This window comes from Oncorhynchus gorbuscha, linkage group LG01, assembly GCF_021184085.1.
Source record: "Oncorhynchus gorbuscha isolate QuinsamMale2020 ecotype Even-year linkage group LG01, OgorEven_v1.0, whole genome shotgun sequence".
In the NCBI taxonomy this organism is placed as follows: Eukaryota; Metazoa; Chordata; class Actinopteri; order Salmoniformes; family Salmonidae; genus Oncorhynchus; species Oncorhynchus gorbuscha.
Genome location: NC_060173.1, coordinates 77,327,792 through 77,561,514, shown reverse-complemented (window position 1 = coordinate 77,561,514; position 233,723 = coordinate 77,327,792). Strand labels below are relative to the sequence as shown.

The 233,723-nt window shown below is 42.0% G+C and overlaps 2 protein-coding genes, 1 long non-coding RNA gene and 1 pseudogene across 7 annotated transcripts; all 4 read left to right on the top strand.

The window, feature by feature from the left end:
* The first annotated feature begins 3,424 nt into the window (after nt 1-3,424).
* Nucleotides 3,425-4,792, top strand: LOC124017662. The gene is made up of 3 exons (XR_006835523.1): nt 3,425-3,624; nt 3,770-4,030; nt 4,211-4,792. It is a non-coding gene; the product is annotated as an uncharacterized LOC124017662 (long non-coding RNA).
* An 8,556-nt stretch (nt 4,793-13,348) lies between these two features.
* On the top strand, nt 13,349-21,090 carry LOC124047046 (annotated as a pseudogene).
* Nucleotides 21,091-25,473: 4,383 nt separating this feature from the next.
* LOC124042698 (cordon-bleu protein-like 1) lies at nt 25,474-60,916 on the top strand. The gene is given in 15 exon segments (XM_046360789.1): nt 25,474-25,997; nt 26,213-26,296; nt 48,148-48,345; nt 50,475-50,682; nt 50,835-51,060; nt 51,292-51,351; nt 51,543-51,637; nt 51,835-52,077; nt 52,275-52,392; nt 57,073-57,334; nt 57,432-57,517; nt 57,657-58,396; nt 58,398-58,708; nt 58,710-59,016; nt 60,382-60,916. Coding segments are annotated over 15 exon segments (3,036 nt in total). The 5' UTR covers nt 25,474-25,956; the 3' UTR covers nt 60,439-60,916.
* Nucleotides 60,917-61,170: 254 nt separating this feature from the next.
* Nucleotides 61,171-123,925, top strand: LOC124042667 (growth factor receptor-bound protein 14-like). 5 transcript variants are annotated; one of them, XM_046360752.1, is made up of 15 exons: nt 61,171-61,309; nt 73,052-73,266; nt 74,784-74,916; nt 105,749-105,905; nt 117,755-117,876; nt 118,032-118,106; nt 118,345-118,482; nt 119,968-120,078; nt 120,249-120,344; nt 120,450-120,509; nt 121,601-121,717; nt 121,850-121,919; nt 122,510-122,597; nt 122,785-122,878; nt 122,959-123,925. In XM_046360752.1, exons 2-15 carry the CDS (start codon nt 73,088-73,090, stop codon nt 123,103-123,105), a joined length of 1,587 nt encoding a protein of 528 aa, XP_046216708.1. In that variant the 5' UTR covers nt 61,171-61,309; nt 73,052-73,087; the 3' UTR covers nt 123,106-123,925. The 5 variants fall into 5 exon arrangements, with proteins under 5 accessions (XP_046216708.1, XP_046216714.1, XP_046216727.1 ...); XM_046360758.1 differs by lacking the exon at nt 73,052-73,266 and having other exon boundaries at nt 61,218-61,309; XM_046360771.1 differs by lacking the exons at nt 61,171-61,309; nt 73,052-73,266; nt 74,784-74,916 and adding exons at nt 99,675-99,825; nt 99,922-100,008.
* Nucleotides 123,926-233,723: the final 109,798 nt, after the last annotated feature.

Sequence of the window (233,723 nt, the reverse complement as noted above, 5' to 3'; positions counted from 1 at the left end):
GGTGAAGTATGGGGGTAGTTTCTGATACACACAGTGCGTGACTGTGGTAATACGATGTCAGAGTGTGTTTTTCTCATTATGAAAATGCTGAAGGCTTCACAACACATACACATTGTCACTACAATGTGTGCATCAATTTAAAAAACACATTGTGGCACTAGACAGTTTCATATATTCGTATAAAATACCAGCTTTCTGTGTGATTTCTTAGTATTTTAAAACATTTTTATTAGAGGAAATCTGTGACAAATAAGAAGGCAGAGAAATGCACTTATTAACAAGTGTGAATATTGCCCTCTGTCGTTCTAGCCCCAAAATACCCCCAGACTATATGCTTTCAAGTGTTCTGATGGCACCTGGTGGCTGCAGGCAGCATTGTTCAGGGATCTACTCCACTGCACTGCTCTTTGTACATATCATTCATGTGCTGAATTACAGCAACCATCAATTCTGTGTTTCCAGAAAAACATCTTTGTAGTTTTCCATTCAACATGAGAGGATCTCTTTAGTCTGATCCTGACTAGAGGTGTATGAGTGAAGGGTGTACATATAGATTGGTGTTACAATGGGGGAAAATGGGTCAATTGGTCAATTCCAATGAGACTCATTTTGAATGAACTTCATTTAGATGAATCTCTACAGGTTTTGTTTTCTGGGTAAATTCATTGTGTTGCCAAATGGGCCCACGGTGATGTATGACTAACAAACCGCTGTGGGACATTTACACACTTCCCTGTTAAATGTTTTTCCCTGGAGCCTTTTTTTCATTTCGGCACATTGCTGGGTTCATGTTGCTATAGCACGGTTGGCCAGTGTGTGAGTTTCCACCCTAACCCACTTCTCTGAATCATCATTAACTACACTGACGGGTTCAGTAATTTCTAGAACATCAGTGCTCAAAGACAGGGATCCTAATGGATGGGGCCCTAGTGAGCCAGCGTTTGTCGGAGTGCCAGATAGCCAGACAATGGGTGCGTTCCCCTGCGTAGACATTGCTGACGAATACCCAGATTTTACAATGCCTGGACAAGTATTTTACTTATCAGCTAACCGCATCATATGTTACAGCAATCTGTCAGTTGGTGACACAGTCGATGATGTGGCACACAATCATTGGTTGATGCATGCAACATCTGAGCAGGGGGACGTGACCAATGTGGCCCAGACTGAGCTAATACAACCCTGGGCAGCACAGTATGCATCATGGGAAAGCAAGTGTGTGCTGGGACACTTTGAAACATGCAGTGAGGTGTGTTTTAACTGCTTTAAATGTTCCAAATCAGTTAACTGATTCACACTCTTAAAAATTAAGGCGCAAGTTGGAACCAAAAAGGGTTCTTGAGAGCGATGCAATAGGGAACCATTTTTGGGTCGCAAAATAACCATGAATGGGATGTTCCTTTAAAGAACCCTACCAACATAAAAATATATATATGAATATCAAGAGCTCCAAATAACCATTATTGGTTACACAAGGATCCAGCATAAAAAGTTATAGAAATATCCATTATTGGTTCTACAAAGAACCCTAGCCCTAATCCATCCGTTTGTAGCAAAGCATTGATGGTTCTTTGTGGATCTCTAAAAGTTTCTGTATAGAACCTAAATCAAATGTTTCTTTAAGATATGGTGATTCTTCAGCAATTTTGTTAAAATACATTGATCCTTTCAAATGTGTTGAAATAATAATCAATAATGACTAAACAAATGTCAAATGTACCAATAGTTTATTATGCAACCAAGAAGTACAAAACAAAGTCGAATCTACAATTTCAAACAAAGTACCATTTCCATTCATTTCAAAGTACAATTTAAAACAATGTAATTGTTCAATGATAGAGGTACAGTATAATCTAAGAACATGAGCCCATCCAGTATGTGACAGGACATGGTAGTAAATCGGAAAGGGCCATCACTTGAACATCGTTAAACCTTTGTAATTTAAGAACATGATCTTCCAATCCATTATCGTTACATTTCTCTCGTCAGACATTCTGTTGATTTATTGTTCCTAACAGATTAGGATAAATCATTGGAGTCTACAATCATTTGACAGCAGACCACACACAGACACAATACAGAGAAAAACAAGTGAGCGAGTAAAGAGTGAGTGAACCATGAGAATAAATGTCCCAAGGGACTGTACAGACATGTGTCCTTTTGAATACACCCATATAGGCTTATCGAGGTGCCTTTGCTGGGTGTGCAGAACGCAAAGTGAATTGAACCTTTTTCAATTAGAGAACCTAAGTGTAGAGCCCTGCACTAATGGGATATATTATTATATATTATAATGGCTCAAAAAAAGTAATGAGCGTTGTCATGACGACAAAATGCCATGACGACAATTCTTACTTCACTTACCTCATCGACCACAAACAACTGTGCTGGATCGTCTTTGAGGAGAAATGGCAGCAGGAAAATGGTTCCGCTGACCGTCTGGCCTGAAAAACAGAATTAAACATCTTAATTCATCGCATCTCCGATATTATTATTGAACATTGTTTTAATTCTCTGCTCAAGCTTGAATGAGCATCCCCTTTTGCGCCACCTAGGTTGGCCACCACCAAACTACTGTATCATAGACAAATCAGTGGACCCCTAGCAGCTGCCCACTTCAGGCTGAACTTCAAGAGTAATACTGTCATGAATCCTGCCGAAGGTGGTTCCTCTTCCTGTCCAGGCGGCGGTCGTCGTCGCCGGCCTACTAGCTGCCACCGATCCCCTTTTCTGTTTCAGTTTGTTTTGTCTGAGTAGTCTCACCTGTTTCTTGTTTGGGTTTTGATTTGGGCTATTTAAACCAGGTATGTCCGCCTGCTTTTGTGCGGGCTTGTTGTTCTGTTCGTGTGGATTCTCGTGGACTCTTTGGTCCTGCTTTTGGGATGGTTTAAGTGATGCGCCTTAGTGTTTGATGTTACCGTTACTTGTTGTTCTGGAATAAATGACCACGATTGAACTACCTCTGCGCTCTGCTCCTGACTCCTCCACCCACTACTCCTAGAAGCCGTGACAAATACAGTTTCTCAATTGCTAAAACACTAAAATCCATTGGCTGAACAAAGTTCTCAGTTGCCTGGACTCATTTAGCTAATTGTGCAGTCTGTTGTCAGTACCTTAACATTTCACATGGTAAACACAATTTGCAGATCTCACTTAGAATTTTCAGCAAAACTCTAAACACATTCTCATTCTCAAAACACATTCTGCACTCTAATGCACATGTCATCCATACTGGTAAACACAGGTGGAAACAATAAAATACAAATAGAGAAGACATGTCATTGATTGAACACAACCACTCAAAATGGATTTAACCTGTTTCAAATGATGTGACACAACCAATATAAGCCAGTTCGGAGAGGTTGTTGAAGGTGGGTAGGAGAAAGTCTGAGAATGGATAGAAGAAACAATGTGAGAGGACGAGTGCGTATGTGAAGTGGGTGACGAGGAGGGCAAGAAAGAGGAAGAGGACAAAGAGTGGAAATATCTGATGAAATTCGAGCAAGTTATAGACCATGTTCTTATCCATGGACTGACAATGAGGGAAGCAGGACTTCGAGTGCAACCCAATTTGAGACGATTTTCTGTGTCCACCATAGTAAGGACATTCAGAGAAGAGAACAGGTACAGTATACTACTGTATTTTTGTAATTGCAAATTTAGTGTACTACACTATATGCAGCTGTTTCAATAGACATTTGTAAAGTCAATCACTGTATGTATTGTACTGCATGAATATGTTTTGTAACTGCACAACTACTTTTTGTAGAATTGCAAGGCTGCCACATGCAGGTGGAAGGACAGCTATATTCACTCGGGAGCAAGAGGCAGTTATAGTTGGCATGGTCCTTAAAGATAATGTAATATGACTCTGAGAAATCCAGGAACGAGTGATACAAGACACACACTTCCATGGAATCAACAGTGTGAGCATTTCCATCGTAACAGGATGCAAACAAAACAAGTATACAGAGTACCTCTTGAGCGCAACTCACCAAGGGTTAAAGAACTGCGAGCTCAGTATGTGCAAGTAAGTGTACATTCAGAAACATTTACTGTAATTCAGATTCTCTACAGTACTATGTGAATGACATTACTCATCAGTACATACAATGTATGAGAATCAGAAGCCTAATTGTACTCTACAGTATAGCACTGTCTCTGTACGACTTACAAAATCCTACATACAGTATATTGTATTTCTACACAGACAATATTTGACTTGGAATCCTTGGACAGACCCTATGAGTTCATCTTTGTCGATGAAGCAGGCTTCAATCTAACAAAGAGGAGAAGGAGAAGCCGAAACATGATTGGACAGCGGGCCATTGTTGAAGTCCCTGGTCAACAAGGTGGCAATGTCACAGTCTGTGCTGCTATCAGCAACCATGGTGTTCTACATCACCATGTTATACTCGGGCCATATAACACCCAGCACCTTCTAAGAGATATTTTATTTGAGCAGCAGGTTCAAGAGCAGCAGGGTCAAGAGCTAAATGAGAATCCCATTCCCACCTATGTGATAGTGTGGGACAATGTCAGTTTCCACCGAGCTGCTCAGGTAAGGGAATGGTTTAACATCAATGGGCAGTTTATGAACTTGTACCTCCCTCCATACTCGCCTTTCCTGAATCCGATTGGAAGAGTTTTTCTGCTCTTGGAGATGGAAACTGTATGATAGACAACCCTACACCAGAGTAAATCTGCTGCAAGCCATGGATTTAGCCTGTGGTGATATAGGTGAGGAATCATGTCAGGGCTGGATACGGCACACAAGAGGCTTCTTCCCCCGTTGCCTCAAGAGGGACAATATTGCTTGTGATGTCGACAAAGTGCTCTGGCCTGACCCAGCCCAAAGACAAGAAGAAGCACATTGATCACATGTTTACTCCCTTGATTTTTGTCCCTTTTAGTATTGTATACTGTAGTACCGTGCATTGTAGGCTGCATACTGTACAATGGACAAATTGTATGGCCCTGAACATTGTGCTTTCCATTTATTAACAGTACTGACTGCTCAATAGATTGACTGGTTGCAGGTTCATATCAACAAAGAACAATAATTACAGTATCACATTGACAAAGGACAAGTTTGTGAGATGCAGGGTACAGTACTGTAAAAATAGGGGTACAAGGAGGAGAAAAACAAAAAACAAAATTGCAAAGAGCAAAGAGCAAAGCAGAGTAGTAATTTCTGATCAATTGAGCTACTATGATAGAACATCTTTTCGTTCATCAAAAGACAATGACGAAAAAATATGAATGTTTTTTTTAGATTAAAAATGTACTTCTCCCTGAGAATTGTATGTTTTCTATTTTTCAGTGTATTGTTTACTGACTGCTTGAGAGTGTATATCATTTTGATCTCTTTGTTTATGATTTGAGAGTAGTGTTTAATTTTGAACACAGGTAAAACTGTTTTGAGGCGAATGTTTCATTTTGCGAGAGGAGTCAGAGGTTATGTAAATAGTGCTTGAAGATGAGGTTTTGATGAGGATGGGGAAATGGAGCAAGGTTTCAGAAATTGTATTTTAGCAATTGAGAAAAACGAATATAAAACCACTTACCCACCTCTTATCAGGCAGCCATCTAGCAACTGGGCACATGACGTCTTCAGGGGACTCTTTGAGGCCTTCTCAACTATATTGACTGCCATTTTATGCAGATTGGTTATCAATAGCTTGCCCACATGCTTGTGCATGAGTGCTATCATCGCCGAGAGAGAGAGAGAGAGAGAGAGAGAGTGAATAAACCATGTAAATTCATGCTGTATATTTATTCTGTAAATTAATGAATCTACTGTATTTTATTCAGGATTTTATTCAGTTACAGCCTTATTCTAAAATGGAATACATGTCCCCCCCCCTCAATCTACACACAATACCCCATAATGACAAAGCAAACAGGTTTTTATACATATTTGCAAATGCATACAAAAATATTCTGAAATATCACATTTATATAAGTATTCAGAACCTTTACTTAGTACTTTGTTTAATAATTTTAAGCACCTTTGGTAGAGATTACAGCCTCAAGTCTTCTTGGGTATGACACCCCAAGAGTGGCAAACCTGTATTTGGGGAATTTCTCCAATTCTTCTCTGAAGATCCTCACAAGCTCTGTTAGGTTGGAAGGGGCGCATCGCTGCAAAGCTATTTTCAGGTCTCTCCAAAGATGTTAGATCGGCTTCAAGTCGATCTGGCTGGGTCACTCAAGGACATTCAGAGATTTGTCTCAAAGCCACACCTGCGTTGTCTTGGCTGTGTGTTTAGGGTCGTTGTCGTTGGCCTGTTGGAAGGTGAACCTTTGCCCCATTCTAAGATCATAAGCACTCTGGAGCAGGTTTTCATCAAGGATCTCTCTGTACTGTGCTCCATTGATCTTTCCCTCAATTCTGACTAGTCTCCCAGTTCCTGCTGCTGAAAAATATCCCCACCGAATTATTCGGCCACCACTGTGCTTGACCGTAGGAATGGAGCCAGGTTTCCTCCAGACGTGACTCTTGTCATTCAGGCTAAAGACTTCAATATTGTTTTTAACAGAACAGAAACTCGTGTCTCATGGTCTGAGTCTTTAGGTGCCTTTTGGAAAACACCAAGCGGGCTGTCATGTGCCTTTTACTGAGGAGTGGCTTCCGTCTGGCCTCTCTACCATAAAGGCCTGATGGGTGGAGTGCTACAGAGGTGGTTGTCCTTCTGGAAGGTTCTCCCATCTCCACAGAATAACTCTGAATCTCTGTCAGAGTGACCATCGGGTTCTTGGTCATCTCCCTGACCAAGGCTCTTCTCCCCAAGATTGAGTCTTGGCATTCCAAACTTCTTCCATTTAAGAATGATGGAGGCCACTGTGTTCTTGGGGATCTTCAATGCTGCAGAAATGTTTTGGTATCCTTCCACAGATCTGTGCCTTGACACAATTCTGTCTCAGGACAATTCCTTCAACCTCATGGCTTGGTTTTTTCCCTGAAATGCACTGTCAAATGTGGGACCTTATATAGACAGGTGTGTGCCTTTCCAAATCATGTCCTAATCAATTGCATTTATCACAGGTTGGATTCCAATCAAGTTGTAGAAAGATCTCAAGGATGATCAATGGAAACAGGATGCACCTGAGCTCAATTTCAAGTCTGAAAAAAGGGTCTGAATACTTATGTAAATAAGTTGTTATATATAGTTATGGCACCATTTTTAAAAAACGGTTTTCGCTTTGTCATTATGGGGTACTGTGTGTCGATTGATGAGGGAATTCTTCCCCCCACCCATTGTAGAATAAGGCTGTAACATAACAAAATGTGGAAAAAGTCAAGGGTTCTGAACTGCAAAGGGTCTGAATACTTATGTAAATAAGTTGTTATATATATTTATGGCACCATTTAAAAAAAATGGTTTTCGCTTTGTCATTATGGGGTACTGTGTGTCGATTAATGAGGGAATTTCCCCCCCCACCCATTGTAGAATAAGGCTGTAACATAACAAAATGTGAAAAAAGTCAAGGGTTCTGAACATTTTCAGAATGCACGTTATCTAAGTTCCCTATCTACCATGCTAGACTGCTAACTTACACCAGGTGTGAGAGTTTGCTCTACACCACAGTAGCAATATTGGCTAGCTAGTAGACAGCTAACAATAGTATGTTGATATAACCAAAGACACTTGTAACTAGCTAGCTAATTTGGGGACTAGCATAATATAGATTTAACTTGTCCAAACGGACAAGTAAACAAAACACACAAAAATCATCACTATATCAAACAATTACTCCAATCAGAATTAGATCAGAGAGGCCAACATTGGAATAATATTCAAATCTATTTTTAATATAATAAATAAAAATGCCTACATGTCAAAGTGTAGGTGATATGAATATTGGTTACAACCTCAAGTCCAAACCGATGCTGACATGAGGGATGCGCCAGAGAAATGAATCCAAACTTTAATGAGACTTTTAAATACATCAATATGCACTAAATGCCAGTCATTTTTGACAATTATAATGAAGGAAATGTACACTAGAGGCCCAGTTCATTCAGATCAAATGGTCAGGAGACCAGAGAGTGGAGGACCGTGCCTGTTGCGCACCGAACATCACCTTCCTTGAATCTGAGTGGAGGGGGTCAGCATTTTGAAACTATAGAGAACAAAAAGATAAATGCAACATGTAGAGTGTTGGTCCCATGTTTCATGAGCTGAAACAAAAAACACCAGAAATGATTCAGGCACACATAAAGTACAGTCACCCAGACAGCTGATGAAACTGTGGGTTTGCACAATCAACATCCTGATTAACTCTATGCGAAGGTGTCACGCCCTGACCATAGTTTGCTTTGTATGTTTCTATGTTTTGTTTGGTCAGGGTGTGATCTGAGTGGGCATTCTATGTTGGATGTCTAGTTTGTCTGTTTCTGTGTTTGGCCTGATATGGTTCTCAATCAGAGGCAGGTGTTAGTCGTTGTCTCTGATTGGGAACCATATTTAGGTAGCCTGTTTTGTCATTGTGGGTTTTGGATGATTGTCTATGTTAGTTGCTTGTGTCAGCACAGTTCTTATATAGCGTCACGGTCGTTTATTTTTTGTATTTATTTTTTTGTTCAGTGTTCATTAAATTCACGATGAACACATACCATGCTGCATTTTGGTCCTCCGATCCTTCCAACTACTCCTCCTCAGACGAGGAGGACGACGATTGTGACAGAAGGAGATTACTTGGTTTTGAGCCCTGGAGGGAATTATTTCATGAAGACATATTTGGTTGCAAATGTAATGTTGCAATATTTTATAAGCTACCAGATCAGATGAGAGCTGGACATAAACCATAAATACAGTTTTTAGTCATGCCTTCTAAAAAAAAAAAGCAGGACATGTTTTGGATAACTTGCTACGTTGACCGACCACTAAGACTTGGAATAGCATTATGAATGTATAGGCAGATGAAATTAGTAAGTTAGAGAATTTGGCTGGGCATTCAACATCCAATAGGATGTCTCAAGGGGAAATCATAACTTTACATGCATCTACAGTGCCTTCAGAAAGTATTCACACTTCTTGATTTTGTCCACATTTTGTCGTGTTACAGCAATTACTACCTCATCTCTGTACCCCACACATACAATTATCTGTAAGGTCCCTCAGTCGAGCAGTGAATTTCCAACACTGATTCATCCCCAAAGGCCAGGGAGGTTTTCCCAATGCCTCACAAAGAAGGGGACCTATTGGTTGATGGGTAAAAAAAAAGAAGCAGACATTGAATATCCCTTTGAGTATGGTGCAGTTATTCATTTACACTTCTGTTGGTGTGTCAATACACCCAGTCACTACAAAGATACAGGCACCCTTCCTAATTCAGTTGCCAGAGAGGATGGAAACTGCTGAGGGATTTCACCATCAGGCCAATGGTGATTTTAAAACAGTTAAAGAGTTCAAACAGTTACAGAGTTTACTGGCTGTGATAAGAGAAAACTGAGGATGGATCAACAACATTGTAGTTACTCCACAATACTAACCTAATTGACAGTGGGGGAAAAAGGGAAGCATGTACAGAATACAAATATTCTAAAACATGCATCATGTTGGCAATAAGGCACTAAAGTAAAACTGCAAAACAAAGAAATGAACTGTATGTCCTCAATACAAAGCGTTATGTTTGTGGCAAATCCGACACAACACAGTTTTTTTTTAGGGTGAAAATAAACAGAATGGAGCTAAGCACAGGCTAAATCCTAGAGGAAAACTGGTTCAGTCTGCTTTCCACCAGACACTGGGAGACAAATTCACCTTTCAGCAGGACAATAACCTAAAACACAAGGCCAAATACACTGGAGTCGCTAACCAAATCAAATCAACAGGCGTAGACCTTACAGTGAAATGCTTACTTAAAAGCCGTTAACCAACAATTCAGTTTTAAGAAAAATAAATGTTAAGTAAAAAACAGATAAGTAAAAAATGATAATATAAATAACAAATCATTAAAGAGCAATATAGTAAAATAACAGTAGTGAGGCTATATACATAGGGTACCGGTACAGAGTCAATGTGCAGGGAGCACAGGCTACTCAAAGTAATTGAGGTAATATGTACATGTAGGTAGAGTTAAAGTGACAATGCATAGATAATAAACAGAGTAGCAGCAGTGTAAAAAGGGGCTAGGGACAACGCAAATAGTCTAGGTAGCCATTTGATTAGCTGTTCAGGAGTCTTATGGCTTGGGGGTAGAAGCTGTTAAGAAGCCGTTTGGACCTAGACTTGGCACTCCGGTACCACTGGCCGTGCGGTAGCAGAGAGAACAATCTATGACTAGGGTGGCTGAAGTCTTTGACAATTTTTAGGGCCTTCCTCTGACAGTGCCTGGTATAGACGCCCTGGATGGCAGGAAGCTTGGTCCCAGTGAAGTACTGGACCGTACGTAACACCGTCTGTAGTGCCTTGCGGTTGGAGGCCTAGCAGTTGCCATACCAGGCAGTGATGCAACCCATCAAGATGCTCTCGATGCTGCAACTGTAGTACTTTTTGAGGATCTGAGGACCCATGTCAAATCTTTTCAGTCTTCTGAGGGGGAATAGGCTTTGTCCTGCCCTCTTCATGACTGTCTTGGTGTGTTTGGACCATGATAGTTTGTTGGTGATGTGGGTGTAATGGATGTGAAACACTAGCTTAGTTAACGTGCACGCTAAATAGTGTTTCAATCGGTGACGTCACTTGCTCTGAGACCTTGAAGTAGTAGTTCCCCTTGCTCTGCAAGGGCCACGGCTTTTGTGGAGCGATGCGTAACGATGCTTCGTGGGTGACTGTTGTTGATGTGTGCAGAGGTTGATGTGTCCTTGGTTCGCGCCCGGGTATGGGCGAGGGGACGGTCTAAAGTTATACTGTTACATGGGCACCAAGGTACTTGAAGCTCTCAACCTGCTCCATTACAGCCCCGTCGATGAGAATGGGGGCGTGCTCGGTCCTCCTTTTCCTGTAGTCCACAATCATCCCATTTGTCTTGATCACGTTGAGGGAGAGGTTGTTATCCTGGCACCACATGGCCAGGACTCCTCCTTGAAGGCTGTTTTATCGTTGTTGGTGATCAGGCCTACCCCCGTTGTGTTGTCGGCAAACTTAATGATGGTGTTGGAGTTGTGCCTGGCCATGCAGTCATGAGTGAACATGGAATGCAGGAGGGGACTGAGCAAGATTACTTTTCATGTTCCTGAGTGGCCTAGTTACAGTCTTGACTTAAATTGGCTTGGATTTTTTTTGCAAATGGCTGTCTAGCAATGATCAACAACTAACTTTACAGAGCTTGTAGAATAAAAAATAAAATGTGCAAAACTCTTAGAGACTCACAATTGTAATTGCTGCCAGAGGTGATTCTAACATGTATTGACCCAGGGGGTTGAATATTTAATCAATATATATTAGTGTTTTTTTATTATTATCTTTTTTTTTTTTTACAAATGTTATATTTTTTTATTTTACATTGACAGAGCATTTTGTGTAGATTGTTGATTAAAAAAATGACACACTTTTAATCCCACTTTGTAACACAACAAAATGGGGGAAATGTAAAGGTTGTGAATTTAGAATTCTGAAGAACAGTAAATGCCACCTTAAGAACCCCACACTTAACTCAAATGTTCTTTATTGGTCAAGAGTTCTAAAAGGAACCTTAAGAGCTGATGTAGAACCATTTAACCTCTATGGGATGGGAGTCCCTAAACCGGGACGGTTGTTGCTAACGTGTGCTAATGTGACTAGAATGACGTTGTATACAACAGCCAACTTTCAGGGACATGGACATTCCTTATATGGGCAGAAAGCTTAAATTCTTGATGTGTGAAAGTTAGTGTATAAGCTAATGACCCATCATGTATGACATTCCCGGGAGTGTTCTCTATAGTTATGTATTTTAAAATGTATCAATTGCACATTTGGGCAAACTCATGGCAGACTTGATACAAAATATTGTGCAGTAATATAATTCTTCACTGGATCAGTCTGAAACTTTGCACACACACTGCTGCCATCTGGTGGCCAAAATCTAAATTACACCTAGACTCCTATCTGAAAGTTTGGCTTTTCTCTTGCATCTCAAAGATGATGAAAATAACATGTTTATTTGTTTGTTTTAACTTTTACTAGATCTAATCTGATATATTCTCCTACATTAATTTCACATTTCCACAAACTTCAACGTGTTTCCTTTCAAATGGTATCAAGAATATGCATATCATTGCTTCAGGTCCTGAGCTACAAGCAGTTACATTTGGGTATGTTATTTTTGGTGAAAATGGGGAAAAAAATGATATGATATTCTAGACTGAAGAACCTTTTTTCTTCAGTGCACCATAAAGCAGGCTTTAATGTTTTCCTGTGCCAACATTGGATGGTGGTGTCATATTAAACGCTATCATAAACTTCAAACCAAATTTGTGTTGGTGATAACACAGACAGAACAGCTTTAATTTCAGAAGTCAAACAGTTTTTCTTGCAGTTAATTTTGTGTTTCTGCTTTGTTTCTCTACCACATTTGATTTTCTTTCTGAGTAAAAAGCAAAACAAGTCTGACCTACATTTCCTCACCTGACTTGATCACACAGTGGAGGATGTATAGTATACATTTCTTTCATAATGTAACAATTGATACCAGCACATGACCAAACCTCTAAAGCTGCCCAAAAGACTTAGCCTATAAATTTGAATACTAATGTTTAAAAGTCAATTTCACTCAACTGGTTATTGGTGTCGAGTCCATTTTATAGTTTGGATTCATTCCAGTTACACAATTCTGTACAGGCCTGTGGTTACATTTCTGTAATTTAGCAGACGCTCTTACCCAGAGCGACATACATGAGTGCATACATTTTCATACTGGTCCTCCGTGGGAGTTGAACCCACAACTCTGACAACTCTCACGTTGCAAGCCACAACTCTGACAACTCTCACGTTGCGAGCCACAACTCTGGCCAGACACACAGGACCAAGTAAGTTCACGTCTCAAGAACGACGTCAGTAGTAGCCTATACTGATGTTGTACTTTACACAAGCCTGTCCAGAAATGGTCTAGGCCTATCTGGAACACACCCATCGCTGCCACCGTTTTTCATGGGCGGACTTCACCGACTCAGATCAGCAAATTTTTGCACACTCTGCCAAGCAAATAGATTTCATGGCAGAGATGCGGACAGCAAATTTATAAATTGATGGAAACACTTGTATTAAAATGAATTCATCGATACAGGAAAGTGGAGACCAGAATGCTCAACAGGTAGACTGCTCACTTGCTACGATACTAATAGCCTAACCTTTATTGATTCTCACAATTACCCCCATTCCACCAAAACACTTTGTTATTTTACCACTCCAGATTGAGAATGCGTTGGGAAAATGTTACTTTGCTTGCTTGTTTGTTGGATATGTAAATAACAAAATCGCAAGATTTGTCATGACCTCATTTTATTTCAGGTTTGCCATGCTCCTTGAACCAGGAAGGACTTCCCTTTGACACTTTGCTCCTGGTTTTGGCAACATTTATTACAGGTACTATAGGTTCTGTATGGTGACGATTGCGATGAACTACTTTGATGATACACGGGATGTATGTCAACAGCTAACATTGAGGTGTTCTCTATATTCCCCGCAGACTACTTTATCATCTTGTTGATAAAAGGAGGGAATCTTTCGGAGACAAAAAGCTACCAGTCACTTGTGCGTAGAACTTTTGGTTTCACCAGATTTTTGCATCTGTCTTTATTGCAGTTCATATTGGTAAGTCTTGATTGGAGATTACATTTTAAAATAAATCAGAAATACTTATAATCGAGGTTTTAAGAGATTGAGCAGTCTTAAATCTCAGGTACAGAATGGTTGGACAGGTACAGTATGGGAGGACTTGGATTGTAACATAACTACAGTTGAAGTCGGAAGTTTACATACACCTTAGCCAACTACATTTAAACTCAGTTTTTCACTATTCCTGACATTTAATCGTAGTAAAAATCCCCTGTCTTAGGTCAGTTAGGATCACCACTTTATTTTAAGAATGTGAAATGTCAGAATAATAGTAGAGAGAATGATTTAGATCAGCTTTTATTTCTTTCATCACATTCCCAGTGGGTCAGAGGTTTACATACACTCAATTAGTATTTAGTAGCATTGCCTATAAATTGTTTAAATTGGGTCAAATGTTTTGGGTAGCCTTCCACAAGCTTCCCACAATAAATTGGGTGAATCTTGGCCCATTCCTCCTGACAGAGCTGGTGTAACTGAATGAGGTTTGTAGGCTTCCTTGCTCACACACACTTTTTCAGTTCTGCCCACAAATTTCTATAGGATTGAAGTCAGGGCTTTGTGATGGTCACTCCAATACCTTAACTTTGTTGTCCTTAAGCCATTTTGCCACAACTTTGGAAGTATGTTTGGGGTCATTGTCCATTTGGAAGAATCATTTGCAACCAAGCTTTAACTTCCTGACCTATGTAATTAATCTTCTCCTTTCCCCCTTCTGATGACCAAATCAAATCAAATCAAATTTATTTATATAGCCCTTCATACATCAGCTGATATCTCAAAGTGCTGTACAGAAACCCAGCCTAAAACCCCAAACAGCAAACAATGCAGGTGTAAAAGCACGGTGGCTAGGAAAAACTCCCTAGAAAGGCCAAAACCTAGGAAGAAACCTAGAGAGGAACCGGGCTTGTGGGGTGGCCAGTCCTCTTCTGGCTGTGCCGGGTAGAGATTATAACAGAAAATTTGACCAAGATGTTCAAATGTTCATAAATGAAGCATGGTTTGCAACCAGAACAGTTTAACTTCCTGTGCCGGGTGGAGATTATAACAGAACGTGGCCAAGATGTTCAAATGTTCATAAATGACCAGCATGGTTGAATAATAGTAAGGCAGAACAGTTGAAACTGGAGCAGACAGGTAGTCCTGGGACATGGTCTATGTCTTGAAAACAAACTGACCCTAGCCCCGACACATAAACTACTGCAGCATAAATACTGGAGGCTGAGACAGGAGGGGTCAGGAGACACTGTGGCCCCATCCGAGGACACCCCCGGACAGTTGCTTCAAGACGGAGCTATATCCCTGGACATAATGTTCCTCATCAAGGCATGATGGCATGCTCTATTTTGTGAAGTGCACCAGTCCCTCCTGCAGCAAAGCACCCCCACAACATGATGCTGCCACCCCTGTGCTTCACGTTTGGGATGGTGTTCTTCGGCTTGCAAGCCTCCCCCTTTTTCATCCCAACATAACGATGTCCATTATGTCCATTATGGCCAAACAGTTCTCACTGCCCGCTGTTGGCTGGGCTCCTGCTTCCCAGCTCCACTGGCTTCCAGTTGAAGCTCTCCGCATCATTTTTGTTTCATCAGACCAGAGGACATTTCACCAAAAAGTACAATCTTCATCCCCATGTGCAGTTGCAAACCGTAGTCTGTCTTTTTTATGGAAGTTTTGGAGCAGTGGCTTCTTCCTTGCTGAGCGGCCATTCAGGTTATGTCGATATTGGAATCGTTTTACTATGGATGTAGATCATTTTGTACCTGTTTCCTCCAGCATCTTCACAAGGTCTTTTGCTGTTGTTCTGGGTTTGATTTGCACTTTCACACCAAAGTACGTTCATCTCTAGGAGACAGAACGCGTCTCCTTCCTGAGCGGTATGATGGCTGCATGGCCCCATGGTGTTTATATTTGCATACTATTGTTTGTACAGATGAACGTGGTACCTTCAGGTGTTTGGAAATTGCTCCCAAGAATTAACCAGACTTGTGGAGGTCTACAAATCTTTTCTTAGGACTTCTAGGCTGATTTCTTTTGATTTTCCCATGATGTCAGGAAAAGAGGCACTGAGTCTGAAGGTAGGCCTTGAAATACATCCACAGGTACACCTCCAATTGACTCAAATTATGTCAATTAGCCTATCAGAGGATTCTAAAGCCATGACATAATTTTATGGAATTTTCCAAGCTGTTTATAGGCACAGTCAACTTAGTGTATGTAAACTTCTGACCACTGAAATTGTGATACAGTGCATTTTAAGTGAAGTAATCTGTATGTAAACAATTGTTGGAAAAATTACTTGTGTCATGCACAAAGTAGATGTCCTACCCAACTTGCCAAAACTATAGTTAGTTAACAAGAAATTTGTGGAGTGGTTGAAAAACGAGTTTTAATAACTCCAACCTAAATGTATGTACTTTTCTGACTTCAACTTTATGTTTCTTCCCCAGCTATGATCAGCTACAACATCATAGCTGGTGACACATTGACCAAAGTATTTCACAGACTACCTGGAGGTATAATATGGCATATTTTACTTTAATGTAATATATCTGAACAATATCAAGCCACAACTTAGCGATGTGCATTGATATGCTAATGGAGTGACAGTCAAAAAATAGGTCAAAGTTTTGCTAAATTACGCACAAAACACAAAGACCACATTTGTTATTGTATGTTGCTTATTCTTATTTTTCATAAATGCTATTTGCAGTTGGGCCGGGCCACGCACTTGCAGTGAGACATTTTGTCATCTCAGTATCCACCATTCTGTTCACGCTTCCTCTGTCTCTTCTCCTGAATACATCGAAGCTGGGAAATGTAAGACTTAATCACATATTGTTACATTGATTTAAGGAGTCAATGACTCATTCTTCCATTTCCGAGCTAAAGCACCTGTCTATGTGATTCCTGGTGTCCTTACTGTCCATGGTGTTGACTGTTTTGATCCTTATCACTGTTATCATCAGAACAGCTACCCTAGGACCATAGATTTATATAATAACACTGTCAAAAAAATATATAATAACACACCAGTGGAGGCTCCTCAAAGGAGGAAGGGGAGGGCCATCCTCAGTGAATTTCATAAAAATGTAAATAGTGAAACATTTAAAAAGTTATCCTTTTTAGATGAAACCATACTAAATATATCGACTTTAACCAAAAATGTGATTAAAACACACTGTTTTGCAATGAAGGTCGACAGTAACGTCAGCAGCACTCTGTAAGGTAGCACCATGGTGTAGCCAGAGGACAGCTAGCTTCTGTCCTTCTCTGGATACATTGACTTCAATACAAAACCCAGGAGGCTCATGGTTCTCACCCCCTTCCATAGACTTACACAGTAATAATGACAACTTCCGGAGGATGTCTTCCAACCTATCAGAACTCTTGCAGCATGAACTGACATGTTGTCCACCCAGTCAAAGGATCAGTGAATGAATCTAGTACTGAAAGCATAAGCTACAAATAGCTAGAACTGCAGAGCGTAAAAATGTTGAATAGCTGACTCAAAGTGAGAGAAAGACAGTAGTTGAACAATTTTAAACAAATTAATTTGTTCAAAAATGAAGGAGATGTGAGAGAGAGAGAGAGAGATTTGTGACCTGTTGCCACGAGAAAAGGGCAACCAGTGAAGAACAAACACCATTGTAAATACAACCCATATTTATGCTTATTCATTTTATCTTGTGTCATTTAACTATTTGTACATTGTATATATATATATATATATAATATGACATTTGTAATGTCTTTACTGTTTTTAAACTTCTGTATGTGTAATGTTTACTGTTAATTTTTGTTGTTTTTCACTTTATATATTCACTTTGTATGTTGTCTACCTCACTTGCTTTGGCAATGTTAACACATGTTTCCCATGCCAATAAAGCCCTTGAATTGAAATTGAATTGAATTGAGAGAGATAGTGAGAGAGTGAGAGAGAGAGAGAGAGAGAGAGAGAGAGAGAGAGAGAGAGAGAGAGAGAGAGAGAAAGAGAGAGAGAGAGAGAGAGAGAGAGAGAGAGAGAGAGAGAGAGAGAGATATATTTGGTTGTATTTTATTTTTACTTTCACTTTTACTTAGCTAGCTAGTTTAGACTACTCAAACACCCTGCTCAAACAACGAGGGATGCCATATTAGCTAGCTGTCTATGACGATCCAACACTGTAAGTCCTCCATGTCAAGGTAAGCTTTTGGTTTTATAAATGTATTGCCGCCGGGGGCCGCCGGTGTAACTGCTAAACTGCTAAACTGCTTTCTGACTGTACACTGTACTGCATGATTGTAGCGGGTTTACTAATGCGTTAGTTCTAGTAGCTATGTTGACTATGACGTGGCAATGATGTAGGCTGTGTGTAGCGGTTAGCGGTCATGATATGGAGGTTTGGCTTGGAAAGGTTTTTTCACCTGGCCACAGACAGCTGATGTGTTGTGCATTGAAGTCCACAAGTGAAGGGAAAAGGGGAGAGGAGGAGAGCACGTAGCCATAGATAGCTGCGAGAAGGAATTATATACTGTATACAACGAGCAAAGTGAGCATGCTGCTTTTATGTGGCTGTAATGAAAGTGAACTGTGTTCGCGTGTGATCAGGTGTGTAATAATTCTGCTGATTTCGTTGAAAAATGTTTCTTCAACGGAAGCAAACGGAACAAAATGGGGAAAAACATACCTGAATTTGCCCAATAGAAGCTCTCATTTGCAGCTGTTAGACTAATGATTACACCCTAGACCAGCTAGATGCAGGCAAGAGTATGCAAGGCGATATTAAATGTGTCACTGTTTTTATTTATTTATTTTATTTCATATTTATTTAACCAGGTAGGCAAGTTGAGAACAAGTTCTCATTTACAATTGCGACCTGGCCAAGATAAAGCAAAGCAGTTCGACACATACAACAAACATAGTTATTAATACAGTAGAAAAATAAGTCTATATACAATGCGAGCAAATGAGGTGAGATAAGGGAGGTAAAGGCAAAAAAAGGCCATGGTGGCGAAGTAAATACAATATAGCAAGTAAAACACTGGAATGGTAGATTTGCAGTGGAAGAATGTGCGAAGTAGAAATAGAAATAATGTGGTGCAAAATAATTAAATAAATAAATACACTAGGGGAAGAGGTAGTTGTTTGGGCTAAATTATAGATGGGCTATGTACAGGTGCAGTAACCTGTGAGCTGCTCTGACAGTTGGTGCTTAAAGCTTGTGAGGGAGACAAGTGTTTCCAGTTTCAGAGATTTTTGTAGTTCGTTCCAGTCATTGGCAGCAGAGAACTGGAAGGAGAGGCGGCCAAAGTAAGAATTGGTTTTGGGGGTGACCAGAGAGATATACCTGCTGGAGCTCGTGCTACAGGTGGGTGCTGCTATGGTGACCAGCGAGCTGAGATAAGGGGGGACTTTACCTAGCAGGGTCTTGTAGATGACCTGGAGCCAGTGGGTTTGGCGACGAGTATGAAGCGAGGACCAGCCAACGAGAGCGTACAGGTCGCTGTGATGGGTAGTATATGGGGCTTTGGTGACAAAACGAATGGCACTGTGATAGACTGCATCCAATTGATTGAGTAGGGTATTAGAGGCTATTTTGTAAATGACATAGCAGAAGTCGAGGATCGGTAGGATGGTCAGTTTTACAAGGGTATGTTTGGCGGCATGAGTGAAGTCTGTCTTTCTGTCACCTTGATTACTCAAATTCCTCGCGACCTGTGCAGCTACGTTGAAACGTTCATTCATAGGCTAGGTGGTAGTAACCTCATGATGGGTACAGGGAAAATTGGAGTATCATGTAGTAGCCTAAATGTATCGATATTACATTGGGTTGGGTGAATGGAATAGGAATTACAGTCACCCAAGATTTAATAGAAATAAGGCCAAAATGTTAATCCAATTACTCTGTGTCCATAGTCCCCCGACACTGAATGCATGAGAATTTACACGATGGAATGCAATTTAGGCTGTTGGTGTTCTTTTGAGTTCAATTCTAATATAGCCTATGAGTGTACAGCTTCATATTGTATGATAATGCCAATCAAGTTTCAAAATAGCAGAAATCCACACAAAACAACGACACAAAAATGTAGCTTTGGACTATTGGTAGATTGTAATACTTTGCTATATACTTTTGTCTTGCATCCTATATCAGCCATCACAACAGCTTTATGATCTATGGCTCTCTGGAAGAACCAAGTCTTGGTCTCGTGTCACTCACGTCTGTTGGTTCTTCTCTGATTGTCAGTGCTCTGTTTGCTGCGACTGGCTATGCTACCTTCACTGGGTACACGCAAGGTAAAACACTCTCATGGTATGTCTCTAATCACTCTCCACTAAGTGTTCTTTTTCTAACCTCTTATCTCTTTTTTCTTTGAAAACTACTGCAGGAACGATGACCTGGCTATGTTTGTTTACTTCTGTCTTGGCATCAGTATAATAACAACTTGTCCTCTGGAGTGTTTTGTGACTCGAGCGGTATGGTGCATTCTGAAAGTATTCATACCCCCTCATCAATCTACACACAATAACCCATAATGAAAAAGCGAAGACAGGTTTTTAGAAATTGAGCAAAAAAATTATAATACAAAAAAATACATATTTACATAAATATTCAGGCCCTTTGCTATGAGACTTGAAATTGAGCTCAGGTGCATCGTTTCCAATGATCATCCATGAGATGTTATTGTAACTTGAGTCCCCTGTGGTAAATTCATTTGATTGGACATGATTTGGAAAGGCACAGACCAGTCAATATAAGATCCCACAGTTGACAGTGCATGTCAGAGCAAAAACCAATCCGTGAGGTCAAAGGAATTGCCCGTAAAGCTCCAAGACAGGATTGTGTCGAGGTACAGATCTGCAGCAATGAAGGTCTCCAAGAACACTGTGGCCACCATCATTCTTAAATGGAAGAAGTTTGGAACCACCAAGACTCTTCCTAGAGCTGGCCGCCTGTCCATACTGAGCAATTGGGGGAAAAGGGCCCTGGTTAGGGAGGTGCCCAAGTACCCAATGGTCACTCTGACAGAGCTCCAAAGTTCATCTGTGGAGATGGGATAACCTTCCAGAAGGACAACCATCTCTGTAGCACTCCACCAATCAGGCCTTTATTGTAGAGATGCAAGACACAAAAAATATTGCAACATTACATTTGCAACCAAATATGTCTTCATGAAATAATTCCCTCCAGGGCTCAAAACCAAGTCATCTCCTTCGCATAGAGTTAATCAAGCTGTTGATTGTGCAAACCCACAGTTTCATCAGCTGTCTGGGTGGCTTACTCAAACGATCCCGAAGGAGAAAAAGCTGGATGTCGAGGTTCACAGCTGGCAACAGCTCTAGTGGACATTCCTGCAGTCAGCATACCAATTGAACTTTCCCTCAAAACCTGAGAGATCTGTGGCATTGTGTTGTGTGACAAAAGTGCACATTTTAGAATGGCCTTTAATTGTCCCCAGCACAAGGTGCATCTGTGTAATGATCATGCTTTTTAATCAGCTTCTTGATATGCCACACCTGTCAGGTGGATGGATTATCTAGGCAAAGGAGAAATGCTCACTAACAGGGTTGTAAATGTATTTGTGCACAGAATTTGAGAGAAATCAGCTTTATGTGTGCATGGACAATTTCTGGTGTTTTTTGTTTCAGCTCATGAAACATGGGACCAAGACTATACATGTTGCATTTATCTTTTTGTTCTCTATAGTTTCAAAATGCTGACCCCCTCCACTCAGATTCAAGGTAGCTGATGTGCGGTTCGCAACAAGCATGGTCCTCCACTCTCTGGTCTTGTGACCATTTGATCTGAATGAACTGTGCCTCGAGCAGGCTATGTCGACAGAATCAAGCCTATAGACATTAATGTACATTTCCTTCATTATAATTGTCAAAAATGATTGGCATTTAGTACATATTGATGTAATTAAAAGTCTCATTAAAGTTTGGCTACATTTTCTGGCGCATCCCTCATGTCAGCATCGGTTTGGACTTGAGGTTGTAACCAATATGCATATCACCTACACTTTGACATGTAGGCATTTCTATTTATTATTTTAAAAATAGATTTGAATATTTTTCCAATGTTGGCCTCTCTGATCTAATTCTGATTGGAGTAATTGTTTGATATAGTGATGATTATTATTTTTATTTTTTACTTGTCCGTTTGGACAAGTTAAATCTATATTATGCTAGTCCCCAAATTAGCTAGCTAGTTACAAGTGTCTTTGGTTATATCAACATAGTAATGTTAGCTGTCTACTAGCTAGTCAATATTGCTACTGTGGTGTACAGCAAACTCTCACACCTGGTGTAGCTAGCAGTCTAGCATGGTAGATAGGGAACTTAGATACAGAGCATTCTGAAAATGTTTAGAACCCTTTACTTTTTCCACATTTTGTTATGTTACAGCCTTATTCTAAAATGGGTGGGGGGAAAATTCCCTCATCAATCGACACACAGTACCCCATAATGACAAAGCAAAACCGTTAAAAAAAAATGGTGCCATAAATATATATAACAAAAAATATATCTTATTTGCATAAGTATTCAGACCCTTTGCAATGTGACTCGAAATTGAGCTCAGGTGCATCCTGTTTCCATTGATCATCCTTGAGATGTTTCTACAACTTGATTGGAGTCCAACCTGTGATAAATGCAATTGACAATTACCTTTGACTCCTTCCACATTTTGTTACTTTACAAAAAATGGGTGAAATATTTTTTCCCCCTCATCAATCATTTGCAAAGTGAAAACCGGTTTTTAAAATTTGTGCAAATTTTTTATATATATATATATATATATATATATATATATATATATATATATATATATATATATATATAAAAAAAAATACCTTATTTACATAAGTATTCAGACCCATAAGTTTTCAGACCCTTTGCAATGAGCCTTGAAACTGAGCTCAGGTGCATCCTGTTTCCATTGATCATCTTTGAGATGTTTCTACAGCTTGATTGGACTCCAACCAAGCTGTAGAAACATCTCAAAGATGTGATAAATTCAATTGATTGGACATGATTTGGAAAGGCACACACCTGTCTATATAAGGTCCCACAGTTGACAGTGCATGTCAGAACAAAAACCAAGCCATGAGGTTGAAGGAATTGTCCGTAGAGCTCTGAGACAGGATTGTGTTGATGCATAGATCTGGGGAAGTTACCAAAACATTTTTGCAGCATTGAAGGTCCACAAGAACACAGTGTTCTCCATCATTCTTAAATGAAAGAAGTTTGGAACCACCAAGACTCTTCTTAGAGCTGGCCACCCGCCCAAACTGAGCAATCGGGGGAGAAGAGCCTTGGTCAGGGAGGTGACCAAGAACCCGAAGGTCACTTTGACAGAGCTTCAGAGTTCCTCTAAGGAGATGGGAGAACCTCCCAGAAGGACAACCATCTCTGCAGAACTCCACCAATCAGACCTTTATGGTAGAGAGGCCAGACAGAAGCCACTCCTCAGTAAAAGGCACAAGACAGCCTGCTTGGAGTTTGCCAAAAGGCTCCTAAAGACCTCTCAGACCATGAGAACCAAGATTGAACTATTTGGCCTGAATGCCAGGGAACCTGGCACCATCGCTTCGTTGAAGCATGGTGGTGGCACCATCATGCCGTGGGGATGTTTTTCAGCGGCAGGGACTGGGAGACTAGTTAGGATCGAGGGAAAGATGAACGGAGCAAAGTTATCCTTGATGAAAACCTGTTCAAGAGCGCTCAGGAGCTCAGACTGGGGCGAAGGTTCACCTTCCAACAGGACAACGACCCTAAGCACACAGCCAAGACAACACGGGAATGGCTTGAGGCCCAGCCAGAGCCCGGATTTGAACCCAATCTAACATCCCTGGAGAGACCTAAAAAATAGCTGTGCAGGGATGCTCCACATCCAACCTGACAGAGCTTGAGAGGATCTGCAGAGAAGAATGGAAGAAAGTCCACAAATATAGGTCTGCCAGGCTTGTAGCGTCATACCCAAGAACACTCAAGGCTGTAATCGCTGCCAAAGGTTCTTCAACAAAGTACTGAGTAAATGGTCTGAATACTTATGTAAATGTTATATTTCAATATAATTTCTTTCATATACATTTACACAAAAAAACAACCGTGTTTGCTTTGTCACTATGGGGTTATGTGTGTAAATTGATGAGAAAATCAATTTTAGAATAAGGCTGTAACGTAACAAAATGTTGAAAATGTCAACGGGTCTGAATACTTTGCGAATGCACTGTATGATTTTACTGATAATATGGCACTTCATAACTTCAGGCTCAGTGTTCATTCGTTTGAATGCAAATCACCTACGAACAACAGTTCCTTATTCTCTCTTATGTCTGTCGGTAATATCCAATGTTTTTTTTAATGGGTCTCTCAACAACCGTGCCCATGTGGCTGTCGCCTTGCTTATAGTTGCAGTGTTTACATTGCTATCCTTGGCCTACGACTGTCTGGGTATTGTTCTGGTGTTAAATGTAAGTCAGATGTCCTTTGAATTGTTGTGACTTATTTCCCTACTCTGGTACAACATGTAAGACTGCAGAAAAATGTATTATGAACTCTGCAATGAATGTGTGTGTCACAATTTACTATTTGACTATGATGTTTGTGTGATAATGTGCCAATTCGCAATGCATGTATCAATTTGTATATCAAATTGTGAAACAGTGAAGTTCCACCTTGAATTGTGCATGTATTTACCTACCACATGATGTCGCTATAACATGAATAAAACGATCATAAAAAGGCTCCATTTGAAAACTAGGCTACCTACAGTATTGTCCTCTTGCCTTAATGTCATTATTCACCCATCAATGATTAATATAGATCCAGAGCTGTAGGTGTTTGTCCATTAGTAGTGTCCCCCTAAGAACAATGTCCAATTTCTGACACAATAAAGCTAAGTTTGGTAAAAAATGTGGTATATGGATGATGGTCATGCTTAGGCAAGAACTATAAATGGAAATAAGTAGCTACAGTTTACATTTTTTTGTTTGTTATTTCACGAAATGTGTTTTTTAGAAAAGGGGTGTTTTTCCCAAGTACTGGGGTAACATGAGAAAAAAAATGTATCTAAAAAATAACTCAATGAAGTTACTTGTAGATGGTTTGGGCATGATTTGAAATATGGTAATTTAGGTACCACTGACTTGCATTGGATCACCTTAAATGTTACTGCTTTATTAAAAACGGATTACAATGTGTATCTCTAAACAAGTGGTTATTTATCTTTAGGCTCTCCTAATGGTATATATACCTTTTTCTAAATGACAAAATATTAGATCAACTTAACTCAGGATTGTTTTGTTAGAGTGACAATTTTTTTGTTTGTTGATGAGACAGATACCATTTTTAGTTGAGCAAGAGCATTGGCAGACAGAGAAAGTGTTGGAAAAAAACGCGAATAGTTCACTTCAGATGTTGAAAATACCAATGAAAGTCATACGAATTGGCTCCTTCAATCAAGTTTCACATAGATTTAGTGAACAAAATATTGATGCACTTAAATATTTTGTCTTTCCCGTTCACCCTCTGAGTAGCACACATACACACTCGTTACCAATACTTAAACGTCCTTCTTTAACCTGTCCCCTCCACTTTATCTACACTGATTGAAGTGACATCAGTAAGTATCATAGCTTTTACATGGTCAGTCTTCCTTGGAAAGAGCAGATTATCCGCTGTTCTTAATGTTTTTTTAGCACTCAGTGTACACATTTCCAATGCTGCTTTAAATGAATAAAAAAGCGAAACGTTTGTAGCCTATTCCTTCTGGGATGGAGAGATGAAATCAATCACCGCTGGGAGGAAAACTAGGGCAGTAAGGTATTCGACGCCCCATGAAAGGCTATTTGCACGCTGAGTCGTCGTCGTGCAAAGCATCTACAGTACCCATAGGCCTACGTTTGGACGCCGATTTATTTGTATTTTTTAGTTGTTGTGCATTCGACAGAGAACTTGGCATCCGTAGCATTGTGTCACAACTTTGATATGTTGACTGCTGGCTAAACTGGAAAGACTGGGTTGTGCTGGCGGCGTATTGGAACAGAGCAGTGACTGTTGTTTTGATCCAAGAGTTGGAGGTAAAAGTGGGAGTTCCAGAATTCACAAGAACGCAGAGTAGCCTAATGGATCACTGAACGAATGAAAAGTCTACGGTATATTTTGTACGGTATAAGTAATTTTTTGAATCCCTAATAAAGACTGATGAAAGTTGACAGCTGCTCGGAGGGGCAGGGCCATTCATGGTAAGAGAACGATCTTAATGAAATTGTACTTTAATGTCTGTAACACTTTGTAAGTCTGGCAAAAGTTATCCGGCGAAACTATGACTTCATTGTTAATAGGGGCTCGCCCATCCGCAGCAGGCATTCGGTCGTTTGGGACAGCTCTAGATGTAAATCTGTGCATTTTTTTTGTTATGAAATATGAATAATTGTGTGTTTTTCTTGCCTTTCATTAGTCCGAGGGATTTAGTTAAACCTATGCCGCTAGACATGGAAGAAAATGGGTCCCAAGGAACTCGACGACGACTCTCTGGCTCTAGGTACAGTATGTGGATGCATTATGGGTGCTAGGTCAGAGGGTTCCTGTGTGAGAACTGTCAGCTGTCAGTTTTTCTTAGCTGTAGTCTACTACATTATTGTTCACTTCTTCAGGATAGAATTGTAACCATTACTTGGAGGTGTTATAAAATGCTTAGATTGATTATGACACTTACAAAACGTGTATATTAGATCATTTATGGTGGAATTCTTGAGATGACATCAGTTGGAAAATATGGGACTTTTGTAGCCCATGGTGTCTTATGTCATTCCAAACCCCTATTCAGTTCAAACCTTTTACAAAGCTTCACTGGGATTCCATCTCTTCAATGCCATTATCTACCCCCCCCCCCCCCCCACGCACACAAAGACAATGTTGCAATACATTTTCTAGATACATGTTGCAAGCAAATTGCAATTGAATGACATAATTGCATGTCTAAGACAAAGGGTTTGACTCATTTAATAGTCCACAACCAGAGGGGATATATCGGCTAGATTGAGTAAATGTAGTCAGTAACTGAAGTAACAGTTGTTGCAGACATTTCAGTAACCTTTGAACTCCACTCATTTCCTGCCTTCTGAGTTGTTCTGAGAAATTGCCTTGACCACATGTTGGGGTCATGGGAAGCATTTTGGAGGAAAAACCAGTGTGCATCTCATGTGCATTATAATCAACATCTGGTCATTTATTTATATTCTGAAGTCTTTTGGTCAATAATTGTATGGATGGGATGATCTCATAGATATATCCTTATATTTCAGTCTCAATATGGAAAACTCCACATCTGTGGAGAAATGGAAACTTCACATGGATTTCTATTAAACCATTAAATTATGCATCTCATTCCTAATTAAAATCACAATAAATCTGCAGGCCTGCGTTGAATGCCAAGGGAGTGAGCAGTGACTTTCTAAAAAAAAAAAAACTTGCAAAGAACTTTGGAAAACTCACTCCCAAGTTTTTTTTAAGAGCAAACGCCTCCGGCCAACTGGAATACGGTCAGCTGACATCACCTTCAAGCAACCGGTCTTGAACCAAATAAATGGGAAATTCCACACGGTCGCAGTCATAACACTTTTAAAGAGCTCCTCGTTGACTCTTGTTTATTTGATATTCAATATTAGGCAAAATACACGTTTAGACCTCTCCTCATGGATCATTTTTGTTTTACCACCAGTGGTATTTTTTGGGATAGGTGCTTATCACGAACTCCACATAACTACAGAGTAATCTATTGGATCAAGTGCTGTAGTTTCAGCATGACCCTTTTGATATGTCATTGTAGAATTGTGTAATTTGGTAGCAGAGCCCATCTCTGGCTTTCTAGAGTAGCAGACTACCCAATTCAGTCTGTGGTTTGTCTGTTATTTGGAAATGAAAGCCACTCTCCATGAGCTGTTGTGCTGGGGGGGGGGGGGGGGGTGGATACATGTGTGCCGGTTTTATTTGTGGCTTCTCATACTTTGAGCCACAACTGCTTCTGAAAATTCACCCCGCTTTTCAATTGCAATGACTTGTGGAGACATTATGTGGCCCTTCATGCCATGCTACATTTGTTATCCTGCTACAGACCCTTCCAAAACACAGGCCCTTGTCCAAGGGTGGCAGTTTGTAGTGCACACAAACATGCATAGCTCTATGAACAGTGATATTCACTTGAGGATTTTCCAAATTAGACTCAACTAAATAATTGTATGTCTAGTTCTGCTTTGGCCGTTGGAAAAGTGACTTAATGTCTGCTAAAAGACAGCATCATTTTGCCACCGCAGCATCTGTTTGCAATGACATCTGGTCTCTCATTTTGAAATCCTTCGCTTGGCAACCTTGCATTTCTGAGTAGAGCGGCACATGCAGTGCCTTCAGGAAGTAGTCAGACCCCTTTTTCCACGTGGTGTTGTGTTACAGCCCGAATTCAATTCAATTAATTGATTCATTTGAGATATTGCGTCACCGATAACCCAAAATGTCAGCGGAATTAGGTTTTTAGAAATGTTTACAAATGGATTCAAAGTGAAAAGCTAAAATGTCTCGAGTCGATAAGTATTCAACTCTTTTGTTATGACCAGCCTAAATGTGTTCAGGAGTAAAAATGTGCTTAGCAAATCACGTAGGTTTCATGGACTCACTCTTATTTGCAATAATAGTGTTTATTGCACATAGAGTGGGGTACAGAGATGATTACTCCATCTCTGTACCCCACACATACAATTATCTGTAAGGTCCCTCAGTCGAGCAGAGATTCAACCACAAAGACCACTGAGGTTTTCCTATGGTTTGTTATGAAGGGCACTTATTGGCAGATGGGTAAAAGAAAGCAGACACTTAATATCCCCTTTGAGCATGATGCGGTTATTATTTTTACACTTTGGATGGTGTATCAATACATCTAGTCACTACGAAGATACAGGCACCCTTCCTAAATCAGTTGCCGTAGCGGAAGGAAAATGCTCAGGGATTTCACAATGAGGCCAATGTTGATTTTAAAACAGAGTTGAGTGGTTGTGATAGGAGAGAACTGAGGATGGATCAACAACATTGTAGTTACTCCACAATACTAACCTAAATGACAGAGCGAAAATAATTAAGGCTGTACAAAAAAACAAATATTCCAGAATATGCATCCTGTTGGCAATAAGGCACCAAGTGAATACTTCAAAAAATGTGGCAAAGAAGTTGAACTTTTTGTCCTGAATACAAAGCATTATGTTTGGGGCAAATCCAACACAACACCTCACTGAGTACCACTTCATATTTTCAAGAACAGTGTTGGCTGCATAATGTTATATGTATGCCTGTCATCAACAAGGACTGGGGAGTTTTTTTTTTTAGGATAAAAATAAATGGGATAGGGCTAAGCACAGGCAAAACCTGAGAGGAAAACCTGGTTCAGTCTGCTTTCCACCAGACACTGCAAGACAAATTCACCTTTCAGCAGGACAATAACCTAAAACACAAGGCCAAATATGCATTAGAGTATGCACAAAATTGAAGGTTCCTGAGGAGCAGAGTTACAGTTTTGACTTAAATCTGTATAAACATTTATGGCAACACTTAATGACTGTCAAGCAATGATCAACAACCAATGTGACAGAGCATGACAATAAAAAAATATATATATATATATTGTATTGTACAAATACTGTACAATCCAGGTGTGCAAAGCTCTTAGACTTACCCAGAAAGACACAGCTGTAATCGCTGCCAAAGGTGATCCTAACATGTATTGAACCAGGGGGTTGAATACTTATCTAATCAAGATATATTAGTGTTTTATTTTTATCCATTAATTACAATAATAAATCAAACATTTCTTCCACTTTGACATGAAATAGTATTTTGACAAAAAAAAAGTGACAAATCCATTTTAATCCCACTTTGTAACACATCAAAATGTGGAGAAAGTCTAGGGGTTTGAATACTCTCTGAAGGCTGTACAGGCCTATCCAAATGTAGGATCTTGATTTGTATCACCCTGTTGCAGGAGAACTTTCCTGAAATGCAGGAAATGTCAAACTTGTAGTATAAAAAGGCTTCTGACATTTTAATTTCCATTCAGACATTTCAAAAGTTGAGTTTTCCTTTTCAAAAAATGTATCTGCCCCTACAAAAATGTCCATTAGTTATAATGCACATAGTAATTCACACTTCCTGTTGCTGCAGAATTGTTTTCCGGTTGTAGCAAACTGCTGTAGCAAAGATCCTACATCTGTACAGGAAAGGAGTGCAGAAGGAGGATGGATGGTTTATAGATTTTCCTCCATGACAGCTGAGTGTTTTTCTTGGTGACATTCCTCTCCCTATCCTCCCAGCTATGTGAAGCCCGTGCTGATAATGAGAGACACCTTTTTTTTAATGATCTCAAATTGCAGGCTTCCCTCGGAGTGGAGCCGAGCGTGGAATTGGTATAGGTATTGTGAATCCCCGCAGCTGTTTCCAGACAACTTTAGCAGTCCAAGGGCACAGCTGCATTTGAATTCAGTTATTCCCATTTTAACTGCATCCACTGAAGATATCGTAAGTCTCAACCCTGGCAAATGAGAACACTGTCGCACATTGTAGAGGCTCAACTATTTGGACGTTTCTATTTTAGGTCTTCTGTTCTGAGTTGAAACTTTGCAGGAGTATAAATGGATTGGGTCTCTGCAAATATTTTGGACAATTAATTAAGCTCACAGTAGCACTAATCAAAGTGGTTGAAAGCTATGGCGAGAGGAATGGGCTGAATTCTACAACAGATCAATATTAGGAAAATATAGCTGCAAGCTGAAATCATTGGGGTCAAAGTTACTGCCCTATAACCATATTTTGTGTTATACCGCCAGAATGTAGCATACTGACAGCAGTACACCCTTATAACGAGCTACTGCACACCCATGTTTTCCATGGTAGAAGTTATAGGTCTTCGAGGCTAACGTGTTCGCTGTGAGGAGAGGAACTTGTGTAACTAGTACTGCAATTTCAAATCGAAATTTGCCATTTCAAACCACTTTGATTAGTGCTATTGTGAGCTTAATTAATTGTCCAAATATTTGCAGAGCCCCAATCCTTTTATACTCCTGCAAAGTTTCAACTCCGAACAGAAGAAGACCTAAAACAGAAACATCCAAATAGTTGAGCCTCTACAAACAGAAGTGTTATAAGTCTAGACCTTGGCAAATGAGATCTTCACTGGATGCGTTAAAGGGTAATATAGCTATTAATGTAAGGTTATGATAGCATAGACAAAAACCCTCAGAGTTCTAGCATTTGCAACATTTTCCCCTTGAAACTTTCCTGAGGGGTAAAAGCCTCTGTTCAGCCAGGAAAAGAGTTTCCAATTGGGCCAGGAACTATTGTAGGTTACAAATTAAACACAAAACACGGTCACAAAACTCTGAAAGCCAATAGAGGACAGCAGGTGTCATTCCCTCACTAAATGCGATGAACTTACATGAAAATGAACACATTTCGAAATACATTTTCAATACAGAATAGTATATACTGCGTTTGATACAGCATTTGTGCGATTATTATTATTATTATTAGGCCTATACATTTGTACAATGTTGTTCATCACATTTACAATACTGTTTGACAGATTCAATAGAGTAGATACAGATATCACACAGGCCTTGTTGTTTGTAGTTTCAGTGAAGAGGTCAGTGGCATTCCAGAGGCCACCCACACCACTCATAGCAACAGCATTAAATGTAAAGGAGAGGCAAAATCACTGAATTTGGCCAGTGGGAAAATGAAAACTTCTTCTAACAAAAAAATGTAATTGAGACCTTAAGACAAGCTTGTGTTTGCTAAGCCCGTCAGGTCTTGGGAATACAGAGGCTTTTATGTCTTGTGGATGGGATGCTTTATGCCTCAGAGAGCTAAAACAGACAGTGGCCATCATCCAGAGAACAGGGAATAATGGGTTGTCTTTGTTGTGCAGTTGAAGCCAAAGCACTGACCGTAAATACCAATGAGCGCTTATTCCTGGAGTTGTACTGAGTTAGTATACAAAATCAGTCAACTATATGTTAAAATTTCGCCAAATGAATTGGTAGGCTTGGCTATTGCAGGAATTTATGTGCTCGGTTTTATTACCAGAGAGAGCACATATTCGACACAGATTCCACGCAATAGCTCTGTGCAAATGGCGTCATAGTGCCTGGACAATACCAATGGTCAATAGTGTGTATGAAGTCTTGGCCTGTGCTTTGTCTCTGTTGTGTACTCTTCCACCTACCATCCACCTTCATAACAGAGCCTTTTGTGTGAAAAAGGTCAGAGAAAAATAGATAGAAGGACAGGGTTGAATAAAAGTATGTGAAGCAAATCTCTAGATGGCGCTATTCTCGCGCACATTATAATTTACCAGTTGTTCAGTCGGTATATTGAATATGTCACAGAAGCAGACATTTCACAGCCGTTAACCTGATGGTTACAAATGTGAGAAATATGTATCTTTCATAACGAATGCTAGTTTATGGCACTGTGGCCCATGTGTCATTTTATTTTTGGATTTCCTCTTGTGTCTTTTACATGGAAAACTGTAATCACAAAGCAAGATCGTAGTTAACGTTCCCTCTTGGGCCTTTGACATTTTGTAAAGCTCCAGTGCATGTGATGAGCATCAGGGGAGACCGCAGAGCAACAGGCTAATGCTTCTTTGATAAACACTCCTGTATAGACAATGCAGCATTGTCTCATAAAAGAATGAATGCAGTCTGATTATATATATTATAATTATGACTCGAAGGGGAAAAGCGCTCTCTTCTCCTGCATTTTTATGTAAATGTTGACCTCACAGAAAGGACAAACTTGTTCCTCTTTTTCAGTAGCGTACATGTTTTATATACACTCTTAGAAAAAAGGGTTCCAAAAAGGGTTCCAAAAGAGTTCTTCGACTATCCCCATAGGAGCCCCCTTTTTGGGACCAGATAAAACCGTGTTTGGTTCCAGGAAGAACTCTTGGGTCCCATGTAGAACCCTTATTGAAAATGGTCCTAAATGGAACCCCAAAAGGTTATGCCATGAACCAAAAAGGGTTCTCCTATGGGGACAGGTGAAAAAAAACCTTTTTAGGTTCTAGATGGCACTTTTTTTTCTAGGAGTTTAGACAGCTGAAGCGTTACGTGTATTTGATGGGTTTACAGTGCATTCAGAAATTATTCAGACCCCTTTACTTTTTCCACATTGTTACATTACAGCCTTATTCTAAAATTGATTTTAAATTGTGTTTTCCCCCTTATCAATCTACGCACAATACCCCATCATGAAAAAACAAAAAAAGGTTTCAAGATTGTTTTGCAAGTGTATAATTTTTTTTTTTTAAACATCACATAATATAATTAGAATATAATCATAATTATTCAGAACCTTTACTCAGTACTTTGTTGAAGCACCTTTCGAGTCTTCTTGGATATGACCCTAAAAGCTTGGCACACCTGTATTTGGGCAGTTTCTCTCAAGCTCTGTCAGGTTGGATGGCGAGTGTTGCTGCACAGCTATTTTCAGTTCCACCACAGGTGGACTCCAATTAAGTTGTAGAAACATCTAAGGGATGATCAATGGAAACAGGATGCACCTGAGCTCAATTTTGAGTTTCATAGCAAATCAAATCAAAGTTTATTTGTCACGTGCGACGAATACAACAGAATAGTTACAGTGAAATGCTTACTTACAGACTCTAGCCAATAGTGCAAAAAAGGTGTTAGGTGAACAATAGGTAAGTAAGTAAATAAATAAAACAGTAAAAAGACAGGCTATATACAGTAGTGAAGCTATAAAAGTAGCAAGGCTACATACAGACACCGGTTAGTCAAGCTATTTGAGGTAGTATGTACATGTAGATATGGTATGATGAACAGAGAGTAGCAGTAGCGTAAAGGAGGGGGTGGTAGGTGGCGGGACACAATGCAGATAGCCCGGTTAGCCAATGTGCGGGAGCACTGGTTGGTCGGCCCAATTGAGGTAGTATGTACATGAATGTATAGTTAAAGTGACTATGCATATATGATAAACAGAGAGTAGCAGCAGTGTAAAAAGAGGGGTGGGGGGGGGTCACACAATACAAATAGTCCAGGTAGCCATTTGCTTCGCTGTTCAGGAGTCTTATTTCTTGGGGGTAAAAACTGTTGAGAAGCCTTTTTGTCCTAGACTTCCACGCCGGTACCACTTGCCATGCGGTAGTAGAGAGAACAGTCTGTGGCTGGGTCTTTGACAATTTTTAGGGCCTTCCTCTGACACCGCCTAGTGTAGAGGTCCTGGATGGCAGGCAGCTTAGCCCTAGGGATGTACTGGGCCATACGCACTACCCTCTGTAGTGCCTTGCGGTCAGAGGCCGAGCAATTGCCGTACCAGGCAGTGATGCAACCAGTCAGGATGCTCTCGACGTTGCAGGCGTAGAACATTTTGAGGTTCTCAGGACCCATGCCAAATCTTTTTAGTTTCCTTAGGGGGAATAGGCTTTGTTGTGCACTCTTCACGACTGTCTTGGTGTGTTTGGACCATTCTAGTTTGTTGTTGATATGGACATCGAGGAACTTGAAGCTCTCAACCTGCTCCACTACAGCCCCGTTGATGAGAATGGGGGCGTGCTCAGTGCTCCTTTTCCTGTAGTCCACAATCATCTCCTTAGTCTTGGTTACGTTGAGGGATAGGTTGTTATTCTGGCACCACCCGGCCAGGTCTCTGGCCTCCTCCCTATAGGCTGTCTCGTCGTTGTCGGTGATCAGGCCTACCACTGTTGTGTCATCTGCAAACTTAATGATGGTGTTGGAGTTGTGCCTGGCCATGCAGTCGTGGGTGAACAGGGAGTACAGGAGGGGACTAAGCACGCACCCCTGGGGAGCTCCAGTGTTGCGAATCAGCGTGGCAGATGTGTTGCTACCTACCCCCACCACCTGGGGGCGGCCCATCAGGAAGTGCAGGATCTAGTTGCAGAGGGAGGTGTTTAGTCCCAGGTTCCTTAGCTTAGTGATGAGCATTGAGGGTTCTATGGTGTTGAATGCTGAGCTGTAATCAATTAATAGTATTCTCACATAAGTGTACATTTTGTCCAGGTGGGAAAGGGCAGTGTGAAGTGCAAAAGAGATTGCATCATCTGTGAATCTGTTTGGGCGGTATGCAAATTGGAGTGGGTCTAGGGTTTCTGGGATAATAGTGTTGATGTGAGCCATTACCAACCTTTCAAAGCATGGCTACGGATGTGAGTGCTACGGGTCGGAGCCCTGCCACATAAGACGAGTGTCGGAGCTGGTGTAATATGACTCAATCTTAGCCCTGTATTGGCGCTTTGCCTGTTTGATGGTTCAACGGAGGGCATAGCAGGATTTCTTGTAAGCTTCCGGGTTAAAGTCACATACCTTGAAAGCGGCAACTCTACCCTTTAGCTCAGTGCGAATGTTGCCTGTAACCCATGGCTTCTGGTTGGGGTATGTACGTATAGTCACTGTAGGGCGGGGGGGGGGGGGGGGCGCGTCCTCGATGCACTTATTGATATAGCCAGTGACTGATGTAATGTACTCCTCAATGCCATCGTAAGAATCCCGGAACATGTTCCAGTCTGTGATAGCATCTGCTTCATCTGACCACTTTTTTTTTATAGACCGAGTTACTGGTGTTTCCTGCTTTTTAATTTTTGCTTGTAATGAGGAATCAGGAGTATAGAGTTGTGGTCAGATTTACCAAATGGTTGGCAAGGGAGAGCTTTGTACGCATCTCTGTGTGTGGAGTACAGGTGATCTAGAATTGTTTTCACTCTGGTTGCACATTTAACACGTTGATAGAAATTTGGTAGAACTGATTTAAGTTTCCCTGCATTAAAGTCTCTGGCCACTAGGAGCACTGCCTCTGGGTGAGTGGTTTCCTCTTTGCTTATTTCCTTATACAGCTGACTGAGTGCGGTCTTAGTGCCAACATCTGTCTGTGGTGGTAAATAAACAGCCACAAAAGTATAGCTGAAAACTCTCTAGACAAGTAGTGTGGCCTGCAATTCATCACAATATAATCTACTTCAGGCGAGCAAAATCTAGGATATAACATAGGATATAACGTTTTTGATGTCCCGTTGGTAGGATATTCGTGATCGTACCTCGTCTAATTTATTGTCCAGTGATTGCACGTTGGCGAGTAGTATTGACGTTTACGGCAGCTTTCCCAGTCGCCTTCTCTGGGTCCTGATCAGGCATCTTTGTCCTCTGTACCTGCGTCGCTTCCTCTTGCAAATAACGGGGATGTCGGCCCTGTGGGGTGTTTGGAGAATGTCTTGTGTGTCGTCCTTGTTACAGAAAAAATCTCGAATCCGAGGTGAGTGATCTGTGTCCTGATATCCAGAAGGTATTTTTTGCCGTAAGATACAGTAGCAGAAACATTATGTACAAAATAAATGACAAATAACGCAAAAACCCCCACATAATAGCACAATTGGTTGGGCGCCCATAAAACCGCTTTCATTTCTTCCTGCGCCGTTTTACAGGGCCTGAATACTTATGTAAATAAGGTATTTCATTTATTTTATTTTTTTGAACTTGCAAAGATTTCCAAACTTGTTTTCTGTAGATGGATGAGGATTATATATTTTTTAATCAATTGTAGAATAAGGCTGTAACGTAACAAAATGTGGAAAAAGGGAAGGGAAGGGAAGGGGTCTGAAATACTGAAATACCTCAAGCTGAACTTCGGCAAGACGGAGCTGCTCTTCCTCCCGGGGAAGGACTGCCCGTTCCATGATCTCGCCATCACGGTTGACAACTCCATTGTGTCCTCCTCCCAGAGCGCTAAGAACCTTGGCGTGATCCTGGACAACAAACTGTCGTTCTCAACTAACATCAAGGCGGTGGCCCGTTCCTGTAGGTTCATGCTCTACAACATCCGCAGAGTACGACCCTGCCTCACACAGGAAGCGGCGCAGGTCCTAATCCAGGCACTTGTCATCTCCCGTCTGGATTACTGCAACTCGCTGTTGGCTGGGCTCCCTGCCTGTGCCATTAAACCCCTACAACTCATCCAGAACGCCGCAGCCCGTCTAGTGTTCAACCTTCCCAAGTTCTCTCACGTCACCCCGCTCCTCCGCTCTCTCCACTGGCTTCCAGTTGAAGCTCGCATCCGCTACAAGACCATGGTGCTTGCCTACGGAGCTGTGAGGGGAACGGCACCTCAGTACCTCCAGGCTCTGATCAGGCCCTACACCCAAATAAGGGCACTGCGTTCATCCACCTCTGGCCTGCTCGCCTCCCTACCACTGAGGAAGTACAGTTCCCGCTCAGCTCAGTCAAAACTGTTCGCTGCTCTGGCTCCCCAATGGTGGAACAAACTCCCTCACGACGCCAGGACAGCGGAGTCAATCACCACCTTCCGGAGACACCTGAAACCCCACCTCTTTAAGGAATACCTAGGATAGGATAAAGTAATCCTTCTCACCCCCTCCCCCCTTAAAATATTTAGATGCACTATTGTAAAGTGGTTGTTCCACTGGATGTCATAAGGTGAATGCACCAATTTGTAAGTCGCTCTGGATAAGAGCGTCTGCTAAATGACTTAAATGTAAATGTAAATGTAAATACTTTCTGAATGCACTGTAAACTGCTCCTAATTTCAGCTCTTATCACTCCAAAAGCAATGGATTTAAACATACACATGGACAGGAACATATTACTTGTCGTTTTCTTATCTTAATGCTTGGCAGATGTTCACCCTGTCTTTACTGGGCCAAGTTACTTGCCTAAACTGAGAAAGTTCTGGTAGAAGCATATTTGACCTTTGAAATAAGGTGTGGGGAGAGAACAGGTCAGACAAGGTTGATCTCTTCTGTAACGTTATGTAGTGTCATGGACATGGAATTCAAGGATCACCCAGAATGATTTGGAATCTCTTTGATTGACAGACTGCCTGACTAACTTACTACCAGCTGGAGTCCCAGTGGTATTAAGAAGGATATAATGTACTATAGTCTCATAAGGAACGGCTGGGTGCCGTTTATAGTACACTACTTTTTGACCAGTAGTGCACTATATAGGGAAATATGGTGCCATTTGGGATGTGCCCAATGTTACTGAAGTGAAATAAGGCGATTCATAACAGAAGGTTATAACATACTGTATATTAATGCTAAGCCACTCTGGAGTTAATATTGCCCCCTGGATACAGTTGTCTAAATAAGGGTGTGAAAAGCCTGCATACGGACATGTTATGGGAACATTTTTTTGTTTTGCCTAAAATAATAAGGTATACACATAGGAAGTGGGGAGTTCTCATAGTTTCTTTTTTTTCCTTATATATTTTTTTTAATCTCCTGCCATCCGTCCCACACAGCTCCTGGAGTAATGGCCTTTCCAGACCTTCTCTAAACAGCTTGTGTTTACTGTGAGCAACCTCTCACCAAATTACCAGCTGTGTCCCTGGTCCTGTGTTTTGTCTTTCCACAGGGATTTCCCTTCTCTGCAACCCAACCCCCAATCCCTGTCGCTCCGATTCCCACCCACTAATGCCTCCAACCACAAGTCGTCCCTTATCGTCTGATAGGGCTTTTCTGTTGAATGAAGGACAAACTCCAAAGGCAAAAGAGTATGTACAGAGGAAGTATACTAAGATCGTGTGTTTCAGTAGAGATTCCTCTGTTTGTTACACTTGGAGCATGAACTGACACTTGATCATTGGACTGTAACAAGCACCTAGTTCTCTTTATTTTAAGTGAAAGAACCAGGGAAGGGGACATCTATAGTACATAGTAGGGCAGAGGGTGCAGGAGAAGACTTTGACGTAGTTGAACCTATGTTGATCTGGCACTCTCATTGTAAGATGTAGGACATTTAGTTGAGTCCATTGTACGCTGACTACCCAAGGTCAAACTGTAGCTTCCTGCTTTTTTTTGTTGCATATTCAATGGGCAGACGGTGACCTCTTGCGTAGATTGTTCCATTTACAACCACTATGATTTAGCAAACAAAATACAACACAGGACTGTTCAAACTACTTTAAGTACTGTGTAATAGACGGTAAAAGGCAGCATCTCTGAGCCCTGAGTTTCAGGTCATGTTTCAACCTGCATGTCATTCCTGACATTATCAAGTAGTATGGAACTGAAAAATGTTGATATAGATAATGTTCCTCTGTAAAAAAAAAGAAAAGAAAAAAAAGAGAGAATCTAACACCAACCTGCATATTGGTGCTGTAAATCCTGATATATTCTTCTGAGTTTAGCTTGACTTTCTTCATATACCTGTTGAATAGTCCAACATCTATTATGTGCTGAGTAGCTGTGCGAATAAAGCATTGGAAAGCAGGAGGCTATTAAATCGGGCCTTGGTAAGCTGCTGGGGTTAGTAATACGTAGGGTGAGAGTGGGTGAAAACACGCTTTGTTGATGATGTTTCACTTACGTTATGAAATACACTTTTCCAAGACAATTTTGATTATTTATGTTCTAAATCGGTCGGTGGGGGTCTGTCTCGCATGTCATTAACAGTAGGTCCAAAAAGTTGCAATTTGTAACCTAATACATCCGACAATAAGCACCTAGCTATGTTGACAAAGCCGTGCAGGTTTCTCATAACTTTTGAGGATTTTACATTTTGTGGTCGCCGTCTTCAAAGTTGTTTCCTCGGGTTGCAAAATTAACAACACGAGCTGAATGAAATGTAAAAAGGCTTTGAAAATAAAGGGCTTGGTATACGCTCAGTGATCTGTTAACATTTCACAGAGACGCTCGTTTTTTAACAGATTATGGTAGAGACATGAGGTTTAGACCATTTGTTTTCTTAGAGGATTATCTACACAATTGAACATTTTTACCCGTTGGTAAAAAGATGCGGTTTAGATTGGACACCCTATAATAAGTTCTGACAGACTCCATTAGTTAACACTCACTATTTCATCACCGGCCTGTACAGTAGACCTAATCAGGCAGAATGCTCAGCTACATACAGATGTCAGATCTTAATTTGATCACTGTTTTGTCGCTGAAAAGTTCAGCATCAGGAAATTCAAATGAGCCTGAAAACCCAGAGTTCTTTTTTTCTTTCCATGCGGGGCAGTTGAGTCATTCGGACCAGTGCAAGCTCTCGCTCTCTCAAATGTTAAAAGCACTAGACAGAATATCAATAAATAACCCACTGCTAACTGTAGGCCTATAGGTCCAATTACTGCAACGTTTAAATACATTTAAAAAAATAAAAAATCTGAGATGCATCAATACACATCAACAATCGTTGTTTTATATAGCTTAACACAAGATGGATATTGGTCTCCATGATGACATACAACACGTGTCAAGTGTATCCGAAATGCAGCCATACAGTAAGCTAAACCTTAGGCTACAGTAGGCTATAAAAACTAATTGCACACAGGCCTATAATATCACAAAGACCAGATGAAATTGAGAATAGTGAGGCAGCCTACGGAATGGAGCGTAATGTCGCATAAAAGAGCAACTGATTTTTAAAGCCAAAAAACGCAGCCCGTGATTTTTACAGTGTGTGTGTGTGTATATAGTGAATACAGAAAGTATTCAGACCCCTTGACTTTTTCCACATTTTGTTATGGTACAGCCTTCTTCTAAAATGGATGACTTTTTTTCTCCATTAATCTACACACAATATCCCATAATAACAAAGCAAAAACTTATTTTTAATACATTTGCAAAAAAATCTAAAAATAAGTTTAAGTATTCAGACCCTTTTCTCAGTACTTTGTTGAAGCACCTTTGACAGCGATTACAGCCTCGAGTCTTGGGTATGACGCTACAAGCTTGGAACATCTGTATTTGGAGTTTCTCCCATTCTTCTCTGCAGATCCTCTCAAGCTCTGTCAGGTTGGGTGGGGAGCGTCGCTGCACAGCTGTTGTCAGGTGTCTCCAGAGATGTTTGATCGGGTTCATGTCCAGGCCACTCAAGGACATTCAGAGACTTGTCCCGAAGCCACTCCTGCTTTGTCTTGGCTGTGTGCTTAGGGTCGTTGTCCTGTTGGTAGGTGAACCTTCGCCCCAGTATGAGGTCGTGAGTGCTCTGGAGCAGGTTTTTATCAAGGATCTCTCTGTACATTGCGCCGTTCATCTTTCCCTCGATCCTGACTATTCTCCCAGTTCCTGGCGCTGAAAAACATCCCCACAACATTATGCTGCCACGACCATGCTTCACTGTAGGGATGGTGCCAAGTTTCCTCCAGACATGACGCTTCGCATTCAGGCCAAAGAGTTCAATCTTGGTTTCATAAGACCAGATAATCTTGTTTCTCATGATCTGAGAGTCCTTTAGGTGCCTTTTGGCAAACTCCAAATGGGCTGTCATGTGGTTTCCGTCTGTCCACTTTACAATAAAGCCCTGATTGGTGGAGTGCTGCAGAGATCTTTGTCCTTCTGGAAGGTTCCTCCATCTCCACATAGAGTGACCATCAGGTTCTTGGTCACCTCCCTGAACAAGGCTCTTCTCCCCCGATTGCTCAGTTTGGCCGGGCGGCCAGCTCTAGGAAGAGTCTTGGTGGTTCCAAACTTCTTCCATTTAAGAATGATGGAGGCCACTGTGTCCTTGGGGACCTTCAATGCAGCAGAAATGTTTTTGTACTCTCCCAGATTTGTGCATTGACACAATCCTGTCCCGGAGCTCTCTGTCAAAGCTCATGGCTTGGTTTTTGCTCTGACATGCACGGTCAACTATAGGATCATTTTATATTGACAGGTTTGTGCCTTTCCAAATCATGTCAATTAAATTGACCACTGTTGGACTCCAATCATGTTGTGGAAACATCTCAAGGATGATCAATGCAAACGGGATGTACCTGAGCTCAATTTCGAGTCTCATAGCAAACAGTCTGAATGGTTATGTATTTTCATACATTTACAAAAATATGGCTGTTTCATAAAGTGGAAAAAGGGAAGGGGTCTGAATATTTTCCGAATGCATTATTGTTATGGTCTTGGGAGTGGATGGCCCTTACATAGGTGAGATTTCCATTGCTTAGCTGGTATGCACTGACTACAGTAGCGTAGGCATACTGTACTTTTCAGTTTTATGCCAGCATTTGAAGTCATCCTGTATTGTGTCGCTTTAATATTTAATTTCATAAAGCTATCAAGATGTTTTATGCATTTAAGCTGATTAAAAGATGATTTAATTGAGCTTGAGATTGGAACCCATGCCGACTCTGGAATATTTGTGAGGACACATCATTTATTCAGTCTATTTCTTGCCTTGAACACAAAAATTATTGATAAAAAAATAAAAAGATTTTCTCTCAACCCCCTACAAATATGTACAATTATTATAATCCACATAAGAATACAGCGCTTCTCTTGTGAAGCCTGCATGTAGACTACATACAGTAGGTTACTTGAACTGGCGCCCTAGTGGACCTGCAGTCTAAGATACAATGTATGTAGCTACAGTACTGCATTGTATACAAACACCGCTTCGAGGTGCCCCCTGACTGGGATTTCTAAATATTTCTTTAGATATTCAAATCCTCCTGCTGTAGGATTATTTTCCTACTGCGGGAAATGGGTCAAATTAAGATCCGACATCTGTAGTAACCACTACTGTAATGAACAACGTCACTTAGATCACATCATTTGACCTAGCTTCCCAGGCACCCTGCAACAACCTCTTTTCTGTTTTAAGATTGACTTCTCTAATGCTATTTTACTATTTCCGATTTAAACCAAAACCAGACATGCTGGATTCATTTAAAGAAATGTTGATCAGACGTTGTAAACAATAAAGTGTATTCCGAATGGAGACTTGTGGATTCATCAGATGTATAATACTAAGGTAATGCCGCTACTGTAGGTACGTTATCTTAGATAAGGCTGATTTAATCATGTCAATCTCAACAGCCCTATGCAAATCAATACAAATCAGAGGCTTGAGGCAAAGTCTGTTGTCGTCTATAAGGATATGTTTATCAGAAGTCATCAGAAAGCAATCATCCAGAAGTGATTTATAAGATTAGCTTACAGGGAATCTGTTCCAAACCCTCGTCTCAGCAACTAGAGCACCCTAGAAACATCTGAGCAGGCATGTAATCTCATTCGTTGGCAGGCTTGTTCATGGGAGTAAGATACACACACAGAGCTGCTGATGTGATTTCAGAGTGAATCACCTCGAAGAAGCAGGGTGTGGTGGTGGGCTGTGTTTGGGATAATGAATGGCAAACACATACAAAGTAACACCTGATTGAATGAAGTGTTGGAAAAGTGTCCCAGGCATGCTATTGTAGCCAGGCTCAAGGAGGCGGACAGATAGCTAGCGGACACAGTGTGGTTTGGACTGGAGGATATGAGAGGAAGTTGATAAACTCGCTGTGAATGTGATGGATGGCAGGGCTGTGTTGTTTCACCGCCCTGCCCACAGGTTCACGGCTCTAGCGCAGTGTGCAGGGAGGTAAAGTAAAGCTGATTTAGCCCTTTGCTTATTACTGAAGGTGGGGGAGTTCACTCACTCACTCACTGAACTGAAGCTCTACCGATACACCGGGCTTAAGAGATTTCTGCAACCGACTGACTGAGGGGGCCCACTGTGTGAAGGGATTTGAAGTACAGGAGACTACAGATTTTCTGATGTCACCACCTGGGCGGGGCATTAAGGTAGGCCCGGTCTCCTCTGCTCCAACAGTCCTAGCATAGCGGAGTCTGTCTTTGAACGCAGTGGAGATGGCAGGTCTTTAAGAGGGGAGAATTCAACACGGAGGCCAAGAGGTAAGAAGGCGTTACAGGTTAATGATTGGAGGACAGGATCTGTTTTAGGACGAATGTGTAGCCAGCATTTGAAAATAAAGTACAGGTGGACTTGAAGCACTCTAGTTTTGCTCTACTTCCTAGAGCACCCTGTCTAACTTTTGTTGCGTTGTTTCTTCCCTAAGACCGCGTTGAAGGGGAACATGGTGGGTGTACATGCCTTCAGTTTTAGGATTATCTACACTTGTGTATTACTGCTATGATTCTTGAAAGTACATGCCTGGGTAAGAACTTCAGACAAGACAATGTGGGCCATGTTGCTTGCACTGTCTTACAAGAATGTTGTAAGACCCGTTGGTTTGAGTAGCTAGTTTACTGGTTGTAGTTTGCTTGGATTCAATGGTTTTGTGGGAGTGTACAGTAGAGTTTCTGTTAACCCTGTATGTGTGAGGGCCGGTTCAGTAGATTACACAGGCAAGGCAATAAAAATAAAAAGTGGTTTGGACGTTGGTGGTGGTATGCATTGTTGCACTCTCGCTTCTTAAAATACACAGGGTGTTGTCCAGAGGAGAGCAGGAAGGCTTGTTTGCATAGCCACTTTGTTTGTCGCTTTGTTCATGAACCTACCTTTCCCCAAGGGACCTTTTTTTTTGGCTACACAGCCGGTAAGAGATTTCAACAGCGGGAAGGCTTCCTAATCTTTATGCATCAACTCTCAGTAAAATAATTCCATGTATTCACTGAACATAACTTCAGCTTGGCAACTCCAAGAACACTCTTGTCAGTCAGAAGCATGAACAATCTGTTTTCCCCCCATCAAATATTTACTTTTCCCCTCAGGGTTTCCCATTGATTATGAAAGAATTTCATGGAAGAGGCTGAAACTGTCTTTCACGGGAACATGCCTATGATCCAGCTGCAAACATGTCCATTGGAATGTAAGGAATTTAGACAGTCCTTGTGGTGATGTTATTTGTGCCTTCCTTATTGGTTCAAAACAAATATAAGAATGGCATGTCAGGATATTACTGGTTTAAAAATGGTAACAATCAAAACCGAATGTATTTAATACAGGCCAGCGAGTAGGCTTGAGCAGGTTGCCTGCTTCCCAGCCCCTTCGGCTTATTCATTCAGAGGAGCGAGTAGCAGCCTCCCTGATGCCAGCGATTTGATATTGCAATACTTGTTTTATAGGTTGGTTAATTATGTTTGCCCTAACAAAGACCCGGAAGTAGCCATCAAAGGTACGACACTATAACAAAGTCTGTGGATTGATTTGGAGACACCATAGTCATTACTGTTGAACTTCTATGGACTGTTGTTTCGCTCTCACTCACTCACTCACTCACTCACTCACTCACTCACTCACTCACTCACTCACTCACTCACTCACTCACTCACTCACTCACTCACACACATGAAGGCATCTCAGGTATATGAAAGTCTGTAGCAGTATCTGGATATTATGCCTTTGAGCTATAGTCCTATTTGTGCATCATCAGACTATAATGGAAGGAACAGGCCACATGCCTTTGATGCTAATCTAACTGTAGGATTATGAAAATGCAATATGGCTTCTTGTGTGCCGTCTGGATGTATTTAGTTATTGTCTTCTTTAGGTAGACTGAATGCGGACCTTCCTGCAGCTGCGTTGCACATTTGTGCAGTACCAGGTGTGAGCAAAAACATCAGAGGCTGATTTCACTCTACATCTGTTTTCATATTTCACACTACTGTAGTTATTCATCAATTGTTGGTACCAGACTAACAGTAACTGATGGCTGGCAATGGTACCCCAGAGTTCACACAACTATTGTGTGTGTTCTGATACAGTCTGGCAACTGGCAAGTCCATAAGTATAGTAGGCCTAGTTCGACTTGTCTACCAAGGTTACACTCTTAGAAAAGAAAGTTGCTATCTAGAACCTAAAAGGGTTTGACGGATGTCACCCTCTGAAGAACCCTTTTTGGTTCCAGGTAGAACTCTTTCCACAGAGGGTTCTGCCTGGAACCAAAAATGGTTCTCCTATGGGGACAGCCAAAGAACCCTTTTGTGTACTTAGTGGTAATGAATCAATCTATAGGCTGTATCTTACACTCTATGCATCAGTAGAGGCTGGTGGGAGGAGATATAGAAGGACAGGCTCATTGTAATGGCTGGAATAAAATAATGGAACAGTATCAAACAAATGGAAACCACGTTTGCCTCCGTTCAATATATTCCGTTCCAGCCATTACAATGAGCCTGTCCTCCTATAGTTCCTCCCACCAGCCGCCACTGGTATACATACACAGGATACACTCTGGTACACAGGATCAGCTGTATCAAGCTTGTGATCAATAAAAGACACAGAAAACAAAGGCACCAGACTAGTCATTTCCTCCTGTCTATTGACCAATCAGCATGTTCCCTGGTTGTGAATGGGTTTGTTTATGCACACCAGACCTCCTATATGCAGGGAAACACTTAGGGGTAAATGTAGGCTTAGACGGGTCAAGCTGCAACATGTCTCCGTCTATCATCATTCACCAGTCACCTCACTGTCTGGCAGAGGCTGCTGCTGCAGAAACGTGGGCTTGGATGAGGAAAACAGTTCTTTTTGTCTCTGCCTCCTCTGGATACGGCTCCTGAGAAAAGCTAGGCTGTTTTATAAACCCAACAATATTCTGTTTTGTCTTTTGAGGACTTTTTGACTAGTATTTGTATTATTCTATTGGTTATATTGGCACCTGCTTTTTTGTTTCCAGAGTCTATTAAAAGTGTCATTGTTGTAATTTGTAGACATGCCACTTTAAATGTTGTTTCCTCTCTGTGGAAAGTAAGTAAATCTTGGCATAATTTCGACGAATGGTATAACATTTACATAGGGAGAGTGTAGCTCATTCCCATAATCGCATTGCCAAACAAACTTTTAGAGCCATGAAATCTGGACTTTGTACCCTAGCCTGGTGTGGACCACAGTAGTCTGTCTGTTTTAGCCGGGGGCGTCTGTTGACATATTTAGTCACAAGGCTATTCATGGACATTTCTGGTGGTTCTAGACTAGTTTTGTCTGTGTGTTGAATATAACTGTAATTTAACACTTTGTCTTCCCTGCCTAATGCTTCTGGACGCATAAGTCCCACTCTTTGTTAAAATCTAAAGCAGTTAAATGACTTTTAATTGCATCATTGTGCAACTATTGTGAATGAAGGTGGGGGCTTACTGGTGTGATTTACATGATTAGAACCATGGAATATTTGAGAACGGAACCCCCTTGAAGGAACAAATATTAATTTCAAGTCGGGGCTTAGTGGGCCTGGGCCCATCAAGTTAAGACATTGCAAAAATGTCTCTTTTTTTTCAGAGTAAGCGGTGACCTCTGAAGAAATCACATACACTACAGGTCACGCAGCTTAGTCAACTGTGTTACTCCCCACTGAAAAACACCTTGAATAATTAATGACAACTTTAATTTATAGATTGTTTTAGTGACGCATCATGTATACTGCATTTCACTGCCAGTTTCTCATACTGTAATGTGCAGTATCCCTCTGAAGGACAAAGTGTCTGACATCTTATCAGGAGATTTGTCTGTTTTAAAACGCGTGCATGTTTGCTTTGGCTGATGGGTTAGCTGTCGCAGTCAGGTTAGAGCTGATCTGTCTGTACATTTTCAATCCGACCTAAAGAAAAAGAAAAATCGGCCATATTTTATTTTACCTAACTAGGCAAGTCAGTTAAGAACAAATTCTTATTTTCAATGACTGCCTAGGAACAGTGGATTAACTGCCTGTTCAGGGGCAGAACGACAACGCTGTAACTTGTCAGCTCGGGGGTTTGAACTTGCAACCTTCCGGTTACTAGTCCAACTCTCTAACCACTAGGCTACCCTGCTGCCCCATGATTCCGCTCTCCCCAGTTAGGCCCAGTCAGTTATAATGATGATGGTGTAATTAGTATAAAAGTAAGGATTGGCCACACACGTCTTCTGACAGACGGTCTGACTTTTTTCTATCCAGTTGTACACACCACACAGCAGATGCCACTTTTACTCTGTATCGTTTGGAAAAAGGCTAGTCAGTAATACCTGTTGTATTCGGCGCATGTGACGAATACAATTTGATTTGATGGAAATATTGCTGATTCGGTGATTTTAAAGGGGAGACTGATGGGTTTTAAAAGACACCTGTAGAGAGAGACATTTTAGAGAACAGTTCAGAGGAACAGAAACTTTGATCACTGTGCTCCACCTTTTTTTTTTTCTGTTTCACATGGGTTAACCTTTCACCTCACCGTCCTCAGGCCCAATGGACAAATCACTGCACTTGTGTCTTGTGACTTGTTTGCAAATGGAGCCCCAAACGCTTTCATCTAATAGCTGCTTACTTTAAGTTGGGAAGAAAGGATTCCTTTCATGCTATATAATGCAGTGTTATGTGTAACCAGATTTGTTTTATGCAATAACAGAATCATGTCTCATGAAATGTAGTTTTTAGATCTATTGTGAACAGTTAGGATTATTTTCGTGACAAAAATTAAAAATTACCCATAGTCCTTCTCTTTTTCTACCTGTTCAATGCTTCTTATTTCTATGGATACCATCAGGGAAAGATGTGTATTCATACCAGTGAAATACTACCATATTGTTTTTAGACTGTAACAGGCTGATAATATTGTGTTTTAATATTATCGTGTGAGGCTCATCTTGTCCCTTTTCCTACTGACAGAGTGTCAACCAAAAGCAAGGCACCCTCTCCCCCAGTATCAGTGAAGGGCCTGGAAGGTGCAGGCCTCTCCCAGAGACACTCTGTATCAGGATATCCTCTGATGACCATGGACCAGAAGGAGAACCTACTTGAACGGGACCTGACTCTGGTTGTGGTTCTACCAGGTGGAGTGGAGAAGACGGCCACTGTCCATGGCAGGTGAGACTTGGGCTTAAGTCCCACATGGCACCTATTTAGTGCCTATAGACCCTGGTCAAAAGTAGTGCACTAAAGAAATAAAGGAAGTGTCCCACTGTGACTAAACACCAACCAAGTGCTCCCAACTTTCCCTCCTTGAAAATGACCTCCAAGACATCCCCATGATTCCAAGATGAAGCGTGATCTAAATGTATTTTGAGCGTCAGAACAAAAATATAAACACACGGCAACCATGTTTCATGTGCTGATATAAAAAATCCCAGAGATGTTCTATATGTACAGAAAGCTTATTTCTCTCAAGTTTTGTGAACAAATTTGTTTACAACCCTGTTAGTGACCATTTCTCCTTTGCTAAGATATTCCATCCACCTGACAGGTGTATCAAGAACAGCATGATCATTACACAGGTGTGCCTTGTGCTGGGGAGAATAAAAGGCCACTCTAAAATGTGCAGTTTTGTCAACACAATGCCACAGATGTCTCAAGTTGAGAGGGAGCATGCAATTGGCATGCTGACTGCAGGAATGTCCAACAGAGCAGTTGCCAAAGAGTTGCATGTTCCTGTCTCTACCATAAGCCACCTCCCAATGTTGTTTTAGAGAATTTAGCAATGCATCCAACCGGCCTCTCAACTGCAGGCCACGTGTTACCATGCCAGGACCACCCATGGCTCTGCCCCTTCCCAGTCATGGATTAGGGCCTAATGATTTCATTTAAATTGACTGGTTTCCTTCTATGAACTGTGACTCAGTAAAATCTTTGAAATTGTCGCATGTTACGTTAATTTTTTTATTCAGTATAAAATGGTATATGAGTACTGCACATCCTACCATTACATCATCTTTCCAAGGCTCTAATGTAATGTCCTATCTCTCTGAGTCAGATATTGTAGGTGGTGCTGTAAAAGCTGTGGTTTTTGCACCATTAATTGCAAAAAAAAGTTTTATGATGTGGCTGATTCCTTTCCACTTGCTAAGGTTTAATAATGTTATTTACGTTTTTGGCCCAGTAATCACATTTTATGGTTTAAATAAGTGTAAAAAAATATATATATATATATATTTCCTGAACTTATATCTCCTATATATAGGACACACTTAAACCGTAGTTAAATAATAAATAATAAGGAATGTCTCTTTTGCCATTTATGAATGTGTAGTTCAATGTGTTTCTATGGGATTTGGTTCTATTGGTGAAATTGTATATATGCAAAATTCAAAATATATTTTCATTGATACCTAAAGGGTTCCTAAAATGTAAATATCAAATAGCTAAATGATCCATGGTATGACTGTCTTAAAACAAATTCATGTCAGTTTCTAAAAGCCCCCCCCCCCCCCCCCCCCCCCATCTTAGACTTTAGAGAATTAGCTAAGATTAAAACATGTAGACTGTGTAATTTTCTACAGGCCCCCTGCACACACATTTCATGAAAGTTAGTCTTATGAAGTCTGGACGATGAAACTCTCATCCACACCAATTCAGCTGAGACCAAAACTAATCAGACAAACATGAGATTAATATCTCACAGTCAAAGGGCTTTGTTGTTTTTCAGAACAAGGACTTTGTGTCCTAGTATGAAACTACAGGCCCACACTCTTCACTCGCCATCACCGAAGTTTACTCAAGATATCATTCTTCTATTTTTGCAAGACTCAAATACTCCATTGGTATATTGTGCCCCTTGCCCTCTCTAGCTTTAATCAAGACCAACTTTTTAATATAAATGGATTAAGCATCAAATTCTTCACCCTCTCTTTTATTTTACAGAGCACAGTGAACTCATTATGATAAGGATTAAACTTTTTGGTATTATATTTCCAGAGACTGGAATTTGGAAACTGTTGCATAGCTTTGTGTAGATGCTGTTGCTAAATGGTTTTCCACATCACCAACAGTTGTGTGTGAAGCACAAACTGACAGCTCCTTGTGCAAAGCTTTATCATAATAAATGCATTATTATTACGTAGAGTGTAGAAGTCTTCTGTGATTAGCATCTACTTTCGTGAGAGTAGTTTCTCCTTGGCATTTGCAATTCCCACACAAAAGTTCAGTGTTTTCTCGATACACACAGCCTTTGATCCTTAGCTTGGGCGATTATTACTACTAACCTTTTTTGTGTTTTTCAGCAAGCCTATGATGGATTTGTTAGTCATGCTTTGTGCCAAGTACCACCTGAACCCATCAGGCCACACTATAGAGCTCGTCACCACCAACAGAAACCACATCAAGTTCAAACCCAACGCTTTGATCGGGGCCCTAGAGGCAGAGAAGGTTTTGCTCAAGCCCAAAGGAATGGAGGAAAAGAGTAAGAAGCCTGGCCCTCATTTGCCTGAGGTACAGTTGAGACATCTGTGGTAGAAATGCCCTAGTTAAAATAATTGCTTTATCTCGTAATGTCTATAGGAAATGATAGATCTATGTTTTTCTGGCAATTTTTAATGAGGATAGTCATGAGGTCTGATAATCTAATTGCTTTGACTCTTCAGGCAACTGTCCGTCTGGTAATAAACTATAAAAAGACCCAGAAGACTATACTAAGAGTCAGCCCTCGAGTCCCCCTTGAAGACCTCTTACCATCTATTTGTGAGAAATGTGAATTTGACCGACGGAGCACACTTTTATTGAGAGATGCCCAATCTGAGGATCCTTTGGATTTGACCTGTTCTCTCAATGATTTTGCAATAAGGGAGGTTTATGCAAGGGACACAAAAGGTAAGGGCTTCTCTTTAAAACCGTCAGCCTTCGAAACATTCATCCATCTGAATAATTGCCATACATTCTGAACTAATCTCGGCACTCAGAGCCAAATCTTGTGTGTTAAGTCTGTCAACAAGAGACTTATTCTGAATAAACACTATTCACCATTCATTCATTCATTCATTCATTTTACAATTACACAGGTGCATTTACTACCGCATATCATTTCCACCTTCTCTTCCATAGCTATGTACTCAACAGATATACCTGCCTCACCTACTACACCAACTCGCCAAGGTCATCTAGGTAATGTAACATGATTTTACATGGGTTTTAGTTTTGCGATTTCTATTTACCAGTGACATTATGCATTTGAAGTTCATCAATAATTCTGACAGAGATTTAAGAAACGTTGTTAGTATGATCAAATCAAAGTGTATTTGTCACGTGCGCCGACTACAACAGTGAAATGGCCGGGATCTGTATATTCCTAACAGATACCATTCCACCCAGCAAAGATAAAATCCAGAAGGAGAAAGAAAACAAGGGATTGTTCAGTCTATTCAGGAGAAGTAAGAAGAAACCTGAGCAGGTGTGTACCATGTTCATTTACAGGTCAGTTTTGGCTGATTTATGAGTTAAATGCGTGTGTGTGGGTGTGTGTGGGTGTGTGTGGATGGGGCATGGGGATATTGTCACAGCCATGTGATTGGATAGTTTTCTCTTTGCTTACTGCAGAAAACAGGCCTTTGATCAGGATCTGATTGGATGTTTGTTTGCTCTTTGAAGGGAATTACTGCCAGTGCCCCGGCGTCCCCAGTCTTCCCTAGCAGGCCTCGACCTCTCAGCATGAGCTCACTCAGTGCCCACTCCTCCACATTCAACTGCAGCACCATGCCTTCTGACATGTCAAAGAAGAGACGGGCCCCTCTGCCACCAATGCTGGTGTCCCAGAGCCCCCCCTCTAACCTCAGCCATCGCCAGAGGTCCATCTCCGCCTCGGAGCCCGAAACCCAAACGGATGGTGACCAGGTGAGTGGGACTCAACCCAACTGGACCTGTGTTCTGGCTTTACCAGGTCTATTTGTAAAGGTAGTTATTAGTATGTCCAGAGAAATGGCTCATGATGCATTTTTAAAATTGAAATCCTAGACAAGCAAATCAATCATTTCAGGTAGGTTACTTCTTTGCATACTTCAACTAACTCGTTTTCCTCTTCTGTTGTGGAGATGACGACTGGTCTGAGTCGCAGAACAGAGTCTTCACTGAAGAGGACAAAGCGCAAGGCTCCTCCACCCCCCGCATCTCCTGGAGTGGTTGTCCAAGATGAAACTTTGCTAGATAGAGGTAAGAGTGGTTTCACTGAATTCATATGAACTGTATTGAATCGGCTTGTGCTCAAGCCCCTGTCTAGATACTGTATTTCAGGTGTAGTTTCTTACATTGGGGAGTTACCTGAAAGGTTTTTTGGGATGTTGGTGATTTAGTTTCTCTTTCTTCTGGTTTGAGACCTTGAGTACATATATTGTACTTTGGTCTCTAAAGTCAACAACTGAGAATAGTAAATAAGACCAATGATTGATCAGTGGGAGTTGCAGTCATTGTATTTGACTCCGATGCCTCCTAGTGGTCAATATGAAACAGTTACAGAATGAAATGGCTACACTTGTGAAGCCTTCAGTACTCGAGAGTTTGAATACAATTCAGAAAAGAAAAAAATGTTGTGATCTCATGGGAGATGTATATATTATTATGTTCCTCCATAAGGGTAAACACCACGTTCTATCAGTACTTCCTCCCTCCTAAACTTGCAGCCTGCGCGTCACCAGACTTTAGTGCCCGAGGGAGATTCTGCGCTGGCGCAAGCTTCCTGTTGTCTCTCCTACCCACTCTGCTCTGCTGCCTCTTTCACCTCCTCCTCAAGCATCTCCTCTTCCTGCGCTGGCCTGCTGCTTCTCCTTCCCACACGTTCCGTCAATCAGATGAACGTGTCCTGTTGATTTTCTTGCTGAGTGTTTCCACCTCAATATGATGAAATTGGCCAAACAAAATACTCTTGAACACAACAATACAGACGTAAATACATGCATTACTTAGTTGCGATACATTGAACGACCGTTTCCAGACTTTTGATCCAATGCATGGATTTCTATGGGTTTATGATTATAAAGTGATGGAAATCAGACACACTGTTATTCAAGGGAAACAGGTCAGAAAGTACTATCCGGAAATCCACTACCTGCTATTGATTGAATACCGGCTTTTGGTTATACCTGTTACTGACTAGCTTAGATTGGGTTGCATGCTTTCTGTGAGAGAGGAATGATCTTTAGTGATCTTTTTAAAGGTTAAATATACATGAAGTACGTTCTAATCACTCCCAGCCGTTCAGCAATACAGACGGCCCCGGGAGACTTTGCGTTGGATCTAGCCATCATCCTCTTGTTTATTCTGAATTGTGTTTTTGCATTTTCAAATGGCTCTTTTGATACTTGTTTCCGCTCTGTTCCAGTCTTTTGTAACAAGCCTCCAGTTACGCTTTCCACACGTCAACTCCTTGAGTTGTCAGACCTGCGTGTATTTCATAGAAATGTAATTTGTACGTTCAGTATTTGAATACTACACTAGCCAATTATCCCAGATCGTATGAATAAAAGATGTGACTGCTCTCTGCTTGTATTGCTACATCTTCCATCTGCCCTCCCTCCCCCGCTGGCTTCACATCATCGACTTCGCAGAGAAAGATCAAGCCCCGATTCTGGATGTCTCTCCCTGACGTCCCACGGCTGTTCATTTCAGTTCGACATCAGACTGCACAGTGAGGAGTCTCAGCTTTTGTATAACCAGCCTGCTGAATGTTCCTTCTGCTCTCTGTTTCCCTGTGATGGCCTTGAAGTGCCGAGGGAAGAACTAGAGTGGAATATGAGATGCTAGATGTCTTCATTAAGCCCAATTCACTTGTCTGAAGTATCCCGAACACAATAATATTATGTTCGCTGTTGTGTGATTGTGAAAGTGACACTAGTAATTAGTGACATTTTTAGTAATTAGTGACATTTTTAGCCAATACCAATATTTTCCTTGACAAAAAAACGATTTAACCAATATTTAACATTTTAGCGGCCTTTTATGCATTCTAGTACATTTTAAATAGTCTACACACACACATGGACGCAGCGGTCTAAGGCACTGCATCTCAGTGCATGAGGTGTCACTACAGTCCCTGGTTCGAATTCAGACTGTATCACATCCAGCTGTGTTTGGGAGTCCCATAGGGCGGTGCACAATTGGTCCAGCGTCGTCCGGGTTTGACCGGGGTAGGCCTTCATTGTAATTAAGATTTTGTTCTTAACTGACTTGCCTAGTTAAATAAAGGTTACACACACCACACTGTCCAAAAATATATTTTGGGGGGAATTTACTTATGTCCGCATTACCAGTAAAACATAATCAAAACCTATTTCCTTCACTTACTTGCTGTGCTGTTTCCTTGTTTATTTGTTCAATCGTTTCATTCTCAACCAGGATTTCATCAAACATGCCAAGCAGTGAAGTTTCAGCTCTGTCTGTCCGCAGCCTCTCTTCCTCTGTGCGCACTGTCACTGTGCCCATTTCCATCTTCTCCAACTGTGTATGTAACATTACACGTAAACCCTGTTTCTTGTCTGCATCGAAGTAGCGGTCTTGGTACATAGCATCGAGCATGGTGGTGACACAATAAAGAGAGAATGCCACTGAATTGTTCACAGCCTGTGTCGGCAGTTTTGTTGAGCAGGCGTTTCAATGCCATGACAGAGGGTATCACGTCTGCTGCAAGCGCAGTTGCTGAGATTCTTTCTCAAATCAGTTGTTCGAATGGAGCACACTGGTGTGTTCATGTTTCAAACATGTCCACAAATGCTATTGAAATGTCAGCAGAGGTATGACAACCAGCACATTCATGAGCATGCAATATGACCTTCCTCAGTACGAACTCCTCAACGACCCACTGTGCTGTCAGACTCCGCATGCTCATGGGGCTGATATTGCTGGTCCAAATGTCAGTCGTGAAGCTAATGGCAGTGACGCCACTACTGTGTAACTCCGGTAGGGCAACATCTGAAAAATAGCGCACTTTATTGTGTGTACCGGTGCTCGACTAGTCGGCGAAAGCAAACATCACCCACGACACGACAGTTGATTGTCAAGTGCAATGAATTTCATTATCTTGACGTTTTGGTTGTCTTGCTGAAATGTTCTTACTCTTTCAAATGACTGCTCGACTTGTTGACTGCTCGATCCACACGGCAGACATTGTGGGCTAGGTTAGGAATGCTGTGTTGTGCAAAATTTTACATGGCGTCATTACGTCATGTGCATACCTAATATAACGTAGGTACGTCAGCTTTGACATCGGTTTTGCACATCTGCGTTACACTAGACATCGGGCCGATGTCTATATTTGCCTGACATGAGACCCATCTTGTCCAAAAAGTTGACTCAAGTTTGTTAAAAATCACCTGGAGGCACCACCTGGATGATCATCAAGACTCTTGGAAGAATGTTCTATGGACAGATGAGTCCAAAGTTAAAACCTTTTGAACGACATGGGTCCCATTATGCTTGGTGAAAACCAAACACTGCATTCTACAGTAAGAACCTCATACCAACGGTCAAGCATGGTAGTGGTAGTGTGATGGTTTGGTGATGCTTTGCTGTCTCAGGACCTGGATGACTTGCCTTAATAGAAGGAACCATGCATTCTGCTCTGTATCAGAGAATCCTACAGGAGAATGTCAGGCCATCCGTCTGTGAGCTGAAGCTGAAACGCAGCTGGGTCATGCAGCAAGACAATGATCCAAAACACACAAGTCTACACGAAAATGGCTAAAAAGCAAAAACAAAAATAGTTTTGGAATGGCCTAGTTAAAGTCCAGCCCTAATCCCAATTGAGATGTTGTGGCAGGACTTGAAACGAGCAGCTCGTGCTTGAAAACCCACAAATGTTGCCGAGTTAAAGCAGTTCTGCATGGAAGAGTAGGCTGAAATTCTTCCACAGTGACATGAGACTGATCTACAACTACAGGAAGCGTTTGGTTGGAGTCATTGCAGCTAAAGGTGGCACAACCTGTTATTGAGTGGAAGGGGTAATTACTTTTTCAGACCGGGGCATTGGGTGTTGCATAACTTTGTTTATGAAATAATAAACAAAATGAGTATGTACTGTAATTGTAGCGTTATTTGTTCACTCAGGTTCCCTTTGTCTAATATTATATATTTTGGTGAAGATCTGACAACATTCAGTATCAAACATTTGCAAAGGTAGAGCATTTTAAATGGGGCAAATACCTTTTCACGGTACTGTAAGTATTCACACACCTGAGTCAATACTTTATAGAAGCAGCTTTGGCAGCAATTACAGCTCTGAGTCTTTCTGGGTAAGTCTCTAAGAGCTTCCCACACCTGGATTGTGCAACATTTGCCCATTTATGCTTTTCAAAATTCTTCAATCTCTGTCAAATTGGTTGTTGATCATTTCGAGGCAACAATTTGCAGGTCTTGCCACAAGAGTATTATGTAGATTTAAGTCAAAACTGTGTCTCAGCCACTCAGGAACATTCACTGTCTTCTTGGTAAGCATCTCCAGTGTAGATTTGGCCTTGTTTTTCATTATTGTCCTGTTGAAAGGGAAATTCATCTCCCAGTGTCTGGTGGAAAGCAGACTAACAGGTTTTTTATCTAAGATTTTGCCTGTGCTTAGCTCCATTCTGTTTCTTTTTAATCCTGAAACTCCCCAGTCCTTAACGATTACAAGCATACCCATAACCACTAAGCTTGAAAATATGGAGAGTAGTAATGTGTTATATTGGATTTGCCCCAAACATAACTTTGCGTTCAGGACAAAGTTAATTGCTTTGCCATGTTTTTTTTTCAGTATTACTTTAGTTCCTTGTTGCAAACTGGATGCATGTTTTGGTATATTTTTTTATTCTGTACAGGCTTCCTTTTCACTCTGTCCTTTGTCATCTCCATCCTGTTGTGCCGCAGGTGGCCAACCTACTACACTGGAAGAGATCGTGGAGCAGGAGGAGACCACTGCCTCTGTGATCCTAGACTCTATGAGTGATGTCCAGGAGGACGACAGCAGCCTTAACCTGTCAACAGCAGACATCTCCGTGGACTCTGAGAGAACCGAGGGTCTCTCTCCATCCCCGGACGCCCCACATGCTGAGATGGAGACCTCCCCACTGTCTGAGAGCGAGTGCCCAGCGGGGGAAGATCAGTCTTGTGATCTGTCCTCAGATGGCAAGTACGAACTCTAGCAGTTAGTCCTACATTATGAATGAAGTAGTGCATCTTTGACTTCGGTTTTTTGCATTGCTTTTCTTAACTCCTGTTTTTGACAGACTAGTCCACAGCATGGTGAACAACGCTGAGTGCACGGTTCCCATGCTGAGTGTGGGGATGGACGCATCTGAAACAGAAGGTGCTGGTAGGTTTACAAGTAGTGATGAATTCAAATACATCAAGTTCCTAATGCGTTAACTATGGATGTAATGCTATAGCTTTAGAAGCAATGTGGCAAAATCCATGTCTACTTTGTACTAAATCATGTTTTTTATGTTCTCCAGAAAGCCCTCCATGCCAAGCAGAGGAAATAAGTGACCAGACAGGTTTGCCATGTGAAGATTCCACAACACAAGATAGGGCCAAAGGTGAATGTAGTACTGAGAGCTCTCCTACTATCAGCCCACCAGCAGCCCAGCCAGTGACACAGAGCACAGGAACACAGGCCTCCGATCAACTGGACACTGACCCCTCCTGTGATGAACCACCAGCGGCCACCAGCACCCCCTGTCTCCCTGCCAAAGCCTCTACCTCTGGAGCGGTGGTCCAGAAGAGGGACATGTCCACATCCACAGAGAAGCTGCTGACCACTGAACCCATCACACCTGCCTTATCTCCTTCCTCAGCAGCCCGTCAGGACCAAACATCCACTCAAAGTGCCCCGGCACCACCGAAGCCATCCAATGAGCTGACCAGGGACTACATCCCCAAGGTGGGGATGACTACGTACACTATCGTGCCTCAGAAGACTCTGGAGAAACTGAGATACTTTGAGGTAGAGCTAACGTTGGAGTCCCCTTATGTGGCTCTAGAGAAGGAAGTAGATATTGGTTCACTTGAACTCAAAGAGGCTGAGCAGCTACAGGTCAGAACACAACAGACAGAGCTGCCGTCTACTGTACCTCGGGAAGACTATCAGTCTCAGCAAGTCCACAGCACTACTACTAGTGTGAGCACTGTAAATGGCAACCTGATCGAGTCTATTCACTCCCCCCTCAACACCGACGACAATAATTATTGCAAGAGATGACAAGATTCCATCCCCTGCTAGTGGTGGAGACCAAGCAGGCTCCATAGCAGAGGTCAAGGAGATGAGAATTCCACCCGCAACTAAACCCAAGCCTGGCTCTTTCCGCTTGCCACAGCACAAAAGAACACCTGGGTTTTACGTTACCTCGGCTGCAGTGAAACGTTTGAGTGCCAGTCCTGACGCTGGCCAGAGGGAGGCTCCAGGCAGTGTAGTGGCAGCAGCAGGGCAGGCCCTGCAGCCAGTAGGGGGCAGCTTCCCCCCCTCCTCCTCCTCCGGTGCAGTGGGACGAGGAGACATCAGAGGGCGCTGAGATCGTTGAGGTGGAGCTGAGTCCAAAGGAGGAAGAGAGCAGAAGTGTGCCCCCTCCACGGCCCAGTCCCGTCAGGGCGCCCCCATCCCCAGGACTGAGCCTGGAGAAATTGAGGAGTTTTACTGCTCCCAAACCCTACTCTCCTACTACCCCATCCCGCTTTGCCCAAGCTGTATCTTCGGCAGTCAAAAGGTCCCAGTCCTTATCCACTGGGTCCACCTCACCATCTCCTTGCTCGCCACCATTCTACCCAATCACAAGCAGCTTTTTTGTTAAAGATCCTAAAGGAACAGATGGGGATAAGGTGAGTAGTTGCAGATGTTTTGTGTCATGTTCTTTCAATTAGAAGCCATCCAATGAGCTGACCAGGGACTATTATATTCTCTATATCAGAACATACAGTGGGAATCTGTATATTTATCAATTCAATTAATTTCTAAACCAGGATAGTGTATCTTCGCAACTCAATGAAAGTTGCTTTTCCCTTAAAATTCAGAGGCTCAAATGTTGATTGCTTTGATACTTGTATTGAAGTTCAAAGCATAGGACTACCTTTAAAAATACTTTGCAGGAGAATTGAATCTCTCTTCACAAGATGAATTAAAAGTGATCCATGTTTCACTGTCTGTGCTATCTTTAAACATTTGACTACCCTCAGATGAACTCTTCAGTCTGCTGTTTTCCCATGTCCTCTAGGGTCAGCTTTGAGACTTTTGAATAACACAGGAAAGGGGAGGTGTACTCCTCTGAGAATGTATATACAATTTTCTCTCAATGGAATTAGCACACTACAATGAGCTTTTGTTTCTAGGTTGGGTGTGTGTTCTCTTATCCCACCTCTTAGACACCTTGACCTATGACACGTCCCCTCCATCAGAGACTGGGCCGGTGTGCCTGCGTGTCAATGATGTGCCCGTCCTTGGGGAGCCACACTTTGTATCTCCTTGTGAATAGCCTGAGCGCATTTCTTTTACCATAGTTATTCCTGAAGGACTCTCTGTACCAGGCCTATACCGTGGTGTACTGGTGGTTGATGTATCTAAAGCAGGTACAGCAGTGTCTTCTTTCGAGTTTCTCTGTATTGACTGGCACACTCAGTTCTGAGTCATGATTGATTGTGTACATTGTGTCTTCTCCGCTGAGCACAGGGCAGTGACAATAGCGATTGGGTGAAGGACAAAGGCTTGGAGCTCCAGGGAGTGGGGGACCCGTGCAGTGTCCCAGCCAATGACATAACTGTTCAGATGGCAGGCCAGAAAGACCCTGGGCGGCGCCTCAGTACGTGTGGAGAGGAGCTGAGAAGCAAAGGGTCAGAGGCATCTACAGTAAGGACTAGACTGTCACATAATATGTGACAGTGGGGAGGGACTGCGACAGTGTCATAGACTGCTTACTGTAATATGACACTCCCTCACCACTTAACACCATGTTATGTGACAGTCTAGTGCTTACTGTAGATGTCTCTAATGATCCTTTGCTTCTCAGCTCCTTTCCACACGTACTGAGGCGTTGCTCAGCGTCACTCTGGCCTGCCATCTGAACAGCCATGTCACTGGCTGTCCCCTTCCCTGAAGCTCCAAACCTTTGTCCTTCTCAGACTACATTAATGTAGTATGTATAATTGCATTAAGTTTCAAGTTCCCTCTTCTTATTTTTGTTGTATTTTCAGGAGCCTGATGTCCTGCCCTCGAGTCTGTCAGTGCCTGAGCCCAGGAAAGAGGAATAAAACTGTTTGATAGTTTTAAGACCTTGGTTGCTAGTCTTAACAACAACCTACACACTGTAGAAGACTACTTTTTCTGTTTTGTTATGAGATACAGTAATTTATGTCCTCCACATATAATTTTGATGTTATGAAATAATTGTATGTATTATTCCCAATTGTGTTTGAAATTTGATTCATATTGGACTTTTCAGCTGTCTTATTTTGCCAACAAATATGTATATTATTAGTTTTAATATTGAGTTGTAATTTTCATTGAGAAAATACAGTAGCCTATTTAGTACTGTCTACCATTTTGAAGAGGTCAATAATTGGACTGACCTGAAAGTGGTACTTATAAATTCTTCAGTCCATTTATTTTATTTTATGTTACTCATTTGGTTTTGATAAAGCTGTGCCCGGACATACACTGGTATGTAAAGTATTTCTCTGTTATGAATTAAAGTTACATTCACAGCATATTAAACTATTGACAATCAAAGAGTGTATCTCACTGACTATTATCTGAATGACTTAAACACTAATTGCAACAAAATCATATACACTAGACAATTCATGTTATTAAAAGTACAAAAGGTCCCGTAACTGAAACGAAGCATGCTTCTACAACTACAATTAAACGGTACAAAACAACATCCCATAAAAAGTAAGCTGATTCTTCTCTCTACAAGATTGAACCATTTTTCAGTCCGGATCTCAGCGCCAGACCCCTCTCAGGTAAAACGTGAGGGCTGTGCATGACGTAACGCATACGTAAATATAAACACCTGTCTAGGGAGAACGCGTGGACGAGATGAGCAAACACCTCAAAGACAGGGATGAAGACGAGAGAGGAAGCGATATGCAGTAACAGTGCTATTTCAGCGAGCCGCAGGTATTATGTTGCAATAAACCATGTTCTAGGGAGCTCTGGCATAGGCTAATTGTTTGAGTTATACCGATAAAGAGTATAGCTAGCCTACTGTGTAATTATGTTAATGTCGATGGTTACATGGTGTCCTCGACCTATCCATTGTGTTTTTAGATGTCCTTCGAATATGTTGACTCGTAATCTTATTTTCTGACAGACGATGTGTGTCATGCATGTTATTGTGACCGTAAGGCTAAAACACGTGCAGCCTACCTGTCTTGTCTATGTCATAAGAGGCTGAAGTGAAATAATGTAGCCTTTTAAAAGCTACAATGTCACTTTTTTGGCAACCGGACCAAATGAACATAGAAATTGAGTTATAGATCTATCATTTTAATTGATAACAAGTCTAAGAATCTACAGTGTGCAACTGCAGCCCACAATTCGGACGTTCCTGCATGTGGGCATTCCTGCAGCCCTTCCACCGCCCAGTATACTATTGTTTCCTTCATGACCCCCCCCTTTAATGTTTTTAGTTTTTGCGTCATTTACTTTCGGTTTTGTAAACCAGCATCAAACAGCTGAAAATACATTTTACATAACCCAAAATATTGTATATCACAGCGGTTTAGACGGTACAAGCATTCTCTACACAATGACTACTTGTTTTGGCACATAAACTGAATTTAGGCGGACAAATCGAATTTTCGCAACCAGTAAATGGCGGAGCGATTTCTGCATATTGCATCTTAAATGGAAATTGAAAGGTTATGGGAAAATACAACTAAAGCCTGTAACCCTTCATTATACATTCACAATTCAAAACCTAATTTCAACAATTTTCAGCAAAAACAAACCGATAAACTACAACTTTGTCATGATGAATATTACAAATAGACTATTATAGCGCTTTATTTCACACAGACTACCGTAATATGTCACTTCAATACCATACTACTGCCATCTGGCTGTTTGTATGAACCTACCGAGTCATGGCTCAACATTGAAATCCATATGGCCTAGCCTACTTGTCATTATTAGAGCACAAGGCCATATAGGGTGCAGTCACCTAACCGTCACTAAAGTAAAAACAATAGTATCCTATTATAGCACTTAACTGACCATGACTAAATGTGTAAAATATTTATGTACAAATGTTAAATTATTTATAATGTATGACTTAAATGTCAAGCTGTTATTGGTCAAATATAATTATTAAATTGTAGCACCATGTCTTTGCTTTTGGTCTTGAAGGTAGTAAGTTTTAAAGAGGCATGATCACGTTGGTGCATAGCTGTTAGGAATTAAATAATGATATTTTTTAATTATTTTTTAACCATTTTGCTTCCTAACCCTGACTAGGTTTGAAATTCATTGCAGGTTATTGCCTCATATAAAATTCTTCAAGAATGGGTGTGTATTTTTAGTAGTTTGATAAGGAGACCTCTAAAATATCCACTTAGGGCCTATCTCCTGCAAAACACTCAGAGGCTAAAAGCTCTTCAGCCTAGAGCTTTTGTACACTCAGGGAACAGGCTATGCTGTAACAGATTTAGCAAATGTTATCTACACGTTTTCAAGTATTTTCTCCTAGAGTTGCAAAGAGTGTGTGCTCGACAGATGCATGTTAATCTTTCATTATAATGAGCAGCGATATCTCTGAATATACAGTATTGAGAGTAGTTGAGGACACCAGGCAGTCTGAGTGTACTATTGTAGGCTGAAAATTACAGCCTGTAATTTATTATGCTCTTGGGTATTTTGCCTGTCTTTTTGAATGCCTGAGTTCATGCAGTGGAATAAGAGGGCATGATGTGATAGTCCCCTGAAGTGGATCCAGCTGAACATTTTTATTTACTGAGAAAGTTTTATTTTTATTTTTTACAGATGCCAGTTTGCTCAACTGATGGATTTAGCTAATTAAAATAATAATAATTTAAGACTGTATCGCTAAATATTTGGCTTGGACCGGATACCGGGGTATTTTGAAATACTGACTATGATTTTTCTATAGTGTCGTTTTATTTGTATTTTTTATTCACAATAAGTCAATTGAGCTAGTCACATGGTATGCTCGTTTACAAAGAGCGCATGGAGCAAAATTATGTTTCGAGTTGAGCAGCACAAGAGAGGTGATCAAGTTACACTTGAAGTTCACTACTAATGTTTGCCAGATAAATGTCTTATAACTACAAGTTTACTATCTAAGTGCCAAATAGATTTCCTCCAGCTCAGGGCTCCAGTTATGCATTTGTTTTGCTAACTTGCTAGCAATAGGTGGCTAGCTTTCAAGAGGAAGTTTCTTGGTTACAGCAGAGACCATCAATCCCCTCCAGGATTAAGTGTGGGTGGCCTTCTGAGATAGTTGTATAACTTTATGTGCTGGGTTATCTGTCCTTGCATTTAGTTTGTTTGCTTGCGTCTGTTAGCATTTACCTAGCGTCTGCTATGGGAAATAGCAAGTACTTGATAGCATAAAAAAAAGAACTCTTGTGTGCGCTGCCGGTAATACCGTATACCCTGGTATGGTACAGGAACAGTATGAAGGCATGTAAATCTGGATACCGTCCAACCCTACTAAATATGCGGTTCTGTTTACATTGATGTGCATACCAGTCAAGCTTGTATTGTATAGTTACAGTATCACACCTGTAACAGACAGAATGTGTACTTTTTGAAAACACCATTGAAATACTATTCAAATCTTTCCACATGGATTATCCTTTTAAGAGTAGGATTACAGTTTTAAAGAACTGCCTACATTGGTAAAAAAAATAATGTTTTGCCTCTTTTGGCAAATCTGTTATCCATGCATGTCAGTAAATCCGGGATCAGTGAATTTAGCTGTCTTTTCCCTGTTTTCAGAAGGGATTTGTAAAGCAATTTAAGTTGCTTTTATACATTATTAGGTGCTATACTTAAAAATGTATTATATCAGTTATTATTGAGTGTTCTTCACTTTTAAGTGTCACTCTTTTATTGTACTAATCTACTGAGAAAATACTTTCAGGCCAAAGTCTTATCTACTAATTTGGGAGTATTTTCAGAACTTTGTGTAAAACTATATCTGGAAAAAAGACCGTACCGAGTTATTCAATAGTAACGGTCAACGTTGGCAAATCACAGGTGTGGAGTGGTCCTGTTATTTAGATTATATCCAAGAAGCATGACAATATTCATGACATCATTGGTACTGGATGTGTTGTGCCAGATTTCTTTCTGTAGTTCTTCATCTGCCCCGACTCGGGATAGAATTCACCAGAGATGGACAAAAAGAAGCGGACAATCCCTCAAAAATCTTGGTGGTATTTGATATGTCAATTGCAGACAGTAATGTGTAGAGAATCTGACTCTCTCTCTCTTTCCTGCTCTCTCTTCCTCTCTCTCTTTGTGTCCCCTCCCAGTAGTTACATTACTTTACAGTAGTAATTTCAGTGTTGCCTACATACTGTAGACATGACAAATTTGGAAGTCGGTAACATTAGAGTATATCACATAATATTATATTTCACATTAAATTACTGTAATCTGCCTGTTGGATCGAGAATAGTATTCTTCTGCTTTTAGCTTTGGCACTTCTTGAGTTGGAGCAAAACAGCCAAGTTTCCTAAATCTTTTTTTTTTGTCACAGGGTTTTGTCTATTGCTAGCAGCTAACAGCATGAGGTGTTTTGGCTACTCAGTCATACACATAATGGCTCATACAACATTTCTCTCTAATCATCAAACCGGGACTCCAAGAAATGATAGATTGGGGTATTATAGCTTTCCCCTTTTCTGCGTCAACAGAGGATGAAGCATTAGAAAGGTATTTGAATTCTACGAGGTCCTCCGTTAGAGCAGCTGATGTAGTGTAGCCAGCTGGAACTGGGGAGCATGTGGGGTCAGACTGCTTAGTAAGTTGTGCTGTAAAAGTCAAATTGGGGTGAGAGTCTGTGTGTTACGTGCTGTTTTTCTAATGCGTAATTATGTTTCTACGTAACAGTCTAAGAATAGCTGTTTCTGCACTTTCCATAAGCACAGTACCACTTGCATGTGCAGAGTATGCTGCTCCAGAGACTAATAATTAATGATGATTATGAGGATAATGTTTGCTTATTTACTTCATATCCTAACGAGAACATAGTCGAGGGGCTAGATCATATGTTGACGTCAGTCACACTATGAGTCCAGACCCGTTCCTGTTTCTTCAGCTACAACGTAAACTACACCACCTTGATGAAAGACACCTAGGCTTTGTTTGTCTTTGCAAGCTTATATTTTCCCTACGAAATTATCTGTGATTTCCAACCTACTGTAGCACGAATTGCAGCTCACCTGCGCTCCCCATGTAACTCATGAATATTAGGTGAGGAGGGTGGGACTAGGATACTCAGTAAGAACAATCGACTAGGAAACGAGCAGCACTACTCGTATAATGACAGTACATAACAGTGTTGATCTAGCAATGCTAAGCTCTATCCTTAGCTCCAAATAGAAACCATTGAGAAGTCACTGTTTTTCCCAACCTGGGGTGTAGGCTAGACAGGGCAGACTGTTCTAACAAGGCCAGGCTAATGCTGTGGACAGTCTTCGTGTTGGATCGAGTCCTGAGAGGGGATCACTTTGTGGGGCTGCTGAATGTATGAGAATGCAATATGACCTCTGGGAGACAGCACTAATATGGCTTTGTTTCCGTGCATGTACTGTGTGTGCAATGACGACAACAATTTAGATCCTAGGTTAAGGGACAAAACGGGTGCCACTGCTACTCTATGATTGGCCTGTGATCTTTCCGTTAATTTACAAGTGCTCAACATCTTACTCAACCATTACTCCTCATACATAATCCACGCAGGCTAGAATGTACTTAGGATTTCACCAGCTATTGTTGTCCCCCACAATGAAATTGGAGAAGGGACTGTGAATCTGTCTCCGTCCGTACATTTGTTCGTACGTTCGTTAGTCACTCGTGATATCTGACAGCACTGTCCCGATTTTGACAACTTGGGTCAATGATGCTCCTTGCCATAAAGATTTGGCTTTTACAAAATTACAATGATTGGTCAGATGGTGGCGCTATAAATACAAACTTTGAAATGTCCCGCCCCTCACCTCGTTTGACTTAGTCATGAAATTCTGGACAAGGAACACATTTGCCTCAGGGACTGATGAGGTCTGCCATTTAGAATTTTGTGAAAAATACTTAAAATGCTACTCTTCTGGGACCGATCTGCACAAAACTTGATATGTGGCATCTATGGAAAAAAGTCTCTCAATACAAAATTTCCCAGACTAGTACCTAAAACAACATGGCTGCTTTTGACCAATAAACACCTGGGCGTGGTCTGGCACATAAATGCATATAAACCAAGGATCCCGAGTAGCGCAGCAGTCTTAAGGCACTGCATCTCAGTGCTAGATCACAGCTGGCCGTGATCGGGAGTCCCATAGGGCGGTGCACAATTGGCCCAACGATGTCTGGGTTAGGGGAGGCCGGGGTAGGCCTTCATTGTAAATAAGAATTTGTTCATAACTGACTTGCCTAGTTAAGTAAAATGATATTTGTATTGTAACACAATTTGGTACACGTTGCAAGTACTATCAAGACTCGACATATGTAAGAACATTTAATATCGACCACACGGTGGCGCAATAATGGGCACATTTATATCTATTGATCTGTTTGACTCTGAGTGGTGACATTTGGTACACATGCTCAGGGATATGAGTCTAGCGAACCCATGCGATATCTTTGAAACCACTGGCCCGATTTTGACCAAATTTGGGTGAATGATGCGTCTTGCCATAGAGATCCGTCATTTACAAAATGCCACTGGGGGACAATTGGAAAGCATTTGCATTGACTGATAGCCGAAGAATATGTTTCAGGCCAGGGTTATTTTTGGACAGCTCATTCTGCTCTGCCCTGTCCTTGTCACAGACTTTGCTTTTGTAGGACCCCAGTTGGATTGTTTGACTAGTCTGTCTCTTACTGTCTTTTTGACTTACTTTTCTGACTGTCTGCGCTCTCTCTGATGCGCACACACACACACACACACTACTGCGCTAATTCACTATTGTGCCACTAATGCAATAGACTTGCGTCCTGTCCAGGGGGTATACTTGTACATCAAGCTGCTACACACTACAGAAACGGGAGGCTCCTACCCTATGAGCCATTCCGGCTCGCACAAGGCTTTTGCAAGGCTACTTACGTACTGCTTATGCATTGGATGAATAAGCATGGGACTGTTTACATTCACCTTTACAGAGACTTCAGCATGTCATTTATTTTATTGTTTCCTGTTGTTTGTGTGTGTGTCGTGCTTTGTCAGTGGTGCTCTCCAAAGAGGGGGCCTTTCTTATGATGGTGTGTCTAAAGTGAAAAGGTAACCTAAGCCAGGTGGAGCTGTGTTATTGTGACAGTGCTGTTAGCTCGGGCTCCTTTACACTGGGAGTGCATTACTGGAGGCACACAGCTCCCTTTCATACAGATCTGGCTGAATTGCTAGGGGGCTGCTAAAACAACTGAGGACCCTGAGGGCTGTGGTCAAAAGTAGCGCACTATGGGGACTAGGTTTCCATTTGGGAAGCACACTGAGACACAGGAGCCTCTTCAGGGTGAGACATGTTCTGGGAAAAGATGCTCAGTGTCCTTCTCAAGAAAAGCCTTTAGTGCTTGTTTTGTTATCTGTGAAAAGACACTGATGGGCCATTTGAATCCTAGAATCGAGTGATAAGAAAAAGCAGAACATGACTTATATTTAATCAAAACAAGTGATATTCAGGTAGTGGGACATGTAACCAAATTCCCCTTGGAATTTACCGAATACATGGGGGGGGGTGTAATCTGTTACTTTATCAGCAAAAATATTGTAATACTTCTAGGATTACTTTTAAATTCATAATGTATGTTTGCAATAAATATTTGACTCCTGTTTTTTCGAATCAACATTGAAAAAAGGCACAAATGTAAGTTTGTTCCGCCTGAGCGAATCTGACCACAAGTCAGAGACCACTGTGATGACACACCGAATGCCTTTTGAAGGATTGCGTGAAAAGAGTAGGCTTTTGTAGGCTACAGTTCAAGCTATTATCTTCCAATGGCCCTGACTGCATCCAATGATTATCCAACTTGAATAAACTCTTGGAGGTAAGGACAACAGCAGTGGTGTAGCCTACGTGCGCTACGGATAACACTTATTATTGAAATCTACAAACAGTAGCGCAGTGATGTGAATCACAGTGCTGCTCTCTCATTTAGCCATTTGCACCTTAGATTGTGGTTGTTGTGGATGGCTGTTCACAAATGTACACTGAGTTTACAAAACATTAAGAACACTTTAATATTGTGTTGGCTGGATGTCCTTTGGGTGGTGGACCATTCTTCATACACACGGGAAACTGTTGAGCTTGAAAACCCCAGCAGCGTTGCAGTTCTTGACACAAACTGGTGCACCTGGCACCTATTACCATACCCCATTCAAAGGCACATAAATCTTTTATCTTGCCCATTCATCCTCTGAATGGCACACATATACAATCCATGTCTCAATGCTTAAAAATCCTTCTTTTAACCGGTCTCCTCCCCTTCATCTACACTGATTTGAAGTGGATTTAACAGGTTACCTCAATAATAGATCATAGCTTTCACCTGGTCAATTTGTCATAGGAAGAGCAGGTGTCCTCAATATTTTGTACACTCAGTTTATATGTGTATTTTAACCCAAATGTTTTTCGACCAGCGGACAGCCAGTTAGAATTGTGCTCTTGCAACCACCGCATAGTGTGGATAAAAGTTTGAGGGATTTCCTCCCTTCCTCTGTGGCATTGTGCTTCCACATACTGTCAAAAACAAGTTTTAATTTATGAAGGCCACAAGTAGGGCTTTTATTGCTCAATCTAGTTCGTGCTGATAAAAAAATATATATAAAAAACAGGCCTAACAGACACATGCTTAAACAGACTTAACATAGACTTAAACATCTGCAAATTGTTGAGATATCAAGGTGACACCAACAAAAAAAGTTAATAGTCCTATAGAAAATGCAGCATACGGCATTCATCTTTCACATGCAAATAGCACTTATCGGTAGTGCTCAAAGCATGCGATTCCATGAGAGCAGCATTTATTTTTCAACACGACGCAATGACACCAATCAGTCCTCCATGACAACAAAATCATTAACAGAGTAGGCTAATGAGCTTTTAGTTTGAGTTATGCTCAGGTAATTTTGGGCTAAGCTATATTTCACAATCCTTTTCCTGAAAATCAAGGGGTATTAAATCAACTGGAATGACTGGAGATTTGACCGACTTTGGTGAAGATATAGTCTAATTGTATTAGTATCTGTAGTAGAAAAGAGTGGGATATAAGAAGCCTACATAACCAACCCATAAAGTAAAATGCAACATACATTCATGGCCAGCTATGTAAACTCTAACATTGCTTTATCCTGCAATAGATGTTGTTCAATATACATTTTGTCTCCTCAAGGGGAAAGTAATAAAATAAAAGTAATCCAATTACGTTACTGAGCTTGGGTAATCCAAAAGTTATGTTACTGATTACAATTTTGGACATGTAACGGCAAGTAGCCTAGTGGTTAGATCGTTGGGCCAGTAACCGAAAGGTTGCTGGATCGAATCCCCGTGCTGACGAAGTAAAAATCTGTCCTTCTGCCCCAGTGGGTTACACTGTTCCTAGGTCGTCATTGAAAATATTAATTTGTTCTTAACTGACTTGCATAGTTAAATAAAACATGAGTTACTGTAACGGATTACATTTAGAAAGTAACCTACCCTAGCCATTAGTAATCCTAACATGTAATCCATAGATTTGTATTTTCACAAAATATTGAAAAGCATGTTAAAAAGAGAAAAAAAAGTTATATTTTCGGCCACAATTGTGATGTGCTTATAATACAATGAACATACATTGACCCCAATTCCTCAGCCCCAATATCTATATACCACAGCCCACTTACCCACACACCTAAACCCAATTAGCCACACACCCCATGCCCTGACCCTAACCCCCACATGCCAATTCCCTAATATTGATACAATCAAGTACCGATATACCCATATCATAGCCCTAAATGCCCTATATGGTACTCATAGACTCCAGTTCCTTTTCCAATACTCCTCGGGCCACTTTCCTTAGGCCTCTATTCCCCAAGTCACCAACAGTAACATATGGAACTAATTGCTGCACACCCAAACCCTGTTATTTGCATATCTTAGTCCTGTAATCTCTGACCTGTATACGCTAGTCATTTCATTGATAAACTCATAGTAGTGTTATAACACGTGCCCCATTTTAAACCATTTTTTTCCTACCACAAACTTGTTGCCAGAGGATTTGAATTTTCGATAGCCGTCCGTCCAGACCCAGCCATATGAGCCTTGTGTATTTCTACACTCCATTACTCGTAAAGCAGGTACATCCATGGGCATGCTCATATATAAAACAGTTGTGCCCAAGCCTCAACATCCCTACAAACAAGGTCTACAGTTGTACTTTAGCCCCAATATTCTTACAGACCAGGTGTACACCTGCACGTGTAACCTCCATTTTATTTAATGTTTTAACAGGTCTACTGCTACATGTCAGGCCCAATTGTAAAAAAATAGGTGTACTTCTCCAATTCAGACCCAATATTTATACACACAAGGGTACACCTGTAATTCAGCTCCAATTTACATACCTACAAAGTCTGCACCTGTGCTTGAACCCCAATAGTCAACTAAGCCAGGTCTAAATATGTGCCAAAGCCTGGATACTCATAAACTGTAAACCAGGTATACCCCTGCACCTAAGCTCCAGTACTCCCGCAAACCAGGTCTACACCTTTGACTGAGTCCCAATATTAATATAAACCAGACACCTTATTTCTACACCTTTATATCTCAGCCCAAATACCCATACAAACCAGGTTTACACCTGTGGCTATGTCCCAATGCTCTGATAGCCAGGTCTTCCCTTGTGCAAGAGATGCCAAACAAACCTTACTGACATTCAATATTTGTTACATTATTACACTAATTCAGTTTATGGGTCTATACATGGCCAATCCCCCCCCCCCCCCCCTGAAATGACAAAATATGACTTTCTACAGTCAATCATTGATTTAAACATACAGCATGTAGAGGCTAATGGATTAACGTCTGTAAGATCATCTTGATGAAGTATATCCACAACCCAAATCGACTTCAATCTACTGAAAAAAATAAAGACTCTGCTATGATGAATGAGTTAGAGCCTCTGAATTGGTCACACCATTGGTCACACCATTGGTCACACTGCTAAGATATGTTCATTTACCTCCAGTGCCATTGATTCAATGGATTGAAAATGGAAGGCACATTTGTAAACTAGACCCTTTTTTAAAACATATTTACATAGAAAATATTTTTAAATGCCAACAATGTATTTGTTTTTTAAAGCTGTTGAATACAGACTTCTGGTGCCAATATGTCTGTAAAAGTACACCTTGGACATTTATGCTTGTGGTCTTGAGACCATTAGAGAAATCATATTAAACTTCTCTGCCTAGTGGTTAGAGCGTTGGACTAGTAACCGAAAAGTTGCAAATCTGTCGTTCTGCCCCTGAACAGGCAGTTAACCCACTGTTCCTAGGCCGTCATTGAAAATAAGAATTTGTTCTTAACTGACTTGCCTAGTAAAATAAAGGTTAAAAAAATAAATACTAGACACCTTTTTACTCATGCATAATTTGACTCATTTGTTGATCTTCTCTAGAGCCTGTAAAGTACAAACATTTCTTTCCACTATTGTGACCGATGGGATTAAATGGGTTAATAGCATTTTCCATCATTTTGTTATTGCAATTTTAAGTAGCTTTTTGGAATGTTGCTCCTATACAGATAATGGCCACTTTTCAGTTTTGAAGCACATAACATTATCACCCTCAGCAGCCAACAACAAGCCTACTTACTAATAAAGTAGAAATTGGAGTTAGAAACATTTTGCAATGGTTTGTATAGAATGAAGTTCTGCCGTCTAGATTTCAGCAAGCTAAGCAAACTGGTACTGCGACCGGATGTTACCATGATGACTGCCTGCATGTAATTATCTACAGTAGCCTCTCAGCCTCAGCCCAATCTCTGTTACACGTTACCTTTCAGATAGATGTTATCACGTCAACTATCACCCCCCCCCCACATAATGCTTGGCTGGCTGACACAGAATGACATAACCTACACAGCCCACTACATCATGGCTGGGATACTCTCTGCTTCCACATTCATCCAGTCCAGCACAGGGCTCAGTTTGAAAGTGAAGTCTGTGACAGAAGAAGCAGTTGATATTACAGTCTGGTAGCCATCCAGGACTCACGGCTTCTCTAAGTTACAGACTTACAACCCTTTGCGCAGGTGTGTTTACTGTGCTAGTCTGCTTTCCAGGGAGTGGGAGAGGGGGGAAAAAACAAAGAAATAGAGGGAAGAATTAACAACTACAACCAAACCAGGGGGAGAAAACAAATCCCAGAGTTGGTGCATGCATTTTAATACGCCACTGTGTCAAAGCCAGGGCTCATTTGCGAGTCATTGAGTTAAAAATAACTTTATTGTGGTGGATCATGTTTTGCCCCACTGGGCCAGTCGCACGGGCAGCAGATGAGCCTTGCGAAGGGGCTTGTTTGTGTGCTGTGAGCAGACAGAGGATCCCTTCCAGCTCTTGCTCCCTCTCACTGTGCTCTACTCTGCTACTTCCCCGTACACTCCATTCCAACAGCTCGTCTCTTTTTCTCTGCTCCAGATGATGCCTTGGATATAGCCGGCCCCCACGAGTGATATGAATAACACACTGGAAGACGTACACACCTCTGGCAGCCTCGGAGAGAAAGCAGGGGTTTCTGGGAAAGGGAAGGGTAATGTGAGTTGCTTTTCCAACCCATCCCTCATCCCTTTCCATGGTCCTTTACAACCACCAAATGCCCAGCTCTCCAGGAATGCTGTCTGCCAGGGGAATAGGTATTATTAATTTCTCCTTTGGAATGGCTGGTGTGTGAATGAATGTGATTTAGTGTCACATTTTTTTCTTTTTAGTCATAGTTATGTTTTCAATGAACAGTCTAAAACACACGCCTTGTGTTGGTAAGGTATATCTCCAGATTTCCTCAAAGTCTCAGTGTATCTATCTTACTTTATACTGTAACTCGCGACTTGAAGTTAATATTTAACATATGTGATTAGTGCGCTCGTACAATGTGCTGTCCTACAGAGGAATAGTACACCCTTTGTATTCGGCAACAGCAGGGCACAGAGGTCCCAGTTGAACAATTGCCGTAGACTTTGTACCGGTAAATGCACGACTGTCGGCGAGAGAATAGTTTTACCCAATTTTGAGAGTACGCTGAAAGAACTGGACTCAACTCAAACACCTGTTACTTTGATGCTTGTAATTAGTAACTTAGTAACCGCTGTGTGTTTATATAGCAGTAAGGAAATGTCAATGTGAGCTACTTTTTACCATTCAAGGCCCTCAAATGTATTTGTCAAATGTGCTGAATTTCAACAGGTGTAGACTTCACCGTGAAATGCCTTCACATATATAAACCATGTTAAATCTCAATTTCATATCTTCTCATGATACTAATGGCAAATGTGGTGATGCTTTTGTCAGGCCGGTCTTTCCCACACGGACAGGGTTGCTTTTTCTGCTCGTTTTTGTATGTGCTGATTAAACGGACACGCTGGCTGAGTTTTTGTGAAGTCAACAGCGTAGCGGCCATCGTGGCCTCTCCCTCATACAGACACAATCAGAAATCCATGTCAGATTATCATAAGGATCGTAGTATTTCCGTTGTGGATTCACTATGTGTGAACGGGGGTGACCCGGCTCTACAGTGTGTAGCCTATAACGTATAGAGGGTAGCCAAACTCTGTCTTGAATGATGTCAAGTTCGAATGTTCTTTATGCAGACTTGGAGCGAGCTAGGCTCCAAGTGCTCTTTCTAAGCGGCGCACTGCTGCGGTGGAGGGTGCATTGTAATCTATCGTCTAGTCAAAATTCAGTTTGTCCCTCTGCTTGGTGTGTCTTCTGACTGGCGGGGACACACACACACATACACACAGTCACAGTCTCACTGTCGGTCAGCCGTGTCTGTGTCTGTCTGGGAGTATCAACTGTTCAGTCCTACTTATCCCCTCGAATGTACAGAAGAGACATTATTCACACCAAAGGCACTAACAATAGCTAGGAGGTATACAGTAGATTCTGGCAATACACATGCTTCAGTTTGGGTATTGACAGTGATATATGATGTCTCAGGTAGAGGCTAAGGAGATCCCATGACTCGCAGTAGGCTCCTAAAGCTCCAGGCATCTAACATCTGATATATCATTGCAATGACATTACCATGAATGCCTATCTCTCCTCATTCCAGATGGAAAGACTGACCGACAGACGGCATATTGTTTGTGTTAAGAGTCAAGCTCAGCGGTTGTCAGTATAATGTTTTATATACTTATTCTTTGTCTCTCTCCAGGAAAATTGAAGAGGGAGAGGAGTCTCTGCTGGCTGCTCCTGTTCCAAGCCTTTTCCCAGAACTCGTTCCCTCAACCGTCTCATCCCTTGTCTCCGATTGTTTATTACCCTCGACCAAAAGTGGCGCAACTCAGGTGAGCAGATATTTTATTTTACACAGACAAATAGAAAATACAATGTCCCCCTGTAATGATTTCCAGTGGAAGACCTCCGGCATTACATGTGATCCTAGAAGGGACGACACTCTGCCAGATTTTAAAAAACCAAGCCGCAAGACACGTGTACGTTCAAATTCTCGCATGACTCGCTCATACTTGGCATGAGCTAAAAGTCTAGAACTGCAGGGCGTGAGGACGCAGAACCAGTTGTGTGAGTATGCAAAGCACACACGCTGCAGAGAAATCCCAAAGAACATGTGACTGTGAGATCCTGACTTTGTACCTAGATTCTGCATCAGCAATAGCGGTTACAATGAACAGCGCACTTGTTCTAATGGCACAACATGTACAACCAAAGAGCTCAAACGAGGGTCGGTGACCCAGTATTTATGTAGGCCTATGTGGTGGTGTTGTATCGGCACGCATGCTGTCCTTCACCCTGCCATGCGCTGCATCCCAAATGGCATCCTATTCCCTATATAGTGCACTACTTTTGACCAGTTCTGTTAAAAAGAAAAAAAAAAGAAGGTGAATGAGGGGGGGGAGATGAAAGCTGGCACTGGATCAGCGTTCACTCCTCACTGGACCCTGGTTCTGTTCTGCTTGATCTCATCATATGGCGTTCCTGTGCCTAAGTGAAAAACTTTCAGTGCATGCTTGGGTAACACTTAAATGTAAAGTGAAAATGTAGATTTTCTCCTTAAATAGACATACCCAAAAGTAATTATTTATCACGAGAGGGCTAACAATCATCAAACTAAAAGCTAGACATTCAGGGAGAATAGAAAAATGAATTTAGCAGTTTTTGATTTTGTTGTTGTGTTTGAGTAAAATAACAGCGTTTGTCATGGCAAAATGCATAGAACTGCAGAAACATTACTTTAAAACGGCGAAATGTTCTCTCAGCTCCATGGAGAAATGTGGAATTGCAGGAAATTGGCACACTTGGGCAATCAGAGAAGGGGAAATTATTGTTGCCCTGGTGGCACAAAATAATCTCAAGGTCTGATGCTTTGGAAAAGTGTGTGTGTGTGTGTGTGTGTGTGTGTGTGTGTGTGTGTGTGTGTGTGTGTGTGTGTGTGTGTGTGTGTGTGTGTGTGTGTGTGTGTGTGTGTGTGTGTGTGTGTGTGTGTGTGTGTGTGAAGTAAGGGGGTGTATCTGACCGCCATCAGCTAGGACTTGACATTTGGTTAATCAAATCTCCCCACTCTTGCTCCATTTGACATGCCTTCTCAAACAGCTACAACTGTATATGCATTAGCACATCAAGTCTTCTCTTGAGTTGGTCTCGGGGATGGAACATCTGATCTTGTGGTGTGTATTGTATCCCACATCTGTTGCTATGGGGTAATGATGTTGGGGAAAATACAGGATTAATCACAATAATTGCTTGCCAAAATTTTATTTTTGTAATGCCAATCCTGGTTATAGGTAACATTCCTTCATATGAACTGCTGACATTATTGAGCATCTTATTAGTTCATTGTGGAAATAATGTAAGATATGCAATATAAAAAAATATATATAATAATAATATATGCCATTTAGCAGACGCTTTTATCCAAAGCGACTTACAGTCATGTGTGCATACATTCTACGTATGGGTGGTCCCGGGGATCGAACCCACTACCCTGGCATTACAAGTGCCATGCTCTACCAACTGAGCTACAGAAGGACCACACTGTGTGTGTGTGTGTGTGTGTGTGTGTGTGTGTGTGTGTGTGTGTGTGTGTGTGTGTGTGTGTGTGTGTGTGTGTGTGTGTGTGTGTGTGTGTGTGTGTGTGTGTGTGTGTGTGTGTGTGTGTGTGTGTGTGTGTGTGTGTGTGTGTGTGTGTGTGTGTGTGTGTGTGTGTGTGTGTGTGTGTGTGTGTGTGTGTGTGTGTGTGTGCAATCGAGGTGAGCGCATTGGAAATGCTTTTGTCAGTTAATCTGCTTCTGTTCTGTGGGTGGCACTGTGTGCTCTTTTTTTTAAATGATTGGTCCCAGTCTCTCAAAGGCCCTAGGATACATGTGGACAGGGGTGATCTGACAGTTACTGGGACGACAGTCCCAACTTGGGATGGGGGGAGGTTTCAGCAGGTGGAATAGTGGAGAACAATTGGAGGTTTACTTAGTAGCAGTGAGAATTCCATGGTATAGCTATATGGACACAATCATTATGGTGCTTTTTAATGGTAAGTTTACAAACATATATATTTTGATAAATAGAATTTAAACTTGTATTTCATTATGGTGATATAAGTATAGTCAATTATAATTGTAATGACTCAGCAGATAATGAGAACTGACGATCAGTATTTACCTGGCTAAAAGGAATATACAGTGCCTTTGGAAGGTATTCAGAACCCTTGACTTTTTCCACATTTTGTTAGGTTACAGCCTTATTCTAAAATGGATGAAATAGTTTCCCCCCTCAATCTACAAACAATACACCATAATGAAGAAGCAAAAAGTGTATAACTAGTTTGCTAGTTTATAAAAATATATATAAGACCCTTTACTCAGTACTTAGTTGAAGCACCTTTGGCAGCGATTCCAGCCCCGAGTCTTCTTGTGTATGACCCTACAAGCTTGGCAAACCTGTATTTGGGGAGTTTGTCCCATTCTTCTCTGCAGATCCTCTCAAGCTCTGCCAGGTTTAATGGGGAGCATTGCAGCACAAGTATTTTCAGGTCTCTCCAGAGATGTTCAATTTGGTTTCAAGTCTGGGCTCTGGCTGGGCCACTCAAGGACATTCCGAGACTTGTCCTTCGCCCCAGTCTGAGGTCCCGAGAGCTCTGGAACAGGTTTTCATCAAGGATCTCTCTGTACTTTGCTCCGTTCAGCGTTCCCTCAATCATGACTAGTCTCCCAGTCCCTGCTGTTGAAAAAAACCTCCCCACAGTATGATGCTGCCCCCACCATGCTTCACTTTAGGGATGGTGTCAGGTTTCCTCCAGACGTGACGCTTGGCATTCAGACAAAAGAGTTCAATTATGTTTTCATTAGACCAGAGAATCTTGTTTCTCATGGTCTGAGAGTCCTTTAGGTGCCTTTTGTCAAACTCCAATAAGGCTGTCATATGCCTTTTACTGAGGAGTGGTTTCTGTCTGGTTGGTGGAGTGCTGCAGAGATGTATGTCCTTCTGGAAGGTTCTCCCATCTCCACAGATGAACTCTGGACCCATCGGGTTCTTGGTCACCTCCCTGACCAAGGCCCTTCTCCCCCGATTGCTCAGTTTGGCTGGGTGGCCAGTTCTAGGAAGAGTCTTGGTGGTTCCAAACTTCTTCCATTTAAGAAAGATGGCGGCCACTGTGTTCTTAGGGACCTTCAATGCTGCAGAAATGTTTTGGTACCCTTCCCCAGGTATGTGCCTTGACACTGTCTCAGAGCTCTACGGACAATTCCTTCGACCTCATGGTTTGGCGAGGACATGTACTGTCAACTGTGGGAACTTAAAATGACCTCTGTGTGCCTTTCCAAATCATGTCCAATCAATTGAATTTAACACAGGTGGGCTCCAATCAAGTTGTAGAAACATCTCAAGGATGATCAATGGAAACAGAATGCACTTGAGCTCAATTTTGAGTCTCATAGCAAAGGGTCTGAATACTTATGTAAATAAGATTTTTGTTTATTTGTAATACATTTTGCTAACATTTCTAAAAAACTGTTTTACCATTATGGGGCACTGTGAGTAGATTGAGGAATGTTTTATTTACTCAATTTTATTTCACAAGGCTGTAACATAACAAAGTGGAATGTCAAGGGGTCTGAATACTTTACGAATGGACTTTATAATCATTTATCAAGCCTACAAGCAATACAAGACCCTATTATTATACTGGGAGATTATAATATGGTTTTAAATACCTCAATGGACCGTGAAGGAAGTCTCACTGCAAACGATCACCTTTATGCACTTAAGGAAATCACAAATATCATGGATATAATGGAACGAGTGGATATATGGAGGCTTAAATATCCTGACCTAGTGAAATATACAGTTGAAGTCGGAAGTTTACATATACCTTAGCCAAATACTTTTAAACATTTCAAGTTTTCCAACATTCCTGACGTTTTAATTCCAGTAAGAATTCCCTGACTTAGGTCAGTTAGGATCACAGCTTTATTTTAAGAATGTGAAATGTCAGAATAATAGGAGAGAGATGATTTATTTCAGCTTTTATTTCTTTCATCACATTCCCAGTGGGTCAGAAGTTTACATACACTCAATTAGTATTTGGTAGCATTGCCTTAAATTGTTTAACTTGGGTCAAAAGTTTCGGGAAGCCTTCTACAAGCTTCCCACAATAAGTTGGGTGAATTTTGGCCCATTCCTCCTGACAGAGCTGGTGTAACTGAATGAGGTTTGTAGGCTTCCTTGCTCACACACACTTTTTCAGTTCTGCCCACAAGTTTTCTATGGGATTGAGGTCAGAGCTTTGTGATGGCCACTCCAATACCTTGACTTTGTTGTCCTTAAGCCATTTTCCACAACTTTGGAAGTATGCTTGGGGTCATTGTCCATTTGGGAGACCCATTTGCAACCAAGCTTTTACTTGAGATGTTGCTTCAATACATCCACATAATTTTCCTGCCTCATGACGCCATCTGTTTTGTGAAGTGCACCAGTTCCTCCTGCAGAAATTCACCCCCACAACATGATGCTGCCACCCCCTTGCTTCACGGTTGTGATGGAGTTCTTCAGCTTGCAAGCCTGCCCCTTTTTCCTCCAAACATAACGATGGGCATTCTGGCCAAACAATTGTATTTTTGTTTCGTCATACCAGAGAACATTTCTCCAAAAAGTACGATCTTTGTCCCCATGTGCATTTGCAAACCGTAGTCTGGCTTTTTTATGGCGAATTTGGAGCAGTGGCTTCTTCCTTGCTGAGCAGCCATTCAGGTTATGTCGATGTAGGACTCATTTTACTGTGGATATAGATATTTTTGTGCCTGTTTCCTCCAGCATCTTCACAAGGTCCTTTGCTGTTGTTCTGAGATTGATTTGCACTTTTTGCAATAATATATAATAATATATGCCATTTAGCAGACGCTTTTATCCAAAGCGACTTACAGTCATGTGTGCATACATTCTACGTATGGGTGGTCCCGGGGATCGAACCCACTACCCTGGCGTTACAAGCACCATGCTCTACCAACTGAGCTACAGCAACAAAGTACGTTCATCTCTAGGAGACAGAACTCATCTCCTTCCTGAGCGGTATGACAGCTGAGAGGTCCCATGGTGTTTATAGTTGCATACTATTGTTTGTACAGATGAACATGGTACCTTCAGGCATTTGGAAATTGCTCCCAAGGATGAACCAGACTTGTGGAGGTCTACAATTTTTTTTCTGAGGTCTTGGCTGATTTCTTTTGATTTTCCCATGATGTCAAGCAAAGAGGCCCTGAGTTTGAAGGTAGGCCTTGAAATACATCCACAGGTACACCTCCAATTGACTCAAATGATGTCACTTAGCCTATCAGAAGCTTCTAAAGCCATGACATAATTTTCTGGAATTTTTAAAGTGGTTTCAAAGCACAGTCAACTTTGTATTTTTAACGTCTGAACCACTGGAATTGTCCTAACCAACTTGTCAAAACTATAGTTTGTTAACAAGAAATTTGTGGAGTGGTTGAAAAACGTGTTTTAATGACTCCAACCTAAGTGTATGTAAACTTCCGACTTCAACTGTACATGGCGGAGATTCAAACCAAGCTAGTTTGTCTTGACTAGTTATGTCATTCTCACTGGCACTAAAAGTAAAATAAATTGTTGATGGGAACAGAATGCGGTCGGACCATCAACTAATTGGCATATACTCTTATATAATTTCCTTGTGGGCTAGGATATTGGAAATGTAATCAAAGCCTATTGGATGACAACTTGTTTTAACCAGAACAGCAGAATTTATAACTGACAGCAGATCCCCTTATTTTATGGGACACTTTTAGATGAGCATTGAACTGCATGGCCTCTAAAGGCACATCTTTAAAACAAAAGTCAAAAAAATTCATATTAAGAAAGGAAATATTGGCGCAGAATCCGTTAGAGGAAAAACAAAAAGACATGGAGAAACCTTTTCAAGAAATATCAAGTTTAATGGATTATAAAAAATAAAGTGAAATGGATAGAATATGGGGGAAAAATGCACTTTCTTTTAAATGTTATCTTCAACATAGACATTCTACCAAAAATAATTTACTGAAACTAGTTACAAATGACGGCGTCACCCATGATTCACCAAACAATATTTTGAAAACAAGGAAGCAAAGTACTTTAAGCACATGTTTTAGTTTGTCTCCTCCATTTTCACATAACCAAAGTTAATTGGAAGTATTTTTTTCTATTAATAATGCACAAGTAACAGCTGTACAGAAAGACTTATGTGAATGCCGAATTACAGAGGAACGTCTTGACGCAATTCAAGTTAAGTCCGGGAAAACTCCAGGGCTGAATGGCATACCAGTGGAGGACTGTTATTGGCATGTTTTAACCACTACTATAAAAATGGCAGATTATCACATACTCAACCAGGTCTGATTTCATTAATACTGAAACAGGACCCAAGTGATAAATATAAAGGTCCATTTAAAAAATTGGAGGCCCCTTAACTATACTTGAATTTAAAGGTATTGTTTGATATTATTCATCCTAAACAGACAGTTTTTTTTACATGGATGATACATTGGAGATAATAGAAGACAAGTACTGAAAACAATATAACACTATGAGAAATCTGGAAAACCGGGGCTCTTCATCATATCTGACTTTTTGAAATGGCTTTGGATAAAGTACCACTGCAATTTATAAACTCAGCAAAAAAAGAAATGTCCTCTCAATGTCAACTGCGTTTATTTTCAGCAAACTTAACGTGTAAATATTTGTATGAACATAACAAGATTCAAGAACTGAGACATAAACTGAACACGTTTCACAGATAAGTGACTAACAGAAATGGAATAATGTGTACCTGAACAAAGGGGGGTCAAAAGTAACAGTCTGTATCTGGTGTGGCCACTAGCTGCATTAAGTACTGCAATGCATCTCCTCCTCATGGACTGCACCAGATTTGCCAGTTCCTGCTGTGAGATGTTACCCCACTCTCCCCCCAGAAATATCCGGGAACTTGCAGGTGCCTTGGTGGAAATGGCCCTAGCCCTCACTCTATGATCCAACAGGTCCCAGACATGCTCAATGGGATTGAGATCCAGGCTATTCGCGGGCCATGGCAGAACACTGACATTCCTGTCTTGCAGGAAATCACACACAGAACAAGCAGTATGGCTGGTGGCATTATCATGCTGGAGGGTCATGTCAGGATGAGCCTGCAGGAAGGATACCACATGAGGGAGGAGGATGTATTCCCTGTAACGCACAGCGTTTAGATTGAGTTTGTTGTCATTACAGGCAGTCTGATGATTCTGTGACACACCGCCCCACAACATGACGGACCCTCCACCTCCAAATCGATCCCGTTCCAGAGTACATGCCTCTGTCTAACACTCATTGCTTCGACGATAAACACGAATCCGACCAAAACCGCAACTCGTCAGTGAAGAGCACTTTTTGCCAGTCCTGTCTGGTCCAGCGACAGTGGGTTTGTGCCTATAGGCGACGTTGCCGGTGATGTCTGGTGAGGTCCTGCCTTACAACAGGCCTGCAAGCCCTCAGTCCAGCCTCTCAGCCTATTGCGGACGGTCTGAGCACTGATTGAGGGATTGTGCATTCCTGGTGTAACTCGGGCAGTTGTTCTGTCCTGCAGGTGTGATGTTCGGATATACCGATCCTGTGCAGGTGTTACACGTGGTCTGCCACTGCGAGGATGATCAACTGTCCTGTCTCCCTGTAGCACTGTCTTGGGCGTCTCACAGTACGGACATTGCAATTTATTGCCCTGGCCACATCTGCAGTCCTCATGCCTCCTTGCAGCATGCCTAAGGTACGTTCACGCAGATGAGCAGGGACCCTGGGTATCTTTTGTTGTTGTGTTTTTCAGAGTCAGTAGAAAGGCCTCTTTAGTGTCCCAAGTTTTCATAACTGTGACCTTAATTGCCTACCATCTGTAATCTGTTAGTGTCTTAACGACCGTTCCACAGGTGCATGTTCATTAATTGTTTATGGTTCACTGAACAAGCATGGGAAACCGTTTTTAAACCCTTTACAATGAAGAGCTGTGTAGTTGTTTGGATTTTACGATTTATCTTTGAAAGACAGGGTCCTGAAGAAGGGATTTTTTTTTTTTGCTGAGTTTATTCCTGCAACCGGTAGGATGTTACAGTATGAGTCAAAAGTTTGGACACAACTACTCATTCAAGGGTTTTTCTTTATTCGTACTATTTAGTGACTACGTCAAAATGATTAAATAACAAATATGAAATTATGTAGAAACCAAAAGATTGTTAAACAAATCTAAATATATTTGCTGTTCTTCAAAGTGGCCACCTTTTTGCCTTGACAGCTTTGCACACTCTTGACATTTTCTCAACCAGCTTCACCTGGAATGCTTTTCCAATCGTCTTTAAGGAGTTCCCACATATGCTGAGCACTTGTTGGCTGCTATTCCTTCACTCTGCGTTCCAACTAATCCCAAACCATCTCAATTAGGTTGAGGTTGAGTGATTGTGGAGGCCAGGTAATCTGGTGCAGCACTCCATCACTTTCCTTCTTGGTCAAATAGCCCTTATACACCCTGGAGGTGTTAGGTCATTGTCCTGTTGAAAAAAGAATGACAGTCCCACTAAGCGCAAACCAGATGGGATGGCGTATCGCTGCAGAATGCTGTGGTAGCCATGCTAATTAAGTGTCCCTTGACTTCTAAATAAATTAGACAAAGACCCCAGCGAAGCTGCTCCCACACCTCCATGCTTCACAGTGGGAACCACACCTGCGGCGATCATCCGGTCACCTACTCTGTGTCTCGCAAAGACCCCCACATTTTTTTGGCTGACTCATCAGACCAAAGAACAGATTTTCACCGGTCTAATGTCCATTGCTTGTGTTCCTTGGCCCAAGTAAGTCTTCTTTATTATTGGTATCCTTTAGTAGTGGTTTCTTTGCAGTAATTCGACCATGAAGGCCTGATTCACGCAGTCTCCTCTGAACAGTTGATGTTGAGATGTGTCTGTTACTTGAACTCTAAAGCATTTATTTGGGCTGCAGTCTGAGATGCAGTTGTCTCTACCTCTGTTGCAGAGAAAATGTACCTTTCCTGTGGCGGTCCTCATGAGAGCCAGTTTCATCATCGCGCTTGATGGTTTTTACAACTGAACCTGAATAAACTTTCAAAGTTCTTGAAATGTTCCAGATTGACTGACCTTCATGTCTTAAAGTAATGATGGGCTGTTGTTTCTCTTTGCTTATTTTAGCTGTTCTTGCTGTAATATGGACTTGGTCTTTTACCAAGTAGGGCTGTCTTCTGTATACCACCGCTACCTTGTCACAACACAACAGATTGGCTCAACTGCATTAAGGAAAGAAATTCCACAAATGAACTTTAACAAGGCACACCTGTTAATTAAAAAGCATTCCAGGTACTACTGCAAGTTATGAAGAACTGGTTACATGATTCCATATGTGTTATTTCATAGTTTTGATGTATTCACTGTTATTCTAATTATAGAAAATAGTAAAAATATAGAGAATCTCGAATGAGTCTGAACTTTTGACTGGTACTGTACATATTTCCCCCCAAAATTTGGGTGATTGGAATTGATACAGGCAATTGTTTTGATGGAAGCCCCCCCCCCAAAAAAAAAATATATATATTATTATTTGGCTTAAATATAAAATAAAAAAATCGCTACACTGCCAAGAGGAATGGCCTCTGAAATCCAGCTTCCCCGATTGGCCGACCATGCCCCGCCCACCATCCATGGCCCTTTTTTTGGTCCAGAAAAAAAACATGCAAATATTTTTAACGAAAGTGGGTGAATAGGCTTTTAAAATGATTGAAATATGATCATACTTAGTGACAGTACAAAATGTGCACCATTTCATATGACAGAGCATTTTCTGCCCAGCGTCCTCTGAGTGACAGAGACTCCGTTCAAATGCCTGCTGACTTGTAATAACTTCAGCTTTAAGCATAAGGTTATTTATTATTTCACTTCCTATGCAAATGGTGTGTCAGATTTCACATACTGCATCTCCGATGAGAGCAGAGAATGGCATGCGAAGTGGGACAACCAGACCTGTCACGGAGTGCACAGCAATTGATGTTTCGCCATTCAGAGTGCTCTGTACACACATTCAATTCAGATAAAACTGCGGCAAAAAATACAACATGGTCACACAACTGTTGTTGCCGTTCGTGATCTACAGAAATGAATTTGGAAATAGTGAAGTAAAACCAAAACAAATCTAATTTTGATTTGAATCAAAACATCTTCCCTTTCTCATCGCAGGTCGGGTGCAATGCTATTTTTGTACTGCTCAGATTTCATTTGAGCCAATGTTTAATTTGTGAGGTATGATATATATATATATATATATATATATATATATATATATATACACACGAGTTTACATTTGCTAAAATGGGAGCGCACTCATTATGTTTCCAGCTAAAAATGATGGTTATGCTTCAAGAAACGACTGAACGTCAGAATGAAAAGTTTTGATAAAGATCTATATTATCCCAGAGACTGTCAAGTCAGGCTGGCTGTGGCTTGTTCATTGACCAGATCACCCATTCCCTGGAGGTGATTGGCTCCCTGCAGGTGTTAATTACACTCACTAGTCATCTCTGGCTGGGGGAGGGGATGAGGCGAAGGGGGGGGTTAGCCCAACTCAGACCTCTGACTCATGGTGAAGCCTGAAATTTCAACGCTAACCCGCAGAACATCGGCTGCGTTAGACCTCGCTCCTCAGCTTTGAACGAGTTGCTTTCAGCATATATTTACCATTCTCCAGTTTGTTCCGGTGCCCAGCATTGTGCGATTTTTAGAATACGTTGTGATTGTTTGTTCTCCTGTAGATGCCTGTAGTGCTTGATTATCTTCCCCAAATAAACTAAGCTGTCACTCTTCGCTTGATATGGCCGTCTCAAATGAGCCCTTTATACCCGATCCCCTTTCCACTTGACCCAGGATTCACACTGGAAAATCAGATAGTGATTGCAATTCTCTAATGCACCCCTCGCTCTATTGTTTATAAAAGTCCAGGGGGATTAGCATGGATTTGGATTCTCTTTTGATTTTCGAGAGTACATTTTTGTTCAATTTCTCACCAGTGAAGAAGTATAATGACACCTTGGTGACCTCAGGCTTGAACAGTGTGGCTCCTTGTTAGCCTGTCTCAATGTGCTCCTTATGTAACACCGTGATGAGGGCTGCATTCGCACCTGATTAGGCTGACAGGCTTTCACTCAGCCTTTTGAGCTTTGCCATTGTCAAGACAAAGGGACTATGTCAGACTGCCCAGCTGTTTATGTGTCACAATCCCCCAGTCGCAGGGTCACGACCCATCTTCACAAGCACTTGAGAAACCGGTGACATCACTGCCCTAGCCTCCCTATCCCCATAAATGAGTGTGCCAAGCCTGTCTTTTGAGTCCCCCAGTCTGTCTTTGAGGGTAGTCTGTTTCTAGGCAAAACTGCTTACTCTCAACATGTAAAGCTGCAGATTAATGTCTATATGTCATCAGATTTCATGAAAAAGTAATGGGAACGCTTTACTTGTTTTTGAAACACTTTGTCCCACAAAAAAAGGTGGCGGTAGTGTTAAATGATAAACGATATAGGGACAGGGCTAGAGTTAGTAGTGGTGGTGTCTGCCTTGGTGCTAGTTGCCGTGGCAATTGGAGCAGCCAGTGTGCTTGTGCATGATTGGCCAGGTTTTGGTTTACTGTGGTTGGCCTGAATGCCTTTTCGGAATTATTTCCGAGGCCCTTTGCTTGACATGCCTTTGTTTTACATGGGCTTTAAAAGCTATTCCAGTCGTGAGAAAGCAGTTTGCCTGAGCCCCTGTCAACCGTGCGTTTTCATAAGAAGGTCTATTTTGTATATAATTTGCCCTTGTCCATATCATTTTTGCTTCTCTCTGTCATGTGTTTTATGCGAGGAACCGGTTTGGCCACACATTGTTTGAGTTCTATCATCATTGTCTACATTCAATATTAAATGTTGAACTGTTCAATATTAAAATGTTCTTCGAGCGAATCCATTAATATTGTATGAAGTATTATTTAGATGCCGAATGCCTGTGCGGTTTAAAAGTTGTTTAAATTGTTAAAAGGTGACATACAGTTGTGTTTGTGTAGGGTAGACACTTTAATCACTGATTTATTACAATCGGACACAGTATTTGATGTTTGTATATGTTACATACTGTGCAGTGACTGACCGTGTATATATGTTTAATCACAATTGTTCAATTATCATTTTCACCTTATGTGGGGTATTAACTCTGTGCATAAAATGTGCAAAATGTTGTCACTAAGAAAGACATGGGGGACATGAGCCAATGGCAGCCAGTGATTATGACGGCAGATAAGGGGAGTAAGTGAACCACGATCTGTCCTATACTACTTCTGCTCCCTCAGCCATATCACAGGCACTTCTGTGACTGCCTTGTGAAATAGAATACTTATGCACTTTGGATCATAACCTCAAGTTGGATCTCATTGGCAATGCCAGGGACATGGCTCCTACCATGTCTTTGCAGCACCAATGGCCCTCAATAAGCTAGCACAAAGCCCTCTAATCCGTTCAAGGCTTTGCAAGGTACTGTAGGCGCTACGGTTGTTTGTGTGGTAGGGCATGCGGTTGTGCAGAGCCTACTTTTGGAAAATGAAACTCTCTACGTAAACCAAATTTTCCCATGACAGCTACTTGCAGGCCTGACATGTGTTGTGATATTTTTGTTTTTTGTGAGATCGGTGGTTAGGTTGCAATCGAATTGTTCAATTGCATAACAATCATAATAACATGCATATCATTCATATAGCCAATAGAAAGTGCATAATATTGATTTCAATCATTCTCAGAGGCAAATTTCACACAATAACGAACACCATAGAATCTTAGTTTAGTGGATGTCCGTCCATATGTATTCTGAGTCTTTTTAGATGTACCAAATTGGTAGAGTGGAAGGACTGGACACTCTGCTTGGCCTGTCATTGGCCGGACAAACACCCTGCTTTCAGACTTTTTTATATATTCAGTTGAAGTCGGAAGTTTGCATGCACTTCGGTTGGAGTCATTAAAATTTGGTTTTCAACCACTCCACACATTTCTTGTTAACAAACTATAGTTTTGGCAAGTCGGTTAGGACATCTACTTTGTGCATGACACTACATTTTTCTAAGAATTGTTTACAGATTGATTATTTCACTTGTATCACAATTCCAGTGGGTCAGAGGTTTACATACACTAAGTTGACTGTGCCTTTAAACATCTTGGAAAATTATGTCATGGCTTTAGAAGCTTCTGGTAGGCTAATTGACATCATTTGAGTCAATTGGAGGTGTACCTATGGATGTATTTCAAGGCCTACCTTCAAACTCGGGGCAACTTTGCTTGACATCATGGGAAAATCAAAATAAATCAACCAAGATCTCAGAAAAAAATTTTTGGACCTCCACAAGTCTGGTTCATCCTTGGGAGCAATTTCTGAACACCCGAAGGTACCATGTTCATCTGTACAAACAATAGTACGCAAGTATAAACACCATGGGACTACGCAGCCATCATACTGCTCTGGAAGGAGACGTGTTCTGTCTCCTAGAGATGAATCTTCTTTGGTGCGAAAAGTGCAAATCAATCTCAGAACAACAGCAAAGGACCTTGTGAAGATGATGGAGGAAACGGGTACAAAAATACCAATATCCACAGTAAAACGAGTCCTATATTGACATAACCTGAATGGCCGCTCAGCAAGGAAGAAGCCACTGCTCCAAAACTACCATAAAAAAGCCAGACTACGGTTTGCAACTGCACATGGGGGCGAAGATCAGAGGACATTTCTCCAAAAGGTACAATCTGATGAAACATCAATAGAACTGTTTGTCTATAATGCCCATCGTTATGTTTGGAGGAAAAATGGGGAGGCTTGCAAGCCAAAGAACACCATCCCAACCATGAAGCAGGGGGTGGCAGCATCATGTTGTGGGGGTGTATTGCTGCAGGAAAAACTGGTGCACTTCACAAAACAGATGGCATCCTGAGGCAGGAAAATTATGTGGATGTATTGAAGCAACATCTCAAGTTAAATCTTGGTCGCAAATGGGTCTCTCAAATGGACAATGACCCCAAGCATACTTCCAAAGTTGTGGAAAATGGCTTAAGGACAACAAAGTCAAGATATTGGAGTGGCCATCACAAAGCTCTGACCTCAATCCCATAGAAAACTTGTGGGCAGAACTGAAAAAGTGTGTGTGAGCAAGGAGGCCTACAAACCTGATTCAGTTACACCAGCTCTGTCATGAGGAATGAGATAAAAATTCACCCAACTTATTGTGGAAGGCTACCCAGCACTTTTGACCCAAGTTAAACAATTTAAAGACTATGCTACCAAATACTAATTGAGTGTATGTAAACTTCTGACCCACTGGGAATGTGATGAAAGTAATTAAAGCTGAAATAAATCATTCTCTCTGTTATTCTGGGAATTTTTACTAGGATTAAATGTCAGGAATTGTGAAAAACTGAGTAAATGTATTTGGCTAAGGTGTATGGAAACTTCCGACTTCAACTCTATATTTGTATCTACTGGAGGTCGACGGATTATGATTCTTCAACGCCAATACTGATTCATTGGAGGACCAAAAAAAAGCTGATTTTAAAAATAAAATAAATTATTTGCATTTGTAATAATGACAACAACAATACTCAATGAACACTTTTATATGAACTTAATATAATAAATAGATTTATTCTCAAATAAATAATGAAACATGTTTAAATAATGCAAAATCGCAGTGTTGGAGAAGAAAGTAAAAGTGCAAAAGGTGCCATGTAAAAAAGCGAATGTTTTAAGTTCCTTGCTCCGAACTTGAGAACATATGAAAGCTAGTGGTTCAGCATTCCCAGTTATTCAATATTCCCAGTTAAGAAGTTTTAGGTTGTAGTTATGGGAATTATGACGCATCGACTATTTCTCTCTGTACCATTTGACTATTGGATGTTCTTATAGGCACTTTAGTATTGCCAGCCTAATCTCGGGAGTTGATGGGCTTGAAGTTATAAACTGCACTGCGCTTCAAGCATTGCTAAGAGCTGCTGGCATATGCAGTAAAGTGCTGTTTGAATGAATGCTTATGAGCCTGCTGCAGCCTACCACCTCTGTCAGACTGTTCTATCAAATCAGACTAAATTATAATATAATTAACACAGAAATGCAAGTGTTTGGTCATTAATATGGTCAATCCAGAAACTATCATTTCGAAAACAAAACGTTTATTTCTGTGAAATACGGAACCGTTCCGTATTTTATCGAATGGGTGCAACCTTAAGTCTAAATATTGCTGTTACATTGCACAACCCTCAAAGCCAGGTTGGCCCAAACTGTTGCATATACCCTGACTCTGTTTGCATAGGAACGCAAGAGAAGTGACACAAATTCCCTAGTTAATATTGCCCGCAAACATGAATTTCTTTTAACTAAATATGCAGGTTTAAAAATATATACTTCTGTGTATTGATTTTAAGAAAGGCATTGATGTTTACGGTTAGGTACATTTGTGCAACGTGCTTTTGTTAAATCATCACCCGTTTGGCGAAGTTGAAATAGGCTGTGATTCGATGATAAATTAACAATCCCCGCATTGATTATATGGAACGCAGGACAAGCTAGTGAACCTTGCAATATCATCAACCATGTGTAGCTTACCCTTTCACGCGTACCATCACACGGGTGTGATTGTTCTACAGTGGTCCCTGACACATAAGATCACACCCCTGGGATTAAGAAAGCTTTTTTCAGAACACTTATTTAGAACGGCCAGTTTCAAATGACGCATCAATCAACATTTGAGCTGGCCACGCTTTTTTTTTCAGAAACTATTTATATAAACAGTCCTTACAAAGTTATGTCCAGAATGTGAGCAGTTTATTTTTGGATGCAATGTTCAGACATTCGCTAGAAGTATCTATAGCATAACACATACATCCAAATCGGAAAAATGTAGGCTAGATTTGTCCTAGCGCTAACTGAGGAAAGAAGCGGTCATATTTTATAACTCTCGGCTGACAAACTACTATGAATTAGCTAACAGCAATTGCTATTTATAATTAATCACATCACAGGTGATCAAAATACTTGAGTTAAACACTTTCTAGAAATCGAAAGTAATCTGCTTTTTTTCCTCACAGAAACCAAAGATAATAAGAGAAGACAAGATGAGTTTGGTCTGTTTGCATGTTGAAGGGATGTGTCGTCTACCATTGTTTCAAAATGAGTGAACCCTTACTCACCTCATTTTGTTATAGCATCGTTGGTCCCACAGACAATTACGTTAAACCCAGAATGCATTCTATATCAACAAACATGGTTCCACACATAGCTGGAATTAGCTTAGCTCATCATAATCAGTAAAACCTTAAAAAAAGTATTTTACACACATGCAAGAATTGAAATGCATGATTTATCACCGGTACTTGGAAGACATAATTACCACACAAAACAATTTCTGATAGTGTTTTATTGATACAAATGGCGCGTGCAGGCAGTCAATCATGTAACCTCTCACTCCCACTCTGAGCCATTCAGTGTTGTTGCTTATGTATGTAGTTTGTGAGCTAAGCTGTAGCATTAGTAATGTCTTTCAAAAGGATACAACTCACGAATGTGGAAATTCTGGAGATGTAAAAAAATTCTGACAAGGAGTCAAAGTCAGGAATCAGATTCTGACAGTGACAGTGAGGAGTTGCTCCCCAGGCATTGAGATCCCTGAATCTGAGGACCCCTTGTCCACTGACAAAGTCCCAGTTCCCTTTGAAGATGCTGGTGGTGATGGAGGCAGACCGACAGTGGATGAAGTACAGGAGTTCTGTGGTAGCTGGAAGGCTGCCAGCCATTTCACCCTTCCTGGCCCTGCTATTTGCTTTGATGAATCCCAGTTTGGAGTGCAACGCCCCTTGCCATTTCCATCTGAGGCAGTGCTTCAAGTTATTTCTGACAGAGGAGCTGGTGGGAGACATAGCAGAGACCAATCGCTATGCATTGGAGCTACAGGAGAAGAGAGCCAGGAGTGGGGGGGGGACAACTACAATTAGTGAAATGTATACCTTCCTTTTGACAGTCCTTCTCACGCGGATAGTTAAGAAGAACTCCCTAAGAGAATACTGGAGCACAGATCCTGTTTGCAACTCCCTTCCTTGCCACCTTCTTTTCCCAAGACTGCTTCCTAGTTCTGCTGTCATGACTGCATTTCATCAACAATGCTACTGCCATCCTAAATGACCCGTTATACAAAATAAGAAATGTCATCAGCTGGCAGTAAAGTGGCATGACAAACGAGACATCCATGTCCTCTCCACTGTCCATAGGGCAATCATGTCGACCACAGGAAAGGTGGACCACCTGACGGGAGAGAGAAATCAAACCAGACTGTGTGCTTGACTATAACCTCAAAATGGGGGCAGTGGATTGGGCGGACATGATAAACAGCTTTGTGGAATGCACTCAGAAAACAACCAAGTGGTATAAGAAATTTTTTTTTTTCATTTTTCCAGGGTAGCTTCAAAATACAACAAGCCAATACTTCTCTGACGCAATTAGCATTGTTTTACAGCGCTAATAGAATAATGTAGCTACATAAGCATGATTGTAGCCCTCCATGTGCTCGCCAGAGGTAGCCTGACTGCCATTAGGTACCGAGATGAAATCCTCAGACCCCTTTTGAGACCATATGCTGGTGCGGTTGGCCCTGGGTTCCTCCTAATGCAAGACAATGCTAGACCTCATGTGGCTGGAGTGTGTCAGCAGTTCCTGCAAGAGGACGGCGTTGATGCTATGGACTGGCCCGCCCGTTCCCCAGACCTGAATCCAATGAGCACATCTGGGACTTCATGTCTCGCTCCATCCACCAACGCCATGTTGCACTACAGACTGTCCAGGAGTTGGCGGATGCTTTAGTCCAGGTCTGGGAGAAGATCCCTCAGGAGACCATCCGCCACCTCATCAGGAGCATGCTCAGGCGTTGTAGGGACCATGACTGACCCACCGCCAAACCGGTCATGCTGGAGGATGTTGCAGGCAGCAGAACGTTCTCCACGGCGTCTCCAGACTGTCACGTCTGTCACATGTGCTCAGTGTGAACCTGCTTTCATCTGTGAAGAGCACAGGGCGCCAGTGGCGAATTTGCCAATCATGGTGTTCTCTGGCAAATGCCAAACGTCCTGCACGGTGTTGGGCTGTAAGCACAACCCCCACCTGTGGACGTCGGGCCCTCATACCACCCTCATGGAGTCTGTTTCTGACCGTTAGAGCAGACACATGCACATTTGTGGCCTGCTGGAGGTCATTTTGCAGGACTCTGGCAGTGCTCCTCCTGCTCCTCCTTGCACAAAGGCGGAGGTAGCGGTCCTGCTGCTGGGTTGTTGCCCTCCTACGGCCTCCTCCACATCCCCTGATGTACTGGCCTGTCTCCTGGTAGTGCCTCCATGCTCTGGACACTACGCTGACAGACACAGCAAACCTTCTTGCCACAGCTCGCATTGATGTTCCATCCTGGATGAGCTGCACTACCTGAGCCACTTGTGTGGGTTGTAGACTCCGTGTCATGCTACCACTAGAGTGAAAGCACCACCAGCATTCAAATGTGACCAAAACATCAGCCAGGAAGCATAGGAACTGAGAAGTGGTCTGTGTTAGCACCTGCAGAACCACTCCTTTATTGGGGGTGTCTTGCTAATTGCCTATAATTTCCACCTGTTGTCTATTCCATTTGCGCAACAGCATGTGGAATTAATTGTCGATCAGTGTTGCTTCCTAAATGGACAGTTTGATTTCACAGAAGTGCGATTGACTTGGAGTTACATTGTGTTGTTTAAGTGTTCCCTTTATTTTTTTGAGCAGTGTATATAACACCATAAAGGTTATGTAATGAGTAATGTTACATCGCGTGTCTGCGATAATAAGGTATATACACATATATTATGCCATACACACAAACGTTATAACACGACATACAGAAACTATTTCTAAGGTAATAAGGCACTTACTTTGATAGAAACGCAGTCTGGATTTGAACCTGGGTGTCTTGTAGTGACGCTTCTAGCACTGAGACAGCTGTGGCACTTGGGAGTCATAAGGCCAGGGTAGCTTCAAAATACAACACATGCTAACACTTCTCTGACGCAATTAGCATTGTTTTCCAGAGCTAATAGAGGAATGTAGCTAGCTACCTAAGCATAGAGTATAACACCATAAAGGTTATGAAATGAGTAAAGTTACCTCGCTTGTCCGTGGTTATAAGAAATATACACACAAATGTTATGCTACAGTAGAAACGACGACACGACATGCAGAAACTATTATAATGTAATAAGGCACTTTGATAGAAATGCACACATTTCAAAGTTATTATTGGTCACAAAAACAACTATGACTGCGATGCAGGCAACGTGTGTGCGTGTGCGTGTGCGTGTGCGTGTGCGTGTGCGTGTGTGTGTGTGTGTGTGAGACACGGGAGATGAGCAAATGTCTGCATACTTGAACTGCAGAAACAATTGGGAAGTGTTTGAGGAATTTTGTTCGGGTCAGAAATGTCCAAAAAATGTATTGGTCTGCAAAAGTAAAAATGACTACTTTTATGTGAATATATGAGGCGGAACACACCTCGATTCAAACTGTTCTTTGAAAATAATTTTGAAATTGACAAGTTGAAAACAGCCTGTAAATGAAAACAGGCTGCGTGCCTTGGTTTGAGGGCAGCGCGGATTAAATGTACTGTTGCGTAACAATCGCATTCTGGAATGGAGAGAACGTTCTAACTAGAGGTCGACCGATCAACGGCTATACCGATTTATTGGAGGACCATAAAAGCCGATGCTGATTAATCGGCAGATTTAAAAAAATATATATATATATTTTTTACATGTATTTATTTTAATTTTATTTATTTGTAATAATGACAATTACAACAATATTGAATGAACACTTATTTTAAACGTAATATAATACATCAATAAAATCTATTTAGCCTCAAGTAAATAATGAATCATGTTCAATTTGGTTTAAATAATGCAAAAACAAAGTGTTGGAGAAGAAAGTAAAAGTGCAATATGTTCCATGTAAAATATGTGCCATGTAAGAAAGCTAACGTTTCAGTTCCTTGCTCAGAACATGAGAACATATGAAAGCTGATGGTTCCTTTTAACATGAGTCTTCAATATTCCCAATATTGATTGTTTTTTATAAGATAAGTTTAATGCTAGCTAGCAACTTACCTTGGCTCCTTGCAGCCACAAGTTCCTTTTTGACGCTGCACTTGCGTAACAGGGTGTCAGCCTGCCACGTAGTTTCCCATTATTTTTATATTATGAAATTTACCAGTAATCCCCAGTCTCATGTTTGTTTACAAGCAAACAACGAGGTGAGACCGGCGTCTTGTGAGTCACTCACTGTTTCGTAGCACACGCCAGGTGATCTAGTGAAGGTATGGAATTTAGCTAGGTCTCTAATAACTATTCAGTTTGTTTTGTACACTGCTGCTACTCACTGTTTTATTATCTATGCCTAGTCACTTCACCCCTACCCCTAAATGACCTCTAACCTGTACCCCCCCCGCACACCGACTCGATACCGGTATCCCCTGTATATAGCCTCGTTATTTTGTTACTTTTTAATAATGTTTTACTTTATAGTTTATTTAGTAAATAGTTTCTTAACTCTTCTTGAACTACACTGTTGGTTAAGGGCTTGTAAAGTAAGAATTTCACAGTAAGGTTTACACTTGTTGTATTCGGCGCATTTGATTTTTTATTTAAACTGTTCAGTTCACTTAGCACATTTTAGACAGTTATCTCTAGTTGTGCTTTTGGTGATGTCTACTTGATTGAAGACTGAGATATGTGGTTGTCCCATCTAGCTATCTTAAGATGAATGGTACTAACTGTAAGTCGCTCTGGATAAGTCTCTACTAAGTGACTAAAATGTATATGTAAGTGGTTAGCTTCTTGCAATCAAGCCCCTCTTGGTAACACCAGAGGATCCCCTCCTGGATCAAGAGTCTTGCTGTCTAATATTGGTTTTGTGTGTGCAGAAAACTGCGAGGAGAATTTATGAGCTGGGATGCCTGTCCTGCAAATAGTTTTGAAAATAGCTCCCCTTGTGTTCAGTGCCAGTATTACTGAATATCCTGGGATGGCACAAGGTCGGTATGACAATCTGGATACCGACAAAGCCTAGTGTATACATGTCTAGGGTGTATGATTTATGCTCTTATGATGTTAGGACCGGCACAGTCAAGTCATGCACCAGTGAAGGAGGATATGAGAATGGAAATGGGAATTACTTTTATGTAATAAAATAATATTAACCAGTGGTGTAAAGTAACTAATTAAAAAATACTTTGAAGTACTAATTAAGTAGTTTTTTGGGGGGTATCTGTACTCTATTATATATAATTTCTAAAAAATTGTACTTCCTCCACTACAATCCTAAAGAATAAATGTATGTTTTACTTCTGTACATTTTCCATTAAGTACTTGTTCCATTTTGAATACTCAGGCCGGACAGCAATATGGTCCAATTCACGCACCTATCAATATAACGTGTTGTCATCCCCTACTGCCTCTGATCTGGCAGACTCACTAAACACAAATACTGAGTTTCTAAATGTGTTGGAGTGTCCCCCTGGATGTTTAAAAACATAAATAAAAATTGTGCCGTCTGATTTTGTTTAAGGAATTTGATGTATAGCTTTTACTTGTACTCATGTATGACAAATGAGTTATTTTTTGACCACTTTAAGGCTCTTCAGAGAAACGGATAGTAATTTAAGTGCGCATAGAATGGAGTCATGAGCGCATTTCCTTCACAATGGAACAAACGGGCTCATTCTGTTCAGAACAAACCACTGTGTGATGTCGTCCTTGTAACTATGTCAAACACGGGGATCATAAACGTTTGTTATTGTAAATGACATGAATATTAGAATATGGAAATGTGAAGCGCATATTTGGACACGGATGCGTGGTTTGCTTATATGACATCAAAGCTCTATTTATTACAATCCTCAACGTCTCAGCTTTCAAAATATATCGCCTACCATTTGATCTACAGCTTTCCCCCACACACAAACAAAACATTTTTGTAAAAGTAGCCCAATTAGCGGGAGGGATGAGGGGCGCGTCTTCTCATTGTGCTTGGTGCTTACATCTAGAACTGCGCTCAGTTGAATCCCATACAGTGCTGTAAAGTGGAGAACCTGAGCTCTGACATGTATAGCATGTTACTGTACAGCCACTGCCGTTTATCAGTGTCCAAATCTGCCATTTTTAACCTGTATACAGGGTAGGTGTGTAAAGGTCTACGAGCAGATAATACACTCTGTTGTGATATGGATTGAGAATATCCATTTGAGTGGACTGACTGTACAGTCGAAAGAAAGGAGTACATTGATAGCGGTGTTTCTACTCCCATACCGCTCAACAAAGGCATTCATGCATAATTGTAGACCTGCATTTGCCAGAGTTTGTTTTATTTGCAGGCATGTGGGGTCAGAAACAGTTCCTCCTGCTCTGCTGTGTGTGTGATCCCTGCTCGGCTCTGACGGGGCCTGTGAAAGGATCTTGTTTGAGTCGAGCCCTGGTCAAGGACAGAATGTCTGGAGCAGGCTTTGTTATGAGAGTTGCGGAGACTCCGTTATCAATTTGGCTCCATTAATCCAAATTCATTTTTTGCACTCCGATAACTAGCAGCGTCTGCTTGTCTGTGCGATTCACAACATGTTGTGCTGCGATTCCAGATAAACTGTGAGCTTGGGATGGACTCCTCCTCCGTACTCATGAGGGAAGCTGTATGACAGTCACCGCTGTGCTGCCTGCAACCCCCCTCTGGGAGGGAAGTAAGGAATGAAAGAGTATCAGGAGAGAGGAATCCTTCCACTGCTACAATGTGTCCAGATTTAGTCTAAACTACAGTACATGGTCTGATTCTGACTTGTATACTGTGTTAGAACATTTCATGCACTTTTAATGACATATTAATGTACGTAAAGCCGGATAATGTGTTTTCTTGTTGAATTCATTCAAATGTATGCCGTTAGAATGTTGTTGATTTAAATCATTTATCGGCCCTTCTGTGAAATAATAATACTAAAAAAAGAACATCTGGTCTCGTTGTTTCTCTCATAATAAAGGCAGTGTAGTATTTCCTCAGCTGAAGTTGCCTCCTCTGCTTGACATTTTAAGATGAATAGGAGAGTTTTGGCTCAAATGTTGAGCTTTGCCCTGCACTTGGAAAGACAGAAATATGTAGCAGAGCGGTACTGACCTGTGCATGGTGTTGGTGTGCATCTAGCAATGCATTTCTGGTCCCTTTTCGACTGTGACCCATTGTAGGGCCTAGAGGTAATTGTATAACTGTGTTTTATGAAAAGAGCTCTAGCACTGTCGGATGTTTCTAGTTTCGTGTGTTCAAGGACATGTTTCTGCTTTCCTTTTTAATAAAACATAAGAAACACTTGAACACTCCAACCAAAACACCACTTATCATCATTATCAAATTCCCCCCTTTTTTTTAATCTCTTCCTTGAACTTTTTATCCAAGTTGAAGCTTATCAGCAGGAACATTTGGCAGAATAGCCAAGGGAGCTAATATAATTGTTTAGCGTTGTCAGAATTAAAATAGAGGTTTTGTCAGGGCCCAATCCTCTTTTACCATTGACAAAAAATGTATTGAAATACACAGCAAATATGATGATGTAACTCGTCCTTATCAGACCATTGAGTGACTTTCATTATTACATCATTAACTCTTAATGCATACTGTGTGAGGCTGCTCGTTTCAGAGACTTCTTTGTTCATCCTTACAGTAAAACAGATGTAGATGATGATGAATTGTGGCAATTGTCGCTGTGGGAACAACTTGGCGTAGAGCTATTGTGAAGCCCCCAATTCATCCCAAAATCCTCCTCGCGTCCCCATTCCTCTTTGCCAACCACATCTTTTCCTTGCTGTAGTGTCGTATAGATATGATATCAGCGATGCACTATTGTCCATTGCCTACAGCTGTACTTGACTTACACGCTTTTTTTACGATACGAAATGTGGAGAAATTTACATTTGGAAATTCACGTCAAATGCGATTTGCCAGATATTCTTGTGGACATATTTGCAAATTACATTTATTCTTAAGTTGACAACATTTATACACTTCACATTTGGACTTATTGCAGAAGATTGTAGTACAATGATATTGTTGAATAGACAAACACGTTCTGGTAAGGGGGGTGGGGGGGGGTCAATTCTCCTCCTAAATTACTGGCCATCGACTACGTCACAGTTTTCCCTTCAGGCATTTTTTTATTTTATTTCATGTTGCTTTTGTACCAATGGAAAGATTTTTCTCTGAGCTGTTAGAAATGGGCAACTATATTACTATAAATAATACACCTACTCACTTTTGTGTCAGATGTTTAAATCTTTTTTGTTGTTGTCGTTTTTAGCTTTCTGGCTTTCTCTGAGCCTCTGCATTGTAAACTATAGGCTGTCTTGGAACTATTTTTTTTTATCAAGACTTGTTTGTGGCTTGATAAAGTGGCTTTCTTTAAAAAATAAAAAAAAACTTTTTTAGATTTCCAAGGACAAAGGAGGAGTTTCTTGCACAGCGATGACTTCTCTGTCTCACACATTCATTGTGCACGACCTCAGTGTAGAGAGATGTACGATACAACGTGCATTCTATAGCATACAGTAGAATCACTTAGAGAAGAGTCTTCTGCATATTAAGGTAATATACTTAGTATGACATTGCATGTTTGATTTGTCTGAAATCTATATAATACCAGTATTTACAACTTCGATATATGGATATGATTTATTTTAGTTGTTGTGTACTGAGGAAAGAAGCATGAACTTCCATGTGAGAAGAGTCACCTTGCCTGCCATTACTCCACTTTGTCTTCAGAAGCGGGTAGGAAACGTGCTTGTAATTTCCCCTTTGCCACACTGTGCATGACTTCTGCTTGCTTTAACTGTCCTAGTAGTGTGTCCGTGTTAAATCGTACAATGGGAATCGACTAAACCACTCTGAAACTAGAAGTGGAAAAACTGTTTATTCATCCACTTTTCTGAACCAGTTTGGCCTGGAGTTCAGAAGAAAAAAACCCTCCAGTCCAGAGATACAGTAGTTTTTATTGAATCCTTTTGGATTGTGCTTCAGTTTTTCTATCATTTTCCCATCAGTCATAACATTTGCTTTTTTAATTATTATTATTATTTTTTACATTAAATTCATAGATTTCTCTTCAGTATGTTTTCTCCTTTACTGCTGAGGTACAGTATATGGCAGTCATTGGAGCAGCTATGCTTCTTCGGAGGTTAGCTTGTGTGTGTGTGTGTGTGTGTGTGTGTGTTAGAGACAAGCAGGCCTATATTTTTCACCATGCGCTTCCCTAGATCTTTCTCAGTAGCGTGTCTACAGTAGCAGCTGAATAGAAATGTGATAGAATTTTGCAGTCGACGCACTTATTAAAAAGTGAGAGGGAATAACCCCCCCCCATGGTTGACATTAAAACACAATTTTGTCCACATATTTCAAAAGACCCTGTGAACTCTGACTTGGACAGCCCAATGCCATGATGATATCACGCCAAGGATACATGTAGAAGTCATTTGGAATAGTTAACATCTGACTGGTTGAAATATGTGTCTGTAACGGTCTATAAAACCTGTTTGGCAAAAATGACACTAGAGTGAGCCATTTCAAGGTTCCATGTGAGCCTGTTGCCTGTTGAACCACTGAGGAGTTCCACTGTTAAATGTGTAAAATGTTTGACCTATGGTTATTTATGGTCCTCAAACATATTCTTGGTTTGGTGTTATGAGTACCCTTTTTAAAATGTGTTGTTAAAATACGTTTTCTTTTTTCTTTTGCATTAATCATGAAATGAAATGCTTGACATTACGTGGCAGAAACGCAGAATATGCAGCTGCACAATGGTCAACTGAAATGCCTCAAGATGAGAGCAGTAGGGCCAAGCGACTGCATCGGCCCAGGTGTAGCACCTAGGACTGCTGTGTCCAGACGGGCAGGGAGTTCAAGCATGTTTAGGTGTAGCACGGCTAACTGAGCTTATCCAGTGCTTTTGCTGTAGTGAAGGGCACTGTGGATGTATATGGTTGTTACACACTGAGCTGAGCCCAGGGCTGAGGCCACTGCTATGGCACTCACAGATAGAGCTGCAGCTGTAGGAGTGGAGTTCAAGGTAAAACTAGCACACGCAAATTAGCAAACCGGTGTCCGCAACCCTGTCCTTGAGATAACGAGGACTTTTATAGCGTTGTTAGCAAAGCATAGACAAATCTATATTTAGGCCAGCCCTTTTGTCTGTCTGGATTTTCCCTCCCTTTTTTTGTCTCAATTGGAGACCATGTTCCTTTTGTCCCAGAGTGTCTGTACAATTTGTATGTGCAACCACGTGGCTGTCGGCGGTGGAAGGCCGGGGCTAAAGAGTTGGGTTGTAGTTAGTACTGGTTCAAAGCTCGTAGCGCTGCGTAAGCCCTGTCATCAACCTTATCACTGTTGGCCAACTCTCTTATCTTATTTCCCTCAGCACTCTCCCATGTCAGTCCCTGCACAGTGTATGTCATTGTGTTAAGTTCCCGCAGTTCCAGAACGACTGACTATCTGAAGTTAAATCGCGAGCACACTTCACATTTACTTAAAAGCGTCTGCTAAATGGCATATATTATTATTATTATTACTTTTGGACTGAAATGCACTTTTGGTATTTAGTTGCACAGGCCTGGTCGCCTGCATGTGCTCTGGACTACTTTTTCACTTCAACTGAGGCATTAAGTAGTCCTTATGTGTTCATCCTCTTTGGATTTGTTGTCATATTTTAGTGTCGTCTTTGAACATGATATAATGAAGAGAATATATTTTTAAATTGGTAGAAAAATGCAGGTTTTAGACTTTATCGGTCTTTCTAGGAAAGCTTTTTGTAAAGCATCCACAGTAACTATATTAGTGTAATGACACTATAAAAATAACATAAAAAGGGAATTTGGCAGACGGAAACGGAGCTGTGAAATTAAAGCAGGTGCAGGTGGGCACATGGCGCAGCATGGCTACCTGATGAACACACCTCTTTGTGCTCATTGATACAGAACGCAGCAGTTCAGTGGCATTTTATCTGGCTTCGCCGTTCATTTGACTCCTCTTGGACCAAAGTGATTTATCAAGGATACCGAGGCCAGTCATTTCAACCCTAGTTGAAACATCCCAGCATGCTCTGAACAATGATCGAATCGATATAGGCGAGAGCCGGCGCATGTAGATGCTAGTGTGGGCTCAAGTCTGTTGAAGGACTCATTAGAATGAATTATGCACGTTTTTTTTGTTCGTTAGTTGTGAACTTTTTTTGCTGTCTGCAATCTTGTATCTCCAGATACGGATTGTGGGACACCGAATGAGGACCGACTCAGCAATTTTTTTTTATTGCAGTGTTGAATGCATTTTCAAGAACCTCACCAAATATTTGTCCAAAGCTCTCTGAAGTGGGTAAACATAGATATTAGTCAAGAGATATGCACATTATATATGCTAGATTATATATGCTAGATTATATCTAGCTTTGCGGAACAGTCCAAAAAGGACATACAGATCAAATTTGTTTTATTGCTAAATATAAAGAGACCGAGTGCTACAGGGAGTATGCACAATGCCCCGATCACACCTACAGTCTTTTTGCTAAATGGTACGCAACAGAATGTGGATATCTGTGCAACAAAAGTTCAACGTTCACCTTCTGCTACCATTTCTGTCAAGCCGTCTACGTATACAATTGTTATGCATACGTTCGATAAATCCAACGAATTCGCCACACAGATCGCACTGCAACTGCCTCTGCCATGCAATGCTGTGGGGCAAATGCAGTTTCCATTGGACATTTTAAAGTACTTCTGGTGTACCAAAACGCAATGTCGGTGTGATCGATGCGTAACACTGCAGTACTTTTATAATACATGTGTAGCATTTTCGTGAAGCAATATCTCAAAATGAATACACAAATGTTTCTGTCATCATTCATTTTGGGTGTTTTATGGAAAAAGGTGCACTGTACTGGTAGTCATGTATAACAGTTTCCAATCAACAAAAATGTTGTAATTAGTGTTGTATTTTGCACTGGAACAAATGACGACAAACTATAATGAATAAATAAAAAGTTGTAATAGGATTCTGATTGGGGTGACAAAACCTTACAAGGCAAAAACCTATAGGATTACTTAAAGTAGTCCATTAAGGACTGATACAAAATATTTTAGGATTGTGTGAATCCTATAGGATCCAATATGATAACTTTAGATTTCCAATCAGGGGGAAAAAGCAGTCTAATAGGATTCTGAAAGAGGTGGAGCAAAATCTTATCGGATTATGAAAACCCTACAGGATTCTATTGTAAAAATCGCAAATCCTATATCTTTTTTTTTACTAGGGTTTTCCTATACATATATTAAAATATCTTCCTGACACACAAATCCTAAACCTTGTGTAGTGTAGCATCGTGTCCAGTGTATTTGTGTGGAGGAACTCATGTCAACCCGTCATCTGCAGGAGTAACGCAGTAAAAGCTGTTTCACCCCCCTGACAAACCCTGCCCTGTTCCTCCATGAAACACGATCCTTTGGAGATTTGATTTGGCAAATTCTCAGGAAGTGACTTCCACAGAGGGACACAACTAGATTCCTGCCTAGATGCTTTTTCCACAGCCTGATTTAGAGGCTCCTTCACACAGTTTTCATCTTTTTTTTGTGTGTTTTTATTTTGTTGCTTTTGTCATTTCTATCGCTGGAAATGCATTGGATGCAATGTAATGTTTTATACAGTAAGTGCTCTGGGCTTTGAGATTATCATCTTCGGCTTTCTACTTCAACCTCCGTGACTTCAGTGTTACTGCAATGTATGAGATGATTAGTGTGTCATTGTTAGCTTGTCTGTCTGTACTGTACAGACAACTCACCTAAAGGACATTAAAGTAATCCCACTAATGCAGTCCCTTGGCTTTTGTTAGGTACCCGCAAAGGGGGATCCTTACGTGTTTTTTGGGTCTTGTAAATCTCGGCACTGACATTTTAAAAACAAGATTTTCTTTTTTACTTCATTGAGGGGTGACGTCATAGTTGGTGGTTGTGATTCGCTGCGGGCTCCATAAGGGCGCTGACCCCAGCTCGGCTGGAGCACTGTGGCCTCGTTTCACTCCACAAAAGAGGGCTGGTGCATCCTGCCCCATGATCCGCCTTAAACCAAGGCACAGAGCCCGGTGCACACAGAAAGAGGCAGCCAGTGGGTCTTTACTGTGACTCTCTTCCTCCCTTCTCCCCGCCCACCCCTGTCAACTTTAGACGGAGTTGACCCGACTAGCATTACATTTAACCAGCACCTTTGTAATGGCTTTAGAGCTCACGCAGGGCTTTATGCTAAGAACTCAAATTGCCATGGCTGTGTGAATAGGGAGGGGGAGTGAGCCTTTTGACTCTTTTCTCCTCCTCCTGGGCTGTGTGGAGCAGAGCAGGCTGATCCTGGGCTCTTTTACTTGGGGGGGGGGGGAAGGTAGCAGGTGATTGGGCCATAGCCCCAGTGACATATATCTGTGGAGTCAGGAAAACGCTGTGCTCAGAGGCAGCTCTTTCTAATTAGCTCATTTCTGCCCCACTGCAGTAAAGAGAGGAGAAAGAGAGGGAGAGCGGGCTCTACTTTCCGCTTCCCAGCTGATACCGACTCGCTACTCGGCTCTGTTCTGTTCGGCTCTGCACTGTCTGCCTGTCTGATGCATGTTCCTCACTAAAAGCCCAGTTTACAATGCTGTGCACTCAGCCCTATATAGGCTGCAGAGTTAGCTCAAATTCACAGCTCTTGTCTCCCAACCGAAAGGTAAGTTGTGATGTCAGATGATTTGTTAGTAGCTTGTTTTGTGTTAATATTGCATGACTGTTGAGATTCTCTGAGAGCTTTTTAATGCAGAGCTGTAATATACCTGCTGTGAAGAAGGAGAAAGAAGGACAAGGTAATTGGGACAATAGGCTACGCAGTAGGCACGTTGATGTTTGTCGTGTCTTGTCCTGGAGGCAGGACTGGTCGCTTTCCCATTTTAGATAGGCAGGCTGCAAATTCCAAATAAAAATGTATGAAAACCAAAAATTGTTGGTCTTAAGTTTAAGTTAGGGTTAGCAGTGTGGTTAGGGTTAGCAGTGTGGTTAGGGTTAGGTTTTAAAATGTTCAGACTTTGTGGCTGTGCCAGCTAGTGCAGAGCTGTCTCCAGAACAAGATTTACGATGGAAAAACTCTAACCTGCACGCAGTAGGCTACTTTGTTAGGGATACGTTTATCAACTTTTGGGAGAATTTTGTGCTCTTGTGTGTGGGTTGAATGATTATGGGGTAGAATTATGGTGGACTTTGACAAAGATGAGATTTGACATGCCTAATATCCTATAAAGCTTGGAGAACATTTTGAAAATCGCATGTGTTTTGAAATTTTCTGACCACTATTTCTTGCCTAGTTGGTTATTTGTAAAGTTTGATGTATGTTTAATGTACGTTTTTATTTAATGTACATATGTGGTATGTATTTTAAACGTACATATTAAAGCAAGCTCTGAACTTTACTGATACATATGTTGTTCAAGTCTATGTGTTTTGTTTCGCTGCAGGTAATCAAAGTGTATAATGAGGACAATACAAGTCGAACAGTAGAGGTTCCCACTGACATCACAGCCCGGGACATATGCCAGCTGTTTGTCCTGAAGAATCACTGCATTGACGACCACAGCTGGACTCTGTTTGAGCATCTCACCCATCTAAGCATAGGTAAGAATTCAATTCAAAACGACTTTATTTATCCCACCCGGGGCAATTAAGACAAAGCCGTTTTACAAGTACAGTATCAAATAGACACAAAATCTTCTACGTACAAACAGTGTATACACAAAAAAAAGTGTATACAACCTTAGATGATGCACAAGATTCGGTCTAGTGAGTGCATAACCCTAAACCGGATACAGTTTATTTTGATTTTTTTTATTCTTTCTGTGGCACACTGCAGTGTGATTCTGCTCTTTGGAAAGATACCACCAAGTTGATCAGCAAGGAGTTAATCGAACAGCAACGGTGACTCCAATCTTCCTACAGGTGTAGCCTTACCATTTCTCAGCAGCTTACATTGCACAATTTATCCATCTGTTCTGGTCATTATTTCATTGAGTCTCGAAAGCATTGAATTTGCTGGAAATGTGCTGTTATCATTCATCCAGTTTAGTAAGGTGTGTCCTAAAGTCTGCAGTGTTGCTCTGAGTCTCTCCTTTTCTCCTTGACTTTATTGGCATGACTTTAATGTGGAATTATATATTTTTTTAAGTGTTCATTTCAGATGAGCTTAACTGAACAATAATATAAACGGAACATGTAAAGTGTTGGTTTCATGAGCTGATGTCAAAGATCCCAGAAATGTTCCATATGCACAAAAAGCTTATTTCGGTCAAATTGTGTGCACACATTTGTTTACTTCCCTGTTAGTGAGCATTTATCCTTTGCCAAGATAATTCATCCACCTGACTGGTGTCGCATATCAAGAAGATGATTAAACGGCATGATCATTACACAGGTACACCTTGTGCTGGACATAATAAAAGGCCACTCTAAAATGTGCAATTTTGTCAGACAACACATTGCTGCAGATGTCTCAAGTTTTGAGGGAGCGCACAATTGGCATGCTGACTGCAGGAATGTCCAACAGAGCTTTTGCCAGAGAATTGAATATTAATTTCTCTACCATAAGCTTCCTCCAACGTCGTTTTAGAGAATTTACCAACTGGCCTCACAACCGCAGACCACGTGTAACAACACCAGGACCTCAACATCCGGCTTCCCCACCTGCGAGATTGTCTGAGACCAGGCTCCCGGACAGCTGATGAAACTGTGGGTTTGCACAACCAAAGAATTTCTGCACAGTCTCGGGAAGCTCATCTGCGTGGTTGTCGTCCTCACCAGGGTCTTAACCTGACTGCAGTTCGGCGTCGTAACCAACTTCAGTCAGCAAATGCTCACCTTCGATGGCCACTGGCACATAGAAGTGTGCTCTTCACGGATAAATCCTGATTTTTAACTGTAACGGGCAGATGGCAGAGAGCATTTATGGCGTTGTGTGGCCGAGCGGTTTGCTGATTTCAATGTTTTGAACAGGTGGTAGGGTTATGGTATGGGAAGGCATAAGCTATGGACAACAAACACAACTGCATTTTATTGATGATATTTTGAAATCGCAGAGATACTGTGACGAGATCCTGAGGCCCATTGTCGTGCCATTCATCCGCTGCCATCACCTCATTCAGCATGATAATGTCGCAAGGATCTGTACATAATTCCTGGAAGCTGAAAATGTCCAGTTCTTCCATGGCCTGCATACTCACCAGACATGTCACCCATTGAGGATGTTTAGGATGCTCTGGATCATCGTGTACGACAGCGTGTTCCAGTTTCCGCAATATCCAGCAACTTTCCAAAGGCCACAATCGACAGCCTTAAGTCAATATGAAGAAGATGTATCGCGCTGCATGAGGCAAACGGTGGATACACCAGATACTGACTGGTTTTCTGATCCACGCCCCTATGGTTTTTTTTTTTTTTAGGCATCTGTATTCCCAGAAATCCATAGATTAGGCCCTTATGAATTTGTTTCAATTGACTGATTTCCTTATTTGAACTGTAACTCAGTAAAATCTTTGTTACATTTATATTTTTTGTTCGGTTTATGCAGAAAAGACTCAATTAATCCCGAAATGCAAAGGACCCTTTGGAAAAGAAACTTGTGAAAAGAATGTCAGCTAAAACACAACCTCTTTTATTCCAATAGTCAATTGTTTCCTGTTGATGAAGCATTGAGCTAACAGGCTCCTAACTGTTGTCATTATGAAGAAGCCGTAAAACCATAAAGAACTAGGGTTCCAAAGTGCCCGTGTTTTCTGGAAATCCCGGTGGGTGGATTCCTTGATTTTCCTGCTCATTCACTCTTAAATCCAGGCATTTTCTAACCTGGGTTTCTGGAAAACCTGTTAACTAGTATTTTGCAACCCTGTAAAGAACCTTACATATGACAACATTGCAAGGCATCTCAGCATCTTTTGTGCCATGTTATATCATACTGACATAAAATATTGCTTTCGTCCCCCAAATGGCACCCTATTCCCTAATATAGTGCACTACTTTTGACCAGAGCCCTATGTGCCATTTGGGATAGACTAATTAGTTCCTCTCGACCTTTTAGAGCCCTTTGAACTCCTAACAATCTCTGGCCTGATTCACTCATCTTGGTCAAGCCAAATAAAGCTTGCACTTCAAACTACTTCTATAACAGAAGCACATCTGCTTTCACTGAGTTTGTAGTGAAGTGCTACTCGACTTAGATGTACAATTTTTGCATTATTCATTCTCTAAGCCCTTTCAGCACTTAATGCAGTGCTTATGTGGAAATTATACCTTTTTTTTCATCTCTAACGATACTAGACAGCCATTGCTTTATTGGCTGTAATAGACCCTGACTAGGATTTGGGTCTGATGACCATGCGGCAGTCAGCCTTGCCCCGGCTGTGGTTATCCTATGGGAATTACTCAGCCTCAAATGGCTGTGCAGCATTCCAGATGACTGCCTGAAAAAACGCTGCTTTCCATTGGAACGATGAATATGCATTTGAGGTTCAAAAGATGAGTAAAGTTCGATAACTTGAAATAATAAATATAGCTGTGATCAACAATGAACTGGGTTCACAGGATGACCGAAGTTGCACATGATCCGTTGGATAACAAAGTTCGTACATGAGAGATTGCTATCTTCCTTTATGTACAATCAGCATGACCATGTTTATCTCTCAATACATTTACATTTACATTTAAGTCATTTAGCAGACGCTCTTATCCAGAGCGACTTACAAATTGGTGCATTCACCTTATGACATCCAGTGGAACAGCCACTTTACAATAGTGCATCTAAATATTTTAAGGGGGGGGAGGGGGTGAGAAGGATTACTTTATCCTATCCTAGGTATTCCTTAAAGAGGTGGGGTTTCAGGTGTCTCCGGAAGGTGGTGATTGACTCCGCTGTCCTGGCGTCATGAGGGAGTTTGTTCCACCATTGGGGAGCCAGAGCAGCGAACAGTTTTGACTGGGCTGAGCGGGAACTGTACTTCCTCAGTGGTAGGGAGGCGAGCAGGCCAGAGGTGGATGAACGCAGTGCCCTTATTTGGGTGTAGGGCCTGATCAGAGCCTGGAGGTACTGAGGTGCCGTTCCCCTCACAGCTCCGTAGGCAAGCACCATGGTCTTGTAGTGGATGCGAGCTTCAACTGGAAGCCAGTGGAGAGAGCGGAGGAGCGGGGTGACGTGAGAGAACTTGGGAAGGTTGAACACTAGACGGGCTGCGGCGTTCTGGATGAGTTGTAGGGGTTTAATGGCACAGGCAGTACCACAAGGATGAGACAAGTGACGTTAAGTCTAGAGCTGTAGGTTGCATCTTTGAATGCAGCAGGTCATTATTTTTAAGTGCATTACTTAATGTATTGATTTGTGTGTGTGTGTGTGTGTGTGTGTGTGTGTGTGTGTGTGTGTGTGTGTGTGTGTGTGTGTGTGTGTGTGTGTGTGTGTGTGTGTGTGTGTGTGTGTGTGTGTGTGTGTGTGTGTGTGTGTGTGTGTGTGTGTCGACCGATTATGATTTTTCAATGCCTATTTTATTTTATTTATTTTTTTATTTATTTTTTTACTTAAAAAAATGTTTTTGTAATAATGACAATTACTGAATGAACACTTATTTTAACTTCATATAATACATCAATAAAATCAATTTAGCCTCAAATAAATAATGAAACATGTTCAATTTGGTTTAAATAATGCAAAAACAGTGTTGGAGAAGAAAGTAAAAGTGCAATATGTGACATGTAAGAAAGCTAACGTTTAAGTTCCTTGCTCAGAACATGAGAACATATGAAAGCTGATGGTTCCTTTTAACATGAGTCTTCAATATTCCCAGGTAAGAGGTTTAAGGTTGTAGGACTATTTCTCTCTTTACCATTTGTATTTCATATACCTTTGACTATTGGGTGTTCTTATAGGCAGTTTAGTATTGCCAGTGTAACAGTATAGCTTCCGTCCCTCTCCTCGCTCCTACCTGGGCTCAAACCAGGAACACATCGACAACAGCCACCCTCTAAGCAGCGTTACCCATGCAGAGCAAAGGGAACAACCACTCCAAGTCTCAGAGCGAGTGACGTTTGAAACGCTATTAGCGCGCACCCAGCTAACTAGCTAGCCATTTCACATCGGTTACACCAGCCTAATCTTGGGAGTTGATAGGCTTGAAGTCATAAACAGCGCAATATCATCAACCATGTGTAGTTATAACTAGTGATTATGATTGATTGTTTTTTTAAAGATAAGTTTAATGCTAGCTAGCAACTTACCTTGGCTTCTTACTGCATTCGTGTAACAGGCAGGCTCCTTGTGAGGCAGGTGGTTAGAGCGTTGGACTAGTTAACCGTAAGGTTGCAAGATTGAATCCCTGAGCTAACAAGGTAAAGATCTGTCGTTCTGCCCCTGGACAAGGCAGTTAACCCACCGTTCCTAGGCCGTCATTGAAATTAAGAATAGCGGAACCCCTCGCCAACAGCCAATGAAATTGCAGGGCGCCAAATACAAATCAACAGAAATCTCATAAATCAAATTTCTCAAACATATACAAGTATTAGGCACTATTTTAAAGGTAACTTTCTCGTTAATCCAGCCACAGTGTCTGATTTAAAAAAAAAAAAAATCTTTACAGTGAAAGCTCCACAAATGATTATGTTAGGTCACCACCAACTCCCAGCCATTTTCCAGCCAAAGAGAGGAGTCACAAAAAGCACAAATAGAGAAAATGAATCACTATCCTTTGATCTTCATTAGATGACACTCATAGGACTTCATGTTACACAATACATGTATGTTTTGTTCGATAAAATATATATATATATCACAATGTTTTAATTAACAGATTTTGAGCATTAGTGTTACATATGCAAATAATTATTTGACAAAGTTTAGGCATGTACCATGGACTTACGTTTCACATTTTAGTGTCATTTGGACTTATGCTTCATGACATTTTTTTACTGTATTTTTGTGCATATTTTAGAGCATTCTAATATTTATCTACTGGTATAGTGTGGCCATCCTTTCAATGCATCAACATTTGGAGTTAATCAGATTTTTTATAGAATGGGTGGTTTGGAATTTCCATTGTTAGTTTCATGCCCATGACATACTAGACAAAATTGTACACTGAGTGTACAACACATTAAGAACTCTTTCCATGACAGACTGGCCAGTTAAAGACAGGTGAAAGCCATGATCCCTTATTGATGTCACTTGTTAAATCCACTTCAATGAGTGTAGATAAAGGGGAGGAGACAGGTTAAAGAAGGATTTTTAAGCCTTGAGACAATTGAGACATGGATTGTGTACGTGCCATTGAGGTTGAATAGGCAAGACAAAAGATTTAAGTGCCTTTGAACGGGATATGCTAATAGGTGCCAGGCGCACTGGTTTGAGTGTGTCAAGAACTGCAACGCTGCAGGGTTTTTCACGCTCAACAGTTTCTTGTGTGTACCAAGAATGGTCCACCACCCAAATGACATCCAGCCAACTTGACACAACTGTAGGAAGCAATGGAGTCAACATCCCTGTGGAACGCTTTTGACACCTTCTACAGAGTCCTTGCCCCAATGAGTTGAGGCTGTTCTGAGGGCAAAGGGGGAGGTGGAAACATACACATGGCCACATTCATAAAAAGTGGCATTGTTTGTCGTTACCTAGCAATGCACTACTACTTTTACAGATCCACTGCCTCATCTGCCCAGCTATACAACTTATAAACTTGATCTCCACTGTAAAAGCATCTAGGCGTTCTCTCCGACATTTCAAATATTGAAATGAGATCTCCACTGTGTCCAAAAATAATGTTGTCAGGACAAGATAGACAGAGCTTTCCTCAGCCAGTAGAAATGATGAATATGCATCATTTTATGGATATATATATATATTAAATGTCAATAGAGAAAGAGGCCAAATGAAATGCAGCTAGTTTGCGGTCTTTCTAACTGAAGTGATTGTGTTAGCTGTGTAATTGGCTTGCTAGCAAGGGGGAGGGGGAAGAGCCTCCTAAGCAACCATTTTTGTTTGCCATGGCAACCTGTAAAGTTATGGAACTATCAACCAACGCTTGGGTAGTTTTTGACAGTCAATTTGAATAGAACTAGTGACCAGAGAAGCCCCAAAAATTGCACTTGACTACCAGTGTTAGTGAATGTAGCATCACGCTCTGTTGAAATAAGTGGTTTGAGAAAGAATCTTTCTTATTAATCCTGGCTACCCATTGTATAACCACAATAATACACTCAAGTCCATGTGTTAAACCACATCACAACCATGATAAAAATGTTATAAGTCACTCAGCAAAAAATGCCATAAGACTTGGCCTTGTATTATTGCTTAATTAGTCCTTGAGCATAATTTGTATGATTTATTTTAAGCATTAGTGCCATATTGTCAAAGTGAATTCTTATTAGTTTCCTTATTTTTTAAAGTTATCCATGCCAAACTTAAATCATCTTATCAGAGTAATGTCTTTGATAACCCTAAAACGATTCAAGATGAAAGGTCATTGTGGATTGGATTTACTTACAGTGGATACGTAAAATCCGATTTCCTGATTCATCAATAACTCAGCTGCCTCTTAACCAATCCCTTAGCTTTTGTCAAACTCATTTAAGAGATGTACCATGGGTCTACATTGGCGTTATTTGAACTTATGGTTCATGAGAATACGTTTTCAAAAACGTCTAAGATGGAGGAAAATTTCTCCCAATTTACCTTATGGGTCCTTGAGGCAAATTTGTTCAGCATGAGGAAAGACACCTACATACAAATTTTGACGTCTCTAGGTCAAACGAGGCGATGGATATGAGGGTTTTAAGTAAGACTGCTTATAACAATAGGTGCCTTTTTTATTTATTTTTTACGAAGTTACTCATGGCCTCTTGTTTTGGTGTGCCAAATTAGAACAAAAGTTACCAATCTATGCTTGATTTATTTGAACATGTCAAGAGGAAAAAAAGAGCGAAATTCAGACAATAATGTGTTTGTTGTCATTGCTGTGAACTTCTAATAACACCCACAGAGCCAGGACTCGTACTGTAACTCCCACCTTAAGTTATTTATTAATCTATCTCTTGATAAAGTGTTAATAATCAATCTTCACGGTGTAACATTTTTATAGGTAGAAAAACACATGTCCTGCTGTGACACAGGTCTGATTTGTACTGGGCACTAAGATGTGTTTATATTGCTGTTATGATTAATTATGAACAAATAACCACTAATGTACTGTATGTGTAACGTGGTTAATTATGTTTCCACTTGCCACTGCATTAATGTGTATTTTAATGTTTTGTGTATTCTAATTGGTTGGTTTAAGTTAGATTGTCAATAAGAGGTAATGTCATTGGCTACGCTTGCAGATGGGGGGAGATTGCAAACATCAATTATTCCCAGTCTGATATTGGACATGCAAGCGGTAGGTGACATTCTGAAATACTGTATTATATTTAAGCAATTTGGCCCAAGAGGGTGTGGTACAGTGCATTCGGGGAAAGTATTCAGACCCCTTGACTTTTCCACATTCTGTTACGTTGCAGCCTTATTCTAAAATTGATTAAATCATTTTTTAAATCATCAATCTACACACAATACACCATAATGACAAAGCAAAAACAGGTTTGTAGAAATGTTTTGCACTTTATCAACAAAAATGGAAATATGACATTTACATATGTATTCAGATCCTTTACTTAGTACCTTGTTGAAGCACCTTTGGCAGTGATACAGCCTCGAGTCTTCTTGGGTATGATGCTACAAGCTTGGCACACCTGTATTTGGAGTTTCTCCCATTTATTCTCTGTAGATCCTCTCAAGCTCTGTCAGGTTAGATGGGGAGCATCGCTGCACAGATATTTTCAAGTCTTTCGATGTTAAGAATGAGGGAGGCCACTGTGTTTTTGGGGACCTTCAATGCTGCAGAAATGTTTTTGTGCCTTGACACAATCCTGTCTCTGAGCTTACCAGAGAATTCCTTTGACCTCATGGCTTGTTTTTGTTCTGACATGCACTGTCAACTATGGGAGCTTTTATATACAGTACAAGTCAAACGTTTGGACACACCTACTCATTAAAGTTTTGGTATTTTTTTGTACTATTTTCATTCTAGACAAACTATGAAATAACACACATGGAATCATGTAGTAACCAAAAAAGTGTTCAACAAATCAAAATATATTTGAGATTCTTCAAAGTAGCCACCCTTTGCCTTGACAGCTTTGTACACTCTTGTCATTCTCTCGACCAGCTTCAACTGGAATGCTTTTCAAACAGTCTTGAAGGATTTCACACTCAGCACAAACCAGATGGGATGGCATATCGCTGCAGAATGCTTTTGACTGATACTGTAGACAAGTGTGTGCCTTTCCAAATCATGTCCCATGAATTTAATTTAACACAGGTGGACTCCAATCACGTTGTAGAAACATCTGAAGGATGATCGATGGAAACAGGAGGCACATGAGCTCAATTTCAGGTCTAATAGCAAAAGGTCTGACTTCTTATATAAATAAGGTATGTTTGTGCACGTTCAAGACCCGAAAAAAAACATTTATGTTACGGAGAACAGTAGAAACATTGTGGAGCAATGGATGGTCCCATTCAAAGTTATCAATCCCTCACCGACGCAAGTAACAGTGAGACGCAATACCAAGATAGCTGAGGTTTTTCCCTGTATGGCATTGGAGGACATTGTCACTGACTACTTGGAGGGGCCCGCTGTCCCTCCAGTCTCCCTGGGGCAGCAGGTGGACAAGATGGATGACAACCCCAACTGTGGCAGTGCTAGTGCAGATAGCTTGACTATTGACAATGACATCAAGCTGCACAGAGCAACAAGTGAGATGCTGCAGGAGTTGGGGCTAGGTGACATTGAATCCACTCCGTTGTCGCCACAGTATAAGGCCAAGCTAGTTAAGCTTATAGACCACCACGAGTCCATGTTCTCAGGGCACAAGCTAGAAGGCTGCTGGCTATGTACATCACCTCCAGAATCGGTGACGACAAGCTGCTCAGTCTGCCTTACCTTAGGCTCTCCCCCCAACCACTATGACCAGCTCAGACAGGCCTTGGATGAGATGGAGGAGCGAGGGATAGTCGAGAAGTTCCGCAGTGAGTACGCCCCCCTACTCATGGTGTTCTGGAAGAAGTCCGGTGACCTGAGACTGTGCAGTCTTCTGATGGCTTAATGATCGCACCATCCACGATGCTCACTCTCTGCCTCACCAAGCGTTGGCCCTGGGTATGAGGCCTTCTTCACTATGGATTTGACCTCGGGGCTACTACAATTTGGAGGTACATGTGGATGACAAGAAATTCACAGCCTTTACTTCCCCTTTTGGCATATATGAGTATTACCATCTCCCACAAGGCCTCTGCCAGAACTTGGATTGAAGTGCTGGGACAGACTTCATGCCATGGGAAAGGCAAGAAGAAGTGAAAAATACATGCAGCAGACTGGACAGAAGAGTGCAAACAGGCCTTCAGTCAGTTAAAACAAACCCTCCTCGATCAGGTCATGCTGAGCCCACTCTGATTTTCAACAGTCCTGACGCTGCCTTGGAGACACCTGATAGAGGAGACGGTGAGGATCAGAGTAAGGAGACGGGAGGCCTCATCCATGAATGACATACTGGACATGGGCGAGAGGACTAGTGGGTGGGTATCAGCGCTGACCACTGAAGAGGAGATCCCGGACACGCAGAAAGATGTGCCACTGGTAGGTGACCATCGGAACACGCCACATTCTGAGGGTGCCGCAAGCGTGTCAGAGCTGACCTTTTAGAGGATAAAGGTCAGAACCCTCTGAAGAGGAAAGTCCTTCTGAAGACTCCGCTGGGGCCACAGGCTCCAGCAACTGTAGCAGAACCCTTGACCTGTGGACAGTGACACCCCCCCCCCCCCTCCTATGGTGGTTGTAGTCGAACAGGATGATTGTAATGAAGGGGTTGGTTCAAATGAGGAAACCACCAGTGAGCCTCATAGACTATGCAGATACTGAGGGTGTTTCATAATGAGTTTATTAGAGTACCTGTGTGGGTATAGGATGGGACTCGAGGTTAGCTTTTAGATTAATTCTAGGTCTTAAGGTCCCTACCAAAAAGTATTGCTTTCAGGATGGCCCTACGGGGTTAATGGGTCAGAGGTCAGGTAGGCCCAGGTTTTTCTTTTCTTTCTATGAGGTAACCATTTGTCACTGAGTGTACTTAACATGTAACCTGCATGTTTGCCAATGGGGTCTATTAATTTATTTTTAATTGGACTTTTATTTAACTAGTTCACTTAATTCCCTTTAGAGAATAGTCTATAGACTGGAATATTTGGTGACATTGCAAGATATTGCGTTCCTCATATTTTGTTTATAGTGTGCAAGTGGAATTCGGCAGAGGAGAATATAACGTGGTTAATTATGTTTCCATTTGCCACTGCAGAAATGTGCATTTAATGTTTATGTATTCTAATTGGTTGGTTTAACTCGGATGTCAATACAAGGTAAAGTCATTGGCTATGCTTGCACATAGGAGGAGATTGCGAACGTACATTCCTCTGTCTGTTATTGACATGCAAGCAGTAGGTCACGTTCTGAAATACCTTATTTTAATTTATTAACTGGGTGGTTTGAGCCCTGAATGCTGATTTGTTTGACAGCCCGTGGTATATCAGACCGTATACCACAGGTACTACAAAATATTTATTTTAACTGCTCTAATTACGTTGGTAACCAGGTTATAATAGCAATAAGGCACTTCGGTGGATTGTGTGATATGGCCAATATACCACGGCTAAGGGCCATATACCACACCGCCTCAAGCCTTATTGCTTAATAAATGTACAATGTGTACGAGTTCACTATGTACATGTCCTGATGTTGGGGGCTTTCTGGATGTGCTTTTGTATGTTATTGCTGTAAGAGCATGTTAGCTTCCATGCTCTAAATGTAATGGTCACATTAGCCCCTGCTAAATCACTTATGTCCATGCTAACAGGCTAATCACGAATCTACAGCCATCGACATTCTGTTGTCCTGCACATCTGATGCGCTTCCTTATGTCTATCGTCTGGAACTTACATTTATTGTATTTTGTACAATTTTCGCAATTGTTATGTTTGATTTTTTAAAATTAAATATACCGAGTCTGATATTGACATTCAAGCGAGTAAACCCCAATCAACTGGGATTGCTGGCTGGACAGTCTTTTCTTTAAAAACACAACGCAAGAGTTAGGAAGTACGGTCACATCTGTTAACACTGGTGCCGAGACCAGTCGTGCTTGTGTTCCCTGGACAGCTGTTACATATGATCACAACTATATGTTTGAGCGGATGACCTTACTTTGAACCTTGATGATGCATTATGGTATTGTGACAAGGAACATGGACGGATGCTGTAGGTTTGACTAACTTGACCTTTCTCACTTTCCCCTCTGTCCACGTCTTTTTTTTGTGGTCTCTACATTTTGACATTTCTTTCTCCTGTATCCACCAGAAAGAATCATAGAAGACCATGAATCTGTTATGGAGGTGCTGTCTGGTTGGGCCATGGACACAGACAGTCGGTTATATTTCCGGAAGAACTATGCCAAATATGAGTTCTTCAATAAACCGCTGGTAAGATTGAGGGTGTGATATTAGCAAAGAAAATGGTGTACTCATGTAAACATTATCGTGCCTGTTATCTTAATGCACTCAGCTGAACCAGCAGGTATTAGTTGATATAAAGAGCATGTGTGTTGTTATGACTGATGTTGTTTTCATGTTGATAGGATTTTTTCCCAGATCACATGGTGTCCATATCAAGTGAAACCAACGGGATGATGAACCACTCTCAGCTAATACAGGTATCCTTCAAGCTACATTCTACATGTACATTATCTTCACTTTTTAAAAGGGACAGAGTTTTGGGGGCCAGTTTCCTGGACACGGATTAAGCCAAGTCCTGGACTGACGAGCCCTTTTGAAAAGAGATTCTTCAGCTGGTTTGCTTGCAAGTCCAAGACCCAGGCTTAATCTGTGTCCGGGAAACAGCCCTTCAGTGGTGCTGCTAAAGTATTTACGGACTGCTTTCTGTCAAAACAGACTTTTCTCAACTCAAGCACTTGTCCAGAGATCCATGGGCACCTCCATGCCAAAGAACAAGGCAGGAAGTCTTGGAAGAAGTTCTACTTTGTCTTGAGGAGGTCAGGTCTCTACTTCTCCAACAAGGGGACATCAAAGGTCCGTCAATGTCATTGATACATTCGTGTGCATTCAGATGTTTCCTAAGTAACGGTCAAGTTTTCCAGTTTTCAATAAAACATTAATTCATTACAATATGAATGGAATAGATTTCCTTCCCAAAATAATGATGTTAAAAAGCAAAAAGTATGTTTTTGCAAAAAGCAATTAGATTTCAGGAGATAATTGAACTTGTTTTTTGCTGGCTGCTCTATGGGATCATTTGATAACTCTGTGTCAATGTGCCAGAGTGGTGTGGTGTACAGTAGGGGACTAGCTTGCTCTTGTCTCCTGGCTGCTTTGTGTAACTGGTTGAGCTAGATTTCCCTTAGCTCAGCTGGCATGCCACTGCCAGGGACTGAGCCCTCAACACCCACCACTGACAGGTGAGGCTTAGACCTGCCCAGCGCTGTGCCAAGCCAACCACTTCTTCCTCTCCCAACAACAGAAGACACTAGAACACAAAAAGACCTCGGTTTGCTTTCTCAAATACAGGTGACGAAATTAGAGAAGTAAGATCTGACTTTGTTTCTTTTGGTTTGATTTGAAGGGATTTATAATGTGTAAATTGGTTTTGGCCCTACACATTGCCAATCAGTCAACACAAGCACAGACAACTATAGCTACCCGTTCTTTACACTGTGCCACAGAAGTGAGAATGTTGTGTCGCAGTCCCACCAGGTTTGAACAATGGTTTGCTTTGTGCTTCTCTGCTTGGTAAATCTCTTTTGCCTTGGCTCCCTGACAGTGTTCTTATTGTATAAATAGAGCTCTTATCACTTTGTCACATATTTGGTCCTATGTCAAACACTAGCCACACCTACAGTGTAATGGATAGGGCAGTATTATTTGCTTGACTATGTTGAAGTGTTTCAACCCCGTCCCACCTCTCCATTTTTAAGGAGTCTGTAGCAAAAACAACAATCTCTTTTTATTCTGTGATCACAATGGACCAGGTTGATGGGAACCTTTGTCCCAAATGGCTCCCTATTCCCTATCCAGTGCTCTTGGACTCATAGGGCTCTTGTCAAAAGTAGTAAGGGGAGTAGAGTGCCATTTGCGATGCAGACAAAAACTCCAAGCTACTCCCTCTTTACTATTGTCACAGTGACCAACATACTTCAGACTGGCATTATACCACATGCCTTAACTGCTAGCTTTTCCTTACGTTGACCCGGCCCACTATGCTCACACAGATTTACGTCTGTGTGTACATAATGGCCAAGAATTATGACATTGCAGTCTTTATTTGCTTAGCATCTGTCTTCACACTGGGCAGCCCTGCATTGTTCACATTTCTGCCCTGATCCCTCACATAGTTAGATTTGGTAATGGAACTTGAGTCTACTCTACAGTGGAATGCTTGAACCAACCCCTCGTTGCAATGGAGCATGGTCGGGGGGTGGGGTGGGGGGTGTGTGTTCCGTAAAGGGGACACTGAAAGGCATGTGGGGATTTGAGGCATTTCTTGTTTTCTATTCACAGGAACCAAGACATCTCCAGTTCATCGCCGAGTTCAGTGACGGCGACGTCTACACGTTACTATCAGCGAGAAAGATACACGGAGCGCCTACGGACTATGGCTTCTGTGTCAATGTACTTTATTACTTTCTGTCTATAAACCTATATTTGTTTTTTTTATCATGTTAACTTATTCAAGTCATTCTAACTTTTTATTTATCCCATCAGGGACAATTTAAGAAAGGCAAGTCATTTCCAAGTCATGTTTGGTAAATTCATGCTTTGTCTTCATGATGATCCTCCAGTCTACCAAGCGTGGCTCTCCACGGGACCTCAAGCTGTTATGTGCAGACGACGAGCAAACCAGAACCTGCTGGGTCACTGCCATGCGCCTCTTTAAGGTACAGTCTTCCACGCTGCCCCCCCTTATCACATCCAAACTCTGTCTAGTGTCTACACATCTAAAGGCTTGCCTTTTTGAAACGTGCTCATGTTTTGTGTTGCAGTATGGGATGCAGCTGTACCAAAACTTCATTCAACCACACCAGAAACAGAAAACACCTATGGTGAGTGATGTGTAGATGCAATGTGCTGATACACTGTTTAACAGCACATGACACAGGACACACAGTCAGTACTCATCCTGGATTGATTTTCCAGAATATTCTGAAATGTGCGTATTCCCCCCCTCAAATAAGAGTATTCTGTATGATTAAACACCTGTTCTATTTTGGGCACTGGAACATGTTCCAGCCTGTCTGCTCTAAAAATAACCCTTAGATCAGCTGCTCTCAGACTTACCAACTCATCACCCCTGCTTTGCTGTCAGAAGAACGCAAAGAGTGGCCAGGCATGGGGGTGGGACCCTGAGCTCAGCGCTGCACAGGGAGGGGCTAGGATGCATCTCAAATGGTGTACCTTTTTGACCAGGGCCCTATGGGAAAAGTAGTGCACTATATAGTGAATAGGGTACCGTTAGGGACACACTTAGACTAACCCTCTGGGAACACCCTGGCATACAGCTGTTACAGCCTAGAGCACGACGTGCCGTTCGACTACGGACAGAGAATCAAAGCACAATGAAACCAATCCAACGAAAGGAGCAATCAGTTTGTTTGCACAATGATGCCTGGGAGCCCCAGAATGATCTTTGCATCGCCTGAATAGACCCAGACCGGGGCGGAGAGTCTTAGAAGGATTGGAATGTTTCTATCCTTAGAGTAAACAGTCATCACTTTGTGACGACTGCCCTTAAGGATCCTGAGGTTAGGGCTGATAGAGGGGCAAACCATGGCAATTTTAAAGGCTTCTCACTAATCCTGATAAGTATTTTCTTTTGTGTGTGATTTATTTAGAACCGGTGACTACGACAGCTTATGGGACCATAATCAATTCTATGTGCCCATGTGTCATTTTATTCACATCCCGTCTAATCCCCAGTCACTGGAGCACATTCTGCTCGGAATCATCTAGACATTATACTGTCAAACTTCTCTGACACTAGATGGCAGCACAATGCCACACACGAAAGCATGAATGTGCTTCTCCTATAACCTGTCACTCACTTATCTATATAGTTTTTTTCAAACGTTTACACCCTCTTACACTGTATACTCATAATAATGTATACTACCTCAAACACGATGTATATTTCCAGAGAAGTATCTCCGAGAACTCCTTGGTGGCCATGGACTTCTCAGGACACAAGAGCCGGGTGATCGAGAACCCCTCGGAGGCGCTGTCCGTAGCCGTGGAGGAGGGGCTCTCATGGAGGGTAGGCCATTGGTTCTCTCTCTGACGTCATTTCTCTCTACTCAGCGAGTATAAGGTATGAAATGATGGTGCAGCTATGGGAAAATAGTCCTAGCATGTGACACTTGAAATGCTCTTCTCTCTCTCCCTTTAGAGGAAAAGTTGCCACCGTCTGAGCTCCCATGGAAGCCCGTCCACCTCTCAGAGTCCCATGTCAAACATAGGTTAGTAGAAGGCCACTTTCAACATCCAAGTAGCAGCTTCCATCGATACAGCCACATGACTCTCCTGACCAGATACACTGTGCTTAATGACTCAGCCACCAGTATCGTGTCCTCTCCCTCCCTTTGACACATGGGTCGTATTCATTAGTGCACACCGTTGCAATATGATTTTGGTGGCAGGTAGCCTAGCGATTAGAGCGTTTGGCTGCTATCCGAAAAGTCGCTAGTATCCCTGAGTCGACATGGTGAAAAATCTGTCTGTGCCCTTGTTCGAGGCGCTTAACCCTGATTGCTCCAGGGTTGCCGTAGATACTGGCAGAGCCTGGCACTGACCCCACTCTACAAAGGTGTCTCAAGGACAGTTGGCATACCCCCCCCAAAATCAATTTCACATATGCATAGTAATACACACTTGTACGTGTATGAAATAGGACAAATATAAGCACCCGCCAAATGTATTATTTTGCAACGGATAACTGAAACGAGCGTTTCTTATTGGCCAAGTTCAGCTAGTCACTCACTGTTTCCGCATGTTTCCTTCCGTTTGGTGCCTAATGAACATCACCATGGTTGTCCTGTGTGTTTTGCAGCTCTCCATATGGCCCAGCCCTGGTTCCACAGCAAACTGTCCAGAGATGAGGCACACCGCTTAATCACTCAACAGGGTCTGATTGATGGGTGAGCAGCATCAGGCACTTTTCTATGCGTTGTTTGACACTGCAAGCTAAAGAGTTTACCTATGGATGTTATTGTAGAGTAATTCACTCTTTATTTTTTCCAGACAGAAATGTGTAAAAATAAAAATACAATTTAAAAAACGAAAAGTTGTTCTTGATGAAACCGAGAGACTTGTCTTTGTTTTCAGAGTATTTCTTCTAAGGGACAGCCAAAGCAACCCCAATACATTTGTACTGTCACTGTGTCACACACAGAGAATCAAACACTTTCAGATCTTACCGGTGGGTATAACCTTTTTGTCTTGGTATATTCTCTACTCTTTCAGACAACATCTTGTTCAAGTTTGTGTTTTGTGTGCCAGGTGGATGAAGAGGGGGAATTGTTCTACAGCCTAGATGACGGTCACACGCGCTTCACTGATCTGATCCAGCTGGTGGAGTTCTACCAGCTCAACCGAGGAGTGCTGCCCTACAAACTCAAACACCACTGTGCCAGGATCACCCTCTGAGGGGGAAGGGGTCTCCAAGGGCCCCATACATACCTTTAATCACAGCCAATATCCCTCTAGAGAACCAACCACCCACGCATCCCTCCTTCCCTCCCATGCCATGGCAAAGGAGACACCGAGAACACTTCCAGACATAAGCAAACTGAAACCACTTATCACCTTCCCTTCTAGAATCCATTCTCTTGGAGAAAACCGGGGTGATCCAATCTTTTGTAATGACTTGTGTTTTTCACCAAACTATGAAATGGGTGTTATGGTGAAAAAAATACATGACGACATTGTGTCATACGTGACCATAGGTGTTGAGAAACCGTTGGAAAAAAGTGAATCTACTGTAGAATATGTGACTGAGAGGGCTCTATTGCAAGCCCATTGGTTGCCCCTGTATGTTAGCCCAGGTGTGGTGACGAATCACAAACACCACGGGGACTGTGTCGAGTCCAAACTTCCGTTAATATACTGTATACACAATGCAAGCATGATCCACATTGTATCGGCTCACTTTACTACTCTCTATGGGAATAAACATTTACTGTAGCCAACGGTTGAAACCGTAGAGCGAGAGCTGATATTTGACAGTGTGTGTTCACACCTCGAGTAGAATGACCAGTGTGGTATAGCCATCAATGTGCATTATCGGCACAGTTAAGCTGAACCTGGTAATTAGTCAGTAGAAGGGGATCACTGCTACCAGACAAGACGAGGCATGATGGGAAATGTAGTATGTTGTCTCTAGAGTAGGCTGGTGGGAAGAGCTATAGGAGGAAGGGCCCATTTGTAATTGCTGGAATGGATTAAATGAAAGGGGGGGGGGGGGTGGTGAGCATGTGGTTTCCATAAGTTTGGTACCGTTCCATTAATTCCATTCCAGCCATTACAATGAGCCCGTCCTCCTATATCTCCTCCCACTAGCCACCTCTGGTAGGCTACTGTGGTCCTCTGGCCTTGGTCATCTCTTGGGTAAGCGAAGCTGTTTTTATCAAATCTCAAGGAATTCCGGTGTATTTCTAAAAATAAAATAAAAATGATAGTTTATTTTTGAGGTATGAGTAGCCGAGGAGAATTCAAAGTGGTTTCATGTTGTTTAAGCTGGACATTGACCGCTGTAGGGAGAGCATGCACAACAACATGCTTTTACTAGCCTGCACTGTACATTTATTGGCAATGTATTGGTTGCATTTGAATCAATAAACGGAAGGCTGCTCCCTTTTTGTTCTTGCAAGACCAGCAGAAGATATATTTGACTGATTTGAGATTCAAAGATAGAAATAAAGTATAATATTGTGATTTTTTTTTATTGATCAAAATCTGAATTGTTGTACATTGAAATGAATGTTTTATAGTCTTTTTTTCTCTCAGATTCAGGTAAAGCATGTGCAGCACCTAAAATGGTTACATTTTGATGTAAAGAACCATGACTTATATCATGTACTGTTTTGTTGCTTCATTTTGGAAATGGTACTGTAATCATACAGCAATTTATACAGACAGGTTTCACCAGTACAATATAATAAAACAAGGTGTAACTTACTTTGATACAAGTGACAAGCAAGACATGTTAACAATGCATTTCACACAATATTTCTTTTTAACATAAAGAACAGTGCATTTAAACGGTAATATATGCCATTATGCAGTAATGATGTCATGGACTGCAATGTTTTATAAAGGAAGCAAAATCAATGTCTACTTGCAATGTATGATTTCAGTTTTAGAATTATGTATTGAGCCACAAGGTAAACACCACAAGGTAAACAAACACACAGTAGCTAGGTTTCTATACAATTGGCAACAGATTGTCATATGAATATTTTCAAATCTGCATAAAAATCATGTCGGCATTTTCATCAAACTGACTTACATCATCATGCACCGAATTTGATGAAATGCATATAAAAGTAACTTATGTCGTTAAAATTCCTATGTACTGAATAAAAAATATTAGTTAAGTGGGACTCACCACTGTAATCGCTGCCAAATGTGTTTCTACATCTATTGACCCGGGTGGGATATTTCTGTATTTCATTTTCAATACATTAGCAAACATTTGTAAAAACATGTTTTCACTTAGTCATTATGGGGTATTGTGTTTAGATGGGTGTGGGAGAAAAGAATCTATGTAATCCATTTTGAATTCAGGCTGTTACAAAATGTAGACTAAGTCTAGGGATATGAATACTGCATTACATTTATATTGCTATAGATAACCTGGTCATTGCACTGTGGTAGGTGAAACACTGGTAACACACATGTCTGATACTAATTGTCCAGCTAGCACATAAGGTTCTTAGAGATTGGTGATTGTATGGTTGCCATATGTTTATTTTGCAACAACCTTTCCATTACGTTTCCTACAGGTTTTCTCATGGTTCTATTTAAAGTAATGTTCTCAGAAACGTTCCGAGAACGTTAAGAAACAACATTCTGTGCGAATGTCAGTACTTCAGTATAATGTTTTCTGCAGGTTTCCTCATGGTTCAATTTAGTCATGTTCTCAATTTTTTTAGAGAATGTTAAGAAACAACGTTGTTCTTTGGGAATTCAAGTACTTCAGCATAACGGTTTCTGCGGGTTTCCTTGGGGCTCTATTTTAGTCGTTCTCAGAACATTAAAACGTTTTAAGAATGTTATTTAAAAACACATTCTGTTCTCAGCATTAACAAAACTCATCTTGTTAAGTGTGTTGGCCGTGCCCTCTAATTGGCCACACCTGATTTATAAAGAGTGCTTGTTTTCTTTAAAATAGGGTCTGTTTGAATAGACTAAAATGAACTGCGTTGAAAAGCAGCATGGTATGGTAGCGCCATCCTGGTGTACTAATTGGTGGACTTATTCCATGGATAAAGAGCAGGAGATCATAGGTTTGAATCTCACTGAAGCCATGCCACAATAAAAAAAAACAAATGTGCTAGTTGGAGGGTTACACAGACTGTTAAAGGGCAACTGTACTTCCTGATTTAGCCTTGTTTTAGATTTGGTTCATTAACAAATGCTTGTGACCATGACGGAATTCAAACGCGAGTTGGTTTCATGTGGGTGTCGTGTGTGTTCACAGTTGGGAACAGTTAGCCAATTAGCTTCAGCCGGCTGGTGTGCAACCGACCGTGGTAGAGTGGGGCGGCAGGTAGTCTATTGGTTAGAGAGTTGGACTAGTAACCGAAACGTTGCAAGATCGAGTCCCCGAGCTGACAAGGTGAAAATATGTCGTTCTTCCCCTGAACAAGGCAGTTAACCCACTGTTCCAAGGACGAAAATAAGAATTTGTTCTTAACTGACTTGCCTAGTTAAATAAAGGTAAAAACTTTATTTAGCCTATCACTGGGGCTAGTTAGTGACACCAATAAATTACACAATGTAAATGAGACCATATGTTCATTTTGTACACTTTCCAGTTCTCCAGTTCTCATTAAATGCTTTCAATATTTGTATATGAATCTCTCAAATCTATAGTTGGTTTGAAGTTTTATAGTCATTGTAATTTGGAGCTATTGGAATTTTTAACATTGTCCCAGGCTACATTGTGTATTTTTACGATGGTCCCTAACTAGTCCCATAAGTCAACCCAAATTTACCACAAGTATTAGGATCGGGTCTTATGCAGCTGCACTCCGAATTGATGATTTCTTGTGTCCTGCCAGCTGTGGGCAGTATTGAAACAAACCCAACCTTAATTTAGATTGTGATGCAGTCACGACCAGTGCAGTGACTTTATGACCAAAATTACCCTATTTAAACTGTACTCAATATTGACAGTAGAATACTTGTTTCTGACTCATACTCAAAGTCACATAGGCTGTTCTCTAAATGAGAAGTTGTTTTTTTAGGGGCAGTTTCTCTTTAAGAGCAGTTAGCTGCTTTCTTTTTATACCATAGGAGGGTGGGGGCAACTTAATTGGGGAGAGCTGGCTTGTGTTAGTAACTGGAGTGGAATTGTATCAAACACATGGATTCCAGGTGTTTGATGTAATTCCATTTGTTCCATTCCGGCCATTATTATAAGTCATTCTCCCCTCAGCACCCTCCTGTGTTTTATACAGACCTAAATAGCCCAGTATCTACAGTATCTGAAATGACAATGTACATATAATTTGTCTTCTATAAAGCTTTCTCTGTGTTCACTATTTCTCTGCATCTGTCATCAACAGTCACCCATTGTCCTCTTTGGTCACATTTACGGTTGTCGCTAGTTACCACGGCCACAAAGTCATAAACCTGGCCTGGTCATCGGTGGCACGCACGGTTGTACATGTTATAACCACTAGATGGCAATAAATGGCTTCTCTTAATCTCCTCACCTTTACTGGTGGGTGTGATGAGATCCCTCCATTGAAGTCCATGGATCTCTCCGTGGCTTGCATAGACCTGTAATTGCCACTATTTGAATAGGCTAATCAGTCATTTACTTAATACATGGATTAGCATTCTGTATATTGCAGTCAGATGGCTGAGCTTTTTGACTTGAGGCACTTCTTGCACACAACACGAGTAACACAAACACAGTCTCTAGTGAGATGAACAAATCACCCCGCCACATCCTGACCACAGCTATTTCAATGTCTCACTTTGAAAATGTGCTCACGTCCAGGGTTGAGATGTGCACAGTGAAGTCTTAAATGCACCCCTGCTTCCAAGGTCTTCAGCTAAATGCTGCTCTGGGATGTAATTCCTGCCATTGATCCATGTCTGGCTGCAGGGCTAGAGATTAGGGAGAGATGGCAGCTGGGGGGGGGGGGGGGAACAACACTCTGCTCCCCTTAATGAATGCATCCAGCTAGACAACAGCCCAAACAGCCTGTGGCTAACTTCTCCTCCCAGGCAGACTGGGGCTCACTGTCTGGGCCCACATGAGAACAAGAACAACTCCTCTTCTCTACTGGACCTGACCAGAAGGAGAGCAGCAACCGGGCCTGTATTGAGGCTATGTGAGGGTAGGTTTGGACTATAAGGGGAGTTGTTGTGCGGAACTGTATCTGTACTGTCCATGACCCAACAATGTGTCAGCAGGAAGCTGGCTGCCCCAGCAGGGCAGCTCTACTACTGATGCCACTGTGGCCCGAAAGGAACAGCACGGTCACTAAGGTGAATGGGCAAAATCTGAATATCACTGTCCTTTAGTTTTTTTCAGCCTGTTTTTCCTTTTGTCCTTGTACTATCTAAACAGCAATACAACAAATTGTGTTTATATAGTACAGACGTGTGCAAGAAATAATATTCAATATAAAATCGACTAGGGCTCTTAACGGGAACATTGCCTTTTAAAGCTGAAGAATCTAATATTTCAGCTTTACAGACTGAATAGAGCCCTGGATTAAGGTACGGTGTATCTATTGTTTGCATTGCAGCCAGATGTATTGTATTAGAACGCATTACCACAATGCCATACCTCAGAACGTATCATTCCTTTTTTGTTGCTCAAATGCTTTTACCCACTAAACGAATCCACGGCCATTTCCTCATTGCAACACGTTTTTGCAGAGTATTTCCATCCACCGAGTGATACACACACAGACACACATACGGTAGTTTAAAATGAGTGATACATTATTAACGAGCATCCTGATTGAGCCGCTGATTTCTCCTGGCAAATGACAATCATATCTGTCCATTTATTTAGAGATGTAATTGCTATTTTACACTGAGTTGAACAACAGGTGTAGAAAACAAATAGCATTAGCTCAACAAATAACTATATTAAGACGGTGGGTTGTAATGCAGAGTTTAAGCACATTTATGATGAGAGTATGTGATATTGTGTAACATTTCAAGTCAACATTTTAGTTGTTTAGCAGACACTTATCCAGAGCAACTAGAGTACATTGACAGAATTTTCACCAAGTCAGCTCAGGGATTCAGTTACTGGCCTAACGCTTAAGTACTAGGCTACCTGCCAGTACTGAGGTAAATATTGGATTTTGTGCTTGTATCAACCTTAAAAAAAATATATACAATTACTGCCCTTCCAGATAAAGTAAGTACATAATTGAATAAAGAAACATTTCTTCATGTATTTAAAAAGTCTAGTTTGGTAGTAAGATGAATAATGGACAGCTATATTTGCATGTCCTTTATGCTTAAATTATCTCATTTTACTAGACTTTTTCTAAAGGTGGTTTTCACCTCATATTTTTCTGATATATTGTGTCACGGCTAATTGCACAGTTTCAATGTTGGCTTCCTAGTCTGCCTGCTAACCCCACATATCTTTTTTACGGAGGTCTTGGTACTGGAGAACGCCAAGTATCCAGGTTTGTTAATTACAAGGATAGCACATTCAGTCGTCAAATAATGGATGTGGTTTGCAATTTCAAGTTTTAATAATCAATTACTGGGAGTAATTCTCTGTGGAGTCACAGGAGAGTCATTAACTCATAAAACATATGTAATGTAGCTTTTTCTAAAGCCCTATTTTTAAATACATAAGGGAACAGGTTCCACTCCAATTCTACGCATGTCCTTCCCTTATTACAATCTAAAGTAGCTCAATTAGACCTGGACTATTGAGTTTCTACACCACACTACTATATACTTTATCCATCTAGGTAATGAATGCTAAAATACAAGTATAATGTAAGATGTTCAACACTCTTGGTTAATATTGTACCACAAACGTATTGTTCTAAGCAACACATTAGAAATACAACCGATGATACCATGAGCCTTTGTCTCTGATGTGAAGGTTAACACACTAGGTTCAGGCGGATGCCTTCAGTTGTTTAGCTTAGTAAAGCCTCCTCAAACTTAGTAAACCAGTGGCAGTGTCTTTGTCATTGTTTTCCACACCAGCAGTACAGTTGTGCTTGTCTTCTCGGAGCACATTCAAAGCAGCAGCGTTATAGAGTGATTTCTGACCTTGAGAAATGAACATGTGAAGAGTGGCTCTGCTCTGAGGCAACCTGGCGAGATGCCACCCCCCACCCCAATCCCCGATTGAAAGGCATACCTTTATATTGCTAGAAGGAGATAAAGAAATCACAGCAAGCCAAGTGTTTGTGTGATACAAACTGACACGTAAGTAATGCCTGTGCGATTACAGAAAAGAAGGGGATATTGCAAATATGTATAGGGCTCTAAGTAAGATCACACGTTTAATCAATGATGATAACAGAGCTGATTCCGAGGGTTATTGGCTATCCTTGTACCCCTGCCTGTTGTCTGAGCTGGGCTGGATCGGTGCTCTGTGATGGAGAGAGAGAGAGGGAAGGCGATACAGAAAGAGAGAGAGAGAGAGAGAGAGACGGGCGGAGGACAAGAGAATAAAAGAGAGAGCGAAGCCCCGGCAGCTCGAGCCTGGGTTGACTAACAGTGCAGGAGCTCCCTGTGTGGCTCAGTGGCTGACTGGCTCACCACCGACTGAGCAACATTAAGGCAGTGCTGCATGTAAAACCTTCTCACTCCTCACAGAAACACTTGAGTTTGGCAAGCAGGCCGTGGCCCAGCGGGGAGGTGGGCACACTGGGAGGCAGAGAGAAAGAGCTGTGGACAGACAGCAGGGAGACAGCTTATAGAGGAGGTGGACTGATGTTTTAGGTGATCAAAAGGATGGATAAGAAAGGGAAAATAACAGGGGGAAAAACAGGAGGGGGTCTCGCAGAGAAAACATTTGGATTTTTACAGGTATAAAAGAGCACAAAACTTGAAAGCCATAGCAAAGTTTAGATATGTATTTTTTTTTACAGCAGAATAGGCCTACTGAGAAACATATTACATAGTTCGTATTCAACTACAAAGTCCTACATTAGACATGCTGTAAAAGGAATACATCAATAATGCACATTAAACAAGTTGTACAGAAATCTCATTTTATCCAGCATCAATGTTTAATATTCAGTTAACTCAAATTTGCATTAATCTTCAGTGTGAAGAACAAAAATGGCTATATATTATCACATACAGTACCAGTCAAAGGTTTGGACACACCTACTCATTCCAGGGTTTTTCTTTATTCTTACTATTTTCTACATTGTAGAATAGTAGTGAAGACATCAGCACTATGAAATAACAAATATGGAATCATGTAGTAACCAAAAAAGTGTTAAACAAATCAAATATATTTGAGATTTGAGATTCTTCAAAGTAGCCACCCTTTGCCTTGATGACAGCTTTGCACACTCTTGGCATTGAAGAATCTCATCTCAAATATATTTTGATTTGATTAACACTTTTTTGATTACTACATGATTCCATGTGTGTTATTTCATCGTTTTTGACGTCTTCACTATTATTCTACAAAGAAAAACCCTTGAATGAGTAGGTGTGTCCAAACTTTTGACTGGTACTGTATATTATGCAAACAAGCATTTTTTAAACAATGAATTTGAAATGCTTCAAGAAACAGCATGCACTCTCTAACAAAATAATCTTTGTGGCATCACTGAAAATAGGGAGTAATGTACGTTGTGACACACATAGTCTTGGCGTTTATAGAGAGCAGAGCGGCTGACACACGACATTGAATCTATTTACATTTCTCCCTCATTTTGTCTCTCATTGTAATGGTGTGCAAGTGATTCCTGAACTGGGCAGGAAGCCTCGTGGAAGAGCTAGGAAATTGACAATTTCTCGGAATGCTGAGCAGTTGAAGCAGAGCAGCATATGTTGGGATTTGAATAGCCAATCGATGAATAACCCAAAGCAGTGTTTTTCTGGACGGACTGGTAGAACATTGCTCCGCGTTTGTGTGTGGGGGGGGTCATCCTTCCCCAAGGTACCAGGCAGTAGTAGAAAATATTTGCAATGCCAGGAGGTATTTTGAAAGATATTTGGAAGAAAATCTAGAGCTGACCTTTCACAGGGCATTAGGCGAACGCTCACTCCTCCTATCTCCCCTGTTTCTGAGGCAAAGGAATCATTGCACCACTTACACTGATTCTTTACTAAGAATATTCACATACTCTTTCTGGTGTTTCATTTAGTTAACGTTTTTGTCAAGAACAAAACTTTTATTGACTTTCCCAAGCCATCTTATCAAATGGTATGATTTTCAAAATGATTTGAACTGAATCCAAGTTTACTGTGTTTTAATATTGAGAGGTTTGCTGTGTTAAATTATTAACTTGATTACACTGTCTTCTTCCATACAGTATTGCACTTACAATGAAGACTATAATAATACATGATCAGTTATTCTTATACATTATCACATCTTTGGAATGCATCGACATGTTTGTTCATCGAATCTTCCCCCCCCCCCCCTCTTCTGCCCGTCCATCCGTGCCGTACTAAGTTAGACCACCACTAGAGGGCAGAAAGTGCCCAACAAGCAGGTCACATTAGAACAACCTCCAACTCCTTTCACTTTGTATTACTAAACACAAAGTCACGTAATAACAGATAGTATTATACTCTAAACTATATTATACTCTACTACTATACTCTAATATACACAGTATATTACACTTTTTATTTTATTTTTGCCTATAATGTTCCAATCCTATTTAGAACCACGTACTGAAACTGAAGAAATGCCTATAAAATACAGACAGTACATCTTGTGCGGTGAAGAAACAAAGAACACTGGTATCCACGTACTGAAACTGAAGAAATGCCTATAAAATACAGACAGTACATCTTGTGCGGTGAAGAAACAAAGAACACTGGTATCACCAAAGAACCTACTGTATAATATTCCATTGGAAAGATCTGAAAACAATTGACCCTTTATTTGATAAAGGACTGTTTGTGACCCCCATCTTGCCATGCAGCTAGGTGGTTGCAGCCTATTTTAAGATGTTTTTCACTGGAACAGATTGCTAGAGAGGAACAGATGTCAAGATCACAGGCTCACAACGTTTAATGGTTCTTAAGGGGATGGAGAGACTTTAGTTTGAACAAACAGCTTTATACAGAACAAGCAGCCCCCCACACCCACACCCCATTAACCGTGTAATAGTGGTACATTGTTTAGATATACAGTACCATTACTCCAACGCACGGAGAATGCATTTAAGTACTTGTGTAATGTGTAATGAATGGTTTTGATTTTGAATAAATATATTTTCCATGAGTTTGAAAATTAAACAGTGGAGGATTTGTGCATTTGTCCCTAATCTGTATCTAATTCAAAAGCCTTCAAGGAAATGAGTAGGTAACATGCTGACCACACCGCTCATGTTATGTGCACGAGCGTTGCAAAATAAATGACGAGCATCTGCGTAGGCGGGCGCTAAAATAGAACTTGGTTCTATTTGTGATACTTGACTCGCTGGAAGTCCCAGCTCTCCCATCTCTTCACTGGTTTTAGGAGCATATACTATGTGGGTGATTGAAAGATGAGCTGAGGTCCATACTCCGGTCCAGTTGGTGGTGGTAATGCACCTTAAAGTTGGTTGCGAACCACCATGGTAAAGTCCAAAGAAGAAGAAGCCTGAAGGAGGAGAGATTCTAGAAACAAATTCGGTTTATCCTTTTTATCTGTGGATTAGTTGTCAGAGTAGAGGGCAGCAAGCTAGCTAGCTAAATTGCCATGCATGTTGAATTCTTTTCGACCTGTCCCCAAGTTAATATAGTTGGTTCAAAGTTCGTTTTGATATTTCAACCTGAACGCGTCTGGTGTGGATGGACAAAATCATGCAACGCATGCGCAGGACCGGTCTAGTCGGCAGTTAGGCATATAAAAGGGAAAGAGGATACAAAGTCAGTAGCACAGCTGAAAGCATTAAATGACCCGATGTCATTGAATACGTTTACATATTGGAAAGAGGAAACTCAAAGTGACACTAAGTATAGAGGCCGCACTACATTCCTCTACTTTTGGGCCATACAGTCTCAGTAAAGCTCAAGCCAATGGGGCTCCTCTCTGACAGAGCCTGACCGTTCTGACAGATCACCCCCAATAGTGATCAATGTCCACTGGGGTGGATACTGTCCCTCAAGTGCTGGAGGAAAATGTAACTCATACATTACACTGGCCAATTGATTAGCTATTGTTTTCCTCCCAAAGACATGGTCTTGGACAACAGCCATCCATTGCCTGATCCATTGAATGGCTGTTAAGGGTGTTTTTGCTTGCTGCTACTTTTCTCTGTTGATGGTGCGCTGGAGGAGAGGGGCTTTGTTTCTGAGATTGGCTAAAGTGGTGGGTAATGTAGGAATGTTCTATAAAATGGTCAAAATGGTTAAACAACGTCCTCTATATAGTGTGTGTAACACGTAACACTGCTAATATGCATGATTTATATACTGTGAATATATAGCTAGAAAAATAAAGGAAAAAAACTTACCCTCAACTTAAACATTTGTTTTTCCATTTTGGTTACTGTTATCATCCTACATTTGACAGTACTTCTACGGCTTCAAAACATGACAAGTGGCAGAACAACACGTCTAATGTATTCTGTAACTGCCTAGAGAAAGGGAAGGATTGTGAAATGTGCACTGAAGTGAAACATGGTTCCAGACAGCATCTGACACTGTGTCATTCAGCAACACAGATAAAACCCATTCGTCACCAAACTGCCTGCAACTTCTTTCTGTCCAACACGTACCACTTACACATGTCCAACTGTTGAGAGTATGCCAAATATCATCAAAGATGTTATGTTTATACAGAAAGTAGTGACTGCTGTGAGCTTTGTTGACATTGACTTAAACAAAACCCATATGATACTGTATCTGATTGCTGCTAGAAGTTGTTGACAATACCCCCTTCAGCCTTTCTCCACTCAAACACATTTCCTATTAGATTTTCCCCTCCATCAGGTCCTGCGATGCAAGCTCAGGTTTGTCCTTTGTCCAGGAGATTTATGATATAGCTCGCAGACTTATTCAATTCATCAGACGGCCACAATGCATGCCCATCTCAGTGCTGATCCCTTGGACACTACTTAATCATTGTTGCATTTGTACATTATTTCACAATACCAGAAAATATGGGGGTTGATTCCAGAAGAAAGTGGATTGGACTTGGACAGGGAATATTATTCGAGAGCATTCTATTTGTTTACTTAGCTCTTCTTTTCATGAGGGGTTGAATCGAGACTAACGTCAATCATACCTCTGGACCTCAGACTTGAATAGCTAACTAACTCACTTTTTCCCTTATTATCAGACAAGTTCATTGAATCTGAGTCCAATACGTCCCTCCAGATGCTCCTTTGTAACGAGGCACAAAAGTGCTGGAGCAGGTGTAGCCACGTTAACACTTATTTCCATGGAAGATCAGTTCGCTCTGGTTAGGCATCTGAGAGATGGGTCTATTTGGCTTTGTCAATACCTTTCGTTTTGATCACACTGGGAAGTATTCCTATCATCCTCCATTCAAAAGCGTCCACTTTGACCCACATCTAGCAATCTATTGATATAACTGAGAGAGAGAGGCCTCCGCCTCAATGTGCAGTGTTAGTACAGTGGGATGAGGACACAAACATTGTCTGCTAATGGGGATATGGGCAAAATGACCGTGACCTCAGAATCCACTGCATTTTAGGAGGAAAGAAATGTGTCTTTGCCAATAGCAGAGTGCTTAACAGAGGTCACAACAGATTTGTTTGCATTGTCTTGCAGGGGTGGGAATTTCACAACATGTCAGTGATTGCAGTAACATTCCTTACCACTAAAGATGTGAATAGGACAATGTAATACAGTCTTCTGCAAAGGCATATGTTGACCATGGTATGCAGCAGGTAACCTAGCGTTTAAGAGCATTGGGCCGGTGACCAAAAGGTTGCTGGTTTATAGCTCCTACCACCAGCCTCCTCTGCTCAATACTTACACCATTGTTTCACCTCAGTTCCCAACAACCTATAGTAATGTCAAGTTCACTTATTTAGTGTGTAGTAGGATATGATCCTAAAGTCATGGTGAGGCTCAATCTCAATTCTAATAATACCAGAAATATAATGCACTTAAGCAATGTTCATCATTACTTGTTTTATAGTCATTTTTGTTTATGGAAGGACTACATTTCCAAGCTGTGGCCACTGACATGAATGAAGCACTGTGAATGATCCATAGCCACCTAGCCAAAAGGTTATGCTGCTAATACTTTCACCACACAGTGGTGTGGATCAGGACTTTTGTCAAAAGTCCTCACACTGGGTTTGACTTCCTCAAAATGTACTTTCACAAACATCCCGGTACGTGAGCTATTTTCACACAGGCAACCTTAGGCTTGAAGTGGAGTCACTCAATTCTGAGATCATTTATCAGTCGAGCATGAATTGACAGATGGCTGGAGACTGTGCTTTATTCTTGAACATTTCAGACGTATGAGAGATGGCGGGATTAAGGAATGCACTCTCCCATACTGATCCCAACACAATGATTTGACCATGCTGGTCATTTATGAACATTTGAACATCTTGGCCATGTTCTGTTATAATCTCCACCCGGCACAGCCAGAAGAGGACAGGCCACCCCACATATGCTCTCTCTAATTCTCTCTTTCTTTCTCTCTCCCGGAGGACCTGAGCCCAAGGACCGTGCCCCAGGACGACCTGACATGATGACTCCTTGTTGTCCCCAGTCCACCTGACTGTGCTGCTGCTCCAGTTTCAACTGTTCTGCCTTATTATTATTCGACCATGCTGGTCATTTATGAACATTTGAACATCTTGGCCATATACTGTTATAATCTCCACCCGGCACAGCCAGAAGAGGACTGGCCACCCCACATAGCCCGGTTCCTCTCTAGGTTTCTTCCTTTGGCCTTTCTAGGGAGTTTTTCCTAGCCACCGTGCTTCTACACCTGCATTGCTTGCTGTTTGGGGTTTTAGGCTGGGTTTCTGTACAGCACTTTGAGATATCAGCTAATGTACGAAGGGCTATATAAATACATTTGAATGATAGTTCAGCTTCTGTTTTGACATATTTTTATTTACTTAAACCAGGCAAGTCAGTTAAGAGCAAAATCTTATTTACAATGAAGGCATACCCCGGCCAAACCCAGACAACGCTGGGCCAATTGTGTGCCACCTTATGGGACTCCCAATCACAGCCGGATGTGATACAGCCTGGAATCAAACCAGGGACTGTAGTGACGCCTCTTGCACTGAGATGCAGTGCCTTTGACCGCGCAGCTTTTTTTTGGTTCTCTTTTGTTTTGGCCACCGTTTATCAGAAGTGTATTTAAACACATTTTGTGGGTCTATCAAATTAAATAAAAACCCTACACAATTACATTTGCTTGATTGACCCATTACCTAGATATCAAACCAGCTTCCATGGAGTTTCCACAAAACACACATTTATACAATAACTACCTTGACAGTTTATAAATCCAAAATGTATCAATAAACTAATTGAATCCATTTTTTCATATACTGTAAACTGTTTAGGATTGAACATGGACACACTCCATTGGATAGATATGTTGTGTCCCAATTAGTGCCAAACCAAAATACACTTTCCCCTTAACGTCAAATGCTAAGATGATTTTTATTGACCGATCTTTCGTCCAGGAAATTAAAGACGACACTGTGTTAACGCTACAATGGAGAACTTTTAGGCTCAATAGATAGACTTACAGGGGCCAGGGAATGAAAGGGAACCATCCCAGTCTGAGAACTACCTCGTGGAACTATATTCCACGTCAGGTAACTGATGCAAGCAAAAGAATCAGATTTGTAAAAATACTGATAAAAATACACCGGCACAGACACACACATACACATGATAACACACGCAACTCTACACACGTACACATGGATTTTCTACTGCAGATATGTGGTAGTAAAGTATTGGCCTGAGGGCACACACTTAATGTGTTGTAAAAAGTGTTAACAAATGTAATATTATGCCATATTTTTGATTGTAAATACAGTGCATTCGGAAAGTACTGTATTCAGACCCTTGGACTTTTTCCACATTTTGTTACTTTACATTTTCTTCTAAAATGGATTTTTTTTGTTAATGTACTCACCAATCTACACACATTTTAGAACAAGGCTGCAATGTAACAAAATATGGAAAAGTAAAGGGGTCTGAATACTTTCCGAATACACCGTAACTGCCTTAATGTTGCTGGACCCCAGGAAGAGTAGCTGCTGTCTTGGCAGGAATTAGTGGGGATCCTTAATAAATACAAATACAAAAGTATGTACGGTTGCTTGAAGGACAAGACTATAGGAATGAAGGGACTTATTCACTGCGTATCCAAAACATTAAGAATACCTAGACATAGACCGACCAAGTGAATCCAGGTGAAAGCTATGATCCCTTATTGATGCCACTTGTTAAATCCACTTCAATCAGTGTAGATGAAGGGGAGGAGACAGGTTAAAGATGCATTTTTAAGCCTTGAGACAATTGAGACATGGATTGTGTGTGTGCCATTCAGAGGGAAAGACAAAATATTTAAGTAACTTTGAACGGGGTATGGTAGTAGGTGCCAGGTGCACCGGTTTGTGTCAAGAACTGCAATGCTGCTGGGTTTTCCCACGCTCAACAGTTTCCCATGTGTATCCAGAACGGTCCACCACCCAAAGGACATCCAGCCAACTTGACACAACTGTGGGAAGCATTGGAGACAACATGGGCCAGCATCCCTGTGGAACGCTTTGACACCTTGTAGTCCATGCCCCAATGAACGTAGGCTGTTCTGAGGACAAAAGGCGGTGCAACTGAATATTAGGAAGGTGTTCCTAATGTTTTTTACACTCAGTGTATGTATTCATAGTTAAAGAGGGATACACAGAGAGAGAGAGAGAAAGAGTGCAGGCATGCAAAAGCATGCACACGTGTCTCAGAGTTAACTGTAAAACCCAGAATATAGCAGACAACATCTGAATACCATAACACTTCACCTTCCAACTGTGAGAGTGAGCGCCCCCCAATGCTAGCTTCAATCAAGTCTGTAGCCATATGACTCCTTGCCCCTATTTTCCCAACCAATCTTTGTGGTCTATTAAGCGCCTTGTTTCAGAATTTGTAACAGATATTGGCTTTCATTAACTCTCATCCCCCTTGTGTAAGTATGGAACACTTTACCAAGAGCACCCTTGTTCTCCAAAGACTGAAGAGCCTTGTTATTGGAAATGAAATTCCAAAAACATATAATATCATTTCCACCGAATAGGACACTTCTCGGAAATGTGAAGCAGTACTCTAGGACAAGGATAGCATTCCAGCACAATTGACGGAGAACCATTTACTCCCGAAGTGCAAGCACATACGTCATCCCTCGCCAGCATCCTAAACTTTATGGAGAGTTGATTCATGGCACTTCATTGGCTTTTTGCTTTGTTGATTTGTTTAAAGACTCTTCATCAAGTCCCGGCACTCCAAGAGAATTTGAGGGGGAAACCCCAGTGGTCGCTGAGACTCAAACTTAATGCAGACACTCTCTAGAGATCCAGAGGATCTGAGGTCTCCAGAGAGTACTATGTATGCGCGTTTGTGTGTTCTTGCGTGCGTGCATGTGTCTGTTATCTTCCCAAATGAAAACAATCCCTTTTTACAGGGACATATTATAGCACAGAAAACGAGTCACTTAAAATGAATATATGGAATGGCCCATATTACTCAATAGTGGGACCATAAAAACATCCCGTTCCTTTTTGATATCCCTCATTCTGTACCCCTCACAATGCACAGTCCCTGGTGTACACCTGGCCAGATCCCTGATGTTGAGAGAATTGAAATACTAGACATCAAAATTCTAAGCATGAGGCATCCATGATATAAATTCAGCACCCTCCAGATGACTGAATAATAACAGTAATGCCATTTTTACATTGACTAAAAGTCAGAGTTCCCACCTTCATTCATTTTATAGTCACTCTCTGGGACTTGGAAATGCCTAGCCATAGCACAAGACTCTTCGGTCTCATGTGTGTCAACTCTAGCCTTGCCACATCCATTGGAATTGTGAAATTGTAATTGCACCACAGAAGGTTGGTGGGACCTTAATTGGGGAGGATGGGTTCATGGTAACAGCTGGAGCAGCATTAGTGTAATGGTATCAAATATATCGATTCCATTTGCTCCATTCCAGCCATTATTATGAGCCGTCCTCCCCTCAGCAGCCTCCACTGAATTGCATACCTTTCAAAGGAAGGTAGAGTTCTCTTTCTTTCACATATTTTTGCTTACAAAGGTGCCATTCTTCCAGTACCAGAGGAATAGGAAATGTGATATGCAATCTCTCCATTGAATCTGATATCATATCAGGTATCTACAGTATGTGTGGGAGTACAGTAAATCAGAAGGCTTTACCGTTTCAGGACTGTATGCATAGGTGAACACTATCTTATCACAAAGGTCACATGTTTCAGGACTGTATGCATAGGTGAACACTATCTTATCACAAAGGTCACATGTTTCAGGACTGTATGCATAGGTGAACACTATCTTATCACAAAGGTCACATGTTTCAGTACTGTATGCATAGGTGAACACTATCTTATCACAAAGGTCACATGTTTCAGGACTGTTTCAGCTGTGCTAACATAATTGCAAAAGGGTTTTCTAATGATTAATTAGCCCTTTAAAATAATAAACTTGGATTAGCTAACACAACGTGCCATTGGAACCCAGGAGTGATGGTCTGATAATGGGCCTCTGTATGCCAATGAATAGTTGAAGTCGGAAGTTTACATACACCTTAGCCAAATACATTTAAACTCAGTTTTTATCATTCCTGACATTTAATCCTAGTAAAAATGCACTGTCTTAGGTCAGTTAGGATCACCACTTTATTTTAAGAATGTGAAATGTCAGAATAATAGTAGAGAGAATGATTTATTTCAGCTTTTATTTCTTTCATCACATTTCCAGTGGGTCAGAAGTTTACATACACTCAATTAGTATTTGGTAGCATTGCCTTTAAATTGTTTAACTTGGGTCAAACCTGCTGGGTAGCCTTCCACAAGCTTCCCACAATAAGTTGGGTGAATTTTGGTCCATTCTTCCTAACAGAGCTGGTGTAACTGGGTCAGGTTTGTAGGACTCCTCGCTCGCACACACCTTTTCAGTTCTACCCACAAATGTTCTATAGGATTGAGGTCAGGGGCTTTGTGATGGCCACTCCAATATCTTGACTATGTTGTCCTTAAGCCATTTTGCCACAACTTTGGAAGTATGCTTGGGGTCATTGTCCATTTGGAAAACCCATTTGCTACCAAGCTTTAACTTCCTGACTGATGTCTTGAGATGTTGTTTCAATATATCCATGTAATTTTACTTCCTCGTGATGCCATTAAGTGTACCAGTCCCTCCTGCAGCAAAGCACCCCAACATCATGATGCTGCCAACCCCGTGTTTACAGTTGGGATGGTGTTCTTCAGCTTGCAAGCCTCCCCCTTGTTCCTCCAAACATAACGATGGGCATTATGGCCAAACTGTTCTATTTTTGTTTCATCAGACCAGAGGACATTTCTCCAAAAAATACAATCTTCGTCAACATGTGGTTGTTGCAAACTGTAGCCTGGCTTTTTTATGGCGGTTTCGGAGCAGTGGCTTCCTCCTTGCTGAGCAGCCTTTCAGGTTATGTCGATATAGGACTTGTTTTACTATGGTTATAAATATGTTTGTACCTGTTTCGTCCAGCATCTTCACAAGGTCGTTTGCTGTTGTTCTGGGATTGATTTGCACTTTTCGCACCAACGTACGTTCATCTCTAGGAGACAGAACTTGTCTCCTTCCTGAGCGGTATGATGGCTGCGTGGTTCGGCCTGGTATGGTTCTCAATCAGAGTCAGCTGTCAATCGTTGTCCCTGATTGAGAATCATACTTAGGGAGCCTGGTTTCACTTTTGAGTTGTGGGTGTTTATTTTCCGTGTTAGTGTCTGTGCCACACGGGACTGTTTCGGTTTGATTACTTCACGTTTATTGTTTTATTCAGTGTTCATTACTTTATTAAATAACATGAACACTTACCACGCTGCGCTTTGCTCCTCACCTTCTTTCACCACAGACTATCGTTACACCAAAACTATAGTTTGTTAACAAGACATTAGTGGAGTGGTTGAAAAACGAGTTTTAATGACTCCAACCTAAGTGTATTTAAACTTCCGAGTTCAACTGTAGATATTCCATTTAAAAAATCTGCAGTTTCCAGCCACAATAGTCATTTACAACATTAACAATGTCTACACTGTATTTCTGATCAATTTCAATTTATTTTAATGGACAATTTATTTTGCTATTCTTTCAAAAACAAGGACATTTTGGGGGGTTGGCGCCCCCATTGGGTTGTGTCGTGGCGGAGATCTTTGTGGGCTATACTCGGCCTTGTCTCAGGATGGTAAGTTGGTGGTTGGAGATATCCCTCTAGTGGTGTGGGTTCTGTGCTTTGGAAAAGTGGGTGGGGTCATATCCTTCCTGTTTGGCCATGCCCGGGGGTATCATAGGATGGGGCCACAGTGTCTCCTGACCCCTCCTGTCTCAGCCTCCAGTATTTATGCTGCAGTAGTTTATGTGTCGGGGGGCTAGGGTCAGTTTGTTATATCTGTAGTACTTCTCCTGTCTTACCCGGTGTCCTGTGTGAATTTAAGTATGCTCTCTCTAATTCTCTCTTTCTCTCTTTCTTTCTCTCTCTCGGAGGACCTGAGCCCTAGGACCATGCCTCAGGACTACCTGGCATGATGACTCCTTGCTCTCCCCAGTCCACCTGGCCTTGCTGCTGCTCCAGTTTCAACTGTTCTGCCTGTGGCAATGGAATCGTGACCTGTTCACCGGACATGCTACCTGTCCCAGACCTGCTGTTTTCAACTCTCTAGAGACAGCAGGAGTGGTAGAGATACTTTTAATGATCGGCTATGAAAAGCCAACTGACATTTACTCCTGAGGTGCTGACTTGCTGCATCCTCGACAACTACTGTGATTATTATTATTTGACCATGCTGGTCATTTATGAACATTTGAACATCTTGGCCATGTTCTGTTATAATCTCCACCCGGGAAACAGCCAGAAGAGGACTGGTCACCCCTCATAGCCTGGTTCCTCTCTAGGTTTCTTCCTAGGTTTTGGCCTTTTTAGGGAGTTTTTCCTCGCCAACGTGCTTCAACACCTGCATTGCTTGCTGTTTGGGGTTTTAGGCTGGGTTTCCGTACAGCACTTTGAGATATCAGCTGATGTAAGAAGGGCTATATAAATAAATCTGATTTGATTTCTAAGTAACCCCAAACTTTTGAACGGTAGTGTATATATACACAAACGCACGCACACACACACACACACACACACACACACACACACACACACACACACACACACACACACACACACACACACACACACACACACACACACACACACACACACACACACACACACACACACACACACACACACACACACACACACACACACACACACACACACACACACACACACACACACACACACATCTCTTCATGTTCTGGGTTTTGTTCTACAGGGCTGGCTTGATGAGAGCATTGCAATTGAAAACACATTTCTGCCTGGCATTGAATAAATATTGACTGGAAGTGGAATAGAGAACTAGATATATAGCCAGAGGATTTTCCCCTTTGTATCCGGCTGCATTGATGTAATCGGAGGTGTGAGATACAACCAAAACAAGATGTTTGAATAGAAAGTTGATATACACAAAAGGTTAATCACTGCTATCATACCAGCAAAAAGAAAATCTATCCCTCATTCTCTACTGTATTTACACCCGATAAAATATGTGAATAGAAATGATAAGATATTTCCCTCAAAGAATACGCAGGATGATCTGCTTGCAGTAGGATATGTGAATATAAATTATATAAGCTATGTGAAAAACAGGATTCTCTGCTTGTCCATATAGGACACTGGGTTACTGTCCAGATGCCATATGTATCAAGCATCTAAGAGCAGGAGTGCTGATCTAGGATCAGATCCCCCTATCCACATAATCTTATTAATTGTGATTTAAAAGACTAAACGAATCCTAACTCAGCACTCCTACTGCTTGATGCAGTTGGACCCAGAATAACTGCTCCTTGTATGACCATAAGACCATAAGATCTGCAATACATCTAAAGCCTCCAAATGTTATTCTACAGAATGGCCTTATTCTCCCTGAAGGACTGGAGCTCAACCTGGGCAGTGGTGTAAAGTACTTAAGTAAAAAATACTTAAGTCGTTTTTTAGGGTATCAGTACTTTATTTTACTATTTCTATTTTTGACTACTTTTACTTTTACTTCACTACATTCCTAAAGAAAATAATATACTTTTTACTCCATACATTTTCCCTGACACCCAAAAGTACTCATTACATTTTGAATGGCTAGCAGGATAGGGCGATGGTTAAAGGCATGTATTTATCAAGAGAACATCCCTGGTCATCCCTATTACCTCTGATCTGGCGGACTCACTGAACACAAATGCATAGTTTATAAATGATGCCTGAGTGTGGGAGTGTGTCCGTCCCCTGGCTGTCCTAAAAAAAAGAAGAAAAAAAAGAAAGACAATTGTGCCGACTGGTTTGCTTAATAAAGGCTATTTGAAATTATTTATATTGTGCTTTTGATACTTAAGTATAACTAAAACCAAACACATCTAGGCTATTACTCAAGTAGTATTTTACTGGGTGACTTTCACTTTTACTTGAGCAATTTTCTATTACGGTATCTTTACTTTTACTCAAGAATGACATTTGGGTACTTTTTCCACCACTGAACCTAGGTCATATCTTGTTTAAGTCAGTTTAGGGTCTCATATGCTGTGCTTATTTCCACGTAGGCCTTAGCATTCTATTAACAAGTGACCACCTTCCACCGATGCCCCAAGGATTAAACAGGGCAGGCTGTCTCTCTCTGCGTAGCCTCACCTCCACCATTGTAGTCAATAAATGACTAACCAGAGAAGAATGAGGCGTTGGGAGAATCAATCTACAGGAAGCCTCCCCACAGTTTTCTCATCATTTTATGTGTCCTAGTTTGTGAGATTGTTTCTGTGCCGTTTAATGTTAGGAAAAGCTAGAGCGTGAAAGGGATTTTGATTCAGTGGAAGAATGGATGTTACATTTTACTGACGGAGTTAAGTGGTGTGTGTAGCTACTGAGTGTTTCCCACTCAGATGAAAAGCAACGTTGTAAAATGATCATGAGAAATATAACATTCAGATGGACAGCTTTCATTGGACAATGTCATTTAGGTTTGTAGAGTGTACCGGTGAGTAAACACCCGAGGTGTGTCCAGCTTCCAATCTGCTGAAGGGCAGATTGGACCGTGGGGACCACAACCCACTCAGCATTATTGCATTGTAATCAATAGTTGTGTTTAATGCTGACACTCCAGAAGAGTTCTATAGTTCAGTAGTCAAATTCCATGCAACTATTGCAGCCTATTAACCCCTCTCACGTCACACAGGGCACTGAGGCATTCAAACAGGTTGTTCCCTTATTGTTTTCCTATCCAAATAGACATCTCCATGGTTACCTTTTCAACCGCAGGATCAATCCCATTCTATTTGCAGAAGAAAACATGTCACAAAATTTTGTCAGGAATTTTTTAAACTTAACCAAAGGAATTAGATGTGCGTGACTGAATGAAAGTAATAGGCATATAGCGTGTTCTTATAAACTCAGTAAATAAACATTATTTTCAGAGGGTGAATGAGAAACTCATTTCTACACACACACACAAAAAAATCCATGTCCTTGGAGCATCCTTTTCATAATGTTCAAGTGTGTTTCTATGGACACCTCCATGTCTATCCTTGTGTTTCCATATGCACATGCTGATGAGAGTTTATCTTTCACTCCACTCCAGCTCATGGGAAAGCCTACCTCTTAAGTCTTCTCACAAACAAAAGGGGAAAACATTCACTTTAAAAACCGGTAGCCATGTATGGTATGGAGAGACCATGTCAGAGGGAAAATAATGAGATTCATAACTGACAGATACGAGACGTTCCTATTGCGCATTTTCCCATTCATTTGTTCATTTACAATATGACTTTCACCAAAAGGTATCCCCTCAAGATTGTTACTACTAATATGGCCAGAAAGCTCTTAAGTCATAACATACAGTATGCACTTCTTAAATAGGACTTTGGCTGTCCCTTCTGTCTAGTCTTCTTAAGCCCCCCGGGCTTTGAACGAGTAGATAAAGCCTGGGATGAAATGACTAAAACAGACAGTCAAATGAAGTCTCTCAGAATTCTTTTTTTTTTTTTTTTATCCGTTGGAGATTCATTTGAAGTTTATATTCACAGCCGTGAGATGATGTTTTAAAGTAAATGTCCAGCATGAAAAGATGAACGCGACAGACTGGTCATTCATGCTGAAAGAAAACGTCTTGGTCTCCGAGATCCTCACTTCCAGCACGATGTCTTTTTTGCCTTCACTTCATCATTATAACTCCATGCCACTTTTTTGATTCCACTCTTTAAGATTGTCATGTGTCAATGTGAACCAAAAAAAATGTATAAACTATTATTTCAGAGCCAAATGCCATTAAAGACCCATTAATCCTTTTCTGTATGTGAATCTGATCTGCAGAGCAGTTAGTATGCGTCGTTCTAATCTAGAAACATTCTATATCAGGGGATGAAGCTGTCTATTCGGGTGATTGAAACAAGCCCATATTAAGAGGTGGTTTTGGAAATTAGTCCGTGGAGACCCTCTGGAGCCGAGTAGGGGAAGGAGAGCCGTCTCCGAGAGGAGCCGTGCCTTTTGAACCCCACTCATTGGTATTCCAATGTGCGAGTGCCAAGCTGCTCTCTAAATGGTAGAGGCATCCAGCCTGGTACCCCCTCGACACGCTCCTGCGCAGACAGACCTTGTGGAGAGCTGCCAACATATGCAGTCCGGAATCGTCAAATTAAAATGGGCCCAATTAATAATCACATGGTTAGTTCATACTTCATACCTTACACAGAGCTCTGCGAAACAAAGTTTGCATCAGAAATTATGGAGTACTATTTTTATTTTTTTGGCATTCCGAAGCTTTACCTTAACATTTTGAACTTTCATGTTTTCCTCACCTCTGCATGCTGGATGTCTGGGTTCGTTAACGCTGTGGTACTGTAGGTACGAGGCAGGCCATTCTTTACCCATACTTTTTATTCTCTAATATGGACAGATGATGTAAATCCCATCTTTGAGGAGGAATACGCTGCAAAAAATATGAGATCCATACAGAGTGAAAAGTCATGTTCTCTGTAAGTGGCTCACCGCAGATGGCACGCCAAACATGGCATTTCAGATTTGCAGGATGATATATATATTTTCTTACATCATGCTTGTGTAACAGTATAATTTTAAACCGTCCCCTCGCCCATACCCAGGCGTGAACCAGGGACCTTCTGCACACATCAACAACAGTCACCCACGAAGCATCGTTACCCATCACTCCACAATAGCTGCGGCCCTTGCAGAGCAAGGGGAAACACTACTTCAAGGTCTCAGAGCAAGTGACGTAACCGATTGAAACGCTATTTAGCGCACACCGCTAACTAAGCTAGCCGTTTCACATCCGTTACACTCACCCCCCTTTTGACCTTCCTCCTTTTTCCGCAGCAACCAGTAATCCGGGTCACGGCACCAATGTAACAGTATAATTTTAAACCGTCCCCTCGCCCATACCCGGGCGCGAACCAGGGACCTTCTGCACACATCAACAACAGTCACCCACAAAGCATCGTTACCCATCACTCCACAATAGCCACGGCCCTTGCAGAGCAAGGGGAAACACTACTTCAAGGTCTCAGAGCAAGTGACGTAACCGATTGAAACGCTATTTAGCGCACACCGCTAACTAAGCTAGCCGTTTCACATCCGTTACACTTGTCACCCTCCTCTGCAAGTATTGTTTAACCTTAAACAGTCATTCTTCATGTCCTACCTCTTGAAACAGCTCAATCTAGAACCCTATACAGTAGTCTTTCTGTTAACCTTAATGTTATTGAACGATTAAGGCCTACATTAATATGTTCTCTTAATCCATTTAGTCACAGTAATTTGAAAAAATAATATATTCCCTTTGAAAATCTATTTTGATGAACTCAACTGTGTGTGTATTCCCATGCCATGTGACATTAATCAGACTGTTTATAGTTTTACTATCATCAGGCTCAGTGTTGAATTACTGTGTGGTCTTATCACTGTCACTGATGAACATTTTACAGAAAAAAATAGTTGTTAATCAGATGTAAATATGCAAGGCATGTTCCCATGGGCTCTCTTTGAAATGCAAACAAAGGTGGGGTGGATGTAGTTCTAATACAGCAGAATCACAGGGGTGTGATACCCTTCATATCTCATTAAAATAGGAAAGACAGCAGTTCCCTCAGCCCTTCATTAATGGATTCATTGCAATTGTTTTTTTATTTGGCATTGAGGATTGACATTATCTCAGTCCATTTTGTCATGCATGCATCAATCATCAGTGTAGGGGGATTTTAACATGACACACACAAACACCGGTTGAAATGTTGAGTTGACAGTATATACTTCAGAATATATTTTAAATTGTTTTATTACACAATAAAGTTATATTTTTGAAATGACCGAAGGAGAATACCACTGTAAAATAATGGCACTGAGAAAAGTCCATGGAGCGTATGGTACTAGTCAACAGTTTGCACACATCTACTCATTCAAGGGTTTTTCTTCATTTTGACTATTTTCTACATTGTAGAATAATAGTGAAGAATTCAAATCTACGTAAGAACACATATGGAATCACGTAGTAACCAAAAAAATGTTAAATAAATCTTAATACATTTTAGATTCTTCAAAGTAACCAGCTTCGCCTTGATGACAGTGTTGCACAGTCTTGGCATTTTCTCGACCAGCTTCACCTGGAATGCTTTTCCAACCGTCTTGAAGGAGTTCCTGCATATGCTGAGCACTTTTTGACTGCTTTTCCTTCACTCTACGGTCCAACTCATACCAAACCGTCTCAATTTGGTTGAGGTTGGGTGATTGTGAAGGTCAGGTCATCTGAAGCAGCACTCCATCATTCTCCTTCCTGGTCAAATAGCACTTAAGACAGCCTGAAGTTGTGTTTTGGGTCATTGTCCTGTTGAAAAACAAATGATAGTCCCACGAAGCACGTATCGCTGAAGAATGCTGTGGTAGCCATGCTGGTTAATTGTGCCTTGAATTCTAAATAAATCACTGACAGTGTCACAAGAAAAGCACCCCCACACCATCACACCTCCTCTTCCATGCTTCACGGTGGGAGCCACACGTGCAGAAATCAACTGTTCACCTACACTGCGTCTCTTCTTTGGAACCAAATATCTCAAATTTGGACTCATCAGACCAAAGGACAGATTTCCACCGGTCTAATGTCCATTGCTCATGTTTCTTGGTCCAAGCAAGTCTCTTCTTCTTATTGGTGTCCTTTAGTAGTAGTTTCTTTGCAACAATTTGACAATGAAGGCCTGATTCATGCAGTCTCCTCTGAACAGTTGATGTTGAGATGTGTCTGTTAGGTGCAATCTGAGGTGCAGTTAATTGTCGATTTCTGAGGCTGGTAACTCTAATGAACTTATCCTCTGCAGCAGAGGTAACTCTGGTACTTCCTTTCCTGTGACGGTCCTCATGAGAGCCAGTTTCATCATAGCGCTTGATGGTTTTTGCGACTGCATTTGAAGAAACTTTCAAAGTTCTTGACATTTTCCGGATTGACTGACCTTCATGTCTTAACGTAATAATGGACTGTTGTTTCTCTTTGCTCATTTGATCTGTTCTTGCCATAATATGGGCGTGGTCTTTTAACAAATAGGGCTATCTTCTGTATACCACCCCTACCTTGTCATAACTGATTGGCTGAAATGTATTGTCATGATGCTAGCGCTTTCAGTGGATTGGCTAGCAGAGATTTCAACCCCCCCCCCCCTTCCGTTCAGAACGGAAGGGGGGAGCAGTTTTACAACTTTACAATCACGTTGTAAATTCCTTGCAGAGACACTTCTCTCCCTGACCATGCAGTAGTGAGAGAATTTCACAGTAAGACAAAGGGACTGTCCCACTCAATTCTACTACATCCCAGTATTGGAGAATTAAACATTATTCCTAATTTAGAGAATGTGGAAACAGTCGGTGGAGAAGTCAGCTACGACCCTGTCAGTTTTGTTTCATGTTTGTGACCTCATGAAAGACAATACAGCCACATTACCCTAACATTACCCTAACTACCCTAAGGTCCTCAATTATGAGGCATGCATCTAAAGGTTGGATAAACTGTTTGACTCAGTATAAGAATACTTTTGAAAAGATTATAATGTCTTCTAAAGTGAAAAGTGTAGGTTTTATGGTAATGTGTGCCTAGTCAGTGGCCCCGCCCAAGTGAATAGACATTGGTTGGAAATGATGAACCAACCTCTTTTCCACTCTTGAATAAAAGCCTCCGTGACAAAAAGTCAACTTAGTTCCAAATAATAGGAAGACTTGTCCTCCACGTTGAAAAGGGCTCATTTCAACTTTACAGGCCAGGAAATGTGAGAACTTGCTCCACACGTGAAATGGTATGAACTCTGAACTCTGGATCATCTAAGGAAGAAGTGCATACTAAACTGGCATATATCAGACTGCAGCTGAACATATGCGCAAATCTAGTATGAGAAAACTGATCGACGAGGAAGCATTTCCAGAGTGAGATGAATCTGTTAGACCACATGAAACTTACACACCATGACCCGGCAGAATCTACAAAGGACAATGACAACATTAACTGGGCAAACCAGAGCCATCACCAGCTCAACTATCGAAGCCAGCTTCACGTAAATACACCGTATTGCTTTTCCGAATGAACGATCGTTAGTGGCATATGCATTAATGTGAGAATAGCTTCCCAGGTCCAGTAGAGACCCATGTTGTCACGTTCGTCATAACGAGGAGACCAAGGCGCAGCGTGATAAGAATACATTCTTCTTTATTTACACGAAGACCACTAAACAAACTAACAAAAACGAACGTGAAGCTATAATCACGAGTGCTGACATGCAACTACACATGCAACTGGCAACCTAAATAGGACCCCCAATCAGAGACAACGATAAACAGCTGTCTCTGATTGGGAAACAATTCAGGCCACCATAGACCTGTCACGCCTTGGTCTTAGTATTTTGTGTTTTCTTTATTTATTTGGTCAGGCCAGGGTGTGACATGGGTTATTGTGGTGTGTTTTTTTGTCTTGGGGTTTTCAGTGCTGGGCTTCCCCTCAGTGCTGGGCTTCCCCTCAGTCCCGAGCTGCCCCTCAGTCCCGAGCTGCCCCTCAGTCCCGAGCTTCCCCTCAGTCCCGAGCTAACCCTTAGTCCCGAGCTGCCTCAGTCCCGAGCTGCCCCTCAGTCACGAGCTGCCCCTCAGTCCAGTGGGGTTCTGGGTGAGGACTACTAGGCCATGGTCGGCGGCGAGGGTGGACTATCCCAGGACGCGAGGGGGAGGAACTAAGACATTTATGGAGTGGGATCCACGTACCGAGCCAGAGCCGCCACCACCATGGACAGACGCCCACCCGGACCCTCCCTATGGTTTTGAGGTGCGTCCGGGAGTCCGCACCTTAGGGGGGGGGGGGTTCTGTCACGCCTTGGTCTTAGTATTTTGTGTTTTCTTTATTTATTTGGTCAGGCCAGGGTGTGACATGGGTTATTGTGGTGTGTTTTTTGTCTTGGGGTTTTGTGGGGTGGCTACGTAGTCTATGGCTGCCTGAGGCGGTTCTCAATCAGAGTCAGGTGATCGTTGTCTCTGATTGGGAGCCATATTTAGGCAGCCATATTCTGTGAGTGTTTCGTGGGTGATTGTTCCTGTCTTTGTGTTTGCACCAGATAGGGCTGTTTCGGTTTTCATTATTTAATTTCATTACTTTTGTAGTTTCTGCATGTATAGTTTTTTCTTTATTAAAATATATCATGAATCGCTGCATTTTGGGTCCGATCCTTGTTCTACCTCTTCGTCAGAGGAAGAGATAGAAGAGAGCCATTACAAGACCTACATATACCTAGACATACTAAAACCCCATAGATATACAAAAACCCTAGACAGGACAAAAACACCTAGACAATAGAAAAACTAAACCAACCACCCTTGTCACACCCTGACCTAACCAAAATAATAAAGAAAACAAAGATAACTAACATCAGCGCGTGACACATGTTCCTTAGTCTTCCTTCCAAAACCCCCTTCTTCTCTCTGAATCTATCGTGTTATAACCAAACTGTTTTTGTTTAGTCCACTAGGGACGGTATTTACTGTGTAATGTTATTATGTAATGTATATTCTGTAATTGTTTAATTAGTTAGTAAGTAAATAATTGAGCCTATAATTGAGTCAATAATTGTGTGTGGATGATTCATAAGTAAAGGATGGGTTCGTGCAGATAACCAAGAATTTTACGACGTTTGGAATGAGGACAGATGTGGTAATAATTAATTAATAGAAGACTGTACTAGATAAGATATGAAAATATCTTTAGAGTCGATTCGGGAAATAGACTCAATAAAATAGAGATAAACGTAAGTCAAAGAAAACTATTCACATTACACTAAGCACAAACATACCTTACGGCAACGGAAACTTCTACTTCTCACTGGCATCACATGGAGAAAAAATAATGACTACAAACGTCCAATTCCCACTTTGTTGTAAGTGTATGTTGGTCATGGGTTGCCCATGGACAGGAGGATAGCTGGTCTGTCAACTGGACTAACCACAAGGCCATCCACCAGTCCCTTGTATGAAACTGACTGACTTCATTGGCCTCACACCTTAATGTCCTCACATTTCCAATTTCAGCAGACAAATTGGGATTCCTGACTGCCCTCACAAGTGTCTGAAGCAACATTTTATGGCTCTATGGAGAGGAAAATAGGATTCAATTCCTGTTCAACACCTTTTTATTAACTAACCACTGAATGTCATCCAACAAAGGGCTTGAATCAAAGAACAGTGATAATTGTATATCCTCCCTACATCTCAATTACGGTTTTGGAGAGGACATATGTTATGCAGGTGAATGAGGACCCAAAAGCGACTTGGCGAAAACAGAGTTTTTAATCCAGTAAAGTTACTTTACACCACGCAGCATCTGAGGGAAACACGACACGACAGGGCAATACATAGACACAGCACGGTGAATAATAGACAAGGATCCGACAGGGCAGGAACGGAAAACAAGGAGAGAAATAGGGACTCTAATCAGGGAAAAGGATCGGGAACAGGTGTGGGAAGACTAAATGATTGATTAGGGGAATAGGAACAGCTGGGAGCAGGAACGGAACGATAGAGAGAAGAGAGAGCGAGAGAGTGAGAGAGGGAGGGGGAGAGAGAGGGATAGAAAGAGGGAAAGAACCTAATAAGACCAGCAGAGGGAAACGAATAGAAGGGGAAGCACAGGGACAAGACATGATAATCAATGACAAAACATGACAGTACCCCCACTCACCGAGCGCCTCCTGGCGCACTCGAGGAGGAAATCCTGGCGGCAACGGAGGAAATCATCAATAAGCGAACGGTCCAGCACGCCCCGAGACGGAACCCAACTCCTCTCCTCAGGACCGTAACCCTCCCAATCCACTAAGTATTGGTGACCCCGTCCCCGAGAACGCATGTCCATGATCTTACGTACCTTGTAAATAGGTGCGCTCGACAAGGACGGGAGGGGGAGGGAAGACGAACGGGGTGCGAAGAAAGGGCTTGACACAGGAGACATGGAAGACAGGATGGACGCGACGAAGATGTCGCGGGAAGAAGAGTCGCACAGCGACAGGATTGGACGACCTGGGAGACACGGAACGGACCAATGAACCGCGGAGTCAACTTACGAGAAGCTGTCGTAAGAGGAAGGTTGCGAGTGGAAAGCCACACTTCTGGCCGCAACAATACCTTGGACTCTTAATCCTGCGTTTATTGGCGGCTCTCACAGTCTGTGCCCTGTAACGGCAAAGTGCAGACCTCACCTCCTCCAGGTGCGCCACAACGTTGGACAAACGCTTGAGCGGAGGGAACGCTGGACTCGGCAAGCTGGGATGAGAACAGAGGAGGCTGGTAACCCAGACTACTCTGAAACGGAGATAACCCGGTAGCAGACGAAGGGAAGCGAGTTGTGAGCGTATTCTGCCCAGGGGAGCTGTTCTGCCCAAGACGCAGGGTTTCTGAAAGAAAGGCTGCGTAGTATGCGACCAATCGTCTGATTGGCCTCTGCTTGACCGTTAGACTGGGGATGAAACCCGGAAGAGAGACTGACGGACGCACCAATCAAACGACAGAACTCCCTCCAAAACTGTGACGTGAATTGCGGGCCTCTGTCTGAAACGGCGTTCTAACGGGAGGCCATGAATTCTGAACACATTCTCGATGATGATTTGTGCCGTCTCCTTAGCGGAAGGAAGTTTAGTGAGGGGAATGAAATGTGCCGCCTTAGAGAACCTATCGACAACCGTAAGAATCACAGTCTTCCCCGCAGACAAAGGCAGACTGGTAATGAAGTCTAGGGCGATGTGAGACCATGGTCGAGAAGGGAATGGGGAGCGGTCTGAGACGACCGGCAGGAGGAGAGTTACCCGAAGAGAGTTCCTGAGTCCACCACTTAGTCTGCGCGCAGTAGTCTGCCAGCGGCAGAGTCCGAACAAGACAGCAGGAAACAAAAGGAGGTTACGAAACGGCGCGACGCAGTGTCACGCTCTTTCTGAGTCAACCCGACAACACGCCCATAAGGAAGAATCCCCTCGGGATCAGTAGAAGCCACAGAAGAACTAAACAGACGGGAAGATCAGGCTGCTACCCGGACGGTAAGAAATCAAACTCGAACACCGGGATGACCAGCATTAAGTCTTTGGCAGAACGTGAGCCCTTACTGTCCAAACGAACAGCCAGAGGGCTAAGAGTTCACGGTTAACATCATAGTTGAACGAAAGAAAAATAAGGAGGTTACTAGACTGGAAGCGCTGGGATAGAATGGCTCCCACGCCTACCTCTGAAGCGCAACCTGAATTGGTGACGTGGAGTAACGAGGATAGGAGCTTAACCTGTCAAAAGCTTCAACCGACCACTTAAAACACGTCCAGACTGTCAACCCGACAACACGCCCATAAGGAAGAATCCCCGGGACAGCTTGGACCTTAGTAAAAGCCACAGAAGAACTAAACAGACGGGATACATGAAAAGCATCAGGCTTGGTGTTTTTGCGCTGTAGAAAACCCGAACGCAACATGAATGAGTAAGAAATCAAACTAGAAACGTAGCGTCTTGAAAACAAAGCCCAACGAGCTTGAGAGGGGCATTAAGTCGTTTGGCAGAACGGATGTACTCGAAGGTTCTTATGGTCTGTCCAAACGAAAAAAGCGGAACCACTGTACCGTCCATTATGGTACCGCGAAAGAGCCTCACGGTTAACAGAGAGTATAGTCTGCTGCGCTGCATACTGGAACGGGAATTGTCTAGGACGCCAGGAGTAACAGTTCACGTTACCCTTGACAGAAGTAAGATGGGAGGGATGGCATAAACACTTCACATGAATGAAACGCCAGCGTGCATCACAGACAGCTTGGGATTAGAATCCATCTGAATGCCTTCAAAATAACGGAACCGTGAAAAGTGAACGGAAGACATGAAAGAGCAATGACGTGAGACAATTTCTTAAAAGGCGCTGTAGAACACGAACTGGGAACATGAATACCATCTAAAGTGACGGTGAAAAAAATCAGGCGTATCTTGTCAAGATAGACAAAAACAAAGATGTTCAGCATGTCTCCAGAACATCATTAACTAATGCCTGAAAACAGCTGGGGCGCATTGGCGAGACCAAACGGCAGAACCCGTACTCAAAATGCCCGGAGTGTCAAACAATGCGCACTGCATGGTAAGCGTCTCCAACTTAGTGACCTGGCTCCTGCAGTAGTACATAAGGGCGGATAACGATTCTTAACCGTTATGTCATTCAGCCCGACCAGTAGCCCACGCAGCTGAGAGTTTCAGTAAAAAAAACCCCGCCCCGGCCGGAGAGGAAGAAGGCTCCATCAAATCCCAAGAGACACAGATAAATAATCCTCCGAGAGCCTTACGTTCGGGAGCCGACAGAGAGTATAGTCTACCCTGAAGGAGCCCAGCTGCAGGAGATCAATACTACTGACCAGAGGAGGGAGGGAGTTGCGCTGCGGAGCTGAAGACCGTGCGCAGATCCATATTCTTCCCGAGCACTCCTGTCAAATCTACCACACAGAAGAAATGGGAGGGATGGCAGACATTAAAGACTTCACATGACAGAAACGTTCCAGGAGAGAATTACTAGACCAATGAAGGAGGCCAGGGATGACCCAAAACAACAGGTGTAAAAGGTGAACGAAAAATCAAAAAAGAAATAGTCTCACTGTGGTTACCAGAACTAGAGAGTTAAAGGTAGTGTCTCAAATCTGATACTGAAGATGACTACCATCTAAGGCAAACATGGGCGTAGGCTTGTCTAACTGTCTGAAAGGGAAGCCAGGAATGCTTCGTCCAAAAACAACCTCAAAGTCAATCAATCACTGCATGCAAAGTCCAGGTAGATGGACATTAGTAGAACAGGATCTAGATGAAGAGACCTGAGTAGTAGCGCCACCAGTAGCCTCCGCTACTGATGAGCTCTGGCCTTTTACTGGACATGAGGGATTGACAAATGTCCATCAAATCCGACAGCGGTTGGCATCCTCCGTTCCCTCTCCCTTGGTCGAGATGCGGGTGCATGGGCTATCTCTGAGCCAGAGGAGGGAGATGGTTGCTGCGGAGCAGGGAAACACCGTTGCGCGAGCTCTCTTCCACGGCCAGCTTGAAAGATAACGGATGGCACAATCAAAGAGTCCACACTGGAAGGAACTAGAGAGAATCTCATCTTTGACCACTGCGTGGAGTCCCTCCAGAAAACGAGTCGAGCATAATAGACAAGGATTCGACAGGGCAGGAACGGAAAACAAGGAGAGAAATAGGGACTCTAATCAGGGAAAAGGATCGGGAACAGGTGTGGGAAGACTAAATGATTGATTAGGGGAATAGGAACAGCTGGGAGCAGGAACGGAACGATAGAGAGAAGAGAGAGCGAGAGAGTGAGAGAGGGAGGGGGAGAGAGAGGGATAGAAAGAGGGAAAGAACCTAATAAGACCAGCAGAGGGAAACGAATAGAAGGGGAAGCACAGGGACAAGACATGATAATCAATGACAAAACATGACAACATATGAATAAAAAACATTTCCCTCATTATGTTGAGATCACAACTTACTTATCTCGTGATCACGACATAACAAAGGGGAAGCTACTCTTTTACATGTCTTTCAAATGTTATTGTTTATGACAGTATTTATCCTTTATTTTGACAGGGAAGACATATTGGGACCTCTTTTCCAAATGAGCCCTGTATAATAAAATATAAAATACACATTAAACACAACAATATTATATTTCAGTTCATTCGGAAAGTATTCGACCCCTTGACTTTTCCCACATTTTGTTAGGTTACAGCCTTATTCTAAAATGGATTAAATATATTGTTTCCCTCAATCTACACACAATAGCCCATAATGACAAAGCAAAAACTGTTTTTTGAATACATTTTTGCGGATTTATTTGAAATAAAAACAGAAGTTCCTGTTCATAATGACACAAGGCTGAGATTTTTGTATTCTCACATCTCTAACACAAACAACTGGGCAGGTTCACTAATGGCCTGGGGCGATAACACATTTATCTTGTGTATTTGTTAAAATAAGATCAATCAGAGACGACTTTGAAGGATCTCTAGGGTGGGCCGTGTAGGCTTAGTCACCAGCTGGGTTAGGTTCAGATCATTACACATGTTGTTTCGATTGTCTGAACCCTGCATTTTGCAATCATAATTTAGGTCACCCAGGATAATAACTTCTGATTTAGTAATTTTTTAAAATATTTTTTTAAGACAACAAACTAAATAAGACAACAAACTAGTTAACTCCTCGAGGTTCACAAAGGTTACCCAAGGGTGTACTGTTGTGGATACATTTTTCCCCAGACAAAGGTTAAAAGATAGTAGTTCAAATTTCATTGCAAGGGAAACGGATTTCAGTACAGAGACAGAGAAAGAATGTTTTATCAAAATGGACACTCCACCACCTCCACCCTGTCTGTCAGCTCTGAACACATGATAACCCTCGATATTAATGTACCCAGAGATCCAAGTTTCAGTCAATACCTGTTATCCGGATTTGTCTGCATAACCCAGATCTGGATCTAATCCAGTTTAGGAAGTAAGATCCTAATGTCCAGATGCACCTAAGACCTTCAAGTCACATGGACACGCCATCTCAAACAAGCTACGTTCAATAGGCCCTGTCTGATGGTTGATATTGATACAGTTGGTTAAGGCTATGGGATTGCATAGAACTGCACAATTTGGTCTGTCCCTATTAGTAATAGAGGAAGGAGAAACCAAATTGGAATTACTTTTCCAAGGTTAGCGCCACAGGGCCTGAGGCTGCAGCCAATGTCAATATGAGAAACTCTCAGAGTAACAAATTATGTTATAAACTGACTTACATGGGCTTCGGTTGCTATCGTTCAACAGCCCAAGCCCTCTACGTGATTTGAAAACAAAACCGAGGGGGGTTATTCAAGTTTATGGAATTCCCATTTGAACTAAAAGCACTGGGTGAGCAAACCCCAGTGGGTTCCTCTTGTGATCTACATGTAACTATAGCAGATCTAAGAGTGGAATTCAAACAAATGGCTACAAGATTACAACTGACAACACCCCTGGCAGTATAGACCATAGTACAACGATAACACTTAGAGAGGAAGGGACGTATTATCTGAGCGGGGCTTGTTCTGCCTGAGTCAATATCTTAAAGCCTTAAAATATGAAGAGAGGGTCCAGGCGCCTAAATGTTTTGGGTGGAGTCCATAATCCCTGTAGAGCATCTTTTGTTTCCAAAAGTGTTGAAATTATCAATAAAAGTTTGTCCAACAGAGAGGCAGTAGTCTTTACGCCAGATATGAAGTGCTAAGAGCCTGCTGAACCTTTCACAGCTGCAACCCAGCGACAGCACGGGACCAGATACAATTGGATGCTTTTTAGAGCCTTTTAGGGAGCTGATCAACTCAACAAAATCCTGTTTCATTCACTCTTGTTGATGTCATTTGATCCCACACGCACTAAGACACCGGCAGCCCTTGGCTGCTGATGTAGGACGGATGGAAGATATCCTGTGATATCCTTCACCATAGCCCCCGGGTAGCACAGGGTCTTTGCTCCAGGAATCAAGATGTGCCTCACCATGGAACTACCTATGATGAAGGCTGGAGGAAGGTGAGTGGGCGTGGAGTTCCGGGCTTTTCTGAACTTCATTGAGGACTGACAAGAGATGGGGGACAGAGGACCTACATGATCAATAGAAGCCCTCCGAGCAGGGGCTGGGGGCAGGAATCTCTGGAAGCACGTGGGCGAAATTGTTGGTCAGCATGATGGGATCCCCCAAAGCAATTTTTTTGCCACATCCACCAAAGATCGCTGCCTTAGGCTGGACTTACAGTTTGTGACGGGCCTCCACTGGGATGCAGGATCGCTAACCGTGGCATCTACAAGCTCCTCATAAAGCGTCCTTGCTCATTTATTCTCCAAGGGGGGGGGGGGTATAGCAGTGGCACAGCAACCAGGTTAAGGAGGAGAAAAGGGACAGGTCAGAGAGCAAAAACAGGTTTATAAAATGTTTTGCTAATACAAAATTAAATAAAACAGAAATATTCCATTTACATAGGTATTCAGACCCTTTACTCAGTACTTTGTTGAAACACCCTTGACAGAGATTACAGCCTCAAGTCTTGGCACACCTGTATTTGGGGAGTTTCTCCCGTTCTTCTCTGCAGATCCTCTCAAGCTCTGTCAGGTTGGATGGGGAGCGTTGCTGCACAGCTATTTCCGGGTCTCTCCAGATGTGTTCGATCTGGTTCAAGTCCAGGGTCTGGCTGGACCACTCAAGGACATTCAGAAACTTCTCCTGAAGCCACTTCTGTGTTGTCTTAGCTTTGTGCTTAGGGTCATTGTCCTTTTGGAAGGTGAACCTTCGCCCCAGTCAGAGGTCCTGAGCAGGTTTTCATCAAGGATCTCTCTGTACTTTCTGTGTTCATCTTTGCCTCAATCTTGACTAGTCTCCCAGTCCTTGCCGCTGAAAAACATCCCCACAGCATTATGTTGCCACAACCATGCTTCATTGCAGGGATGCTGCCAGGTTTCCTCCAGACGTGACACTTGGTATTCAGGCCAAAGAGTTTAATCTTGGTTTCGTCAGACCAGAGAATCTTTCTCATGGTCTGAGAGTCTTTAGGTGCCTTTTGGCAAACTCCAAGCAGGCTGTCATATGCCTTTTACTGAGGAGTGGCTTCCATCTGGCCACTCTACCATAAAGGCCTGATTGGCGGAGTGCTGCAGAGATGGTTGTCCTTCTGGAAGGCTCTCTTATCTCCCCAGAGAAACTTTGGAGCTCTGTCAGAGTGACCATCGGGTTCTTGGTCACCTCACTGACCAAGGCCCTTCTAACCTGATTGCTCAGTTTAGCCGGGTGGCCAGCTCTTGGAAGAGTCTTCATGATTACAAACTTTTTAAATTCTTCCATTTAAGAATGATGGAGGCCACTGTGTTCTTGGGAACATTCAATCCTGCAGAAATGTTTTGGTACCCTTCCCCAGATCTGTGCCTCGACACAATCCTGTCTTGGAGCTCTACGGACAATTCCTTCGGCCTCATGGCTTGATTTTTGCTCTGACATGAACTTTCAACTGTGGGACTGTATATAGACAGGTGTGTTCCTTTCCAAATCATGTACAATCAATTGAATTTACCACTGGTGTACTCCAATCAAGTGATCAATGGAAACAGGATGCACCTAAGTTCAATTTCGAGTCTCATAGCAAAGGGTCAGAATACTTATGTAAATACGTTTTTTGTGTTTTTTAGTTTGAATAAATGTATTACCACTTGAAAATATATATATTTGCTTTGTCATTATGGGGTATTGGGTGTAGATTGCTCAGGAAATGTTTCATTTAATCCATTTTAGATTAAGGCTGTAACATAACAAAATGTGGAAAGGACCTGAATACTTTCAGAAGGCACTGTATATTCCTCAATAAGCTGACAGCTTCCACATTGAAAATTTGTCCGGACAATATTATCCTGGAACTGGGCCAAATAGTTGCAGCTCATACATGGAATGAAACATTCACCGTAGTCACTGAAGGTGATTGCTGCCAATCTGGAAAAAGTATGTTTCCCATACAGTGTGATAGTTAGTTACATTGAATCACAGCTTGTTAGTTACATTGAATCACAGTTGGTAGGATCACCACAGTTTGTAGGATCACCACAGTTATAGGCAGCAAGCCAGAACCCAACCACAGATTAATAACCATCCAGCACTAGGATCCACAATAAACACAACCAAGGCATAAAACTGGCCAACACAAGAACAGCAAGGAGAGAGTAGTGACTTACTCAATGTGATTAAATGCTGTGGCCCATCAAAACAGCACTGCAACGGAGGCCGTGTTACCAGTATGATAGCCAGGAGATAAGCACCTTGGAGGGGATGTAGTTTCCAGTACTGGCCGGTGGAAAGTCGGGAGGGTCCAAAGTGGATTTTAATTTTGGCAGTAGTCCAAAAACATCCAAGGCGCAATGTCAAGTGGAAGGATGACAGCAACAGTAGGAAGGTGTCTGCTCAGATAATGCCCCAGTAGAGGCCCCAGTACGGGCCCCAGTACAGGCCCCAGTACAGGCCCCAGTGCAGGGTAGGGTGCCCAGGTATATCCAAGTAGGCCTCGATAGTTTCACAGACCTGTTTTGTATGTCTCTTTAAAAACGCTGTATGCAATATTGTCCAATGTGTTCACAGCAGACAGATGAAAAAAAAGGTAAATGGAGACAAAAAATCCACAAAAAACCTTTCAGCGACAAACACTGATCAGACAAGAAAGACGTGCTTTTGCTGCCATCTTGAAAAGTGGGAGTAAGCAGTTACAGACATAATGCAATTCATGCCTGGGTTCTGCCGCCTCAGCCGTACTTTCAATCTATCATCAATAAATGCACTCCTATCTGTGGAGTTTATCTTTTGATCTCGACCAAACAACTTTTGTTATGTCGTGATCACGAGAAAATGATCTTATGATATCTGCAAAACTATGGAATGTTTTTTTGGGGATTAATATGTCCTCTCTGTATTTTTTGTATATTTTGATGCAGTACGTGTTTTAGAAATTATACAATTGGCTACGATCAGCTTTAGTAGAGCTCGGCTATCTAGCTCTGCTTTGTTGGAAGCGTTTGAGCCTGTCATAAAAACAATGCAGCCCTGACCAATTCCTCTAGCGAGGCTTCACAGGCAGCTCTTGCTGCGCACATCCACTTAACCAGGCTCAGGGACATTAGCCACATATGACTTTACTGCCAATCCACATCCGACACCCACTGTACTCCCTATTAAAATTTTACAGTTCAAACATTTTAAAGGCAGTTAAAGAAATGTTATTTTTCATTACAAGTGACAAAAAAATGAGCAGGTCAGTCTGTAGCATAACGGGACAGTAATTAGAGCCTCTCAACTTGATAAAGTGTGACTGTAAATCAATGTTAGACTAATTAATCAATGTTTTAATTGTTAGACCTTATAATGACCATTTTGTCAAATTTCCTCGGATCTCTGTGACATATTGGCCTCCTCTGTCATCATTAGCGAGTATATTAAGGTTCCATCACATTGTGAAAGTGCCATCGTTTTACATTCAACTATAACATCAGAGAGCTTTGATTCTCCTCTGGCTTGAGCACTGCAAAGGCTCATGGTCTTGATCCCCAGGATACTAATCTCTGAGAAAGAAGTCTATGTCTTTGTATTTAAATAAAATAAAAAACCACTGTAACTCAAATCTGTACTTAATAATTAGATGATTGCATCATCGCACACTCAACATAACTTTCAGGAGTTGGACTTAACCTATTGTTATACCAGAGCTTTGCTTAACTAAGATATTCTTGATGGCATCCACAAAGTAAACTATAACTAGTGTGGGCGGCATACCTGTCCAGTTGAGTTGATTCGTACTGAGTAGTCTGGACACTTGGCTAGACAGAGGGAGTCTGTGTTATCTGGCATACCCAGTGACCAGACACAACACAAATGCACTCGCCTAGACATAAATAAGCCATCAAAAGACCCACAATACTTTGTTTCAAATTCTTGGTAGTGTGTGTCAAACTGATTTTGAGATATTGTGCTTGAACATATTGAACATATTGTATTGTTGTAGGTTCATTGTTTTGAATGAGACCGACATGACATGTTCATACTAGATCATAAAAGTGAAGTCTGTTATCGTCCAATAGCTCTCTGGAAATGAGTGAACATGTGCAATTATGATTTAGCAGTCAGAACAATGGATTTTGATAAATGCAATCAGCCAACAACCGTCACGCTTGCAACAACATGTACAGTCTGCGCTGTCATTTCAAAGCTTTAGCAAGGAGCATGATACTGTCGTTATGCTGTCTGTTTCCTCTACATTCCTCAACAAGATGAATTCCTCAACAAAACACCGACATGTCCTCTCAGTTCAAGACTTTCACGGTTTCTCTGGTCTACTGCTTCTATAGCAGCTCCGTCCTAAATGTGTCATCAAGTATCCGAACTCTAATCAATTCAGGAAAAGTGAATACATGAATCAACTGAATTCATTGATCAACAACAACAAAACAATCACAGAGCCGCAGGGTGAGAGTCCCCACCCTAATAGTTACATAGACTAAACTAGATGAAATGAGAGAAAAAACTATCTGGAAGAGGTTAATCATAATGACAGCACCCACGCGTAGCTATAAAGTTACTATAGTAACAAACTGATGAGTTAATCATGGGCAGAGATAGACATCCTTAGTGGTTAGAGCATTGGGCCAATAACCAAAAGGATGCTAGATCAAATCCCCAAGCTGACAAGGTAAAAATGTGTTGTTCTGCCCCTGAACAAGGCAGTTAACCCACTGTTCCTAGGCCGTCATTGTAAATAAGAATGTGTTCTTAACTGACTTGCCTGGTTAAATAAAGGTTCGATTAAAAACAATAAATCAAATCCTGAGGTGTCGCTACTGAAACCCAATTTTGTCTATGCCCAAATGTTACGTTCTGCCCACCAACAAGAAAATGACGTGTTCAGAAGAAGATTACATATAAAATAGGCCTAATATGAGAATGGAGAATGATGACAAAAGTCATTTCTGGCCAGAATCTTGTCACTTGTTTATAAACCCTTTGCCAATTATCATTAGATAATGCTTACTTTGTTATTCAATTATAATGTTACATTATTAACAAAACATATCCTTCCATGTAAAACATTTGGTCATCTCAAGAGGCATTGCTTTATAAACAAGCAGAAGGAATGAAACGTGCACCGGGGTGCCATGCGGAGCTTGGGTGTTGCTATATATTCTCAACTATATGCCTCACTGTCTTTAGTCATTTATGGGGATTTGGAGTCTTCTAAGAGTTAGAGGGGGGGAGGTGTATTAGCAGGGCTATGAAGTGGAAGAACAAGCAAGGTTAATGAGCAAAAGTAGAAAGAGCAGTGCTGACATTGGTGGGGGAAAAAATAACACAAAGAGGGGTGAAAACGGACTGGCTTTGGTTTTATACGGCTGAAACAGAGAGATACGAGATTGTCTTTTGTTGATGTCCCCTTACTTAGCCAAATCCTCCAAATATCCATTAAAACAGTGTCTTTCTAGAATATAATGGTTTATGTCCTTTAAAAGCTTCATTTGATCATAAAATGTTTAGTTACTATTCATAGTACACGTGTGCATACTGTCACCCATATATTTTCTGACATCATAGTCCCAAAAAAAACTGAGGGCAATACAAATTGTAGATTTGTCTCAATCCATATTTTCATATGTGATAAATGCATAAATGTCCATTGTTGGATTGAGGATTTGCTTATAGCTTTTTGCTCTCCCAATGTGATTATACACCTCATCTCAGAGCAACCAATGTGTCAAACTACATTTTAACCACGACTGACAAAACTGTGTGCAGCTCATCTCCGCTGAGGCGGAACTAAAATCTGGAAGTAATCAGCTAACGGGGAACATGAGAAATTCTCCAGAAAACACTTTAACGCCACTGGAGCTCACAGCTCCTCAAGATTGGATTCAGGTACCTAATCCCAGTCGGCAGCTGGCCTCCTCCCCCGCACCTCTCTTTCATAAGGAGGAGCAGAGCAGCCACAGGGTGTAGGAGGGGGGGCACAGAGACTGCAGTGGCTGACACCTGCTGGGCGCTATAAATATAAAAAACTGGAGCTGCCATTGTTCGTTTGTGCTTCTTTCCCAGGCCGCTCTACCTCTCAGGCTCACATGTACTTTAACACAGGGTGAAGGGCTTCTGCCATCACCATACCATTTGATAAGCAAGGCATCCAAAGGACAGGGAGAGATTTGTACCTAGATCAGAGGCTGTTGCTACCACTGGCTACCTACCAAGCCACTTACAGAATCACAGCTATTTGTCATGCTACACATGATGCAAGCCAATAAATGTTCCTGTGAAATGTTAGAAACCCTTATATAGCAGGACATCTTCATGTGAATGAATAATAAAGGAGAGGGCTATTAGCACTTGATATAAATTGGTTCTCATACGTACACTTACATTCAATGGAAACATCAGGCAAATTCCTGTGGATAAGTTATCAAAAGAAAAGTGTTTTTAAAGGTTTAGAGTTAAATAGAAATACAAATAACGGGAAGGGGAGAGGTAGGCCTGTTTTTTAAAAACTTAATACTAGTTGTTAATCTTTGTACTCTGCCAAAAATGACCTGGTCAAATTCCTGGCGGCAACGCAATTTGCCCCATATGTTTTAATAAATACAGGGGGGTTCTGGTCAAACTCAACATCTAAGCAGATGTCAGTGGGATTGAAGGTTTCTGTTTGAAGGCTCCCTGGATGGGAACCACACGCCTCTGAAAAGAGGTTGGATGCTACATGTATTTAAACATGGCACAATGCATTTACCCTTCCCCTCAACGCATACTTCACATTCTCTGGCTAAAGTGTGTCTCAATGGAAAACGGTTCGGAGTGAGGCTCAAATGAAGTATTGTTTATGAACTGTTACATTTGAGACATATTGAAAGCCCCCCCCCTCCCCCTCCACTGTCTGCAGTGTGACACCTCCATTCCCTGCTCTTGTCAGTCTACTGGAGAAAAAGTGGATTACTGTCAGTTTCAGGGAGGCGTCACAAAGCGAAGCGGAGCACTGGCCACGGCTGCTGTTTCTTCTCAAGGCACTCGGCCATCCAAAGCATCTGAGGAGCCCAGAGTGTTTCCATTACACAGGCTCAGGGACATCAGGGACACACGCTGCACCAGCGTCTAGAAACAGTCACATATAGTCACACAGCCTCTCTAAGAACCTAGCTCTTTCATCACATGGAAGCAGCATTAGAAACCTGGCATCTCATGGTGTTTTGTAGATTTGATGGTTTTTTGTGTTTCCTTCCAGACCCTCCCCCAATTACTTCCCCTTGATTTTCCCAAGAGACACACCAATGAGAAAAGTACAGGGCAGCAAAAAATGTACACAACCAGCTCTCTCTTGGCTGACACTACCTTTCTCCTCTCACACAGAACATGTGTGAGCTAGGGGATAGTGACATTTGAAGAGCCATTCTGACTCCCACGCCATCATTTTGAGTCACATAACATGGCAAAACATGACTGTGCATTAAATAAAACTCGGTTTTCAGTGGTTCTTCCTTTAAAGGTTTTGAGCTTATCCCGCGACCGTTTGTGGTAGATGGTGGCATGCTGTATGCTCCCTTGTGTGTCCTTCTCCAATTGTGTCAAATGTTTATGTTGATATGTCATGGGATGCAGATGTAAATATGATTTGTAGTCATTTTTATACATGATTTGAAAAACATATTGAGATTAGTTGATATTATTTAGGGGGAACAGATTCTTGTTAATGATTTTTAACTATTCTTTTGTTGTTGCAATTGGCATTTTGAGATCAATGTTTTCAATCCTGGACCAAAGCCAAACCACATTCAAGACTGAGGCTAACATCTTTATCCTGGTTTTAACATAAGCACGCTAACCACGCGTCTGTTTACTGGGCTTCATTCTCTTCTAATTCTGGAAAACAAAAGATACAGTAGGCCCCACCAACAAACTGAAATGTAAGTGTAATGTTTTGAAAGTTTAGGTTTTACATAAAATATGTCACCAATTACTGTTCCAAAATGATTTTTTTTAAAGTCCGATCTTTTACCTAATGGTGTAGCTCTAAACATGCCCAAGTTCCCATAAGACCACAGCCATTTAAAAAATGCAGGGCTAGTGCAAGGTAATTATTCTTAAAGGAATACTTTTTCATTTTACAGAAACATGTTTTGTAACATGCTTCTACACCTGCATTGCTTGCTGTTCGGGGTTTTAGGCTGGGTTTCTGTACAGCACTTTGAGATATCAGCTGATGTATGAAGGGCTATATAAATAAATTTGATTTGATTTGATTTGTCTTACAGGAATGGTATACATACAGTGGTATAAATACATGTAAACTCAGTTTTTTACAATTCCTGACATTTAATCCTAGTAAAAATTCCCTGTTTTAGGTCAGTTAGGATCACCATTTTATTTTAAGAATGTGAAATGTCAGAATAATAGTAGAGAGAATGATTTATTTCAGCTTTTATTTCTTTCATCACGTTCCCAGTGGGTCATAAGTTTACATACACCCAATTAGTATTTGGTAGCAATGCCTTTAAATTGTTTCACTTGGGTCAAACGTTTCGGGTAGCCTTCCACAAGTTTCCCACAATAAGCTTCCCACCACCTGACAGAGCTGGTGTAACTGAGTCAGGTTTGTAGGCCTCCTTGCTCGCACACACTTTTTCAGTTCTGCCCACAAATAGTCTATAGGAGTGAGGTCAGGACATTGTGACGGCCACTCCAAAACCTTAACATTGTTGTCCTTAGGCAATTTTCCCACAACTTTGGAAGTATGCTTGGGGTCATTGTCCATTTGGAAGACCCATTTGCGACAAAGCTTTAAATTCCTGATTGATGGGGTTGTATGTAGTCTAGTGGTTAGAGCCTTGGCCTAGTAACCAAAAGGTTGCAAGATCAAATCCCCGAGCTGACGAGGTAAAAATCTGTCAGTCTGCCCCTGAACGAGGCAGCTAACCCACTGTTCCTAGGCCGTCACTGAAAATAAGAATTTGTTCTTAACTGACTTGCATTGTAAGTTAAAGAAATGTCTTGAGATGTTGCTTCAATATATCCACATAATCTTACTTCCTCATGATGCCATCTATTTTGTGAAGTGCACCAGTCCCTCCTGCAGCAAAACATCCCCACAACATGATGCTGCCACCCCCGTGCTTCACGGTTGGGATGGTGTTCCTCGGATTGCAAACCTCCCCCTTGTTCCTCCAAACATAATGATGGTCATTATGGCCAAACAGTTCTATTTTTGTTTCATCAGACCAGAGGACATTTCTCCAAAAAGTACGATCTTTGTCCCCATGTGCAGTTGCAAACCATAGTCTGGCTTTTTTATGGCGGTTTTTGGAGCAGTGGCTTCTTCTTTGCTGAGCGGCCTTTCAGGTTATGTTGATATGGGACTTGTTTTTACTGTGGATATAGATACTTTTATACCTGTTTCCCCCAGCATCTTCACAAGGTCCTTTGCTGTTGTTCTGGGATTGATCTGCACTTTTCGCACCAAAGTACGTTCATCTCTAGGAGACAGAACGCGTCTCCTTCCTAGGCGGTATGATGGCTGCGTGCTCACATGGTGTTTATACTTGTGTACTATTGTTTGTGTATATGTGTTATTGTGTTACCTCCAGGCATTTGGAAATTGCTCCTAAGGATGAACCAGACTTGTGGACGTCTCCAATTTTTTTCTGAGGTCTTGGCTGATTTATTTTGATTTTCTCATAATGTCAAGCAAAGAGGCACTGAGTTTGAAGGTAGGCCTTGAAATACATTAACAGATACACCTCAAATTGACTCAAATGATGTCAATTAGCCTATCAGAAGCTTCTAAAGCAGTGGTTCTTAACCTGGGTTCGATCGAACCCCAGGGGTTCGGTGAGTCAGTCTCAAGGGTTCGGCGGAGGTCAAGACACACATCCGACTCATATGATTCGTGATGACACGCCCCGCTTGGCCATCATTGGCTGCAGGTGATCACGCTACATCGTTTGGCCTATCTGTGCTGCAGGGAATTTTGTGCGCTCAGTAGTCGACTTGTGACTGTCGTGATGGTACGTCTTGTGATTTCTTTCTTAATATTTGAATCCCTTCATACTTACTATGTCGAGCAAAAAAGGAAAGTGGTCGGACAAATATGTACAATATGGATTCACATATATAACGGAACGTGATGGGAGTCAGCGTCCTAACTGCATGATTTGCAATGCCAAGTTGAGCAATTCTAGTCTAGCACCGGCAAAACTAAGAGAACACTTCCTTAAGCTGCATGGAGATGGAAAATACAAGAACACAACGCTCGCTGAATTCAAGGAGAAGAGAGCCAGATTCGATGAAAAGGCTACTCTGCCTGTTCTCGGCTTTGTAGCCATCAACAAACCGATCCTCACAGCATCGTACGAAGTTGCTTACCTGATCGCAAAGCAGGGCAAACCACACACCATTGGTGAAACACTCATAAAACCAGCTGTGTTGAAGATGGCGAATATCATGCTGGGAAAAGAGGCTGAAGTTAAGTTATCCCAAATTCCTCTTTCAAATGACACCATCAGCGACAGAATAGAGGACATGAGCAAAGACATCTTGGCTCAAGTAGTTGCAGATCCGATTTCAAGCCTGGCAAAATTCAGCCTTCAACTCGACGAGACCACAGACGTTTCCAATCTAAGCCAGCTTGCTGTATTCGTGCACTATGTGAAAGACGACGTGATAAAGGCAGATTTTTTATTTTGTAAGCCTCTTACAACAACAACTAAGGCAGCCGATGTACAGAAACTTGTGGATGACTTCTTCAAAGACAACAATATTTCATGGGATATGGTTTCTACAGTTTGTTCGGATGGAGCTCCAGTCATGCTGGGAAGAAAGTCTGGTTTTGGTGCGCTAGTGAAAGCCGATGCACCACAAGTCATTGTTACGCATTATATTCTGCACAGGCATGCGTTGGCAACAAAAACCTTGCCTCCAAAACTGGCAGAAGTATTAAAAATTGTAGTGTAATGCGTGAACTATGTGCGAACTAGTGCTCTGAGGCACCACATCTTCAGTGAGCTGTGTAAAGAAATGGGCTCTGAATTTGAGGTACTTCTGTACCATTCTAACGTTTGGTGGTTATCCCGGGGACACGTGCTGAATCGTGTTTTTGCCGTGCGTGTGGAATTAGCCCTGTTTTTGCAAGAGCACCAACATTGTCATACAGATTGCTTCAAAAATTCTGAGTTCATTCTCATTTTAGCGTATATGGCTGATATCTTCACAGCTCTCAATCAAAAGATGTTGGGCGGTGGAGTCAACATCATCGAAGTGGAGGAAAACCTGAAGGCTTTACAAAAAAAGCTACCGTTATGGAAACGATGAATAGAGAACGATAACTTCGCAAACTTTCCCCTGCTGGACGACTGTGTAAGTAAGATCGAAGATGTATCTGGAATCGGAGACATTTCTGTACCCGCGGAACTGAAGCAAGCAATTGCCATGCACTTAGATGAGCTTGCAAAGTCTCTCGACGGATACTTCCCTACAAGAGAGTCATATCCAGCATGGGTGAGACAGCCGTTCACGTTTAGTGTTGAGACAACAGATGTCAATGATGAATACCTCGATGAAATCATTGAAATTCAGCAGAGCCAGGTTCAACAGCAACTCTTCAGAACAACAAAGCTTTTAACGTTTTGGTGTCAACAAATGGTAACGTACCCTGTTATTGCTAAGAAAGCTCTGGAGATTTTCATACCGTTTGTAACAACATATCTTTGCGAGCAATCCTTTTCGAGGATGGACATAAAAACGAAGAAAAGGAACAGACTTTGTTGCGAAAATGACATGAGAGTGGCACTTGCCAAGGTGAAGCCGCGCATTTCTGAACTGGTCTCAAAGGCAACAGCAGTAAATATTCATTATTTTGTTTTTGTGTGAAAATCATTTTTTGATGATTTTGTTCTTTGAACACAGTGATGTTGATGCACGGTTAATTTTGTGCACCAGTAAAATATATACCTATGTTTTGAATTTGAAAAAAAAAAACATATTTTATTTTTCCAATTAAGAAGGGTTCGGTGAATGCGCATATGAAACTGGTGGGGTTCAGTACCTCCAACAAGGTTAAGAACCACTGTTCTAAAGCCATGACATAATTTTCTGAAATTGTCCAAGCTGTTTAAAGACACAGTCAACTTAGTGTATGTAAACTTCTGACCCACTGGAATTGTGATACAGTGAATTATAAGTGAAATAATCTGTCTGGAAACAATTGTTAGAAAAATGAGTTGTGTCATGAACAAAGTAGATGTCCTAACGGACTTGCCAAATGTCACGTTCTGACCTTAGTTCCTTTTTTATGTCTTTGTTTTAGTATGGTCAGGGCGTGAGTTGGGTGGGTTGTCTATGTTCTTTTTTCAACTTGCCAAAACTATAGTTTGTTAACAAGATATTTGTGGAGTGGTTGAAAAACTAGGTTTAATGACTCCAAGATACGTGTATGTAAACTTCCGACTTCAACTGTATGTGGGCAAAGCTGATGTCTCTACCTATCCTCCATTGATGTTAATATATCCCCAGTCTGATTCCCAGTTTGTCCACTAGATTGCAGTAGGAGATCACATGATGTCTCTTGGCCACTTAAAACTAGTTGCATCTGGTTTGGGTAGTGAGTCACTGTGCCAAAATGTCTGAACGGATGTCTGACATCCCAGTCGCCTCTTCACTGTTGACGTTGAGACTGGTGTTTTGCGGGTATTATTTAATGAAGCTGCCAGTTGAGGACTTGTGAGGCGTCTTTTTCTCAAACTAGACACTCTAGACACTGATGCTCCAAAATACTCAACTAGTCTAAAGAAGGCCAGTTTAATTGATTCTTTCATCAGAACAACAGTTTTCAATTGTCCTAACGTAATAGCAAAAGGGTTTTCTAATGATCAATTAGCATTTTAAAATTATAAACTTGGATTAGCTAACACAATGTGCCATTGGAACATAGGAGTGATAGTTGCTGATAATGGGCCGCTAAATGCCTATGTAGTTATTCCATAAAAAAAATATGCTGTTTCCAGCTACAATAGTTATTTACAACATTATCAATGTCTACACTGTATTTCTGATCAATTTGATGTTATTTTAATGGACCAAAAACGTTTTGATTTTCTTTCACAAACAAGGGCATTTATAAGTGACCCCAAACATTTGAACTGTAAGCGTATATTTTTAGTCCATTATCTTCAAAGGCACATTCAAAACCAAGTGAAATGTCCTCTCTCAGTGCAGTAATATAGTCACATAATTTGTCATCCCCACGCTGGGTAGGAAAGTTTTAGACGAGCTCGATTGGAAGTTGTGAGAGTTCAAGGGAACAAGGACCCATAACATATTCAAAATGGTCCAGAGCAAGGTTCCAATCCCTCTCTAGATCTATGTGCCATTCAGCAGGCAAGGATGCAGCACATTGCATCTGGGCCTGCCAGAGAAGACAATGTAGAGCCATGACTTGTCTGTATACATGACACTCGTCCTTAGGCCAGAGCTTAAATAAATCTGTAGCTGTGTCGAACACCCATACTAGCGTACTACATACTTAACCTGCATACTATGTACTCATCGTCACATACTATTTAGTACATACCGTTCAGTATGCAACGGCAGCAACGCAGTAGCAGCTCCTGACTGGCTGAGTAGCTGTGGCAGGGCTGAGTACGGGTGGATTCCTTCAAATTCAACAGACATGCATCGCATTAATAGCTAGTTTCAAATTAGATTAATTTCTCTAAACTCTGAATAGAATAGGAATGGAGTTATAGGCCTACTCAGGCTGGTTGTTGGCAGACTATCACATTCAAACTATACTGTGGCCCATATTGCCCATCTATCCTATTTTATTAGGACTGAAGACAGAAACAGATCATTTGGTTCCATTTCAACATATGTATTAGTGAAACCAAAGTGCTGTAACACATATACATTAAATCAAATAGCCTAGTATACACACCAAAACGTTTCAAATGTTCAAATCAGAAGGCCATGGCACTAAAAAACATGGACAGTGGGGTGCATCGCAAATTCAGAACCACCCGACAGCAAACTAAAGCACTGATCACTGGGAACATGATCAGATGGACTGCTTAGCCTTGATCCATAAATGAACTAGGTAGCCTATAAAACTGAAACAATCCACATGCTCAAATCATAAGGCCTGATTAACATGACATCAATAACGCAGCAATGGCCCAAGTCCGTGAGGACACATTCAGAAATCAAAGATGTTTTAGTATTTAATTTAAAAGCTCAGATGAAGGCCAAGCGAACAAGAAACAGAGATCCACTTAAACAGAAAATACTTGTGTTTTCACAAGTATGGGCATTTGGACACGGCCTGTGTATAAATCAAAATCACAGCGATTCACCCCCAGTACGGCTGCAAGACCGTGGACTTCATCTGCAGTTTAATACATACACTTATATACATTCGGAGATAATATTGGCTTAGGCTTGACTGATTGAACTGCATTCTGGAATCAACCCCTTTTGCCGGACCACACCTGGGGCTGGCGTGTGGCTTTCACTGGCCATAGCCATAGAGCGGGATTGATGACAGCCATTCACTGATGAAGCTGTATTTATCATTCCTGTCCGGGGCTGCACTGACCAGATGGACCCTGACCATCCATCCACTGTCAGGGACACATCTGTTCCCGTTGTTGCTTAGAGTACTAACAAGTCACTGGCTCCCCGAAAGCCTCCGTGTCAGCCAGAGAAGGAGGGACAGTGATGCATGCTGCCTGTTAAAGACATAGCAGTGCTTTACAAGGGGCCGAGGGAATCATCAGATACCTCTTCCACTGCTGGGAGAGCTTTGTCCTGCATAATCACTCAGCAGACGCCTGACTGTTTTACTGCTCACTGTGCTGTTGTGTTCAGACTCCGCTGGTGCTTAGAAGGGATATTTCACTCTTTGTTTCTTCGTGTTTTGTGGTGTCTGCCTTTAAAATCATCTGCTCACAATCTGAGTTTTGGCATGGAGTCCTTTCTTGCTGGCTGACAAGGGCACACAGACGTGTTCCCCTCCCTCTGTCGCTGACAGGCAAATCAAATACAATTGTATTTGTCAGATGCTTCGTAAACAACAGGTGTAGACTAACAGTGAAATGCTGATTTACGGGCCCTTCCCAACAATGCAGATAGAACACATTTGAAAAATTATAGAAAAATTATAACACAAAGAATAAATACACAATGAGTAATTATAACTTGACTATATACTGTACAAGAGGTACCAATACCGACTTGATGCGCAGAGGTACGAGGTAATTGAGGTAGATATGTACATATAGGTAGGCGTGAAGGCACCACACGAAGAGACAGACGCAGAGAGCTCTCTAATCTTTGTGTCAATCTCACAACCACAAATGGTATCAGTGTGGAATTTTCACTCAACATCTCAATTAGTATCTTTTTTTATATCTTTGATAAAAAAATGTTTCTACCTAACTTCAAAAGCACACAACACTGCAACCTTGACAGACTGTAACTGCCCTCACTTGATGATCTAAATCAGGGGTATTCAACTCTGACCCTACGAGGTCCGGAGCCTGCTGGTTTTCTGTTCTACCTGATAATGAATTGCACCCGAGTGGCGCAGCGGTCTAAGGCACTGCATCTCTTTGCAAGAGGTGTCACTACAGTCCCTGGTTCGTGATCGGGAGTCCCATAGGGCAGTACACAATTGGCCCAGCGTCGTCCAGGTTTGGCCAGGGTAGGCTGTCATTGTAAAGAATGTGTTCTTAATTGACTTGCCTAGTTTAATCAAATGTAAAAAGTCCCTGATTAGAGGTGAATAATGAAAATAATGCAGTGGAACTGGCTTTCAAGGTCCAGAATCGAGTGTGAGCAGTCCGAAATGAATGCGGTGAAGGAAAGAACCCCTTTGATTCCATCTTCTCCTGCTGCTTTTGCCCACTCAACCTCCCTATAACACATAGCTTCCCTCTCCAAGCGCCTCACACTAGAGAGAATGGGATATGAAAGGGCTCGGTGTGAGTTTCCGATGGGAATCCCTGCTGTTGATTATTAATCTCTCTGTGTTGTATAATAAAAGCGTACAGCTCTGCTGCTCCTGGTCTCTGTGTGTTTGTGTGTGTCTGCGTGCAGGTGAGAGGTAGGTAGTCTGCTCTGCAGGACTGCTCTCTCTGCCAGTGTATTGGGCGGTGGATGTGAGTTCATTAGGCTCCTACCAAGGAGTCTGCGAGCGCCGGGAGGAAGCCCTGTTAAGTTATTCATTATCTTAAGACTCAATTCTAATCACCTCACTCAGTGTGACTGACAGGGCTGCTCTCCAGTGTGATTGAGAGTATTGATCTCTCCGTCGAGTCTTTCTGGCCACGTCGGGGATGCACAATCATAGCCTTCACTTTCAAAAAAATATCTTCATCTGCCTTAATCATCTGATCGATAATTAGTGTCAGGAAAGTGGGGCTTTGACAGAGCCGTGTTAGAGAGTGTTTTTATTCCCTGCCTCCACTCTTCTCTCTTCCTGTACATTCCCACTGGGAGCTGGAGGAATGTGCTGAGTCAAGCTGATCTGTTAGATTGGGGCAGTAAGGGCAGGGTGACGGAAGCCTTAGCAGCGTTGAGTTTTGGATCCCCTCGCTCCTCCTCCCTGTGTTGTGTCCACCCCTCTTTCCTGTCGTGCAAGATCTGCAAGATTTCTGTCACCTTCAGGGATGGCAAGGGGCCAAGAACTCTTGGAACTGAAATCCATTCTCAAAGCATCCCCTCATAGCAGTTTGAACTTGTTAATCTTTCGATAATTGCCGTCTTAAAGGAAGATCATAACTCTTCTGGTGGAAGAGTCGGTGTGCAGTTTTTGATCGCACTGTAATGTGGACATGATCGACATGAATCTGGTCCTATTGTATCTAACCATAATGAGTATTCAGAGTGGAAATGACAGGCAGTGTTGCATTGATTAAATGGACAACAAAACACTAGTGTCCAGCCAGTAGGTTTGTCCTTCTACTCTTTCCATATTCACATGGTAACATGTGGCAGAAGTCTCCAATCACATGCTCAAGTTAGCAGAGCAACACTGAAGTGTGAAGGACCGAGCAATCTGGTTTCTGGATCGGTCATGAAAAGTGTTTTTCTCGCTTCTTTTTCTCTTTTCGGGTCAATTTATTCAGATCCAAGAACTGATGATGGTGCTTTTTCTGTCTGCATTATCTGAAAACGTCATCCACGCTATTATAACAGTTTATCAGCAAAAGTTAGCTTGCTGGCTACGTCTGCTGTGTTTATATTTTACACACTGTCGAAAGTTACTTCCCACTTCCTCTCGCTCTTTAGCAATGTCATTTGAGTGGGTGGAACTTCTTGATGCACCCATCCCAGAAGCGGGATAATTTCCGTCAACCACCGCTGAATTGCAAAGCGCCAAATTCAAATTAAATCACAAAAAATATTTAATTTTCATGAAATCACAAGTGCAATATAGCAAAACACAGCTTAGCTTGTTGTTAATCCACCTGGCATGTCAGATGTCAATAAATATTTTCGGCGAAAGCATACCAAGCGTTTATGTAAGCACATCTCTCTCAGTAGACAAAATATTATAAACAGCTAGCAGCCAAGTAGATTGGTCACGAAAGTCAGAAAAGGAATAAATGAAATTGCTTACCTTTGATGATCTTCAGATGTTTGCACTCATGTGACTTCCAGTTACACAATAAATGTTCATTTTTTTCCATAAAGATTATTTTTATATCCAAAATACCTCCATTTGGTTGGCGCTTATGTTCAGAAATAAACAGGCTCGAGCGGTCACGACACCGCAGACGAACATTCCAAATAGTATCCGTAATGTTCGTAGAAACATATCAAATGTTTTTTAGAATCAATCTTCAGGTTGTTTTTACAATATATATTTAATAATATATCAACTGGGAATATAGCTTCTTCAATAGGAGAGAGAGAGAAAATGGATGCTCCAAGCTGTTGCATACAAAACGCTGCTGGCACCCAGCCATACAATGACGCGATGTGATCTTTCTCGCTCATTTTTCAAAATAAAACCTGAAACTATGTCTAAAGACTGTTCACGCCATGGGGAAGCCATAGGAACAGGAATATGGTTGATGTCCCTTTAAATGGAGCGAAGGCAGGCTATGGAACATGGAGCTTTCAAAATAGAGGCCACTTCCTGGTTTGATTTTCCTCAGGTTTTCGCCGGCAATATCAGTTCTGTTATACTCACAGACAATATTTTGACAGTTTTGGAAACCTTAGAGTGTGTTCTATCCTAATCTGACAATGATATGCATATTCTCGATTCTGAGCCTGAGAAATAGGCAGTTTAATATGGGTACGTTTTTCATCTGAACATCAAAATACTGCCCCCTACACTCAAGAGGTTTTAATGCAAAGACACACCTTGCCCAAAAGGCCAGCCCAGAGCAGCTCAGGGCCCAACCCCCATGTTTTGTTGACTCTTTCACTGGCTGACAAACACCACAACATGCACTGTTTGTACTGTAGATTTGCCTCTCTCCACTAACTGCCGGTTGTCCTCATAGTGTGACTGATCTAGTACTACGGGACAGCAAAGAACAAGGAAATCTGCAATCAATGGCTTTGTAGCGTGACTCTGCCATTTGAGTAAAGCTGGTCAACTCGATTACAAACTCCTAATCTCTTGTGTAGATAATGATGGGCACAATTTACAGTGTGCAGGTCAGTTCGTTGTTTCACTGGCACCTTCTCTCTCTCTCTCTCTCTCTCTCTCTCTCTCTCTCTCTCTCTCTCTCTCTCTCTCTCTCTCTCTCTCTCTCTCTCTCCTTCACTTTCTCTTTTTCCCTCTCTCTGCCTAGGGGCCAGGCACCTGGGAGTAAAATGATTGGGCAAATTCTTCAGGAGGGAAACAAAAGATCATCATGGTATTGTGGTGTGACGGACTGGGCTGTAATCAACACAATGGCTTCAGTGTGAGGGTCGACTCCCTCTCAGAGCCCAAAAAATCTCCAAGAAACCAAAACATGTTCCAACGGACAGACAGAGTGAGAGAGATCCATAGATCTATCACAGAGTAGCCGGTCGGAGATGATAATTTCATATGATCATTTCAATGATCATATTACACTGGTGTGTCGTTGCAAATCTAGCTTTTTGTTTTGTCATATGCCTGTCTTTCATCAAAAGCCATTTAATTAGTGTATTGTAATTACTCAAAAGTAGACTACTAAAGGCAAGGATTCTTAAATATCTCGCCAGCCCCTCTTATCCAAAGTCTATGTGTTGATTACAGCCCTATAACACTGACCCACTCCATAGAATAACCCATCAGCTAATTGGTGTGGGTATATGTCCAGGTCACCAAACAATTAAGTCAGTTTGATCCCCCAATTTGCTGTGACGGCTATAAGACTGTAAACTAGATCTTACAAATAGAAAAGAAGAGAAGCTGCCAGCTAAAGCTTAAATCTTGTATACTTTCATAAAGAATACGCCATTCTCTGGCTTACAAAATAATACTTGTCTATCCCTCAGAGATAGTGTTAGCGTTTTTTTGGGGGCATTGTGGGTAAGCCGATTTTTGCTTGGAACAAGGAGGAAGGACAAGTATGCTCCATGAGTCCTATAGAGAGAGCGGAACACAAGTCACGCTGCGGATGCTACAAAAAGCAGAAACTCACCCGCACAATGGATGTCTTGAAGTGATTCTGAATGGGATTGAACTTTACGCAGAATGTTTTATTAATTCACGTTTAAAAAAAAAATCCTTGTCACATTGTGTTGAACACAAGAAAAGCATTCACCTCTCCACAGGGGCATTCAACATCTCGTTGTCAGTGGGATGAAAGAGGCACATAGCCAGAGCCGCGTCATCCTATATGCAGACTATGCTCTGCGCACAGGGCCCGCAGCTGCTAGGGGGCTGCCGAACAAACATTTTTATTATCATTTCAGTTGGGGTCTCAACTTATTGTTTCGTAGTGCAATTTCGAAAATGTGGTAGTGCATCAGCAGTTTTATAGTTGTTATTTCCGTCAGTTAATTAGTCCACGTCAGCTAAAATTTTGTAGATTGCTAAGGAAGGTAGTCTAGCCAACTATCTAACCCTTGTAGTAGGCTTGATTATCACCAAATTACCGACCAGGCACACAGGTCATGTGCCCAGGTACCCTGACCTCAAGGGGTCCCCCATTGATTGTGTTACTCATTCTAACACAGATATCATATGAACATGGTATGAGTCATGGAAAAAATGTGTAGAATTGCAGGAAATTAACTTTAACACCGCAAAAAAAAAGTTTTGATTGTCACGCCCTGATATGTTTCACCTGACTTTGTGACTCTCCGCCCACCTCCAAGTGTCACCCGTTTTTCCCATTAGTCCCTATTGTCTGTTGCCAGTTCGTCTACTCAAGTCAACTAGCATGTCTGTCCGTGCTCCTGCCTTTTCTTCTCTCTTTTGCTAGTCCTCCCGGTTTTGACCCTTGCCTGCCTCGACTCTGAACCCGCCTGCCTGCCTGACCATACTGCTTGCCCTGACCTCGAGCCTGCCTGCCACTCTGTACCTCCTGGACTCTGACCTTGTTTTGATCTTTTGCCTGTCCACGACCATTCTCTTGCCTGCCCCTTGGATTATAATAACTATCAGAGACTCAAACCATCTGCCTCCCGTGTGCTGCATCTGGGTCTCGCCCTGCGCCCTTATACTGATAAGAAATGTTGAGAATGAAATGTCTCCATTCCAAGGCATTTGTCATTTAATCATAATCTGTAAGAACAACCTTCAATGTGTTTGTGTATTCATTGTACTTAGCACTCCATACAATTGTTGGGAAGTCAAATCACAAAGGGAAAAATAAGACATATTGAAATAGTGGCTCATTCAAGGCCGTCAATGTCAATAAGAATTTTTTCTCAAATGACTTGCCTAGTTAAATAAAGGTTAAATAAATGAAATTTTTAAAAACCATCTTCACATTGAGGGATACTTTCTATCAAATATTGTGACGTTTTCACATCTCATCCACCTATAGTAAACTTAACATGGCCACACTCACAATACTTGTGGAAAAAACACAAGGGACGTGTCTCTTTTCCATTATTGCCCATTATACTTCCAACATCAAGTCCTGCTTATTGAGAGCCATACACTCCAAACACTTACTCTTACTTGACGGAACATTTCAATTCAGCAAGAGCCTGTCCAAGTTAGAGAAAATCAACTATTCAAGCAATTGATTATGTAATGCTAGAATCCATCAAGTCTCCCCTTTTCAAGTCTCCCCATCTCAACCGGCCCCTCCTCATTTTAAGGTAAATCCCAAATATTGAAATAGGTTCATGCATTAATGAATTTTCCACATTTCCCATTTAACAAATGCATTACTTACATAAGAGTTGTGCATACATCTGAAGTTACTTTTCGCATGATAGATCTCAATAAATAGGAGACAGTAGTAGCTGATTGTGTGTTAAGATCAACTCCAAATAGTCCCCCTTACTCTCTCCCTCTCCTGCTCCCTTTCTTTTAGAAAATATCACAAGTTTACAATGAATATTTGACCAGCTATGTTCTGTACAATATCATACTTAATGTGTGGTTTATCATCTGAGTGCTATAGCCCTTACATTTACTAGTCAGAGCTCATCAGATCATTTGATGATGTGTTTCAGTGCACATTTACTCAGGGAAACTGCATAGAGTACATACCTTCAATTTTTTTTTAACTGGTAAAATCCAAGAGCAGGTATGTTAGTCAAGCTGAATGGCATCAGACATGACCTATTGCAAGGTGGCAGTCTGTATAGAATCCATGTGACCTTCTTGTCTTCAGGCAACCTGCTTCTTCAGGGGAAGCATTCAGAAAGAGGCATTTTCACAGTATTGTGAAATGACAAACAAGGTAACCAAATCGTTTTGTAAGTTGTGAGAAAGAAAACAAATCTAACCTTCTGGATATGTTATGATTTTCCTCCAGGAAGAATTTTGCTGAATTTTCTTTGTGTGCTTAATTGTGGAACTACTGTAGCACTGCCTTCCCTGGGGGTGTGGCTGGCTGGATCCATGCCAATTCTGCTTCACGTGTTCAGTCTATTACGTTTGCATTAGTTGAAAAACAAAAGGAGAGCAAAGAGAGGAGCTGGTTGATGAACCCACAGCGACGTCTGGGAGACCATAAGAACTACATAGTTATTAACTATTAAATAACAAAGATGGCTGCCATGAAAACCATGCGTATTGGCAATTTTCCACTGTAATTCTGTCATGATCTTTTCATTTCTAAAGCAATAACAATCTACATCCAGTTTCCATCAGGGAAATACACAGGGCCGGCCCTAGCCTGTTGGGGGCCCTAAGTTAAATGTTGTTCTTGACATGGGCTAATTGAGCGAGTGTCAGTGACCAACTTAACAAGCAAAAACTGCTGACGAACAACCAAATTTTGAAATTGCTCATTGTGTATTCTACTATTCTAATTCTCAACAGTAAGTCAAGGCTCCGACTGAGTCCTTTAAAATATATTTAAGTGGTTGCTTATGTCGCTATTTACATTTACATTTACATTTAAGTCATTTAGCAGACGCTCTTATCCAGAGCGACTTACAAATTGGTGCATTCACCTTATGACATCGAGTGGAACAGTCACTTTACAATAGTGCATCTAAATCTTAAAGGGGTGGGGGGTGAGAGGGATTACTTATCCTATCCTAGGTATTCCTTATCAGCTATTGCCGACCAAAAATATTTGCTTTGTGGGATGAAGTTCTTGCATACATTCTCTTAGATACATTCCAAATTACCTGAGTGAAGGAAATTAAGACTTATATCCACCAATTTGTTCCCGTTTTTTTTCATCAGAAATCTTTGCTTAGTTAGGGGTACCTTCATGTGTGAGTAAAATATGACTGTTTTCAGATTATTTTCTGAACAGATTTTAGATGTGTATGGATTAATTAATCGTTTTATTTTTTGCAAAATGCTATATACTGTATGTATCCATCGTTTACCTGAAATGGAATGTTTGTATCCTCTATATTTGCCTGCTAAATGACAAAAATATAAAATAAAATGTATACATTTTTAAAAATGTAGTTATTTGTTACATTTGACAATGTGTAAAACCTAGCCGTACTACTTATTTATCTGGGAGTGAGGTGGATATATAGCATTTGGCAAAAAAATCATGATTATTTGTTTTTCAATGTTATTTTATTATAATTTATTACTTTTTTAACCTTTATTTTAACAGGGAGATATTGAGAGCTCGGCCTCTTTTTCAAATGCACCCTGTATGACTCAACTTTCACATACATACGTGCATACATACATACCTATATACATACATACATGCAATAAAATGCAAATGAATTACTTAAAAATCATACAATGTGATTTTATGGATTTTTGTTTTAGATTCCGTCTCTCACAGTTAAAGTGTACCTACATACATACATACATACATACATACATACATACATACATACATACATACATACATACATACATACATACATACATACATACATACATACATACATACATACATACATACATACATACATACATACATACATACATACATACATACATACATACATACATACATACATACATACATACATACATACATACATACATACATACATACTGTCATGCAGGTGAAAGAGGACCCAAAAGCGACTTGGCGAAAACAGAGTCTTTAATCCAGTAAAGTAAATACAAACAAAAAACACAACTTTCACTCGAAATGACGAGGACAAACTGGAGACTCGATCTTGAACAGCAGGTGAACAGCAGGTTGCCTCGGGAAGGCACTTGAACCAGACAGACTCAGACACCTGCTCACCACGCAGCATCTGAGGAAAACACGACACGACAGGGCGATACACAAACACAGCACGGTGAATTCTAGACAAGGAACCGACAGGACAGGAACGGAACACAAAGGAAGAAATAGGGACTCTAATCAGGGGAAAGGATCGGGAACAGGTGTGGGAAGACTAAATGATTGATTAGGGAATAGGAACAGCTGGGAGCAGGAACGGAACGATAGAGAGAGAGAGAGAGCGAGAGAGTGAGAGGGGAGGGGAGAGAGAGGGATAGAAAGAGGGAAAGAACCTAATAAGACCAGCAGAGGGAAACGAATAGAATGGGAAGCACAGGGACAAGACAAGATAATAAATGACAAAACATGACAGTACCCCCACTCACCGAGCGCCTCCTGGCGCACTCGAGGAGGAATCCTGGCGGCAACGGAGGAAATCATCAATGAGTGAACGGTCCAGCACGTCCCGAGACGGAACCCAACTCCTCTCCTCAGGACCGTAACCCTCCCAATCCACTAAGTATTGGTGACCCCGTCCCGAACGCATGTCCATGATCTTATGTACCTTGTAAATAGGTGCGCTCGACAAGGACGGGAGGGGGGAGGGAAGACGAACGGGGGTGCGAAGAAAGGGCTTAACACAGGAGACATGGAAGACAGGATGGACGCGACGAAGATGTCGCGGAAGAAGCAGTCGCACAGCGACAGGATTGACGACCTGGGAGACACGGAACGGACCAATGAACCGCGGAGTCAACTTACGAGAAGCTGTCGTAAGAGGAAGGTTGCGAGTGGAAAGCCACACTCTCTGGCCGCAACAATACCTTGGACTCTTAATCCTGCGTTTATTGGCGGCTCTCACAGTCTGTGCCCTGTAACGGCAAAGTGCAGACCTCACCCTCCTCCAGGTGCGCTCACAACGTTGGACAAACGCTTGAGCGGAGGGAACGCTGGACTCGGCAAGCTGGGATGAGAACAGAGGAGGCTGGTAACCCAGACTACTCTGAAACGGAGATAACCCGGTAGCAGACGAAGGAAGCGAATTGTGAGCGTATTCTGCCCAGGGGAGCTGTTCTGCCCAAGACGCAGGGTTTCTGAAAGAAAGGCTGCGTAGTATGCGACCAATCGTCTGATTGGCCCTCTCTGCTTGACCGTTAGACTGGGGATGAAACCCGGAAGAGAGACTGACGGACGCACCAATCAAACGACAGAACTCCCTCCAAAACTGTGACGTGAATTGCGGGCCTCTGTCTGAAACGGCGTCTAACGGGAGGCCATGAATTCTGAATACATTCTCGATAATGATTTGTGCCGTCTCCTTAGCGGAAGGAAGTTTAGCGAGGGGAATGAAATGTGCCGCCTTAGAGAACCTATCGACAACCGTAAGAATCACAGTCTTCCCCGCAGACAAAGGCAGACCGGTAATGAAGTCTAGGGCGATGTGAGACCATGGTCGAGAAGGAATGGGGAGCGGTCTGAGACGACCGGCAGGAGGAGAGTTACCCGACTTAGTCTGCGCGCAGTCCGAACAAGCAGCCACGAAACGGCGCGTGTCACGCTCCTGAGTCGGCCACCAAAAGCGCTGGCGAATAGACGCAAGAGTGCCTCGAACACCGGGATGACCAGCTAACTTGGCAGAGTGAGCCCACTGAAGAACAGCCAGACGAGTGGAAACAGGAACGAAAAGGAGGTTACTAGGACAAGCGCGGCGACGCAGTGTGCGTGAGTGCTTGCTTAACCTGTCTTTCAATTCCCCAGACTGTTACCCCGACAACACGCCCATAAGGAAGAATCCCCTCGGGATCAGTAGAAGCCACAGAAGAACTAAACAGACGGGATAAGGCATCAGGCTTGGTGTTCTTGCTACCCGGACGGTAAGAAATCACAAACTCGAAACGAGCGAAAAACAACGCCCAACGAGCTTGACGGGCATTAAGTCGTTTGGCAGAACGGATGTACTCAAGGTTCTTATGGTCTGTCCAAACGACAAAAGGAACGGTCGCCCCCTCCAACCACTGTCGCCATTCGCCTAGGGCTAAGCGGATGGCGAGCAGTTCACGGTTACCCACATCATAGTTGCACTCAGATGGCGACAGGCGATGAGAAAAATAAGCGCAAGGATGAACCTTATCGTCAGACTGGAAGCGCTGGGATAGAATGGCTCCCACGCCTACCTCTGAAGCGTCAACCTCGACAATGAATTGTCTAGTGACGTCAGGAGTAACGAGGATAGGAGCGGACGTAAAACGTTCTTTTAGAAGATCAAAAGCTCCCTGGGCGGAACCGGACCACTTAAAACACGTCTTGACAGAAGTAAGAGCTGTGAGAGGGGCAGCAACTTGACCGAAATTACGAATGAAACGCCGATAGAAATTAGCGAAACCTAAAAAGCGCTGCAACTCGACACGTGACCTTGGAACGGGCCAATCACTGACAGCTTGGACCTTAGCGGAATCCATCTGAATGCCTTCAGCGGAAATAACGGAACCGAGAAAAGTAACGGAGGAGACATGAAAAGAGCACTTCTCAGACTTTACGTAGAGACAATTCTCTAAAAGGCGCTGTAGAACACGTCGAACGTGCTGAACATGAATCTCGAGTGACGGAGAAAAAATCAGGATATCGTCAAGATATACAAAAACAAAGATGTTCAGCATGTCTCTCAGAACATCATTAACTAATGCCTGAAAAACAGCTGGCGCATTGGCGAGACCAAACGGCAGAACCCGGTACTCAAAATGCCCTAACGGAGTGTTAAACACCGTTTTCCACTCGTCCCCTCTCTGATGCGCACGAGATGGTAAGCGTTACGAAGGTCCAACTTAGTAAAGCACCTGGCTCCCTGCAGAATCTCGAAGGCTGATGACATAAGGGGAAGCGGATAACGATTCTTAACCGTTATGTCATTCAGCCCTCGATAATCCACGCAGGGGCGCAGAGTACCGTCCTTCTTCTTAACAAAAAGAACCCCGCCCCGGCCGGAGAGGAAGAAGGCACTATGGTACCGGCGTCAAGAGACACAGACAAATAATCCTCGAGAGCCTTACGTTCGGGAGCCGACAGAGAGTATAGTCTACCCCGAGGAGGAGTGGTCCCGGAAGGAGATCAATACTACAATCATACGACCGGTGAGGAGGAAGGGAGTTGGCTCGGGACCGACTGAAGACCGTGCGCAGATCATGATATTCCTCCGGCACTCCTGTCAAATCGCCAGGTTCCTCCTGAGAAGTAGGGACAGAAGAAACGGAGGGATGGCAGACATTAAACACTTCACATGACAAGAAACGTTCCAGGATAGGATAGAATTACTAGACCAATTAATAGAAGGATTATGACATACTAGCCAGGGATGACCCAAAACAACAGGTGTAAACGGTGAACGAAAAATCAAAAAAGAAATAGTCTCACTGTGGTTACCAGATACTGTGAGGGTTAAAGGTAGTGTCTCAAAATCTGATACTGGGAAGATGACTACCATCTAAGGCGAACATGGGCGTAGGCTTCTCTAACTCTCTGAAAGGAATGTCATGTTTCCGAACCCATGCTTCGTCCATGAAACAACCCTCAGCCCCAGAGTCTATCAAGGCACTACATGTAGCACCCGAACCGGTCCAGCGTAGATGGACCGACAAAGTAGTACAGGATTTTGATGGAGAGACTTGAGTAGTTGCGCTCACCTGTAGCCCTCCGCTTACAGATGAGCTCTGGCTTTTACTGGACATGAATTAACAAAATGTCCAGCAACTCCGCAATAGAGGCACAGGCGGTTGGTGATCCTCCGTTCCCTCTCCTTAGTCGAGATGCGAATCCCTCCCAGCTGCATGGGCTCAGACTCTGAGCCAGAGGAGGGAGATGGTTGCGATGCGGAGCAGGGAAACACCGTTGATGCGAGCTCTCTTCCACGAGCCCGGTGACGAAGATCTACCCGTCGTTCTATGCGGATGGCGAGAGCAATCAAAGAGTCCACATCTGAAGGAACCTCCGGGAGAGAATCTCATCCTTAACCACTGCGTGGAGTCCCTCCAGAAAACGAGCGAGCAGCGCCGGCTCGTTCCACTCACTAGAGGCAGCAAGAGTGCGAAACTCAATAGAATAATCCGTTATGGACCGTTCACCTTGGCATAAGGAAGCCAGGGCCCTAGAAGCCTCCCTACCAAAAACTGAACGGTCAAAAACCCGAATCATCTCCTCTTTAAAGTTCTGGAACTTGTTAGAGCAATCAGCCCTTGCCTCCCAGATAGCTGTGCCCCATTCTCGAGCCCGGCCAGTAAGGAGTGAAATGACGTAAGCAACCCGAGCTCTCTCTCTAGAGTATGTGTTGGGTTGGAGAGAGAACACAATCTCACACTGCGTGAGAAAGGAGCGGCACTCAGTGGGCTGCCCGGAGTAGCAAGGTGGGTTATTAACCCTAGGTTCTGGAGGCTCGGCAGGCCAGGAAGTAACAGGTGGCACGAGACGTAGACTCTGGAACTGTCCAGAGAGGTCGGAAACCTGAGCGGCCAGGTTCTCCACGGCATGGCGAGCAGCAGACAATTCCTGCTCGTGTCTGCCGAGCATGGCTCCTTGGATCTCGACGGCAGTGTAACGAGCGTCTGAAGTCGCTGGGTCCATTCCTTGGTCGGTTCCTTCTGTCATGCAGGTGAAAGAGGACCCAAAAGCGACTTGGCGAAAACAGAGTCTTTAATCCAGTAAAGTAAATACAAACAAAAACACAACTTTCACTCGAAATGACGAGGACAAACTGGAGACTCGATCTTGAACAGCAGGTGAACAGCAGGTTGCCTCGGGAAGGCACTTGAACCAGACAGACTCAGACACCTGCTCACCACGCAGCATCTGAGGAAAACACGACACGACAGGGCGATACACAAACACAGCACGGTGAATTCTAGACAAGGAACCGACAGGACAGGAACGGAACACAAAGGAAGAAATAGGGACTCTAATCAGGGGAAAGGATCGGGAACAGGTGTGGGAAGACTAAATGATTGATTAGGGAATAGGAACAGCTGGGAGCAGGAACGGAACGATAGAGAGAAGAGAGAGCGAGAGAGTGAGAGAGGGAGGGGGAGAGAGAGGGATAGAAAGAGGGAAAGAACCTAATAAGACCAGCAGAGGGAAACGAATAGAATGGGAAGCACAGGGACAAGACAAGATAATAAATGACAAAACATGACACATACATACATACATACATACATACATACATACATACATACATACATACATACATACATACATACATACATACATACATACATACATACATACATACATACATACATACATACATACATACATACATACATACATACATACATACATACATACATACATACATACATACATACATACATACATACATACAAGCTATATTTGTACCAATACAAAATGGTCCAAGGCAAAGTATTATTATTTTTTAAAAGGACACTACTTTAAAATATACATACATATATACATATATACATATATACATATATACATATATATATACATACATACATACATACATACATACATACATACATACATACATACATACATACATACATACATACATACATACATACATACATACATACATACATACATACATACAGTGGGGCAAAAAAAGTATTTAGTCAGCCACCAATTGTGCAAGTTCTCCCACTTAAAAAGATGAGAGAGGCCTGTAATTTTCATCATAGGTACACTTCAACTATGACAGACAAAATGAGAAAAAAAATCCAGAAAATCACATTGTAGGATTTTTAATGAATTTATTTGCAAATTATGGTGGAAAATAAGTATTTGGTTACCTACAAACAAGCAAGATTTCTGGCTCTCACAGACCTGTAACTTCTTCTTTAAGAGGCTCCTCTGTCCTCCACTAGTTACCTGTAATAATGGCACCTGTTTGAACTTGTTATCAGTATAAAAGACACCTGTCCACAACCTCAAACAGTCACACTCCAAACTCCACTATGGCCAACCAAAGAGCTGTCAAAGGACACCAGAAACAAAATTGTAGATCTGCACCAGGCTGGGAAGACGGGAGCAATTATTATTATGGGAGCAATTATTAGGAAATGGAAGACATTCAAGACCACTGATAATCTCCCTCGATCTGGGGCTCCACGCAAGATCTCACACCGTGGGGTCAAAATGATCACAAGAACGGTGAGCAAAAATCACAGAACCACACGGGGTGACTTAGTGAATGACCTGCAGAGAGCTGGGACCAAAGTAACAAAGCCTACCATCAGTAACACACTGTACCGCCAGAGACTCAAATCCTGCAGTGCCAGACGTGTCCCCCTGCTTAAGCCAGTACATGTCCAGGCCCGTCTGAAGTTTGCTAGAGAGCATTTGGATGATCCAGAAGAAGATTGGGAGAATGTCATATGGTCAGATGAAACCAAAATATAACTTTCTGGTAAAAACTCAACTCGTTGTGTTTGGAGAACAAAGAATGCTGAGTTGCATCCAAAGAACACCATACCTACTGTGAAGCATAGGGGTGGAAACATCATGCTTTGGGGCTGTTATTCTGCAAAGGGACCAGGACGACTGATCCGTGTAAAGGAAAGAATGAATGGGGCCTTGTATCGTGAGATTTTGAGTGAAAACCTCCTTCCATCAGCAAGGGCATTGAAGATGAAACGTGGCTGGGTCTTTCAGCATGACAATGATCCCAAACACACTGCCCGGGAAACGAAGGAGTGGCTTCGTAAGAAGCATTTCAAGGTCCTGGAGTGGCCTAGTCAGTCTTCAGATCTCAACCCCATAGAACATCATTGGAGGAAGTTGAAAGTTTGTGTTGCCCAGCAACAGCCCCAAAACATCACTGCTCTAGAGGAGATCTGTATGGATGAAAGGGCCAAAATACCAGCAACAGTGTGTAAAAACCTTGTGAAAGACTTACAGAAAATGTTTGACCTCTGTCATTGCCAACAAAGGGTATATAACAAAGTATTGAGATAAACTTTTGTTATTGACCAAATACTTATTTTCCACCATAATTTGCAAATAAATTCCTTAATAATCCTACATTGTGATTTTCTGGATTTTTTTCTCAGTTTGTCTGTCATAGTTGAAGTGTACCTATGATGAAAATTGCAGGCCTCTCTCATCTTTTTAAGTGGGAGAACTTGCACAATTGGTGGCTGACTAAATATGTTTTTGCCCCACTGTACATACATACATTGTCATGCCTTGGTCATTGTATTTTGTGTTTTTGTTATATGTTTGGGTAGGCCAGGGTGTGGCGTGGGTTTATATGTTGTTTTCGTATTGGGGTTTGTATTATTTGGGATCGCGGCTGATTAGGGGTGTTGTATAGGCTTGGCTGCCAGAGGCGATTCTCAATCAGAGTCAGGTGATTCTCGTTGTCTCTGATTGGGAACCGTATTTAGGGAGCCATAGTTTCGCTTTGTATTTCGTGGGTGATTGTTCCTGTCTCTGTGTAGTGTTCACCAGATAGGCTGTAATAGGTTTCACGTTCCGTTTTGTTGTTTTTGTATTTTGTATCAGTTATTTCATGTACCGCAATTCTTTCATTAAAGTCATGAGTAACCAACACGCTGCATTTCAGTCCGACTCTCTTCCTTCAACAGACGAACGCCGTTACAGAATCACCCACCACTCACGGACAGAGCAGTGTGTAAACTGGCAGCGACAGCGACAGCTTCAGCAGCGAAAGGAGGACGTTATGGACGGTAGAGGCATGGAGTATACGACGTGGGAAGAAATCGACAGGTGGGCGGCCGACCCAGAGAGAGTGCAGGAGCCCGCCTGGGATTCGCTGCAGCAATGCGAAGAGGACTATAGGCGAATGGAGTCAAAGAAAAAGACACGCCGGATAAAACGGAGAGGCGCTGGTATAAACAGGCAGCGACAGCTGGAGCAGCAAAAGAAGGATGAATTATTCAGACAATGGACATGGGAAGACGTGTTGGATGGTAAAGGTTGTTACACTTGGGAGGAGATATTGGCCGGAAGAGATCGCCTCCCATGGGAACAGGTGGAGGCACTAAGGAGAGCAGAGGCAACCGGAGATAGGAGCCGACGATACGAGGGAACACGGTTGGCAAGGAAACCCGAAAAGCAGCCCAAAAAAAATTATTGTGGGGGGGCTAGAAGGGAGTATGGTTATGCCATGAAGGGAGTATGGTTATGCCAGGTAGGAGACCTGCGCAAACTCCCTGTGCTCACCGTTGGGCTAGAGAGACCGGGCAGGCACCATGTTATGCTATGGAGCGCACAGTGTTTTCAGTGCGGGAGTATAGCCCGGTGTGGCACATACCAGCCCTTCCTATTGGCCGGGCTAGAGTGGGCATCGAGCCAGGTAAGCTTGGGCAGGCTCGGTGCTCAAGAGCTCCAGTGTGCCTGCACGGTCCGGTCTATCCAGAGCCACCTCCACACATCAGTCCTCCGGTAGCAGCTCCCCGCACCAGGCTTCCTATGCGTGTCCTCGATCCAGTACCACCAGTTCCAGCACCACGCACCAGGCCTTCTGTGCGCCTCGCCTGTTCAGCGCAGCCAGCGCTTTTCTCCTCTCCTGCGCTGTCGGAGTCTCCCGCCTGTTTTGCGCAGCCAGAGCCTTTCTCCTCTCCTGCGCTGCCGGAGTCTCCAGTCTGCCCAGCGCCGCCAGTCTGCTCAGCGCCGCCAGTCTGCCCAGCATCGCCAGTCTGCCCAGCGCCGCCAGTGCCGCAAGTCTGCCCAGCGCCGCCAGTGCCGCCAGTCTGCCCAGCGCCGCCAGTGCTCCCAGTCTGCCCAGCGCCGCCAGTGCTCCCAGTCTGCCCAGCGCCGCCAGTGCTCCCAGCCTGTTTAGCGCCGCCAGTGCCGCCAGTCTGCCCAGCGCCGCCAGTCTGTCCAGCGCCGCCAGTGCCCCCAGTCTGCCCAGCGCCGCCAGTGCTCCCAGTCTGTCCAGCGCCGCCAGTGCCGCCAGTCTGCCCTGCGCCGCCAGTGCTCCCAGTCTGCCCAGCGCCGCCAGTGCTCCCAGTCTGCCCAGTGCTTTTCTCCTCTCCTGCGCTGTCGGAGTCTCCCGCCTGTTTAGCACAGCCAGAGCCTTTCTCCTCTCCTGCGCTGCTGGAGTCTCCAGTCTGCCCAGCGCCGCCAGTCTGCCCAGCGTCGCCAGTCTGCCCAGCGCCGCCAGTGCCGCCAGTCTGCCCAGCGTCGCCAGTCTGCCCAGCGTCGCCAGTCTGCCCAGCGCCGCCAGTCTGCCCAGCGTCGCCAGTCTGCCCAGCGTCGCCAGTCTGCCCAGCGTCGCCAGTCTGCCCAGCGCCGCCAGTCTGCCAGGATCTGCCAGTCTGCAGAGAGCTGTCAGCCTGCATGGAGCAGTCAGAGCTGTCAGTCTGCATGATGCAACCAGAGCTGTCAGTCTGCATGAAGCAGCCAGAGATATCAGTCTGTAAGAAGCAGCCAGAGCTGTCAGTCTGCATAGAGCAGCTAGATCCGCCAGTCAGCCATGATCTTCTTGATCTGCCAGACAACCAGTCTCTTCCAGATCTGCCAGACAACCAGTCTCTTCCAGATCTGCCAGACACCCAGTCTCTTCCAGATCTGCCAGTCAACCAGTCTCTTCCAGATCTGCCAGTCAACCAGTCTCTTCCAGATCTGCCAGTCAACCAGAATCTTCCAGATCTGCTAGTCAACCTGAATCTTCCAGTTCCACCAGCCAGCCAGGATTTACCGGAGCCTACTACCTGCCTGAGCTTCATCTCAGTACTGGGCTTCATCTCAGTACTGGGCTTCCTCTCAGTACTGGGCTTCCTCTCAGTACTGGCCTTCCTCTCAGTACTGGGCTTCCTCTCAGTCCCGGGCTGCCCCTCTGTCCCGGGCTGCCCCTCAGTCCCGAGCTGCCCCTCTGTCCCGAGCTGCCCCTCTGTCCCAAGCTGCCCCTCTGTCCCGAGCTGCCCCTCAGTCCTGAGCTGCCCCTCTGTCCCGAGCTGCCCCTCAGTCACGAGCTGCCCCTCAGTCCAGTGGGGATCTGGGTGAGGACTTTTAGGCCATGGTCGGCGGAGAGGGTGGATTATCCCAGGACGCGAAGGGGAGGAACAAGGACATTTATGGAGTGGGGTCCACGTCCTGAGCCGGAGCCGCCACCATGGACAGACGCCCACCCGGACCCTCCCTATGGTTTGAGGTGTGTCCGGGAGTCCGCACCTTAGGGGGGGGTTCTGTCACACCTTGGTCATTGTATTTTGTGTTTTTGTTATATGTTTGGGTAGGCCAGGGTGTGACATGGGTTTATATGTTGTTTTCGTATTGGGGTTTGTATTATTTGGGATCGCGGCTGATTAGGGGTGTTGTATAGGCTTGGCTGCCTGAGGCGATTCTCAATCAGAGTCAGGTGATTCTCGTTGTCTCTGATTGGGAACCGTATTTAGGGAGCCATAGTTTCGCTTTGTATTTCGTGGGTGATTGTTCCTGTCTCTGTGTAGTGTTCACCAGATAGGCTGTAATAGGTTTCACGTTCCGTTTTGTTGTTTTTGTATTTTGTATCAGTTATTTCATGTACCGCAATTCTTTCATTAAAGTCATGAGTAACCAACACGCTGCATTTCGGTCCGACTCTCTTCCTTCAACAGACGAACGCCGTTACATACATACATACATACATACATACATACATACATACATACATACATACATACATACATACATACATACATACATACATACATACATACATACATACATACATACATACATACATACATACATACATACATACATACATACATACATACATACATACATACATACATACATACATACATATACAGTACCAGTCAAATGTTTGGACACACCTACTCATTCCAGGGTTTTTCTTTACTTTGACAATTTTCTACCATTGTAGAATAATAGTGAAAACATCAAAACTATGAAATAACACATATGGAACCATGTCGTAACCAAAAACAAATTCAGAAAATATATTTTATATTTGAGATACTTCAAAGTAGCCACCCTTTGCTTGAGGACAGCTTTGCACACTCTAGGCATTCTCTCAACCAGCTTCATGAAGTAGTCACCAGGAATGCATTTCAACTAACAGGTATGCCTTGTTAAAAGTTAATTTATCATGATATTCCAAGATGGCGTAGCAGTCGGATGTGTGTTTTGTCTTGTCCCATCCTGTCCCGTGTAAATATCTTTTTCCTCATTTTTTTCCCCTTGTCGTCTATATTTAGTATATTTTTCAATATCACTTTCCATCTATGGACTGAATATACTCTCCAGCAACCCACCTAACCCAATGTGGTACGGATCTGCTATTTTTATACTTTAGAACCGGAAACCTCATCAGGAGCTAGCCATTTAACTAGCTACTAGTTAGTAGTCAGTTAGCCACTGCTAGCGGTCTTCACCGTTAACTCGGACACCAGCCAGCCTCAGCTCGGTCAATACCTGCCAGTCTGCACAGTGCGATATCAACCCAGAGCATATCGGACTGCTTTTTCTCTACCACGTCTCCAGATTCCTACCACAAGCTCTGAACCTTTACACCGGATCATCACAATTGTGTCATTGTGTCAAGAGAGACACTTGAGTGTCTCTCTTGATCCTAGGTCCTGGCACAGTTGTCCAGACTCAGGACAACTGAGCTTTGGAGGAATATGCAAATTTAAAGAAGAGTCGAAGCTCTGCATCTGTCCTCTTGCTCCTAGATCTTAGTGCTGTTTTTGATACCATCGATCACCACATTCTTTTGGAGAGATTGGAGACCAAAATTGGTCTACACGGACAAGTTCTGGCCTGGTTTAGATCTTATCTGGTGGAAAGATATCAGTTTGTCTCTGTGGATGTTTTGTCCTCTGACAAATCAACTGTACATTTCAGTGTTCCTCAAGGTTCCGTTTTAAGACCACTATTGTTTTCACTATATATTTTACCTCTTGGTGATGTCATTCGGAAACATAATGTTAACTTTCGCAGCTAAATGTTCTACTTTAAACTCGGACAAAACAGAGATGCTTGTTCTAGTTCCCAAGAAACAAAGAGATCTTCTGTTGAATCTGACAATTTATCTTGATGGTTGTACAGTCGTCTCAAATAAAACTGTGAAGGACCTCAGCGTTACTCTGGACCCTGACATCTCTTTTGACGAACATAACAAGACTGTTTCAAGGACAGCTTTTTTCCAACTATGTAACATTGCACAAATCAGAAACTTTCTGTCCAAAAATGATGCAGAAAAATTCATCCATGCTTTTGTTACTTCTAGGTTAGACTACTGCAATGCTCTACTTTCCGGCTACCCGGATAAAACACTAAATAAACTTCAGTTAGTGCTAAACACGGCTGCTAGAATCTTGACACGGCTGCTAGAAACAATTTGATCATACTACTCCAGTGCTAGCCTCTCTGCACTGGCTTCCTGTTAAGACAAGGGCTGATTTCAAGGTTTTACTGCTAACCTACAAAGCATTACATGGGATTGCTTCTCCCTATCTTTCCGATTTGGTCCTGCCGTTCATACCTACACGTACACTACGGTCACAAGACGCAGGCCTCCTTACTGGCCCTAGAATTTCTAAACAAACAGCTGGAGGCAGGGCTTTCTCCTATAGAGTTCCATTGTTATGGAATGGTCTGCCTACCCATGTGAGAGACACAGACTCGGCCTCAACCTTTAAGTCTTTATTGAAGACTCATCTCTTCAGGTCCTATGATTGAGTGTAGTCTGGCCCAGGAGTGTGAAGGTGAACGGAAAGGCACTGGAGTAACGATCCGCCCTTGCTGTCTTTGCCTGGCCGGTTCCCCTCTCTCCGCTGGGATTCTCTGCCTCTAACCCTGTTACAGGGGCTGACTCACTGGCTTACTGGTGCTCCTCCATGCCGTCCCTGGGAGAGGTGCGTCACTTGAGTGGGTTGAGTCATTGACGTGATCTTCCTGTCTGGGTTGGCACCCCCCCCTTGGGTTGTGCCATGGCGAAGATCTTTGTGGGCTATACTCGGCCTTGTCTCAGGATGGTAAGTTGGTGGTTGAAGATATCCCTCTAGTGGTGTGGGGGATGTGCTTTGGCAATGTGGGTGGGGTTATATCCTGCCTGTTTGGCCCTGTCTGGGGGTCTCCCGACCACTCCTGTCTCAACCTCCAGTATTTATTCTATAATAGTTTATGTGTCGGGGGGCTAGGTCCAGTCTGTTATACCTGGAGTATTTCTCCTGTCTTATCTGGTGTCCTGTGTGAATTTAAGCATGCTCTCTCTAACTCTCTCTCTTTCTCTCTTTTTCTCTCATTCTTTCTTTCTTTCTTTCTTTCTTTTTATTCTCTCTCTCTGAGGACCTGAGCCCTAGGACCATGCCACAGGACTATCTGGCCTGATGACTCCTTGCTGCCTCCAGTCCACCTGGCCGTGCTGCTGCTTCAGTTTCAACTGTTCTGCCTGTGGCTATGGAATCCTGACCTGTTCACCGGACGTGTTACCTGTCCCAGACCTGCTGTTTTCAACTCCCTAGAGACTGCAAGAGCAGTAGAGATACTCTGATTAATCGGCTATGAAAAGCCAACTGACATTTGCTCCTGAGGTGCTGATCTGTTGCGCCCTCGACATCCACCGTGATTATTATTATTTGACCCTACTGGTCACCTATGAACATTTCAACATCTTGGCCATGTTCTGCAACCCAATTGAGATGTTTTGGGATGAGTTGGACCGCAGAGTGAAGGAAAAGCAGCCAACAAGTGTTCAGCATATTTGGGAGCTCCTGTTGGAAAAGCATTCCTCATGAAGATGGTTGAGAGAATGCCAACAGTGTGCAAAGCTGTCATCAAGGTGGAGAATCTTAAATCAAAAATATATTATGATTTGTTGAACAGCCTTTTGGTTTTTCCATATGTGTTATTTCATCGTTTTGATGTCTTCCCTATTATTCTACAATGTAAAAAATAGTAAAAATAAGAATAACTTTTGAATGAGTAGGTGTGTCCAAACTTTTGACTGGTACTGTGTAAATGTACCCACATAAAAATACAAAAACACAGTCAATGGAAGAAATGACTTAAGTAATTTGAAACAAATAGATGTCAATCATTGAACAACCATGCCATGGTTATAGTGAAAAACATACTAATCTCTTTCAGAATTTCTTAAAACCATATAATTTCTGATAATGGATATATAGTGTTTTAGAATGAAACTCTTCAAGTGTCTATTCTCATTCATAACTAATGGATATGTGGTCTCCTATCCTCTGCTTTGTTCAAATTGATTTGATGGTCATATGCCATTTCAAGATAGAAATATGCTAGTTTGTTTTGGTCTTTTCTTCAAGTCATTGTCACCTTCAATAAGCAAAAAAAAAACACTAAATGGGCTACTTCACTGTTTTGAGCAACTACTGCTACACACTTATCAACCTATGATTACGTAGACAAAGGTTTTGTGATATCATTTTCATCAGCAACAGGAATTAGAGGACTTGTTTGACTTGTCTGTGTTGATAATACCTCAGTCAGCTTGACTCTATGGACCAACATCTTTGTGTCTGTGACTGCGGGCCAGAGCAGCGACGCGGCAGGAGGGTGGTGGCGGAGGGTTGGAGAAGGAGGAGGGGAAAGGGGGTTGATTCCTGCTCTGTGCTCTCCTCCTCATGCACAGGCACTCCAGAGATAATAATGGAAGCTGCAGCTATCGTGGCTGTATTGATTGCTCAGACCTGCAGATTATTGCTGTGAAGAGTGACCAACAGCAACAACAAAGTCTGACTCTACCCAGAAAAGCAACATGTTTAATTGTTTGTGGTGTTCTCCAGTCCCTACAACTGGAGACCTTTTCCTTTCCACAGCCAGCCTCATTGCACAGATAGACCAGGAAACATATCAATGCTTCTCACTTCAACATTCCTCCAATTACCAGCTACAAACAAGGATGGAGTTAGCTAGCCCTCATGAGTTGAAATAGTGCTGGGGTTGTATTGCTCAGCATTTGGATTTAATTACGTTACATATCAGATACGATGTAAAGCCTTTTTGAAGTGTGCATTCCAAACTGTTAATTAAACGTTTGAATTGTAAAATAATTGTTACGCGTGAAATGGTAAATATTCAGAAGTCAACATGTAAACATAGATTGATTAGTAGGTCTACTTGCTAGTTTGTAGAGGGTTTTAATTGAATAAAGGCTAAATCTGTTAAGATTCTAATCACCTTCCTGAACACCTGCACTAGCAGCACTGCTGTTCTGGAGGTGCGGAGAGAAATACAATGAAAACAACACCAGCTCTCTGCTGGTGTCCACAGACACTCAATCTGCATTCATCTCAGTGTTTCCCAATCATAATGAATATTAATGGCTGTTTTTCTGCTCCATAATAATCTCATAATTACCCTACAAAGTAAATGTAGACACGCTAGAACAACCATTTATCATCACTACAGCATCTCAAAGCAACAATGCTATCATCTTTTGCTAAGATGAGGCCCTCATTGGGTTTACAAATCATTCCAGTCTAGCAGGAATAGTACCGAGAGACAGAAATACAATAAAAGTTGACTTGTGAATACATTTGCCGCTGGGTTGGTCGTAGTAGTGAATGAGTACCATCCTACTACACAGTCTTCGTGTAGAGCATGGCTTTTTCATCCTACAATTTGTATGTGGGTTTCTGTTGAGCTATTTTTTATTGTATATTTATAGGGGTGCTGGTGTTAGTGTGGAACTAAATGATTCATGTACACAGCCTCCATTCCATTGTTCAATCATTCAACCCCCCCATATAAACATCCTTCAACCGTCCAACGAACAAATGCATTTTGGCAAATAGAACAGAATGAAATTGAGCGTTGTGTGTGCTTAATAGCACTTCTTTAGTTCCCATCAAACGCCTCTCCCATGGGTCTTTACCACATGGCCGAGGAGTGCAGCTCAATCCACACAGATATTATCTGCGAACGTCTGAACTCTATTTGGGAATTGGTAAAGCGTACAGAGAAATAGACTCGAGATAGAATACCCTGGCAAATTCCATTTCACATCTGAAGTGGTCTGCTTGTGAAAGATCATTTGGTTTGGAGTGAGTAAACAGAGAGGACTCCATCGCTCTCAATGAGTTATGTGTGAAAGCTGGGGATTAGGGCCTGATCAGGAAGTCCTGGAGATTGTTTGGAGAAGCGATGCTGCTTCGCAAAATGAGACTCCAACTCCACTGTTTCACAAGAAGCCCTCTTTCTCCTCTGATTATTGTCACACTTTGATACAGTGTGTGGTTTTTTGTGGATTTGCTTTCCATTATGTGATCATCATGTATTTCCAATGATGTAACCATCTGGCTTCGCATCACATCCTTCATTTCTGGCTTGAGGAAGATTTATTTTTCTTCTCTAGCGTCTATAGTCCTAAATACTAGGAATTCATGAATAGGAATGACTGCTTTCTGTTTCTGCTTTCTGAGGCAATATCCTTACTTGTATGTAGAAATAATACAATTTATATTCATGTTAGTTAACATAATTATTGACACAATCAATTCCTTGCGTCCATCAATTTCTTATACTGTATACGTACGGTATTCCCTTTATATATGTCATTTCTCCTCAATAAAAGTACATAATGACTGATATAGATAAAACTTACATGAATATCTTAAGTTACTTTAATCATTTGAATGCAGAATAACTAGAAAAACCACATGGACTCATCATGGTGAGCTTCTTTTTATTTTGGACAGGGCACTTGAGTGTGATGGGCGAAGTGTGGCTCCGTCACAATAGATCTACTAAAACTGATGAAAGGCACAGACATTAATTGAATGACCTTGGCATCACAGGTTTTATGGAGGAGATCCACTTCAACGTCAAAGGCACACAGCAGGAGACATTTTATTTTATTTTAGGGAGCATTTCATCTCCATCTTTGACCATGTCTACTCTGAACACTGACAACTATTGCCCTAAATAACATTACGCAGTTAACTTCGGTGACCTTCTCCTGCTCTTATGGAGTTTGAAATAAATGACGACACACTGAGCAGGTAACAGTCAACAAAGAACTGGTTGGTAAGCCTTTTAGGGCAGGTGAGTGATGTCCTTCCACTGAGAAAATCACAGACGACGGGGAGTATTTCAGGATGTATCTTGAGACGGCATAAGATGGTTTAAAACGGTCTATGTCTCAAAGTCTCTTAAGATGTCTCAACTTTGTCTCAATACGTTTCGAGACATCTTAAGACCGAGTATGTACTGTACATTGCGCAGTTTTTGCTTGCCTGTAATGTAAACCAAAATAACATATCACAATATACTGTAGTAGCTAACAAGATGGAGGTCACAGAGGTTGTTTTAAAAGAGTGTGTTTTGCAAACGGCTAGTTTGCCTCAACTACCTTAACTACCACTGCAAAGGTTTTGCCTGCAAACTTTGGTTTTGAATCGCGACGTTCTGGCATGTCTGCCCTGTGATTTGTTGGGAGAGTCCTTACTGACATAGGCAATAACGTAGTTCCTCAAAAGAGCCCACTGAAGCCAGGCCCTAGTCACTGTGTTACCTGGAGTTGGGTTTGCAAGACTATGATCAATGTAGAGGTCTGGGGGCTTATGCCTACTTCTCAAGACACGTTTACAAATAGTGTACTTATGAGCAGTATTCTACTCTGCCACTCAGAATAGCGGGAAAGTGACAGCTACCATCTTGTCATGAACTTCAGACCTTGTTTGTTGTTTGTGAAACTTGTTTGTTATTAAAGTGAATATAATGATCCCTATTCTCACATTGAAACATCTGACCAACAATGTATCCCAATGGAGGGTATCACAACGGATGCGCATTTTTCACGTTGTCGAACGTGGTCAAAATGTGTAGGAAAATGACTGAAATACAGAGTTTTAGAAGGTATGGGGAAGGAGATGGGCTTAATTCCCCGCCCTGCTTTTTAATGATGTTTTAGTGGTGGTGGTGGATACCTGAACTACTGAGAGTAGGGCCGAGTCTACACAGTGGCAAGATCCGTCAAAGCAGTGGAGGCGGTCTCACCTGATGTGGAGTCAGGCATGGGGTTTCTGCCTGGCACAGAGAGATGGGGCCCAGACTGCACTGTCCACTGGCACCCAGCCAAACTGGTCTACCTACTATTGTCCTTCACTCCTCAGGCTCATGCTGAAGCCTGCTATTCAATTAGGATTCTATAACTTTCTGTTTCGGGCTTCAAGTGATACAGTACATCATCACCTTATTTGAAGTTCAAAGAAGATGTTAAATAGAAATGACATGAATTGATATGTAGAAAATTGCTAAATTATATCAATGAATATTGATAGGTTGACTTCAAATAAGTCAATGTCAATAGTGACAACAGCATCTTCTTCTTTTTTAAATGGTCATTATCACAATTTCTCAGACACCATATGACACACTGTATTGTGTCCAGGACAACTCTGTCTGACAATTTTGTCGTCTTCGAATCATCTGGAGTATCTGTCAGATATGCAATAGTATTATTGCTGTTTAATTCACAAGAGCGACTGTGTCAGGGTTCTCAAAAACCAAACAGATGGAGCGAGACTGGAACAGAAGGTATGTAAATCTTGGATCACACCATTGGAATTGTCATTCAATTATTTCTCCAAGTGGCCATCTTTGAGAAGTCTTCATGAGTGCTGTTTACTGTGTGTGTGTGTTGGCAACTTTTTATGTTGAACCTGACACATACTGCTTGTGAAATTCACTTAATGAATGACTGATTAGATCGATTTTGAGATTGCCAGAATGGTTGATACTGTACTTATTTTTAATTTTATTTTTAACAATTATCTGAATACAAACATATTTATTGACAATAATACCACAGCCACTACACCTATGGTGATGACAAACACTGACAAAAATAAATAAAATAAAGACAAAGACCAGGAAAATATCTAAATAGAACTGATGCTTTTGACAAGGTATCAGCTGTCCAGTCTGAAAACAGTATAGGAGATTTACAGTATGTCACAAACATATACTGAAAAATATAGAAAGGCAACATGCAACAATTTCAACAATTTTACTGAGTTACAAATTTATATAAGGAAATCAGCCAATTTAAATAAATAAATTAGACCCTAATCTATGGATTTCACATGACTTGGCAGGGGCGCAGCCATGAGTGGGCCTGGGAGGGCATAGGCCCACCCACTGGGTATCCAGGTCCACCCACTGGGGAGCCAGTCCCAGCAAATCAGAATGAGTTTTTCTCCACAAAAGAGCGTTATTACAGACAGAAATACTCCTCAGTTCCATCAGCTGTCCGGATAGCTGGTCTCAGACAATCCCACAGGTGAAGAAGCCGGATGTGGAGGTCCTGGGCTGGTGTGGTTACACCTGCACTATGTTCACATTGACATCAGCAAAACGCTCACCCACACAATGCCATACACGTGATCTGTGGTTGTGAGGCCGGTTGGACGTACTGCCAAATTCTCTAAAACTATGTTGGAGGTGGCTTATGGTAGAGAAGTTAACATTACATTATCTGGCAACAGCTCTGGTGGACATTCCTGAAGTAAGCATCCCATTTGCACGTTCCCTCAAAACTTGAGATATCTGTGGCATTGTGTTGTGTGACCAAACTGCACATTTTAGAGTGGACTTTTATTATCCCCAGCACAAGGTCCACCAGTGTAATGATCATACCGTTTAAACAGCTTCTTGATATGCCACACCTGGTGGATAGATTATCTTGGCAAAGGAGAAATGCTCACTAACAGGGTTGTAAACACATTTCTGCACAAAATTGGAGAAAAATAAGCTTCTTGTGCAATGTTTTATTTCAGCTCATGAAACATGGGACCAACACTTTACATGTTGCGTTTATATTTTTGTTCAGTACATATATATACTGATACTCTGAGTGCATTCTGCTGCAGTGTATGTTTAAAAAATTGTCAGAAGCTTTAGAGCCCCAGTTGAACATTTTGCTCCTTGGAGCTTAGATATTTATTTCATTGAGTCCATCCAACTGAAGAGCTATTGAATCTAGTCTAAACCATGGGGATTTTGTCCAGCAAAGCAATATTCCCCTCCACCTTGCCACAGTTACCCCTTCAGTAGAACCATGATTACTGTACTCTGCTGGAGTGGGCAGAAAATAGCAGAATGAGTTTGAACTTTTGGTATGTAGACAAATTCTATACTATCTGCATTTCACACAGAAACATGCTGTTCTTTGTGGATCTCCCCAGGGCTTTTTTAAAACCGACCACTTACAAGTGAATGCATTATCAGAACTACTGTGTTGTTCAGATTCATTCATAGTTGATCATTTGAATAAACCCTACTCAGATAAACATTAAAGCAGTAACGTGGGAGAGGAGATGACCCGATTTAGTTCAAGTGTCTATTTGATTGAGGACTTGATGGCTGCCATGCGCTAAAGAAAGAGCAAACTTGAATTTTTCAACCAACAAACACCATACTCACATCACAGTAAACCTCAAAGATATCCGTTCTACACATTTCAGCTGTCATTGTCATTGCATGTAGGGATTTTAAAACAGAAGTTAATGTCAGCTGCAGTAGTTGTGTTTAACGTCTTCGCCGCACAATGCCGAAAAGTGACAAGTGCTTATCTCCATGGAGATGGGGGACAGGATCAACTGTGTAAAGTGGCTGCAGGTTTAATGCAGATATAAGATGTCATTATTGTTTTACTTCCCCTAATGACGGTCATTATGCATGGACACTGATTGAATTCCATTTGTTACCTGCGCTTGAGCCTGAGTGGAATAATGACCATTTAAGTATCTCCATTAAAATTCATACATGAATGTTCATGACCAAACCTCCTGTTAAAAATAACTCAAATATTATTTGAATATGAATTGGATTATTAGCCCAGCCCTGTTTTAAATACCGGATTAACGAATAACGTCTGAGTGTACGAAATGTGTTGTCCATGTGTTGCTTTTTTTTGCTATGTGTCCTTTCTCAGAAGATGCACAAACGACAGCAGGAAACCACTTTTAGCTACTGGCTTCTTTTTCAGCATTCTCACCTAATATTTCATTGAAATGGATCTGCTGGTGAATGTAATCAATATCAAGCTCCCAGTAATTTTCAACCTCTTGTGCCACATTCCAAATAAACATAGCTGTTTCACTGTAACGAGCGTTTGACAGGAAGTTTCCTATAGTAACAGTGCATTTTTTTGTCTTCTTGGTACATGTATGGTTTGTTTAAAATGTAATGCAGAGAGATAACCCGAGATAACCCGGTTGGCTAATTCTAAAGCAAACCCCATATAATTCAGGTGTTCCAATAGTTCTGTGCAACACATGCATTAAACAATGCCCTTTGACCACGATTGCTGTTGTATTTGGGAATTGAATGTGGTTATGTTCCGTTATGATAACAACCATAGCCAGCGTGTCCACTGTCCATTTAACGCTGCTGATACCGGAATGACTGGTCAAGTCAACTAGACAACGTCACACAGGGATAACAGCTGAAATTGTTATTTTAAACATCTTGGAGTCATTGGGCTATAATAAATGCGTTTGTTTATCCCTGGGTGCGTGCATTCAGCCACAACAGGAACATGTCACTTCTCGTTTCCTGTTTTATTGGCATTCACCCTGCACACATTTACTCAAGTGGAATTAAGCGTGCTTGTGTAGCAGTAAATAACGCATGCACTTCCCTAATACAGCCCTCCTGCCACTGTATCGCATGCACAGCTGTGACTGAACATTGAGACTGCAGAGGCAAATAGGGCGGGGATCTAGTGAGACCCAATCAATCACTGACAGATTACTGGTAAAGCCACTTCCAGACCCATTAAAGAGGGACCAATGCAGAATTGCAACTGAACAACTTATCGTTTTAAGCCAACAGTGGACTTCCTGGTTATTTATCAAAGTCATTGCTGGTGAGCAGCACAGCTCGATGCGCGATTGTAGTTCACAGCAGATAGAGCCGAGTGGCAGCACAGCATTGAAAGCAGTGTTTATGCCCTCAGCCGTGGCGCTGTCAGCCTTGTGGAATTTACTGTAAATCAAATTTTTATTGCAACATTTAGTAGCTTATTCTCTGTGGGCTTCATTCACGTCAAGCTTGTCCCCATTAGGATTTTAGCCCCAGTCCATAAAGGGACTTGGCTACACTTCATCAAATAATGAGAGAAAGCAAACCTTTCCTTTTTGTTTTTCGGGTCCATTTCTGTTCTTTTCTACCTGGACTCTTCAGCCATCATGGATTTTCATTGTGGACGTTGCTATAGACGTATCCTTTACCAGGCCACTTCCTCCCCTCAAACTCCCTTACAGCATATCAATCCCCCAGAGGACAACTTTACTTTTATTTCTATTCATGGACCTTGGTGATTTGCACTAGCTTTATTTGTTAAGATGCATCTGTGAACGGCATTTTGAAATAACACCGTACAGCACTTACTCTAAGTATAGAAACAACATTATATTTCATTTTAGGCAGCATATTTTGTCTACAGCCTAGACTATAAAATGATAACTACTTCAGGTGTGTTTTGCTAGATTCGTGCGAAAAGATGTTCTCATCTCTATTACTAGATGGATGTTAAGTTATATATCTCCTGCATGTCAAAATAAATGTGAACAGCCTAAATGCAATGAACAGAGAACGAGATGTTTATCTGATTCCACAAAGCAGTGAGCCAGAGACTGAAACATGTCCCATTTGCTTAAAGCATCTCGAATGACACAATCACCTCCTTTGATAGGAGCAGTTGGTTAAGCTTTCTCCAAAGCTAGTGTTTCATGGCAGACTTAATAAACCACCAGCAGCCACTGTTGAGGTGATCAGACGTGACACAAGAGTCTGTAGGCAGAACGTTAAAGAACAGCTAGTTACATGCCTTTGTAAATCCCTAACCTCAACCTTGTTCCTGAGGGGATTTTCACTTTTGGGAACACGTGAGCAAACATTCTAGCCACACTCATTGCATCAAAGAGTTACTGCTTGTTACAGGTGAAGTGGGCCCAGATCGTAACCTCAGATTAATGTAAAATGTACTCTGATTATCATAATGGAGTGGCTTAGTTACCTGTAAGTGCATACTATTTTTTCAATTCTGTCAAATCTAACCTGTTGTCTATATTATGTAAGAGACCATGTACTATTTAAATAGAAATCATGTTGCAATTACATATTTTGATTATCATGTTACAGGTGTTCATTACCTCAATGTGTTGTAGTTTAACATACAAAGATGTCCGAATTGCAACAGCATTACTCCTGTAACAGCATTACACTGTATTCTAAATAGGGGGTTGGGGGGGGGGGGGTGCTTAAACCACAGTAACATCAATCCATGGCATGTTATAGTAACATATTGAAATACAGTTCTAATACCATATTTACTGAGTTTTGCGCATTGGATTTTGTGAGGACAATGCGTTTTCTTTACGTGAAAGAATGATCTCTGAGGGTAATGAGTGTTAATTTGGTCAATCCGAAGGAACGATTAACAGTCGCAGTCATGCACGTGAGCAGAGGGGGAAGGTGAAAAAAAGATGCAAATTCCTGATCAATGTTCCTTTTTGTCTCATAACTTGATCACTGACCGTAGGAGCTTTTAGGTGGGTGATACGATAGACATGAAACTGTAGCCCTGATATGTGGGGGAGTCTAGAGGATGTGCGTATTGATGTGCTGTAGCAAGAGTTCAGGGAGGCAGCTGAGCAAAATCATCCAGAATGTCCTGCCTGCTGACACAAGGACAAAAGGCACAGACAGAACATTTTCGTATGAGGGAGGAGACAATGAACGTGGCTACACCTGGAAATGCACTGAGTTTGTTTTCTCCCTGACCTCTAGGGCACACTGAGGTTATGTCCCAAATGGTACCCTATTTCCTATATCGTGCACTGCTTTTGACCCGAGCCCTATGGACCCTGCTGAAAAGTCATGCACTATGAAGCCTAGTGATAGGATGCCATTTGGGCCACCGTCTGATCTTTTAAGGCTGTTCTTAGGAACAGACAGAGTCTGGTAGCTATAGTAGGAACTGGTTATTGTCACACTCAGCTACTAGCACCGATGAGCAGCAGCGTGTCCTCACCTAATTCCAGGGCTGGAAACATCTCAAGCAGGAGATTAATACCATCTACTGTTCTGCCTGTACTTTTGGTCTCCTCCTTCAATTTCACCTTGTCTGATCTCAATTGAAGAATGAAGCAATGAGCCTTTTCTTTATCAATATATTCCATATTTATAGTGCATCATTTTCTTTCACATAAACAATGTCATATTACCTTGCCTAATCCTTCAGAGATGGAATAAGGAGGGAATGATTGGAAAATGACGAGCAACACAGAACAATCGAGGTATGGCTATTCTTTTCCACAGGCTGCTAGCTATAGGTATCCGCTGTGCACCGCTGAATCAGTGCAGTGATTATTACCTTGGAGTGTGTGAGCTGGAGCTGGCATTGGTCAGAGCTGCACAGCGAGTCTTGTCTACCTATGGGTAGGAGTTATCTGAAGAGCTCAGGATCTGCTGGAAATGGCATGGGGATCTGTGGGGAGTGCTCAAGGCTGAATCGATGCATCACTCCAAGGCCCTTGCAAATGAATTTCAGAGGGCATTGTGGGACTAACGGTGCCAGGATCTAGATCATGTGTCTAACTGGGGTTCCTCCTAGCCTGCAATCCCAATGGGCTAGAGAGATAACTTTCTCCCTTCAAGAAGCTGAGAAATGATAAAAGAGAGATGGAATGAGGCATTTAATTATCAATTTTATATAATGTAATATAATGTATAATGTATTTATACATTTCTAAAGCAAGAGAAGAAGGGTATATATGTTCCCCCCAAAATATATATTTGTCTATTTTAATAATGTAGTAATAAGTAAGTGATGTTGTACACTAAGAATCTTCTACACAAAGTATTGAATGATAATAATCATTGTGTAATAATTGTTTCATTACAGTCACCAGTGCATTTGACTAGGCCTATTGAATTATCTATTTATAGCCTAATTATTAGCTTTGGTTTTATATTGAATTAACTAATCAATATATTCGTTCTTGATACTGAAGCTATACGCTAAGTGTACAAAACATTAGGAACACCTGCTCTTTCCATGACAGACTGACCAGGTAAATCTAGGTGAAAGCTATGATCCCTTATTGATGTCACTTGCTGAATCCACTTCAATCGGTGTAGTTGAAGGGGAGGAGACAGGTTAAATAAATATTTTTAAGCCTTGAAACAATTGCGACATGGATTGTGTATGTGCCATTCAGAGGGTGAATCCGCAAGACAAAATATTTAAGTGCCTTTGAATGGGGTTTGATAGTAGATGCCAGGCACACCGGCTTGCGTGTGTCAAGAACTGCAACACTGCTGGGTTTTCCACGCCCATCAGTTTCCCGTGTCTGTCAAGAATGGTCCACCACCCAAAGGATATCCATCCAACTTAACGCAACTGTGGGAAGCAATCGAGTCAACATGGGCCAGCATCCCTGTGGAACACTTTCGACACCTTGTAGCCCACACGAATTGAGGCTGTTCTGAGGGCAAAGGGGTGCAATTCAATATTAGGAATATTTTGTACACTCAGTGTATATTCCATGTGAAATATAGACTACAGTGCATAATAAAAAGCAAAGCAATTATCCAATGTAAACGCAACCTATAAATTGTCATATCTATGGAAGGAAGCGCTTTGAATTGGCCTCGTCCGACAGAATACATGCGCAGTGCGCCTCATGCTGCTTTCTGTAGAGCAGCTGTCCAGGGTTTGGAATTCCAATATGGCAGAGGCTTTGGTCAGTCTTCCTCTCACTAATTTGGAATGGTTTCAAATCGCAAGCAGTCGCGTTTAACCCGAGCACCCATTCATCAAGCATATCCACTGGATCGATGTTACTCTAATCTCTGAAGCTACCCTGTCATATACACAGGTAAGAGTTGAAGTGCCTCTATCTTAGATATGAACAATTAAAAAGAAGCGAGGCTGCAATACGCAAGAGTAAGCGCTTTTTGTGGTATACCCCTTGAAACGTTCTCACGCATCACGCATTATGCAGCTTAGCACCTATCCAACTGTCATCTATTAAAAAGGTATATATAGGCAATGTCAAATGCGAAAGTAGACTATAGCTAATGCGAGGATGTGAAGTTTATGGCACGGCTGAGAATCAATCAGGCGCTCGAGGCAATTAATAATTTAATAATCAATCATTTTAATGTGAAAGTGATGAGAACTATACAAATTGTTGCAAAGTAACTTTCAAGTGAAAACAGGATGATATTCGGAAGATACACATGCTGCGATAACTGGTGGCAGGTGGCTAATAAATACGTTGTCATTGCGCTCTTCGTGGTGACAATTGGCTGTATGTAGTATAACAGTATTTTAAAAGTAATGGGAGAACATAATTCATGCTGCTTTAGCCGCTTCCACTAATGGGGTTGCAAGAAACTGTGTTTTTAAATCATCGTAGGGAGAGTCAGCAAGGAACAAGGAGTACTGATCTCGGCTTAACATTCATGGTCATGTGTTTTCGGCTCTCTCTTCACGTGTTATCCAATAGCTTTTGTTGTTTTTGATTTCTTCTTAGTTATATGTTATATACGGTTCAAATGAATACCCGACGAAAGGACCCACGTTTCAAGGCAGTGAAATTCGATAGCTTCAAGGAAAAGTGCCTGTAATGAGAAGCAACATTTGGAATTCCTCCTCGTGAAAATTCCGATTCTGCTGTTTTTATTTTCCTTTCCCCTTGTTTTTAGGCGTAAAGAAGACATGATCACTAGCACCAGTATTTATGGTATGTTGGACTATTTCACTTATTGATTGATTACATGAAACCTGGGAGAATTTTCCCGGTGCGTTTATGTCGTGTATGCATGGCTCATCTTAATGTTGAAAAGTTCAACAGTGACGTTGCAATTGCAGCAATAGTTTCTTCTAGAAATACCAATAATAGGTTAGAAAATATCAATCGTTTGTTACATGCACATAGCTGGTTGTGAATAGCATGTTTAACATGTGGAGGCATTTTTTTTAGGATATGTTGTACTGTGCTATTTTAGTAAGGTATATTGGTTCAAAAATAAAAGCGAACTACTAATAATAATGATAATAATAACAACAATAGTTACAGTATAGCATAATACTGCCACCAGCCTAAAAATGGTAATGACGATACTTTGGCTATTATCAGTTTTACATTGTGAAGAACAAGTTAGTGCGTAACTTCTGTCATTTGCATTAACATTTCGTTTCACACACTATACATCTTATTTATTTTTTTGCATGTGTCTGAAATGTATGTATTGTCGTATTTTATGCGTCAATTTATCTTAACCTGAAGGGAGCTGCTTCCCCTATCCGCATTAACAAAATGATTAGTGGTGGTTTCAGATTAACATCATGTAGAAGTAGTATTTGGGAGTGGGAGACCAGCTCTCATGTCATTGGGAAGTGATTCCTATATGAGGGATCTCTTCCATGTATAGTAACACGCTCCCATGTATTTTCTCTCTGCTGTTTTGCCTGTCTCTGATGTTCAGAAATTCAACCCACTATATTAGACCATTGGCATTAGCTCCAAATTGCACTGTCATGCATTCAGTCGAGTCCAGGGACATTTCACAACTCCACATAAGACTTCAGCTTATGATCATGAAAGTGCATGGGGCATTAACTCTGTTTGTGTGGTGACATAAATGGTTAAGTGGCCCGTCATGTGTCGACTTCTGCATGTTTTATCAATCAGATTTCTCTTTGTATATGCCATTTCCGATATGGAGTTAATACATTGAAGTCATTTGATACCAGTAAATAACATGCCACTTTAATGGGTTTGCAGAGAGCCAAAGATTAGAGCCGGAACAGCCTTTTTTTTTTTTGGTGAAGATCCAGTAAAGCTGTAGGCAAATGTGTGAGTTAATCAGTAAGGACAATGATCATCAGCACAACTCCCAACATCCTTAAAGTGTTGTTTTACGACCCCTCATGTCTGCCTTGTGTTGTGCTGTCCTTGTACTTTCACTTTTCAACATTATGGGAAACTTTGCTCATTCTTTATTTTATTATCAGAAAATTCACATTCAACATGCTCACATTATTTGTCTCCATCATAATTGGTTACCCTCATTCTATAGCCTACATGGGCACACATTATGACCCTCTTCCGTCCACAGTCCAACCCGCAAGTGTTAGCAGTTGTTCAGGGTGATAAATATATTTACTCCAGATTTGTACTTAACATTATAACACTGACACAAGAAATTCTGATTCAGAACTTCCACACTGGGCACAGACGTCAGTTCAGCGTCTAGTTTTGATTTACATTTGGTTGAGTTTTTGACTAATGGGAATTCAACATGAAATCAACAAAAAATGTCACCGTGTCATTGGATTTAGGTTCAAAGTTGGGTGAAGAAAATATGATTCAACGTCATCGCATAGTTTTTCTTTGGTTGAAATGACGTGGAAACAGCATTGATTCAACCAGTGTTTACCCATTGGGTCTTGTTTAGCTGTATGAAGTTTTGATACTTATATTGAAAACTTATTATCTCAATACAAAAATATAACGTATTTTTGTTCACACTTCTCAGTTGAATTCATATGCGAGGGAATTAAGTAATTAACAGAGAGCTGAGATTCCTCTTCAGTAAAATGTACATCACAACCACTCAAATCAAATCAAAGTGTATTGGTCGTGTGCACAATTTTGCCGTTGTTATAGCAGGTGCTGCGAAATGCTTGTGTTACTAGCTCCAAAAGTGCAATAGAATGTCTCGCAAATACAATACAAATACACAAATAATCCAAAAATCAAAACAAGACATCAAGAAATGACAGAACGTATCCAATTAATAATGCTGAGAAGATACTGTGAATTAGCATGAGCATGTGTCAGAACCAGAATATACAGTAGGTTTTTTATCAAGAATCTCTCTGTAATTTGCTCCGTCCATCTTTCGCTCGATCCTGACAAGTCCCTCAGACTCTGCTGCTGAAAAATATCCCTGCAGTATATTAGGATGGGCTATGTCGAAAATACAGTATACAGTGCATTCAACATTTTGCTACGTTACAGCCTTATTCTGAAATGTATTAAATACATGTTTTTCCTCATCAATCTACACACAATACTCCATAATGACAAAGTGAAAACAGGGTTTTATATATTTTTTCTAATGTATTAAATATAAAAACAGAAATACCCTTTTTATGTAAGTATTCAGACCCTTTGCTATGAGCTCGGGTGCATCCTGATTCTATTGATTGTCCATGAAATGATTGATTGTCTCTACAACTTGATTGGAGTCCACCTGTGGCAAATTAAATTGATTGGACATGATTTGGAAAGGCACACACTTGTCTATACATGGTCCCACAGTTGACAGTCCATGTCAGAGCAAAAACCAAGCCATGAAGTTGAAGGAATTGTCTGTAGAGCTTCGAGACAGGATTGTGTCGAGGCACAGATCTGGGAAAGGGTACCAAAACATTTATGCAGCATTGAAGGTCCCCATGAACACAATGGCCTCTATCATTCTTAAATGGAAGAAGTTTGGAACCACCAAGACTCTTACTAGAGCTGGCCTAACTGAGCAGTTGGGGGAGAAGGTCCTTGGTCAGGGAGGTGACCCAGAACCCAATAGTCACACTGACAAAGCTCCAGAGTTCCTCAATGGAGAACCTTCCAGAAGGACAACCATCTCTGCAGCACTCCAATCAGGCCTTTATGGTGGAGTGGCCAGTCAGAAGCCACTCCTCAGTAAAAGGCATATGACAGCCTGCTTGGAGTTTGCCAAAGGCACCTAAAGGACTCTCAGACCATGAGAAACAAGATTCTCTGTTCTGATGAAACCAAGATTGAACTCTTTGGCCTGAATGCCTAGCGTCACGTCTGGAGGAAACCTAACAGCATCCCTATGGTGAAGCATGGTGGTGGCAGCATCATGCTGTGGGGATGTTTTTCAGCAGCAGAGACTGAGAGACTTGTCAGGATCGACGGAGCAAAGTACAGATAGATCCTTGATAAAAACCTGCTCCAGAGCACTCAGGACCTCAGGCTGGGGCGAAGGTTCACCTTCCAACAGGACAACGACCCTAAGCACACAGCCAAGACAACGCAGCAGTGACTTCGGGACAAGTCTCTGAATGTCCTTGATTGGCCCAGCCAGAGCCCGGACTTGAACCCGATCGAACATCTCTGGACAAGTTTGCCAAGCTTGTGGTGTCGTACCCAAGATTACTTGAGGCTGTAATCGCTGACAAAGGCGCTTCAAAAATGTTTTGAGTGAAGGGTCTGGATACTTATGTAAATGTGATATTTCAGTTATAATTGTTTTTAAAAATGTGCAAAGATTTCTAAAAAACTGTTTTTGCTTTGTCATTATGGGGTACTGTATGTAGATTGAGAGAAACAATATATTTAATCATTATATATTTATCAATATATTTAATCACAACCTAACAAAATGTGGAAAAATGTCTGAATACTTTCCGAATGCACTGTACATACACAGTGAGTAAACAACAGTATATAAATACAATATGAGGTGACCAGCATTCAATGACTCTACACAGAGTGTACAAAACTTTAAGAACACCTTCCTAATATTGAGTAGCACCCTCTTTTTCCCTCAGAACAGCCTCAATTCTTAAGGCCATAGACTCTACAAAGTGTCGAAAGCGTTCCACAGGGATGCTGGCCCATGTTGACTCCAATGCTTCCCACAGTTGTGTGAAGTTAGCTGGATGTCCTTTGGGTGTTGGACCATTCTTTATAGACACGGGAAACAGTTGAGCGTGAAAAACCCAGCAGCGTTTCAGTTCTTGACACACTCAAACCACAATCCATGTCTCAATTGTCTCAGGCCTTAAGAATCTTTATTTAACTTGTCTCCTCCCCTTCATCTACACTGATTGAAGTGGATTTAACAAGTGACATCAATTAGGGATCATGTTCCTAATGTTTTGTACACTCAGGCTATATACACAGGCATTAGTGTCAAGGTGCAGGATAGAGTACCGGGCAGGTAGCCAGCTAGTGATGTCTGATGACCTGGAGATATAAAAGCTGTTTTTCACTATCTTGGTCCCAGCTATGAGCCATTTGCCTGCTAGAAGGTAGCAGAACAGACTGTGGCTGAGGTCCTTGATGATCTTCTTTGCCTTCCTTTGACACCGAGTGCTGTAAATGTCCTGGAGGACAGGCAGGGTGCCCCCAGTGATGCGTTTGGGCTGACCGCACCACCCTCTGGAGAGCCATGCGGTTGAGGACGATGCAGTGTCCGTACCAGGCGGGGATGCCTCAATGGTGCGTCTGTAAAAGTTTCTGAGGGTCTTCGGAGCTAGCCGTCCGAGGTTGTAGAGGCGCTGTTATGCCTTCTTCATCACAGTGTCGGTGTGGTGGGGCCATTTCAGGTCCTCAGTGATGTGCATGCCAAGGAACTTGAAGCTTTTGACCCTCTCCGCTGTGGCCCTGACGATGTGGATGGGGGCGTGCTCCCTCCTGTGTCTCCTGTAAGTCCACGATCAGCTTCTTTGTTTTTCTGACATTGAGGGAGAGGTTACTTTACTTGGCAGAGTGGTGCCAGGGCTCTAACCTCCTCCCTGTAGGCTGTCTTTGCTGTAACGTGTTTGCATAAAAGTTTACATGATCATACATGTGTTTTAAGGCACTTTGTTTCTACATATTTCTCAGTGCTTTTTCACATGCCTGATGGTTTTAGGTGAAACTAACTAATTGCATTCAGCACTCCCAAGATGTTGCTGTGTGGTTTAAAATGTAATGTTTTTTTTTAATACAGTAACATCTTACATTTTAGATATAGTTATGAGTAGAGTATTGCTAACTTTAGTTATTAGCAGCTGAGGATAGAATAGATAATAATAGACGACATGGACCTAGTCCCGTTAGCTACTATGTAACGCAGCGCCGGAGCCATAGGCTACTCATAGGCAATTTGCTTTAGTCATGATTTAACCTTTTGGCTTCTCCAGTGTGTGTGGTAAATTCCCTGACAGGTCTGTTTATTCCTCATTTTATTGCACTTCTGATTGCAACCTAAGCTGTGTGGTTGACATGTATCCTCGTCTTGGGTTTTGTGGTGCGCTTGATGACAGATGCTAACCCTTCCCCTTTTCACAACCCTCTTCACCTGATGCCTGGTATGTTGTCATGTTTAGCAGAGTACTTATAGGCAAATACTGCAGCATGATATACCATAGCTATTCATAATGTGACTACACTCTACTTACTACAGACTTGTTGAAATTGTTTTTCATTGCATTCACATTTCTTGTGACACGCTTCATAATTGTTGTTTTTATATTGGGAAAGATACTGTATGTAATTGCTGCAATTAGGCAAATGATACTTGCAGTATATACTTATTCGTAAATAATACAAGTGTAATGTACATGGACACACTCCTAAGTAGTTTCAATACACATATTTCCATCTGTTTTCTGAATTAATTTAACAAATTGATGTCATTTAAGAATTTTAGTTGTTTCTTTTTTTAATAAAAAAAAATAAAAAAGTACATTACAACTATGTACATTTTACACAGTATGCATAGGAATCATGTACCTACAGTTACTTTTGCTGCTGCTAAAAGAGGAGTGAGACTGGATAACATCTTTGAAGTCCTCTGAAGGGTTAAAGCCGATAAAGCTGTAAGATATAGACATGCGTTTGATCTGAACGCTGCTGACCATTTCTAGTACTTTACAATTCAAATTGTACTTTTAAGCAACCCTCGAGTGAAGAACATAGGCTATATAAGCACTCTGGATGGTATACGATACGATACCACTTCATTTTCTTCTTATTGGAGCAACAAGTCCTCGCAGAACACAGAAGTCACAGAGCCTAATGATACACTACACAACCAAAAGTATGTGGACACCTGCGTGTTGAATATCTCATCCCAAAATCATGGGCGTTAATATGGAGTTGGTCCACCCTTCGCTGCTATGTCAGCCTCCTCTCTTCTGGGATGGCTTTCCACTAGATGTAGGGTTGACTTCAGGGCTCTGTGCAGGCCAGTCAAGTTCTTCCACACCGATCTCGAGAAACCATTTCTGTATGGACCTCGCTTTGTGCATGGGGGGCATTATCATGCTGAAACAGGAAAGGGCCTTCCCCAAACTGTTGCCACAAAGTTGGAAGCACAGAATCGTTTAAAATTTAATTGTATGCTGTAGCTTTAAGATTCTCCTTCACTGGAACTAAGGGGCCTAGCCCGAACATTGAAAAACAGCCACAGACAATTATTCCTCCTCAAGCTAACTTTACAGTTATGCATTGGGGCAGGTAGCGTTCTCCTGGCAACCGCCAATCCCAGATTCGTCCGTCGGACTGCCAGATGATGAAGCGTGATTCATCACTCCAGAGAAGGCATTTCCACTGGAGTGATGCATTGCTCATGGTGATCTTCGGCTTGTGTGCTGCTGCTCGGCCATGGAAATCCATTTTTATGAAGATCCCAACTAACAGTTTTTGTGTGGCCTACCAACACTTACAGTTGACCGGGGCAGCTATAGCAGGACAGAAATTGAATGAACTGACTTGTTGGAAAGGTGGCATCTTATGACGGTGCCACGTTGAAAGTCACTGAGCTCTTCCATTCTTAATTCCATTCTACTGCCAATGTTTGTCTATGGAGATTACATGGCTGTGTGCTCGATTGTATACACCTGTCAGCAATGGGTGTGGCTGAAATAATCGAAGCCACATAGGGCCGTCCACATACTTTCCTATATACAGTATAGTGTATTTAAATTCCTAAACTCGTCAAACATTTGTTTTTTAGACAATATTTTTGTTCATCTTCACTCTAGCGTTTTCATAATCAACACCATACATTATGCTTTTACAAGTCATGTAGTTGTATGGTAGAATATGTTTTGAAGATATGAATTCCACCATGTCAGATCCTAGGGATCCCAACCTGTTCTTCAGTAAATCAATAAGAGAGAGAGGTGGTGTCAACCTCTGAAATCGAGTCCAGGGCCATAAACATACAGTGCCTTCAGAAAGTATTCATACCACTTGACTTATTCCACATTTTGTTGTGTTAAAGCCTGAATTCAAAATGGATTAAATATACGTTTTTTTCTCACCCATTTACACACAATCCCTCATAATGACAAAGTGAAAACATGTTTTTAGAAATGCAAATTTATTGAAAATGGAATACAGAATTATAATCTACATAACTATTCACACCCTTTTGCTATGATGCTCCAAATTGAGCTCAGGTGCATCCGTTGTCCTTTGATCATCCTTGAGATGTTTTTACAACTTGATTGGAGTCCACCTGTGGCCAATCCTATTGATTGGACATGATTTAGAAAGAAACACACCTGTCCATGTAAGGTCCCACAGTTGACAGTGCATGTCAGAAGTGTTGGGTCATTGAGGTTGGATGGGGTTTGGAAGAGATGTTTTTTTATTTTTTTTTGGGGGGGGGGTTTGGAAGGAATTTTGGGGATGGGGGAGGGTCTATTAGAAGTTAGTAGTACTGAGTTAGGTAGGAGGATTTAGAAATGCTGTAAACCGTGACTAACCACACACTCCAGCACAGTAGGTGAGGACATACAAACTATACTATGAAGTCCAATGAACTGTCCTTAGAGGTCTGAGATAGAATTGTGAGGAGGCATATATCTGGGGAAGGACATAAAACAATATCTAGGGTGTTGAAATTTTTCAAGAGCACAGTGGTCTCCATCATTGGGAAATGGGGAAAAAAAATGGAACTACCCAGACTGCCTAGAGCTGGCCGGTGACCAAACTGAGCAACCGGGCAAGAAAGACCTTGGATAAGGAGGTGACCAAGAACCCAATGAACAATCTGACAGAACTACAGAGTTCCTTGGCTGGAAGATGGGAGAACGTGCCAGAAGGACAACAGACTCTACAGCACTTCACCAATCTGCGGTTTATGGGAGAGTGGCCAGACGGGAGCCACTCCTGAGAAAAAGGCACATGACAGCACGCCTAGAGTTTGGTCTGATGAGACATAAATTGAACTCTTGCCAACAGGACAATGACCATACAGCCAAAGCAATGATGGAATAGCTTCAAAACAAGAATGTGAAAGTCCTTGAGTAGCACAGCCAAAGCCGAGACTTGAATCCCAATGAACATCTGTCACGTTCTGACCTTTATTTCCTTTGTTTTGTATTTATTTAGTATGGTCAGGGCGTGAGTTGGGTGGGCAGTCTATGTTTGTTTTTCTAGGTTTTGGGTATTTCTATGTTTCGGCCGAGTATGGTTCTCAATCAGAGGCAGGTGTCATTAGTTGTCTCTGATTGAGAATCATACTTAGGTAGCCTGGGTTTCACTGTGTGTTTGTGGGTGATTGTTCCTGTCTCTGTGTTTGCACCAGATAGGACGGTTTTGGGTTTTCACGGTTCTTGTTTTTGTATTTAGTTGTTCATGTGTACATTTACGTATTAAAAGGAACCGTCGACACTTACCACGCCGCATATTGGTCCTCTGATCCGTTTCGCCTCTCCTTTTCGGAAGAAGAGGAGGAAATCCCTTACAACATCTATGGAAAGACTTGGAGATTGCTGTTCATCGCCTATCCCCATCTAACTTAATTAACAGAGCTTGAGAAAATCTGCAAGGAAGAAGAATGGGAGAAAATCCACAAATTCAGATGTGCAAAGCTGATACAGACATACCCAAGACAACTCAAAGGCATAATGAAGCAGTGTATTTTAACATTGTCTGTAGATAAGTCTCTCAGCGAGCTACAGTAAAGGGTGCGTTATAAGTTAGGGCTAGAATTGGTTTCAGTGGAAGATGTGACCAGAGCCATTTCCTGTGGGATGGTGTGTGAATACGACTGACAGTTTTTGTTGTCCTCTAATGGTGACAATTAAAGCAAGCTTGTGACTAACTTACGTTACTTCTGTGTAAACACCCCCTGGGAGGTCTGTGGGGCTTTTGTAAATTGATGACACGCTCATCCGTTCAGACAGATACATTTGTCAGTTACTGTAACAAATCCCATTCGGTCTCTCCCATCTCAATTCTAGACAAAGCCTTGCGCAAATGAAATCAGTGCAGGCTTGTCATCTTTCAGCAAATATGTTAAGTGTTGTCTTTTGTGCTTTTCATCTGAAAAGTGAGGGAGACCCCAGGGGAGTGAGACATGCAAATAAGAACAAATCCCATCTCTTCTCAATGCAGCATTCCCCCTCTCCTCTCCAATGCCCCTCTCTCTCTCCCTCTCTCTCTCTCTCTGTCTCTTTCGTCTCCCTCATGGCAACTTGCTATGTTATCCTTGTATGTTTCTCGGGTGCGCTGACAACTCCAGTGATCGAAGTTGGGTTGCTTTAGAAAGTGGAAGCAGCTGTCTGTCGCTATACTGAGAGACATGTGTGCTCTAATGCAAAGATGAAGGACCATGCATCCTTGACACCCCCACCTCCCCTCCCACCCCCTATACCATGCCATTTAGACACAGGGACTGTGGGCTCACTGTTTCCCCTTCTTCTTCGTTTCTGACTGACAGCCTATAGACGTTTCATAAAATGCATGTGTGTCCATGATCTGTTGCTTGTGCTTACCATTCATGTGTCTCCTCCCTGTTGTCCTGTTCATTTATTTATGCATGCTCTCTGGATCTAAAGACATGCAGCTCCACTGAGATCCTTGTAAACGTAATACATTATCAGACACTTGGATTTAGATCATTTAAAAAAAATATGTGGGTTAGTTTAGGCTACTTCTTATGGCGTATGTTAATTACATAAACTCACGGTGCTATTCATTTGAGTTTAAAAGGCGCTAAGACCATTTCCCTTCGTCTCTCGAAGCCTGTCTTCAAGAGGTTTAACCCCAACTCACATATGCGCTTGACATTTACTGTACATGTTGTGGAAAGAGCAGCGTTTCTCAAACATTTGCTTTGTTCAGTCTTTCTGAAGATTACAGCGAGGATTTGACTGTTGTGTTCTGGTGTATTTAGAGCCAGATTACCGCTAACCTTACCCTCACCTTAGCCCTAGCCATCACCCTTAAAACCACAACCAGCGGATATAGAAATTAGTAAAATAAGGAACATTTGAACAGAAAATTGTAACATGCATACGACATTCAAGAGAATAGTAAAAATGCTTTGCTTTTAGGCATGATACCAGGTAGCAGTCAGTCATTAACCCATCAATTGTTTGACTGACCAAAATGTTCTCATTCATCCTTTTAAATAAATCTTAGTGTTTTGCACGGGACATTGTGCTTACTTAGTGATAACTTCAAATGCTTTCAAAATCCATGCAGCAAGAGTGGTTCATTCAGGCCATGTATGTCATATGGGTAATTTAAATGATTTTAATTGGAGTGTAACTCTGCCTTTAAACCCATTTTCTTGCAATTGGAAACAATGAAATGTAGGTTTTGTTTCATCTCCTCCACATAATCCTCGCTCTGTCTCTGGACTCATAAAGAGTGGAGGCAGCTCAGAGCCTGTTGGGGATTGGTTAGAATAGACAATCCCCAGGTGTGCAAAACTAGGTTCAGCAGTAATGCTTTTAATCTGGATTTGTAGAGGATTCATGTGCATTCATAGATTTTCTTCAGTAATTATCATACCCCCAGTGGCAGCAAGAGAGACATTTGCCTAAATCACTGATGTCCTCATTACACTGTTTACATGTGAATTAGATTTGCTAAACTTTTGATTTCTAATGGTCATAATGATTGGAGATGTTCTCCTCTTTAGTTCAAGGGAAGCGGAGGCTCCAGGCTGATCATACAGATACACAACACTCGTAGGAGGAGTGTTTTTCTGTTGACAGCTCACCATGCTAGGAAATAGTTTGGTCAAGTGTTTGTGAGGATATAAACACATTTTTTGCAGGTTTAATCAATGACGCCTTAGCAAGACTGTGTGCTTCAAATGTCCGTTTGACGCCTCTCATAGAGTACTCTTATCAGCACATTCAGGCTAGGGGAATGATTGTGAAATTGTCACTGGTAACAACAGTAAATTGAAATGTATTTCTAGTTTTGCTCTCGCAATGACATGTATAGGAGGTTGGATGCGACTCCTTAAAACAGATCTTGCCATGGGAGGTTGCCTATTGTATGGAAGGAAATGTCAGACACAAGGATTCTATTCTCAAAACATTCTACAGTTTCATGCTTTTCAAACATCAGAGACACTTAGAAATGGTTGGAGTTCATCATTCTCTTCTTGTACGTAGCTTATCATTGAACAGCCTTGAAAAGAGAGCCACTTTTCCCTGCTTCAAGGTGTTTCCCTGCATAATGCTGTTAGTGTTTTCCATAGTGATTGAAGCACAACAGGATAAGCGAAAACTCAATATGTTACTGTACTGAAATTCCACTTGTCTTCTCACAAAGCACGTGTCTAATATTCCGAGCGAGGCCACCATCCTTGGTAGCTTCCAAGCCCATGCATTCAACAAGTCTGGAACAGAACAGATACTCGCCTCAGAGATTCTGGTCAAAGCTTAGAATTAACATTTTGTCTCTTTTCAGAGCTAGCTTAAATCTCAACTCACACAATAGTCGACATTGTTCTATTGACAATAATATCCCCCTTCCTTGGAATGTGAAACGTGAGTGTTTGAAATTCATTGTATTATTCAAAGTTCCTATGATCTTCTTTTCATCTTCGTCAACTTTGAGTTGAATTGCAAATGGTGACATGGAAGTAGTCTACTGTAATTCAGCTTCCATAACCATAATTTGTCAAATGCCAGGTGGATTTATTTTGATTAGAGATTTTACCACAAAAGGCATCAGTAGCTATGTGTAATGTTTCTTACTGACTATATTAGAATAGATTCGCATAATGACACCCTAGTTTTATAATTACTGCATTGAAATTAGTTTCTCAATAAAGATATACACGAATATTCAAGAGACCAGGCATGTGTTTGCGTGAATCTGAAAGTCAATGTTTTGGCTGATTTTGGAATAGAGTCATCACGTTGACTGGTTAATTGTCTCAAATTTATATTTTGATGTTCCACTAAAGATCACATAAAAGAAGTCAGATCTTAATTAGGAAGATGATCATAGGGAGATGCTTGTTATCAGGGGTGCTCGCTAACTTCCCAATGATTCATTCGTCCTCGGCGGAGCCGTGTGGCTGACAGGTTGGCTGGGTGCCAGGGACTGGCAGAGATAACCTTGAGTGCCTGGGAGAGAATGGGTCTGAGGCCTGTCTGCAGGAGAAGAGAGCCGGGGAGGGGAGAAGAGAGGAGAGGGGCTGGTACACTGCCATGGAGGTTTAAGGCGACAGGCTGCGGGCGGGCGGGCTGAGTATGTCTGCATTTTCACAGTGATGTGATGATATCAACCACTGCAGGGGTGAGTGAGTGCTACTGGCCTTGGCGGGGGGCAGGGGAGCTGCTGCTAATGATGCTATGTAGTGTGATTATCTCATTCTGCCTTCTGCGCTAGAGATTGGCACTGGGCTCTTTAGATGGCCAGAGGACATACTGCACACAACCCCTGGTTTATCCTAGGCTTTCAAGGAAAATTTCATGCATCCTGTTTTTCCATTAGACTTTAGACTAAATTCAATCCCACAAAGCACTAGGAGATGTATGCTTGTGTCTAAAGTTAGTGTTTTGCAGATGAAAAGATGAGCACAGCAAACAAAGTGGTTTATTGCTCACGTTGTTTTCATTGGTAGAAAAGCACAGAAAAAGTTTTGCATGAGCAAATTAAAAAGCTGCCTACTTGTTGCCTGTTGATTGATATTGTTGATTTTGTTGTCCAACAGCAGCAATATATTACTGGACAGTATAATGACCATCCCCAGAGGACTGGACATGGATTTGATTTTTTTAAGATGTTGCAAACCACCTCCCTCTTAGCAACCACCTTATTCACCCGTTTAAGATGACCCTATTGTTTGCCACAAAAGTACAATCATTTTGGTTTCAAATTAGCTTGAACGTTTCCAGAAAGTTAATTTGAGTTTCTACACAATACTGTTGCACAGTGATATTTGCTTGTATATGTATAGAATGAAGAATTTCCCACTTTGAGACTGAAATGTCTTGTGAAATATAACATCTTTAACTCTGTCAATGTCCTGTGGTTAGCTTGTGTGGACTCGGTGTGGATAGACGCAAAGCCAATGTTTATGATCAGATTTGAACAGGTGTATGGGGTCTTTGTCTCTCTGACAGCCTAGCAGAGTATCCCGTGTCTGTTATAGACAGATCGCCATGGAAAGGCTTGTTTTGTGTGTGGCCTATTTGACAGCTCCTCTTAGTGTCCACATGGAATTAGATTAATTTAAACCTGGAAATAAAATAGTCCGCATGAAGAGTTCAGCATCATCCTGGAGCTTTATGAGGGTTGACACTTATTTTGTGTTCATTATCGGGAAATCACCTCAGGGAGTAGTGTTGACTTTGCGTTGTCTAAAATAGCTGTTACAGTGCACTGTTCCATGCTCTCTGGTTCACTTAGATTCCTGGGCTCGGGGGAGGGAGGTGGAAATACCCAATCAACGTTTTGCTGAGAAACCTTAAACATTGTTTTAATTCTCTCTCTTTCAAAAAATGGAATCAAGTCAGCTAAAGCTTATATTGGCGGTCTATTATTCTCTAGTATGTTCTGTGTTCTGACCTTTATTCTAGTTAAATTGGTGCCTGGAGGAAAGTATGGACTCTGAGTAGACTAGAGGACAAAAAAATGCCCCCTTTTTGGTGTGTAATTGCCCATATGTGACCCACCACCTGGATTCAGTCCTATTTAGCAACATTTTAAATTGTGTTTTTTACATTGGATAAAAGTAGAGACTCAGAGCTAGAAAATGGTACATCATAAACTGCAGTCGAGGGACAATTGGAAAGTCATTCTGCCTTTGAACGTTGATAAACATGGGAAGCTCACTTTTGAGAAAATGGTCCGTGAATATTTTTGGTACACATACTGGAGAGCTCTTCTTTGTCTACACCCATTCAGCATCGTTCACACCCCTTCAAACCTGAACCCCACCCTTCTCTTTAAGGATTCACAATGTAGTAAACAATCAAAGATTGTAAGACTAAAAGTGGTGAAAGTAGGAGAAAAAGTAGTAAAAATACACTTGATCTAGTCCTTATCCTAATCTGCCTTTGGTACAGGTCGTGTTGTTGTTCAGATTATCCGTCTTTGGTAAACACACACTATATCAAATAAAATCAATGTTTATTTGTCACATGCACAGGAAACAGAAAGTGTAAACGGTACAGTGAAATGGTTACTTGCATAGTGGAGTATTTTGTTAAGACATGTACTGTAGCAAGCTAGCTAAACAATTAACCATAAACCCAACTCTAATGCCGCATTCAAAACAACTGGGAACTCACAAATCTCAGACTACCGACTCCAGTGCGTTCAAAACAACTGGGAACTCTGAAAAAAACTAGCTCCGACTGGGAAAAATCTATTTGAACGGTCATCCAACTCGTAGTACCAACTTGGGAACAATGGCCTTTTTCTAGAGCTCCGACTTTCCGACCTGAAGATCACTGATGTCATGATTTGAGTTCCCAGTTATGTTGAATGCAGCAATACTACCATGCACGAATCTGCTGGTAGCTAAAGCTAAAAACTAGGTTCAATGTTAGCTAGCTAGCTAACATTATGCTATAACTAGCAATGCAAATGACTTTCTGCGATACGAATAATATTACTGGACAGATCATACACGTAACATTAGCTAGTGAGCCAGGCAGATAATGGTAAAGCGTACTGTTAGCTGGCTCGCTAACAGTACACTGTAACTTGCAATGAAAACTTCTTTCTGACTAAATTAGAAATGTATAATTTCTGGAAAGGGTCTCTCCCCCATCATGGATGCCATAGTTGCCCTTAGTTTGAAGATGTAATCCGGAGACAGGTGTTTTATCTCCGCATTTTGCAATCATCTCTCTGCTTCCACCAGTCATTCCACTGATTTCAAAACTCTGTCAACTTCTTCCGTGACAATGACACCGTTTCTTCCCCACCACTGTCATCAGAAACTCTACAATGTCTGTTTTAATTAAAATGTTTTTATCTTAAACAGGGATTTCCTCGTTGTCTGATTGATTTTGAGAAACATGGTACGATCATCGTCCAGAAAGTAGTCCAGCAAAACCTTTTCAGTTCTTTAAGATATCTTTCAATCAAAGCCGCGGTAGAAAGGATTAGAAAGGATTATTCACACATACTGAGCAGCTCATGTTATAGACAGAAGCGAGCTCCATGGCAGACCAATCCGACCTCATCTCTCGGCATGTCCAGCCTATTCATTATCTCAGCCAATCATAGCTAGAAGGAAGGTTCAATTTTATTCCTATATACAGATGGCATGCAATTTTGTTATTAAGGTACATGAAAGTTCACATGTTCCAGAAGGCATTTCTGCCAAAACATTTTTCTAAATAAATAACATTAAAATGCCTCTCCTGTGAAGTAGTAACTTACGACATATGCCATAAGCTTTTTAAAACAGATCATATATTATACTGACCTCATGTATTCTGATATTGATCATATTCTGTGTTTAGTCAAAAGGAGCAACATGGCAGGTATTGAGACTGGTTAGTTGACTAATCAGCTGATCGCTGTAACTGACTGTCATGTTTTGTCTTAGATTGTCTTGTCATTTTGCTTTTCCCTCTGTTCATTTTCCCCCTGCTGGTCTTTTTAGGTTCGTTCCCCTTTTTCTCTCTCCCTTCCTCTCTCTCTTCTCTCTATCATTCCGTTCCTGCTCCCAGCTGTTCCTATTCCCCTAATCAATCATTTAGTCTTCCCACACCTGTTCCTTATCTTTTCCTCTGATTAGAGTCCCTATTTCTTCCCTTGTTTTCCGTTCCTGTCCTGTCGGATCCTTGTCTATTGTTCACCGTGCTGTGTCTGTGTATCGCCCTGTCGTGTCGTGTTTCCCTCAGATGCTGCGTGGAGAGCAGGTGTCTGAGTCTGCTAGGTTCAAGTGCCTTCCCGAGGCAACCTGCAGTTCTTGATCGAGTCTCCAGTCTGTTCTCGTCATTACGAGTGGAATTATGTCTTATGTTTGTAGAATTACTTTACTGGATTAAAGACTCTGTTTTCGCCAAGTCGCTTTTGGGTCCTCATTCACCTGCATGACAGAAGGATCCGACCAAAGAATGGACCCAGCGACTACAGACGTTCGTACACTGCCGTCGAGATCCAAGGAGCCATGCTCGGCAGACACGAGCAGGAATTGTCTGCTGCTCGCCATGCCGTGGAGAACCTGGCCGCTCAGGTTTCCGACCTCTCTGGACAGTTCCAGAGTCTTCGTCTCGTGCCACCTGTTACTTCCTGGCCTGCCGAGCCTCCGGAACCTAGGGTTAATAACCCACCTTGCTACTCCGGGCAGCCCACGGAGTGCCGCTCCTTTCTCACCCAGTGTGATATTGTGTTCTCTCTCCAACCCAACACATACTCTAGCGAGAGAGCTCGGGTTGCTTACGTCATTTCACTCCTTACTGGCCGGGCTCGAGAGTGGGGCACAGCTATCTGGGAGGCAAGGGCTGATTGTTCAAACAATTACCAGAACTTTAAAGAGGAGATGATTCGGGTTTTTGACCGTTCAGTTTTTGGTAGGGAGGCTTCTAGGGCCCTGGCTTCCCTATGCCAAGGTGATCGATCCATAACGGATTACTCTATAGAGTTTCGCACTCTTGCTGCCTCTAGTGACTGGAACGAGCCGGCGCTGCTCGCTCGTTTTCTGGAGGGACTCCACGCAGTGGTCAAAGATGAGATTCTCTCTCGGGAGGTTCCTTCCAGTGTGGACTCTTTGATTGCTCTCGCCATCCGCATAGAACGACGGGTAGATCTTCGTCACCAAGCTCGTGGAAGAGAGCTCGCGTCAACGGTGTTTCCCTGCTCCGCATCGCAACCATCTCCCTCCTCTGGCTCAGAGACTGAGCCCATGCAGCTGGGAGGTATTCGCATCTCGACCAAGGAGAGGGAATGGAGGATCACCAACCGCCTGTGCCTCTATTGCGGATTTGATGGACATTTTGTCAATTCATGTCCAGTAAAGGCCAGAGCTCATCAGTAAGCGGAGGGCTACTGGTGAGCGCTACTTCTCAGGTCTCTTCATCTAGATCCTGTACTACTATGTCGGTCCATCTACGCTGGACCGGTTCGGGTGCTACATGCAGTGCCTTGATTGACTCTGGGGCTGAGGGTTGTTTCATGGACGAAGCATGGGCTCGGAAACATAACATTCCTTTCAGACAGTTAGACAAGCCTACGCCCATGTTTGCCTTAGATGGTAGTCATCTTCCCAGTATCAGATTTGAGACACTACCTTTAACTCTCACAGTATCTGGTAACCACAGTGAGACTATTTCTTTTTTGATTTTTCGTTCACCTTTTACACCTGTTGTTTTGGGTCATCCCTGGCTAGTATGTCATAATCCTTCTATTAATTGGTCTAGTAATTCTATCCTATCCTGGAACGTTTCTTGTCATGTGAAGTGTTTAATGTCTGCCATCCCTCCCATTTCTTCTGTTCCCACTTCTCAGGAGGAACCTGGCGATTTGACAGGAGTGCCGGAGGAATATCATGATCTGCGCACGGTCTTCAGTCGGTCCCGAGCCAACTCCCTTCCTCCTCACCGGTCGTATGATTGTAGTATTGATCTCCTTCCGGGGACCACTCCTCCTCGGGGTAGACTATACTCTCTGTCGGCTCCCGAACGTAAGGCTCTCGAGGATTATTTATCTGTGTCTCTTGACGCCGGTACCATAGTGCCTTCTTCCTCTCCGGCCGGGGCGGGGTTCTTTTTGTTAAGAAGAAGGACGGTACTCTGCGCCCCTGCGTGGATTATCGAGGGCTGAATGACATAACGGTTAAGAATCGTTATCCGCTTCCCCTTATGTCATCAGCCTTCGAGATTCTGCAGGGAGCCAGGTGCTTTACTAAGTTGGACCTTCGTAACGCTTACCATCTCGTGCGCATCAGAGAGGGGGACGAGTGGAAAACGGCGTTTAACACTCCGTTAGGGCATTTTGAGTACCGGGTTCTGCCGTTTGGTCTCGCCAATGCGCCAGCTGTTTTTCAGGCATTAGTTAATGATGTTCTGAGAGACATGCTGAACATCTTTGTTTTTGTCTATCTTGACGATATCCTGATTTTTTCACCGTCACTCGAGATTCATGTTCAGCACGTTCGACGTGTTCTACAGCGCCTTTTAGAGAATTGTCTCTACGTGAAGGCTGAGAAGTGCTCTTTTCATGTCTCCTCCGTTACTTTTCTCGGTTCCGTTATTTCCGCTGAAGGCATTCAGATGGATTCCGCTAAGGTCCAAGCTGTCAGTGATTGGCCCGTTCCAAGGTCACGTGTCGAGTTGCAGCGCTTTTTAGGTTTCGCTAATTTCTATCGGCGTTTCATTCGTAATTTCGGTCAAGTTGCTGCCCCTCTCACAGCTCTTACTTCTGTCAAGATGTGTTTTAAGTGGTCCGGTTCCGCCCAGGGAGCTTTTGATCTTCTAAAAGAACGTTTTACGTCCGCTCCTATCCTCGTTACTCCTGACGTCACTAGACAATTCATTGTCGAGGTTGACGCTTCAGAGGTAGGCGTGGGAGCCATTCTATCCCAGCGCTTCCAGTCTGACGATAAGGTTCATCCTTGCGCTTATTTTTCTCATCGCCTGTCGCCATCCGAACGCAACTATGATGTGGGTAACCGCGAACTGCTCGCCATCCGCTTAGCCCTAGGCGAATGGCGACAGTGGTTGGAGGGGGCGACCGTTCCTTTGTCGTTTGGACAGACCATAAGAACCTTGAGTACATCCGTTCTGCCAAACGACTTAATGCCCGTCAAGCTCGTTGGGCGTTGTTTTTCGCTTGTTTCGAGTTTGTGATTTCTTACCGTCCGGGTAGCAAAAACACCAAGCCTGATGCCTTATCCCGTCTGTTTAGTTCTTCTGTGGCTTCTACTGATCCCGAGGGGATTCTTCCTTATGGGCGTGTTGTCGGGTTGACAGTCTGGGGAATTGAAAGACAGGTTAAGCAAGCACTCACGCACACTGCGTCGCCGCGCGCTTGTCCTAGTAACCTCCTTTTCGTTCCTGTTTCCACTCGTCTGGCTGTTCTTCAGTGGGCTCACTCTGCCAAGTTAGCTGGTCATCCCGGTGTTCGAGGCACTCTTGCGTCTATTCGCCAGCGCTTTTGGTGGCCGACTCAGGAGCGTGACACGCGCCGTTTCGTGGCTGCTTGTTCGGACTGCGCGCAGACTAAGTCGGGTAACTCTCCTCCTGTCGGTCGTCTCAGACCGCTCCCCATTCCTTCTCGACCATGGTCTCACATCGCCCTAGACTTCATTACCGGTCTGCCTTTGTCTGCGGGGAAGACTGTGATTCTTACGGTTGTCGATAGGTTCTCTAAGGCGGCACATTTCATTCCCCTCGCTAAACTTCCTTCCGCTAAGGAGACGGCACAAATCATCATCGAGAATGTGTTCAGAATTCATGGCCTCCCGTTAGACGCCGTTTCAGACAGAGGCCCGCAATTCACGTCACAGTTTTGGAGGGAGTTCTGTCGTTTGATTGGTGCGTCCGTCAGTCTCTCTTCCGGGTTTCATCCCCAGTCTAACGGTCAAGCAGAGGGGCCAATCAGACGATTGGTCGCATACTACGCAGCCTTTCTTTCAGAAACCCTGCGTCTTGGGCAGAACAGCTCCCCTGGGCAGAATACGCTCACAACTCGCTTCCTTCGTCTGCTACAGGGTTATCTCCGTTTCAGAGTAGTCTGGGTTACCAGCCTCCTCTGTTCTCTTCCCAGCTTGCCGAGTCCAGCGTTCCCTCCGCTCAAGCGTTTGTCCAACGTTGTGAGCGCACCTGGAGGAGGGTGAGGTCTGCACTTTGCCGTTACAGGGCACAGACTGTGAGAGCCGCCAATAAACGCAGGATTAAGAGTCCAAGGTATTGTTGCGGCCAGAGAGTGTGGCTTTCCACTCGCAACCTTCCTCTTACGACAGCTTCTCGTAAGTTGACTCCGCGGTTCATTGGTCCGTTCCGTGTCTCCCAGGTCGTCAATCCTGTCGCTGTGCGACTGCTTCTTCCGCGACATCTTCGTCGCGTCCATCCTGTCTTCCATGTCTCCTGTGTCAAGCCCTTTCTTCGCACCCCCGTTCGTCTTCCCTCCCCCCCTCCCGTCCTTGTCGAGAGCGCACCTATTTACAAGGTACGTAGGATCATGGACATGCGTTCTCGGGGACGGTCCTGAGGAGAGGAGTTGGGTTCCGTCTCGGGACGTGCTGGACCGTTCACTCATTGATGATTTCCTCCGTTGCCGCCAGGATTCCTCCTCGAGTGCGCCAGGAGGCGCTCGGTGAGTGGGGGGGTACTGTCATGTTTTGTCTTAGATTGTCTTGTCATTTTGCTTTTCCCTCTGTTCATTTTCCCCCTGCTGGTCTTTTTAGGTTCGTTCCCCTTTTTCTCTCTCCCTTCCTCTCTCTCTTCTCTCTATCGTTCCGTTCCTGCTCCCAGCTGTTCCTATTCCCCTAATCAATCATTTAGTCTTCCCACACCTGTTCCTTATCTTTTCCCTGATTAGAGTCCCTATTTCTTCCCTTGTTTTCCGTTCCTGTCCTGTCGGATCCTTGTCTATTGTTCACCGTGCTGTGTCTGTGTATCGCCCTGTCGTGTCGTGTTTCCCTCAGATGCTGCGTGGAGAGCAGGTGTCTGAGTCTGCTAGGTTCAAGTGCCTTCCCGAGGCAACCTGCAGTTCTTGATCGAGTCTCCAGTCTGTTCTCGTCATTACGAGTGGAATTATGTCTTATGTTTGTAGAATTACTTTACTGGATTAAAGACTCTGTTTTCGCCAAGTCGCTTTTGGGTCCTCATTCACCTGCATGACACTGACCAGTTGTCAGTGCTTTGCACCCAAAAGTCACCAGTACATATTGCTAGACCAAAAAGCTAGCTTCCAGCCCGGGGTCTCCAGTTGACTCTTTAGGCAAGGTTATGTTATTCACGTACTATCTCACACTACTTCACTACCTTTTGTATTGTCAAACCTGAGTATAACCTTTAACCGTCTTTAAAATGTAACATTTCGATGTGACAAATGAAAAAAAGGTGTTAAAATTAGGTAATAAAACAGGAATCCGTCATCTAAGGGGGTTCTTACGCAAGCAACATTTATAGCCTAAATATCACCACATTAATATTAATTGAGCATTATTAGATTTTTATCAGAACACTTGGCATATGTAGATTCAGCCCTATGCCCAACTGCATCTGCTCTCCCACATCTTCAACCGTATCCCCAGAGCCTTCAGCCAGCCCTGTCGTTTCCATTATTCATTCCCAAAGTTTCATGTAGTATGGGAGGCTAGGGGAGGGGATTTTTTTTTAGGGTGTCTGACAAAATGTATGTAGAGCGAAGTCACTGCTTTATGCAAAATATGCTCTGCCTTGGGAGGCAGTGGTCTCATGTAGGAGGTGTGAGTGTTTGGACAGGGGATGAGGCATGCATGGTGGCAGCCTGTGTGTGCCTGTCAGTCTGTCACCCAGACCTAATGTTCCTCCCTAGAGGTACCTGAGGGAGACCCGACCAGCACCCAGTCTGCCTCAGCTGCCGGCCATTCGGTGACCATGGTTTCCCACAGAGAGCGGAAGTGTCATTGTATGTATGTAAACTAGTGACAGATGACTGGAGACATGCAGTCCGTAGACACTTGGGCTGAAAGTAAAGTAGTCTTGCTTCTTTGCCTTCTCTCTCTTTCTCCCCCTCCACCCTGGACTAGAGAGAGAAAAAAACATCAAGCTCCACAACCGTAGTGGAATACATTGACAAAGTCAAAGATATGAATAAAAAGGATGCAAATCATTTGGCATGAAAGAGGCATACTATGTGTAGAAGGTTGTGATCCTTTTCGAAAGCCCTTTGCTAATAATTGCAAACAAGCGAAGGTTTTGTGTGTAGGGCTTCAGGCAACTTTTCTAGGTCAGAGGTCAGGGAGGTCAGTGTTACACTCCCAGCAGCCTCAGTTCAACCCTAGCTCTGGAAATAGAACATGCAACGTCATTGAGCCAGAAGGGATGTGGACTCCAGACCTCAGTGGCCAGAGGCTGCACATGTGGAATCTGCTCGTGTATTTGACGTAAGTGTTTGAAACTTGGAATGCTCTTAGTGGGTTGCTGTTATTTCATGCATACCCACAACGAACAGTTAGTCATAGCCCTGTGCAGAGTGTTCAAATATTCTAGAGACGTTACGTTAACTATTCATCAAAGGGACTCGTAGGCCTACCAGCTAAAAGCAGATTTGCTAAACATTAGGCACACCACCTGCAAGCGAGATGAAATGGAATTAATACATCAGAAATTTGTTATGAGGGAAATATATGATCTGTAAAACATTGCCCTGTTGTAGGCTAGTCATCAGGATCTAACAGTGTTTTCTCTCCATAACAAGCTTTCATTCTGAACAACAGAAGGTGAGCTTTTGAGACTGTTTATTGCCCTGTGAGTGCTGGGTCAGGGATAATGGACATAAATCTTCTTGATAAAGCAATGAGGCCCGAGAGGCCATGGCATCTCGTGAAAATGGGTATTACTAGGGGGCGTTGTTAGACATTGAGTTACATGAACAATATACTGTACCAGGGGCCCTAGTGAATTATTACTTTATTAAAACACATCCACCCACATTTTCATGAAAGAAAGATTATCAAATGTTTCGCGAAGATCCTTCTGCAAATCACTGTTCAGTTACTAAGCAACGCTACTAACAATACACCAATGTAGGACTGCAATACGTAGGAGCGTAGAGTTTAAGCAATTGCTCATGAAACCCCATCATTGCTCCACCCATACAACCTCAAATGCCCACTACCATTCTCACAGTAAAAATCATTGTCGAAAGAGTAACTAGCTAGCTTCAATTCTGCTATCACTATATTTATTTGTGGCAAAATCAAATCAAACAGCAGTGAACTGTTCCACTATTGTGAATACTCTCGCAAGTAACTTATTTACATTAAGATGAACTGCTAGTGCTGTTTTTCTGTCAGCTTGATATTATGGTTCGGAATTAATCACCATTAATGAGCAGACATCTGTTGCAACCAACATAAATGGACATGACAGAGAGGGACGGAGAGCAGTTCAAAGCCTTGGTGTTACTTAATTAGATGGCACAGCATCATCTTTTGCATGAACAACTTTGTCTGCATTTGATCATTCTTAAAATATGATTGCACCGCACTTGATGGCTCAGGCTCACAGGCTAGGAGCCATGTGTGTTTACTGTATTACCAAGGTATGTTTTCTGATGAGATCCTGCACCTTAGAGCCCATGCCAAGCTCTTTATATACTGCTATTGTGCTATTTTTTTTTTTAGGTTCAAACGATATAAAGAGCCAATTCACATTTGAGCAATGGGTGACTTTAGGTTGTGTATATTGATGATAGGGATTTGTTTCTTAATAGAATTGTGTCTAATTAATTAGCCTTAAATTGGTACGTTTAGAAGACAGAACATGCAAATGCAGGACACTGATTCGATCGTTATTTAAACTGCATAAATAACTGTACATCGGAGTCTACTTAGTGGAATATCCTCGTTCTTTGTAGCATTTTGCCTTTCGCTTTAAGTAGTAGTCAAAACAGGTCATTCTGGTGTGTGGAAACAATACATCTAATGGATTAAGGATAAATAGCACTGAAAATCCTCAGGAATAAGAAAGAAACATTTAGTCTCTCAATTATTATCGTTGACCGTTACTTATTTTACAATAT

Coding starts and splice junctions, on each gene's coding strand:
- LOC124042667 (XM_046360752.1), top strand. CDS start 73,088: ATGAATAACACACTGGAAGACGTACACACCTCTGGCAGCCTCGGAGAG. Junction 73,267..74,783: donor GCTGTCTGCCAGGGGAATAG/GTATTATTAATT, acceptor GTCTCTCTCCAG/GAAAATTGAAGAGGGAGAGG. Junction 121,920..122,509: donor GAGTCCCATGTCAAACATAG/GTTAGTAGAAGG, acceptor TGTGTTTTGCAG/CTCTCCATATGGCCCAGCCC.